The sequence below is a fragment of the Salvelinus alpinus genome, chromosome 6 (genome assembly GCF_045679555.1).
Source record: "Salvelinus alpinus chromosome 6, SLU_Salpinus.1, whole genome shotgun sequence".
Lineage (NCBI taxonomy): Eukaryota > Metazoa > Chordata > Actinopteri > Salmoniformes > Salmonidae > Salvelinus > Salvelinus alpinus.
The window spans coordinates 12,778,915-13,009,966 of record NC_092091.1 but is presented as its reverse complement, the minus strand read 5'-3'; the positions used below and the strand labels follow the sequence as shown (position 1 = coordinate 13,009,966).

The 231,052-nt window shown below is 43.3% G+C and overlaps 3 protein-coding genes across 20 annotated transcripts; 1 reads left to right on the top strand and 2 right to left on the bottom strand.

Moving 5' to 3' along the window:
* Positions 1 to 28,678: 28,678 nt before the first annotated feature.
* LOC139578165 (pleckstrin homology domain-containing family A member 7-like) lies at positions 28,679 to 195,114 on the top strand. Of its 14 annotated transcripts, none has more exons than XM_071405434.1 (29): positions 28,679 to 29,321; positions 29,427 to 29,503; positions 29,682 to 29,739; positions 124,490 to 124,573; positions 131,772 to 131,868; positions 141,089 to 141,193; positions 142,327 to 142,399; positions 146,293 to 146,393; positions 162,121 to 162,242; positions 165,125 to 165,664; positions 166,098 to 166,680; positions 166,795 to 166,878; positions 167,928 to 168,191; positions 169,082 to 169,135; positions 171,046 to 171,129; positions 173,744 to 173,809; positions 175,683 to 175,763; positions 176,032 to 176,181; positions 176,680 to 176,781; positions 176,945 to 177,056; positions 177,411 to 177,526; positions 179,090 to 179,284; positions 182,874 to 182,970; positions 183,122 to 183,213; positions 186,728 to 186,961; positions 189,881 to 190,093; positions 191,536 to 191,669; positions 192,248 to 192,387; positions 194,521 to 195,114. In XM_071405434.1, the coding sequence occupies exons 1-29, from the start codon at positions 29,239 to 29,241 to the stop codon at positions 194,544 to 194,546; spliced, it is 4,167 nt and encodes a 1,388-aa protein (XP_071261535.1). In that variant the 5' UTR covers positions 28,679 to 29,238; the 3' UTR covers positions 194,547 to 195,114. The 14 variants fall into 14 exon arrangements, with proteins under 14 accessions (XP_071261535.1, XP_071261534.1, XP_071261533.1 ...); XM_071405433.1 differs by having other exon boundaries at positions 162,061 to 162,242; positions 167,928 to 168,149; XM_071405432.1 differs by having other exon boundaries at positions 162,061 to 162,242.
* A 2,042-nt stretch (positions 195,115 to 197,156) lies between these two features.
* Positions 197,157 to 205,691, bottom strand: LOC139578166 (small acidic protein-like). Of its 5 annotated transcripts, XM_071405450.1 has the most exons (8): positions 203,558 to 205,691; positions 203,262 to 203,315; positions 202,282 to 203,091; positions 201,852 to 202,005; positions 199,407 to 199,490; positions 198,987 to 199,047; positions 198,669 to 198,792; positions 197,157 to 197,719 (listed from the first exon to the last, which is right to left on the bottom strand). In XM_071405450.1, the coding sequence occupies exons 5-8, from the start codon at positions 199,474 to 199,476 to the stop codon at positions 197,519 to 197,521; spliced, it is 456 nt and encodes a 151-aa protein (XP_071261551.1). In that variant the 5' UTR covers positions 199,477 to 199,490; positions 201,852 to 202,005; positions 202,282 to 203,091; positions 203,262 to 203,315; positions 203,558 to 205,691; the 3' UTR covers positions 197,157 to 197,518. The 5 variants fall into 5 exon arrangements, 3 of the variants coding, with proteins under 3 accessions (XP_071261551.1, XP_071261550.1, XP_071261548.1); XM_071405449.1 differs by lacking the exons at positions 201,852 to 202,005; positions 202,282 to 203,091; positions 203,262 to 203,315; positions 203,558 to 205,691 and adding an exon at positions 200,034 to 200,638; XM_071405447.1 differs by lacking the exons at positions 201,852 to 202,005; positions 202,282 to 203,091; positions 203,262 to 203,315; positions 203,558 to 205,691 and adding an exon at positions 200,034 to 200,622 and having other exon boundaries at positions 198,669 to 198,778.
* Positions 205,692 to 210,821: 5,130 nt separating this feature from the next.
* LOC139578164 (uncharacterized) lies at positions 210,822 to 215,701 on the bottom strand. The gene is made up of 2 exons (XM_071405431.1): positions 214,616 to 215,701; positions 210,822 to 214,496 (listed from the first exon to the last, which is right to left on the bottom strand). Exons 1-2 carry the CDS (start codon positions 215,597 to 215,599, stop codon positions 213,309 to 213,311), a joined length of 2,172 nt encoding a protein of 723 aa, XP_071261532.1. The 5' UTR covers positions 215,600 to 215,701; the 3' UTR covers positions 210,822 to 213,308.
* Between the last annotated feature and the right edge of the window lie 15,351 nt (positions 215,702 to 231,052).

Sequence of the window (231,052 nt, the reverse complement as noted above, 5' to 3'; positions counted from 1 at the left end):
GATGGGTATACAGAGATGACCAGTTTACAGAGGAGTATAGAGTGAAGTGATGTGTCCTATCTAGACGCTCGAGAGCACCCTTATCTGTCGATCTATAAATAACGTCTCCGAAATCTAGCATGGTTAGGATGGTCATCTGAATCAAGGTTAGTTTGGCAACTGGGTTGAAAGAGGAGCGATTATGATGGAGGAAACCAAGTCTAGATTTACCTTTAGCCTGCAGCTTTGATATGTGCTGAGAGAAGGACAGTGTACCGTCTAGCCATACTCCCAAGTACTTGTATGAGGTGACTACCTCAAGCTCTAAACCCCCAGAGGTAGTAATAACACCTGTGGGGAGAGGGGCATTCTTCTTACCAAACCACATTACCTTTGTTTTGGAGGTGTTCAGAACAACGTTAAGGGCATAGAAAGCTTGTTGGACAATAAGAAAGCTTTGTTGTAGAGCGTTGAACACAGAATCCGGGGAGGGACCAGCTGAGTATAAGACTGTATCATCTGCATATACATGGATGAGTGAGCTTCCTACTGCCTGAGCTATGTTGTTGATGTAAATTGAGAAGAGTGTGGGGCCTCGGATTGAGCCTTGGGGTACTCCCTTGGTGACAAGCAGTGGCTAAGACAGCAGATGTTCTGACTTCATACAGTGCACTCTTTGAGAGAGGTAGTTAGCAAACCAGGCCAAAGACTCCTCAGAGACACCAATACTCCTTAGCCGGCCCACAAGAATGGAATGGTCTACCGTATCAAAAGCTTTCACCAAGTCAATACAAATAGTAGCACAACATTGTGCTACTATTAAGGGCAATGGTGACATCATTGAGGACCTTTAAGGTTGCAGTGACACATCCATAACCTGAGCGGAAACCAGATTGCATACCAGAGAAAATACTATAGACATCAAGAAAGCCAGTCAGTTGATTATTGACAAGTTTTTCCAACACTTGTGATAAACAGGGTAAAATAGAAATAGGCCTATAACAGTTAGGATCAGCTTGATCTCCCCCTTTAAATAAAGGAGGAACCGTGGCTGCCTTCTATGCAATCGGAACCACCCCAGAAAGGAAAGACAGGTTAAAAACGTCAGAGAATAGGCGTGGCGATGATAGGGGCAGCAACCTTAAAGATAAAAGAGTCTAAACCATCTGACCCAGATGGTTTTTGGGGTAAGTTTCAGGAGCTCCTTCAGCACCTCGGACTCAGTGACCGCCTGCAGGGAGAAACTTTGTAGCAGGGCAGGGGAAAAAGACAAATTGCGTCTACATGGAGGTGGCCAAATCCTTAGCCACCTGTAGAGGGAACATTTTTGTGCTGCTCTTCTGCACCACAACCAACAACAATGTATTAATCAACAAAATCCTATGAACTTACTATGTATTGATAAAGCATATAGCTACACATTTATTATTGACAAATAATATTTATCTGGTAGTTTATCTATTGTCAAAATGAATATATTGCCACGGCTGAATTTCTGTAGTTCAATGCTTCCCTTGTCTCCCTCTTCTGGCTATTTGGGTGAAATACAGTGCGGTTTCAAAATTAATATGGCAAATAAGCGATTCTGAATAAAATTAACAAACTTATAAAGAGGGAAAGACGTAGGAGTCCCATCCTAAATTGGTTTAGACGTGATTCTTCCGCCCCACTGGCGGAGTATAGAGAGAAATATGGTGTCTCCTATTGCTCTGGAAGAGTTGGTCTTCACTGATATATCCCTTAAACAATGTACATTATGTTTTGGTCCTCTTATTGCTCACTATGCGTTGGTTCAATTATTGTTCACACAATCTCTATTTGGTGCAAAATTGATAACCAATGTAACTGGGAATCAAAATAACATGCCCATACTCCAATATTTACCAATAATGTCTTGTGATCTGAAGGGCGGTCTTTTGCATCCCTCCAATGGTCCAAATGTGGAATCTGTACTTTTGCCAGTATCATGGACTAATGGTTCTAGAATATTCCAAGATTTGAAAGACACATTACCAGGCAACTCCTTTTTATATATTTACAATTTATCTATGCTGGGAAACCCAACTCCAGACCATCCAATGATGGGATTTATAAATAACTTATCTGGGCTCCCAACAGGACTGATCTCTATAATATGTAAACAACTATTGGAAAGCTCATATTCTGAGCTAGACATTAAAATAGTATGGTCCACAAATCTAAGCGAATATGAACAAAACTTTAACTTGAACAGATTATTGGATACCAAGGTAAAAAACATTACCTTGACATCCCATAATCTGAACCATCAAGTTATACATTGGACATCTGTTCACAGACTGTATTTAACACCAAGGAAATTGTCCCCAACTCCCAACTGTTCACTGTGTCCTCCAAATCAGATAAGCACATTCCTTCATATGATGTGGGAGTGCCCTGCAGTTAAATGCTTTTGGGACTAAGTTACAAAATTAATGTAGAATGACATGAATGTAAAATATTCAATGCTTCCCATCTACTATGTTACTTAACGATGATAGCTCCTTGAATCTATTTATAAATCAGATGATTACTGTCGCAAAAAAGGGGACTGACAAGAAACCCTTGTTGCTAGGGGGTTGGGAAGATGTGGAAAACATGGAAAAAGACTTGGTCAAAAATAAAATAATAACATCAATATGCCAACATATCAAGTAGATCATCTTTGACCATAAATAGATATATGCTAATGTATATAGAAAAACACTGGTGAGCTTGTTGAAATGAAAACACAGAACATCACAAAGGCGAGTCACTGTTAATACATGAGTTTGAGTTACTAGTCAGTATCGAGCTGACAAAAATGTATGGCGGGCACTAGGCTGTTTAAACTTTGTTTTATCGATTAAAAAAACTACACTGTACTTTTTTTGTTACTAGAAACCATACATTTGACATATGGCTGGTTTCAGCTCGCTGCTGTTCTTCCAATGGTGTGCATTATACTGCCATCCAGTGGATATAAGTGGTACTACACTGCCTAGTTTCATATGCGTGCCTGCTAAATTTCCATTGGCTCAGAGAGGCTCATGTGATGTCGACAGCTACAAACTTTCATGCGAGATAAGGTGAACTGCTTTCTGTTATCCCACCTTGGTTGCTCCCTCAGCCAGTAATAGATCTAGGGTTGCTTGAGAGGGTACGAGCTGTTGAGGAAGGCCTAGATTCAGTTGTAAGTGAACATTTAAGAACACAATAATACTATGCTTTCTTGAGTATATTCACAGATGGATCTAAGGACCCTAAAACAGGGAGGACAGGAGCAGCTCTTAGTGTTGCTGAGTTTAAGGTGGCAGTGGCAAAAAGAGCAACGGATAATTTATCTGTTTACACAATGGCGTTGATGGTCAAACTCTTGGCTGCAGAGTGGGTGGAGGAGGTGAGGCCAGACAGAGTAGTCATCTGCTCTGACTCCTGTGCAGCACTGATGAGCTTAAATTCATTTGTGTCTTAGAGCAGACAGGATGTATTGTATGAGGTTTTGCAGTGTTTGTATTTGGTGATAGATGGGGTATTTGTGATGTTCCCCTGAGTATCAGCTCATGTGGGAGTAGAGGGGAATGAGAAGGTGGATGTTATCGCCGAGCAGGCTCTTAAACGTCCTAATGTTGAGATGGAATTGTCAATCAGTAAAGCAGAAGCCAAGGGGTTTATAAAAACAGTGGTTAAAAACAAATGGCAAGAGTTGTGGGAAAGGGAAGGCACCTGTATAAGATTCAGGGAAAGGTGGGGGCAGGGAGTTGGTCAGGCCTAGAGAGAAGGGAGGAAATTGTAATCACAAGGCTGAGACTGGGACACACAAGGCTCAATAGTACATTGAAATTGGTGGGAAACATCCAACTGGGAGGTGTGATCATTGTCAGGAGGAGATGGAGACAGTGGAACACGTTCTATTTCAGTGCCAGAAATATGTAAGAGAAAGGGAGCGATTGTTATTAGATTTGAGGAGTAATGTGGTTGAAGAGCCAAGATTAAGTGACCTGCTGCGGAAATCTTCAGGGGATGTAGTATTTAATTATGTATTTCGTTTCCTTAGGGAGACGAGAATATTGGGTAGGATTTAGACCTTCACTGTCTCTGGTCCACACTCTAGTCCATTTGGTGGAAGTAATGCACATTAAAGTTGGTTGCCAACCGCCATAAAAAAAATCCACAGAAGAAGAAGTAAATTGAACTGGTACAATTAAATGCGTCTCGACCGGGGCAATCCAAAAACATTTTGTTTTTATTATATAGATTAGTTTAATAGTCACATGTACAAGGTTGCAGATGTAATTACAGGGTACAGTGAAATTCTTGAGCTCCGAGCTCCAACAATACAGTAAAATAAAAACATTTATAATATATATATATATTTTTTAAAGAATAAGATACATATTAACAACTCTGGCAATGATAAACGGTTTAAGCTCCTCGGAGATGTGTAGACAGAGGAACTTTACGTTTTTGACGATCTCCACAGCAGCCCCGTTGATGAGGATGGGGGCGTACCCAGCCTGGATCCTCCTGAAGTCCACAATCGGCACCTTTGTTTTGCTGACGTAGAGGGAGAGGTTGTTTACCTGGCTGCCTACCTCTCCGTGTTGAGAATCAGTGTTGAGGAGGTAATGTTGTCTACCTTCACCACCTGGGGGCGGCCCTTCAGGAAGTCCAGGATCCAGTTGCATAGGGAGGAGTTCAGTCCCAGGGCCTTGAGCTTTGTGGTGAGCTTAGAGGGCACTGTGGTATTGAAGTCCAAGCTGTAGTTGATGAACAGCATCCTCACATATTCCCTTTGTCCAGGTGGGTGAGGGCAGTGTGTAGTGCAATGGCGATTGCATCATCCGAGGATCTGTCAGGGCGGTAGGCGAATTGGAGAGGGTTGAGTGTGTCAGGAAGGGAGGAGGTGATGTAGTCTTTGACTAGCCTCTCGAATCACTTCATGATGATTGAGCAGATACTTATCCACTATTGTTCAGTGACAAATGATATTCCTGGCAGCTGATACACTGTGGTCTTTAGGAGTTCCCATGCTGGGGCACAGTGGGAAAGTTGATATCAAACACATAATAGGACTTGAATCACACATCTGGTGCCCCAAGCAGTGTACCTTGCTCCAATGCCTGTCTACTAATTACTGTAAACAAAATGTCAGCATTCCCCAAGAGTCAACACAAATGGGTGGTGTCTCGTCACCTCTGCCTGGTGCAGGTACTCAACCATGTTTGTCCCAACCTGTTTAGAGAAATCATTTGATTTTAGAATATGAGGACTTATGCAAAGTCTGGAGGCACACTGACAATGCCATCACATACAAGTTATTTTGTATATTTTATAGCCTTTTACATGAATCAACACCCAATCCCTGTTTGATGTCTACATCTACCATTTATTTGGGGCTGGGGCTCATAGGTTCATTTACACAACACTAACCACGTTTCCATCCAACCATTTCATGTGGATGAATTACCTGACGCATGAAATCACGACCAGGCTGATGGTATCAATAAATGCCGGTACAATTTTATAAATGCTTACAATTAGTTCGATCGGCATGGTGGGATCTTTTTGTGTCATTAAAATTACTTGTGGGAGAAATGGCAGTGGAAACTCCTTTATGCGCAAATATTGATATAATAACCATCATATCGAAGTAAACTTGGGAGTCATGTGATCATATGTTGTGTGGTCCTCCCACTACGACTCGGGAAAGCGTGCAGTTTATTAGACTACAGATTAAATAAATTATGATGAACTTCACAAGGTGATGAGCTTGATGCTCCTTTCCAATAAATTATTCTGGTGACATTATGATTGATGCTGGGCTGCCGTTTGACAAATATTGTTCTTCTCCATAATAATCTCATCATGTAGGTAGCCTACCTGCACTGTATCTGCCAGCTGTTGGCTAGAGTGCATGTGACAAGACCAGAGTGGGCCCATTGTCTATATAATGCAACAGTTATGACAAAACCATCAGCAGAATTGAAAATGCGATGGAAACCCATTTTACTTGCATTTTTTTTTATTCGGCACATGGGAATTTCACTGCAAAAGTTATGTTTATGTGCACTACGTCATCACGCACAGCCTTTAATCCACAAAAAGTAAGTTTGTTGGAAACATCTCTGGCGGGAAAATGCTCATATTGTGTTTTGCAGATTTTTGAATATTCACATGAAAATCTGTCGCAGATTGGATGGAAACCTACCTCATGTCTTGGAGTGTGCAGTTATGCGTAACAGATTTTGGAATGCTGTTCCCTTCATTCAAGGTTTACAAAATGCCATCTAATTTCCCCATCAATCTCCCAATGCCAATCCACTGTAAATGTACAGGCTGCAAGTCAATGAAGGACTTTCTGGTCTCATTGAAGCTGGGTCGGAATGTCTACCTGCCTATCCTGTAGACTGGTGTTGGGAGGCCCATTGGTAGAAATGTTAAAGCGATGTCATCTTGTGTATCTGGAGAGAAGAATGTTTAGTGAATAGTGAATTGTTTTAGGTTAAAACTGAATGACTATCTGAGGTACCACCAGCAGGGTCACTTCTAACTATTCCTGCACTTCCAAGAGAAGACCTTGGGCCTGCAAAACAAAGTTTGTTCTTGAAGACCAAGTTTCCCTGAGCAGTCCGGGTTTAAAATGTAGAAGTCCTGAGAAATCTGTAGTAAAGCAGACAATTACTTTCTTTGTAATATTTTGTTTTTACAAACAAAAGCATACATTGACAAAAACAGACAACATTTACATACATATCCACAAAAATGTATGACACTTGCTAAGATCCACATCTTCCCCCCGTATCCACACCCAATGCTGCTTCTAAGCATTGTGACACTGCCGCAAATGACTTAAGATTCTGTTATGTTGTATCTAGACAGACAACTTTTCCATTGCATTTAATCATTAATCTGGCTAACAGTTTAACACCTAACTCTCAAAGCCCTCCTGACCTCAATCTGGAATGTCTCTTCGATGTTGTCAGCACACTTTGTTGCTAATGAAGTGAGCTGTGCTTTTACTGGTTGGCTCTCCTCTGTGTCAAAAAAAAGAGTACCTTTATTTAACTAGGCAAGTCAGTTAAGAACAAATTCTTATATTCAATGACGGCCTAGGAACACAGGGTTAACTGCCTGTTCAAGGGCAGAACGACAGATTTGTACCTTGTCAGCTCGGGGATTTGAACTTGCAACCTTTCGGTTACTAGTCCAACGCTCTAACCACTAGGCTACCCTGCCGCCCCTCTTTCTCACTCGAACACCCACAGCGCCGCCCCTTTCTATTACAATGGTTGGATTTTCAAATCCAAACAATGTCTCAAAAAACATTTGTGAGAACCAATCAAACCCTGTCGCAACAATTTATTAGCGAATATTGCATTGACAATCAGCCTCCTTTCCAGACCAGTGTGGTCACAGCTCTCCCTGCACTGTGAGTCATGTGGGTCTCATCAGCCAGGCTAGTTAATCACAGAAAATCGAATACATTTGAAATCTAATGTTTTGTAAAAATACATTTACCCACCATGCCTGAAGTATCCAGCAGACATGGATACTCTTGGACTATCGACTGTCTTGGCCCCATTCTGTCTGGACCACTGAGCCCTCTGGATCGCGGTCTCCTTCATGTGCCTGGCAAGTCCCGGCTACTGCTCAAGCTTTGTCGTGTCGCTTGGTGTGTCCACAGTCCTATGGAGGGCTTAAAATTAACATCTGCCACCCACCAAATGCGGTAAGATTTTGGCATTGGCAGGTAAAGATGTCTATTTTTTAACAGCCACATCTTTGCTGCCCAGGGAGCAGTTGTTAGGGGTTAACTGCCTTGCTCAAAGGCAGAACGGCAGATTCCACCTTGATGGCTCAGGGATTCGAACCAGCAACCTATCAGTTACTGGTCCAACGCTCTTAACTGCTAGGGGGGAGATTAAGGGATAGCTTCACCCACATTTCTAAAATAAATACTTTGATGTAAGGGTTGATAAGCCAGGTCAAATGGTTGAACAAAGGCAAGGAACTGAGGAAAGATACAAATGAATAGAGAATGAATAGGCAGTAGCTTCAAGGTTAGAAAGGCAGGCCGATATTCAAACCCCGAGCTGCCTGCGGGAAACCTGCCAAAGGGTTACCAGCTACAATATTTCTGTATACTACCCACTGCGGTTGTGCCCTTGAGCAAGGTACTGTACCCCTACGTGCCCATGAGCTGCTCCCAGCCTGTGATGTGTGTGTTGTGTCAGGTTGATCACTAAGCTAAGGACCCTGGGACTAAACACCTCCCTCTGCAACTGGATCCTGGACTTCCTGACGGGCGCTCCCAGGTGGTAAGGGTAGGTAACAACACATCTGCCACGCTGATCCTTAACACAGAGGCCCCTCAGGGGTGCGTGCTCAGTCCCCTCCTGTACTCCCTGTTCACTCATGACTGCACAGCCAGTCACGACTCCAACACCATTATTAAATTTGCAGATGACACTACAGTGGTAGGCCTGATCACCGACAACGCGAGACAGCCTATAGGGAGGAGGTCAGACCCTGGCCGTGTGGTGCCAGGACAACAATCTCTCCCTCAACGTGATCAAGACAAAGGAGATGATTGTGGACTACAGTACAAAGAGGACCGAGCACACCCCCATTCTCATCGACGGGGCTGCAGTGGAGCAGGTTGAGAGCTTCAAGTTCCTTGGTGTCCACATCACCAACAAACTAACATGGTCCGAGCACACCAAGACAGTCGTGACGAGGGCACGACAAAACATATTCCCCCTCAGGAGACTGAAAAGATTTGGCATGGGTCCTCAGATCCTCAAAAAGGTTATACAGCTGCACCATCAAGAGCATCCTGACTGGTTGCATCACTGCCTGGTATGGAAACTGCTCGGCCTCCGACCGCAAGGCACTACAGAGGGTAGTGCGAACGGCCCAGTATATCACTGGGGCCAAGCTTCCTGCCATCCAGGACCTCTATACCAGGCGGTGTCAGAGGAAGGCCCTAAAAATTGTCAGACTCCAGCCACCCTAATCATAGACTGTTCTCTCTGCTACCACATGGCAAGCGGTACCGGAGCGCCAAGTCTAGGTCCAAGAGGCTTCTAAACAGCTTCTACCCCCAAGCCATAAGACTCCTGAACATCTAGTCAAAGGGCTACCCAGACTATTTGCAGCCTATAGCCTACTGTTGTACTATTGATTATAGATAACAATGTGGAAGATGTAGATGCTTGTTATATAAAGATGTAGCTAGCTAAGGCTCAAGCTAACGTTAGCTAGCAACCTAATTATGATAGGTTGTCCTATTTAACCTGAATGACCATCAAATTCCTAACATTTGTTACTTACAGTCTTCGCGGTTTACAGGCAGCCAAAACACCCTTAGTCTGTCGAAATAATGTTAGCAGTTTTCCACTCACCAGTCACACAAACCTGAACTAGAATACTTGCAAGTATTCTGGTGGACTTCACGCGCTGGTGGCGGTAGAATTAACCCACTGGCTGGGTCAAATATCCATACCCCAACCTTAATAACCCACCACTAACAACCCAACCTTGCTGTATTTACAGAAAGCAATCCAACTATTGACCAAATGCCTGCAAACCAGCAATTGGGTCATCCAAACAACCCAAAAACGTTTCTTGCATGCAAGAAGCCTTGACCTGTCTGGTGCACACATTTCTCTGTCCTCAGTTTGATTGAAGGCCTCAATCTGTATTTTTGCCTTGTAACTGGCTTCTAAAAAGAGACAAGGAACAACACATGATCAAGATAAGCTAGCTACTAGTTTAAATAAATTAAAGATCTAAACGTTACAAATAATGAATGTATGGGCTACATTTATGAGAATAATACATGCATTTACTTACCTTAACAATCTTGAAGACAATACACTCATTTATCACTGCAAAAAGAGTGTTGAGTGAGTGCACCCCAATCATATGTCCAGGGTGTTGATGCATCCTTGTCCCAATACAGCCTCATCCAACACCACGAGTAGGAGAAGGGTATCCATCTGCAAAAGTTACGTTTTGTAGTCAAAACTACTAATATTGTTGCTAGCTACCTAAGCGGTTGTGCTAGCTAACTTCCTACTGAACCGTGACACTAACATATTGACATGCATATTGGTATTAAGATAGCAATGCATTCACCGAAAAATATATGCGTTTACGCGAATCAATTTTTTGTTTTTTTTGTTTACCCCCTTTTCGTAGTATCCAACTGTTAGTAGTTACTATTTTGTCTCATCGCTATGAGAGACGAAGGTTGAAAGCCATGCGTCCTCCGAAACACAACCCAACCTAGCCGCACTGCTTCTTAACACAGCGCGCATCCAACCCGGATGCGGGTTGGATTTAAAAAACTAATTTAAAAACCAAATAGTTTTAGACTTTTACTCTAGTAGTATTTTACTGGGTGACTTTCACTTGAGTCATTTTCTATGAAGGAATCTTTACTTTTACTTAAGTATGACAATTGGGTACTTTTTCCACCTCTAGTGTTGAGCATGAGATGACTGACATCTGGAATACATTTTTTTCCTCGCTCTATAGTTAGTTATTGGATTTCCCTCATTGACTCTCCCTCGCCAGATGAAGCACCCGCCTCCCCCGACATTGGTAGCTAACTCAGCCTGCACTCCTAACCTTTTACTACAGTGGGCTAAATCAGGGTCACACAGAGTGATTCTTGTCAGTCTTAAACAAAATCTACTTTGAAACAGAAGTATACACCTCACACACATGGTTATGGGCTTAGAAAAAAGAAGACACCTGTACTATGTCCGATAGAGTTTCAATTGAGTTTGCAATTGAATATTAAAAACTTTCTATACATCACAGAAGACTGAAATAACAAAACTGTTTGAAATAGAAACACCGGATTTGTCTTTTTTTGTAATAATCTTTATTAATTATGAGAAATATTAATAGCAATCCACGCATGAGGCCAAAGAGTGCACTTTTGGTCATTGACTGCAGGAAAGAGCTACACGTTTTACCATCAGATGGGCCCCAGCCATCAATTTGTAAGTCTCTGCTCTTTCTTTGCTTTTGATCTGCGATTGTTTTAGTTGTGTTAGTGTTCTAGCTAGTCTCCAGTTGTTGGGCTCTGGCTTGCCCACCATAACCATGGTGGTTGGCTAGGCTGGCTAGGCTAATAGCTAGTTGGCTAAATAGCTAATGTTAGCTGTCTGGCTAAGAACTGCATATAGCTAACAATCTTTGATAACTGTTTAGATGGCGTTCTGTATTTCCAAGACTTTGGTTTAGTTTAAAGTAGCTGTAAGCTAGGTGTTGATAGCAACTGGCTGACTCATGCAGTGCTAACATAACGTTAGCAGGCTGGTAGGGCTACCGTAAGTTGGCTAGCAACTTTGCAAGTTGATTTGTAACCAATTCATAAAAGTATTTGCTTGTAAGTTGGCTGAAAATGTTAGAGGAAACTTCACCCTACTCCGTAACCCAGCATTTACTGTACATCATGTACAGAGTGACTGGCATAACATAACAGCCAGCAGAGGGGGCCCGAGTAACACAAAGGGGTTGCTTCACTTTCAATCCAACAAGTGAAGCGATAAAGAAGTACATAGCAGTAATGTCCCCTAGGTCTTTGCTAACGGCTAATAAAGAGCCAGAACGTAAGAGTTTTTATTTAAAACAATTGGCGAGGTGTTGTTTTCTAGAGATAAAGTTTAGCATCAAACTATCTGTGTTAGTAATGTGGTACGCACTGTATATTTGTATTGTGATGCACAAGACAGGAAAAGGTTCCTTCAGGGCTGCTTGGAGATTTCACTGTTACGTAAGTTGCAAGTGCATGCATTATTCACACTACATTTACATAAGAGACAATAGGGAAATTTGTACCGAAAGTGTGTGCGCGAGCATGTTTGTGTGGCTGTTAAATTCTTTGAAATGCTTTACCTTCCGAGCATCTCAAAATAAATACTGCCAACGGTTTTGTTGATGCAAAGTTGTGGAGGTGGGCAAATGCCCCCAGACATCATGTTCTCCTACCAAGCTGGGGGGGGGGGGGGGGGGGGATCAAAGATTAAACAATAGAGAATCCATGTATACCAAACGGGTCAGTCTGTCTCCATCACATTATTTATTCTGCTTGTCTCTTTCTCTCATGCTCACATTTTCATCAATTTTTTGTCTCACACACACACACACACACACACACACACACACACACACACACACACACACACACACACACACACACACACACACACACACACACACACACACACACACACACACACACACTTATTTGGATCCCGTCTGTCAGGGGGGTCCATGTTGAAGCTTGTCCAAGCAATGGCATACTGAGGTTTCATTAAACAAACAGTGGCTGGATTAGTAGCGGATTAGTTCTGGATTACTTTAGCAGGCAACAAGCTTCCCCTGAGAGCGTCGGGCTGTATCACCGCCTGGTATGGAGACTGCACCGTCTGGAACCGCAGGGCTTTCTAGAGGGTGGTGCGGTCAGTCCAAAGCATCATTGGGCGCACACTGCCTGTCCTCCAGGACATCTACAGCACCCGGTGTCACAGGAATGCCTAAAATATCATCAAGGACCTCAGCCACCTGAGCCACGGCCTATTCACCCCACTAGCATCTAGAAGGAAGAGAGTACAGGTCCATCAAAGCTGGGACCGAGAGACTGAAACGGCTTCCATCTCTAGGCCATCAGACTATTAAAGAGTCCCCCCAGCCAAACCCTCCCCTAACCCGGACGACGCTGGGCCAATTGTGCACCGCCCTATGGGAATCTCGTGACGGCCGGTTGTGACACAGCCTGGGATCAAACCCCAGGCTGTAGTGACGCCGCAACACTGCGATGCAGTGACTTAGACCGCTGCACCACTCTGTTAACATACCGTTTTACCCACTTTATATGTATATAACATATTCTAGTCAATGCTCATCCTATATACACTACCGTTCAAAAGTTTGGGGTCACTTAGAAATGTCCTTGTTTTTGAAAAGCACATTTTTTGTCCATTAAAATATCCAATTGATCAGAAATCCAGTGTAGACATTGTTAATGTTGTAAATTACTATTGTAGCTGGAAACCTACATAGGCGTACAGAGGCCGTTGTGTTAGTTAATCCAAGTTTATCATTTTAAAGGGATAATTGATCATTAGAAAACCCTTTTGCAATTATGTTAGCACAGCTGAAAACTGTTGTTCTGATTAAAGAAGCAATAAAACCGGCCTTCTTTAGACTAGTTGAGTATCTGGAGCATCAGCATTTATGGGTTCGCTTACAGCCTCAAAATGGCCAGAAACAAAGAACTTTCTTCTGAAACTTGTCACTCTATTCTTGTTCTGAGAAAGGAAGGCTATTCCATGCGAGAAATTGCCAAGAAACTGAAGATCTCGTGCAACGCTGTGTGCTACTCCCTTCACAGAACAGCGCAAACTGGCTCTAACCAGAATAGAAAGAGGAGTGGGAGGCCTCGGTGCACAACTGAGCAAGAGGAGAAGTACATTAGAGTGTCACGTTTGAAAAACAGTCGCCTCACAAGTCCTCAACTAGGAGCTTCATTAAATAGTACCCGCAAAACACCAGTCTCAACGTCAACAGTGAGGAGGCGACTCCGGGATGCTGGCCTTCTAGGCAGAGTTGCAAAGAAAAAGACATATCTCAGACTGGCCAATAAAAAGAAAAGATTAAGATGGGCAAAAGAACAGACACTGGACAGAGGAAGATTGGAAAAAAGTGTTATGGACAGAAATCTAAGTTTGAGGTGTTCTGATCACAAAGAAGAACATTTGTAAGACGCAGAAAAAATGAAAAGATGAAGGAAGGCTATTACTCCATTTTGCAATGCCATACCCTGTGGATGGTGCTTAATTGGAGCCAATTTCCTCCTACAACAGGACAATGACAAAGTGCAGCTCAAAACTACGCAATAACTATTTAGGGAAGAAGCAGTCAGCTGGTATTCTGTCTATAATGGGGAGTGGCCAGCACAGTCACCGGATCTCAACCCTATTGAGCTGTTGTGGGAGCAGCTTGACCGTATGGTACACAAGAAGTGCCCATCAAGCCAATCCAAGATGTGGGAGGTTCTTCAGGAAGCATGGGATGAAATCTCTTCAGATTACCTCAACAAATTGACAACTAGAATGCCAAAGGTCTGCAAGGCTATAATTGCTGCAAATGGATGATTCTTTGACGAAAGCAAAGTTCGAAGGACACAATTATTATTTCAATTAAAAATCATTATTTATAACCGTGTAAACATCTTGACTATATTTCCTATTCATTTTTGCAACTAATTTCATCTATGTTTTCATGGAAAACAAGGACATTTCTAAGTGACCCCAGACTAAGAGAACGGTGGTGTAACTATTGTTGTTACACATCGGCTTGCAAAGGTTTTTAGCCTGCTAACGTTAGCCCTACTAGCCTGCAAATGTTAGCCCTACCAGCCTGCAGTGGTGGAAAAAGTACCCAATTGTCATACTTGAGTAAAAGTACATTTACCTTCATAGAAAAATACTAAAGTAAAAGTCACAGTAAAATTCTACTGAAGTAGAAGTATTTGGTTTTAAATATACTTAAGTATCAAAAGTAAATGTAATTACAAAAAGTAAATGTATAAATCATTTCAAATTCCTTATATTAAGCAAACCAGACAGCACGATTTTCTTGTTTTTAAAATTTACGGGATAGCCAGGGGCACACTCCAACATAATTTAGAAACAAAGCATTTGTGTTTAGTGAGCCCACCAGATCAGATGCAGTAGGGATGACAAGGGATTTTCTCTAAGTGCGTGAATTAGACAATTTTCCTTCAAAATGTAACGAGTACAGGGCCTCCCGGGTGGCGCAGTGGTCTAGAGCACTGCATCGCAGTGCTATGCTGCGCCACCAGAGTCTGGGTTCGCGCCCAGGCTCTGTCGCAGCCGGCCGCGACCGGGAGGTCCGTGGGGCGACGCACAATTGGCTTAGCGTCGTCCGGGCTAGGGAGGGTTTGGCCGGTAGGGATATCCTTGTCTCATCGCGCTCCAGCGACTCCTGTGGCGGGCCGGGCGCAGTGCGCGCTAACCGAGGGGGGCGGGTGCACGGTGTTTCCTCCGACACATTGGTGCGGCTGGCTTCCGGGTTGGAGGCGCGCTGTGTTAAGAAGCAGTGCGGCTTGGTTGGGTTGTGCTTCGGAGGACGCATGACTTTCGACCTTCGTCTCTCCCGAGCCCGTACGGGAGTTGTAGCGATGAGACAAGATAGTAATTACTAGCGATTGGATACCACGAAAATTGGGGAGAAAAGGGGATAAAATTTAATAAAAAAAAAAAAAAAAAAAAAAAATGTAACGAGTACTTCAAATCAAATTTTATTGGTCACATACACATGGTTAGAAGATGTTAATGCGAGTGTAGCAAAATGCTTGTTCTTCTAGTGACGACCATGCAGTAATATCTAACAAGTAATCTAACAATTTCACAACAACTACCTTAATCGATTAACAGCATTCTTACATAGGTATTTCTCTTGTCCAGATGGGTTAGGGCAGTGTGCAGTGTGATTGCGATTGCGTCGTCTGTGGACCTATTGGGGCGGTAAGCACATTGGAGTGGGTCTAGGGTGTCAGGGAGGGGGGAGGTGATATGATCCTTGACTAGTCTCTCAAAGCACTTCGTGATGACAGAAGTGAGTGCTATGGGGCGATAGTCGTTTAGCTCAGTTACCTTAGCTTTCTTGGAAACAGGAACAGTGGTGGCCCTCTTGAAGCATGTGGGAACAGCAGACTGGGATAGGGATTGATTGAATATGTCCGTAAACACACCAGACAGCTGGTCTGCGCATGCTCCGAGGAGGCGGCTAGGGATGCCGTCTGGGCTGGCAGCCTTGCGATGGTTAACACGTTTAAATGTTTTACTCACGTTGGCTGCGGTGAAGGAGAGCCCACAGGTTTTGGTAGCGGGCCGTGGCAGTGGCACTATTGTCCTCAAAGCGAGCAAAGAAGTTGTTTAGTTTGTCTGGGAGCAAGACATCGGTGTCCACGACGGGGCTGGTTTTCTTTTTGTAATCTGTGATTGACTGTAGACCCTGCCACATACCTCTCATGTCTGAGCCGTTGAATTGTGACTCTACTTTGTCTCTATACTGACGCTTAGCTTGTTTGATTGCCTTGTGGGAGGGAATAGCTACACTGTTTGAATTTCGGTCATGTTTCCGGTCGCCTTGCCCTGATTAAAAGCAGTGGTTTGCGCTTTCAGTTTTGCGTGAACGCTGCCATCAATCCACGGTTTCTGGTTGGGGGAGGTTTTAATAGTCACCATGGGTACAACATCACCGATGCACTTGCTAATAAACTCGCTCACCGAATCAGCGTATACATCAATGTTGTTGTCTGAGGCTATCCGGAACATATCACAGTCCACGTGATCGAAGCAATCTTGAAGCGTGGAATCAGATTGGTCGGACCAGTGTTGAACAGACCTGAGCACGGGCGTTTCCTGTTTTAGTTTCTGTCTATAGGCTGGGAGCAACAAAATGGAGTCGTGGTCAGATTTGCCGAAAGGAGGGCGAGGGAGGGAATTTTGCCAACCCGGGTCGCGCATTGGTTATGCTGATAAAATTTAGGGAGCCTTGTTTTCAAATTAGCCTTGTTAAAATCCCCAGCTACAATAAATGCAGCCTCAGGATATGTGGTTTCCAGTTTATATAGTCCAATGAAGTTCTTTCAGGGCCATCGAGGTGTCTGCTGGGGGGGGGGGGGGGGGGGTATATACACGGCTGTGATTATGATCGAAGAGAATTCTCTTGGTAGATAATGCGGTCGGCTTTTGATTGTAAGGAATTCTAGGTCAGGTGAACAAAAGGACTTGAGTTACTGTATGTTATGATCACACCACGACTCGTTAATCATAAGGCATACACCTCCGCCCTTCTTCTTACCAGAGAGATGTTTGTTTCTGTCGGCGCGATGCATGAAGAAACCGGGTGGCTGTACCGATTAACATATCCCGAGTGAGCCATGTTTCCGTGAAACAGAGAATGTTACAATCTCTGATATCTCTCTGGAAGGCAACCCTTGCTCGAATTTCGTCTACCTTGTTGTCAAGAGACTGAACATTGGCGAGTAGTATCCTCGTGAGCGATGTGCCAGTCTACGGAGCCTGACCAGAACCCCGCTCCATCTGCCCCTTCTGCGGCGCCATTGTTTTGGGTCTCCTACTGGGATCCGATCCATTGTCCTGGGTGGTGGTCCAAACAGAGGATCCGCTTCGGGAAAGTTGTATTCCCGGTCGTAATGTTGGTAAGTTGACGTTGCTCTTATATCCAATAGTTCTTTCCGGCTGTATGTATTAAGACTTAAGATTTCCTGGGGTAACAGTGTAAGAAATAATACATAAAAAAACTAAATACTGCATAGTTTCCTAAGAACGCAAACACTTTTGGGTGTCAGGGAAAATGTATGGAGTAGAAAGTACATTATTTTCTTTAGGAATGTAGTGGAGTAAAAGTAGTTAAAAATATAAATGGTAAAGTACAGATACCCCACAACTTAAGTACTTTACACCACTGCCAGCCTGCTAACGTTTCTGCATGAGTCAGCCAGTTGCTACCAACACCTAGATTACAGCTACATTAAAGTAAACCAAGGTTTTTTAAATACATCATCTAACCGGTTATCAAAATAATGTTACCGATATATGCCAACTATCACGGTGGACATAGCTAAGTAGTAAGCCAGAGAACAACACAAAACTAGTCTAGTACAGACAGGAACCCATAGCACACAACAAAAAGCCAGCGGATATAAAATAGAGAGAGCAGAGTCTTACCCGATTGACGGCCGAGTTAGCTACCAAAGAAGAGCCAAGAAAAGGCATTTCAGAGTGAGAGGCTGTTTCACCAGCCTAGGGAGAGTCCGCTAATCCAATAGCGATATACTGAGGTAAATCCCATGTAGATAGATTCCAGAGGCGGCATTGGGCACAGGAGACAAGGGGAAGAATCAACAATAAGACTGCGATCGGAGTAAGGCTCCAGGAGATAGAAATGATCACAACAGCAGTGAGTCAGCTATTGTAGCGCACTAGTACTAAGCCAAGTTTGATAACCTTTGGTAACCTACTTTGTGGAGAACTGGTCAAAAAAGTTGACCAAACAAATTGGAGAACGGAAGATACAAAGAAGAGACAAGGTACTAAACAATTAGAGCAGGAATGATTTTCCACTTTCCTTTTGAGCCAGAGGCAAGCCTGCTGGTCGTGCAGGAGAGGTCAGAGCTGCCTAGACTGGAGCAGCCGAGCAGAATCACACGGCCCCCACGCGTGGGGAATCTGATTGGTTGTTTACATCACACCTCACGATTGATGGATTGTAGCTCACCACTGCCAACACTCGTATGCATGGGTAGTGGCTAACATTAGCCAGCTCAAGCTAGCTAACGCAGAGTAAATTCTCCATATGACATTGAGAAATAGTGCATTGTGGGTAGTTTAGAAGATATCCAGAAGTTCATTAATATAAAATAAAAATCATGTTTGTAGTTATAGGTAATCAGTATGTGACGACAACTAAGTTAAAAGTCTTTGACCACAGTGTGCTACTTTGTTGAGTAAAAACTCATGCTTCATATCCTTTAATTTTACGGAATGCACTGGATTGAAGTGTTGGGGAAGCTACTCTGAAAATATAGTTTACCAAGCTACCAATTACTATACACTACAAGTTAAGCTAAACTAAAGCTACCCTTCAGAAAAATATAGTTTACTTAACTACTTTTTCAAAGTAACTTTAGATAACTACTTTGTGATACATTATAATTTCTACATCTGAAACATCACACTACACATTGCAAGACAGATCACTCTGGAGTCAGATGTTAACAGAATGTGTCATTTAGACTATTAAACACAAAAAGTATGTTGTTTCAAGGGAGAATGAGGCAGGTCTGATGCCGAAGAAGAAAGGAAATTGCTTACTTCTTTTTGAAAAAACAGTAGTGTGCAGTTCCAGTAGTTAGCTACACCGCTACATAGCAAAAAAAGTAATTACATTCTGAAAAGACCTCTCCATCACGGTCTCCCCCTCCCAGAGTGCAAAGAATCCTGGCTTGACCCTGGACAACATCCTGCCGTTCTCTGCAAACATCAAAACAGTGACTCGCTCCTGCAGGTTCATGCTCTACAACAAACTTCTCACACAGGAAGCTGCGCAGGTCCTGATCCAGGCACTCGTCATATTCCGTCTGGACTACCGCAACTCTGTTGGCTGGGCTCCGTGCTTGTGCCATTGAACCCCTGCAATTTATCCACAACACCGCAGCCCATCTGGTGTTCAACCTTCCCAAGTTCTCCCATGTCTCCCCGCTCCTCCGTACACTCACAATTGGCAATTGGTTTCTAATCGAAGCTCACATCCACTACAAGACCATAGTGCTTGCCTACGGAGCCTAAGGAGAACTGCCCCTCCCTACCTTCAGGTTATACTGAAATTTACACCCGAACCAGAGCACTTCATTCCACCACCTCTGGTCTCTTGGCTGCAAAATGTAATTCAATTACTAGTTGAACTACATGTAGTTCACTACTCCCCAACACTGCTGGTTTGGAAAGTTGCCTCACAAGAATTGTATCATACTTTCCCTACTGATTTGATCAGATTTTATTGGGCATCATATCATTGCAGCAGGCGATAACTATGTAAATCATTAGTGCTCTATTGATAAATACTTGCCTGACAAATGTACAGTACTTCCTTATACTTTAAGTGATAGACCTCTGGCCCAACCAATCGACTGACTGTTTCAAACAAAGGACTGCACTCCAACTGCCCCATCTAAATCGATAAACAAGTTCCAGACAGACAAGGTAAAAGACACTACAATGAGTGATTAGAAGGTGAAAGAGCAACATGGAAAAGTAATTCACTTCCAGCATAAGGGCGCACTCTATCTACTGTGAGCGGTCCATTTGATGAAGCCCACAAATGGACTTGGCTTTAAATTGTCTTGGATGTGTGATGTTGTGGAGGCACAGCCTCACTCTACAAGTGCTGCTTTTAGTCTAATTAAATGACTATTTTCACCCTCTCTCACACACACACACACACACACACACACACACACACACACACACACACACACACACTCTCCCGCTCTTCTTTCTAATTGATGGACACCCTGTAATGGAATCCAGGCAGAAGCCAGACAATACTCACCTGTCTGTTGTTACAAAGCTTGAAGGGATTTACAAGAATCAATAATGTCCTGGAATACCGTTCCTAAGGAGCTAAACGATAGCGTGCTCTGTTTCTTAGCAATCCTAGCTTATCCCTACCACAGTGATTTTATCTATGATCCCTCGCCTGAATCCCTGATCTGGTTGTGCTCTCTTGCCAACTCCTATGGCATGACAATGACAACTGGGACTCAGGCTACCTCATCACATGTTGTATTTTATACTGTAAAAATGCATACTGTACAAAAAATATTGTATTTTATACTGTAAAAATACATGCTGTACATACTGTATTTCCCCCCCTCTTTTTGGATTTATTTCTAAGGATATCTACAAAAACCTTGTCCCTAGAGTTGCACTAAGTTATGGTCAGGAACATACAGTATACAAATCACTCCTTCAGGATATTTGTCTGTTCAGTAAGTAACTCTTAGTTAATCTTGTTTCCTGATCCTGTTCCTTGTCAGGTGGCATGTGTGTTTACCCTCAGAGAAACCTTTGCCTTCACGATGTTGTCTTTCAGCACCTGACCTCTCGCAGAATGACAGATCCCGAGGCAACACTAATACTGCTGCTGCTCTACCTCGGGGACAGCAGGGACCCACCTTGAAATACCATGGAATTTCAGCAGTAGGCTATCGGAATGGAACCGGATAGTATGCAACGAACTTTGCATTCACCTCAGAGTTGTTCGTTTTCCCAAGATAAGGATAAGGCGTCAAACTAGACTGGATGGAACAACTCCAAAGTAATATGAGACATTATATACAATGTGTCCTGCAAACACCATCATACCAAACTGAACAATCTGCATTTATGGTGCACTTTAACTGCATGCTAATTTCCCAATCAGAAATTGTTGCATCAAACTAGGCCATGGACTAAAAAGACATGAGTTTAGCCAAATGCTTTATTGTCCCAGATGATAGGATGTGGAGACGAGGGTAAATACGAACGACTCTTTACCTGAATTCGGTGTGTGTGTGCGCGCGCGTGTGACTTTGAGGGTTAGAGCCGTCACTGTTGAGCTAAGCGTTCTAATGTGCACTGTACAGTGTCATGGATGAGGGGAGTCCTCTGTCCCTTAGTTGAGCCACAACAACAACGATGTAGAACACACACTTTATAAGACTTTGCGTTCTGCAGCTACCATAACCTCTCTCTGCCCTTGATCCCATCTTGCCGTGTCAGGCGTTTTCTTTTGTTGTTGTTGAGGTGCCTGTGTGAACACTGCTGCCCACTGCAACCCAATAGGGGAGAGGAGGGGAAATCAAAGCCACTGAATGCCTCCAGTCTTCTCCCCTCACAGAAACCACAACATAAGGCCTTTAATTCACCACCCCTGGGTAAGGAACCGCAGAGACCCACAGAATAAAAGCTAACTATAGCTAGGCTACACATGTATTGCTAGTTTGATTTTTGTTTTTGAAGTGCTGTCAGATTGTTATGAAAAGCACTATAGAAATGTAATAAATGATTATTATTAAAGGCTGAAGGAGTTTTTGTACTCTTTGATTCAGTCAAGTAGAGTCCATGATTCACCAGTGAGCTGTTGCTAAGATATTACCTCGGCTGTGAGAATCAGAGAATGTCAACGGAGGAAAAAGTTACTTGGGATGATAATGATTTTGTTCCAATTATCTCAAGAGGTCCAAAGTCACAATGCGTTCACAAAGACAAAAATAGGGCAGGTGGACCTTTTTGTTTCCAGACTTGGAATTCCAAAAGACTACGTTTCATAAGGTTGTTATGTCACAAACAGTATGATGGAAAAAAACAAGTTACCTTGTCCTCAGGAACAAGCTGACAAAGGCCCTCACATCTCTCACTCTTGTCATATGACCGCACGTTTCCTGACAAGGCTCAAAACATGTTTGTCTTTCTATGCTGTGTTCTGGGGGCTTTATGTTCTGTATATGGCCAATTGAAGGTATGAAATACATGTACCACGTGTGCGTATTCTAACGCATGGGAAATGTATAGAATACCACTGACTTTATTTAAACTCTTATATAACATTCACATAGGTGACAATCATTGTGCGGTGGTTGTATGGAAAGCAAGGCAATAAAATGCTTATGGCATGTCTGGGGGGCATGTAGCCTACTGTTATCTGTTTGTAAAGAAGCAGACATATCCATTAATTTTGTCACGTGGGGGCCAACAGACAGGGTTAACATGAGGGGTCCTACGGCGACCATGAATCAAAGAATGGGTGCGTCCAAAATGGCCCCCGATTCCCTATATATAATGCATAACTTTTGACCAGGGCCCATAGTGCACTACTTTTGACCAGAGCCATATGTAGGGAATAGGGTGCCATTTGGGATGCAACCGATGTCTCAAACTGTCTGGTGATGCAGATCTATCATCTCACCCACTGCTTATTTCAGGTGGAACATGGTAGGCTATAATAATTATACATTATTCGAGTTTGTGGTCGTTTCCGAAATCTGGCTTGCCTACTAAACTGCATACTGTTTACTAATCATACTATTTTAGCACACTGTTTATCAGTGGAGTCTGGTGGGAGGAGCTATAGGACAGCTCATTGTAATGGCTGGAATTGAATAAATGGAACAGTCAAACATGTGGTTTCCATATGGTTGATGTGTTTGATACCGTTCCATTGATTCCATTCCAACCATTACAATGAGCCCGTCCTCCTATAGCTCCTCCCACCAGCCTCCACTGCTGTTAATTAAAAAGTATGCCCTCAGCCAAAAACATACTATTTTTGGTGCGTTCAAGACAACTGGGAATTCGGACACAAAATTAGCTCAGACTGGGAAAAAAATCGTGATGTCAGTGATCTTCAGGTCAGATAAGTCAGAGCTCTAGGATGATTCTCAAGTTTGAGTTGTAATTCCAAGTTGGATGACCATCCAAAAGATTTTTCCCAGTCGAAGCATGTTCTAAAACAAATGAACACAATATTATTTTAAAAAGGGGCAGTGCAGTCCAAAACTTGGATTTTACATATATATTTTTTCTGTTTGTTGCTGAAATTAGTATAACATACTGGCATTTGTACTTTATTTTAGAAAATTCACATAACACTTTCTATTTTCTCATACTGATAATGAGTCATGCGCGAATGCGTTGATTTTTGGAGGGCATCCCCATTTCTAATTGATCAAAACCGAAATTAGTATGTGGTGCAGTGGTCTAAGGCACTCACATCTGTGCCAGAGACCTCACTACAGACCCTGGTTCGATTCCAGGCTGTCACAACCGGCCGTGATTGGGAGTCCCATAGGGCGGCGCACAATTGGCCGGGTTAGGGTTTGGCTGTCATTGTAAATAAGAATTTGTTCTTAACGTACTTGTCTAGTTAAATACAACATTTTTGAAATGTCACATATTAAACCTTTTTGCATACTCAAACGGCCTACTATTTAGGATGCAAGTATGGGTATTCAGACACCCCTCTGAAAGTTCATGCACAGAGGAGCTGGTGGGTGTCTAGTGTGTAACTAACGACCCAGGGTTTTAAAAAGAAGGCCTCATTCCATTTTTCCAAAGATCCTCTCAAGAGACTCCGAAATATCTTTGTGCAGCTCTTCATGTTGCAGTGCGAGCTATGCAGTTGGCTAATTCAGTACCCTTTCATTGTGCTTGAGATATTTGTGAAAACTAATAGTAACCATTGTGCCCTTGGATGATAATAAAATTGAGGAGCATGGCACATTCTCACTAAAACATACCCCATTGTGTGTAAAATGTGAGAGTTTGCTAGGGACACACCTTAAATGTGAACATAAGCAACCATTTAAAAAAGGTGCACTGTGCAGAAATCACTGCCATTTCTTGGTTGCAAAAATTCTAATAGTTGGTCTAATTTCAGTTTAATGTGGCAAAACAAGTATTGTGTGGAGAATTATTGTACCATCTAAACCGATGTGAAATACTGTATATTTTCCATATTGCTGTGCGATATGGCCAAAATATCATATCCCGTTTTGAAATTATTATAAACAAAAATTTGAAATAAATAAGGATGTTATGGATGGTATTTTTTTGAATAATAAAAGATCAGAATTTGTTTTTTGAGTAGTGCGTGATGCTTGGGTGGCAACACATACAGTTGAAGTCGGAAGTTTACAGACACTTAGGTTGGAGTCATTAAAACAAATTTTTCAACCACTCCACACATTTCTTGTTAACAAGCTATAGTTTTGGCAAGTTGGTTAGGACATCTACTTTGTGCATGACAAGTAATTTTTCCAACAATTGTTTACAGACGGATTATGTCACTGTATCACAATTCCAATGGGTCAGAAGTTTACATACACTAAATTGACTGTGCCTTTAAACAGCTTGGAAAATTCCAGAAAATTATGTCGTGGCTTTAGAAGCTTCTGATAGGCTAATTGACGTCAATTGGAGGTGTACCTGTAGAAGTATTTCAAGGCCTACCTTGAAACTCAGTGCCTCTTTGCTTGATATCATGGGAAAAATAAAAAATTAATCGGCGAAGACCTCAGAAAAAGAAATTGTAGACCTCCACAAGTCTGGCTCATCCTTGGGAGCAATTTCCAAACACCTGAAGGTACCACGTTCATCTGTACAAACAATAGTACGCACGTATAAACACCATGGGACCACGCAGCTGTCATACCGCTCAGGAAGGAGACGTGTTCTGTCTCCTAGAGATGAACGTACTTTGGTGTGAAAAGTGCAAATCAATCCCAGAACAATAGCAAAGGACCTTGTGAAGATGCTGGAGGAAACAGGTACAAAGTATCTATATCCACAGTAAAACTAGTCCTATATCGACATAACCTGAAAGGCCGCTCAGCAAGGAAGAAGCCATTGCTCCAAAACCGCCATAAAAAAGCCAGCCTAAGGTTTGCAACTGCACATGGGGACGAAGATCGTACTTTTTGGAGAAATGTCCTCTGGTCTGATGAAACAAAAATAGAACTGTTTGACCATAATGACCATCGTTATGTTTGGAGGAAAAAGGGGGTTGCTTGCAAGCTGAAGAACACCATCCCAACCGTGAAGCACGGGGGTGGCAGCATCATGTTGTGGGGGTGCTTTGCTGCAGGAGGGACTGGTGCACTTCACAAAATAGATGGCATCATTAAGATGGAAAATTAAGTGGATATATTGAAGCAACATCTCAAGACAAGTCAGGAAGTTGAAGCTTGGTCGCAAATGGGTCTTCCAAATGGACAATGACCCCAAGCATACTTCCAAAGTTGTGGCAAAATGGCTTAAGGACAACAAAGTCAAGGTATTGGAGTGGCCATCACAAAGCCCTGACCTCAATCCTATAGAACATTTGTGGGTAGAACTGGAAAAGCGTGTGCGAGCAAGGAGGCCTACAAACCTGACTCAGTTACACCAGCTCTGTCAGGAGGAATGGGCCAAAATTCACCTAACTTATTGTGGGAAGCTTGTGGAAGGCTACCGGAAACGTTTGATCAATTTAAAAAGGCAATGCTACCAAATACTAATTGAGTGTATGTAAACTTCTGACCCACTGGGAATGTGATGAAAGAAATAAAAAGCTGAAATAAATCATTCTCTACTATTATTCTGACATTTCACATTCTTAAAATAAAGTGGTGATCCTAACTGACCTGAGATGGAATTTTTACTAAGATTAAATGTCAGGAATTGTGAAAAACTGAGTTAAATGTATTTGGCTAAGGTGTATGTAAACTTCCGACTTCAACTGTACATTCTAACTGATTTCAATGTGTCTTTCTCTATTCTGTTTGCTTTATACTGTTACAATTCTGCATATATTTAAGATAATTTCCATATAGGACTGCACGATATGGGCAAACAATCTAGGCCTTATTAACCAAATGTTGCAATTGCGATTTGACTAGCGATTTAGAGCAAAACACTTGGGTGAACTGTTGGAATCATGGAAATAGAATGATTATTCAAATTCTATAGTTCAAATATAAAAGATGGCACTGAATACAGTGTTTGACACGACAACAAAGGAAAATGCCAGGGAGGAATAATTGTGGCAGGGTAGGAACCAAAGTGTTGATAAGTGTTTCCTAGGGGACCCTATAATCTTTGGCTACATTGAATGTTCTCTTAGCTACTTCATGTAGCTAACATTCTTGTTTTGCGTATTCCTCTTTGATTTAGAATATATTGTTGCACAAACATGCTGATTTCAGTCGACACCATCACTGGTATTATCAGGCTGTATAGCTAATTAGGTTTGCTCTGACTCAGTACATTTATTAGCTAGATTAGCGTCTAACAAGATTTGGGCCCAACTAGCTAAAAAAAGACAAACTTTCTTTTTACAGATGTAAGAAACACAAACTGAGTGTAATTATAGAACGTTAGTGGACTTATATTGAGAAGCAAAGTGAAAACATTATCGTTGTCATCAGCATTGTTGCATTCACCATGCAGGCTGAACACAAGTGTCTTGTAGTCGAGGGAATGGGGCTAGATGGAAAGCGGCATGGAGAGAGAGAATGACTCAAGTAGCAAAGTAAACAATAAAATGGACGTTAAACACAGCATTTGACATTTAATAAACCAAACATTCAAATACTGTTATAGAAGGTAAAGTTAAAACCCAAACCGGTCAATGCATCAATACCGGATTACGGTATACCGCCCAGCCCTAGTTGAGCAGCTTGTTGATTGTGGCCTGTGGAATGTTGACTCACTCGTCTTCAATGGCTGTGCGAAGGTACTGGATATTGGTGGGAACTTGAACATGTCGATCCAGAGCATCCCAAACATGCTCAGTGGATGACATGTCTGGTGAGTATGCAGGCCTTGGAAGAACTGGGACATTTTCAGCTTCCAGGCCCCTTGCGACATGGGGCCGTGCATGATCATGCTGAAACATGAGGTGATGGCAGCGGATGAATGGCACAACAATGGGCCTCAGGATCTCCTCACGGTATCCCCGTGCATTCAAATTTCCATCGATAGAATGCAATTGTGTTCATAGCTTATGCCTGCCCATACCATAAACCCACCATGGGGCACTCTGTTCACAACATTGACATAAGCAAACCGCTTGCCCCTACACAACGCCGTCCACGCTGTCTGACATCTGTCTGGTACAGTTGAAACCGGGATTCATCCATGAAGAGCACATTTCTCCAGCGTACCAGTGGCCATCGAAGGTGAGCATTTGCCCACTGAAGTCGGTTACAACGCTGAACTGCAGTCAGGTCAAGATCCTGTTGAGGACGACGAGCACACAGATGAGCTTCCCTGAGACGGTTTCTGACAGTTTGTGCAGAAATTAGGTTGTGCAAATCCACAGTTTAATCAGCTGTCCGGTGGCTGGTCTCAGACGATCCTACAGGTGAAGAAGCCAGATGTGGAGGTCCTGGGCTGGCGTAGTTACAAATGTTCTGCGGTTGTGAACGTACTGTCAAGTTCTCTAAAGTGACGTTGGAGGCGGCTTATGGTAGAGAAATTAACATTCAGTTCTCTGGCAACAGCTCTGCTGAACATTCCTGCGGTTAGCATGCCAATTGCACGCTCCCTCAAAACTTGACACATCTGTGGCATTTTGTTGTGCACATTTAATAGTGGCCTTTTATTGTACCCAGCATAAGGTGCATCATGTGTAATGATCATGCTGTTTAAATCATCTTCTTGAAATGACACACCTGTCAGGTAGATGGATTATTTTGGCAAAGGAGAAATTCTCACTAACAAGGATGTAAACAAATTTGTGCACAAAAGTTGAGGCATTTCTTTGGATCTTTTATTTCAGCTCATGAAACCAACACTTCCATTTGCATTTATATTTTTATTCAGTATATACAAGGCCTTCGGAAAGTATTCAGACCCCTTGACTTTTCCCACATTGTTAGGTTACAGCCTTATTCAAAAATGTATTAAATAGTTTCCCCCCCTCAATCTACACACAATACCCCATAATGACAAAGCAAAAACAGGTTTTTATAAATGTTTCCTAAAAATAAAACTGAAATATCATATTTACATGTATTCAGACCCTTTACTCAGTACTTTGTTGAAGCACCTTTGGCTTCGATTACAGCCGAGTCTTCTTGGATATGACGCTACAAGCTTGGCACACCTGTATTTGGGGAGTTTCTCCTATTCTTCTCTGCAGATCCTCTCAAGCACTGTCAGAGTGACCATCGGGTTCTTGGTCACCTCATTATTCACAATTAATTCAGGATTATCCATAATCATGGTAGCATCCACATTCATGTTGAAATGTTTAGAAACATATATTCTTTTTTTACAATAAAAGTGACCACAAAGGGGTCATAGTAGATTGTGTAGAAATGTAGGAAATAGCTTTTGATGCCCAAAGAAATTCTGAGGGAGGACCCTCAGACACCCACCTGGTTCTGTCTCCTCCACTTCTAAAACCAAAGTTGTGCCCCAGGTTTTTAGTGTGTAGGATTAGATGGTAGGGTATTTGTTTTATTTTCAAGCAAAGTATACACCAGTCTAGGTGGCGGTAATGCAACATTTATTGGATGCCAACCTCCATTAAAACGAGTAGAAGAAGCAGCAGTAGTTAGTTGCTAGTTGGAAGCAAGGACAGAGGAGAGCATTTGTTTTAGTTAAATTTTTGTACTTTTAATCCTTGTTTTAGCCTAATTTTAACAGATTGTATTTTTCATTTTTGTTTGGAACTGGTTCTGTCTTTGATGTCTAATTGCAAAGATTAGTATGGGGAAAATCGTAAATTAAGAAATGCCTCTAAAAATACTTCGAGCAAATTAGGCCATTTCTAAATTCGATAATAATATGGAAATAGACCCTAATACTACAGTCGCAATTCCTGTTAAATCATTGAAATATTTGCACTACACGTGTAGGCCATACCTACAAAACCTTAGATTATGCAAAGACGCTGTAACTTTGTTTCCAATTGAATAACTTTAATTCATACATCATTCTATTTTATATCGGCGGAGGAAAGTACTCATTTATCCGTCAACTGACTGGCCGAAAGGCCTCCCCTTTAATAGTCTCTTCGCCCTAGCGGTGAACATTGTGCTCGATCTCCTTGGAGACTATGTAGTGGAGAGTGAACGAAATAGGACTTCAGAACGGGATCATGGCGGCGCCGTTTGGGCGCGACACCTTACCTGAGCAGTGGTCTTTCGGTGTCTGCGGAGATGGCAGGGTGTTTTTTGTTCAGTGAGTCGGCGAAATACAAATGTGGTCGTTCTTTTTGTATCTTTAATGAGAGTTCGCTTGTCTAGTGTTTCTTGCCTCTAACAGGTGTTTTTGTCTTTCTGGCAGCGATGAAACGAGCACCACTACTTGGCTCCATCCGCGAACGGGCGAACCTGTCAATTCCGGACATATGATACGGTCAGGTATGCATGTATTCGTCTCTAATGCATTTGACCAGCAGACTATTGGTGCTGTTTACATTGCAGAATAAAACGGGTTGATTTTTGTGCGTTGTTGATATAGCCCAATGAAGCAGAAAACTTTCACGGAAGGCGCCTACTCTCCAAGGTAACGCACCTTATTTCTACTCGCCCATTGCAGATTTACCTCGAGGATGGGAAGAGGGTTTCACGGACGATGGGGCCGGCTACTTCATAAAGTAAGTGAAAGCAATTGAAGTCGACTTTATTCTGTTGGGCGGTTGTCGTGATTCGCCGAGTGAGTGGCGAATTACCTGAGTGCAGTACTGCCGTTTAGGGTACCTACATATGGCTCCCTCTAGCCTACTAATTCGTCAACACAGGAGACTTCTTAACTCGAGTAGTGTGTGTGAATTTAAAGCTATAGGGCAGCGTTTCCAAACTCGGTCCAGTGGATCACAAGGGGTGCACGTTTTGTTTTTTTAACCTAGTATTACACAGCTGATTTTAAAATAACGAAATCATAATCAAGATTTGATTATTTGAATCAGCTGTGTAGTGCTAGGACAAAAACCAAAACGTGCACAAAACGCTGGTATGGGGCTATCCCCATGACCAGCTAATGACCCCACCAGGGACGGGATTGGTTGCCTAGCCTACTGTTGGATAACAGGCCTACTACGTTTTGTCTTTATTGGATTGCATGCCATGCCTCTGTGGTACTGCTGACAGAGGTGTGTTCATAGGATCAAAGTCTCCAGTTGCAGTCGTTTTACAACATCCCCATCTCTTGTTGACTTGGTTGTTCATTGAACCCAGTTGAGGCTATTGTTTGACTATTTCAAAAATTGGTTGTTCAATATCACACAAAGATGCAAACGTGTGTGTGTGTGTGTGTCAGAGAGAATCTGTTTCAGAATGTTTTCTGACACTTTCTGATCTTGAATCTTGATGTGAGGCTTGATTTGTGTACCTCCATGATATTCGTTTCAATCAGGTGTATTAGGCTACTGTCCATTATAGATCTACACACTATTTGAGATTTCACATTGATTTACCCCAGCAAGCTTGTCTTGTGCTGTCCGTAGCTAGGTTGCCATCCAATTGGCGACAGATTTTCATGTGATTATTCTCAAATCCGCATTAAAAACAGTATGTGCATTTCCCAACAGATGTTTCCAGTGAAATTGACTTGTTGCAGATTAAAGGCTGTGCATGTTGATGTAGTGCACATAAAAATTACATTTGAGGTTAAATTCCCATGTACCAAATAAGCCATTGTATACTAAGGCATATTATTTGCTAATGTCTGTGTACAATTGATTTATATTTTGACTGTGACTGCACTTCCTTTTCCAGTGTTGGTCTCCACTCTTATCCACCAGGCACCTGCAGCTCCTTACCATTATATAATGTTATGCTAGGATGCCAAATAGCCCTACTGTGACATAGTGTCTGCTGTGGGTGACATAATGTTATTATGCAACTCAGGGATACTGCAGTATCAATACTCTCAGGGGATCCTGTGGTGAAATGAATGATAGTGAGTGACTTCAGTATAGTTGTTCTTTTTGAGAGAGAGATTCCATCCTCGGAGGCCTGGACCTCACCTATAGCCCTCGTTTGACATCCATCAACCTGTTCTGTCAGTATTCGTCCTTGGGAGTTTGTGCTCTTTGTATCCCTTTTGTCTGGTTGTACGAGTGGGAACTTTGTGTAGAAATAACAAGCTGAAGTAATAACATCCTCACAATCCTATTCTAATGGGGAGGACTACTTCCAAAGGTTGTGTTAATAGAACATCTCTAGAGAAGTCTGCTCTGGCCAGCACTGCTACTGACTGACTGAGCATGTTCTCATATTTTTTACAATAGCAAAGAGCGCTCTCCAATATAATGTGTTCTTCATTGTCTTTGGATGCTCTCTGTTGTCTAAATGATGATCTTCTCCCCCTGTGGTCTGACTGTCCACTTGAAGTTAAGTTATGCCCTTAGAACAGTGCAGTCTGTTTTTATTGTATGTGTGTATGCCTTAACCCCCACATGTCTTGTATAATCCCATAACAAGACAATTCCTCCACCTTCAATTTACTATTGTCTATTTCTGGAATTCTCTTAAGAGACATGAATACCACAGACAACGTGGAAGAGTTCTGGTGAAATGCCCTCAGTATTTCTCTCTCAGGAGTAGTGTGGTCTTGCCTGATCCCAGATCTGTTTGTGCGGTTTTACCAACTCCTATGATCATTGCCACGCCATTTGGAGAGAAAATAAATAATCTGAGACCAGGCTAATTGTGGCCTGTGTAAGATTAATCATTTACAGACCAATAAGCCACAAACTTTCTCAATCTGATAGCATGTTGGTAGCTTGATTAAATGCCACCATAATCTCCCTCAGGGTGCCCACACCAGCTCTAAATGTGGGATTGGCATAGACCTTTGCCTATATATTCCAGGGTTGTGTTCATTAGGCACCAACCGGAAAGAAAAGGGATTGAAACAGTGATGGGCTACTTGGAGTTGCTCGTTTTAATTTTAAAACGGTTTCTGTTGCATGCCCAAATGAACACGGCCCAGAGTATAGCTACTGTACCTTCTCCAGGTACCTGGTCTGGCCTCTCCAGTTTGTCAAGCCAGCTCTGTTTGTCTGTCAACTCCCTGTTTGTAAGTCAACTACTTATACTGAATAAAAATATAAGTGTTGGTCCCATGTTTCATGAGTTGAAATAAAAGATCCCAGAAAAGTTTCACACGCACAAAATGCTTATTTCTCTCAAGTTTTGTGCACAAATTTGGTTACATCCCTATTAGTGAGCATTTCTCCTTTGCCAAGATAATCCCTCCACCTGACGTGTGGCATATCAAGAAGCTGATTCGACAGCATGATCATTACACAGGTACACCTTGTGCTGAGGACAATAAAAGTCCGCTCTACAATGTGCAGTTTTGTCACACAACACAATGTCACAGATGTCTAGAGGGAGCGTGCAATTGGCATGCTAACTACAGGAATGTCCATCAGAGCTGTTGCCAGATAATTATATGTTTATTTCTCTATTATAAGCCGCTTCCAACAGCTTTAGAGAATTTGGCAGTACATCCAACTGGCCTTACAACTGCAGACCATGTGTAACCACGCCAGCCCAGGACCTCCACATCCGGCTTCTTCACCTGCGGGATTGTCTGAGACAAGCCAGCCGGACGGCTGATGAAATGGAAGAGCATTTCTGTCTGTAATAAAGCCCCTTTGTGGGGAAAAACTAATTCTGATTGAGCCCCTGCCCAGTCATGTGAAATCCATAGATTAGGGCCTCATGAATTTATTTAAATTGACTGATTTCCTTCTATTAAATCTGATTTAGTAAAATCGTTGAAATATTTTTGTTCAGTATAAATGGCTTGAGGTGCCCTTTTAAGTGGAGCTGGCTACTGCAAGTGTACACACTTTTAGACCATCAAAACGCATCTCCCAAACCCACCCAAAGAAAACAGCATGTACCAACAAAACACATCCATCCCAAACCCCATTCTTTTACTTACTTATAGATCAACAGAACATGGACTGAGCACATAGTTCAGGATGAGCTCATTGCGGGGATGGGAAGGCCAGATTGGGTCTTATCTGTGTCTTTGGCTGTTTGCATTGGACCACATTCATGTCTTTGCTGTTTTTCCTCCAGACTTGTATTTGCCTGGGCTTGTGGCGAATAATCTCCTTTACGCTCCAGGGGAGGGCACACACACACACCCTTACACTTGTGTACATGACATCACACACACACCCCCTCCTCCCTTTGGACGTCAGTGAGGGGGTTACATGCGTGGGTAGCTCCTCCAGGAGTCCCCTGCGCCACTAGCGGGCGCTGGCTACCCTAACCCCGGCCAACAGCTCCGCACCCCCCGCAGCTACTTGCCCGAGCCTCCCCAGCTTCTCCTTCACCCAAATCCAGATCGCAGATGTTCTGAAAGAGCTGCAAAACCTGGACCTGTACAAATCAGCCGGGCTAGACAATGTGGACCCTCTTTCTAAAATGATCCGCCACCATTCTTGCAACCCCTATTACCAGTCTGTTCAACCTCTCTTTCGTATTGTCCGAGATCCCTAAAATTGGAAAGCTGCCGCGGTCTTCCCCCTCTTCAAAGGGGGTGACACTCTAGACCCAAACTGTTATAGACCTATATCCATCCTGCTCTGTCTTTCTAAAGTCTTTGAAAGCCAAGTTAACAAACAGATCACTGACCATTTCGAATCCCACCACACCTTCTCCGCTGTGCAATCCGGTTTCCGAGCTGGACATGACATCAAACATCTCCAATCCAAAATCAAATCTAGAATCGTCTTTCTATTTCGCAACAAAGCCTCCTTCACTCACGTCGCCAAACTTACCCTAGTAAAACTGACCATTCTACTGATCCTCGACTTTGGCGATGTCATCTACAAAATAGCTTCCAATACTCTACTCAGAAAATTGGATGTAGTCTATCACAGTGCCATCCATTTTGTTACCAAAGCACCCTATACCACCCACCACTGCAACATGTATGCTCTAGTCGGCTGGCCCTTGCTACATATTCGTCGCCAGACCCACTGGCACCAGTTCATCTATAAGGCGGAGACTTATCTCAGCTCACTGGTCACGATTACAACACCCACTCGTAGCACGCGCTCCAGGAGGTATATCTCACTGGTCATCCCCAAAGCCAACACCTCCTTTGGCCGCCTCTCCTTACAGTTCTCTGCTGCCAGTGACTGGAACGAATTGCAAAAATCGCTGAAGCTGGAGACTTACATTTCCCTCACTAACTTTAAACATCAGCTATCTGAGCAGCTAGCCGATCGCTGCAGCTGTACATAGTCCATCTGTAAATTGCCCACCCAATCTACCTACCTCATCCCCATATTGTTTTTATTTACTTTGCTGCTCTTTTGCATACCAGTATCACTACTTACACACCATCATCTGCTCATCATCATCTGCTTATCTATCACTCCAGTGTTAATCTGCTAAATTGTAATTACTTTGCTACTATGGCCTATTTATTGCCTTACCACCTCATGCCATTTACATATGTATATAGACTTTCTTTTTCCCCCCTATTGTGTTATTGACTGTACTGTTGTTTATTCCATGAGTATTTATTCCATGTCCTCTGTTGTTTCTGTCGCACTGCTTTACTTTATCTTAGGCAGGTCGCAGTTGTAAATGCGAACTTGTACTCAACTAGCTTACCTGGTTAAATAAAGGTGAAATAAAAAATAAATAAAAAAGATCAAATTTTGGGCGAAGAGCCTTGGTCAGGGAGGTGACCAATAATCCGATGGTCACTCTGACAGAGCTCTAGAATTCCTCTGTGGAGATGGGAGAACCTTCCAGAAGGACAACCATCTCTGCAGCACTCTACCAATCAGGCCTTGGTAGAGTGGCCAGACAAAAGCCACTCTTCAGTAAAAGGCACATGACCGCCCGCTTGGAGTTTGCCAAAAGGCACCTAAAGGACTCTGACTATGAGAACCAAGATTCTCTGATGTGATGAAACCAAGATTGAACTCTGTGGCCTGAATGCCAAGCGTTACATCGGGATGAAACCTGGCACCATCCCTACGGTGAAGCATGGTGGTGGCAGCATCATGCTGTGGGGTTGTTTTTCAGTGGCAGGGACTGGGAGACTAGTCCTGATCAAGGGAAAGATGAACAGAGCAAAGTATAGAGAGATCCTTGATGAAAACCTGCTGCAGAGCACTCAGGACCTCAGACTGGGGCGAAGGTTCACCTTCCAACAGGACAACGACCCTAAGCACACAGCGAAGACAATGCAGGAGTGGATTCGGGACAAGCCTCTGAATGTCCTTGGGTGTTCCAGCCAGAGCCATGACTTGAACCTTTATCGAACATCTCTGGAGAGACCTGAAACTAGCTATGCAGCGATGATCCCCATCCAACCTGACAGAGCTTGAGAGGATCTGCAAAGAAGTATGGGAGAAACTCCCCAAATACTCAGATTCAGATCAACTTTATTATCCCACCAGGGGGAAATTCAGGTGTGCCAAGCTTGTAGCGTCATAACCAAGAAGACTCGAGGCTGTAATCGCTGCCAAAGGTGCTTCAAAAAAGCAAGCACTTAGTAAAGGGTCTGATATATCAGCTTTTTATTATTTATTAACTTGCATGACTTTCTAAAAAACCTGTTTTTGCTTTTTCATTATGGGGTATTGTTTGTAGATTCTTTTTTTTTTTTAGAATAAGGCTGTAAGGTAACAATGCGGAAAAAGTCAAGGGGTCTGAATACTTTCCGAATGCACTGTGACTACGGCTGTGCCGAGAGGAGGAAGAGGGACGGTTGGTATAGAGGGACTGGAGTGCTGCAGATGGCACAGCCAGGAGTGAGTGGTGGATGTCAGGGCCAATCAGGAGTGACTGACGGCTGTCAGGGCCAATCTCTAATGTAGGATGACACTTCTAGCCCCCTCCTCCTAACCTCCTCATTTGGCTTGTTAGCAGCTCTGAAGGGACAATGGTACATGGGAGCAGATCTGAAGGGACAATGGTACATGGGAGCAGATCTGAAGGGACAATGGTACATGGGAGCAGATCTGAAGGGACAATGGTACATGGGAGCAGATCTGAAGGGACTGGGTACATGGGAGCAGATCTGAAGGGACAATGGTACATGGGAGCAGATCTGAAGGGACTGGGTACATGGGAGCATATTTGAAGGGACTGGGTACATGGGAGCAGATTTGAAGGGACTGGGTCCCTAGCCCAAGGTTCACCTGTATAATGATCATGCTGTTTAATCAGCTTCTTGAAATGCCACAACAGTCAGGTGGATAGATTATCTTGGCAAAGGAGAAATGCTCAAAAACAGGGATGTAAACAAATTTGTGCTCAAAATTTAGAGAGAAATACGATTTTTGTGCGTATGGAACATTTCTGGGATCTGTTATTTCAGCTCATGAAACATGGGAGCAACACTTCACATGTTGCGTTTATATTTTTGTTCTGTGTATGTTTGCCTATATTAGTTCAATAACTAAGAATGGTGTAACTTTTTTAAATTATAAATATTTATTGCTAATGTTGTGTGGCTTCACATTACAAGCAGCATACGAGAGACTGATGCTCTCCTGATCTAACCCACTTGACCCAGAGGCCTCGTTAGCAAATCCCACCTGCAGCACTGCTCAGCTTCTACTGTTCAGAAACAACTTCAGGGTCGTGTGTGTTAGGTCATACTGTACCAAAATGCTTTGCAACGAAAAATAAGATGAGCGTTTTATTTGACCAGTTCAGATAAAACCATCCGTTTCGCACCACTTTCTTCAGTTTCATGCCTATTGAACATGACCCTGGTCTCAATGTCTCAAGGAAGGTTATATGATTTTTTGTGTGCAGGCAAGATACTTATAACTTTTTTGCTTCAGAACTTTGTACAACTGTTCCTATCCTACTATAACTACAACCTTTTGCATAACAAATATCGGTAACAGCAGCAAGTATTCAAAAATCTGCATTAAATAGTTTGCCTATTTTCGCACCAGAGTTATTTCCATCAAACAGACTTTTTGCGAATAAAAGGCTGTGAGTGATGACGTAACGCACACAAACATTTATTTTACCGTTAAATTCCCATGTACCGAAAAATACAAGTTCCATCGCATTTTCAACTCTACTGATGGTTTTGTCACAAACTGTTGCATTATATACCAAATGGGCCCACTCTGGTCTTGGCACATGCACTCTAGCCAACAGCTGGCAGATACAGTGATGGTAGGCTACCTACATGATGAGATTATTATGGATAAGAACAATATTATTTGTATTTGTCAAACGGCAGCCAAGCATCAATCATAATGTCACCAGAATAAGACCCTCAATATTTATTGGAAAGGAGCATCAAGCTCATCACTTTGAAGTTCATCAATTTATTTCATCTGTAGCCTAATAAACCACACAACATATCATCGGGTGACTACAAGGTTACTATATCTACATTTGCGCATAATTTTACAGACACAAAAAGATCACAACGTCAAACTAACAAATTGTCTGTAAGCATCTATAAAATTGTATCGCATTTAGTGTTTCCATCAGCCTGGTCGTGACTTTTTTTCATTCGTCAGGTAATTCATCCGCATGAAATGGTTGGCTGGAAATGTGGGTACTGTCTAGTTTTTGTATTGGTAGTTCTCAAAGATTATTTTATGAATATACAGCTCCATTATCTTTTCTACAGCAGAGGCTGTAACACATACCCAATTGTTGCTTTTGGGCTAGAGGCCATGTGTCCCTACTGTAGTAATACATATAGTATGTGTGCTTGCCAGTGGAAGCGCAATGGTAATAATATCATGGCCATGTCACAGATGGGCTTAGCCTAAAGCTGCTTACAAGGAACAAAAACACAGTCAGTAATATGGCTCTTGCAGGTATTAATCCACAATGTTTGTGATAGTGGGCATCATGCTCTACACAACTGGGTCATCTTTGTAAAACAGAATCTGTTCGTAATGGACTTAAATGACATTAAATCAGATCACACAACGTTAATGAAAGCTCAGCAGGGTATTTTTCAGTCAGTTACTGCCTGTCTTTATTCCAAAGAAACAACCCTAGAGGCTGGTGGGAGGAGCGATAGGAGGACGGGCTCATTGTAATGGCTGGAATGGAATCAATGGAACAGTATCAAACATATGGAAACCACGTTTAACTCCATTCCAAAGATTCCTTGCCAGCCATTACACAGAGCCCATCCTCCTATAGCTCCTCCTATCAGGCTCCACGGCTTGAAACAACCCTAGCTTGAAAAACATCACACTTGGATGGCTGCCGTTGACAGTTAAAGTCTACATGAAACATTGTTATTTGCAGTATTGTCTTCGCGTAAGTAGTTGTTGTATATCTTGGACTTCCTCTTTTAAATGACTCCTTCTAAAGACAAAGCTTCCTTTTTTATGGCACTCTGGCCTTGACTAGGGAGAAAGCCACAGTGCATTAGTATGACACCTGACTGCCCCCGTTGAGTTTGACCTTCTGTATCGGTGCTGTGGCTTTTTACAACTAGGACAGGTCAACTACTGTAGAAGCCTTGTGATATAAAACAGGCTAAAACCATGTGGTAACACTTCATTTAGATTTGACGCTGTTGTGATGACAGGCGTAGCCTAATTTGAGTGTGATTGATTGTCCTGTTTTATTTCAGTGTCATATACCTTTTTTTTTAGGTGCCCAGCCCATATGGGCTTACAATGTAGGCCTGTCACATGTTATATCATTATTATGGTGTATATGTGGGTCTTATGATGGAGGGTTCAACTCCAGTAAGTGCTGACTAAGATGAATTTAGTAGGCCTGTGGAAAGTCATAGAGTATAGGGTCAGCTTGCTCTTGCTTTCTTTGTCACGACAAGGATACAAAGGAGTCTCGGAGACCATAGGCGGCGTCCCAAATGGCACCCTATTCCCTATGTAGTGCATTACATTGGACCAAGGCCCATAGGGCTCTGGTCAACAGTAGTGCACTCTATAGGGATAGGTGCCATTTGGGATGAATAATACCATGGCTATTTCAAAGAGCAACAGTTTTCTGGCAGCTCAAAACAGCCCAACAGAGTTTGTGTTTGCTCGCGGCACCATTATTTGTTCTTTGGAAATGTACATGCAAGGATAATCTCCATGCACGGTTGTGGAATGTTGAATTGTTTAAGTGGATCTTTTGATAACGATCAACTTTTCGCTGCAACCTATGCACCAGCCATTTTGTATATTATCTGTGGTATACCATCTATCTGCCTGTCTGTTAGCTCGGAGAGAGGAAGTTCATCTCTGCTGGTGTGAGAATGATTAACCCATAGAGGAGTTACAGGTAAATCATTCCCCCCTCTCCCCACACTAACAGCTCTACGTTGCTCTATAAATGAAACATGACCGTGGAGCCTGTAAAAGACTCTCATTGTTCAGTGTGATGTGCTGTATTTTTGGAAGGAGTGATTTTGTATTCAGTTGCTGTCTGCAGTGCATTCAGCAAAAAGAATCGGCACGCACCACAGGACTGTCTGAATTGGAACAGACTAGAGCCAACTTGAATATTTGATGTTCTGTTCAGAAGGAGAGAACGCATAAAGGGAGGGAGGAAGGGGTTGGATGTCCTTGGATGTCTCTGAATCAGAGCTTCCCAGTTGGCTAGTTCTGTTGATGCTGCTTGCTCTCTCCCCAAAATACTGTCTCACACACATTCCTATACAGTCATACACATGCGTGCACACCGCTCTCTCCTTCCTCCATCCTGTCTTTCTCTCTCCCTCCATTTTTCTGTCAGTAAATAACGGATGCAGGGAGTTTCTGCTGGGGTTTAGCCAGGTATTTCCAGAGTCAGGAGGAGAGGAGAGAGGGACAGCTGAGCTAACAGCAACCCTGTGGAGAGGAGTCTTGGTCATACCCTCTACACCGCCTCTGCTCTCTGACAAATAAAAATACTTCAGGGTTGATCTTTATATTAGAGGGTATTAGTAGAGGGACAATAACCAGTGGAGTATCTGTTTCTAATATTCAAGTCATTACAAAGGTTCTGCTCCAAATGGTACCCTATTCCCTTTGTAGTGCACTACTTTAAACCAGGGTTCTGCTCAAAAGTAGTGCACTCCATAGGGAATAGGGTGCCATTTGGGACAGAAGTGAGTATTTGCGGAGATGATTCATTCAGTCCAGTGCATTTAGCTAGAACACGACATGAGTGCTGTCCATTCCATAACCTATCTTGAACCAGAAAAGTTTTGGGATCGTTACTAGTATTCTACCAGAGGTTGAGACATTGATGGAGCATCACTGGTCCCATATTGTCTTGGGAGAGAATCGAGAGGATATTTGAAAAGTGAAGGAGAGGAGACATTGTGGAGGATCGTAGATGAGAGGATAGGTGAGTTGCATGAGGACCTGGGGAGATCGTGAGAAAAGAGGAGAGGATAGATGAAAAGAGAGGGGAGGGGGGGGAATGACTCACTGTTTGTGCTGCCCAACTCACCGGATTTGCACTCTAGTGCTGAGCTCAGGGAGTTATTCAGCTGCTGGCTAATTATTGATCAACTGTTTGTGTGTGTGTTGGGTCAGTGCTGTGGCCGACCCTAAAGGCATGTGGAGCATGTAAAGCCAAATAACGCTACTGTCATTCAAAAGAGTGTTGTGTGTTTCAAGTGGACTACCATACTATGTACTGAAATATTTACAGAAAGCCTTACTGCCTCGCAGTTAGTTTGTTCAATGTATTTGAAGCTGTGATTCCATTCATACCAATGAGCCCATTGAAACATGCTCCTCATGTTGTCATAGAAGCCTATTCTTCTAATGTCCCAATAGTTGTATGATGGGTTATATCCCTAAAGGGACCCTATGCACTATACAGGGAACGGGGCCAAAACTTGACTCCAGTATGTCATGGATAATGATAAGTCTATATCCTAGCATTCACTAATATTAACACTTGTTGATCTGCTGAAGGGATTTTCTCTCGTTTCAGATGAAGAGAGCTGGACTGTCATTTTGTGTAAGTTCGTTATGTTTGAATCAGTGCGTAGGCATGGGTCAAGGTTTCTACACACACACACAACCACACACCACACACACACACACACACTACAGTGACCGTGAATTCTAGAATGGTCGACAGTTCTTTCCTATATGAGCATTAACGTGTGTGTGTTCAAGCTGTTTGTCTCAGTATATCTCAGTGTGCGTAAGTGACACTTATGTGTGTGTTTGTACTGCTCTGTATATACAGTGGGGCAAAAAAGTATTTATTCAGCCACCAATTGTGCAAGCTCTCCCACTTAAAAAGATGAGGCCTGTAAATTTTCATCATAGGTGCACTTCAACTATGACAGACAAAATGAGAAGAAAAAATCCAGAAAATCACATTGTAGGATTTTTAATGAATTTATTTGCAAATTATGGTGGAAAATAAGTATTTGGTCACCTACAAACAAGCAAGATTTCTGGCTCTCACAGACCTGTAACATCTTCTTTAAGAGGCTCCTCTGTCCTCCACTCGTTACCTTTATTAATGGCACCTGTTTGAACTTGTTATCAGTATAAAATACACCTGTCCACAACCTCAAACAGTCACACTCCAAACTCCACTATGGCCAAGACCAAAGAGCTGTCAAAGGACACCAGAAACAAAATTGTAGACCTGCACCAGGCTGGGAAGACTGAATCAGCAATAGGTAAGCAGCTTGGTTTGAAGAAATCAACTGTGGGAGCAATTATTAGGAAATGGAAGACATACAAGACCACTGATAATCTCCCTCGATCTGGGGCTCGACGCAAGATCTCACCCCGTGGGGTCAAAATGATCACAAGAACGGTGAGCAAAAATCCCAGAACCACACGGGGGGACCTAGTGAATGACCTGCAGAGAGCTGGGACCAAAGTAACAAAGCCTACTATCAGTAACACACTACGCCGCCAAGACTGTTTTTAGTACTGTACCTTGTATCTTGTCAGCATTGTAGGCTTCATGTTAGGATGGGAATATTTTAATCTGTGTCCCAAATGGCACCCCTATTCCCTATATAGTGCACTACTTTTGACCCGGACCCATAGGGCTCTGGTCAAATGTAATGCACTATGTAGGGAGTAAGGGTGCCTTTTGGGAGTCACATTAGAATGACTGTGTTATTCCAGTTCTCTGACTGACTGACAATGTCTTAGGTGGGCAGAGAGAAAAGACTAAAAGGCTCAAATGTCAATGTAACGTTAAAACCACTTTCTTTATTCCTGTCCACATTGAGTTGGAGAATGGCATCTAAAGATAAGCCTTCCTTGTGCATTTTGCATGAGTGTGTGTGTAAGCGTGAGTGTGTGTGTAAGCGTGAGTGTGTGTATGTATTAAGGCCTTTCAGAGCTCGATAGGGGAATACAGAAATTGTGTGTGTGTGTCTGTAAGCAAGCGTGTATGTGTGTTTTTGTATATGTATGTGACTCATACTAAACAAAACCCAGATGTCAGAGTAGAATTAGCTTTATTTCTCCAGTTCACCCTCCTGTCTGTGCTTGTCACGCTGCACATCAGATCGCCATGGTTACACCTGTCTCATGATCTTAGTGTGGGATCTTTGCACGTTGTTTCCATGCTGGGCACTTTTGATGTTTGCCATGTTGGGGGCATGGTCAGTTATGAGGCCCTGCATAGTCACTGATCCCACCACTGTGTGTGTTGTCAAAACGTTTTACCATTCTGAAAATGATCAAAAATAAATAATTATTATCATATTTTCGGGAGTGTCGGTAACGATTTAGCAGCGACGGCCCACTGCTATAATTTTCAGAATGGTAAAACGTTTTCAGTGTAAACTTAAACAACTAAAACCATATATAAAATATGTAGAAAAGATAATGGAACTATACATTTTTTAATAAGATCATATTTGAGAACTAACAATCTAGACCAGGGGTAGGCAACCCTGTTCCTGGAGAGCTGCAGGGTATGTAGTGCACTATAAAATCTGCAATACGGAAAATGCAGACAGAATCACAGAATCCAGACAAAACAGAATTCAACAATATTCAAAAGTGTATTGAACTTATTAGTAGGGAATCAACTAAAATGTATTAAATAAATACATTAAGAAATTTCTTAACTGACATTTTTTCTTTAACTATAGACTTATGGGCTCCCGAGTGGCAAAGCGGTCTAAGGCACTGCATCTCATTCCTTGAGGCGTCACAACAGACACCCTAGTTCGAATCCAGGCTGTATCACAACCGGCCGTGATTGGGAGTCTCATAGGACGTCGCACAATTGGCCCAGCGTCGTCCGGGTTTGGCCGGTGTAAGCTGTCATTGTAAATAAGAATTTGTTCTAAACTGACTTGCCTAGTTAAATAAAAAAATGTAAATGAAGAAAGTTAAGCAAAGTTGCTATTCCTCAATAAAGTTATTGGAAATGTTAATTTTTCCCCCTTATGTTTCTTCCTAAGAAAAAAGTTAAGAAGAAATGGGATTCTTAAAAATATTTTAGGATTTCATCTTGGAAATGTGCTTAACTTTAAGACAGCTAAACTCTTGTCTTGTGATGAATGGATACTTTTGTAACCACGAATGTTTTCTTGCGCCACACAGTTGGCTACCGGACATTTAAATACAGCAACAAAACTGTCTAGCTAGTAACTAACAATATATTACAATATTCTATAAGTGTTAAATAGCTAGCATTAGCTCGTCAATTTGCAAAGAAGAACTCGATTAACGTCTTCAAGTCCCTGCTTCTCTCAGCTCCCGTCTTCTTAGCAGCCGACTTGATGTCGAACCACTTTTTTTTTTTTTTTTTTTACGGCGTCACTGTCCCTTGCCATACGCCCCGACAGCAGAGACAGACTCGGCCACTCTCGCCCATCTTTTCTTTTTGGTCTCTGCAGTGACCCCGCAGTTATCGAGTCTCCCCAACAGCAACCTTTTTCCTGGGTGCTATTTCCTTCACCATCACTTCAAGGTCTTCTTTGCTGAAGTTTATATTGCACGTTCCTTGGTTATCCATTTTTGTTTTTGATATAGCTAGTCTGATGGCTATAACGTGTGAAAAATAAAGTTTGTTTTTGTGTATAAAGGGTTCGCGAGCCAACTAAAAAAAAAAATATTCGAGACATAAAGCAGATAAATGTAATAAAATATCAACACTTTGTTATAGTGGACCAAATCCTATCATCCCTGTCACATAGGCTTATTTATTTGTTTCAAGCACGTCACTAATGTAAATGACACAGAAGTTATTTATTAAGTTCCTAAGAATTAAGTTCCTTGTTTGAGGAGAGTGCACAACAACAAAACTTTTATCACGGCAACTGGTTTGATACATTCAGTAATCTTGCTCTGATTTGTTATCCTGAGGGTCCCAGAGATTAAATATAGCATAGTTTTGTTAGTCAATTTTTATATTCAAATGTAGGGACCCCTGCTGTCTCTGGCTCCACACCCACCCCGCACAGGCCATCTAGATGTTCAAAAGTTAGTGATCCATCATGTATGACATTCCTGGGAGTGTGTAAACTTAAATTTTGTATTACCATATTATTTTTGTATGTTCTCATATAGTTATGTACTTAAATGTTTCAATTGACCAATTCGGCACATTTGGGCAGACTTGATACAAAATATTGTCCAGTATTGTAATGCTTCACTGGATCAATCTGAAACTTTGCACACACTGCTTCCATCTAGTGGCCAAAATCTAAATTGTGCCTAAACTGCAATATTATATGATGGCCTTTCTTATTTTTTGATGGGGAAAAAAGTAAATAATAGAAAACAAAAGTTTTTTTGTTTGTATTATCTTACCAGATCTAATGTGTCATATTCTCCAACATTAATTTCAAACTACCAAGTGTTTCCTTTCAAATGGTATCAATAATATGCATATCCTTGCTTCAGGTCCTGAGCTGCAGGCAGTTAGATTTGGGTATGTCATTTTAGGCGAAATTTTTTAAAACTTCTTACGTTTTTTCAGAAGTAGTGATTTGTGAATCTGGCCCCTGGTCTTCCAGTTCAGTTAAAGCATAAGTTTGCCACTGGTGCGCATGTGTGTGTGCCTCTGATAAAGATAAGGTAATGAATAATAGACTATTGCCGTGTGTGTGTCCAGCTGTACCAGAGGTAAGACTGGGATTGAAACCCTTTAAATACCCTCAGCCGGTGCTGTCTCTTAGATTTCTTATCTGTTAGTAGATTGTAGCCTATATCGCAACTCATATCCACAGATAGTCCATCAATATTTTAATAGCCAGCAGAGCTGCTATTTGTAGTGTGAATTGAAATGTGCTTTCACATTATTTGCGTGTTTTTATGTGTGTAGAACTTGGGGGTCATGATAAGATAAACCTATGCACTCTGTTACAATAGCATATACTGTGTAGTGCAGGGGTATTCAACCCGGGGGTCCTCAAATATATATATAAAAAATGTTTGCTCGCAACAACAGAATTGTTACGAATCCCTTTGGCCCGGCCGTCTAGGGGGGATGGTAACGAGACCCGTAACATAACACATGCAAAGTATACTAGTGAAAAAGTAACAGTGAGAACGAAAAACCACAGACAACTAAATTACCGTCAAACACTCGGTAAAGGGGGGTGGGAAAAGGGGCTGAGCTGGACCCAAGGAAAGAAACAAATATCCAAAAACACCCCTAAGCTAGTCTAGCCTACTTCAATACAACTAACTAACCAAAAATACAGCAGGTGGTCCGCCCAGTTCTAACTAGTGTATTTAGACAAAGTTTACCTACGGGTAGTGTATGCCCATGGGCAACTTGTCTTGGTACCCCCTTTCCCACCATCAAACACCATAACAAAACAATACTCACAGGATAACAGACAAAGTGAAATGTAGTTGCAAAAACAAAAGAGATCTCTGCATACAAAGAGAGAAACAGAGAGATGGAGAGATTGAGCTCCAGAGAAAACAACTGAATGGGTTTTTAAACCAAGGGAAAGGGGATGTGATTGGGTAATGGAAACAGGAGGAGGTGTGTCTTCTGATTGGTGACTGGTGATTGCCACCTGTGAGGAGAGAAAAGAAATACACACACAGGATACACACACACACACACACAGGATACCTGTATCCGTAACAAGAATAAACTGATTTTGAATTACATACCTACAGTAGAAAATAGGAGAATATCTTTTTTCAAATGATTTCTCCACTACTAAAATTTAGAAAACTACACTCATTGCAGACAATTGCACTCACTGGAGAATCTGACAGGCTTTGAAAAAGGAAATAGGCTACCATGAGGCGAGTACCGCTAGCTGCTGGTGAGCTTTCTGGAATTGGACATACATTATTGCCAACACACGGCTAACCTTTGTTTAACCAGCTAAACAGCTGTTCTTAGTGAAAATGTGTTTGGAGTTACCTTTCTAGCTAATAGGCTATGTTAAAGTTTACACTTCCTCTTTCAGTTATAATGTGGGGAGGTTGAAATAATGATCTACCAAATCTATTCATTTTAAAATGTTGATTACTTCCCCTTGCCATTTATCATTCACCTGATAAGACAAGATGTGACAATCTTTAAAAAAATGTATGATGGGGGTCCCTGGGTCGCCCGTTTGCCTGGGAGGGGGTCCCTGGGCAAGAAAAGGTTGTAGACCCCTGGTGTAGTAGTCTATATAGTGCTGAGAGTGGAGGTTGTAGACCCCTGGTGTAGTAGTCTATAGAGTGCTGAGAGTGGAGGTTGTAGACCCCTGGTGTAGTAGTCTATAGAGTGCTGAGAGTGGAGGTTGTAGACCCCTGGTGTAGTAGTCTATAGAGTGCTGAGAGTGGAGGTTGTAGACCCCTGGTGTAGTAGTCTATAGAGTGCTGAGAGTGGAGGTTGTAGACCCCTAGTGTAGTAGTCTATAGAGTGCTGAGAGTGGAGGTTGTAGACCCCTGGTGTAGTAGTCTATAGAGTGCTGAGAGTGGAGGTTGTAGACCCATGGTGTAGTAGTCTATATAGTGCTGAGAGTGGAGGTTGTAGACCCCTGGTGTAGTAGTCTATAGAGTGCTGAGAGTGGAGGTTGTAGACCCCTGGTGTAGTAGTCTATAGAGTGCTGAGAGTGGAGGTTGTAGACCCCTGGTGTAGTAGTCTATAGAGTGCTGAGAGTGGAGGTTGTAGACCCCTGGTGTAGTAGTCTATAGAGTGCTGAGAGTAGAGGTTGTAGACCCCTGGTGTAGTAGTCTATAGAGTGCTGAGAGTGGAGGTTGTAGACCCCTGGTGTAGTAGTCTATAGAGTGCTGAGAGTGGAGGTTGTAGACCCCTGGTGTAGTAGTCTATAGAGTGCTGAGAGTAGAGGTTGTAGACCCCTGGTGTAGTAGTCTATAGAGTGCTGAGAGTGGAGGTTCTAGACCCCTGGTGTAGTATTCTATAGAGTGCTGAGAGTGGAGGTTGTAGACCCCTGGTGTAGTAGTCTATAGAGTGCTGAGAGTGGAGGTTGTAGACCCCTGGTGTAGTAGTCTATAGAGTGCTGAGAGTGGAGGTTGTAGACCCCTGGTGTAGTAGTCTATAGAGTGCTGAGAGTGGAGGTTGTAGACCCCTGGTGTAGTAGTCTATAGAGTGCTGAGAGTGGAGGTTGTAGACCCCTGGTGTAGTAGTCTATAGAGTGCTGAGAGTAGAGGTTGTAGACCCCTGGTGTAGTAGTCTATAGAGTGCTGAGAGTGGAGGTTGTAGACCCCTGGTGTAGTAGTCTATAGAGTGCTGAGAGTGGAGGTTGTAGACCCCTGGTGTAGTAGTCTATAGAGTGCTGAGAGTAGAGGTTGTAGACCCCTGGTGTAGTAGTCTATAGAGTGCTGAGAGTGGAGGTTGTAGACCCCTGGTGTAGTAGTCTATAGAGTGCTGAGAGTGGAGGTTGTAGACCCCTGGTGTAGTAGTCTATAGAGTGCTGAGAGTGGAGGTTGTAGACCCCTGGTGTAGTAGTCTATAGAGTGCTGAGAGTGGAGGTTGTAGACCCCTAGTGTAGTAGTCTATAGAGTGCTGAGAGTAGAGGTTGTAGACCCCTGGTGTAGTAGTCTATAGAGTGCTGAGAGTGGAGGTTGTAGACCCCTGGTGTAGTAGTCTATAGAGTGCTGAGAGTGGAGGTTGTAGACCCCTGGTGTAGTAGTCTATAGAGTGCTGAGAGTAGAGGTTGTAGACCCCTGGTGTAGTAGTCTATAGAGTGCTGAGAGTGGAGGTTGTAGACCCCTGGTGTAGTAGTCTATAGAGTGCTGAGAGTGGAGGTTGTAGACCCCTGGTGTAGTAGTCTATAGAGTGCTGAGAGTAGAGGTTGTAGACCCCTGGTGTAGTAGTCTATAGAGTGCTGAGAGTGGAGGTTGTAGACCCCTGGTGTAGTAGTCTATAGAGTGCTGAGAGTGGAGGTTGTAGACCCCTGGTGTAGTAGTCTATAGAGTGCTGAGAGTAGAGGTTGTAGACCCCTGGTGTAGTAGTCTATAGAGTGCTGAGAGTGGAGGTTGTAGACCCCTGGTGTAGTAGTCTATAGAGTGCTGAGAGTGGAGGTTGTAGACCCCTGGTGTAGTAGTCTATAGAGTGCTGAGAGTGGAGGTTGTAGACCCCTGGTGTAGTAGTCTATAGAGTGCTGAGAGTGGAGGTTGTAGACCCCTGGTGTAGTAGTCTATATAGTGCTGAGAGTGGAGGTTGTAGACCCCTGGTGTAGTAGTCTATAGAGTGCTGAGAGTGGAGGTTGTAGACCCCTGGTGTAGTAGTCTATAGAGTGCTGAGAGTGGAGGTTGTAGACCCCTGGTGTAGTAATCTATAGAGTGCTGAGAGTGGAGGTTGTAGTCCCCTGGTGTAGTAGTCTATAGAGTGCTGAGAGTGGAGGTTGTAGACCCCTGGTGTAGTAGTCTATATAGTGCTGAGAGTGGAGGTTGTAGACCCCTGGTGTAGTAGTCTATATAGTGCTGAGAGTGGAGGTTGTAGACCCCTGGTGTAGTAGTCTATAGAGTGCTGAGAGTGGAGGTTGTAGACCCCTGGTGTAGTAGTCTATAGAGTGCTGAGAGTGGAGGTTGTAGACCCCTGGTGTAGTAGTCTATAGAGTGCTGAGAGTGGAGGTTGTAGACCCCTGGTGTAGTATTCTATAGAGTGCTGAGAATGGAGGCCTAACTGGAAACCAGGGTTACCAGAATATACATTCTTTATCTGTGGTGCTGTTGCTCTAACATCATACCAGGGCTGTGTTTATTTCTGCTGGGAAGTTAGTGTTCTGATCAGTAACACTTGTTTATATACTGAACAAAAATTTCAAAGCAACATGTAAAGTGTTGGTCCCATGTTTCATGAGCTGAAATAACAGATCCCATGAATTTTCCATAAGCACAAAAAGCTTATCTCTCAAATTTGTTTATATCCCTGTTAGTGAGCATTTCCCCTTTGCCAAGATAATCTATCCACCTGACGGTTGGCTAAATATAAGCGAAGATAAAAAAAATTGTAGAGTGGATTTATGAAAATATGTTGACAAACGTTACCTTATCCTAGTGAGATTTACACGGGTATCAAAACGCCGAGGCGGTTTAAGCCTGCACGAAACACAGACCTTATTTGAAGTAGATCAAGACATTCTCTATGGAAGACATGAACGGTAAAATAACGAAGGAACCCCTTTCAAATTCAGCCGCAAGTTATTACAGGAATTATAACGCGTCGACTATTTCTCTCTAAACCATATACCTTTGGCTAATCTGGAAACTATCACCTCGAAAACAAAACGTTTATTCCGTTCCGTATTTTATCTAACGGGTGGCATCCATGAGTCTAAATATTCCTGTTACATTGCACAACCTTCAATGTTATGTCATAATTAGTTCGCAAAGAGCCAGACTGTTGCATATACCCTGACTCTGCGTGCAATGAACGCAAGAGAAATGACACAATTTCACCTGGTTAATATTGCCTGCTAACCTGGATGTTTTTTTAGCTAAATATGCAGGTTTAAAAATATATACTTGTGTATTGATTTTAAGAAAGGCATTGATGTTTATGGTTAAGTACACATTGGAGCGATGACAGTCATTGATTGATTGTTTTTTATAAGATAAGTTTAATGCTAGCTAGCAACTTACCTTAGCTTACTGCATTTGTGTAACAGGCAGGCTCCTCGTGGAGTGCAATGTAATCAGGTGTTAGAGCATTGGACTAGTTAACTGCAAGGTTGCAAGATTTTATCCCCCGAGCTGACAAGGTTAAAAATCTGTCGTTCTGCCCCTAAACGAGGCAGAACGTTCCTAGGCCGTCATTGAAAATAAGAATGTGTTCTTAACTGACTTGCCTAGTTAAATAAAGATTAAATAAAGGTGTAAAAAAAAATCGGCGCCCAAGAATCGGCAAATCGGCGCCCAAAAATACCGATTTCCGATTGTTATGAAAACTTGAAATCGGCCCCGATTTAATCGGCCATTCCGATTAATCGGTCGACCTCTAATGGACAGGCATAGGCTACGGACAACAAACACAATTGCATTTTATCAATGGCAATTTGAATGCACAGAGATACCGTGACGAGATCCTGTGGGCCATTGTCTGCCATTCATGTTTCAGCATGCTAATGCACAGCCCCATGTCGCAAGGATCTGTACACAATTCCTGGAAGCTGAAAATGTCCCAGTTCTTCCATGGCCTGCATACTCACCAGACATGTTACCAATTGAGCATGTTTGGGATGCTCTGGATCGATTGGTACGACAGTGTGTTACAATTCTCGCCAATATCCAGCAACTTCGCACAGCCATTGAAGAGGAGTGGGACAACATTCAACAGCCTGATCAGCGAAGGAGATGTGTTGCGCTGCATGAGGTAAATGGTGTTCAAAACAGATAGACTGGTTTTCTGATCCACGGCCCTACTTTTCTAAGATATCTGTGACCAAGAGATGTATATCTGTATTCCCAGTCATGTGATCTCCATAGATTAGGGCCTAATTAATTTATTTCAATAGACTCATTTCCTTATATGAACTGTAACTCAGTAAAATCTTTTATATTTGTGTTTAGTGTAGTCTTACACACTGTCAGTAGACTGCTATCACACCCTTGGCTACTCTACCCTTCTGTCTCTGTATATCTCTGTCTCTCTCTTTCTTTTTCTTTCTCTAGTAGAGAAAGATGTACGCAAACATACATATTAAATGAAAACACCACTTGAAAAGAAAGGATAATACCCGCCCACTGTTTTGGGCTCTCTGAGTGGAATGTAGTTTCCACCAGCTCAGTTTTTTTCTCTCCAAATGGCGTGACAATGATTGTAGGAGTTGGTAAGACCGCAATAACAGATATGGGACCAGGCAAGACCACACTACTGAGAGAGAAACATTGTGAGGGCATTTCACCAGAACTCTCCCACGTTGTCTTGGTATTCATGTTTCTTAATTAGAGCTAGGCCCCTTTTTTTCTCAATTTCCGCCTGAATGACGTGTCCAAAGTAAACTGCCTGTTACTCAGGCTCCGAAGCCAGGATATGCATATAATTGGTACCATTGGAAAGATTTTTTTTTGAAGTTTGTAGAAATGTTAAAATAATGTAGGAGAATATAACACAATAGATATGGTAAGAGAAAATACAAAGAAAAACCAACCAATGGTAAGTATAGGGCATACTGAAAATTAGCGCCCAGGGTGCAATTCCCATGGCTTCCACAGGGTGTCAGCAGTCTATGTTCAATGTTTCAGGCTTGTAACTTCCAAAACGAATAAGAAATATCAGTTTTAGTACAGGGACACAGTCTTGGAAATTCGCGCTCGCCATGAAGACAGGACGCACCTGTTTAAAATCGGATTCCTATTGAACATACTTCTTTCCGTAAGAAATATTATAGTTTGATTACATTTTTGGTTATCCGAGGAGTAAATAGAAACGTATTTTGACTTGTTGAAACAAAGTTTAGGGGTAGAGTTTCGGTTTCCTTTCTCTGCGTGTTGAACGAGTGGATTACTCAAATCGATGGCGCCAACTAAACAGACTTTTTTTGGGATATAAAGAAGATAGCTGGGACACTTTGGATGACAAATCAGAGGAAGATTTTCAAAAAGTAAGTGAATATTTAATCGCTATTTGTGAATTCATGAAACCTGTGCCGGTGGAAAAAATATTTGGACGTGGGGAGCCGTCCTCAAACAATAGCGTGGCATGTTTTCGTTGTAATAGCTACTGTAAATCGTACAGTGCAGTTAGATTAACAAGAATTTAACCTTTTCTCAATAGGGGGTGCTGTTTACACTTTGAAGATTTTTCGTTCCCAGATTAAACTGCCTCGTACTCAATTCTTGCTCGTACAATATGCATATTATTATTACTATTGGATAGAAAACACTCTCTAGTTTCTAAAACCGTTTGAATTATTTCTCTGAGTGAAACAGAACTCATTCTGCAGCTCACTTCCTGTCAAGAAGTGAGATTTCTGAAATTGAGGTCTCTGTTCCAGGGTCGGTTTATAAATTCCCTTATAAGCTATGGGGCTACATGCACTGCATACGCCTTCCCCTAGATGTCAGTAAGAGGTGAGACTTTGAATGGAGCGGATAGCACCATCTGGGGAAGTATAAAACCTCTTGGAACGGAAGTACCGACCTTTTCGACGAGGCGCCTGACGCAGGAGGGAAACCGGCATGGCGTCTTCAAAAGCTTTCGGTTTAGCAGTTCTATATCTCCGGCTCTGATTTAATTTGTTTTTTGTCTTAACTTCATAAGGTAGTTAATTTAAACCGACTTATAGCAGTTTATAGCAGTTTATTGCGATTTTCTGGAGTTTCTTTGTCAGGCGTTATCACGAGTTGGGCACCTCTCCGGTACATCGGCGTTAGCAGCTAATTTCTACAGGAGTAGAGGACATCTTTCAACCAAAAGACGATTGTTCTGGACAAAGGACCACTTGCCCAAGATTCTGATGGAAGATCATCCAAAAGTAAGAGCTATTTATGATGTTAATTCGTATATCTGTGGAAAGATGTAAAATTATTAGTCCGCCATTGATTTAGGCATGGTCTCGCTGTAACGCACGCTGAATGTCGAGTAACGTTAATTTAAAAAATCTAACACAGCGGTTGCATTAAGAACTAATGTGTCTTTCATTTGCTGTCCAACCTGTATTTTTTAGTCAAGTTTACGATTAGTTATCGATTAGATTAGGTGCCTCTCCAAGATGGCGCCTGAAATGTTGCTACTAATCACATTGTATAACCACGATTTGTGCTGCTAAATATGCACATTTTCGAACAAAACCTATATGCATTGTGTAATATGATGTTACAGGACTGTCATCTGATGAAGTATATCAAGGTTAGTCAAAAATTATATATCTTTTGCTGGATTGTTACGATCGCTAACCTTTGCTACTGGTAAACGGCTTGTGTTTCCGGCTATTGTGGTAAGCTAATATAATGCTAAATTGTGTTTTCGCTGTAAAACACTTAAAAAATCTGAAATATTGGCTGGATTCACAAGATGTTGGTCTGTCATTTGCTGTACGCTGTGTATTTTTCAGAAATGTTTTATGATGAGTATTTCGGTATTTGACGTTGGTCTCTGTAATTATTCTGGCTGCTTCGGCACTATTTCAGATTGCAGCTGCAATGTAGAACTGTGATTTATACCTGAAATATGCAAATTCTTCTAAAAAAACATGTGCTATATGTTATCAGACTGTCATCTGATGAAGTTGTTTCTTGGTTAGTGGCTATATATATCTTTATTTGGTCGAAATTGTGATAGCTACCTATGCAGGAAAAAAATGGTGGGAAAAAAAAGTTGTGTCTTTTGCTATCGTGGTTAGCTAATAGATTTACATATTGTGTCTTCCCTGTAAAACATTTTAAAAATCAGAAATGATGGCTGGATTCACAAGATGTGTATCTTTCATCTGGTGTCTTGGACTTGTGATTTAATGATATTTAGATGCTAGTATTTACTTGTGACGCTATGCTAGTCAGCTTTTTTACTGTGGGGGGTGCTCCCGGATCCGGGATTGGGACCAATTAGAAGTTAAGCTTTCAACCGATAACAAGAATTTAAGCTTTCAACCGATATAAGAAACGTATATGTACCTAAATGTTTAATAACCATACCTTTTATGATTATTTATTTGAATTGCGCGCCCTCCAGTTTCACCGGAAGTTGTCCCGCTAGCGGGACGCCTAGGCTTAAGTTAAGAGAATTCCAGAAGTAGACAATAGTAAGTTGAAGGTGGAGGGGGGGGGGTTGTCTTGTTATGGGATTATACAAGACATGTGGGGGTTAAGGCATACACACATACAATAAAAACAGACTGCACTGTTCTAAGGGCATAACTTAACTTCAAGTGGACAGTCAGACCACAGGGGGAGAAGATCATCATTTAGACAACAGAGAGCATCCAAAGACAATGAAGAACACATTATATTGGAGAGCGCTCTTTGCTATTGTAAAAAATATGAAAACATGCTCAGTCAGTCAGTAGCAGTGCTGGCCAGAGCAGACTTCTCTAGAGATGTTCTATTAACACAACCTTTGGAAGTAGTCCTTCCCATTAGAATAGGATATTGGATTGTGAGGATGTTATTACTTCAGCTTGTTATTTCTACACAAGGTTCCCACTCGTACAGCCAGACAAAAGGGATACAAAGAGCACAAACTCCCAAGGACAAATACTGACAGAACAGGTTGATGGAAGTCAAACGAGGGCTATAGGTGAGGTCCAGGCCTCCCGAGGATGGAATCTCTCTCGCTCTTTTTTTTCTTCCTTTTCTCTCATTCTTTCTCTCTAGTAGAGAAATATGTACGCAAACAAACCTTCAAGGATATATTAAATGAAGACATCACTTGAAAAGAAAGGATAATACCCGCCCACTGTTTTGGGCTCTCTGAGTGGTAATCTAGTTTCCACCAGCTTGGACCTCTGTTGTGCAGTGTGGGATTGTTGTGTTGGCCACAAGCCTGACCGAGGGGACAAAGCATAGAATTACTAGAGCGGACAAAGCCCCTCACTCACACCACTTGAATGGAGAAATACCTTTTCTAGTAATTCAAAAAGGGGCTGCAATTCTACATATTCTGCCATGGTGCTGAGAGAAAATATTGCAATTCTAGGCATAATTAGCATTACTAATTCTGTATTATTTTGCGCAAACATAATAACAATCTATCACGCTAAATTCATTGTTTTTGCAATTTTCAATTAACCCTGACTAATGGACCTACACTACCGTTCAAAAGTTTGGGGTTACTGAGAAATGTCCTTATCTTTGAAAGAAAAGCACTTTTTTTTTGTCCATTAAAATAACATCAAATTGATCAGAAATGCAGTCTAGACATTGTTAATGTTGTAAATGACTATTGTAGCTGGAAACGGCAGATTTTTTATGGAATATCTACATAGGCGTACAGAGGCCCATTATCAGCAACCATCACTCCTGTGTTCCAATGGCACGTTGTTACCTAATCCAAGTTTATCATTTTAAAAGGCTAATTGATCATTAGAAAACCATTTTGCAATTATGTTAGCACAGCTGAAAATGTTCTGATTTAAAGAAGCAATAAAACTGGCCTTCTTTAGACTTGTTGTGTATCTGGAGCATCAGCATTTGTGGGTTCGATTACTTTCTTCTGAAACTCGTCAGTCTATTCTTGTTCTGAGAAATGAAGGCTACTCCATGCGAGAAATTGGCAAGAAACTGAAGATCTCGTACAACGCTGTGTACTACTCCCTTCACAGAACAGCGCAAACTGGCTCTAACCAGAATAGAAAGAGGAGTGGGAGGCCCCAGTGCACAACTGAGCAATAGGACAAGTACATTAGAGTGTCAAATTTGAGAAACAGACGCCTCACAAGTCCTCAACTGGCAGCTTCATTAAATAGTACCCGCAAAACACTAGTCTAAATGTCAGCAGTGAAGAGGCGACTCCGGGATGCTGGCCTTTTCATCTGCCATTTCCAGCAAGTCATTTACAACATGAACAATGTCTACACTGTATTTCTGATCAATTTGATGTTATTTTAATGGACAAATGTGCTTTTCTTTCAAAAACAAGCATTTTTCTAAGTGACCCCAAACTTTTGAACTGTAGTGTATATAAAAAAAAAATATATATATAGTTCCTTTATCTTTTCTACATACTTTATATCTGGTTTTAGTAGTTTAAGTTTACACTGAAAATGTTTTACCATCCCGAAAATGTGTCTAATTAAAACAACTAATAATAATAGGATTTCAATGGTTATTTCCCCAATGGCACCCTATTCCCTATATAGTGCACTACTTTTTACCAGGGCCCATAGGCATATGACTTCTGCTCAACATGATTGATTCTAATAGACAAACAAGAGGGGCTCGTCTTTGCAGTGTGGGGGCCCGACCATACAGAACACAGATGTGGAGGAGGACACTCACAAAGGAGGAATTGAGGAAGAGATGGCGAGAGTTGGCAGATACATTGTGTTGTGGCCCAAACGTCTGTCCAGTGTCCACGTTGCACCGTGGGAGACAGTAGGCATTCTGTCAATAGTGCTCGGGTGCAAAAACATTAGCATTCTGAGTTGGAGTGGAGAGAGAGAGAAAGGGTGTCATGTGCGCAACACTGGAGAGGAAGGAGACCGAGAGGAAGAGACAGAGAATACTGAAATAGAGGACAGAAGGAGAGAGCGAAACAAAGGGAGGGAAGACTAACACTGCATGGGACTAAGAGAGGAGGAGGGGAAAAAGAGATGGGACATAGTGACAAGCCAAAACACTACTTGAGATAGAGGTAGAAATATACAGACTAGCTACAGTTAGTCCTCTGAGGATGGGGACCTGCTTTAGCTCTGACCCCGCTAGAGACTCAGGTCACCAACTGGTTCCCATCAAGCGTCTCGCCACATGGCCCAGACGAACCAAGGCTGTCGCTAGCGTAGGACATTACATCTCCACAACATGGGATCTGACCTACAACCCCAGGTAAACATTGAATACTTAATACCTACTTAACCTTTTTTATACGGTCCTTATGTTGGCACCTAATTCAGTCTTGCCAAATCCTGACAACACTTTTTTTTTCATTACCAAATGGAAGAAAACGGACTGAAACAGGAAGAGAAACACTGGTTTTTGTTTTCCGTTGCAAAAAAGTTCTTACACATTTTCAGTTGCATGCCCTAATGAACACAACCCAGGAGTTGTGTTAGATAAATAAATTGTTGTGGTATTGATATTGATCCGCAGCTGCAGCGACGCGTACAAACTGCTGCATTACAGCTTGTTACATTTGTTTTTTGGTGAAGACGCGTCCCGTGTCGTACATCACACTGTACAGGACAGCAGTACGTGTGGCATCTGCATCACACTGTTTTAACCGCTCGTATACACATGCGCATATGAACACAAACACACACACGCACGCAGTCAACCACACACACGCACGCATACATACAGTCAACCGCGCACATATACTTACACACATACACACCCTAACGGCACCCGCAGAAAGCAAACATTGGATTCATTTGGATTGACTGGAGGCATATGACAGCATTACTAGCACGCTCAGCAATTACCCAGTCCCTCTTACCCAAGCCAGCCCATGCAACAGGTGGATAGCCTCTCACCGTAGGAGTCTGACAGGCCATAGACATATATTTGTGTTGACCAAAAACTTTAACATGCAAATCAGTGATGACGACAAGGACCAGATTCCTGTAAAACATCAGAAAGCATTTTAAATTCAAAATGTGATATTCACAAGCAAACCAAAATGCTGTTAGTGAACAGAGACTTCACATCACTGCCAAGCTAGTGACAGAAAACGTGACTGTAGATCGGCCAGCCCCTAGTGGCGACCAAGCTAAATTCTGACGTTGGCGCTAATTTTTAAACATCGCTTCCACGTACTGTTATTTATTCACCATCAAACAGGAGGAGGAAATGTTGCCTTTTATGCATTTTAATTCGATATAAGAGATGGGAATCGAAGTGGCTATTCAACAAGAGGAAGATTATCCAAGGTATCTGAGGTTCAATACTTTCCTGTGTGTTATGGCAGTTTTAATAGGAAGATTATCCAAGGTGTTATTACAGTTTTAATAGGAAGATTATCCAAGGTGTTATGGCAGTTTTAATAGGAAGATTATTCGAGGTGTTATGGCAGTTTTAATAGGAAGATTATCCAAGGTGTTATGGCAGTTTTAATAGGAAGATTATCCATTTACATTTACATTTAAGTCATTTAGCAGACGCTCTTATCCAGAGCGACTTATCCAAGGTGTTATGGCAGTTTTAATAGGAAGATTATCCAAGGTGTTATGGCAGTTTTAATAGGAAGATTATCCAAGTTGTTATGGCAGTTTTAATAGGAGGATTATCCAAGGTGTTATGGCAGTTTTAATAGGAAGATTATCTGAGGTTGAATAATTTCCTGCTAATCCTATCCTTTTAATACTTGTGTAGCGAGGGAGCACAGAACTTAGGTCATTAGTACAGGACTGTGTCATCAGTGTTTAGTCATTGAAGTTGTGAAGTTGTCTACCATGTTTCTTGTGGATGGCACAGATCAATGAAGTGGTGGGGTTAGCCATATAAGAACTGGATGTACCTGGCTGTTTTGCCTCAGGTTTACTCTGGGCATGCATCACGTGCTATGACTGCTGTCTGTGTGGACTACTGTCTGAAAAAAATGGTGTTTACAAACCTTATTTCTACCAGACGAATCTATAGTTCTCCTTGGAGGACAGCTTAGCTTACAAAAAAAACCTTGAGAATGGACTAAATAGGTGCCAGATAGACAACTCTCTGAGGGACTGGCCAGCAACATCCCTGGTGCCTGAGCTGGCTCCAGCACCGGAGAAACTCTGAGATATAGCCTAGCAGATGTGGAATGGCTATGTCTTAGTGTGCCAATTCACATACCTACTGTACGTCCTTAATATAATAACTAAGGAACCATAACCCAATGTTATCTGCAGGGATGCAAACTAGTCACCTTTTGGCGATATTTGCCGTTTTGAATCCAAAATAAATGACCTACGTGATTCATGTAGATCCGCTCTGAAAAGAGCGGAGAGTGGAATGGCAGTTTGCCAGGTAATTTACAGCAGTGTGTCTATAATGAAGAGGTCAAGTAGGTGAGAAGCCTGACCACGGTGAGAAGTTGATGAAGCGTACTTCATGAGCTGTAACCGAAAAACAACTGCATTTGGAAAGTTTGAGGTGAGGAAGAAAGTGTGGTGGAACAAGTATTGTTATCATAAAGTATCTTGCTAGCTGGATCGAATTCTCCGTTAGCTAGCCAGAGAAATGTTGAGCAACATTAGCCCACCTAACTGATCAAATAATTGAGTTTATGGTGTGAAAATTAGCTTCCTAATAAAATCAGACTACAACATCAGATGAGCTAACGTTAGTAACCTAACCAATTCACTATAGTGTTAACGTTAGTAACCTAACCAATTCACTATAGTGTTAACGTTAGTAACCTAACCAATTCACTATAGTGTTAACGTTAGTAACCTAACCAATTCACTATAGTATTAACGTTAGTAACCTAACCAATTCACTATAGTGTTAACGTTAGTAACCTAACCAATTCACTATAGTGTTAACGTTAGTAACCTAACCAATTCACTATAGTGTTAACGTTAGTAACCTAACCAATTCACTATAGTGTTAACGTTAGTAACCTAACCAATTCACTATAGTGTTAACGTTAGTAACCTAACCAATTCACTATAGTGTTAACGTTAGTAACCTAACCAATTCACTATAGTGTTAACGTTAGTAACCTAACCAATTCACTATAGTGTTAACGTTAGTAACCTAACCAATTCACTATAGTGTTAACGTTAGTAACCTAACCAATTCACTATAGTGTTAACGTTAGTAACCTAACCAATTCACTATAGTGTTAACGTTAGTAACCTAACCAATTCACTATAGTGTTAACGTTAGTAACCTAACCAATTCACTATAGTGTTAACGTTAGTAACCTAACCAATTCACTATAGTGTTAACGTTAGTAACCTAACCAATTCACTATAGTGTTAACGTTAGTAACCTAACCAATTCACTATAGTGTTAACGTTAGTAACCTAACCAATTCACTATAGTGTTAACGTTAGTAACCTAACCAATTCACTATAGTGTTAACGTTAGTAACCTAACCAATTCACTATAGTGTTAACGTTAGTAACCTAACCAATTCACTATAGTGTTAACGTTAGTAACCTAACCAATTCACTATAGTGTTAACGTTAGTAACCTAACCAATTCACTATAGTGTTAACGTTAGTAACCTAACCAATTCACTATAGTGTTAACGTTAGTAACCTAACCAATTCACTATAGTGTTAACGTTAGTAACCTAACCAATTCACTATAGTGTTAACGTTAGTAACCTAACCAATTCACTATAGTGTTAACGTTAGTAACCTAACCAATTCACTATAGTGTTAACGTTAGTAACCTAACCAATTCACTATAGTGTTAACGTTAGTAACCTAACCAATTCACTATAGTGTTAACGTTAGTAACCTAACCAATTCACTATAGTGTTAACGTTAGTAACCTAACCAATTCACTATAGTGTTAACGTTAGTAACCTAACCAATTCACTATAGTGTTAACGTTAGTAACCTAACCAATTCACTATAGTGTTAACGTTAGTAACCTAACCAATTCACTATAGTGTTAACGTTAGTAACCTAACCAATTCACTATAGTGTTAACGTTAGTAACCTAACCAATTCACTATAGTGTTAACGTTAGTAACCTAACCAATTCACTATAGTGTTAACGTTAGTAACCTAACCAATTCACTATAGTGTTAACGTTAGTAACCTAACCAATTCACTATAGTGTTAACGTTAGTAACCTAACCAATTCACTATAGTGTTAACGTTAGTAACCTAACCAATTCACTATAGTGTTAACGTTAGTAACCTAACCAATTCACTATAGTGTTAACGTTAGTAACCTAACCAATTCACTATAGTGTTAACGTTAGTAACCTAACCAATTCACTATAGTGTTAACGTTAGTAACCTAACCAATTCACTATAGTGTTAACGTTAGTAACCTAACCAATTCACTATAGTGTTAACGTTAGTAACCTAACCAATTCACTATAGTGTTAACGTTAGTAACCTAACCAATTCACTATAGTGTTAACGTTAGTAACCTAACCAATTCACTATAGTGTTAACGTTAGTAACCTAACCAATTCACTATAGTGTTAACGTTAGTAACCTAACCAATTCACTATAGTGTTAACGTTAGTAACCTAACCAATTCACTATAGTGTTAACGTTAGTAACCTAACCAATTCACTATAGTGTTAACGTTAGTAACCTAACCAATTCACTATAGTGTTAACGTTAGTAACCTAACCAATTCACTATAGTGTTAACGTTAGTAACCTAACCAATTCACTATAGTGTTAACGTTAGTAACCTAACCAATTCACTATAGTGTTAACGTTAGTAACCTAACCAATTCACTATAGTGTTAACGTTAGTAACCTAACCAATTCACTATAGTGTTAACGTTAGTAACCTAACCAATTCACTATAGTGTTAACGTTAGTAACCTAACCAATTCACTATAGTGTTAACGTTAGTAACCTAACCAATTCACTATAGTGTTAACGTTAGTAACCTAACCAATTCACTATAGTATTAACGTTAGTAACCTAACCAATTCACTATAGTATTAACGTTAGTAACCTAACCAATTCACTATAGTATTAACTGGTATACGACTCCTTGCCGTTCCTCAAGTTATAACGTGTTAGCTGCTTACTGGACCCTGGTAATCTGTGAAATGCTAGCTAACTAACTAACATCTGTTAAGTATTGTTTTCCCTCTACAGTATGTGGTTAATTTTCAGAATGAGAGAATTAAGTGTAAATGAGGTGTTGCTTGTTAAACAACTGGATTCAGGGATCAAGTGTAGCTGGAGCTGGGCCTGGCTTAAGCTGGAAGCCAATAGAGGTGAAAGGAACACCACACACTTTCCCTCTTTCAATACAGGGGATAAAAAGGGGTAGGCCAGGTGTACTCTCTGCCTGAAAGAGATCAATTATGCCAACAAAGGGTATCATGCTCTGCTGGCACATTGTAGGACAGATGTCCACAGGCAGAAAGTGTACAATGTAATAACCTGCAGTGTAGCCCAAATATATTGTTTTTGTTGTGTTGAACTTGACAGTAACACGTGTGTTAGTGAGGGGGGATTAGACATTTTTTTACTCAGTGAACGTTATTTTTTGCACACATGTAGCCTTGTGCACTTGATCGATGTCTACTATAACGGCCACTATAATAGAGCATAAATAGAATGCCTGTTTGTTTCATTCTATTTCTACTTTAAGATGTTTTTTTCCCAAGTGCAATATTTAGATGTGTGTGGTCACAAGCCTTCTATTATAAAGGCTGTCATGTCTAACTGCAATATTCGTGTATTGTTTTCCCTCAAGTTATTTGCAGTAAAGTCTAGGCAACAAATAACATTGGGTTGCTTTCTTCAATCTTTTTAGCTGTGAGTTAGGTTCACATGAACCACTTTTTATTTTACACACAGAGACTGTTCATGTAGATCATATTCTTTTCTGTTTAATTAGTTAAAACCTGCATTTTCCCCTATCAGGGATTTGTTTTTGCATGTTTCAGTGCAATAAAAGTGTCCCCTTTTTGGGCCCTCACCAGTTTGCATCCCTGTATCTGTTGTGCTCTGCTGCACACAGACTCACCACCTGGAGCTGCTGTTGACATTGCTGCTTTACAGCAACATGTAGGAGAAACATTAGTCTTCGGGCTCCCGAGTGGCGCAGGGGTCTAAGGCACTGCAGTCCCTGGTTCGAATTGGGAGTCCCATAGGGTGGAACACAATTGGCCCAGTGTCGTCTGAGGTAGGCCGTTATTGTAAATAAGAATTTGTTCTTAACTGACTTGCCTAGTTAAATAAAGGTTAAATATTTAAAATAAAAACATTTGTAAGATCAATCTGGGCCTTCTCTATGAGAAACACCACACTGAGTACTACAGCATTGGGTTGAATGTCTTAACACTACACTGAGGAAACAGTGCCTCCTACTGGCCCTCCAACACCACTTCCAGCAGCATACCACTCTGCATCCCACTGCTGGCTTGCCTCAAGCTAAGCTAAGCGGGGTTGGTCCTTGGTCGGTTCCAGGATGGGAGACCAGATGCTGATGGAAGTGGTGTTGGAGGGCCAGTAGGAGGCACTCTTTCCTCTGGTAAAAAATAATAATATCCCAATGCCCCAGAGCAGTGATTGGGGACATTGCCCTGTGTAGGGTGCTGTCTTTCAGATGGGACGTTAATACTTCTTGACGCACGGATCCCTTTAGCGGGATAATTTTCGTAAACAACCGCTGAATTGCAGAGCGCCAAATGTAAAAAAATTGCTACATTTTTTTATTTTCATGAAATCACAAGTGCAATATAGCGAAACACAGCTTAGCTTGTTGTTAATCCACCTGTCGTGTCAGATTTTGAAAATATGCTTTACAGTGAAAGAAATCCAAGCGTTTGTGTGAGTTTATCGATCACTAGACAAAACATTAAGAACACCTAGCAGCAATGTATATTGGTCACGAAAGCCAGAAAAGCAATAAAATGAATCGCTTACCTTTGATGATCTTCGGATGTTTGCACTCACAAGACTCCCAGTTACACAAATGTTCCTTTTGTTCGATAAAGATTATTTTTATATAAAAAAAACTCAATTTGTTTGGCGCGTTATGTTCAGTATTCCACAGCCCTCCACAGGCAGGTCATCAAGGCTTGATGAAAATTCAAAATAGTATCCGTGAAGTTCGTAGAAACATGTCAAACGTTTTTAATAATCAATCCTCAGGTTGTTTTTAACATCAATATTCGATAATATTTCAACCGGACTGTAATCTATTCAATACTGGAGAGAAAGAAAATGTCGAGCAACCAGTGTCGCTGGTTGATTAACTAATATAACCAATTAACTAATATAAGGACCTCCGTCTATCCACTGACGCGTTTTGATATCTCGCTCATTTTTCAGAATAAAAGCTTGAAACTATGTCTAAAGACTGTTCACACCCTGAGGAAGCCATTGGAAAAGGAATCTGGTTGGAACAGTGATTTATCAAAATAAGAGTCACTCCGGGTTGGATTTCCTCAGGTTTTCGCCCGCAGAATCAGTTCTGTTATACTCACAGACAATATTTTGACTGTTTTGGAAACTTTAGTGTTTTCTATCCTACTCTGTCAATTATATGCATATTCTAGTATCTGGACTTGAGAAATGGGCAGCTTACATTGGGAACGTTATTTTTCCAAACATAAAAATTCTGCCCCCTAGCTTCAAGAGGTTAAACGAGTGTACTGACTCTCTGTGGTCACTAAAGATCCCATGTCACTTATCATAAGAGTCGGGGTGTTAACCCTGAGGTCCTGGCTAAATTCCCAATCTGACCCTTATAGAATCATGGCTGCATCATCATCCCCAGCTTGTAATTGGCTAATTCATCTCCCTCCTCTCCCCTGTTACTATTCCTGAGGTCGTTGATGTAAATGACAATGTGTTCTCAGTCAACTTACCTGGTAAAATAAATAATAAATAAAAAAGTACCACAGCATTGGGTTGAATGTCTTATCTTAACACGACACTCACTGAGTACTACAGCATTGGATTGAATCTTAACACCAAACACTTCCCCAAGAATAACCTTGTTCTTTTTCTTATTGTTTAATGCAGGAACACTTTCGTCTGACTACGTGCTTCTCCCGTGAGGCACCTCTCTCTGTCACTTTAGATCTGTATCGGCTATGGGAGAGTTTATATATTTGGAAACAGTGAATAATTCAGAGGAGGGGATTGAGTTAGTGGTCCCCTAGCTCACACTATACTGTAAAGATGTTTGTGAAGTCTAACCATGAAAGAGTTGTAATTCATTCATGACCCCCACATGTCTGTCTGGATTGCCAGATGTAACATTAAGTTTGTCACAGGAAATGTTTTTCAGTTTATTCCCAGACAGGCTTTAAACTGGTTACATGTCACATTAGCTCGTCAGTTTCCTTTGTATCTCAAAATGAATCTTTCACTGTAATCCGCTGTAGTCTCATGTGTGGGATCTGATTGGCTGTTTTTCAATGTTCTTCAAGGCCACTGGCATCTGGCACAAAAGAGAGTGACTTGGTGCCTGGCAGTTATGGTGTAGAGAGGAGTTAAGTCATCAAGAGAGTGGCCGTGTTCGGATACCCATACTAGCTTACTAAATAGTATGCAAAAAGGAACGCTTTATAGTATGTAAACTTTTTGAAAATAGTACACCAAAACCATCATCTAATGCGTGATTGCGTTGACTCCCGCCATTTGTTCATTTTGGTACAGCGCGTCAATTTCTCTTATCAGCTGTTGTCAAACACGAGTCGGAAAAGACGAGTGAATTCTACAAGATAAAACGCTGAAATTAGGATGCAGTTTAAGTATGTTGTACGCTACTATGGGTATTCGGACAGAGCCAGTGACTTGGTGCCTGGGAATTATTGTGATGTTCGACTGTTGGCCAGTCTGTCTGTCCCTTTGGTTGTGTCTACACTTGGCACTTACATTCAACTTCTGTTATCAGAATTCGAAGATCACATTGAAAAGACGGGTTTTGTGGTGTGATTGTGTTCAGATCTGTCTGACCACTTCAGGAGTTGGACAGGGCGGCTTTCTCCTCATTCTGGACGCAATCGGGCGACGTCATTAGCACTCCTCCCACAAGTCTTCAGAAACATGTGTTTTGGGACCGAGAGGCACCTTTTCATTATAACGTTGGAGGAAATAAGTTCCTAGCGTGTGAGGAACGTGTTTGCTGGCCTCCATAAATGCTAGCCAGCTAGCTAATATTTAGGAAAAAATTTGTTTGTTTAGCTAGAGTTAATCTAACAAGTTTGCAATCCCTTTAGTGTTGCTTGCTAGCTTGCTGGCTAGCTACAGAGGATAGCTGCCTAGTTAGCTACTGTAATTAGCTACTGCTATATCAGTCTGTCTGTCTCTGTCTATTGGCCAGTGTCTGTCCCTCTGTCTGTCTGCCAGCCTGTCTGTCCCTCTGTCTGTTGGCCAGCCTGTCTGTCGGCCAGTCTGTATGACCCTCTGTCTGTTGGCCAGTCTGTCAGTCAGACATACAGTGGGACTGTGCAGTAACAGCTAAGCTCTGTGTGTTGGGCAAAATCAGGTTAGAGGGAGAGAAAAAATCAGTCCATTAGCAAAGGGCCCACGTTTGTCCTCGTCCTCAGGGTGTATTGTTAGACAGAGCAGTCGTGTGAGGTAAAACTATACCCAGTGCATTTTGCCCATTCATCCATCGTTGTCTGTTGTTGCTCTTAGTCCTGAGGCCAGGTAAGGGGATATTTTAGTGTTGTAAACAAAAACTGAATAATGGCTACTGCATTTATTTTGTAGTATGGTTTGTCTATAGATGCAATGCAGAAGAATAGTGTGCAGACCTCTCATATGTCACAGTTGTGAACATGTAAAGTAGGCTATTTATGAATGCATCCTTTCTGTGTCCTTTTAGAGGAGATCACATGTGACTTTGATCCTACCAAGTGGGTCATTTGGCTGAACGAGGAGAAATTTGAAGCAGCCAACCGAGACTTCTTCACTCAGCAGTTCTGCTCACCCAAATTACCTGATTAAAAGGCAACTATTGCCCTTTCACTGTAAACGTGGTGACATTTAGAACAAAGGGAGGCTCTGACAAAAAGATGAGGATGTAGAGAATTTGTGAAACCACAGCAATGCAAATGAAAGTTCTAGCCCAAATCCCCCTCCAAATTCTCAAGTTGATGCTCTTGGATTTGGGATACTGTGGTTTCGAAAGCCATGTTACAATAGCAACCCAAAATAGGCTAATTGTGCTGTAGCACAGCTTGACTGTTGAGAAGGGAGATTATATCTTCATCTGGGCGTCGCAGAGGGCTTGTCAAATAAAATCAAGTAGAATTTTATTGGTCGCGTACACATATTTGCAGACGTTATCGCAGGTGCAGCGATTTTTAAAAATGTATTTGAAAATGTATTAAAAAAAATATATATATATTTAACCTTTATTTAACTAGGCAAGTCAGTTAAGAACAAATTCTTAGTCCAATGCTCTAACCACTAGACTACCTGCTGCCCCAAAGGCTTATACTTGTACTGTTATTTATGAGTATTTGATTGCTGTTAGTGTGGTTCAGTTTCTGCAATAGGGGAAATGATGGAACATGACTGAACATTAGAATGTATATTTCTTTCTCTCCCTCTCGCTATCTGTCTCTCTTTCATGTGAGGATAATACTTTTCTCTCATTTACTCATGTAACCAAGTGAGTGCTCTTTTTTCTGTTCAACAAAGATCTCTAATTGACATGCACCATTGACATGCATGAGAATGTCATTCATTGTTGAGTTCAGAGACCTCCTTTGACTCATCAATAGGTTCAAACTCCTGACTTGATTGGAGGTGGCAATGATTTGATCACTTCACTTCAACCTTTGATCAAAACATCCATCATTTTGGGACATTTACGTACGCATATTCAGAAACATATTGTAGTCTTACGTTTGTTATTACTTTTATTTTGGCGTAATGTATGGAGGCACTGTTATTGTTTGTACCCAGGGGACTTTTATTTTGAAAACAGTAGTATTCTCAGAGGCACCTACGCATGTCAGGAGAATGTGGAGCAAAAGATGTTGGTGACTGCTTGGCTGGATCTCTTGGTCCACAGACATTCAACTACAAGTAATAGTTTTCTGTTTTGTTATTACTGCCGAACCCACAAGTCCTCCGGTGGAGGTAGTGTTAAATATCTACAACAACAATTCAGGGTTACAATATTTCTGTATCATTTATGTCCCAGCAGTCATACATTGTAACATACTTCAGTATGCAAGCCAAGTTACTTAGCCAACTATGTCAGCCAACCAGCTAACAGGTAATATCAGTAAGTCATTTCTTCATATGTAGCACACAAGGAAATGTTATATTTGGCATTTGTGACTTAAATTACTTTTGAGATGGTGAATTTTATTGCCATTTCACATGGAATGACCCTGACTTGGAATGACTCAATTCCCTCATGTGTATTATTATAATAATCATCACCACCATCAATTGGTTACTTTTTCTGGTAGCCATTATTCACTCTTATCCCAGCACTAGGAGGACTGTATAGACAGCTCATGGGTTAGGGTTAGCCAACTGCTCAGTAGCTTAGCAGAGATTATGGTTATTTTAATATTCAATCATAAAAAGGCCCATGAATTCGGCCCCATATAAATTTGATTCAAACAGTCAGGCCATTACTTTGAATCCAATTCCGGGACTAAAATAGAATCCAGGATAACCCATGCTCCCTAAAGGAGTAGAGAAGACAATGTAACGCAGTATACCAGCCTATGGGCCCGGGTCAGAAGTATTGCTCTCTATAGTGGATAATGGGCCCGGGTCAGAAGTATTGCTCTATATAGTGGATAATGGGCCCGGGTCAGAAGTATTGCTCTATATAGTGGATAATGGGCCCGGGTCAGAAGTATTGCTCTATATAGTGGATAATGGGCCCGGGTCAGAAGTATTGCTCTATATAGTGGATAATGGGCCCGGGTCAGAAGTATTGCTCTATATAGTGGATAATGGGCCCGGGTCAGAAGTATTGCTCTATATAGTGGATAATGGGCCCGGGTCAGAAGTATTGCTCTATATAGTGGATAATGGGCCCGGGTCAGAAGTACATTTACATTTACATTTAAGTCATTTAGCAGACGCTCTTATCCAGAGCGGATAGGGTGCCATTTGGGATGCAGCCAGGTTATTTATTATTATTATTTTTTCTTTCACGGAGGTAGATCATCTTTAATATTGCAGATAGATTGTAGCTTCCATCAATGTGGTTGTCTAGATCTTTTCCAATCCCCCAGATATTTTGTATTTATTTCTATTTGCTGTATATTTTGAACTGAGCTGTTTCACAAACATTTACAGAATATTACATGAAGAATGCTTTTGGATTATATTTATTTCTGTCCTTCATCCGACATTATGATAAACTCTCCCTGACAAATGACATTCATTAAGTTCAACTGATAACCATCAGACAAGTGTATTGAGGGAGGAATCGATGGTGGTGATATGCAAATATTTCCATTGTCTAGGTTTTAATTTCTGAGTCCCAAATGGCACCATATTCCCTTCATAGTGCACTATTTATGCCCAGTGCCAATAGGGCTCTGGTAGTGCACTATATAAAGAATATAGGGCCATTTTGGACACATCCAATGAAAACCTGGAAGGCTAGAGAGAGCAATAGTCTTCTCTTAATTATGGAGATCTAGGAAGTAGGCAGCTTTCATGTGTCCGTTTCCTTTCTGACCCAATGCAGCTCCTCGGCTGATTGTTTCTGTTCAGAATACGCTGTAGGAACTTTTGACTTCCTTGCAATTGCCTGACACGCTGGATTTGACTCCACACCGTGGCCTGGATTGAATAGCTAGCAATCCTAGCTAACTAGTTAGCTCGCTAGCAATGACAGGTTATCGTTAGCCATGGACTGCGTTATAATTTAGCTAGGTAGCATTGGCCTGCTAGCTAGTTAGCTAGCCAGACCTGTATAACGGCTTGGTTTTTTAATAGTAGCACCGTGACTACTGAATTAATTGAACACTGTTGCTTTGGTAAGTGGCCAATTGAGAACTTTCTTGTCAAGAACTGATTTGAGTCAGAATTCAGTCAACCAATCTGAATGATGCAATCTCAGTTTCATCATTCATTGGCTGAACCACAACCAAAGGCAATTGGCCCAGCAGTCCTCCAATAGAGACAATGGAAGGAAACTGTCATTTCAAACTCTCCCACAGCAAGTGCGCTGAGAATCCCTACATTGTAATGTCAACATTGCATTGTGGCTTGACACTTTTTGAAGCATTCTGATTATGAGAAGGACAATTTATGGGTGTAGTTTTGTGCCAAGTCTCAGTTTTACATTTCCCCCACTCTGGTTGAGATTGAGATTGGGGCATGGGGAGCTGATCTTAGATGTAAGTTTCTACTAGTAGAATGTATGTAGTAGAAACTTACCGCTAGAGAGTTTTGGAGGATTTTTTTCTTGTCATGTCATCCTGCTGTACTCAAGTTGCAACGGACATGTGAGATGGATGGTGTGAGATGGATGGTGTGAGATGGATGGGTGCTGGGCCTCAGGGCACCCCTGCAGAAAGAGAAGATGCAGCTGAGGTGTATTAATAGTAGAGCTGTGTGTGTGTGGTCTGAAGAAGTATCTGGATCAGTAGACCCTAGGGGAGAAGAGAGTATGTCTGTGCACTAGTGTTGTCACAATACCAGTATCACGATACCAGGAAGCAAGGAAGCAAATGAAACAAAACATGAAGCGGCCTAAATGTCTTGAGGAAAACAGTCCTAATGTTGGAAAAAACTGCCTTATGTTGTCACCCAGAGCCACGTGTTTATTTTTCAAGCTATAGCACATAATCTTCAACAGAAGTAGGTTTTAGGACCAAATCAGCCATGAACATAGTGAAGTAACTAGAGGTCGACCGATTAATCGGAATGGCCGATTTAATTAGAGCCGATTTTCAAGTTTTCATAACAATCGGAAATCGGTAATTTTGGACGCCGATTTTGCCGTTAAAAAAAATATATATATATTTTTTTTTACACCTTTATTTAACTAGGCAAGTCAGTTAAGAACACATTTTTATTTTCAATGACGGCTTAGGAACGGTGGGTTAACTGCCTTGTTCATGGGCAGAACGACAGATTTTTACCTTGTCAGCTCAGGGATTCAATCTTGCAACCTTACAGTTAACTAGTCCAACGCTCTAACCACCTGCCTCACGAGGAGCCCGCCTGTTACGCGAATTCAGTAAGAAGCCAAGGTAAGTTGCTAGCTAGCATTAAACTTATCTTATAAAAAACAATCAATCAATCATAATCACTAGTTATAACTACACATAGTTGATGATATTACTAGTTTATCTAGCGTGTCCTGCGTTGCATATAATCGATGCAGTGCGCATTCGTGAAAAAGGACTGTCGTTGCTCCAACGTGTACCTAACCATAAACATCAATGCCTTTCTTAAAATCAATACACAGAAGTATATATTTTTAAACCTGCATATTTAGCTAAAAGAAATCCAGGTTAGCAGGCAATATTAACCAGGTGAAATTGTGTTACTTCTCTTGCGTTCATTGCACGCAGAGTCAGGGTATATGCAACAGTTTGGGCCGCCTGGCTCATTGCGAACTAATTTGCCAGAATTTTACGTAATTATGACATAACATTGAAGGTTGTGCAATGTAGCAGGAATATTTAGACTGATGGATGCCACCCGTTAGATAAAATACGGAACGGTTCCGTATTTCACTGGAATAATAAATGTTTTGTTTTCGAGATGATGATAATTTCCGGATTCGACCATATTAATGACCTAAGGCTCGTATTTCTGTGTGTTATTATGTTATAATTAAGTCTATGATTTGATAGAGCAGTCTGACTGAGCGATGGTGGGCACCAGCAGGCTCGTAAGCATTCATTCAAACAGCACTTTCGTGCGTTTTGCCAGCAGCTCTGCTGTTTATGAATTCAAGCCTATCAACCGGTGTAACCGATGTGAAATGGCTAGCTAGTTAGCGGGGTGCGCGCTAATAGCGTTTCAAACGTCACTCGCTCTGAGACTTGGAGTAGTTGTTCCCCTTGCTCTGCATGGGTAACGCTGCTTCGAGGGTGGCTGTTATCGACGTGTTCCTGGTTCGAGCCCAGGTAGCGGCGAGGAGAGGGATGGAAGCTATACTGTTACACTGGCAATACTAAAGTGCCTATAAGAACATCCAATAGTCAAAGGTATATGAAATACGAATCGTATAGAGAGAAATAGTCCTATAATTCCTATAATAACTACAACCTAAAACTTCTTACCTGGGAATATTGAAGACTCATGTTAAAAGGAACCACCAGCTTTCATATGTTCTCATGTTCTGAGCAAGGAACTTAAATGTTAGCTTTCTTACATGGCACATATTGCACTTTTACTTTCCTCTCCAACACTTTGTTTTTGCATTATTTAAACCAAATTTAACATGTTTCATTATTTATTTGAGGCTAAATTGATTTTATTGATGTATTATATTAAGTTAAAATAAGTGTTCATTCAGTATTGCTGTAATTGTCATTATTACAAATAAATAAAAATATCGGCCGATTAATCGGTATCGGCTTATTTTGGTCCTCCAATAATCGGTATCGGCGTTGAAAAATCATAATCGGTCGACCTCTAGAAGTAACTAATTGAAGGTCACATGGAAGACTTTTTACCATACTAAAATAAGATATTGTACTCATTGCTCAATGACATCCATCTTATTGTACCTTTACCAGTCACTGTGCTATTTGTTTGCCCTCTATCCTGTGTAACACATAGTTGTGAAATTGATCAAGTGAGTCTGCAAAAGGTGCTGTTGAAGTCCTAGTCTCAGGAGAGTTTGAGAAGGAATGGGATGGAGAAAGGAACAGGAGATTGTGAAGGAGAGGGAGGAAGGGCACCTGAAGCTTACTACAAGCTCTACGTAGACGCAACATTCGGAGTGTTGCAATGTCATTTTTCCTCACAAAAGGGGTGGCTCCTTGTAATTAGCTACGGCCATCGCCAAATTTTTTTACTACCTGAAAATTGACACACTCCGTATTATTCCTTCCGCCGCCGCGGAGGCAGTGTTGTCGCTTGGTTCCTTGATCTGATATCAAATCAAATCAAATTTTATTAGTCACATACACATGGTTAGCAGATGTTAATGCGAGTGTAGCGAAATGCTTGTGCTTCTAGTTCCGACAATGCAGTAATAACCAACAAGTAATCTAACCTACAATTCCACAACTACTACCTTATACACACACAAGTGTAAAGGGATAAAGAATATGTACATAAAGATATATGAATGAGTGGTGGTACAGAACGGCATAGGCAAGATGCAGTAGATAGTATAGAGTACGGTATATACATATGAGATGAGTACTGTAGGGTATGTAAACATAAAGTGGCATAGTTTAAAGTGGCTAGTGGTACATGTATTACATAAAGATGGCAAGATGCAGTAGATGATATAGAGTACAGTATATACATATGAGATGGGTAATGTAGGGTATGTAAACATTATATTAAGTGGCATTGTTTAAAGTGGCTAGTGGTACATTTTTACATAATTTCCATCAATTCCCATTTTTAAAGTGGCTGGAGTTGAGTCAGTATGTTGGCAGCGGCCGCTAAATGTTAGTGGGATAGAAGCTGTTTTTCAGTCTCTCGGTCCCTGCTTTGATGCACCTGTACTGACCTCGCCTTCTGGATGATAGCGGGGTGAACAGGCAGTGGCTTGGGTGGTTGTTGTCCTTGATGATCTTTATGGCCTTCCTGTGACATCGGGTGGTGTAGGTGTCCTGGAGGGCAGGTAGTTTGCCCCCGGTGATGCGTTCTGCAGACCTCACTACCCTCTGGAGAGCCTTACGGTTGTGGGCGGAGCAGTTGCCGTACCAGGCGGTGATACAGCCCGACAGGATGCTCTCGATTGTGCATCTGTAGAAGTTTGAGTGCTTTTGGTGACAAGCCGAATTTCTTCAGCCTCCTGAGGTTGAAGAGGCGCTGCTGCGCCTTCTTCACGACGCTGTCTGTGTGGGTGGACCAATTCAGTTTGTCCGTGATGTGTACACCGAGGAACTTAAAACTTTCCACCTTCTCCACTACTGACCCGTCGATGTGGATAGGGGGGTGCTCCCTCTGCTGTTTCCTGAAGTCCACAATCATCTCCTTTGTTTTGTTGACGTTGAGTGTGAGGTTATTTTCCTGACACCACACTCCGAGGGCCCTCACCTCCTCCCTGTAGGCCGTCTCGTCGTTGTTGGTAATCAAGCCTACCACTGTAGTGTCATCCGCAAACTTGATGATTGAGTTGGAGGCGTGCATGGCCACGCAGTCGTGGGTGAACAGGGAGTACAGGAGAGGGCTCAGAACGCACCCTTGTGGGGCCCCAGTGTTGAGGATCAGCGGGGTGGAGATGTTGTTACCTACCCTCACCACCTGGGGGCGGCCCGTCAGGAAGTCCAGGACCCAGTTGCACAGGGCGGGGTCGAGACCCAGGGTCTCGAGCTTGATGACGAGTTTGGAGGGTACTATGGTGTTAAATGCTGAGCTGTAATCGATGAACAGCATTCTCACATGGGTATTCCTCTTGTCCAGATGGGTTAGGGCAGTGTGCAGTGTGGTTGCGATTGCGTCGTCTGTGGACCTATTGGGTCGGTAAGCAAATTGGAGTGGGTCTAGGGTGTCCGGTAGGGTGGAGGTGATATGGTCCTTGACTAGTCTCTCAAAGCACTTCATGATGACGGAAGTGAGTGCTACGGGGCGGTAGTCGTTTAGCTCAGTTACCTTAGCTTTCTTGGGAACAGGAACAATGGTGGCCCTCTTGAAGCATGTGGGAACAGCAGACTGGGATAAGGATTGATTGAATATGTCCGTAAACACACCAGCCAGCTGGTCTGCGCATGCTCTGAGGACGCGGCTGGGAATGCCGTCTGGGCCTGCAGCCTTGCGAGGGTTAACACGTTTAAATGTTTTACTCACCTCGGCTGCAGTGAAGGAGAGCCCGCAGGTTTTGGTAGGGGGCCGTGTCAGTGGCACTATTGTCCTCAAAGCGGGCAAAAAAGTTGTTTAGCCTGTCTGGGAGCAAGACATCCTGGTCCGCGACGGGGCTGGTTTTCTTTTTGTAATCCGTGATTGACTGTAGACCCTGCCACATACCTCTTGTGTCTGAGCTGTTGAATTGCGACTCGATTTTGTCTCTGTACTGGGACTTAGCCTGTTTGATTGCCTTGCGGAGAGAATAGCTACACTGTTTGTATTCGGTCATGCTTCCGGTCACCTTGCCCTGGTTAAAAGCAGTGGTTCGCGCTTTCAGTTTCACGCGAATGCTGCCGTCAATCCACGGTTTCTGGTTTGGGAATGTTTTAATCGTTGCTGTGGGTACGACATCGTCAATGCACTTCCTAATGAACTCGCTCACCGAATCAGCATATTCGTCAATATTGTTGTTGGACGCAATGCGGAACATATTCCAATCCGCGTGATCGAAGCAGTCTTGAAGCGTGGAATCAGATTGGTCGGACCAGCGTTGAACAGACCTGAGCGCGGGAGCTTGTTGTTTTAGTTTCTGTTTGTAGGCCGGAATCAACAAAATGGAGTCGTGGTCAGCTTTTCCGAAAGGGGGGCGGGGGAGGGCCTTATATGCGTCGCGGAAATTAGTATAACAATGATCTAGGGTTTTTCCAGCCCTGGTAGCACAATCGATATGCTGATAGAATTTAGGGAGTTTTGTTTTTAGATTAGCCTTGTTAAAATCCCCAGCTACGATGAATGCAGCCTCAGGGTGTGTGGTTTCCAGTTTACAAAGAGTCAGATAAAGTTCGTTCAGGGCCATCGATGTGTCTGCTTGGGGGGGAATATATACGGCTGTGATTATGATTGAAGAGAATTCCCTTGGTAGATAATGCGGTCGACATTTTATTGTGAGGAGTTCTAGATCAGGTGAACAGAATGACTTGAGTTCCTGTGTGTTGTTATGATGATCACACCACGTCTCGTTAATCATAAGGCATACCCCCCCGCCCCTCTTCTTACCAGAAAGATGTTTGTTTCTGTCGGCGCGATGCATGAAGAAACCAGCTGGCTGCACCGACTCCGTTAGCGTCTCTTGAGTTAGCCATGTTTCCGTGAAGCAGAGCACGTTGCAATCCCTGATGTCTCTCTGGAATGCTACCCGTGCTCGGATTTCATCAACCTTATTGTCAAGAGACTGGACATTGGCGAGTAGTATGCTAGGGAGTGGAGCGCGATGTGCCCGTCTCCGAAGCCTGGCCAGGAGACCGCCTCGTTTGCCCCTTTTACGGCGTCGCACAGGGTCGCCGGCTGGGATCAGATCCATTGTATTGGGTGGAAGGCAAAACACTGGATCCGTTTCGGGAAAGTCATATTCCTGGTAGGAACGATGATGAGTTGACGTTAATCGTATATTCAGTAGTTCCTCCCGACTGTATGTAATGAAACCTAAGATTACCTGGGGTACCGATGTAAGAAATAACACATAAAAAAACAAAATACTGCATATTTTCCAAGGAACGCGAAGCGAGGCGGCCATCTCGTTTCGGCGTCGGATGTTGTCCGATATATAGGCTATTCATCAAGTAGCCTATTTTGCATTGATAATCAAATATAATCTCAGTGACTGTTCAAACAGGAAAACAAACAAGAATCCACCTAAAAAGGTATTTTGTTTAGAAGTAATGACTAGTTATTACAGGCTATTGTGAAATGGTAGAACCTGCTGTAGCCAAATAGCTAGCCAGGTGCTTTTCCTCATCATGACCAAAACATGATATTCTATTTTTAGCTGATATGGGAATGAATACACAAGCAGCATATCAAACTGGGATAATGTTTGAGGTTTCACCGGCAAGTAGAATAATATTTGCCAGGGCATATTTTTTTATTTTTTTATAAATCTGATTATTTCACATGGAGATGTGGGAAGCTAAAAGGCTAGCTAGCTTGCTATGTTTGTAGCAGGCTAACACCAGCTAGCCAGGCTGCCAGCTAGCTACTACTAGCAAGGGAAGGCGACTCTTTCTTGGTTTCACAAAATAAAAATAAAAACAGTTACTATCGCACCGCTGTTAGTAGGAATGGGACTGGACAGGATGTCATGTTACTAAAAGGTGTCAGCTACACCAAAAATCCTGGTGAGGGGAGAATAGGGTAGTATAGGGAAGAATAGGGTAGGGGAGGGGATAAAGTGAGGGGAGAATAGGGGAGGGGAGGGGATAAAGTGAGGGGAGAATAAGGCAGGGGAGAATAAGGCAGGGGAGAATAAGGGAGGGGAGAATAGGGTAGTATAGGGGAGGGGATAAAGTGAGGGGAGAATAGGGTAGTATAGGGGAGGGGATAAAGTGAGGGGAGAATAGGGTAGTATAGGGGAGGGGATAAAGTGAGGGTAGTATAGGGGAGGGGATAAAGTGAGGGGAGAATAGGGTAGTATAGGGGAGGGGATAAAGTGAGGGGAGAATAAGGTAGTATAGGGGAGGGGATAAAGTGAGGGGAGAATAAGGTAGTATCGCGGAGGGGATAAAGTGAGGGGAGAATAGGGGAGGGGAGAATAGGGGAGGGGATAAAGTGAGGGGAGAATAGGGTAGTATAGGGGAGGGGATAAAGTAAGGGGAGAATAAGGTAGTATAGGGGAGGGGATAAAGTGAGGGGAGAATAAGGGGAGGGGAGAATAGGGGAGGGGATAAAGTGAGGGGAGAATAGGGGAGGGGAGGGGATAAAGTGAGGGGAGAATAAGGGAGGGGAGAATAGGGGAGGGGATAAAGTGAGGGGAGAATAAGGGAGGAGAGGGGAGAATAGGGGAGGGGATAAAGTGAGGGGAGAATAGGGGAGGGGATAAAGTGAGGGGAGAATAGGGTAGGGGAGGGGAGAATAGGGTAGTGTAGGGGAGAATAGGGTAGTGTAGGGGATGGGATAAAGTGAGGGGAGGGGAGAATCGGGTAGTGTAGGGGAGGGGAGAATCGGGTAGTGTAGGGGAGGGGAGAATCGGGTAGTGTAGGGGAGGGGAGAATAGGGTAGGGTAGGGGAGGGGAGAATAGGGTAGGGGAGGGGAGAATAGGGGAGGGGATGAAGGGTAGGGGAGAATAGGGTAGGGGAGGGGAGGGGATAAAGTGAGGGGAGAAGGGTAGGGGAGGAGAGATTAGGGTAGTGTAGAGGAGAATAGGGGAGGGGATAAAGTGAGGGGAGACGGGTAGGGTGGGTGGGAGAGGAGGGGAGAAGGGCAGCTGTGGGAGACTGATAAGCAGAGTCAGAGGCCTAGTCACACTGGCCCATCACACCCACTGACATGATGATTCAATCCAGCCCCCAGTGTGTGTGGGTGGGTGTGTGTGTGTGCGCCTGTGGACATTTATTTTTGTGTGTGAGAGAAACCGTGCATGTGCCTGCATGTATTTTTTTCCCTCTTTTTTTCTGTGCGTGGGCAGAGAAAGAGCACAGGTGAAGACTGTCCATCTGCTTCTAACACGGAGAGAGGGAAAGAGCGAGGGGGAGAGAGAGCGAGGGTGGGGGGGGGGGTAGAGAGGAAAAGTGGAGGGAGTGAGTTGGCACTGTTTCCTCTCCCTGATGAAATTGGGCTGGAATTTAGTTTCCTAAAAACAAACAGCAGGAGAACGCAAAACCCACCTCCCTCCTGTCTCCTCTCTTCCCTCCCTCCCTCCCTGTCTCCCCCTAGTCTCGACAGCTCCGGAGCATGACGTAACCACACAATTACACCAGGGATCACACTGCCGCCGTGGGAGAGTGCTGCTCTCTGCTCTACACAAATAACCTGTATATATCAATCTGTCTGTCTGCCATATTGTGTTTGACCTACACTGTCATGTATGACACAAGGACCGGGTTTTGGAAACACTGACTTAGACAAAGATGGATGTTGGGTCATTCAAGGAACTATGTAGTAGTGCTAAGTTAACCCAACGAGACCCCTGGCGTGTATTCATTAGTGCACCCTGTAGGAAACCCCAAGTAAAACTTTTTGCAATGGAAAAATAACAATTCTTATTGGACAAGTTACAGTAAGGTTAGTCATTCCCCCTTTCATTCATTTTTCCTACTAATGAATACACCCTTGGATTCATGTTTCTGTTCAGTTTGAGGTCCTACTACCCCCAGTGGACGTTCACCATAACTACCCTGTTAGATCATGGGAAGTCCTTTTACTGGACATAACTTCCTCTTGCTCATGTCCTTTCTTGCTCTTGGCACTGAACGTTGCCGATAGAAATAGAATGAATAGAGCTGACACAAGTCCCTATTATATCTGACACACAATACATTTCTATCTGATCTGTTCTGTAACGCTGCATCCTCCTGAACAGGTCCCTTCCCTGCCATTTTGTACAGACAAAACAACAGTCATTAGAACGTGGAGTCAGAGGTCCACTGTTCCACCCAGTTGAAGTTCATTACTCATCTAAAGCATTTGACTTAATGAACGATGGAGCTAAAAATGTCACAACTGGACTAGCAGAATGACTTGCAATGTCTCCATAGTTGGGCTTAAACTCTTGGACATAAATTACTATTGTATAAATAAAATTATGTGTTCCACTTTTACCACGAAATATATAAGTCCTCTAACTGAAAACAAATCTACATTTTACATGTTAGAAGTTGGGACTTTGACTTTTACTGTGACAGTTAGCAGATTTGGGCTGTGGTGGCCCTAGGTGAAGTGTAGTTGTCATTGCAGTATTAACACTTAAGGTAAAGTAACACCTCAGGTAAAGTAGAGTCTCTTGCCTCTTGCAGTAAAATATCTCTGTTCAGTAGGACACCAGAGTAGACTGCTCTCTCTGTCTCTCTCCCTGGGGACAGCAGATCTTTGTTTAGGTACACTGAGGTGACCTCTCACCTGCAGACTTCATTTGCTGAAGGCTACTGACATACCACCAACACTGCTGCCAAGACACGGTAGAGTAGTGTTGTGTTTCTGTTGGGGATAGATACAGACTGATACTATCGGTCCCCCTCCTTGTTTTGCGCTCTCTTACTGTTTTTCTCATTCATTCTCTCTGTCTCTCTCTCCTGCCAATGAGCATGAGGCGGGAAAGGAGAGCAGCTTCGCTCTGTCTACCGCTCTCTCCCTCCTCTCTCTATTTCTCCCTTTTGTTCTCTCTCTCTCTCTCGCCTCTCCTGGTCTGTGTGTGTGCTCAGTCGTTCAATGCCGCGCAGCGCTGTTGTGTCATGAGGCTTGGGAGCCCATGGAGTGCTGGTGCTAGGGGGTAGTGACTACCTCAGAGATGTATTAGAGACAGCGCCAGAGAGATTTGACAAAACCCTTCGGACCTACACATAAGGGACAGTGGAGATACAGGATAGAGAGAGAGTGGACTACCGGTACCCACCACAGCCTGAGGAGAAACGCATTGAAGACGGAAGCGATACAGCTGGAGATCCGCTGTGGAGAGACTGGGGGTCTTTGGTGATCCGCTGTAGAGAGACTGGGGGTCTTTGGTGATCCGCTGTAGAGAGACAGGCTAGAGACTGGGGGACTTTGGTGATCCGCTGTAGAGAGACTGGGGGTCTTTGGTGATCCGCTGTAGAGAGACAGGCTAGAGACTGGGGGTCTTTGGTGATCCGCTGTAGAGAGACAGGCTAGAGACTGGGGGACTTTGGCGATCCGCTGTAGAGAGACAGGCTAGAGACTGGGGGACTTTGGCAATTCCTTTCAAAGACCGTGGGGATATTGCTTGCGCTGAGATACGCGTTGAAGAGATTTGGAGATACAAGCTGAAGACCTCAGACATAATCAGCTTGTTGGGGAGACCAGTTGGAGACACTGCATGGGGATGTTAATTAGAGACTCGGACTATACAGAATATTTGGGTTAGATGCTTGGATATAAAGGCGTCACCCCAGTGATGTCAGGTGGGGTCAGACACACCCCTGTCCTTCCCTGCTAAAAAGTGTTGTGGGTCTGAGGAAGGGGCTTGGATTTTGGGGTGTCTGGATGACAGCACAATTGTGTTAACCACACCAGTGCTTTCCTGTCGCTCCAGCTTATCTACTCCGTCTCTGTCGCTCCCCTTGTGTCTGTCTCTCTCTCTCTCTTTTTCGATCTCTTTCTCTCTCTTTTTCGATCTCTTTCTCTCTCTTTTTCGATCTCTTTCTCTCTCTTTTTCTCTTTTTCTCTCTCACTCTCTCCACCATGGGAAAGTTAATAAAGAGAACGAAAGCAGAAGCACCGTTTTAAGGTAAAGCCACCGCAATTAGTCTGACTGTAGGACTGCTGCAGCTATAGAAACTGAAGCAACAGCCAGTAAGCTTAGAAACTGAGTGGATTACCAGACGCATCATGTGGACCCAGTCAGGATACTGCCATCACTTCCCCGGACATCCATTCTACCATGCGCCCTCCTGCAGGTGTGTACTACTGTTTAATATACAGTGCCTTCAAAAAGTATTCACACCCCTTGACTTTTTCCACATTTTGTTCTTACAAGGTGCGATTTAAAATGGATTTAATTTTTTAGAAATTGTCAATGATCTACACTAAATACTCTGTCAAAGTGGAAGAAAAATTCTAACATTTCTTAAAAATGTATGAACAATAAAACACAAATATATCTTGATTAGATAAGTATTCAACCCCCTGAGTCAATATATGTTAGAATTACCTTTGGCAGCGATTACAGCTGTAAGTCTCCGAGAGCTTTTCACACATGGATTGTACAATATTTGCACATTATTCTTAAAAATTATTCAAGCTCTGTCAAGTTGTTTGTTGATCATTGCTAGATAGCCATTTTCAAGTCTTGCCATAGATTTTCAAGACGATTTAAGTCAAAACTGTAACTAGGCCACTCAAGAACATTCAATATCGTCCTGGTAGGCAATGTATTTGGCCTTGTGTTTTAGGTTATTGTCCTGCTGAATGGTGAATTTGTCTCCCAGTGTCTGTTGAAAAGCAGACTGAACAAGGTTTCCCTCTAGGATTTAGCCTGTGCTTAGCTTTATTCAGTTTATTTTCATCCCACAAAACTCCTTAGTCCTTGCCGATGACGAACATACCCATAACATGATGCAGCCACCACCATGCTTGAAAATATGAATAGTGGTACTCAGTGATGTATTGTGTTGGATTTGCCCCAAACATAACACTTTGTATTCAGGACAAAAAGTTCTTTGCCACTTTCTTTGCAGTTTTGCTTTAGTGCCTTATTGCAAACAGGATGCATGTTTTGGAATATTTTTATTCTGCACAGGCTTCCTTCTTTTCACTCTGTCATTTAGGTTAGCATTGTGGAGTAACTACAATGTTGTTGATCCATCCTATCACAGCCATTAAACTCTGTAACTGTTTTAAAGTCACCATTGGCCTCGTGATGAAATCCCTGAGCGGTTTCCTTCTTCTCCAGCAACTGAGTTAGGAAGGACGCCTCTATGTTTGTAGTGACTGGGTGTATTGATACACCATTCAAAGTGTAATTAATAACTTCACCATGCTCAAAGACATTTTATACGTCTGCTTTTTTACCCATCTACCAATAGGTGCCCTTCTTTGCGAGGCATTGGAAAACCTCCCTGGTCTTTGTGGTTGAATCTGTGTTTGAAATTCACAGCTCGACTGAGGGACATTACAGATAGTTGTATGTGTGGGGTACAGAGATAAGTTAGTCATTCAAAAATCATGTTAAACTATTATTGTACACAGTGAGTCCATGCAACTTATTATGTTACATGTTAAGCAAATGTTTACTCCTGAACTTATTTAGGCTCGCCATAACAGAGGGGTTGAATACTTATTGACTCAAGACATTTCAGCTTTTCATTTTTAATTAGTTTGTAAAAATGTACATTATGTGGTATTGTGTGTAGGCCAGTGACACAAGCAATTTTTGGGGGATAAAGTCAAGGGGTGTGAATACTTTCTGAAGGCACTGTACTACTACTACTACTACTACTACTACTACTACTACTACTACTACTACTACTACTACTACTACTACTACTACTACTACTACTACTACTACTACCACCACCGATACTACTACTACTACTACCGATACTACTACTACTACTACTACTACTACTACTACTACTACCGTTACTACTACTACTACTACCGTTACTACTACTACTACTACCGTTACTACTACTACTACTACCGTTACTACTACTACTACTACTACTACTACTACTACTACTACTACTACTACTACCACCGATACTACTACTACTACTACCGATACTACTACTACTACTACTACTACTACTACTACTACTACTACTACTACCGATACTACTACTACTACTACTACTACTACTACCGTTACTACTACTACTACTACCGTTACTACTACTACTACTACTACTACTATACTACATCCTGCTCTCTTCCTATTGATATGCTGTTTATGGCCTGGAAATACAGTAGAGGTGTTCTTCAGGGAAGCGTGTTAATGCCGATGTGCATTTGGACGGAACTGTCGCTGCTGCATTATGGGATCTGACATGGTCGCCAGGCAATCTCAATGTAATTGTAGTTTACCAGAGTGGTTTAGCTTTTTGCAATTTTTTTCTGAATATGCTTTTTTCCCCCTAAGGGTTAAAAACATTTGGCAGAAACAATGATGCTAGTACAACACTCTGGTTGATATCCCTGCACATTGGGTTCCTGGCTAACTGAAGTTTAGGAGGTTTTGCGTAAGTGGTGGAATAGAACCAGGTATGTATTCAGCTGCACATCTAAATGATACATTCTTCCAGGCTCTAAAGTTGATAAGTCCCCGGGGTTCGTTCCAACTCTTCCAGTCAGTTATTTGTTTTGAAGAGAGATGCAACTGGACATTTCAGAACAGACCTCAACGTCATTTGAAGTAAACGGTTTCTGTTGCAAAACTTTTCACTCGACTTTAGAGCGCTGAAGAATTGATCATTTAGATGTGCGGCTTGTGCCAAACACTGCAGACTTTCCAGGTCGGAGTGGCAATGCGCGGAAAGCATACAATTCAAATGAACTACAACTTCCGTTTAAGAACCCAACAGCTTCTACGTCACGTTAAAGAGCATTTGGAGTAAATGGTTTCTGTTGTAAAATGTTTTCCAACAGAATCTGCATAATGAATACACCCAAGGTGAACAGGCTGGTTAGTTTGGTCAATGTCTCAATGCTGTGGAATTAGTTATTGAACGGCTGGAAGAACTAGTTTAGGAAGGGCTCAAATTACATGTTGACTCTGGGGTGTCTTTAAAATAGTGTGCTGGGACAATTTGTAAGTGTTTATAGTAATGTGTTAATATTTGTAACACTTATGGCGGTTTATCTTTGTTACCCACTTGATTTGGAATTCCCATGGAGATGCCATGATGTGTTAATGAATCCTGGTTGAGGGTAGTGTTACAGAGGCTTGCTCTTTGGCTTAAGGCTGGTGGTTCAGAATGGCTAGTACTCTGAATGACATGTAATGCTTTCTCATAGCATCACTGTTGCCTCCCTCATTTTAGCACAGTTTCACTCCACAGAGGATCTGAATAATTGCACAAACCCATTCCCAGGTTTGATGGAGAGATTGGAATCTTTTTGAGGTAATGAGAACGTCTCCTCCTCGTATTAGTGAAATATTCTATTCTTCCAATAGAAGTATCAGTGAAAGAGGCTGAGATGTCGTCACTGTGGCTCCATCCCCCTTCAGCAGTAATGACATTATTACATTTATCACACTGTTGCAGATGAGCCCTGCTCTCAAATGAACTTCATCAAAAGACACACACACACACACACACACACACACACACACACACACACACACACACACACACACACACACACACACACACACACACAACCTCCCCTCAGAAGGTTGAAAATGCTTGGCATCGGCCCTCAAATCCTCACAAAGTTCTACAGCTGAGAGCATCTTGACTGGCTGCATCACTACACAGGGTGGTGCGGACAGCCTAGTACATCACTGCTCGATCGCATGGCGCTACACAGGGTGGTGCGGACAGCCTAGTACATCACTGCTCGATCGCATGGCGCTACACAGGGTGGTGCGGACAGCCTAGTACATCACTGCTCGATCGCATGGCGCTACACAGGGTGGTGCGGACAGCCTAGTACCATCACTGGGGCCAAGCTCCCTGCCATCCAGGACCTCTGTCATGCGGTGTGAAAGGAAGGCCCAGACAATTGTTAGACTCCAGCCACCCAAGTAATAGAATGTTCTCCCTGCTTCCACACGGCAAGCGGTACCAGTGGATCAGGTCTCGACAGTGCGACCATTTTACTTGCATATGTGCCTAAATATTTTGCTGTGCGACCTGGAATTCGAATTTAGAAGCACCAGTGTGCCTAGAATAATTAAGGATTATAACTTTATTACCTTAAATATTTTTAATTGTGCTCCTAAATTTCTTTGTGTGCCTACATTTTTCAACTTAGGCTCACAATGGCTAACAAAATGGCTAGCTAACTGAATAGCTAATAAAATGGCTACACGGACTATCTGAGTTGACCTTTGTATTTGATTTTAGATTTTGCACACTCACAGGACTCTACACGCTCACACACACACACACACACTTAAATTGCTGACACACACAAAATGCACACACATTTATACTGACACACACACACACACACACACACTCACACGCAATAATCATATACTGCTGCTACTCCGTTTATCATATATCCTGATGCCTAGACACCTTACTACTTACTATACAGTTGAAGTCGGAAGTTTACATACACTTAGGTTGGAGTCATTAAGACTTGTTTTTCAACCACTCCGCAAATTTCTTGTTAACAAACTATAGTTTTGGTAAGTCGGTTAGGACATCTACTTTGTGCATGACACAAGTAATTATTCCAACAATTGTTTACAGACAGATTATTTCACTTATAATTCACTGTATCTAAATTCCAGTGGGTCAGAAGTTTACATACACTAAGTTGACTGTGCCTTTAAACAGCTTGGAAAATTCCAGAAAATTATGCCATGGCTTTTGAAGCTTCTGATAGGCTAATTGACATTGTTTGAGTCAATTGGAGGTGTACCTGTGGATGTATTTCAAGGCCTACCTTCAAACTCAGTGCCTCTTTGCTTGACTTCATGGGAAAAGCAAAGAAATCAGCCAAGACCTCAGAAAACAATTGTAGACCTCCACAAGTCTGGTTCATCCTTGGGAGTAATTTCCAAACACCTGAAGGTACCACGTTTCTCTGTACAAACAATAGTATGCAAGTATAAACACCATGGGACCACACAGCCGTCATACCGCTCAGGAAGGAGACACGTTCTGTCTCCTAGAGATGAACGTACTTTGGTGCGAAAAGTGCAAATCAATCCCAGAACAGCAGCAAAGGACCCTGTGAAGATGCTGGAGGAAACAGGTACAAAAGTATCTATATCCACAGTAAAACGAGTCCTATATCGACATAACCTGAAAGGCCGCTCAGCATGGAAGAAGCCACTGCTCCAAAACCGCTCTAAAAAAGCCAGACTACGGTTTGCAACTGCACATGGCGACAAAGATCATATTTTTGGAGAAATGTCCTGGTCTGATGAAACAAAAATGGAACTGTTTGGCTATAATGACCATCGTTATTTTTGGAGGAAAAAGGGGGAGGCTTGCAAGCCGAAGAACACCATCCCAACCGTGAAGCACAGGGGTGGCGGCATCATGTTCTGCGGGTGCTTTGCTGCAGGAGCGACTGGTGCACTTCACAAAATAGATGGCATCAGGAGGATGGAAAATGTTGTGGATATATTGAAGCAACATCTCAAGACATCAATCAGGAAGTTGAAGCTTGGTTGAAATGGGTCTTCCAAATGGACAATGACCCCAAGCATACTTCCAAAGTTGTGGCAAAATGGCTTAAGGACAACAAAGTCAAGGTATTGGAGTGGCCATAACAAAGCCCTGACCTCAATCCTATAGAAAATTTGTACTGAAAAATAACTGAAAAAGCGTGTGTGAGCAAGGAGGCCTACTGACCTGACGCAGTTACACCAGCTCTGTCAAGAGGAATGGGCCAAAATTCACCCAACTTATTGTGGGAAGCTTGTGGAAGGCTACCTGAAATGATTTGACAAAAGTTAAGCAATCTAAAGGCAATGCTACCAAATACTAATTGAGTGTATGTAAACTTATGACCCACTGGGAATGTGATGAAAGAAATAAAAGCTGAAATAAATCATTCTCTCTACTATTATTCTGACATTTCACATTCTTAAAATATAGTGGTGATCCTAACTGACCTAAGACAGTTTGCCAAAAGGCATGTGGGAGATTCCCCAAACTTATGGAAGAAGGTACTCTGGTCAGATGAGACTAAAATGTAGCTTTTTGGCCATCAAGGAAAACGCTATGTCTGGCGCAAATCCAACACCTCATCCACCTTGAGAACAACATCCCCACAGTGAAGCATGGGTGGCAGCATCATGCTGTGAGGATGTTTTTCCATTGGCAGGGACTGGGAAACTTTTCAGAATAAAAGGAATGATGGAATGCACTAAATACAGAGAAATTCTTGAGGGAAACCTGTTTCAGTCTTCCAGAGATTTGAGACTGCGACGGAGGTTCACCTTCCAGCAGGACAATGGCCCTAAGCATACTGCTAAAGCAAAACTCGAGTGGTTTAAGGGGAAACATTTAAATGTCTTGGAATGGCCTAGTCAAAGCCCATACCTCAATCCAATTGAGAATCTGTGGTATGACTTAAAGATTGCTATACACCAGCGGAACCTATCCAACTTGAAGGAGCTGGAGCAGTTTTGCCTTGAAGAATGGGCAAAAATCCCAGTGGCTAGATGTGCCAAGCTTATAGAGACATACCCCAAGAGAGTTGCAGCTGTAATTGCTGCAAAGGTGGCTCTACAAAGGTTTGACTTTGGGGGTGTGAATAGTTATGCACACTCAATGCTTTATCTTGGCCAGGTCGCAGTTGTTCTCAACTTGTCTCAACTGGCCTACCTGGTTAAACAAAGGTGAAATAAAATAAACTCAAATGTTCTGTTTTTTTGTCTTATTTCTTGTTTGTTTCACAATAAAACATATTTTGCATCTTCAAAGTGGTAGGCATGTTGTGTAAAGCAAATGATACAACCCCCCCCTAAAAATCTATTTTAATTCCAGGTTATAAAGCAACAAAATAGGAAAAATGCCAAGGGGGGTGAATACTTTTGCAAGCCGCTGTATCTACCTCTATCACTCCAGTATCCCTGCACATTGTAAATATGGTATTAACTGACCCTGTATATAGTATGCTTACTTACTACTCGTGTGCCTCTTATTTTTAATTATTATGTTTTTGTTCTACCTTGTTATTTTTAGTATTACATTGTTATTGATTAATGCATTGTTGGGATTTGAGTTTGCAAGAAAGGCATTTCACTGTACTTGTGCACGGGACATTGGAACTTGTAACTTGAAACACACACCTCTTTTGTCAGATCTTCTCTGTAGACATGAGAATTTCATATCACCACCGTTATATTTATGTAATAGCAGGGACTTTTCTTTGAATACCTTACAATCGCAGCTGTTGGTTCCATATTTAATACAACTAGCTAATAACAGTATTAAATTATATTTTAATTAATGCCGCAGGCATTAATAATCTCAAATAATGTCTGGAAGTTTAAGGAGTTTTTGTCCTCCAGATTCCGTCTGGCTCTGAGAGAAATGTAGTGAGACAATTTAATTATTTTAATTCAATCTTTATTTGTGGGATTAACCCTAAAACCTGCCCAGTAGCCCCTGTATCTTTAAGTGTAGTGAATATAGTGTTTGTAGAACTGTATTATTGTCAGAGCTCAGACTACCAGGTCATTTCACCTCTTGAGATTGCTGGGATGAATAGTACAGCACCATCCAACCACCTAGCTTTGTCAAGTAGTGCCCTATATAGGGAATAGGATGCCATTTGGGACACAACCTATGGTTACGGTCCCATTGGTAGAAATCTGACTCACATCTTGAACACTTTACTATAGATAATCTCATGGGGATATGCAGGCGGAAGAAATCTCTGGTTCACTTTTGTGTATTCAGTGAAAGTAATGTGAGCCGGGACCTGGCTGACTCGGGTTAATCATTTCCTCACCTGTCAATAAAGCGGAAGGTGACACCGATAGACTCCGCCCCTTCTCACTCTCTCTGTTTACATTCAAATGACAGAGTGTCACTCGCTGTTTGAGGAAACGTCTCAGTTGTTTGGGCGGGTAATCCAGTCGCATGGAGACATGAGGTGAGTGTATCTTATGTACACATTTATCTCTATGTTGATTGTGTGTTGAAAATCAAATCAAATTTATTGGTCACATACATGTGTTTTGCAGATGTTATTGCGGGTGTAGCGAAATGCTTGTGCTTCTAGCTCCAACAGTGCAGTAATATCTAACAAGTAATATCTAACAGTTTCACAACATATACCCAAAATACAGGTAAATCTTAGTAAGGAATGGATTGAGAATATACATACACGTATATGTCAGAGAGGCATTGGACTAAGATACTAAGAGCACAGTATATAATTTAGTATTTGGTTTCATTGCGTGTGTGTGTTTGTTTTGTATTCTTTAGGAGTGTGTGTGTGTGTGTGTGCGCGCTCTGTCAGCAGCCCATGGTCTCAGCACTGTAAATGGATTGGGCTAGGTGTCACAGCACAGCAGGAATGTGGAGGGAGCAGATTGTCTGGGAGCCTCTGCTCATCCTTCTGACTCACACACACACACACACACCTTAAAAACAATGGCATATTCCTGACCTGCTACCCAATATGATGCAAAACACGATTAACCAGAAAGCCAGGGGATCACCCTATCCATTATCTCATGTCTGAACCACAAAGTCACTGTGATAGCCTGCTAATGTCGCCTCGTTGCTCCTACTGAACTGTGATAGCCTGCTAATCTCACCTCGTTGCTCCTCCTGAACTGTGATAGCCTGCTAATCTCGCCTCGTTGCTCCTCCTGAACTGTGATAGCCTGCTAATGTCGCCTCGTTGCTCCTCCTGAACTGTGATAGCCTGCTAATGTCGCCTCGTTGCTCCTCCTGAACTGTGATAGCCTGCTAATGTCGCCTCGTTGCTCCTCCTGAACTGTGATAGCCTGCTAATGTCGCCTCGTTGCTCCTCCTGAACTGTGATAGCCTGCTAATCTCGCCTCGTTGCTCCTCCTGAACTGTGATAGCCTGCTAATCTCGCCTCGTTCCTCCTCCTGAACTGTGATAGCCTGCTAATGTCGCCTCGTTGCTCCTCCTGAACTGTGATAGCCTGCTAATCTCGCCTCGTTGCTCCTCCTGAACTGTGATAGCCTGCTAATCTCGCCTCGTTGCTCCTACTGAACTGTGATAGCCTGCTAATCTCGCCTCGTTGCTCCTCCTGAACTGTGATAGCCTGCTAATGTCGCCTCGTTGCTCCTCCTGAACTGTGATAGCCTGCTAATGTCGCCTCGTTGCTCCTCCTGAACTGTGATAGCCTGCTAATCTCGCCTCGTTGCTCCTCCTGAACTGTGATAGCCTTAACTATTTTGACTTGACATGTTGCCATTGCCTGAATATCTTCCTGACTCTGACCTTTAGTTAGGAAAATGTATTTAAGTGTGACTCAATACTACAATAATTGAAGATACGTAATACAGATTTAAAAACGACATTGTTCTCTCCTTGTCTGGAAACATCTGGTACAAAATCAAATATTTGTGTGGTAACCTACGCAATCTTCATTTGACATCAACTAGTGTATAGCAATCCTAGCCTTGAGACCTTAGGTGTCTTGTTATAGTCATCCTAAACACTGTTGAGGACATTTCTACCAAACAACCGTATTCTGTGTGGCACCACTAGCATTTCAATCTCCTACGTCTTAACCAATGCTGCGGTTGCTCAATTTTGCAGAGGAAGAAGAAACTCTGTGAGACTCCGGAGTTCACAACACGTGGGAGGCCCCAAAAAAAGTCCCGAAAGCTGTTGTGACTTAACATGAATGTAATCTTTGGTACCAGACATCAGTTTCATTACGTCTGTGCCATGCTACATTGGGATTGAGAGGATTAGCGATGATCAGAGAGGATCTACTACATTAACCCAGCTGTGGACTCTTCTCTCCTCCCCCATCCCCTCTTTTCCTTCCCATCTCAGTCTGTTTGGAAATGTTCCTCTTCCTTCGACTCAATGTTCTCTAGACATTATGTTCTTGGATGCCCACATCATCCCCTAGTTGCTGGACTTTCTTTCTCTGTATCTTCTCGCTTGGACTTTACTGCACCAGCAAACCTATTGAAGGAACAACGTTGGTATAAAAAGGACCGAAGTCCGTTATCTGTTCCAGTAGCTACGAAAGGAGAGGATTTAAGATGCTAACCAACTGTGTGCAGAGTATGCGCTCCTGTGTAGGTCTCAGCAGGTAGGAACTACTAGAGAATGGCCTATGTAGCTTTTCATAGTGGTTGTTTGAGTCAAATACCAGTTGCTGTGGTGTGAGGTGTGGCCAGTTGCACTGTCAGCGAGAGATTTGTTGTGAGTTTTCTCAAGGCTTCCAGGGCGGTAGGCAGCCTAGCGGTTCGAGCGTTGGGCCCATAACCGAAAGGTTGTTGGTTTGAATACCTGAGCCAACAAGGTGAAAAACCTTTCGACGTGCCCTTGATCAAGGCACTTAACCCTAATTTGCTCCAGGGGCGCCGTACTACTATGGCAGACCCTGCAAAACCACACATTTCACTGCACCTATCCGGTGTATGTGACAATCGAACATCCTTTTTTTGGGGGGTGGGGAGAGCTATGTGTAGCTAATGCATGTAAGCTTACAATGTAGTATTATTTTTGGCATGCTCAATCAATAGTGTGCCATGAAACAGACAGTTAGATCATACTGCCATTTCCTGCCAAAGTTTGAACTGGACAACAGATCCAAAGACGGTACAGTATGAAGATGGGCAGAAACTGCTACTCCAATAGAAAACCTGTAAATATCTGGTGTGACCACCATTTGCCTCATGCAGCACGACCCATATCCTTTTCATAGAGTTGATCAGGCTGTTGATTGTGGCTTGTGGAATGTTGTCCCACTCCTCTTCAGTGGTTGTGCGCAATTGCAGGATATTGGCGGGACCTGGAACATGCTGTCGTACACGTATTTCCAGAGCATCCCAAACATGCTCAATGGATGATATGTCTGGTGAGTATGCAGGCCATGGAAGAACTTGGACATTTTCAGCTTCCAGGAATTATGTAGAAATCCTTGCGACATGGTGATGGCGGTGGATGAATAGCAACACAGTAGGCCTCAGGATCTCATCACAGTATCTCTGTACATTCAATTTGCCATCGATAAAATGCAATTGAGTTCCTTGTCCGTAGCTTATGCCTGCCCATACCATAACCCCACCACCACTATGGGCCAAACTGCAGTCAGGTCAAGGCCAGGTGAGAACGACGAGCACACAGATGAGCTTCCTTGAGACGGTTTGTGCAGACATTCTTTGGTTGTTCAAACTCAGTTTCATCAGCTGTCCGGGTGGCTGGTTTCAGACAATCCCGCAGGTGAAGAAGCCCAATGGGGAGGTTCTGGGCTGGCATGGTTACACGTGGTCTGCGGTTGTGAGGCCAGTTGGACGTACTGCCAAATTCTCTAAAATTACGTTGGAGGCGGCTTATGGTAGAGAAATGAACATTAAATTCTCTGGCAACAGCTCTGTTGGACATTCCTGCATATAGCATGCCAATTGCACACTCCCTCAAAACGTGAGACATCTGTGACATTTTATTGTGTGACAAAACGGCACATTCTTAGAGTGACCTTTTGTCCCCGGCACAAGGTGCACCTGTGTATTAATGATCATGCTGTTTAATCAGCTTCTTGATATGCCACAATTGTCAGGTGGATGGATTATCTTGGCAAAGGTGAAATGCTCACTAACAAGGATATAACCAAATTTGTGCACAGAATTTGAGAGAAATAAGATTTTTGTGCATAGAACATTTCTGCGATCTTTTATTTCAACTCATGAAACATTGGACCAACACTTTGCATGTTGCGTTCATATTTTTGTTCAGTATATATAAAGTTGTTTTTGACAAATGAAAACGTGTCCCCTTCACGAGGTTGGCGTGATAACATGTTCAAATACTTAAGACATTACCTCAACTACTGTAGGATGTGCCTTTTTAGATTTTGAGAACATTAATAACGAAGGAAGAATTGTTCACTTTTCCAATCCCAAACCGCCGCCTGGTCTGCTTGCGCGTTCCCGGAAATCAAGTCTCGCGATGGTGCGCCTTTTGGGTTTAGAAACTTTGTGGGTAGGTCTGTAAATGGAAAGCTGAGCCATGAAAGTGTGTAGAAGACTTGTGTGTGTGGTCTTTTCACACCTGAGCAAGCTGTCAATCTATTGCATGTAGGATAGCAGCACACTCACTATGTCTAAAGCAGAAAGGGTTGCTGCCCTCTACGGAGTAATTCTGAACTGAGCTTTCCTGCGACTTTTGGAAGTTGCCTGGGTCTTTGAGGCAGTTTTGAAGGCATTGTATCTGCTTGTGTGTGTGTGTGTGTCTGTGTGTGTGTGAAGACTTTAGTTCTGTGTAAGGGAATGCTGTAGGTCTCACATTACTTCAGACGCTGTCCGTGGACCGCGTGGACACCGCCTCTGTAATCTCAGCCTAATCTGTAACGGCTTTGTGTGCAATCAAAGAATCCACAATAGGATCTCTAAGAGGTGAAAGCCAACGCCACTCAATCCAATCCCTCTACTGGGAAATAGACCGGGCACACTGGTATTTGTCAATAGGAGTGGGACAAACCAATGTGATCTGATGGGAGGGAGCTAGACCGCTTCAACATGACTGCATGCACGTGTGTGAGTTGTTGAATGCAGCAGAAACACTGGCACCCAGGCTATGGTGCTGTTCGACACCGCCGTCCTAACCTTTAAAAAAAATAAAAACGAGATAGCCTAAACAAATCCCTTCAATGCTTCTTACACAAATCCCTCTATCCCAACCCAGTAGAGACGAGACAAACTCTCTCTATCCCAACCCAGTAGAGACGAGACAAACTCTCTCTATCCCAACCCAGTAGAGACGAGACAAACTCTCTCTATCCCAACCCAGTAGAGACGAGACAAACTCTCTCTATCCCAACCCAGTAGAGACGAGAAAAACTCTCTCTATCCCAACCCAGTAGAGACGAGACAAACTCTCTCTATCCCAACCCAGTAGAGACGAGACAAACTCTCTCTATCCCAACCCAGTAGACACAGTGAATCAGGAGTAGGCCGGAACAGCAACTAAACCAATTGTCCTCACGGCCTCTGTGGGTAGCCCGGACTCCAGTGCTCCCCCTCTTGCATCTTTGGGCATAATGCGTCTTTGTATCCACACATTCTGATACTCCATGGGTTGTGCTGCAATGACAACAGCTCGTCTCTGTTCCAATATTCCACAGTCCGACTAGCGATTTGTCCTAATTACTTTTCTTTATTAATACAGATGAATTGGAGTTATGGAGCAAACCAGCAAAGTCATTACAGCGAAGCGATAAGCACACCCTGATCTGATTGGTTAAATTCAAAGATGGGGTGAACGCTGTTGTAATCTTATTCAAGATTTGCGTCGATATTACTTTGATATTGCCTACATTAAAAGCCTGATCTGGTGTTTTTGTATTGCAGTTAGAGTGGGAGGAGAAATGTGGCAGGGTAATGGTATATCAGATCGGTGGCAGGTAGCCTAGCGGTTAAGAGCGTTGGGCCAGTAACCCGAAAGATCGCCGGTTCCAATCCCTGAGCCGGCTAGGTGAAACATCTGTTGATGTGCCCTTGAGCAAGGCACTTAACCCTTATTGCTCCTGTAAGTTGTTCTGGATAAGAGCATCTGCTCAATGACTACAATGTAGATCATGGTTTGATTATTAACAGGGTGACATTTAAATGGCTTTTTACATTAAAAGAATAGCAAGCCTTTGATTAATAGACACATGGTGTGCATGTGTGTGAGTGTGCTGTGCTGCTATGCTTGTGTGCTTTTGTGTGTGTGTGTAATTGGCTACGCCGTTATCAGTCGATCTCTAGTATGCGAGTGTGTGTGTGCATGTCCTTTTTGGAGATGAAGTCACAAGCTCAGTTGTGTTGCCAGGTGACGTGACCAGTGTTTGTGACCTGCGTAGATCTTAACAGATCGATCACACACACATCTTCTTAGGAGACTGCTGTTTCTCATTATAAGCCAGGGGTAAGCAACTATATAGATTCAGCCGGGGTCCGATGTTTGCGTGAATGGTCAGGGGACCGGAATATAAATATAGCAATTTGTATACTGAAAATTGACCATAACTAAGCCCAAAAAGAGATTGTATTGGAAAATAACAATAATTTCATACCTTCATTACATTAACACATGATCACGTCTCTTTTATTTGTTGTAATACTTCTGAACAGATTTCATAACTTAAACACATTTGTTGCTGAATTCCTGGTCATTTTACAGTATTTTTATTTTTATTTTTACTAAAAACGTTGGGGAGCCCGGTTTTGGCCCGTGGCCCGCCTGTTGCTGACCCATGGTATAAGTCCAAGCTCTCTCCGCTGTTGATTCTCCCTGACATCACCACTCTCTCTCTCTCTCTCTCTGTCTGTCTGTCTGTCTGTCTGTCTGTCTGTCTGTCTGTCTGTCTGTCTGTCTGTCTGTCTGTCTGTCTGTCTGTCTGTCTGTCTGTCTGTCTGTCTGCCTGTCTGCCTGCGTGCCTGCGTGCACATCCACTCCCTGCCACAAATCCCCACCTCTGCCACGTCCACAACCATGACAATAGCTCAGTTTTAGTCTCATGGGGGCAGTTTGGGTCACTGTGCAAAGAAGGTGTTTGGTTCTCTCTCTTTCAGACGGTTTTATTTCTGTATCACTCACACACACACACACACACACACCCCTCCCTCTCTCTCTCTCTCCCTCCAGATTCTCTCTGCCTGTTATTGCTGAGTATAGCTCTCTTTTTAATAGCCAATGGCATATGGTGTGTTGTTCTTATCAAGGGGTGAGCAATATGGTACATGACCCTGCTGAACACGCGTAACACAATGCAGCATGTTATTTCCTACTTCTGTTTCCTCAGTCTCTAGTGGAGAGGTAGCTATAAATCTTGCTATACACTTTCACTCCAACTTGTACTGGCCTGGGACAGTCAATGTTCCACTAGGCCTTTCTCGATAACAGATCCTAGGTCAGTCTAAGTGCTCTTCTGCTGGGCTGATCACTAATGCTTTTCCACTTGGCTCAGGGCAGTTCAAACTCCACTGGCTGGTCCTGGGTCAGTTTAGATGCCTTGCCACCTGACGTCTCCCCCAGCTCCACCTAAGGGTTCAACTAAGTAAGTTAGTTAAACAACCAGCAAGGACTGAATGGCTCTCTGTGTGTACAGATTAATGGAGTGATGTAAAGTCGTTTTTTGGGTATCTTTACTTTACTATTAATATTTTTGACAACTTTTACTTCACTACATTCCTAAGGAAAATAATGTACTTTTTACTCCATACATTTTCCCTGCCACCCAAAAGTACTTACATTTTGAATGCTTAGAAGGACAAGAAAATAGTCACATTCTCACACATCCCTACTGCCTCTGATCTGGCGGACTCACTAAACACACATTTGTTTGTAAATTATGTCTGAGTGTTGGAGTGTGTGGTCTGGTTTGCTTAATATAAGGAATGTGAAAGGATTTATACTTTTACTTTTGATACTTAAGTGTATTTTAAAACCAAAATACTTTTAGACTTTTACTCAACTAGTATTTTACTGGGAGACTTTCACTTTTACTTGAGTCATTTTCTATTAAGGTATCTTTGCTATAGTGCGATCATTTCATAAAAATAGACAAAAGTCAAGTATGGGCATGTGTGAGTAGTAATTTATAGCAAAATAAATGTTGCAGTCGCGGTTTTTAAGGTATTTCTGCCATTTTGCTTCATATCTGGTAATGCATAAAGAAATAGGGGATCTAAGGCACTAGAGGTGTCACTACAGACGGGGGTTCGGTCCCGGGCTGTATCACAACTGGCCGTGATTGGGAGTCCCATAGGGTGGTGCACATTTGGCCCAGCATTGTAGGGTAGGCCGTCATTGTAAATAAGAATTTGTTCTTAACTGACTTGCCGAGTTAAATAAAATAATAAAACAAATAAGTATCCTAACATTATAGCTATCCCACCTCTCACGTCAACACTGCCTGGCTGGGGGGCTGTGTGCACTGTGAATGAAGGGTTGAAAGATTTGTTTTTGGAAGCAATCCACACAGGCAAAAGTTGGTCTAACTACTAAAGTGAGACTTTATCCTTGTGTTTCTTGGATATTTACATTGTTTTGTTCACAAGTTAGGTTGTTTTTCAATGTTTGAGTTTGCTTACACTGCTAGCGAAGCGAAGGGAGGAGACGTTGTCGGCCATTTAAAACCAATAGATGGGGATAGCGCTGACGTCATCCACATATTCCTTTGGAAAACTACCGGCATTAAGCCAGAACAATTTGAAGCGCACTATATTGCTGAATGGCACCAAAAAATAGCTAAGGTTCATGGTGAATGTGGACGTAACTAGCAAAGGCTCATGGTCGATGTAGTCGTTTTGATACGTCCTGACTGGTTGTATCACTGCCTGGTACGGCAACTGCTCTGCCTCTGACCGCAAGCCACTACAGAGGGTAGTGCGTACGGCCCAGTACATTACTGGGGCTAAGCTGCCTGCCATTCAGGACCTCTACACCAGGCGGTGTCAGAGGAAGGCCCTAAAAATTGTCAAAGACCCCAGCCACCCCAGTCATAGACTGTTCTCTCTACTACCGCATGGCAAACGGTACCGGAGTGCCAAGTCTAGGACAAAAAGGCTTCTCAACAGTTTTTACCCCCAAGCTATAAGACTCCTGAACAGGTAATCAAGTGGCTACCCGGACTATTTGCATTGTGTGCCCCCCCAACCCCTCTTTTATGCTACTGCTACTCTCTGTTCATCATATATGCATAGTCACTTTAACCATATCTACATGTACATACTACCTCAATCAGCCTGACTAAACGGTGTCTGTATGTAGCCTCGCTACTTTTATAGCCTTGCTACTGTATATAACCTGTCTTTTTTACTGTTGTTTTATTTCTTTACTTACCTATTGTTCACCTAATACCTTTTTTGCACTATTGGTTAGAGCCTGTAAGTAAGCATTTCACTGTAAGGTCTACTACACCTGATGTATTCGGCGCACGTGACAAATAAACTTTGATTTGATTTGACAGAGCTTGTCACTTCACGCTCTAGACCGGACACTGGGGGCCTCCGCTAGTCAGATTCTCACAGGCACACATGACTCGAGTGGCGCACATTCCAGGCACATTCCAGGGCCCAACAAAGGACCTGAGGAGCTTATGAGAATGTGAAAGCGATGGTAAAGTTGTCAGTGATTAGCATGCTCTGTCTCTCCAGACTGAAACCCTGCTCTGCAGTCAGCGGGAGGCCGGGCCCAGCCGGTCGGCTGTTTATACCGTGTTTATACTGTGACTTAGACCTGTTTGGAGGAAGCAGAGTATATGTAGTAGTAAACACTTCTACCTCCTCTTTCACTAAAATGGCACTTTTCAATATCACTGCTCCCCAAGGCTCTTGTTTATTGTAATTGAAGACATCAATTATGTCACGTGAAAAAGTGGACCATCCATCCATCCGTATGTACGGCCACATCGACGATCGCCATGGCAACAAATGTCCCAGAGCAGCTTTTGGAGAGGAGGAAAACAAAAAGCCCCAGCTGGCCCAGTGGCGTCGCTGATTGGCAGCTGAGACGTAAGATGCAGTTCAGTTGTTGTATATAGGGGGATGATAAAGGCTTTGTGGTTTTATTTGCGGTAGCGGCTGTATCATATTTTTCCTGGTGTCACCTTAACGAGTCCCAGTGAAGACAGAGATTGCATCCCAAATGGCATCATATTCCCTATATAGTGCACTTCTTTTAACCAGAGCCCTATGGTCCCTGGTCAAATGTACTACACTATATAGGTAATAGTATGCTATTTGAGATGCAGATTGAGCATCTCATCAGGGCTTGAGTATCACAATCCACAATCTGCAGCCTCTCTGCACAGCAGCATTGAATTCTGAACACTGCCTCATAACCCTGTCTGTTGGAGAGGGATGGAGGGGTTGGAGAGGAAGGAAGAGAGGGTTGGAGAGGAAGAGAGAGGGAGGGAGGGAGGGGTTGGAGAGGAAGAGAGATAGAGGGAGGGGTTGGAGAGGAAGAGAGGGAGGGTTTGGAGAGAGGAAGAGAGAGAGGGAGGGGTTGGATAGAGGAAGAGAGAGAGGGAGGGAGGGGTTGGAGAGGGAAAGCAAGTGGTAGTCAAATGGATAGAGGGATGAGGAGATCAAGGGGGAAGGGAACGCAAGGGATAAGAGGTAGGGGGAGAGCGAGTCGGAGAAGGGTGGTCTTTGACAGCTTGTCTCCATCTGGAGGAACAGACTGCTTGTTGTTTACCCTGTCTCTGGAGGAACAGACTGCTTGTTGTTTACCCTGTCTATCTGGAGGAACAGCCTGCTTGTTGTTTACCCTGTCTATCTGGAGGAGCAGACTGCTTGTTGTTTACCCTGTCTATCTGGAGGAACAGCCTGCTTGTTGTTTACCCTGTCTATCTGGAGGAACAGACTGCTTGTTGTTTACCCTGTCTAGCTGGAGGAGCAGACTGCTTGTTGTTTACCCTGTCTAGCTGGAGGAACAGCCTGCTTGTTGTTTACCCTGTCTATCTGGAGGAACAGCCTGCTTGTTGTTTACCCTGTCTATCTGGAGGAACAGACTGCTTGTTGTTTACCCTGTCTATCTGGAGGAACAGACTGCTTGTTGTTTACCCTGTCTATCTGGAGGAGCAGACTGCTTGTTGTTTACCCTGTCTATCTGGAGGAGCAGACTGCTTGTTGTTTACCCTGTCTATCTGGAGGAACAGCCATTGAGAAAGAGAGCCCCCATTTTTGGGATACACGATTTGATTAATCTCTTTGATGGGTAATCGTTTGTCATCTGCAGGAGTAGCCTAAAGCATTTCTTAACAACAGAATGTCTTCACCTGATGGTCATCACTGACATGTTGAAGAAACGTCAGCTAACTTGTGAGCTTTTCAAACAATCATAGTAAACGCTATGATCGGATTGTCACACTGAACCTTTCCCCACTGAACTGTGACCTGAGTCAGTTAACCAGTTACATTTTCTCACCTTATTGTGGTGTTTGCACTTGATTATAATACGGTGTCCTCAGCTCTATTCTGTTTTCACTTACACCCTGGTGTTTTGACTAGGCATTTCCCATGACCACCCCTGCGGGGACGGATGCTGATCTGGGGTCAGTTTAGCATTTTTACCACTAATAGTTAAGGTTAGGATTAGGGGAAGGGAAGCTGATCCTAGATCTGTACCCATGGGAAACTTCACCTCGGAGGGGCAGACCAGAGAAGAGATGACAAAGAAGATAGCGCTGACTGAAAGCAACACAACTGTTGCCTGAGGAGGGAACAGAAATGGTGACTGTGTCCCAAATGGCACCATATTCCCTATATAGTGCACTACTTTTGACCAGGGCCCTATGGTAGTGCACTTTATAGGGAATAGGGTGCAATTTGGAACACATACACACAATGTCTGTCTGACAGCCATGTAAATCAATGTCTACTGTTAGGGTCACGTCCTTATACTGTAAGTCTGTTAAATAGAGGTTGTTTGTTGATAGAGGTGAGTTCTACCAGTGGAGCGGAGAGAGATTGACATGTGGATAAAAACTAAGTGATGCTGTTAATGTTTATACCTTCCATCAATGACGATGTGTGGAGCCCAGGTCCGTTTTAGTCTCAGTATTATTATATTAGTTTAATATTTCTATGATGTCCTGTTCTATTATAAGGGACAGTGTCTGAAGTTAAGATGTCATCCTGTGTTGGCATTGTGATAGTGGCCTTCAAATAGTAGTTGTGAGTTTTCGTGTTGCCCCTAGTAGATGTCGTGTCTTTGGCATCATTAAACTGAAGACTTCTTTTCATCAAATAAATTCTCTGTAATTATTATTACGTGATTAAACTAACTTAATCATGTAAATGTAATTAACTAGGAAGTCGGGGCACCAAGGAAAATATTCAGATTACAAAGTTATAATTTTCCTAATATAACTTTCAGATATTTTAATATCTGATCAATTAGTCTTCTAATTAATGACTTATTATTTACCTCACGTTAGTCTCATTCCAAACGTCGTAAATTGTTGGTTATCTGCACGAACCCAGTCTTCACTATGAATCATCCATACATCAATTGTCTTAAATCATGTATTTACTAACTAAATAATCACAGAAAGGCACACAAACAAACAGTAGATATAGTTACAAGGAAATGATAGCAGAGTTTCCCTAGTGGGATAAACCGGTATCGCGGCTTGGTGGACAAAAGGGAAGTGGGGGTCGACTGAGAAAGGCGGGAATTACGTAAATTAGTCACTACACACTTGATAATTATATTAATTGAAATGCTAATCCTTTGTACATGAACGTTTCACTCATTCAGGAATATCTGCAATCAATTTATATTTACGCTCAGTGTGTCGTCGTGATCTCTGTTGAAATCGTCCGTCTTTCTGCTGAAGAGTTCGTCTGATCGTCTCTCGTGGTTAGAATGGATACTTCAGAGTCCCATTTCAGAAATGTTCTTGTAGAGTAGATGTTTCGGCGGTTGTCGGTCTTCGCGTTCAATGGTACAGAATTCCTAGCTGCACACTAGTAATTAGTATCAAAGATTTGTTCTTATTCTGTCGGTATCGATAGTCTCAGAGTTTAACTACGTGGTATGGTTAAGAATTAAGCAATCTACTCAAACCTTAACTCCCTCTGTGATGAGGTACTGGCCTCGTCTCAAACCTTACCCCTTTCGGTTATCGAGGTAAGCTGGTCTGGAGATGATTCTCCAGGTGGGGGTTCTATTCGGAAGAGCAGAAAAAGGCTGTCCCATGATGCCAGATCAATGTCTGTGCTCATGAGGCGGGCCAATGACTTAGTTAACTTTTAAAGGGAATTGTGTTCCCTTTCATTAAACAGTTTAAAATCACATTACATAATTACACAAATAGTTTAATCTTTACTCATTCATTTTATACAACAATTAGATGCAAGCCTCATAACTGAGACTCTTGTATAACAGAGTTATGGTAATGTGGCTGTATTGTCTCTCATGAGTTTCACAAACATTAAACGAAATGGACCGGTCGTAGCTGGATTCTTCCCCGACCGTGTACACCTTCTCCAAAACATGTACATTGTTCAGTTCTCAAGTTCTATGCTGGAGAAGAGGTTCCTTTGTTCTCATGTGAAACCTTCTCTCTCTCTCTATACTGTCTGGCCATGAGGAAGAACTTTCGACCTGAGATAACAGCAGCCTGGGTGTAGGCAAGCGAGAGAGGGGGAAGGCACGCTATACCCAAAGAGGGCCACGTCATGACATTGAGACCAGTCAAATGACTGGTGATAAGGCATCCTATTAGGACCAGTAAAATGACTGGTGATAAGGCATCCTAGTAGAGAACAGTCAAATGATCTCGATCTCTCTCTGAAATGCCACTCAATAAAATCCACATAGAAATAAACTAGTCATCTATTCAACTCCATGCCTTGCATTCACCAGGGGGTTCTTTTCAGTCAAGAACATAATTTTCACACTCGTAGATCAGACCAATCAGAAGCAATGAATTCCTCTACTGCTAAGGACCCATTGAAGGAGGCAGTATGTTGTTGTGTCAGTCCGGTATAGCAGTGGAGGACTGAAGTGAAGTGGCTTTCCGTGTCAACGGAAGGGCCCGGTGTGGTTAGATACATGGCTGTTTTGAGGCTGGAGGGCATCGTGTTGCTTCAGATACAGCCCTGATGGCCCTTTTCAGTCCACATGACCTCTGATCTTTGGCTGTTGACCCCTTCTTGATAACGCACCTTGTTACCGCACAAGATATTCCACAATCCATTTCTTTAGTTTTTCAGTTTCTTAGTCTCTCTAATTCTATTTTTCCATTCTTCCATGCAGTCCATCTTTTATTTATATTTTTTTCTCTCCCTCTACCTCCTCTCTCCATCTTCCCATCACACTCTTTCTCTCCCTTCTCAAACCCACCGTTTCTCCCTGTCACTTCCCTGGACCATGAAACTATGAAAAGACGTAGAAGAACTGAATCAAGCTATGCAGGAGGAAGATTAACAGAACCATAGTCCTTCATGTAAACCAGGGCTGCACAACCCTCTTCCTGGAGATCTACTGTCCTGTAGGTTTTCAGTTCAACCCTAATTTAGCATATCTGATTCAGCTAGTTAAGGTCTTGTTGAGCAGCTAATTAGTAGAATCAGGTGTGTTAAATAAGGGTTGAATTGAAAACCCACAGCACGGTAGATCTCCAGGAAGAGGGTCGGGCAGCCCGGATGTAAACCTTCATCCTCTCGCACATACTCACTGTACTCCTCAAATAGCTTTTCCTAATCCTCTCTCCATCACGTCTTTCAGTTGGGGGAGGGAACAGGCTCATTTGCAGTGAATGCATGACTTGGCGTTTGTAGGCTAGACTGGGTTTTGGAGTCGGCTTAGGCCCTTCTCTAATGAATGTAAATACAGCTCGGCGTGCACCACACTCATCCTAATCACACACCACCACAACACTGTCTCTCTGCCATCAGTGTTTATGCTAATGTAAATATTTTAATTATCTTGACGATGATATATGTTTAATAGGCAATCTGTTCCCGGGCCTTTATCCCCGAGTGGGTTTAATGAAAGCTAATCAGGCACAGAGGCTGACGGCAGCACTGATTGGTGCGTGGACAAGGGTCAAACAACCAACTCTCTATTTTTTTGCTAGTGCGAGTCGGTAGTGCGCGATGGGACAAGGACATCCCTGCCGGCCAAACCCTCCCCTAACCCGGACGACGCTGGTCCAATTGTGCGCCGCCCCATGGGTCTCCCAGTCGTGGCCGGCTGTGACAGAGCCTGGACTCAAACCAGGATCTCTAGTGGCACAGCTAGCACTGTGATGCAGTGCCTTAGATGGCCTCCCGAGTGGCGCAGTGGTCTAACGGAAGTTTTAGTGTGTGAGGGGAAACTCCTATTAAAGTAAACTTGCCAGTGTTGAAGTTAACTTGGTTGATTGATAAACGCTGGTTTAAGTGATAGATTTTAAGTTCACTTCACTGCGGGTTTTAGTTAGTTTCATCCCATGAAAAATCTCATGTTCAAACACGTAAGCTTGATTTGGAGACCTTGCCAACATTTGGCAAAGGGAAATTCTCTTGTTAAGTGAACTCAATTGAGTGAACAAGATCAACGCACCATGACTGTCAAAACTGTTGTTTTAACTTGACCCACAGCTCAAAGTGACCTTGACCATGTCTAACAACACTGTGTGTGAAAGTAAACTTGACTAGCGTTAAAATAAGGCTTGATTGAAAGGACAACTAGAAGGGAGTAGTGGTATAGTGTAAACTATAAATCATTCAATGTTAGCACTGGGGCCGTAAAACCACCTGTTTCCCCCTACGTCAGACTCCGACATATACAGAAGTCCATTATGGTCCTTTTCTACAGGATACAGTACCTTTATGTGTGGTGTCAACATGTCCCATTGATGCATTTGGAATGTGCATGTGTTCTGAGACGATGCCGAAGCTCAATGGAGGGTCAGACCAACCTGTTCATTGGAGGAGATTATTGTTGTCTATTTCTGTCGAGCTGCTGACAAGCCTGGAGACAGACCAGGGGCTGTAGGTCCTTGAAACGTCTCAATCCAGAGCGTGTGCACAGTCTGCTCTACTCTAATCGGTTTGCAAAGTTTCTTCCCGCCTCTTTCGTCTCAGAGTCCACAATGTTTTGGAGACGAGACACCTGAGGGGTATGTCACAGAGCCAGTTAGACATATTTGGGATTTTCTAAAGATGGCTGGCTTCAGTTAGCTTCATATTCCTAATGTTAGTCTGTGATCTCTTGCGTCATCTATTTCACGAAGGTGGATACTGATTGACAACCTGCCATTAGACCTGCAGACTGGCTACTTATATGGTCTGTTAGTCTGTGTGTAACCCACAACATTTTGGGGTCACAAGACACCTGGACTTCAGATCTCTTGTTTGTTTTGGTGGCATCAACAGACAGTTGCCAGACATATGACAGCAGCTGCACAGAACGAGCAGTATGGCTGGTGGCATTGTCATGCTGGAGGGTCATGTCAGAATGAGCCTGCAGGAAGGGTATCACATGAGGGAGGAGGATGTCTTCCCTGTAATGCACAGTGTTGAGATTTCCTGCAATGACACCAAGCTCAGTCTGATGATGCTGTGACACAATGCCCCGACCATGATGGACCCTCCACCTCCAAATCGATCCCGCTCCAGAGTACAGGCCTCGGTGTAACGATCCTTCCTTCGACGATAAACACAAATCTGACCATCACCCTTGGTGAGACAAAACCGCGACTCGTCAGTGAAGAGCACTTTTGCCAGTCATGTCTGGTCCCGCGACGGTGGGTTTGTACCCATAGGCGACATTGTTGCCGGTGATGTCTGGTGAGGACCTGCCTTACAACAGGCCTACAAGCCCTCAGACCAGCCTCTCTCAGCCTATTGCGGACCATCTGAGTACTGATGGAGGGATTGTGCGTTCCCGGTGTAACCCGGGGAGTTGTTGTTGCCATCCTGTACCTGTCCCACAGGTGTTCGGATGTACCGATCTTGCGCAGGTGTTGTTACATGTGGTCTGTCACTGCGAGGACGATCAGCTGTCTGTCCTGTCTTCCTGTAGCGCTGTCTTAGGCGTCTCAAGGTATGGACATTGCAATTTATTGCCCTGGCCACATCTGCAGTCCTCATGCCTCCTTGCAGCATGCCTAAAGCACGTTCACGCAGATGAGCAGGGACCCTGGGCATCTTTCTTTTGGTGTTTTTCAGAGTCATTAGAAAGGCCTCTTTTAGTGTCCTACGTTTTCATAACTGACCTTAATTGCCTACCGTCTGTAAGCTGTTAGTGTCTTAACGACCGTTCCACAGGTGCATGTTCATTAATTGTTTATGGTTCATTGAACAAGCATGGAAAACGGTGTTTAATTTAAACCTTTTACAATGAAGATCTGAAGTTATTTGGATTTTTACGAATTATCTTTGAAAGACAGGGTCCTGAACAAGGGACGTTTCTTTTTTTTGCTGAGTTTTTAGCAGATTAACATTAATCATCAACATCAATGATCAGCAGATAGCCCACACTCTGTTCCTTATATCAGTCATGTCTTTAGGAGGAATTCTAACTAGCTTGCTTACAATTTGTGATAAAAAAATATATATATATATATTTTTTTTCACCTTTATTTAACCAGGTAGGTCAGTTGAGAACAAGTTCTCATTTACAACTGCGACCTGGCCAAGATAGAGCAAAGCAGTGCGACACAAACAACACGGAGTTACACATGGGATAAACAGACGAACAGTCAATAACACAATAGAAACAGAAAAAAATATACATACAGTGTGTGCAAATGTAGTAAGATTAGGGAGATAAGGCAAATAAATAGGCCATAGTGGCGAAATAGTTACAATTTAGACACTGGAGTGATAGATGTCCAGAAGATGAATGTTGCAATTTGTTCCAGTCATTGGCAGCAGATAACTTGAAGGAAAGGCGGTCAAAGGATGAGTTGGCTTTGGGGCTGACCAGTGAAATATACCTGCTGGAGCGCGTGCTACAGGTGGGTGCTGCTATGGTGACCCGTGAGCTGAGATAAGGTGGGGCTTTACCTAGCAAAGACTTATACAGTTGAAGTTGGAAGTTTACATTACACCTTAGCCAAATACATTTAAACTCAGTTTTTCACAATTCCTGACATTTTAATCCTAGTAAAAATTCCCTGTCTTAGGTCAGTTAGGATCACCACTTTATTTTAAGAATGTGAAATGTCAGAATAATAGTTGAGAGAATGATTTATTTCAGCTTTTATTTCTTTCATGACATTCCCAGTGGGTCAGAAGTTTACATACACTCAATTAGTATTTGGTAGGATTGCCTTTAAATTGTTTAACTTGGGTCAAACGTTTCGGGTAGCCTTCCACAATAAGTTGGGTGATTTTTAGCCCATTCCTCCTGACAGAGCTGGTGTAACTGAGTCAGGTTTGCAGGCCTCCTTGCTCGCACACGCTTTTTCAGTTCTGCCCACAAATGTTCTATAGGATTGAGGTCAGAGCTTTGTGATGGCCACTCCAATACCTTGACTTTGTTGTCCTTAAGCCATTTTGCCACAACTTTGGAAGTATGCTTGGGATCATTGTCCATTTGGATGACCCATTTGCGACCAACCTTTAACTTCCTGACTGATGTCTTGAGATGTTGCTTCAATATATCCACAACATTTTCCATCCTCCTGATGCCATCTATTTTGTGAAGTGCACCAGTCGCTCCTGCAGCAAAGCACCCCCACAACATGATGCTGCCACCCCTGTGCTTCACGGTTGGGATGGTGTTCTTCGGCTTGCAAGCCTCCCGCTTTTCCCTCCAAACATAACGATGGTCATTATGGCCAAACAGTTCTATTTTTGTTTCATCAGACCAGAAGACATTTCTCCAAAAAGTACGATCTTTGTCTCCATGTGCAGTTGCAAACCGTAGTCTGGCTTTTTTATGTCAGTTTTGGAGCAGTGGCTTCTTCCTTGCTGAGCGGCCTTTCAGGTTATGTCGATATAGGACTTGTTTTACTGTGGATATAGATACTTTTGGTTTCCTCCAGCATCTTCACAAGGTCCTTTGCTGTTCTGGGATTGATTTGCACTTTTCGCACCAAAGTACATTCATCTCTAGGAGACAGAACGCGTCTCCTTCCTGAGCGGTATGACGGCTGCGTGGTCCCATGATGTTTATACTTGCGTACTATTGTTTGTATTGATGAACGTGGTACCTTCAGGCGTTTGGAAATTGCTCCCAAGGATGAACCAGACACAATTTTTTTTCAGAGGTCTTGGCTGATTTCTTTTGATTTTCCCATTATGTCAAGCAAAGAGGCACTGAGTTTTAAGGTAGGCCTTGAAATACATCCACAGGTACACCTCCAATTGACTCAAATGATGTCAATTAGCCTATCAGAAGCTTCAAAAGCCATGACATAATTTTCTGGAATTTTCCAAGCTGTTTAAAGGCACAGTCAACTTAGTGTGTGTAAACTTCTGACCCACTGGAATTGTGATACAGTGAATTATAAGTGAAATAATTTGTCTGTAAACATTTGTTGGAAAAATGACTTGTGTCATGCACAAAGTAGATGTCCTTACCGACTTAACAAGAAATGTCTGGAGTGGTTGAAAAACAAGTTTTAATGACTCCAACCTAAGTGTATGTAAACTTCCGACTTCAACTGTAGATGACCTGAGGCCAGTGGGTTTGGCGACATATGAAGTGAGGGCCAGCCAACGAGAGCATACAGGTCGCAGTGATGGGTAGTATATGGGGCTTTGGTGACAAAATGGATGGCACTGTGATATACTGCATCCAATTTGTTGAGTGGAGTGTTGGAGGCTATTTTGTAAATGACATTGCCGAAGTCAAGGATCGGTAGGATAGTCAGTTTTGCGAGGGTATGTTTGGCAGAATGAGTGAAGGATGCTTTGTTGCGAAATAGGAAGCCAATTCTAGATTTCATTTTGGATTGGAGATGCTTAATGTGAGTCTGGAAGGAGAGTTTACAGTCTAACCAGACATCTAGGTATTTGTAGTTGTCCACATATTCTAAGTCTAAACCGTTCAGAGTAGTGATGCTGGACGGGCGATGAGTGAGTGTTGTTGCAGAAATAAATATAAGGCCTATACTCAAAAAAGTTAACATTTCCACTACAGAGGCATTTGGTATGTAATGAATAGGGAGGTGCCCTTTTTTGTTATGTTATGAAAAGGGCACGGGGAGGTGCCCTTTTTCCACTTTGAGCACCAGCCTCCTGAAAGGTCTGTGCACGGCCCTGCCCGAGACTATGCCCGTTATTACTGGTATGGCGTCGATGACAGGCTGTCAGCAGCTTTGAGTGCCATCCATGTCCCCTTACCCCTCTCATGCTGGGGGTGCCCTTGTTGTTCTGGGCCACTGCCAGGGTGACACTGGAGAGAGAGGGGGGGGAGCTGTCACCGGTTACGATCTGGCCAAACAAGTTTCCCTGTGTGCCACGATATCAAACCCCACTTCATTGCATCCTGCTGCTGGTTTAGGGTGTGATGTCAAGCCCTAGGCTGAAAGCAATCCCACACTTGTCTGAAGTTATCAAAAGGAGAAAAGACAATGGAGATGGAAGAGAGAAGGGGGAGGGAATGAAGGTATACTGTGTCTGTGTTCCTTGCGCGCACATTTGTATTGTGTGTGTGTGTGTGTGGGGGGGGGCTGATAGCGGTGCAGAAGACGAATTCCCGTTATAACAGATGGACAAACTAAGTTGTATTGAAGATTGCTCTGTTGATTCGTATGAAAGGAGCACACTGACCGTTCGTTTGCTGTAGCTTTTCCTGTTCTCTGTAACAAAGGCTTTTTGAAGCAACTGCCAAGACCACCGCCACACTTCCTTCCTCTCCGAGGTGGTGAGGGTTGGCAAACATCTGCCACGCTGACCCTCAACACAGGGACCCCACATAGGTGCATGCTTTGTCCCCCCCTGTACTCCCTGTTCAAAGATTATTTATATATTTTTTTACATTTTAGTCATTTTCCAGAGAGACTTACATGAGCAATTAGGGTTAAGTGCCTTCGTCAAGGACACGTCAAGGACACGTCAACAGATTTTTAACCTAGTCGGCTCTGGGATTTTAACGAGTGACTTTCGCTTACTGGCCCAACGCTCTTAACTGCTAGGCTACCTTCTGCCCGACAGTGCGTGGCCGCACTCCAACATCATCATTAAGTTTGCCGATGACACAACGGCCTGATCACCAACGACGATGCGATAGAGAGGAAGTCAGAGACCTCTCCCACAACGTCAGCAAGACAAAGGAGCTGATCGTGGACTACAGGAAACGAAGGGCCGAGCACGCCCCCATCACATCGACGGGGCTGTAGTGGTACGGGTCGAGAGCTTCAAGTTCCTCTGTGTCTACATCACTAAGAACCTATCATGGTCCAAACACACCAACACAGTCGTGAAGAGGTCACGACAACGCCTCTTCCCCCTCAGGAGGCTGAAAGGATTTGGCATGGTCCCTCAGATCCTCAAAAAGTTATACAGCTGCACCATTGAGAGCATCTTTACTGGCTACATCACCGGTTGGCATGGCAACTGCTTGGTATCTGACCGCAAGGCGCTACAGAGGGTAGTGCATACGGCCCAGTACATCACTGGGGCAAAGTTCCCTGCCATCGAAGACCTCTATACCAGGCGGTGTCAGAGGAAGGCCCTAATTATGGTCAGACTCCAGCCACCTAAGTAATAGACTGTTATCTCTGCTACCACACGGCAAGCGGTATCACAGCGCCAAGTCTGGGATCAAAAGTCTGGGACCAGCTTCTACCCCCAATCCATTAGACTGCTGAACAGTTCACCAAATGGCCACTCGGACTCTTTGCATTGACACCTTTTATTTGTTGCACTGACATTCTTGTACTGGCTCTATGCACACTACCTAGACTCTACCCACACACTACCTAGACTCTACCCACACACTACCTAGACTCTACCCACACACTACCTAGACTCTACCCACACACTACCTAGACTCTACCCACACACTACCTAGACTCTACCCACACACTACCTAGACTCTACCCACACACTACCTAGACTCTACCCACACACTACCTAGACTCTACCCACACACTACCTAGACTCTACCCACACACTACCTAGACTCTACCCACACACTACCTAGACTCTACCCACACACTACCTAGACTCTACCCACACACTACCTAGACTCTACCCACACACTACCTAGACTCTACCCACACACTACCTAGACTCTACCCACACACTACCTAGACTCTACCCACACACTACCTAGACTCTACCCACACACTACCTAGACTCTACCCACACACTACCTAGACTCTACCCACACACTACCTAGACTCTACCCACACACTACCTAGACTCTACCCACACACTACCTAGACTCTACCCACACACTACCTGGACTCTACCCACACACTACCTGGACTCTACCCACACACTACCTAGACTCTACTCACACACTCACACACTACCTAGACTCTACCCACACTCACACACTACCTAGCCTCTACCCACACACTACCTAGACTCTACCCACACACTACCTAGACTTTACCCACACACTACCTAGACTCTACTCACACACTACCTAGACTCTACTCACACACTCACACACTACCTAGACTCTACCCACACACTACCTAGACTCTACCCACACACTACCTAGACTCTACTCACACACTACCTAGACTCTACCCACACACTACCTAGACTCTACCCACACACTACCTAGACTCTACCCACACACTACCTAGACTCTACTCACACACTCACACACTACCTAGACTCTACCCACACACTACCTAGACTCTACCCACACACTACCTAGACTCTACCCACACGCTACCTAGACTCTACCCACACGCTACCTAGACTCTACCCACACGCTACCTAGACTCTACCCACACACTACCTAGACTCTACCCACACACTACCTGGACTCTACCCACACACTACCTGGACTCTACCCACACACTACCTAGACTCTACTCACACACTCACACACTACCTAGACTCTACCCACACTCACACACTACCTAGCCTCTACCCACACACTACCTAGACTCTACCCACACACTACCTAGACTTTACCCACACACTACCTAGACTCTACTCACACACTACCTAGACTCTACTCACACACTCACACACTACCTAGACTCTACCCACACACTACCTAGGCTCTACTCACACACTACCTAGACTCTACTCACACACTACCTAGACTCTACTCACACACTACCTAGACTCTACCCACACACTACCTAGACTCTACCCACACACTACCTAGACTCTACTCACACACTACCTAGACTCTACCCACACACTACCTAGACTCTACCCACACACTACCTAGACTCTACCCACACACTACCTAGACTCTACCCACACACTACCTAGACTCTACCCACACACTACCTAGACTCTACCCACACACTACCTAGACTCTACCCACACACTACCTAGACTCTACCCACACACTACCTAGACTCTACCTAGACTCTACCCACACACTACCTAGACTCTACCCACACACTACCTAGACTCTACCCACACGCTACCTAGACTCTACCCACACACTACCTAGACTCTACCCACACACTACCTAGACTCTACCCACACACTACCTAGACTCTACCCACACACTACCTAGACTCTACCCACACACTACCTAGCCTCTACCCACACACTACCTAGACTCTACCCACACACTACCTAGACTCTACCCACACACTACCTAGACTCTACCCACACACTACCTAGACTCTACCCACACTAGACTCTACCCACACACTACCTAGACTCTACCCACACACTACCTAGACTCTACCCACACTAGACTCTACCCACACACTACCTAGACTCTACTCACACACTACCTAGACTCTACCCACACACTACCTAGACTCTACCCACATACTACCTAGACTCTACCCACACGCTACCTAGACTCTACCCACACGCTACCTAGACTCTACCCACACGCTACCTAGACTCTACCCACACGCTACCTAGACTCTACCCACACGCTACCTAGACTCTACCCACACACTACCTAGACTCTACCCACACACTACCTAGACTCTACCCACACTAGACTCTACCCACACACTACCTAGACTCTACCCACACACTCACACACTACCTAGACTCTACCCACACACTACCTAGACTCTACCCACACTAGACTCTACCCACACACTACCTAGACTCTACTCACACACTACCTAGACTCTACCCACACACTACCTAGACTCTACCCACACACTACCTAGACTCTACCCACACACTAACTAGACTCTACCCACACGCTACCTAGACTCTATCCACACACTACCTAGACTCTACCCACACACTACCTAGACTCTACCCACACACTACCTAGACTCTACCCACACGCTACCTAGACTCTATCCACACACTACCTAGACTCTACCCACACACTACCTAGACTCTACCCACACACTACCTAGACTCTACTCACACACTACCTGGACTCTACCCACACACTACCTAGACTCTATCCACACACTACCTAGACTCTACCCACACACTACCTAGACTCTACCCACACACTACCTAGACTCTACCCACACACTACCTAGACTCTACCCACACACTACCTAGACTCTACCCACACGCTACCTAGACTCTACCCACACGCTACCTAGACTCTATCCACACACTACCTAGACTCTACCCACACACTACCTAGACTCTACCCACACACTACCTAGACTCTACCCACACACTACCTAGACTCTACCCACACACTACCTAGACTCTACCCACACACTACCTAGACTCTACCCACACACTACCTAGACTCTACCCACACACTACCTAGACTCTACCCACACACTCAGACATAGACACACTTTCACACTCCTCACATACGCTGCTGCTACTCACATTTATTATCTATCCTGATTGCCTAGTCACTTTTACCCCCTACCTACATGTACATGTTACCTCAACTACCTGTTACCTCAGTACATTGACTCAGCACTGGTACACCTTGTATATAGCCCCGTTATTTTGTGTTACTATTTCCTTATTAACTTTTTTGAAACTTTTTTTTTTACTCTGTATTGTTGGGAAAGGGTTCGTAAGTAAGCATTTCACGGTAAAGTCTACACCTGTTGTATTCGGCACATGTAACAAAATTTGATTTATTTGAGGTGTAGACAGTGTCTCTTTGAGTTTTCTGCAAAGTTTTCTGCAAAACACACATCCCAAAAAATAGAAGGGACTTGTTACGCTCTGATACAGGAGAGGCAATGGTCAAATGGGTGTTTTTAATGGCGCCTGTGTATCAGTTTAATGTCCCGTGGTCATCCTGTGTGGTTAATAACCTTCGTTAAAGTGATTTGTGCCGCCAGACACACCAATAGGATTCTACACACACAGCCAGCCCACACTGATAAATGAGCCTACTTTCTCTGGGCCAATGCCATAGCTTTCTCTGACATCCCCGTTCTGGTAAGCGTCTGTAGACTTTAGTTTACCCCATAGATCTGATTCCTTTTATGGCATTGTGTGTGTGTGTGTGTGTGTGTGTGTGTGTGTGTGTGTGTGTGTGTGTGTGTGTGTGTGTGTGTGTGTGTGTGTGTGTGTGTGTGTGTGTGTGTGTGTGTGTGTGTGTGTGTGTGTGTGTGTGTGTGTGTGTGTGTGTGTGTGTGTATATATCGGGGAACATAAGACAATGGTCGTCCTCAGTGGTCATCTAACCAAGCTACATTGTGTCACTGCCTCTCACTGTACTGTGAATGAAATCCCAGGCTGCAGTGCAGTCCTACTGGGAAGCCAATTGGCTGGAGAGAGGACATGAGAGAGTAAGGTACGGGTCAGGTAGTATTTCTCCCTATGACAGGGACACACCACTACAGAGCAGTGGGGTGAAAGACAGAACTGTAACCATGCTGGTAAAATAGGCCAGCTTGATTGAACCCTTAAAGATGCACTGTGCAGAAATCGCTCTGCCATTTCCTGGTTGCTAAAATTCTAATAGTTTGCCTATTTCAGTTTTTGACAAAACAAGGAAGTACAGTTTAGAGAATCATTGGATCATTGGAGAATCATTAGACTGCTGTAAATTATATTTTCAATAATGAAAAATATTGTATTTTCAGAATGGGAAGCATAGAAGTAACACACACACAGTAGAACAGATCAACCGCTCCTTAGACTGGCTTTCAATGAGAATGACAGATCTATAACTCACATTTCTGTTAATTTGGTCAGGTTTCCCAAGAAGTTACATATATATTACAGCTTTAACCTTTTATTTAACCATTTAAAAACCTGTTTCGATGGCGCTCGCACTAAATTCTAGCAATCGAGGGAAAGAACGAGCGAGAGGCTTGGATATTATATACAGTCTAGTCTTATGCAGTATTATGTACAGTGTATCTTCAGAGTGTTGTGTTGTGCAGCTACAAAAGCTAACCATTAATCTGTTATGATGGTACAGTCCGGTGCACGTACTAGTTTTAGCTGGGATTAGATTGAGATTTAAAGAGATCAAGATTTAGAGCTCTCATTTAGAGGGAGAGGCTTTACTGAGCGCAACTGAAATAAATAAAGTTGAAATAAACCATTTAACAAAAGCCAGCGTGTGGGATGGAAGGCTAATTATTAGCTGTATGATGGACGGCCTACATACCATACAAAGGGCTACTTAAAATGTCTGTCTATGCCACCGCACACGTACATACACACACATATACTTATACATGTACACACAGACAGATGCATGGACAGACACACACACACACCCCTCTGTCCTCTCTCTCTGTCTGTCCGTCCTCCTTCTGTCTGTCCTCAACATGTTCGTCTGTCCTCTGCCTTGCATTTCAAACAAATTTCATCTGGACACCTTTAAATTGACCTGAACTTTGACTGAACACACACCCACTCATCAAATAGAGGTTTCAAAGCAATCCATATTTCGCAGGGCGAGGCTCTCGCAAACCTGTCAGCGGTCTCGTGTCAGTAGATATGGAGACAGATGCCTCTACTTAGGATAGGGTGAGACGTCAGAGAGAGGGGAGGCTGCTTCCCAAATCGCACCCTATTCCCTATTTAGTGCACTCATTTTAACCAGGGTCCATATGGGTCCTGGTCAAAAGTGTATAGGGAACAAGGTGCAGTTTGGGACATAACCAGAGAGAGGCGCTGTTCAAAGCCAACGTATTCAGCCTTTGATATATCAGTGACTTGGGAGGGTGTGTCTCAATGTCTGAGGTGAGAAATGCATCGGAGAAACACCAATAACGTTAGTTAAACAGGTGCCATAAAACAAGTGGCGCCAACAGCTAAATGGACAGCGATTTAATTTATTCTTGGCCCATATTCAGATTTTATATGGACAGGGGGGACCTGATCCTAAATCGGCATTCCTACTCTGATAACCTTTGTAAATACGGGCCTTTGTTCTTTTTTGTGTGGTTTCTTCATGAGAAAACAGGGAGAATGCACAAAGATCAAGGCTTTATCAAGAGATGTTTACACACGGTTGTCTAGTCAATCTTCTCAGAGGCTAATAGCTATTAAGCTAATGGAGAGACAACTTCTGAAGCCCACTCTTGACTGATTGGATCGGACTATAGGCTTTGGATAGAGGCAATTTTATTTAAACACGGTAAGGCCTGAGCATATTTAGAAGAAGGTCCTTGAAAGAGAGTAGAGAGAGTTCCTTAAGTTTTGACCTGCCAAGTACGGACAGGAGTAGAGAAAGGGGTGTCTAACAGAGGTTCACTTGACACAGCGGGGGGGGGGGGACTTTAGTGTGTGAGTGTTTGTTTGGGTGGGGGGGACAGATGGACAGACGTCCGTCTCTATCTCTCTCGCTTTCTCTGTGTAGAAAGAGTCTTTGTTTGGCAATGTGACTCCTGTCATGGTGAATAGTGTGTTTGTATAACCCCGTGTGTTTGTATAACCCAGTGTGTTTGTATAACCCCGTGTGTTTGTATAACCCAGTGTGTTTGTATAACCCCGTGTGTTTGTATAACCCTGTGTGTTTGTATAACCCTGTGTGTTTGTATAACCCAGTGTGTTTGTATAACCCTGTGTGTTTGTATAACCCAGTGTGTTTGTATAACCCCGTGTGTTTGTATAACCCAGTGTGTTTGTATAACCCAGTGTGTTTGTATAACCCCGTGTGTTTGTATAACCCCGTGTGTTTGTATAACCCAGTGTGTTTGTATAACCCAGTGTGTTTGTATAACCCCGTGTGTTTGTATAACCCCGTGTGTTTGTATAACCCCGTGTGTTTGTATAACCCCGTGTGTTTGTATAACCCCGTGTGTTTGTATAACCCAGTGTGTTTGTATAACCCCGTGTGTTTGTATAACCCCTTGTGTTTGTATAACCCCGTGTGTTTGTATAACCCCGTGTGTTTGTATAACCCCGTGTGTTTGTATAACCCCGTGTGTTTGTATAACCCCGTGTGTTTGTATAACCCCGTGTGTTTGTATAACCCAGTGTGTTTGTATAACCCCGTGTGTTTGTATAACCCCTTGTGTTTGTGTAACCTGGCGACTGCCGGTAGTCACTCATGCATGTCATCTGGATACCGCCGACGTTATGACGAGGTCAGATGGAGGGTCACATGGCACCAGTAGGTTCTTGAAGCAGAGAGCAGTCTGTAGCATGGGCTACGTCCCAAATGATACCCAATTCCCTATGTAGTGCACTGCTTTTGACCAGGGCCCATAGAGTCAAAAGTAGTGCACTATATAGGGAATATGGTGTGATTAGGGACACAGACATGCACTAGAGCACGTATGACCTTCCAGCCTCTCACACTGTGATAGTGGTCTGCTTTCTGATAGGGAGATACAGACAGTACTGGGTGAGGAGAAAAGAGTTTTCAGCCAAGTTTGACTGACAGGCGTAGGCCTATTATAGGAACAGTCTGTTTGGTTTTGCTGACGCTCCTGACAGTGAATCAGACAATGTCTTTGTGGTACAAACGCTGGCTGGTTTTGTTGAAGGGAAATGTTGTGTGTTTGCTGTTGAGATCAGAGAGGCAGTGCATTAACAGGTTTGTGTGTGTGTGCATCAAAAACAGCCCTTAGCTGCTGACGGTGTCCTGACAGGCCTCATTACAGATCCTCTGACGGAACACAGCACCTCGATACAGAGCCTCTGACGGAACACAGCACCTCGATACAGAGCCTCTGACGGAACACAGCACCTCGATACAGAGCCTCTGACGGGACACTGCACCTCGATACAGAGCCTCTGACGGGACACTGCACCTCGATACAGAGCCTCTGACGGAACACAGCACCTCGATACAGAGCCTCTGACGGAACACAGCACCTCGATACAGAGCCTCTGACGGAACACAGCACCTCGATACAGAGCCTCTGACGGAACACAGCACCTCGATACAGAGCCTCTGACGGAACACAGCACCTCGATACAGAGCCTCTGACGGGACACTGCACCTCGATACAGAGCCTCTGACGGAACACAGCACCTCGATACAGAGCCTCTGACGGAACACAGCACCTCGATACAGAGCCTCTGACGGAACACAGCACCTCGATACAGAGCCTCTGACGGGACACTGCACCTCGATACAGAGCCTCTGACGGAACACAGCACCTCGATACAGAGCCTCTGACGGAACACAGCACCTCGATACAGAGCCTCTGACGGAACACAGCACCTCGATACAGAGCCTCTGACGGAACACAGCACCTCGATACAGAGCCTCTGACGGGACACTGCACCTCGATACAGAGCCTCTGACGGAACACAGCACCTCGATACAGAGCCTCTGACGGAACACAGCACCTCGATACAGAGCCTCTGACGGAACACAGCACCTCGATACAGAGCCTCTGACGGAACACTGCACTTCAATCGCCCTGCTAAACGCAGCCTGCTTTTACAGTCCACACACACACACACACACACACACACACACACACACACACACACACATTTCACACCCATTGGAAACTTAAATTGAGTCTGAAATGGGAGCAGATTAAGCAAATGTAGATTATATGCTGTACTAATCCAGACTGGAGTGTCCTCACATAGCCCATCAGGCGTTCTAGGGCAGCAGGTAGCCTAGTGGTTAGATCATTGGGCCAGTAACTGAAAGGTTACTTGTTCGAACTCCTGAGCCGACAAGGCTCTGTCGATGTGCCCTTGAGCAAGGCACTGAATTGCACCAATTGCTCTTGTAAGTCTGCTAAATGACAAAAAGAATACAACACATTTTAGGTAAATACCTTCCCATAACAGCCCTCTGAGAAGAAATGTCTGTTTTCTCTTAAAAAACACCATGCAGGCCGATCGAAATAACCCACTGGCATTACTGCTGAGATCTACCCTCTAAATAACCCACTGGCATTACTGCTGAGATCTACCCTCTAAATAACCCACTGGCATTACTGCTGAGATCTACCCTCTAAATAACCCACTGGCATTACTGCTGAGATCTACCCTCTAAATAACCCACTGGCATTACTGCTGAGATCTACCCTCTAAACAACCCACTGGCATTACTGCTGAGATCTACCCTCTAAATAACCCACTGGCATTACTGCTGAGCTCTACCCTCTAAATAACCCACTGGCATTACTGCTGAGCTCTACCCTCTAAATAATCCACTGGCATTACTGCTGAGATCTACCCTCTAAATAACCCACTGGCATTACTGCTGAGATCTACCCTCTAAATAACCCACTGGCATTACTGCTGAGATCTACCCTCTAAATAACCCACTGGCATTACTGCTGAGATCTACCCTCTAAATAACCCACTGGCATTACTGCTGAGATCTACCCTCTAAATAACCCACTGGCATTACTGCTGAGATCTACCCTCTAAATAACCCACTGGCATTACTGCTGAGATCTACCCTCTAAATAACCCACTGGCATTACTGCTGAGATCTACCCTCTAAACAACCCACTGGCATTACTGCTGAGATCTACCCTCTAAATAACCCACTGGCATTACTGCTGAGCTCTACCCTCTAAATAACCCACTGGCATTACTGCTGAGATCTACCCTCTAAATAATCCACTGGCATTACTGCTGAGATCTACCCTCTAAATAACCCACTGGCATTACTGCTGAGATCTACCCTCTAAATAACCCACTGGCATTACTGCTGAGATCTACCCTCTAAATAACCCACTGGCATTACTGCTGAGATCTACCCTCTAAACAACCCACTGGCATTACTGCTGAGATCTACCCTCTAAACAACCCACTGGCATTACTGCTGAGATCTACCCTCTAAATAACCCACTGGCATTACTGCTGAGCTCTACCCTCTAAATAACCCACTGGCATTACTGCTGAGATCTACCCTCTAAATAACCCACTGGCATTACTGCTGAGCTCTACCCTCTAAATAACCCACTGGCATTACTGCTGAGCTTTACCCTCTAAATAACCCACTGGCATTACTGCTGAGCTTTACCCTCTAAATAACCCACTGGCATTACTGCTGAGATCTACCCTCTAAACAACCCACTGGCATTACTGCTGAGATCTACCCTCTAAACAACCCACTGGCATTACTGCTGAGATCTACCCTCTAAACAACCCACTGGCATTACTGCTGAGATCTACCCTCTAAACAACCCACTGGCATTACTGCTGAGATCTACCCTCTAAATAACCCACTGGCATTACTGCTGAGCTCTACCCTCTAAATAACCCACTGGCATTACTGCTGAGCTCTACCCTCTAAATAACCCACTGGCATTACTGCTGAGATCTACCCTCTAAATAACCCACTGGCATTACTGCTGAGATCTACCCTCTAAATAACCCACTGGCATTACTGCTGAGATCTACCCTCTAAATAATCCACTGGCATTACTGCTGAGATCTACCCTCTAAATAATCCACTGGCATTACTGCTGAGATCTACCCTCTAAATAACCTACTGACATTACTGCTGAGATCTACCCTCTAAATAACCCACTGGCATTACTGCTGAGATCTACCCTCTAAATAATCCACTGGCATTACTGCTGAGATCTACCCTCTAAATAACCTACTGACATTACTGCTGAGATCTACCCTCTAAATAATCCACTGGCATTACTGCTGAGATCTACCCTCTAAATAATCCACTGGCATTACTGCTGAGATCTACCCTCTAAATAACCCACTGGCATTACTGCTGAGATCTACCCTCTCCTTGTTAGGGTTTTCTGTGGTTGTCTGCTCCACCTGTGTCGTTATCCAGGTACTTCCACACGATTCTCAAAACTAGCTAGATAGAGAGCTAATATTTATGGGGTCCTATACCCCCAAACAACCCCAAAATACCAAACTACCAGAAACAACCCCCAAATACCAGAAAATACCCCAAAACATCTACCCCAAGAAACTACCAGGAACTACCCCCAAATAGAACTGCATTAATGTTCCTCAGTCCTCAAACCAGGCCTTTTGTTACCACGCTCTTAAAAGACACCACAAAACTCAATATCGCTGGCTATTTCCGACCCTCTGACTGGCGTGACATTGCTGCCATGCATGCACTATGGAAAATGGCTTCCAATCGAACCAATACTATTCCATTCATACTTGGTGTCAGTCAGAGCAATCAGACACAGATTTATCACAGTGGTTCAACCACAGTGGTGCATCAAATATCAGATTACGAAATAAATGAGCATTGATTTGTTTCTGTATGTTAGTTGGTGGCTGGGACAGCTGGTTCTGTATGTTAGTCGGTGGCTGGGACAACTGGTTCTGTATGTTAGTCGGTGGCTGGGACAACTGGTTCTGTATGTTAGTCGGTGGCTGGGACAGCTGGTTCTGTATGTTAGTCGGTGGCTGGGACAGCTGGTTCTGTATGTTAGTCGGTGGCTGGGACAGCTGGTTCTGTATGTTAGTCGGTGGCTGGGACAACTGGTTCTGTATGTTAGTCAGTGGCTGGGACAGCTGGTTCTGTATGTTAGTCGGTGGCTGGGACAGCTGGTTCTGTATGTTAGTCGGTGGCTGGGACAGCTGGTTCTGTATGTTAGTCGGTGGCTGGGACAACTGGTTCTGTATGTTAGTCAGTGGCTGGGACAGCTGGTTCTGTATGTTAGTCGGTGGCTGGGACAGCTGGTTCTGTATGTTAGTCGGTGGCTGGGACAGCTGGTTCTGTATGTTAGTCGGTGGCTGGGACAACTGGTTCTGTATGTTAGTCGGTGGCTGGGACAGCTGGTTCTGTATGTTAGTCGGTGGCTGGGACAACTGGTTCTGTATGTTAGTCGGTGGCTGGGACAGCTGGTTCTGTATGTTAGTCGGTGGCTGGGACAACTGGTTCTGTATGTTAGTCGGTGGCTGGGACAACTGGTTCTGTATGTTAGTCGGTGGCTGGGACAGCTGGTTCTGTATGTTAGTCGGTGGCTGGGACAGCTGGTTCTGTATGTTAGTCGGTGGCTGGGACAGCTGGTTCTGTATGTTAGTCGGTGGCTGGGACAACTGGTTCTGTATGTTAGTCAGTGGCTGGGACAGCTGGTTCTGTATGTTAGTCGGTGGCTGGGACAGCTGGTTCTGTATGTTAGTCGGTGGCTGGGACAGCTGGTTCTGTATGTTAGTCGGTGGCTGGGACAGCTGGTTCTGTATGTTAGTCAGTGGCTGGGACAGCTGGTTCTGTATGTTAGTCGGTGGCTGGGACAACTGGTTCTGTATGTTAGTCGGTGGCTGGGACAGCTGGTTCTGTATGTTAGTCGGTGGCTGGGACAACTGGTTCTGTATGTTAGTCGGTGGCTGGGACAGCTGGTTCTGTATGTTAGTCGGTGGCTGGGACAGCTGGTTCTGTATGTTAGTCGGTGGCTGGGACAGCTGGTTCTGTATGTTAGTCGGTGGCTGGGACAGCTGGTTCTGTATGTTAGTCGGTGGCTGGGACAGCTGGTTCTGTATGTTAGTCGGTGGCTGGGACAGCTGGTTCTGTATGTTAGTCGGTGGCTGGGACAGCTGGTTCTGTATGTTAGTCGGTGGCTGGGACAGCTGGTTCTGTATGTTAGTCGGTGGCTGGGACAGCTGGTTCTGTATGTTAGTCGGTGGCTGGGACAGCTGGTTCTGTATGTTAGTCGGTGGCTGGGACAGCTGGTGATCCTGAAGACTATCTATAATATCATTCCCAATAGCCATTTGTCAATGGGCTTTTTCATGACTGATTTTGTTGGCTCCCGAGTGGCAAAGCGGTCTAAGGCACTGCATCTCAGTGCTTGAGGCGTCACTACAGATACCCTGGTTCGATTCTAGGCTATATCACAACCGGTTGTGATTGGGAATCGCATAGGGCGGCGCATAATTAGCCCAGCGTCGTCCGAGGTTTGGCCAGTGTAGGTCGTCATTGTAAATAAGAATTTGTTCTTAACTGACTTGCCTAGTTAAATAAAAAATCCATGTTTAAAAAAAAAAATTAGGAGCAGGCAAAACCCCAGTGCTTTTCTCTATTGTGTAATGCCTTTAGGACCTGGAATTGGGTGTTTACAAGCAATGATGTTGGATGACATCAGTGTAATATTCCATTTTGCTGTTGAATTTGATGGGGATATGTGAGCACGTCACCATCTTAGGTGAGTGGCACTGCCATCCCCTGGGCAGCGCTTTCATTTCGGTTCAGCCTATATCGCTAATACACGGGCCTCTATCCACCTAGACAGCAGTACAACCTTTTCTAAGGTAATTTTCTTTGATGCAGTTTGATATGTTCTCTGAGACATATTCCTATCTAGAGCATTGTGCTTATTTGCCTGGCTGCGTCCCAAATAGAACCCTGTTCGCTATTGAGTGCTCTACTTTTGACAATGGTCCATAGGGTTCTGGTGGAAAGTAATGCACTGCATAGGGCTCTGGTGGAAAGTAGTGCACTACATAGGGCTCTGGTGGAAAGTAGTGCACTACATAGGATACTACCTCTATAAAGATAAATAGTGTCACTGCAGCCTCTTCACACATCACTGTGTGTATTGGACCAGAGGGCTTTTTTCCTTCCTTAAAACTAGGAAGTGAGCTCTCAGCTCTCACTCCACATCAGCTCCTACAGGAACAGAAACTGACAGGAACAAGGACAGGGCAGCTCCTGTACAGGGATCTGATGGAGGGAATCTGTTGGGAGGATGCTGTGTTGCCAAGTGTGCCCCTGTCAAGTGTGCCCCTGTCAAGTGTGCCCCTGTCACTTGACTGCGTGCCAAATAGCACCCTATTCCCTACATAATGCACAACCATTGACCAGGGCTTGTCAAAAGTAGTACACTATGTAGGGATTAGAGTCCCATTTGGGATGCTATCATACCTGGCTGACCTCTCTCTCCTTGTGTCACTGGCTGAGGGGGGAATCGATGTAGGCCCTGCCTGGCTGACCTCTCTCTCCTTGTGTCACTGGCTGAGGGGGGAATTGATGGAGGCCCTGCCTGGCTGACCTCTCTCTCCTTGTGTCACTGGCTGAGGGGGGAATCGAAGGAGGCCCTGCCTGGCTGCCCTCTCTCTCCCTGTGTCACTGGCTGAGGGGGGAATCGATGGAGGCCCTGCCTGGTTGACCTCTCTCTCCCTGTGTCACTGGCTGAGGGGGGAATCGATGGAGGCCCTGCCTGGTTGACCTCTCTCTCCCTGTGTCACTGGCTGAGGGGGGAATCGATGGAGGCCCTGCCTGGCTGACCTCTCTCTCCCTGTGTCACTGGCTGAGGGGGGAATCGATGGAGGCCCTGCCTGGCTGACCTCTCTCTCCCTGTGTCACTGGCTGAGGGGGGAATCGATGGTGGCCCTGCCTGGCCTGACTGCCCTCTCTCTCCCTGTGTCCGGTGTTTCGTGCTGAGCCTGACACTTTAGGAGGAGATCATAGGAGCTGTCCAGGGTGGGGGCCACTGCCACCCTTCACATTCTACACACGCCTGGGAAACTCTGGGGGGGTAGGAGGGTGGGGTTAGGGGGCATTTGTAACCTGCTACGCCCCTAGAGAATGATCAGCTTGTGTCTACATGTGAGTTTGGAAGGGGGTGAAAATCCATCGCGATGACCACAGATTGATTCGACAGCCAGGGATGCTAATTTTGTTCCACTCTGTTTCATCCCCACCTCTCCTCCACCCTCCATCCCCCACTTCTCCTCCCTCTCTTATCCTCTGGTCCTCTCACAGCCATAACCAGAGGACCACGTCGTTCCGGCACCCCGTGACGGGACAGGTGTCTCGAGAGAACGTGGATTTTATCCTCCAAGAACAGTGAGTGACTCATCTCCTCTTATCTGTCCTTCATGCGATGACAACTTTTGGTTCTCAGAATGTCGCTGGTATGCTAGTTGGTAATGGTCAGAAACAGACCTGTGGCCTCTCAGGATTGTCAACGCATCTATTTGGGACTACGAGTGTGTAAACCTCAAACACCGTGCCGAGCTTAAGTATCTATATTAATTTTGTATTCATACAGCGTCTCAGACAGATATCAATCTTCAAAGTAAATCCAACTATCTATATTATTTGAGACCGTAGATAGGAGCCTTAGAAATTGTGGCGATGGCCAGATATGTCGAGGTATATGAATCAGTGTAACAGTCAGCTTTGGAGCAATGGAATAGCGGTTAAAGCCAGTACTGTTGAGGAAGCTGAAATGTGGGAACGTTGGCTAGATCAGTAGATGTTATTTGGAGTATAAGGGAAAAAGGGATTCCTAGTCAGTTGTACAACTGAATGCTTCTTCCGCATTTAACCCAACCCCTCTGAATCAGAGAGATGCGGGGGGCTGCCTTAATCGACATCCACGGCGTCCGGGGAACAGTGGGTTAAGTGCCTTGCTCAGGGGCAGAAGGACATATTTTTATCTTGTCAGCTCGGGGATTCGATCCAGCAACCTTTCGATTACTGGCCCAACGCTCTAACCACTAGGCTACCTTTACTTCACATTGGGTGTGAAGTTAAGGGCAATGCCAATGTTGTTGAGATTATGGAACAGAGTGGGACGTTAACCCAAATAGGATGTTATTTGTCTCTCTATGGATCATCAAGGTGGGAGGCTGTACCACCATCCTTAGCAATGTTCCCTATCAAATCTCCAGAATCCACTCGTCCTTAGCTGGCCTCTACCAGGCCATCCTAACCCTGACTATTTGATCCAAAATGATGGCAGAGTGTCAGTACAACTAGGATTTACCACCTAACCTGCTCTACACAGTGACCTCACAGTCAGACTGTGAAATGTCATATCTCTTGCTCTCATTTCTCTCTTCTCTCTCTTTTTGCCTTATTCATTCATCTCTTTCCGTGGTTCTGCCCTCAGCATTTGTGTCCAAGGATATTCTGGAAAAATGGCCAAAGTTCTCAGAACAAGTGGAACCTTAGTTTGTAGAACCTTGTAGTTGGTAGTACCTTGTCAGAAGTCTTTTGAGTGTCACTTCCTGTGCCCTAACCTTACATGGGGGACCAGAGATGAGTGAATTTAGACTACCTTTAGAACAAAGTGCCAGTTTCCCACCCCTGTGTCAGGGTCCAACGCTTTCGCACAAGATGACAAAGATATTAAAGGTTGAGCTCAAAGGGTCATTCCACCTCACCACAAAACTACTGTGACAAGTATGAGTTCATACAGAACTTTCTTATCTATTAAATATCTCATTGCATGTGCACTGCCTTCCAAAAACAAAAAGCAAAATGGCCGTGGAGCTGACAACAGCAGCATACAGTTTTAAAAGAGATACCAGAGACTCCACCAACTTAGCGCTCAGCTCTCAACATCTCTCCACAATCTCTCTCGTTCTCTCTGATACTCTCTCGATCCCCCTCTCTCGTTCTCCTCCTGTGTCTGGCAGAGAACAGGAGGGCACATTCCCCTGCCATGTTCTGATGGATCCGTCTCATTAACAGCTTTGTGGGCGTGGAGGGCTATATGAGCCGCTCAGCCGCTCAACCTGCACAACCTCTACTACCGCATACAGAGGAACAGGCCAGAGAGGGGGTGTGTGTGGTATACCTAACGCAGAGTTTCTATTAAATAACAGCTGCTGTAGCAAGTTGTTTTGACCACAATACTTATGTAATGTCTCAATGCAGTTGCAGCCTTCAAAATGTTTTGGGGATTTTGTATTTTTCCCTTTATTTTATCAGGTAAGTTGACTGAGAACACATTCTCATTTACAGCAACGACCTGGGGAATAGTTACAGGGGAGATGAATGAGCCAATTAGAAGCTGGGGATAATTAGGTGGTCATTATGGTCAGGTTGTGAATTTATCCAGGACACCAGGGTTAACACTCCTACTCTTACTATAAGTGCCATGGGATCTTTAGTGACCACAGAGAGTCAGGACACCCGTTTAACATCCCATCTGAAAGACGGCACCCTACACAGGGAAATGTCCCCAGTCACTGTCTTGGGGCATTGGGATATTGTTTTAGACCAAAGGAAAGAGTGTCTCCTACTGGCCCTCCAACACCACTTCCAGCAGCACCACTTAGCTTCAGAGCCAAGCCAGCAGTGGGATGCAGTGTGGTATGCTGCTGGCTAGTATTGGAAACTGTGCTTTGGTGCCTCAGAAGGCAACAATACAATGTAACCTAACAGTACTGTGGTTTGGTGTTGCTCCAAGTTATTATTATTCAGAGCCATTTACAATCAGTGCAGTCAACTAAAGGAGGTAAAACACCCACATAGATCACACGTGTTGCTCTGTGAACAGGCAAGATCTATACTAGGGCTAGTCATGTTGAAATGTGTTGTCATGACGACCTATAAGATGATGACACAGACCCACAACATTCTAGGCTTATTTAAATATGAGGAGACTCCTGATGAACTGCAAATTACATCATTACATAAGACAAATTCAAATCTGGACAGACCGACGGGGAATGGGGTGGGAGTGCAAAGAGCATGTTTCCACCTCCACAAGGCCTCCTCCTGAGTATTTATACATGCACTTACTCTCTGAAAAGATCAGGAATGGGGTCATGAGTGACATTTATGTTGTGTTATTGTAATATTCTAGAACCAAAGCTGCATTCTGAAGCATTGTCAGTGTTCCTTCTATACCTTTTAATAAACTACTCTGTGCAGTGTCTAGGCCTAACCTTCTAGACTACTCTATGTACAGTATCTAGGCTTAACCTTCTAGACTACTCTATGTTGGGAGTACACACCACACTACACCATACGACACCAGTATACAATTACACTACACTACACCACACTACGCTACACACCACACTAAACTACACTATTCTACACTACACCATACAACAATTGCTACGTTGTCCAAAAATGTTAGCCAGGAGATTCTGGGCGTTGCTGAATAAAAAGCTAACAAATTCAAAAAAAGGTTTGGAGGAAATGAAGACACCTCAGGGAAGTTGAAAATAAGCTAGAACTTGTGGGGGGGGACTAAGTAGAAAAGTGAACTATCCCTTTAAGGCCTTTATTCCAGAGTGGCAGCTCTCCGGAGACCCAGAGCGATAATAATGTCCAATGTGCTGAAAAGCCTGACTTCTGGCAGCCTTAATTGCCTGGCAGTGTGCCCTTCACAAGTGCCAGTCCTTGAAAGTGTTTTCTTCCTCTCTCACAATGACGGAGTAATTGTCCGAGTCGGAGATGGGGAGGCGAGATCTGCATTGCCAGAGTTCTGTACAGTGAAGCGCTGAGGAATTATGCGTGTGTGCAGATGTAAAGTTTTCGCTGTTTGTTCCTAGTGCTTATAAAAGAACAAATGTTATGTGGATCTCCTTGTACATTCATAGGTTTAGTTTCAGTGCTTCATGAATTTATGGTTTGCATCGGATAATGTAGTCGTATTCTCATTCTATTGGATTTCAGTTTCCCCCCCCCCATTTCAGTCTCTTTGTATTGTTTGAGCCTCTAGTTTTTCATGTTTGTTCTCTAGTTTAGTAGCTTCAAAGTTTTCACTTCTTCTAGTTCATCTAAGGCTAAGCTATAGTAGGGAGGGTAGACCAGATTGTCAGAGTAGGAGTGCTGATCCTATGAACATATCCTAGATCAGCACTCCTACTCTGAGACACTTTGTGAAGAGGGGCACAGTGGGCAGTGCATTGTGGGAGAGGTGATGATTATTTATTTCAAGTGATGGCCTAATTCGCTAGCCTCCCACAACCCCCCATCACCTCCTGACAGATGAGTTTGCCCAACACATATCCTGTGAGAGAGAAACACCAGTGTCTGTGTGTACAGTACATGTCTGTGTGTACAGTACATGTCTGTTCATATAATATAATATACTCTCTGACGGGAATCTTCTCTGACAGGGATCTTCTCCCCTTACACCTAATTTACATCTTCCACTCTCAGCCGTCCGCTAGGTCTTCTCAAACGAAAAGATGCATATATAGAACGTCCACACGGAACACTGTGCAGACAGGAGGGGAAGTTTGATTGAAGCAAAATTAATAGATTTCCCCTCCCAACACTGAGGCTACCCATGGGGCAGTGCAATTCATCAAACTCTACAAATCTAGTTCACACACACCATACAATAATCAGACATCAAGAGAGATCTGAAGTGCCGACTCAGAGAGGACCCCCATCAGAGAACCTGTCTTTAGGTTGACTCTGACAAGGGAACTCCATGCTCTGACTGTTCTGTTGTGACAAACACTTACATATTGTCACCAAGCATGTGTGTATATATATATATATATATGTATGTATGTATGTATGTATGTATATATGTATGTTTTCATCAAGGATCTCTCTGTACTTTGCTCCGTTCATCTTTCCCTCGATCCTGACTAGTCTCCCAATCCCTGAAAACATCCCCACAGCATGATGCTACCACAACCATGCTTTTTTATTTTACCTTTATTTAACTAGGCAAGTCAGTTAAGAACAAATTATTATTTTCAATGACGGCCTAGGAACAGTGGGTTAACTGCGTTGTTCAGGGGCAGAACGACAGATTTTTACCTTGTCAGCTCAGGGATTCGATCTCGCAACCTTTCAGTTACTAGTCCAACGCTCTAACCACTAGGCTACCTGCCGCCCCTTAGGGATGGTGCCAGGTTTCCTCCAGACGTGACACTTAGCATTAAGGCCAAAGAGTTCAATCTTGGTTTCATCAGACCAGAGAATCTTGTTTCTCATGGTCTTAGAATCCTTTAGGTGCCTTTTGGCAAAATCCAAGTTGGCTGTCGTATGCCTGTTACTGAGGAGTGGCTTCCGTCTTGCCACTTAACCATAAAGGCCTGATTGGTGGAGTGCTGCAGAGATGGTTGTCCTTCTGAAAGGTTCTCCCATCTCCACAGAGGAACTCTGGAGCTTTGTCAGAGTGACCATCGGGTTGTTGGTCACCTCCCTGGCCAAGATCCTTCTCCCCCGATTGCTCAGTTTGGCCGGGCGGCCAGCTCTAGGAAGAGTCTTTGTGGTTCCAAACTTCTTCCAATAAAGGATGATGGAGGCCACTGTGTTCTTGGGAACCTTCAATGCTGCAGACATTTTTTGGTACCATTCCCCAGATCTGGGCCTCGAAACAATCCTGTCTCGGAGCTCTACGGACAATTCCTTCAACCTTATGGCTTGGTTTTTCCTCTGACATACACTGTCAACTGTGGGACCTTATTTAGACAGGTGTGTGCCTTTCCAAATCATGTCTGATCAATTGAATTTACCACAGGTGGACTCCAAGTTGTAGAAACATCTCAAGGATGATCAATGGAAACAGGATGCACCTGAGCTCAATTTCGAGTCTCATAGCAAAGGGTCTGAATACTTATGATGCCTAAATAAGTTCAGTAGTAAAGATTTGCTTAACAAGTTAATTAATATGTATCATGATTTTTTTAATGACTACCTACCTTATCCCTTTACCCCACACATACAATTATCTGTATGGTGCCTCAGTCGAGCAGTGCATTTCAAACACAGATTCAACCACAAAGACAAGGCAGGTTTTCCAATGCCTCGCAAAGAAGGGCACCTATTGGTAGATGGGTAAGAAAAAAACAGACATTGAATATCCCTTTGAGGATGGTGAAGTTATTAATTACACATTAGATGGTGTGTCAATAAACCCAGTCACTACAAAGATACAGGCGTCCTCCTAACTCAGTTACCAGAGAGGAAGTAAACCGCTCAGGGATTTCACAATGAGGCCAATGGTGACTTTAAAACAGTTACAGTATTTAATGGCTGTGATAGGAGAACTGAGGATGGATCAACAACATTGTAGTTACTCCACAATACTAACCTAAAGGACAGAGTGAAAAGAAGGAAGCCTGTACAGAATACAAATATTCCAAAACATGCATCCTGTTTGCAACAACGCACTAAAGCAATACTGAAAAAGAAATACATTTAAAAAAAAGTGTTATGTTTGGGGCCAATCCAATAAAACACATCACTGAGTACCGTTCACTCTTTTCAAGGATAGTGGTGGTTGCATCATGTTATGGGTATGCTTGTAATCATTAAGGATTGGGAAGTTCTTCAGGATAAAAAAAAAACTGAATAGAGCTAAGCACAGGCAAAATCCTAGAATTAAACCTGGTTCAGTCTGCTTTCCAACAGACACTGGAAGATGAATTCACCTTTCAGCAGGACAATAACCTCAAACACAAGACAAAATCTACAATGGAGTTGCTTACAAAGAAGTCAGTGAATGTTCAAGTTACAGTTTTGACTTAAATATGCTTGAAAATCTATGGCAAGACCTGAAAATGGTTGTCTAGCAATGATCAACAACAAATTTGACAGAGCTTGAAGAATAATGGGCAAATGTTGCACAATCCAGGTGTGGAAAGCTCTTAAACTCACAGCTATAATCGCTGCCAGGTGATTCTAACGTATTGACTCAAGGGGTTGAGCACTTATCTAATCAAGATATATTTGTTTTTTATTTGCTATTTGTTTTGTATGCACATCTCATTTTTCTTTCATTTTGTCATCACAGAGTATTTTCTGTAGATCGTTGACAGAAAATGACAATTAAATCCATTTTAATCCCACTTTGTAACACAACAAAAAGTCAAGGGGTGTGAATATTTTCAGAAGGCACTGTATATATATATATGTATGTATGTATGTATGTATGTATGCCCCAATCCTTGCACTCAAGTATTATGAAACCAATATGGAACATATAACACCATAGCAATAATGATACAAGGCATGCCTGTATATGTTATGATATTGAATGCAAGGATTATGCCAAACACATGCTTGTTACGGATCATATTATCCACTGCTAACTTGGGCCTGTATTCACAAAGGGTCTCAGAGTACGTGTGAGGATCCCAGAGCATTAATACATCCCTGAGGCTTGAAAGAGAGAAGTTCCTTTGGAAGTCCAGACAAAGGGGCTGATCTCCAAACAACAGCAGTCTGTCCTTGCCCTCCAGGGTGTGGTCTACAGAGCCGTGTGTAGAGTTGCATCCTCTCAATGACGCTCTGTGTGACCCTGTGCTGCTTTCTGTCTCTTTCTCACCAGGCCAGGTGGCCGTATGTCCAACCCCCAGCAGGCCGACTTGCGGCTTTCCAGCACCATCAGCGAGGCTTCCACTGTGGACACCGCTTCGGGGTCAAAGGTCAGTCCCAAAACTTTATCCATTTATTTTCTCCCAGCCCTCTGCAATTTGACACGTTGTGAATTGCATTATCTTTTTGAACAACATTTGACATCTTATCCAGAGCTATTAAGGTTGTGCCTTGCTCAAGGACACCGATAGATTTTTCCTAGTCGGCTTGGGGATTCGAACCAGCGACCTTTCAGTTACTAGCCCAACATTCTTAACCACAAGGCTACCTGCCCTCATATCTGTTTCACTTTATGTGCTGGGTGAAAACGACACAGAACAAAAATATAAACGCAACATGTAAAGTGTTGGTTCCATGTTTCATGAGCTGAAATAAAAGATCCAAGAAATGTTCCATACGCACAAAAAGCAATTTTCTCTGAAATGTTGTGCACAAATTTGTTTACATCCCTGTCAGTGAGCAATTCTCCTTTGCTAAGATAATCCAGCCACCTGACAGGTGTGGCATATCAAGAAGCTGATTAAGCAGCATGCTCATTACACAGGTGCACCTTGTGCTGGTGACAATAAAAGGCCACTCTAAAATGTGCAGTTTTGTCACACAACACAATGCCACTGATGTCTCAAGTTTTGAGGGAGCGTGCAATTGGCATGCTGACTGCAGGAATGTCCACCAGATCTGTTGCCAGAGAATGTAATTTTAATTTCTCTTCTGTAAGAGAAGACACACACACTCCAACGTTGTTTTATAGAATTTGGCAGTTCGTCCAACCGGCCAGCCCAGGACTCCACATCCGGCTTCTTAACCTGCGGGATCATCTGAGACCAGCCACCCAGCTGATGAAACTGTGGGTTTGCACAACCTAATTTCTGCACAACCTGTCAGAAACCGTCTCAGGGATACTCATCTGTGTGCTCGTCATCTTCACCAGGGTCTTGACCTGACTGCAGTTCGGCGTCGTAACCAACTTCAGTGGCCAATGCTCACCTTCAATGGCCACTGGCATGCTGGAGAAGTGCGCTCTTAACAGATGAATCGCGGTTTCAACTGTACCGTGCAGATGGCAGACAGCGTGTATGGCATCATGTGGGTGAGAGGTTTGCTGATGTCAACGTTGTGAAAAGAGTGCCCCATGGTGGCGGTGGGGTTATGGTATGGGCAGGCATAAGCTACGGAAAACGAACACAATTGCATTTTATTGATGGCAATTTGAATGCACAGAGATACCGTGACGAGATGCTGAGGACCATTGTCGTGCCACTCATCCTCCACCATCACCTCATGTTTCAGCATGATAATGCACGGCCCCATGTCGCAAGGATCTGTACACAATTCCTGGAAGCTGAAAATGTCCCAGTTCTTCCATGGCCTGCATACTCTCCAGGATCAACGTGTACGACAGTGTTTTCCACAGGCCACAATCAACATCCCGATCAACTCTATGTGAAGGAGATGTGTCGCGCTGCACGAGGCAAATGGTGGTCAAACCAGATACTGACTGGTTTTCTGATCCACGGCCCTACCTTCTTTTTTAATTTTTTATATATCTGTGACCAAAAAATGCATATCTGTATTCCCGGTTGTGAAATCCATAGATTTGGGCCTAATGAATTTATTTCAATTGACTGATTTCCTTATAAGGAACTGTAACTCAGTAAAATCATTACAAAAAAAAAAATCATGATACGTTTATATTTTTGTTCAGTGTAAATGGAATATACCCCTCAAGTTACAAACCTGTTAGTAAAGTGTTTAGTTCAGTGTACAGGTGGGGTAGAAAACCTGAAACAGGCTACTTCTATACAGTACCAGTACTGGTACTTCTATACAGTACCAGTCAAAAGTTTGGACACACCCTACTCATTCAAGGGTTTTTCTTTATTTTCACTATTTTCTACATTGTAGAGTAATAGTGAAGACATCAAAACTATGAAATAACACACATGGAATCATTTAGTAACCAAAAAAGTGTTAAAGAAATCAAAATATATTTTATATTTGAGATTCTTCAAAGTAGCCACCCTTTGCCTTGATGACAGCTTTGCACACTTGTCATTCTCTCAACCAGCTCCATGAGGTAGTCACCTGGAATGCGTTTCAAATAACAGGTGTGCCTTGTTAAAAGTTTGAGCCAATCAGTTGTGTTGTGACAAGGTAGGGGTACAGAAGATAGCCCTATTTGGTAAAAGACCAAGTCCATATTATGGAAAAAACAGCTCAACAGGTGTAGACCTTACAGTGAAATGCTTACTTACAAGCCCTTAACCAACAATGCTTTAAGAAGTTTTAAGAAAAAGTGTTAAGTAAAAAATAGATGAGTAAAAAATGTAAAATAAAAGTAACAAATAATTAAACAGCAGCAGTAAAATTACAATAGCGAGGCTATATACAGGGGGTACCGGTACAGAGTCAATGTGCGGGGGAACTTGTTAGTCGAGGTAATTGAGGTTATATGTACATGTAGGTAGAGTTAAAGTGACTATGCATAGATAATATAAATAAATGACAGTCCATTATTACTTTAAGACATGAAGGTCAGTCAATACAGAAAATGTAAAAAAACTTTTAATGTTTCTTCAAGTGCAGTCGCAACCATCAAGCGCTATGATGAAACTTGCTCTCATGAGGACCGCCACAGGAAAGGAATACCCAGAGTTACCTCTGTTGCAGAGGATAAGTACATTAGAGTTACCAGCCTCAGAAATTGCAGCCCAAATAAATGCTTCACAGAGTTCAAGTAACAGACTCCTCTCAACATCAACAGTTCAGAGGAAACTGCGTGAATCAGGCCTTCATGGTCGAATTGCTGCAAAGAAACCACTACCAAAGGACACCAATAAGAAGAAGAGACTTGCTTGGGCCAAGAAACACAAACAAACATTAGACCGGTATAAATCTGTGCTTTTGGTCTGATGAGTCCAAATTTGAGATTTTTGGTTTCAACCGCCGTGTCTTTGTGAGGTGCAGAGTAGGTGAACGGATGATTCCCGCATGTGTGGCACTACTTTTGAGCAGCTCTGGTCAAAAGAGAGGGAAAAGTAATTTTCACTGACTGACATTAGGGGATGATGAATGGTTAGGGGGGGGGCTGATCTCTCACACCCACCAAGCCCCCATTAAAAGCTACCAGACAGTGGTGAGAACAGGGGGTGGGAGTGGAGAGCAGGGGGGGCTTCTGTCTGCCTGTACGGGGCTTATTTAATTAAAGCTGCAGACTCTGGAGGGGGAAAGTCAGATGTGTGGCTCTAACATAGTTACACTTGGACTGCACATGTCTAATGGAATGGTGCATGTGGGGCTGAGTGTGACAGGCAAGGTGTGTGTGTGTGTGTCAAGTGCATGGTGTGTGTGTGTGTGTGTGCTTGCGTCCGTATCTCAACATAACAAGCTCAGGGTCTTTTCTCCAGGCTCTACTGTGACAACGACAGACCCCCCCCCCCCCCCCCCCCCCCCTACTCTAAGTGGCTGCTCTGACTTCTCCATATCCCTTTAAGGCTACTGCTCAAAGCCAGGTGATAGTGAACAGGCTACTGCTCAAAGCCAGGTGATAGTGAACAGGCTATTGTTTAAAGCCAGGTGATGGTGAACAGGCTACTGCTCAAAGCCAGGTGATAGTGAACAGGCTATTGTTTAAAGCCAGGTGATGGTGAACAGGCTATTATTTAAAGCCAGGTGATGGTGAACAGGCTATTATTTAAAGCCAGGTGATGGTGAACAGGCTATTGTTTAAAGCCAGGTGATGGTGAACAGGCTACTGCTCAAAGCCAGGTGATAGTGAACAGGCTACTGCTCAAAGCCAGGTGATAGTGAACAGGCTATTGTTTAAAGCCAGGTGATGGTGAACAGGCTATTGTTTAAAGCCAGGTGATGGTGAACAGGCTACTGTTTAAAGCCAGGTGATAGTGAACAGGCTACTGCTCAAAGCCAGGTGATAGTGAACAGGCTACTGCTCAAAGCCAGGTGATAGTGAACAGGCTATTATTTAAAGCCAGGTGATAGTGAACAGGCTATTGTTTAAAGCCAGGTGATAGTGAACAGGCTATTGTTTAAAGCCAGGTGATGGTGAACAGGCTATTGTTTAAAGCCAGGTGATAGTGAACAGGCTATTGTTTAAAGCCAGGTGATGGTGAACAGGCTATTGTTTAAAGCCAGGTGATAGTGAACAGGCTATTGTTTAAAGCCAGGTGATAGTGAACAGGCTACTGCTCAAAGCCAGGTGATAGTGAACAGGCTATTGTTTAAAGCCAGGTGATAGTAAACAGGCTACTGCTCAAAGCCAGGTGATGGTGAACAGGCTATTGTTTAAAGCCAGGTGATAGTGAACAGGCTATTATTTAAAGCCAGGTGATAGTGAACAGGCTATTGTTTAAAGCCAGGTGATAGTGAACAGGCTATTATTTAAAGCCAGGTGATAGTGAACAGGCTATTGTTTAAAGCCAGGTGATAGTGAACAGGCTATTATTTAAAGCCAGGTGATAGTGAACAGGCTATTGTTTAAAGCCAGGTGATAGTGAACAGGCTATTGTTTAAAGCCAGGTGATGGTGAACAGGCTACTGCTCAAAGCCAGGTGATAGTGAACAGGCTATTGTTTAAAGCCAGGTGATAGTGAACAGGCTACTGTTTAAAGCCAGGTGATAGTGAACAGGCTATTGTTTAAAGCCAGGTGATGGTGAACAGGCTACTGCTCAAAGCCAGGTGATAGTGAACAGGCTATTGTTTAAAGCCAGGTGATGGTGAACAGGCTATTGTTTAAAGCCAGGTGATAGTGAACAGGCTATTGTTTAAAGCCAGGTGATGGTGAACAGGCTATTGTTTAAAGCCAGGTGCCATTGAAACGGCAGTATCATCAGCATGATATGAGCTCTCTTCCATTCCTCACTCTCTTTCCTTCTCTCCATATCTCCCTCTCTTTAGCAGAGAACAGGAGAGCACACACACTCACACACAGTGCTTCTTTCTCACTCACTCACTCACTCACATGCACACACACAGACATGCACAGCTCCAAAGAGGTAAATCACATCCGCCCCATCAACAGGTGGCCCGACAGTGATTGAAGGTGACACACTGTCGGACGACAGGGAATCCATCTCACTGTAACTGATCAGTAACCATGGGACACCACACCCTTTCACCACTGTAAACTCAGGGCTGTGTCCTAAATGGCACCCTATTCCCTATATAGGGCACTACTTTTGACCAGAGCCCATTGTGTAGGGAATCGGGTGCCATTTGGGGACGCAGAGCAGGTGATCCTACCCATTCCCTCCCTCCCTGCCTGCGCCCATAAGGGATCAAACAGTATCCTTTGCTTTACTGACAAACATCAGCACTAAACATCTGTGTCAGTTTACTGAGGCATGAGACATGCTATTCCTGTCAAACTCTTCAAAGTATTGTCACCACACAGTAAATAGCAGACAAATACATACTGAAACAGGATGATAGAATCAAGAGCATGTATACTGTATAGCACGTAGCTTGTGTACTGTATAGCATGTAGCTTGTGTACTGTATAGCATGTAGCTTGTGTACTGTATAGCACGTAGCTTGTGTACTGTACAGCACGTAGCTTGTGTACTGTATAGCACGTAGCTTGTGTACTGTATAGCACGTAGCTTGTGTACTGTATAGCACGTAGCTTGTGTACTGTATAGCACGTAGCTTGTGTACTGTATAGCACGTAGCTTGTGTACTGTATAGCACGTAGCGTGTGTACCGTATAGCATGTAGCCTGGGTACTGTAGAGCATGTATCTTGTGTACTGTATAGCCTTTCACTGACAAAAGCAGAATCTTACATCAGAGACCCTGTTGTATGGAGTGATGTTAGTGCCAACAAATTCAAATAAAATGTTTGATGACACTAATAGCAATCCATATTTTACTCGTCCTGAAAATATACTACAACAAACCACGTAGACAAGGCAGTCTGTTGTGACAGCGCTTCTGCCATGTCGTGTCTACCTAACATGCTTGGTCAGCCACGGTTATTTACATTCTATAATTAGCCACTGTTTTCCTTCCCACCAGCTGTAGAGCTGTAGTGCCAGCGTCCCTGAGCTACCGACAACGGCGCTAAAGCACACGCATCCGCCACACCCCGCCAGTTAAACCAAACCCCTTTGCTGTAACGCCCCACTCCGGTTTGGAACAGAGATGATGGGAGTGATGGTGTGTGTGTGTGTGTGTGGGAGGCAGTGTTGGGATTAGTTACTTTAAGGTAGGCAACAACACCTCCACTATGCTGATCCTCAACACGGGACCCAACAAGGGTACGTACTCAGCCCCCTCCTGTACTCCCTGTTCACCCATGACTGCGTGCCCACGCACACCTCCCAACACAATCATCAAGTTTGCAGACGATCAAGTTAACACAACAGTGGTAGGCCTGATTACCAACAACGACGAGTTGAGGGCTCTGTTGGAGTGATGCCAGGAAAATAACCTCTCCCTCAACGTGGACTTCAGGAGACCGAGGGAGCACGCCCCCATCCACATCGGCGGGGCTGCAGTGACGGTGAAAAGCTTCAAGTTCCTCAGCGTACACATCACTGACAATCTGAAATGGTCCATCCACAGTGTGGTGAAGAAGGCGCAACAGCGCTGTATAGGCAACTGCACCATCTGCAACCGCAGGGCTCTCCAGAGGTTGGTGCGGTCTTCCCAAAGCATCACCGGGGGCACACTGCCTGTCCTCCAGGACATCTACAGCACCCGGTGTCACAGGAAGGCCAAGAAGATCATCAGGGACCTCATAGCCATACATTACATATTACTCGTTACATTTAATTGCTTACGGCCTCCCGAGTGGCGCAGCGGTCTAAGGCACTGCATCGCAGTGCTTGAGGTGTCACTACAGACCCGGGTTTGATCCCAGGCTGTGTCACAGCCGGCCGTGACCAGGAGACACATGAGGCGGCGCACAATTGGCCCAGCGTCATCCGGGTTAGGGGAGGGTTTGGCCGGACGGACATTCAGAGACTTATCCCGAAGCCACTCCTGCGTTGTCTTGGCTGTGTGCTTAGGGTCGTTGTCCTGTTGGAAGGTGAACCTTGACCCCAGTCTGAGGTCCTGAGCGCTCTGGAGCAGGTTTTCATCAAGGATCTCTCTGTACTTTGCTCCGTTCATCTTTCCCTCGATCCTGACTAGTCTCCCAGTCCCGGCCACTGAAAAACATCCCCACAGAATGATGCTGCCACCACCATGCTTCATCATAGGGATAGTGCCACGTTTTCTCCAGACGTGATGCTTGGCATTCAGGCCAAAGAGTTCAATCTTGGTTTCATCAGACCAGAGAATCTTGTTTCTCATGGTCTGAGAGTCCTTTAGTTGCCTTTCATTACAGCACTGGGCAGTAGGCTCCACAGAGGTAAATCATGTCCACCCCATAAACAGGTGGACCCCTAGAGATGATACAGGTGGACCCAGAGAGATGATACAGGTAGACCCAGAGAGATGATACAGGTGGACCCAGAGAGATGATACAGGTGGACCCAGAGAGATGATACAGGTGGACCCAGAGAGATGATACAGGTGGACCCAGAGAGATGATACAGGTTGACCCAGAGAGATGATACAGGTTGACCCAGAGAGATGATACAGGTTGACCCAGAGAGATGATACAGGTTGACCCAGAGAGATGATACAGGTGGACCCAGAGAGATGATACAGTTGGACCCAGAGAGATGATACAGGTGGACCCAGAGAGATGATACAGGTGGACCCAGAGAGATGATACAGGTGGACCCAGAGAGATGATACAGGTGGACCCAGCGAGATGATACAGGTGGACCCAGAGAGATGATACAGGTGGACCCAGAGAGATGATACAGGTTGACCCAGAGAGATGATACAGTTTGACCCAGAGAGATGATACAAGTGGACCCAGAGAGATGATACAGGTGGACCCAGAGAGAATGTACAGGTGGACCCAGAGAGATGATATAGGTGGACCCAGAGAGATGATACAGTTGGACCCAGAGAGATGATACAGTTGGACCCAGAGAGATGATACAGGTCGACCCAGAGAGATGATACAGTTGGACCCAGAGAGATGATACAGTTGGACCCAGAGATTTGATACAGTTGGACCCAGAGAGATGATACAGATGGACCCAGATAGATGATACAGGTGGACCCAGAGAGATGATACAGTTGGACCCAGAGAGATGATACAGTTGGACCCAGAGATTTGATACAGTTGGACCCAGAGAGATGATACAGATGGACCCAGAGAGATGATACAGATGGACCCAGAGAGATGATACAGGTGGACCCAGAGAGATGATACAGGTGGACCCAGAGAGATGATACAGGTGGACCCAGAGAGATGATACAGTTGGACCCAGAGAGATGATACAGGTGGACCCAGAGAGATGATACAGGTGGACCCAGAGAGATGATACAGGTGGACCCAGAGAGATGATACATGTGGACCCAGAGAGATAATAGAGCATCATATTAATACTTTGGACAGTATCGGACTTAATTGTAAGAAATTTAATTATGTGACTTGCTGTCTGTCTGTGTTGTTGTATGTATAACTTACGGCTGGTGCGTGTGTGAGCTTGTGTGTAGGAGAATGTGAGTGTGTACAGGCCTAAAACATAATTTCAAAACTTGCTTACATTTGTATACAATCATGTCTCTATTATGCGTGGGAATACTTGGGAACAGATTTCCTAAATTAAAATCACTTGGATGTGCTCCAGGTCTAGATAACCAACCACTATGGATGTGTGTATCCTGTAGGGCTCCAGGTCCAGATAACCAACCACTATGGATGTGTGTGTCCTGTAGGGCTCCAGGTCCAGTGGGAGGGTGAGATAACCAACCACTATGGATGTGTGTGTCCTGTAGGGCTCCAGGTCCAGTGGGAGGGTGAGATAACCAACCACTATGGATGTGTGTGTCCTATAGGGGTCCAGTGGGAGGGTGAGATAACCAACCACTATGGATGTGTGTGTCCTATAGGGGTCCAGTGGGAGGGTGAGATAACCAACCACTATGGATGTGTGTGTCCTATAGGGCTCCAGGTCCAGTGGGAGGGTGAGATAACCAACCACTATGGATGTGTGTGTCCTGTAGGGCTCCAGGTCCAGTGGGAGGGTGAGATAACCAACCACTATGGATGTGTGTGTCCTGTAGGGCTCCAGGTCCAGTGGGAGGGTGAGATAACCAACCACTATGGATGTGTGTGTCCTGTAGGGCTCCAGGTCCAGTGGGAGGGTGAGATAACCAACCACTATGGATGTGTGTGTTCTATAGGGCTCCAGGTCCAGTGGGAGGGTGCTACATTTTGGGAAGCGAGAGCAGTCCATCAAGAGGAACCCCAACGTCCCAGTGGTGGTGAGAGGATGGCTCTACAAACAGGTGAGAAACACACACATGTACACATATACCCTTGTACACACGTACATACACACACACACACACTTACTTGTTGCTGTCTATCATAGGCTGCCATGGCAACCGGGGTCATGGACACATCACATGGGCATGCGTTGGATTGCTTGACACAAGCAGAATAGAGCTCATTGGTTGATAGGTGTCTGAAGGACAATTCTGATTGGCTTATAGTGGGATATGTATACAAGGTAATCAAGCCAGTGAAGGTGATAGACAGGTAACAAAGCTCATTGGTAGACACAAAGTGGTGCAAAACATTTGTTGAGAAACATAGACTCACAGGATAGAGCTCATTGGTTGATAGTTGTTCGTAGGACAGCACTGATTGGCTGATAGTGGGAGATATAGGATAGAGCTCTTTGGTTGATATTGGTTTGTAGGACAACACTGATTGGCTGATAGTGGGAAATATAAGATAGAGCTCATTAGTTGATGGGTGTTTGTAAGACAACAGAGATTGGATAAACTGATATCTGGGTGTAGGGCTGCACAATTAATTGAATTCACATTGAAATTGCAATATTGACAATATCCATATCGCAAGAGATTCTCCCTCTCTCCTCTTATGGCTTCTTCCCACACACACCAAGCTCTGTCCCCTGTCACTCAAGCAGTACAGTTCCTCCTCCTTCTCTGTTTGCCACTAAGGTTGTACGTTTGCATGCTGTTCTGTTAGGTAAAATGCAGTCAACAGATTGCTACAAACAAGAACTACTTTCAACTTCGCTTCTTAATATAACTCATTCTATTTCTATGATTCCAGTCACCCAAGTGTTTTGATTAATATCGCAATATTTGGTGATAAAATTGCAATTAGATTTTTTTTTGCCCATATTGTGCAGCCTTAGCTGGGTGTATGGATCGCATTGTACAAGTCTATTTGTAGACTGTTCTCACTCAGTCTTCCTCCCAAATAGCGCCCTATTCCCTATGTTGTGCACTACTTTTGACCAGAGCTGTTTTGAAGTGGGTTTTCTCTTCCATCTGCTTCCCTCATTCCCCTGGCTGTGAGAGTTTGAAAAAGTGTACAAAAAAAACAAAAAACAGCAATGGCAGACGTAGCAGGCCAATAAACTCTCTTTCTTTTTCTTTTTCAGGACAGCTCTGGGATGAGGCTTTGGAAGAGGAAGTGGTTTGTGTTGGCTGACTACTGCCTGTTCTACTACAAAGGTGAGACGATTGTGTGCGTGCTCTAGTTTCTGTTCTCATGATTTGGTTGGGTCTAATTGTGTTGCTGTCCTGGGGCTCAGTGGGGTCTGTCTCAATCTTTCTCTCACTTTGACTCTCCCTCTCTCTCCCTCCATCTTCATCCCACTCCCATCTCACTCCCATCTCATCTCTTTCAGTCACCATCAGCTCCATCTGTTTATTTCTGTTCTTTACAGTCTCTCTCCTTCTTCATTAATCTTGCTCTCCATACTTCTGCCATTCTCTCTCTCTCTGTCTCTCTCTCTCTGTCTCTCTCTCTCACTCACTCACTCACTCACACTCACACACGTGGTGGGTTAAACGTGAGGATGTTGTGTCACTCCCCTGGTGTCGTGCTAGGATGTAATCTATCCTCATTGTCCCAGACAGGTCTGGTCTGCAAAGCCTCTGCAGTGTATTTGTGTAACGGGCAGATAAAAGAGCTGGCCGGAGGCCCCATATGGGGAATGTCTCCTCCATAGCTCCTTGAATGTATTTTTAACCAATTACTCTTTAATCCAGCAACGCGCGCGCACACAGAGATTTAGTGGTATGAACCGGCCATGCCAACTGGATGGGCAGAGATATTTAGTGGTATGAACCGGCCATGCCAACTGGAAGGGCAGAGAGATATTTAGTGGTATGAACCGGCCATGCCAACAGAGAGATATTTTGTGGTATGAACCAGCCATGCCAACAGAGAGATATTTAGTGGTATGAACCGGCCATGCCAACTGGATGGGCAGAGAGATGTTTAGTGGTATGAACCGGCCATGCCAACTGGATGGGCAGAGAGATATTTAGTGGTATGAACCGGCCATGCCAACTGGATGGGCAGAGAGATATTTAGTGGTATGAACCGGCCATGCCAACTGGAAGGGCAGAGAGATATTTAGTGGTATGAACCGGCCATGCCAACAGAGAGATATTTTGTGGTATGAACCAGCCATGCCAACAGAGAGATATTTAGTGGTATGAACCGGCCATGCCAACTGGATGGGCAGAGAGAGATTTTTTGTGGTATGAACGGGCCATGCCAACTGGATGGTCAGAGAGAGATTTAGTGGTATGAACGGGCCATGCCAACTGGATGGGCAGAGAGAGATTTAGTGGTATGAACGGGCCATGCCAACTGGATGGGCAGAGAGAGATTTAGTGGTATGAACGGGCCATGCCAACTGGATGGTCAGAGAGAGATTTAGTGGTATGAACGGGCCATGCCAACTGGATGGGCAGAGAGAGATTTAGTGGTATGAACGGGCCATGCCAACTGGATGGTCAGAGAGAGATTTAGTGGTATGAACGGGCCATGCCAACTGGATGGTCAGAGAGAGATTTAGTGGAATGAACGGGCCATGCCAACTGGATGGGCAGAGAGAGATTTAGTGGTATGAACGGGCCATGCCAACTGGATGGTCAGAGAGATATTTAGTGGTATGAACGGGCCATGCCAACTGGATGGGCAGAGAGATATTTAGTGGTATGAACCGGCCATGCCAACTGGATGGTCAGAGAGAGATTTAGTGGTATGAACCAGCCATGCCAACTGGATGGGCAGAGAGAGATTTTTTGTGGTATGAACGGGCCATGCCAATTGGATGGGCAGAGAGAGATTTAGTGGTATGAACCGGCCATGCCAACTGGATGGGCAGAGAGATATTTAGTGGTATGAACCGGCCATGCCAACTGGATGGGCAGAGAGATATTTAGTGGTATGAACCGGCCATGCCAACTGGATGGTCAGAGAGAGATTTAGTGGTATGAACGGGCCATGCCAACTGGATGGGCAGAGAGAGATTTAGTGGTATGAACGGGCCATGCCAACTGGATGGTCAGAGAGAGATTTAGTGGTATGAACGGGCCATGCCAACTGGATGGTCAGAGAGAGATTTAGTGGAATGAACGGGCCATGCCAACTGGATGGGCAGAGAGAGATTTAGTGGTATGAACGGGCCATGCCAACTGGATGGTCAGAGAGATATTTAGTGGTATGAACGGGCCATGCCAACTGGATGGGCAGAGAGATATTTAGTGGTATGAACCGGCCATGCCAACTGGATGGTCAGAGAGAGATTTAGTGGTATGAACCGGCCATGCCAACTGGATGGGCAGAGAGAGATTTTTTGTGGTATGAACGGGCCATGCCAATTGGATGGGCAGAGAGAGATTTAGTGGTATGAACCGGCCATGCCAACTGGATGGGCAGAGAGATATTTAGTGGTATGAACCGGCCATGCCAACTGGATGGGCAGAGAGAGATTTAGTGGTATGAATGGGCCATGCCAACTGGATGGGCAGAGAGATATTTAGTGGTATGAACCGGCCATGCCAACTGGATGGGCAGAGAGATATTTAGTGGTATGAACCGGCCATGCCAACTGGATGGTCAGAGAGAGATTTAGTGGTATGAACCGGCCATGCCAACTGGATGGGCAGAGAGAGATTTTTTGTGGTATGAACGGGCCATGCCAATTGGATGGGCAGAGAGAGATTTAGTGGTATGAACGGGCCATGCCAACTGCATGGTCAGAGAGAGATTTAGTGGTATGAACGGGCCATGCCAACTGGATGGGCAGAGAGAGATTTAGTGGTATGAATGGGCCATGCCAACTGGATGGGCAGAGAGATATTTAGTGGTATGAACCGGCCATGCCAACTGGATGGGCAGAGAGATATTTAGTGGTATGAACCGGCCATGCCAACTGGATGGGCAGAGAGATATTTAGTGGTATGAACGGGCCATGCCAACTGGATGGGCAGAGAGAGATTTAGTGGTATGAACGGGCCATGCCAACTGGATGGTCAGAGAGAGATTTAGTGGTATGAACGGGCCATGCCAACTGCATGGTCAGAGAGATATTTAGTGGTATGAACCGGCCATGCCAACTGGATGGGCAGAGAGATATTTAGTGGTATGAACGGGCCATGCCAACTGGATGGTCAGAGAGAGATTTAGTGGTATGAACCGGCCATGCCAACTGGATGGGCAGAGAGATATTTAGTGGTATGAACGGGCCATGCCAACTGGATGGGCAGAGAGAGATTTAGTGGTATGAACGGGCCATGCCAACTGGATGGTCAGAGAGATATTTAGTGGTATGGACCGGCCATGCCAACTGGATGGGCAGAGAGATATTTAGTGGTATGAACGGGCCATGCCAACTGGATGGTCAGAGAGAGATTTAGTGGTATGGACCGGCCATGCCAACTGGATGGTCAGAGAGAGATTTAGTGGTATGAACCGGCCATGCCAACTGGATGGTCAGAGAGAGATTTAGTGGTATGAACCGGCCATGCCAACTGGATGGTCAGAGAGAGATTTAGTGGTATGAACCGGCCATGCCAACTGGATGGTCAGAGAGAGATTTAGTGGTATGGACCGGCCATGCCAACTGGATGGGCAGAGAGATATTTAGTGGTATGAACGGGCCATGCCAACTGGATGGGCAGAGAGATATTTAGTGGTATGAACGGGCCATGCCAACTGGATGGGCAGAGAGATATTTAGTGGTATGAACGGGCCATGCCAACTGGATGGGCAGAGAGATATTTAGTGGTATGAACCGGCCATGCCAACTGGATGGGCAGAGAGATATTTAGTGGTATGAACCGGCCATGCCAACTGGATGGGCAGAGAGATATTTAGTGGTATGAACCGGCCATGCCAACTGGATGGGCAGAGAGATATTTAGTGGTTTGGTGGTATGGAGGAGTGCTATGAAAGGGACAGGGGTGATTGACTGGGTTTCCTGCCATGTGGGGGGGACTATAGTGGTGGAGGAGGGAAATGTTCTTAGTGGGCTGTAAGTGACATTTCTCTGCCCTTCATCTCTCTCTATCGCCACCTCTTTCTCTCCCTCTCTCTCTGCTAACAGACAGCAGGGAGGAGTCAGTCCTGGGTAGTATTCCTCTGCCCAGCTATGTCATCTCAGCCGTGGAGCCTGAAGACCACATCATCCGCAAGTACGCCTTCAAGGTACGACCCAGAGTTTACCTCAACACTTTTAGGCAATCTTTATATGATTTTTTTTCTTTATTTTATATCTAATTAAATGTTCTATGGCTTTATGTTGTATGTTTCACAGGTTAATATTTATGCCTACTGTTAAAAATACAGCCAACTTTTTTGCATTTACTTAACACTAGCATTTTGTGGACTGACACAAATGGACTGAATACGATTGGTTCTCTGCTTCATATTGACTGCTATTTGACCAACCGCTGGCTTAGAGGCAGTGCATCACCGTGAGGTCACTATGCTCACAAGAAGAATTCTCTCAATCAAGGATTGATAATATCCTGTTTCCTGGATAATATTGCAATCAGATATTTAACTGCATCCATCCTCCCAACCCATTGGCTATTGATGATTTTCTATATTGATCACTTTGTAATATGCTTGTCTATTAAATGAAGACACTACATTTATTTAAAAAATACTCCCACAAAGAAAGCTATTTTCTCCACAAAGCCTTGACTCCAACCATAGGTTTTCTCTACAGACCTAGAACACGGTGTACATTTTAGGACATCCTACCCGCTATGACACAGAGTTATATCGGTGACAGAGGCTGAGCTTCTAGCTGTATATCTGGTTCTAGATTAAGCACATTTCTCTAATATTCTCTGCTAGTGGTTTCATTCCCACAGGAAGCCAGTGTGGTTCTGTGACGTTTTCTTTCCACACTACATACAGCCTTGCCTCTTTTGTCATGCCGAGTCAATGGGGGTTTAGGTTTCAGTCTCTTGACTGTGTGCCAGACGGCACGTATAATATAGGCCAGTGTCTCCTAGTAATGTCCCCCAGTCTCTCCTGCCCCTCTGGCTGTTGGCATTGATTCAATGTTGAGTCAATGTTTCCTCCCGACCCAGACCCCCGCAGGTCAAACCTGTGTTGAGTCCCCAAGGCAGTGTTCCTCAACTCTAGCCCATCACAGGAACACCTGATTCTATTTGATTCCTGATCATCTAACCCTTCATTATTTGAACGAGGTGTGCTTGTGCTGGGCTGGAACACAATTGTGCAGTCTTGGTGTTACCCAAGGACAGTCCAGAGTTGAGAAACACTGCTGTCAGTAGGGTTGGAAAATTCTGCTAACTTTGCCGATTTTACTGCTTATTCCCTCCTGATTCTGGGAATCTTCCCACCAGGATTTCGAGAAAACCTGGGAATTTTGGGACCCTAGGAGCACTGCTATCCGGTTGTCCTTTTTATAGTTGGTTCATCATCTGGCGGTGTTGTTGTTTACTGTTTATGGTTGTTGTTTACTGTTTATGGTTGTTGTTTACTGTTTATGGTTGTTGTTTACTGTCGATGGTTGTTGTTTACTGTCGATGGTTGTTGTTTACTGTCGATGGTTGTTGTTTACTGTCGATGGTTGTTGTTTACTGTCGATGGTTGTTGTTTACTGTCGATGGTTGTTGTTTACTGTCGATGGTTGTTGTTTATGGTTGTTGTTTACTGTCGATGGTTGTTGTTTACTGTCGATGGTTGTTGTTTATGGTTGTTGTTTACTGTTGATGGCTGTTTGATGTAGACTGATGGTTGTTGTTTACTGTTAACTCCACTGTTGACTCAAGCTGCTGCAGTGAGAAAGACTCTTATGACCCAGTTTGCAGTTGCACTCTAACAGGCTAAATGCAGTTGAATGCGGAGTGGAGATCTGGGCTGGCCAGGTTGGAATTGACCCTGGAATGGCTCTGGTATCAGCTCCAAGCCCTTATCAAAGACAGGTTATATTGAGCTGCTGCACTCATGTATTCTGTCACACTGCTGTGTGTGTGTGTGTGTGTGTGTGTGTGTGTGTGTGTGTGTGTGTGTGTGTGTGTGTGTGTGTGTGTGTGTGTGAGGGAGATAGCCGGAGTCCCATAGAGAATGGCTTGCTTGTGTTTTCTACTCTCTGTTCCAAGATTCTGTTGGTGCCATAGAAGAGTTGGGAGAATGTCAGGAGTAGTGCCCCCTCCCCCCGTCAATACCTGTAACCCTAGTTACCCTGCTAGAGACCACCCTATAGGTAGAACAGGCCTGTATGTTTGTTTTCTGTTCTCTTGTCAGTTTGTTTGTGCTGCAACCATTCAACACTACAGTGAGTTAGTTTTACTATTTCATCCCAAAAATATTTCCCCATGGTTAGAACCTTCCTTTCCCACCCCTCCCCTCCACTGTGGAGCCAACCAACCTAGCTAGGAGGCTGGTGACCCCCTGTCCCCTATTTGCTGAACTCTGTTCCCTCTCTTGTTCCTATTGGTGGGCTGCCTCGCTGGGACCCCTGTGAGTGTGCGAGGTCGTCCAATGAAACACAAGTGCACCGTCCACTCATAAATAGGTACTGGCCTCTCAACCACTTGTACTACAGTTACTGCTTTTGCCATGTCATTTGCCAGACAATAGGAAATATATACCACGACAGTGTGTATATGGCTCTTATTGTTTGGAGCATGCTTGTTTGGAGACTGATGTGTCTTGGTTACTCCATTTAGTCTGTTCTCTCCTTCTTGTATGATCTCATTGCTCATACCTCGTTATGTGTGTTGGCTAAACCTTCATATTTCCTCTGTTTGCTCTCATATCCAACATGCCACTCATGGAGGAGGATTGACTGACTATTTGATAGATTTTTATTTCAGTGGAATAAGCTTTTTGTTCTCCTCAACTGCCTGCTGTTCTGGAATCACATGTTTGTGTCAAGGCAACACAAACCGAATTGGGACCAGGCAACATTTATTAAACACAATATTCACATCCTATACAGTTCCAATCTTCATTTCCATTATGCAGACGAGTAGAAACCATTCAATATGGTGGATTCCGGAACATATTTGAACGAGTCATGTATTCATTCTCAGTGTTTATTGGAGGTAAACGTATTTCTATGTGAGAGTTTGAGTTTTTGTTCTCAGTTTAGAGACCAGGGCTACGTACCAATGGCACCTTAGTCTCTACATAGTCCACTACTTTTGATAGGGCTCTGTTCAAAAGTAGTGCACTATGTAGGGAATAGGCTCCCATTTGGGACGTGACCCAGGCCCCATGCTGTTCTGGAATATAATGGATTTAAATAGAAGGGACAAAAAAAAGTCCTGCTTGTCTGAGAGGGGCTGGGGAGAGGAGGAAGAGGACTGCTGCTAGTGTTAGCCTTCCTGTCTGGGACTACAGGCTATTTTTGAGGAGGAGGAGGAAGGAGAGAGGGAGAGAGACTTGCCCAAGGTGAGCAGTGGAGGTGTGACGGTCACACGGTGCACTGAATGTCCGGCTCAGCATTCTTGCTGCAGTGAAGAGGCTGTGGTTAGGGCTGTTATTGGAGATCAGGCTCTGTGTAGTTCCGTGTCTGCACATTCTTATATTGGTCTGAAAAGACAGAGCAGTTATTGGAAAGTTACAGGGTAGCAGATGGTATAGAAAGATTGTGTGTGTGTCAGTATTTAAATATTCTTGTGGGGACCAGAAGCACCCACAAGAATAATAAACAAACAAAAATGTGATCAACTGGGGACGTTTTGTTGGTCCCCATGAGGTCAAATGCTATTTCTAAGGGGTTTATGGTTAAGGTTAGAATTAGTGTTAGGTTTAGAATTACGTTAAGGGTTAGGGTTGGGAGCTAGTGTTAGTTTTAGGGTTAAAGTAAGAGTATGGGTTAGGTTTAGGGAAAATACGATTTTGAATGGGACTGAATTGTGTGTCCCCAGAAGGTTATCTGTACAAGACAGTGTGTGTGTGAGGGTGTAGGCGAGCATGTGCTGTTCATCCACCTATGAACAACAGGGCAGCTAATGAACTAGTTAATTAACAGCTAGCAGCTTGTCCAGCTATTGAACTAGTTAATTAACAGCTAGCAGCTTGTCCAGCTATTGAACTAGTTAATTAACAGCTAGCAGCTTGTCCAGCTATTGAACTAGTTAATTAACAGCTAGCAGCTTGTCCAGCTATTGAACTAGATAATTAACAGCTAGCAGCTTGTCCAGCTATTGAACTAGATAATTAACAGCTAGCAGCTTGTCCAGCTATTGAACTAGTTAATTAACAGCTAGCAGCTTCAGTTTTGCATTTCCCCCACAAATGGTTAGGAGAGGGGAAGTGTACACTATAGGCTTAACCCAGACTAGGCCAGGCCAAGCCGGGAGCAGATTTAAGACCTCCCCAGGGGGTAGAGGCAGCCTTCTGGCCTGACCTTCCAGAACCACTGCCTGGGGCTAAGAGCCTTAGTATTACACTGTCAATCTGCAGGAGTGTGTGTGAGTGTGAATATATGTGTGTATGCTGTTGTTTGTGTTGTCATGTCACTAACAACACCCTCAACTCAAAAAGCCCTGTTTGTATCAAACATCGAGTCAGGCAAAATCCACATTAATAAGATTCTAACACTGAAATGAAGAAATGGCACCCAAATTACATTACACCTCTGCTTCCTTTTACGGAGACACTTCCCACTTCCTCTCCACAAAGTTAATTAAACTGCATACATTTTTAATGAATGAATCAAAGAGGGAAAGAAATTTGTGTGCAATTACTGTTCATTACAAAGCATTTGCATGGGCTGCCGTCTGGCCATCTTTTTCCTTGCTTTGTCTAGTTCCAAATCACACCAGGGCCCTTATCAAAAGAAGTGCAGTAATTGAGAATAGGGTGCCATTTAAGACGCTTGCATAGACCCTCAAACTCAACTCTGGACCTCCAAGACAGTTTCATTGTTCCCCTCTAATCAGAGGCTGACTTAGACCTGGGACACCAGGTGTGTTCAATTAATTATCAGGTAGAACAGAAACCAAACAGTCTCCGGTCCTCATAGGGTTAATTATCAGGTAGAACAGAAACCCAACAGGCTCCGGCCCTCGTAGGGTTAATTATCAGGTAGAACAGAAATACAACAGGCTCCGGCCCTCGTAGGGTTAATTATCAGGTAGAACAGAAACCAAACAGTCTCCGGTCCTCATAGGGTTAATTATCAGGTAGAACAGAAACCCAACAGGCTCCGGCCCTCGTAGGGTTAATTATCAGGTAGAACAGAAACCCAACAGGCTCCGGTCCTCGTAGGGTTAATTATCAGGTAGAACAGAAACCCAACAGGCTCCGGCCCTCGTAGGGTTAATTATCAGGTAGAACAGAAACCCAACAGGCTCCGGCCCTCGTAGGGTTAATTATCAGGTAGAACAGAAACCCAACAGGCTCTGGCCCTCGTAGGGTTAATTATCAGGTAGAACAGAAACACAACAGGCTCCGGCCCTCGTAGGGTTAATTATCAGGTAGAACAGAAACCCAACAGGCTCCGGCCCTCGTAGGGTTAATTATCAGGTAGAACAGAAACCCAACAGGCTCCGGCCCTCGTAGGGTTAATTATCAGGTAAAACAGAAACCCAACAGGCTCCGGCCCTCGTAGGGTTAATTATCAGGTAGAACAGAAACCCAACAGGCTCCGGCCCTCGTAGGGTTAATTATCAGGTAGAACAGAAACACAACAGGCTCCGGCCCTCGTAGGGTTAATTATCAGGTAGAACAGAAACCCAACAGGCTCCGGCCCTCGTAGGGTTAATTATCAGGTAGAACAGAAACCCAACAGGCTCCGGCCCTCGTAGGGTTAATTATCAGGTAAAACAGAAACCCAACAGGCTCCGGCCCTCGTAGGGTTAATTATCAGGTAGAACAGAAACCCAACAGGCTCCGGCCCTCGTAGGGTTAATTATCAGGTAGAACAGAAACCCAACAGGCTCCGGCCCTCGTAGGGTTAATTATCAGGTAAAACAGAAACCCAACAGGCTCCGGCCCTCGTAGGGTTAATTATCAGGTAGAACAGAAACCCAACAGGCTCCGGCCCTCGTAGGGTTAATTATCAGGTAGAACAGAAACCCAACAGGCTCCGGCCCTCGTAGGGTTAATTATCAGGTAGAACAGAAATACAACAGGCTCCGGCCCTCGTAGGGTTAATTATCAGGTAGAACAGAAACCCAACAGGCTCCGGCCCTCGTAGGGTTAATTATCAGGTAGAACAGAAACACAACAGGCTCCGGCCCTCGTAGGGTTAATTATCAGGTAGAACAGAAACCCAACAGGCTCCGGCCCTCGTAGGGTTAATTATCAGGTAGAACAGAAACACAACAGGCTCCGGCCCTCGTAGGGTTAATTATCAGGTAGAACAGAAACCCAACAGGCTCTGGTCCTCAGTGGGTCAGAGTTGAAGAGCCCTGGACTAAAGGACGAATGTTGGATCCGTAGGAAAATGTTTTGCAACTGATTAACTGGACAAATTTAGGTTGGTCCCTCCCCATTTCAGCCCATTAGCCTCCAATTGAATCCTAGTGAATACATCCCAGATAGATTGGCTCTTATTTGTTACATAATGGTGAGGACATGAGTGATTGCCTCACTAATTGCCTTTTGCAGTGATGGCCATCTTCTAACTAAAACCCTCTCAGAAGATTTGCTTCTCCATAGACAACAAGACAGAGTTGACCACCAAAGGGCTTTATCTTCCAAAGTGTGCACTCGCCTACTCCCCCCTCACTAAGACTGGTCTACTCCCCCCTCACTAGACGGGTCTACTCCCCCTCACTGAGACTGGTCTACTCCACCCTCACTAGACCGGTCTAATCCCCCCTCACTGAGACTGGTCTACTCCCCCTCACTAGACCGGTCTACTTCACCCTCACTAAGACCGGTCTACTTCACCCTCACTAAGACTGGTCTACTTCACCCTCACTAGACCGGTCTACTTCACCCTCACTAGACTGGTCTACTCCCCCTCACTAGACCGGTCTACTTCACCCTCACTAAGACCGGTCTACTTCACCCTCACTAAGACTGGTCTACTTCACCCTCACTAGACCGGTCTACTTCACCCTCACTAGACTGGTCTACTCCCCCTCACTAGACCGGTCTACTTCACCCTCACTAAGACCGGTCTACTTCACCCTCACTAAGACCGGTCTACTTCACCCTCACTAAGACTGGTCTACTTCACCCTCACTAAGACCGGTCTACTTCACCCTCACTAGACTGGTCTACTTCACCCTCACTAAGACCGGTCTACTTCACCCTCACTAAGACCGGTCTACTTCACCCTCACTAAGACTGGTCTACTTCACCCTCACTAAGACTGGTCTACTTCACCCTCACTAGACCGGTCTACTTCACCCTCACTAGACTGGTCTACTTCACCCTCACTAGACTGGTCTACTTCACCCTCACTAGACTGGTCTACTTCACCCTCACTAGACTGGTCTACTTCACCCTCACTAGACTGGTCTACTTCACCCTCACTAGACTGGTCTACTTCACCCTCACTAGACGGGTCTACTCGCCCCTCACTAAGACCGGTCTACTCACCCTCACTAGACTGGTCTACTCCCCCTCACTAAGACCGGTCTACTTCACCCTCACTAGACTGGTCTACTCCCCCCTCACTAAGACCGGTCTACTTCACCCTCACTAGACTGGTCTACTCCCCCCTCACTAAGACCGGTCTACTTCACCCTCACTAGACTGGTCTACTTCACCCTCACTAGACTGGTCTACTCCCCCCTCACTAAGACCGGTCTACTTCACCCTCACTAGACTGGTCTACTCGCCCCTCACTAAGACCGGTCTACTTCACCCTCACTAGACTGGTCTACTCCCCCCTCACTAGACTGGTCTACTTCACCCTCACTAGACCGGTCTACTTCACCCTCACTAAGACTGGTCTACTTCACCCTCACTAAGACTGGTCTACTTCACCCTCACTAGACTGGTCTACTTCACCCTCACTGAGACTGGTCTACTCCCCCTCACTAGACCGGTCTACTTCACCCTCACTAGACTGGTCTACTTCACCCTCACTAGACTGGTCTACTCCCCCCTCACTAAGACCGGTCTACTTCACCCTCACTAAGACTGGTCTACTTCACCCTCACTAGACTGGTCTACCTCACCCTCACTAGACTGGTCTACTTCACCCTCACTAGACTGGTCTACTCCCCCCTCACTAAGACCGGTCTACTTCACCCTCACTAAGACCGGTCTACTTCACCCTCACTAAGACTGGTCTACTTCACCCTCACTAGACTGGTCTACTTCACCCTCACTAGACTGGTCTACTTCACCCTCACTAGACCGGTCTACTTCACCCTCACTAGACCGGTCTACTTCACCCTCACTAAGACCGGTCTACTTCACCCTCACTAAGACCGGTCTACTTCACCCTCACTAGACTGGTCTACTTCACCCTCACTAGACTGGTCTACTTCACCCTCACTAGACTGGTCTACTCCCCCCTCACTAAGACCGGTCTACTTCACCCTCACTAAGACCGGTCTACTTCACCCTCACTAAGACTGGTCTACTTCACCCTCACTAGACTGGTCTACTTCACCCTCACTAGACTGGTCTACTTCACCCTCACTAGACTGGTCTACTTCACCCTCACTAGACTGGTCAACTCCCCCCTCACTAGACTGGTCTACTTCACCCTCACTAGACTGGTCTACTTCACCCTCACTAGACGGGTCTACTCGCCCCTCACTAAGACCGGTCTACTTCACCCTCACTAAGACCGGTCTACTTCACCCTCACTAGACTGGTCTACTCCCCCCTCACTAAGACCGGTCTACTTCACCCTCACTAGACGGGTCTACTTCACCCTCACTAGACTGGTCTACTTCACCCTCACTAGACGGGTCTACTTCACCCTCACTAGACGGGTCTACTTCACCCTCACTAGACTGGTCTACTTCACCCTCACTAGACAGGTCTTCTTCACCCTCACTAAGACCGGTCTACTTCACCCTCACTAAGACTGGTCTACTTCACCCTCACTAGACTGGTCTACTTCACCCTCACTAGACTGGTCTACTTCACCCTCACTAGACTGGTCTACTTCACCCTCACTAGACTGGTCTACTTCACCCTCACTAGACGGGTCTACTTCACCCTCACTAGACGGGTCTACTTCACCCTCACTAGACTGGTCTACTTCACCCTCACTAGACGGGTCTACTTCACCCTCACTAAGACCGGTCTACTTCACCCTCACTAAGACTGGTCTACTTCACCCTCACTAGACTGGTCCACTTCACCCTCACTAGACTGGTCTACTTCACCCTCACTAGACTGGTCTACTCCCCCCTCACTAAGACCGGTCTACTTCCCCCTCACTAGACGGGTCTACTTCACCCTCACTAGACTGGTCTACTTCACCCTCACTAGACTGGTCTACTTCACCCTCACTAGACGGGTCTACTTCACCCTCACTAAGACTGGTCTACTTCACCCTCACTAGACTGGTCTACTTCACCCTCACTACACTGGTCTACTCCCCCCTCACTAAGACCGGTCTACTTCACCCTCACTAAGACCGGTCTACTTCACCCTCACTAAGACCGGTCTACTTCACCCTCACTAAGACCGGTCTACTTCACCCTCACTAAGACCGGTCTACTTCACCCTCACTAAGACCGGTCTACTTCACCCTCACTAAGACCGGTCTACTTCACCCTCACTAAGACTGGTCTACTTCACCCTCACTACACTGGTCTACTTCACCCTCACTAGACTGGTCTACTCCCCCCTCACTAAGACTGGTCTACTCCCCCCTCACTAAGACCGGTCTACTTCACCCTCACTAGACGGGTCTACTTCACCCTCACTAGACTGGTCTACTTCACCCTCACTAGACGGGTCTACTTCACCCTCACTAGACGGGTCTACTTCACCCTCACTAGACTGGTCTACTTCACCCTCACTAGACGGGTCTACTTCACCCTCACTAAGACCGGTCTACTTCACCCTCACTAAGACTGGTCTACTTCACCCTCACTAGACTGGTCTACTTCACCCTCACTAAGACTGGTCTACTTCACCCTCACTAGACTGGTCTACTTCACCCTCACTAGACTGGTCTACTTCACCCTCACTAGACTGGTCTACTTCACCCTCACTAGACTGGTCTACTTCACCCTCACTAGACTGGTCTACTTCACCCTCACTAGACGGGTCTACTCGCCCCTCACTAAGACCGGTCTACTCACCCTCACTAGACTGGTCTACTCCCCCTCACTAAGACCGGTCTACTTCACCCTCACTAGACTGGTCTACTCCCCCCTCACTAAGACCGGTCTACTTCACCCTCACTAGACTGGTCTACTCCCCCCTCACTAAGACCGGTCTACTTCACCCTCACTAGACTGGTCTACTTCACCCTCACTAGACTGGTCTACTCCCCCCTCACTAAGACCGGTCTACTTCACCCTCACTAGACTGGTCTACTCGCCCCTCACTAAGACCGGTCTACTCCCCCCTCACTAGACTGGTCTACTTCACCCTCACTAGACCGGTCTACTTCACCCTCACTAAGACTGGTCTACTTCACCCTCACTAAGACTGGTCTACTTCACCCTCACTAGACTGGTCTACTTCACCCTCACTGAGACTGGTCTACTCCCCCTCACTAGACCGGTCTACTTCACCCTCACTAGACTGGTCTACTTCACCCTCACTAGACTGGTCTACTCCCCCCTCACTAAGACCGGTCTACTTCACCCTCACTAAGACTGGTCTACTTCACCCTCACTAGACTGGTCTACCTCACCCTCACTAGACTGGTCTACTTCACCCTCACTAGACTGGTCTACTCCCCCCTCACTAGACTGGTCTACTCCCCCCTCACTAAGACCGGTCTACTTCACCCTCACTAAGACCGGTCTACTTCACCCTCACTAAGACCGGTCTACTTCACCCTCACTAAGACCGGTCTACTTCACCCTCACTAAGACCGGTCTACTTCACCCTCACTAAGACCGGTCTACTTCACCCTCACTAAGACTGGTCTACTTCACCCTCACTACACTGGTCTACTTCACCCTCACTAGACTGGTCTACTCCCCCCTCACTAAGACTGGTCTACTCCCCCCTCACTAAGACCGGTCTACTTCACCCTCACTAGACGGGTCTACTTCACCCTCACTAGACTGGTCTACTTCACCCTCACTAGACGGGTCTACTTCACCCTCACTAGACGGGTCTACTTCACCCTCACTAGACTGGTCTACTTCACCCTCACTAGACGGGTCTACTTCACCCTCACTAAGACCGGTCTACTTCACCCTCACTAAGACTGGTCTACTTCACCCTCACTAGACTGGTCTACTTCACCCTCACTAAGACTGGTCTACTTCACCCTCACTAGACTGGTCTACTTCACCCTCACTAGACTGGTCTACTTCACCCTCACTAGACTGGTCTACTTCACCCTCACTAGACTGGTCTACTTCACCCTCACTAGACTGGTCTACTTCACCCTCACTAGACGGGTCTACTCGCCCCTCACTAAGACCGGTCTACTCACCCTCACTAGACTGGTCTACTCCCCCTCACTAAGACCGGTCTACTTCACCCTCACTAGACTGGTCTACTCCCCCCTCACTAAGACCGGTCTACTTCACCCTCACTAGACTGGTCTACTCCCCCCTCACTAAGACCGGTCTACTTCACCCTCACTAGACTGGTCTACTTCACCCTCACTAGACTGGTCTACTCCCCCCTCACTAAGACCGGTCTACTTCACCCTCACTAGACTGGTCTACTCGCCCCTCACTAAGACCGGTCTACTCCCCCCTCACTAGACTGGTCTACTTCACCCTCACTAGACCGGTCTACTTCACCCTCACTAAGACTGGTCTACTTCACCCTCACTAAGACTGGTCTACTTCACCCTCACTAGACTGGTCTACTTCACCCTCACTGAGACTGGTCTACTCCCCCTCACTAGACCGGTCTACTTCACCCTCACTAGACTGGTCTACTTCACCCTCACTAGACTGGTCTACTCCCCCCTCACTAAGACCGGTCTACTTCACCCTCACTAAGACTGGTCTACTTCACCCTCACTAGACTGGTCTACCTCACCCTCACTAGACTGGTCTACTTCACCCTCACTAGACTGGTCTACTCCCCCCTCACTAAGACCGGTCTACTTCACCCTCACTAAGACCGGTCTACTTCACCCTCACTAAGACTGGTCTACTTCACCCTCACTAGACTGGTCTACTTCACCCTCACTAGACTGGTCTACTTCACCCTCACTAGACCGGTCTACTTCACCCTCACTAGACCGGTCTACTTCACCCTCACTAAGACCGGTCTACTTCACCCTCACTAAGACCGGTCTACTTCACCCTCACTAGACTGGTCTACTTCACCCTCACTAGACTGGTCTACTTCACCCTCACTAGACTGGTCTACTCCCCCCTCACTAAGACCGGTCTACTTCACCCTCACTAAGACCGGTCTACTTCACCCTCACTAAGACTGGTCTACTTCACCCTCACTAGACTGGTCTACTTCACCCTCACTAGACTGGTCTACTTCACCCTCACTAGACTGGTCTACTTCACCCTCACTAGACTGGTCAACTCCCCCCTCACTAGACTGGTCTACTTCACCCTCACTAGACTGGTCTACTTCACCCTCACTAGACGGGTCTACTCGCCCCTCACTAAGACCGGTCTACTTCACCCTCACTAAGACCGGTCTACTTCACCCTCACTAGACTGGTCTACTCCCCCCTCACTAAGACCGGTCTACTTCACCCTCACTAGACTGGTCTACTTCACCCTCACTAGACGGGTCTACTTCACCCTCACTAGACGGGTCTACTTCACCCTCACTAGACTGGTCTACTTCACCCTCACTAGACAGGTCTTCTTCACCCTCACTAAGACCGGTCTACTTCACCCTCACTAAGACTGGTCTACTTCACCCTCACTAGACTGGTCTACTTCACCCTCACTAGACTGGTCTACTTCACCCTCACTAGACTGGTCTACTTCACCCTCACTAGACTGGTCTACTTCACCCTCACTAGACGGGTCTACTTCACCCTCACTAGACGGGTCTACTTCACCCTCACTAGACTGGTCTACTTCACCCTCACTAGACGGGTCTACTTCACCCTCACTAAGACCGGTCTACTTCACCCTCACTAAGACCGGTCTACTTCACCCTCACTAGACTGGTCCACTTCACCCTCACTAGACTGGTCTACTTCACCCTCACTAGACTGGTCTACTCCCCCCTCACTAAGACCGGTCTACTTCACCCTCACTAGACGGGTCTACTTCACCCTCACTAGACTGGTCTACTTCACCCTCACTAGACTGGTCTACTTCACCCTCACTAGACGGGTCTACTTCACCCTCACTAAGACTGGTCTACTTCACCCTCACTAGACTGGTCTACTTCACCCTCACTACACTGGTCTACTCCCCCCTCACTAAGACCGGTCTACCTCACCCTCACTAAGACCGGTCTACTTCACCCTCACTAAGACCGGTCTACTTCACCCTCACTAAGACCGGTCTACTTCACCCTCACTAAGACCGGTCTACTTCACCCTCACTAAGACTGGTCTACTTCACCCTCACTACACTGGTCTACTTCACCCTCACTAGACTGGTCTACTCCCCCCTCACTAAGACCGGTCTACTTCACCCTCACTAGACGGGTCTACTTCACCCTCACTAGACTGGTCTACTTCACCCTCACTAGACGGGTCTACTTCACCCTCACTAGACGGGTCTACTTCACCCTCACTAGACTGGTCTACTTCACCCTCACTAGACGGGTCTACTTCACCCTCACTAAGACCGGTCTACTTCACCCTCACTAAGACTGGTCTACTTCACCCTCACTAGACTGGTCTACTTCACCCTCACTAAGACTGGTCTACTTCACCCTCACTAGACTGGTCTACTTCACCCTCACTAGACTGGTCTACTTCACCCTCACTAGACGGGTCTACTCCCCCCTCACTAAGACCGGTCTACTTCACCCTCACTAGACTGGTCAACTCCCCCCTCACTACACTGGTCTACTCCCCCCTCACTAGACGGGTCTACTCCCCCCTCACTAAGACCGGTCTACTCCCCCCTCACTAAGACCGGTCTACTTCACCCTCACTAGACTGGTCTACTCCCCCTCACTAGACTGGTCAACTCCCCCCTCACTAAGACTGGTCTACTTCACCCTCACTAGACTGGTCTACTTCACCCTCACTACACTGGTCTACTCCCCCCTCACTAAGACCGGTCTACTTCACCCTCACTAAGACCGGTCTACTTCACCCTCACTAAGACCGGTCTACTTCACCCTCACTAAGACCGGTCTACTTCACCCTCACTAAGACCGGTCTACTTCACCCTCACTAAGACCGGTCTACTTCACCCTCACTAAGACCGGTCTACTTCACCCTCACTAAGACTGGTCTACTTCACCCTCACTACACTGGTCTACTTCACCCTCACTAGACCGGTCTACTCCCCCCTCACTAAGACCGGTCTACTTCACCCTCACTAGACGGGTCTACTTCACCCTCACTAGACTGGTCTACTTCACCCTCACTAGACGGGTCTACTTCACCCTCACTAAGACCGGTCTACTTCACCCTCACTAAGACTGGTCTACTTCACCCTCACTAGACTGGTCTACTTCACCCTCACTAGACGGGTCTACTCCCCCCTCACTAAGACCGGTCTACTTCACCCTCACTAGACTGGTCAACTCCCCCCTCACTACACTGGTCTACTCCCCCCTCACTAGACGGGTCTACTCCCCCCTCACTAAGACCGGTCTACTCCCCCCTCACTAAGACCGGTCTACTTCACCCTCACTAGACTGGTCTACTCCCCCTCACTAGACTGGTCAACTCCCCCCTCACTACAACATTGGTCTACTTCCCCTCATGTATTTAAAAGGAACGGACTGGTGTAAGTAATATGGTAGAAACTCCCTCCCAACTATGCTTGCACCAATCCAATGCTTGTAAAGACATGAGGGGGAGTGAACACTGGGTGAAGGCTTAGAGAATTGGAACTCAGCCATAGGGATGTGAACTGATTGGAGTCCTGATTTGCCATCCTTCTCCTAAAGTGTGCACTTGCATACTCCCTGTCATGGATTTTAAACACATTGGATTGGTGGCAACATTGACTGTATGTGGTTTCCCCACCATTGTTAAATCCATAATGGGAAGTCTTCAAGTGCACACTTTAGGAAACGTGTGGAGAATCAGAACAAGACATAAAGACCAGCATAAGACATGTATGTATAAACAGAAGTACAAACAATTCAGCAGCATGTTGGAATGGTCATGTCACAATGGCTCTTTCTAGGCTTACTTCTTGTTGATTGGCTTACAGTGTCCTCTGTTGTGGGTTGGATTGGACCTTGATATTATTTTGTTATGTCACTCATGCTGCTCTGTGTTCATTGGTCAGTCTGGATGTCTCTCTCTTTCTCCATTCTCAATTGGCTGGCCTCTTGTCTCTGTGTCTATTGGCTGGTCCTTATAGTATCTCAGTTTCTGTATTGGCCAACACGGATATGTCTGTGTTTGTATTGGCTGATGCTGACGTCTCTCTTTCTCTCTATTGGCTGACTTGAACGCGTTTGTGTCTCCATGGGCAGACATTGGTTAATGTCCCTGTATCTTTTAATTGTTCAACACTTCTTTATCCATCTCTACCAGGGTTGGGGTCAATTCAGTTCTTAATTCAGTTCATGAATTGAAAAAATAGTGGGCAAAACTCAACTGACCCCAACCCTGCTATCTACCCCTTTGGCCTGATCCCACATCCATCACTCTTCCTTACTCTGACCCTCCCTCTCTCCTCTCCCATAGGCCAGCCACACGGGCATGCGCTCATACATTTACAACCGGAGCTCTGTGATTGGCTCGCAGGCGGAGCACAGTGGCATGCGGACCTACTTCTTCAGTGCCGACACACAAGAAGACATGAACGGCTGGGTGAAGGCCATGAACCAGGCGGCGCTGATGCAGAACCACACCGCCAGCCTCAAGAGGTAGTTGTAGTTAAAGTTGCCCTGGCTTAGATCCTGGGTCAGTTTAGCATTTTCCCCACCAATGGTTAAGGTTAAGATCTGGGGAGGGGAAGCTGATCTCTAGATCTGTACCTAGGGGAAAGTTCACCATGGAGCCAAGAGGTACGCTGCCTGGGAATTTGCACTTTTTTTTGAGTGAGTGAGTGAGAGACTGGTGCGTGCGTGGCAATTCTTAACTCCGTGTGTCTCTGAATATGTCTGTCTGGGGAAAGAGAGACACATTTATTTGCCAGTCTGTCAGTCTCATTGATTGTGAGTGTCTGTGTGTGTATGCCTTTGCAGCAGAGAGTGCATTCACCATGCTCACAGATTGCATTGGTACACAAACAAACACCCACACAGAGCCCAAGAGATTGCAGCTCTGTATCTCTGCTGGAGAGAGAGAGCCAGACAGACAGCCAGCCTGTAAATTGAGACTCTGCATGTTGAATTCTGCACAAATATCCTCTGTGTACAACGTAAAACACCAAATAATGCATTCAGAGCAGAATTAGGCAGAGACCCGCTAATTTTTAAAATCCAGAAAAGAGACGTTAAATTCTACAACCACCTAAAAGGAAGCGATTTCCAAACCTTCCATAACAAAGCCATCACAAAGAGATGCACCTGGAGAAGAGTCCCCTAAGCAAGCTGGTCCATAAACAGAGCCCCAGGACAGCAATTAGACCCAACCAAATCATGAATACAAAAATATAATTACTTGACACATTGGAAAGAATTCTAGTCTAGGGTATCTCTGTCTATTCTAGGGTATCTCTGTCTAGTCTAGGGTATCTCTGTCTAGTCTAGGGTATCTCTGTCTAGTCTAGGGTATCTGTGTCTAGACTAGGGTATCTCTGTCTAGTCTAAGCTAGGGTATCTCTGTCTAGTCTAAGCTAGGGTATCTCTGTCTAGTCTAGGCTAGGGTATCTCTGTCTAGTCTAGGGTATCTCTGTCTAGTCTAGGGTATCTCTGTCTAGTCTAGGGTATCTCTGTCTAGTCTAGGGTATCTGTGTCTAGACTAGGGTATCTCTGTCTAGTCTAAGCTAGGGTATCTCTGTCTAGTCTAGGCTAGGGTATCTCTGTCTAGTCTAGGGTATCTCTGTCTAGTCTAGGGTATCTCTGTCTAGTCTAGGGTATCTCTGTCTAGTCTAGGGTATCTCTGTCTAGTCTCGGTATCTCTGTCTAGGTATTTCTGTCTAGGTATCTCTGTCTAGTCTAGGTATCTCCATCTAGGCTAGGGTATCTCTGTCTAGTCTAGGCTAGTGTATCTCTGTCTAGTCTAGGGTATCATGTTAACTGGATGTGGGCTCACACAGAATTAATGCAAATACATTATATAACATTTTGCAGTACTGTACATACTGATGGTATGTTTGTAAGCGTGTGAAGTAGCTATATACTATAGTATTTGTAATGAACATTGTGTATATTGTTAACATCAGGCTGTCATTGTATTTTATTATATTTTGTATTTAACCTGATTTATAGTGGTGAAACGGTCCGGTTGTTGTACACAGTGTACACACATATATCTTTGATGAGCCATCCTGGAGCGCTGTATTTGATGAGCCATCCTGGAGCGCTGTATTTGATGAGGCATCCTGGAGCGCTGTATTTGATGAGGCATCCTGGAGCACTGTATTTGATGAGCCATCCTGGAGCGCTGTATTTGATGAGCCATCCTGGAGCGCTGTATTTGATGAGCCATCCTGGAGCGCTGTATTTGATGAGCCATCCTGGAGCGCTGTATTTGATGAGCCATCCTGGAGCGCTGTATTTGATGAGCCATCCTGGAGCGCTGTATTTGATGAGCCATCCTGGAGCGCTGTATTTGATGAGCCATCCTGGAGCGCTGTATTTGATGAGCCATCCTGGAGCGCTGTATTTGATGAGCCATCCTGGAGCGCTGTATTTGATTAATGAGAGGCTCATATCTATTATTCATGCGTCAGTGGAGGGAAATTATTGTGTCTATCAGCGCAAATATGACTGCTCATTCCCTGCCAGTCCTTTAGCCACGCTGAGCTGTTTGCCTTAGCACAAGTGGCTGTCAGTTTAACTAGCGTGAGAGACCCAGGCTAGGCAACTCTAATATGCTAATGCTAAGTAGCCCAGTTTTCCCTGTAGCTGGGAGGCTAGGGCCCCTATATCCTATTTTGATGGGCCCTTCATTCATGTTAGTGTCAATCAGGGCTAAATGCTATGCTAATGTTAACACTGCACTTGGTTGTCATTGGAGATATGAAGTGATCAAAGAATGATTCCCTAGTAAACTACTGAATGTTAGATCTAACATAACTTGAGCCTGACCGTATTGTTTTTTTGGGTCCGATACCAATTTCGTTTTTTGAGGGACAAAACTTACCAATACCGATATATCTGCCGATATACTGTTTTACGGCGGGGAAATTAAAAAGTGTAATCATGATTTGCCATCCAAAAGAGCAATTGTCCAATGACTATGCTTCAATTGTTGATTTCATACATTGTGACAATAATGACACATCATGAGAATGGCAGCAAGTGTTCAGATCAGCATGAGATTGCCTTTTTTCATCTTATTTATTGAATATTGGTTATTGGTGGAATTATCGTCCGCAGTAAAAGGCCAATGTTGGTGAACCAATATATCAGTCTGGCTCTGAACAGAACTCCTGTGAGAGGTTAGAGGTATGAAACATGTGGAGATCAGTGTTCTTACTGGGGTTGCACAATTCCCCTCCAAACAGGAGTTTTGGGAAAGTTACTGGAATTGTGCAACCCCAGTTACACTGTCCTGATACAATGGCAATGTCAATAATTGTGTTGTTGCTATGAGTCGAGAGCCAAACCAAAACTTCGCTCTCTCGTTCTCTTCCTAGACCTTCGGAAACATCGGAGATATCGGAAATGCCCAGCGTGTCGGAGCGCCAGGCAGTACCCCAAACCAACCACGTCAACAACTACACCGAGACCGCCCCCCATCTCCATAGCGATAGGGTGGTCCTCCAACCGGCTGACATCCACAGAGAAACCGAGCAGCACTGTAGCTTCTGGAACGACACTCCCAACCCCATTGCTTCACAAATTGTCCTTGGTGGTGGGAACGTGGAAATTGAAATGGACGCCGTCCCTCCTAGCAGTCTCTCTCCCCTTCCGCCATACTCAGCCTCCTCAACTACATCTGCGCCCCCCTCCAGTGCTCAAATGCGCGCCCCGTCGTACACCGCCTCAACCCTACCCCCCGGGGCCTGTCTGAGGAACGGGACACCCACCCTGGAGCCCAACGGGATGGGGACGGGGACGTACCAGAGGGCCACCCTGCCCCCCCAGGTGGTGGATACTCACAGGCAGGTGCAGAGGAGGAGTGCCCTGGAGCAGGTGGAACACTGGGTCAAGGTGCAGAGGGTCGAGCACCAAGGGTAAAGGTCACGGTTCACGTCACACCACCACTCGTATGAGTGTTTATCATTGGCCTACCCTACACAGCACATTCACAAATATTGTGGTGCATTCAAGCAAATACTTTCATACACACACACACACACACACAGGACACACACACGCAGGCACGCACGTACGTAACATCATTCTACTAGATAAGTGTTCAGTGTTTAGGTTTGGTTGATTTATGTACGTCATGGACATAAAGGTTATGGGGTGTATACAGCCAGAGCCAACATCTCCCTCTAGTGGGGCTCTGGGAATAATGCAAGCATGTGTCAGTCAAAGCGTCATAACACTTAGTTTCACTACTGTACTCAGACTCTGCTAAGCCAGTAAAATGCAGATCAGCAACATGATGACACAAAGTTCACCATCTTGCCTTTGTCTGACCTGTTCTCCCTCATTTAGTCCTTCCTCTAGAGGGAGCACCCTGCCCCGTCACACCCCTCCGACCCAGCCCACGTTCATCGGCCTGGAGGCCTACCAGACACTACCAAAGACCCCAAACCACAGCCCCCCCACGGCTGCACGCCACGGGGAGTACAAATATGCCCAGGACCGCCTTAGCCACTTCCGCCTCGGACCTCCGAACTCCCAGGGTACCGGTGCCAGGGACGGGAGTGGCATCGGTGGGCCTGGCACCGTGTGGCAGCTGTATGAGTGGCAGCAGCGCCACCAGTACCGCCATGGCAGCCCCACCGCCCCCCTCTACACACCTGCCCCGGACTACCCCTTTGGGCACCGGCCACCCTCCACGGTCCCCCCCTCAGCCCCACGGCCCAGCTCCGAGGTGCCCCGCTGTGTGTCGGTGCCCCCTGATCCCTCTGACATCCCCCCACTGGGACCCCCACGGGGCTCCAGGGCCCTGTCCCCACCGCGGAGGCCCCATACGCCTGCTGACCGGGTGGTGGTAATGCCCCTGGGAGAGAGGCCCGCGCTGGATGTGCATGTGGCTGGGTCCCCCCGGAGAGCCAAGTCTCAGCTGCTCAACGTAAGAATTTGTATAATGACAGGTTGTCATTTTTCTGACAGTATTATGCAGGTGTAATAACGGCAGCTTAATAGACTGTTTAACTGCAGTGTGTTGTGTGTGTGTGTTCACCAGGCTGCCACCATCGACAGACGGTCCATCCCTACCTCCGGCTACATCACACACACGGTCAGCGCGCCCAGCCTTCACGGGAAGACGGTACGGCCTCACACACCCAGTCACAACCCAAACATGTTGTGTTAGATAATAACATGAAGTCAGGGATCGAGTGTTTCTCGAATAACGTGGACACCTTACCATCGGGTTAACTTACTTACAGTACTTCTTTACTAGGACAGCTATGGGACGTGAACCAGCATCATTCTGGTTCATACAGATTTCAGATGTAGATACAGATATTTGAATGGCTGCCGTGTCTGTATCAATAGTTCCAAGGCAATACACTTGGAAAGTGGACTGCGTCCTTATCGGTAAAATTGAAACACAGTCGGAGACACTTTGTTATTTTTTAAGACGTGTTATCGACACAAAATTGTTACTGTAGCTAGCAAAAGAGTGTAGGAGCGGTGGCTAACTTACTGTTAATAACTTTAGCTAGCTAACTTGGCTAACTGTGGGGTGAAACAACTTAGCTAATTAGTTAGCTATATCTCTTTGCTAGCAAACATAACACTGCCTGCAAAACTGGTAAGGTGTCTCCCCTACAATTTTTTTTTACTTTTGTGAGGTCTCCAGTAAGATTGCAAAGTTGGAATGTAATTAGGGCTGTGGCGATTATGGAATTTGTGGTAGTAATTAATTTCCATGCAAATGACCACAGTTATTGTCATTTTAGCCAACAAATATTTTGAGCTTATAATTTATTATAATGCATACAAAATAGCTAATGAATGCAACACAGCTTTACCCTCTTCATGTAAAAATGTGAAACTGCTATTGGGTAAACTAGATCTACTTGAAAAGGAAGTTGAATTCCCACCCCTCCTACACTGAATGTATGAAAGCTATTCTTTTTTGGGGGGGTTCACGGTTACTGTCGATAATTGTAGATTACACTATTATTCGGAAATTGTGCCAACCCTAAATGTAATTATCATGGAACGTTTGGTGCTAACAGGACCGAGCAGTTGTACCTAACTGTATTCTATACAGCTCTGAGTATCTTGGCAGTCTATCTGCGTTGGGATATTAACTCCCCCATTCCCTCCCTCTGACCCCTGTGGGACACACTGCTATTACACACGCAGCCGGAGGAACTCACCCTCCTGCTCATTCAGCTCCGGAGGCATCAGGCAAAGATGGCCTCCGCGCGCCACCACACGGTAACCCAGATGCAGCACTTCAACTACAGCCCCTCTGGCCCCCACCTCCGCACCACCAACAACAACCCCCTCTTCTCCTCCGGCCCTTCTTCTCTGGGGTCCTTACTAGGCCCCCCAGGCCCCATGGGTCGCGGCAGCAGCAGCCAGGTGGGGGCCCCCAGTACAGCTGGCCTTCTTTACCCCACTGATGTGAGCTCAACCTGGGCGCATGGCTGTTTGTGTGGCCTGGCTGGCTGCCACCCCCTAGCCACCCATAGTGTCTTTCTAGAAGGCCATGGCAACATGTTGTGGTTTTTGTACTCCCAGCTAGGCTGTCATGTAGCTGTGTACTGTGTGTTAGCATGCTGTGCTAGTTAGCTTCCATACTGTCATCCCGGTATGGTTGGCTTTAGGTGCAGTTAAAACATGTTTTATCTGCCTGGGCTTTGATGTCTCTCGCAAAAAAACATTGTGTTTTTGAAGTGTGTGGCTGAGATGTTGCTAGGAGACGTATTTGGGCTTGTGATGTTGGAGCTGCTGCTTGTAGCGTGCTTCCATTTCTTATTTGCACGTCTTGCATCTCAGGTGGCATAACATAGAGAAGCTCATGGATGAATTGTGTGTGTGCGTGCTTTGGATGACATAAGGGTTTTGTTTTACTTTTTCGCAATTGAATGTTTTACTCATCTTATAGCAAGCCTCACAGTTGACGATTATCCAATAGCCTATTCTTGAAAATAGGCTTACAATCATCTCCCCCTTAATTCATAATCCATTATGAATGATTATAGAAGAACGTACAAATCATTATTATGCATTCTATAACCCATTATGGTAGATTTGATGTTAATGAGTAGCGCTATATACACTGAGTGTACAAAAACATTAGGAACATCTTCCCCTTTTGCCCTCAGAACAGACTCAATTCGATAGGGCATGGACTCTACAAGGTGTCTCAAGCATTTCACAGGGATGCTGCCCCTGTTGATTCCAATGCTTCCTACAGTTGTGTCACGTTGGCTGGATGTCCTTTGGGTGGTGGACCATTCTTGATACATACGGGAAACTTGACACTTCTTTCTCTTCACTCCACCCTGAAGGTTGACGATACTTACATGCAACTGAAGAAGGACCTGGAGTATCTAGACTTGAAGGTGGGAACTGGCGATGGAGAGTCGCTCTCCTCCTGTTGTTCCCTTTTTTACTCCTCCTCTTCCTTCTTTCTCCTCCTCTTCCTTCTTTCTCAACCGTTTCCATCTCTTTCTCAACCGTTTCCATCTTTTTCTCAACCTTTTCCCTGTCCTCTTCTTCTCTCCTTCTTTTCCCTCTCCTCCTCTTCCCTCTTTCTCTTCCCTCTCTTTCTCTTCCCTCTTTTTCTCCTCCTCTTCCCTCTTTTTTCTCCTCCTTCCGTCTCTTTCTCCTCTTCTGTGTGTTCCCCCTTCCCTGTAGACCTAACACCTGGCCAAAGTTCTCTGACACACTCACCTTGCTTTCTTACGGTGTAGGATGAAGTTGCCCCGAGACGCTAATCTTGGGTCAGTTTAGCATTTTCCCCATTAAATGGCTAATTTTAGGATTGGGGTAGGGGATGCTGATCCTAGATCTTTACCTAGGGGAAACTTCATCCCGGAGGGGATGACGAACACCCTGAAGCTGGGAATGACACGGCATAAATGTGGATGAACCGGGTCGTGTTCATTAGGGCACACCTACAGAAAGAAAAAAAATATGAAAAAGAAGTCCCATCTTAAATATTGTATCAATTATTTCAGACTTTTTCTTATTTTTTTGGAACGCTATTTTTCATACACCGATTAAGCTAGAAACAACATTCAAACTTTAAAACGTGTAGACTAATCATGACCAGTGTGCTTATTTATTACTTTTTGATAACTATTTGACCTATTAAGCTTTTTGTCCTCTTGAAAACACTTTAAAGGGGTATCTTCAACAAATGAGCCATTTATTAAAACTCCCAGACTTCCAACATTTCCTCTCAACTCTGGAAGTTTGACCACTTAAATTAGACAAACATTTTTAACCCTTTCCATTTTTTTGTGTTTAATTTCTCTGCGCACATGCCTCTGATGGAAAGAAGCATCTTGTATGGGTGTGGGCACACACCAATCAGAGTGCTGAATTTGCCATTATGTTGAAGGAGCCTGCATGCTGGCCGCCACTAAGTCATTACTTACGAACTACAGATGTATCATATATATCAAGTTTTAACTGCATAGGAACATGTCATGGGATGCATTGTTAACATTGTTGTCGGTGGCCGAGTCTTCACAAATTAAGGAGTGTGACTTCGTCACAAGCTCGACAAACTGCTCTGGCTCGCCAGTTTCAACCACATAACTACTGTTACTACTACTAATGTTATTACTGCTATAATAATAATACTGCTGCTTGTATTAAGACTGTTACTACTACTACGCTACTATCACTACTGCTACTACTACTGTTACTACTACCAATACTACTTCTCCTTCTACTCCTTTTTAATAATTGCAACGCAAAACAAAAATGTCCCTCTTTCAGTACGTTTTCTTCGGTTTAGAGCCTAATGAACACGGCCCTGGTGTCTTGGGTGTCGATAGTACAAACTTTCTATCAAACAAAGGACAAATGGTTGAGTTGCTGGATGTATGAAAAACGCTGGTGGTGTTACCAACCAAGCCTTACTATGTGACCCGGGTCACAGCACCATTGTACCAGAGAGTACATACATTCTTCCCTGCCCAGAGCACCAATTTCTGCACAACAACACACCATTCAAATACAACCATCTTAACCAATAGAGTCTGTCAATCTGTGAACTACAGTTGGCTTTAAATCACAGAGAAGGTGAAGGTCACTGATGTCGTCCAGCCAACATGCTACATGCTATGCTGGGTTTCACAACCACTAGACGACCATGATGCTGACTCCATACTGTTGTAAATATGACGTAACAGTTGGTATATAAACTGATGTATTCTATTGAATGGTCAAATTGATATCTTGCTCATAGCGAACGGCAGCCATTTTGTAACAGTGGCTCTCTATCTCCTATTTGACGCAGATCAAAAGTTTAGAGCCGTTGATCCTCATGGCTCACAGTGTGCTACTGCACTGCACTGCCGGGCCTCTCGGGCCACTATGGAACGTAAGCACTGTGGACAAGAGGTCGACCGATTATGATTTTTCAACGCCGATACCGATGCCGATTATTGGAGGACCAAAATAAGCCGATACCGATTAATCGGCCGATTTTATTTGTAATAATGACAATTACAACAATACTGAATGAACACTTATTTTAACTTAATATAATACATCAATAAAATCAATTTAGCCTCAAATAAATAATGAAACATGTTCAATTTGGTTTAAATAATGCAAAAACAAAGTGTTGGAGAAGAAAGTAAAAGTGCAATATGTGCCATGTAAGAAAGCTAACGTTTAAGTTTCTTGCTCAGAACATGAGAACATATGAAACATATGAAAGCTCCTTTTTAACATGAGTCTTCAATATTCCCAGGTAAGAAGTTTTAGGTTGTAGTTATTATAGGAATTATAGGAATATTTCTCCCTATATGATTTGTATTTCATATACCTTTGACTATTGGATGTTCTTATAGGCACTTTAGTATTGCCAGTGTAACATTATAGCTTCCATCCCTCTCCTCGCCGCTACCTGGGCTCGAACCAGGAACACATCGACAACAGCCACCCTCGAAGCAGCGTTACCCATGCAGAGCAAGGGGAACAACTACTCCAAGTCTCAGAGCGAGTGACGTTTGAAACGCTATTAGCGCGCACCCCGCTAACTAGCTAGCCATTTCACATCGGTTACACCAGCCTAATCTCGGGAGTTGATAGGCTTGAAGTCATAAAGCATTGCGAAGAGCTGCTGGTAAAACACACAAAAGTGCTGTTTGAATGAATGCTTACGAGCCTGCTGGTGCCTACCATCGCTCAGTCAGACTGCTCTATCAAATCATAGACTTAATTATAACATGATAACACACAGAAATACGAGCCTTAGATCATTAATATGGTCGAATCCGGAAACTATCATATCGAAAACAAAACGTTTATTCTTTCAGTGAAATACGGAACCGTTCCGTATTTTATCTAACGGGTGGCATCCATCAGTCTAAATATTCCTGTTACATTGCACAACCTTCAATGTTATGTCATAATTACGTAAAATTCTGGCAAATTAGTTCGCAATGAGCCAGGCGGCGCAAACTGTTGCATATACTCTGACTCTGCGTGCAATGAACGCAAGAGAAGTGACACAATTTCGCCTGGTTAATATTGCCTGCTAACATGGATTTCTTTTAGCTAAATATGCAGGTTTAAAAATATATACTTCTGCGTTTTGATTTTAAGAAAGGCATTGATGTTTATGGTTAGGTACACGTTGGAGCAACAACAGTCCTTTTTCACGAATGCGCACTGCATCGATTATATGCAACGCAGGACACGCTAGATAAACTAGTAATATCATCAACTATGTGTAGTTATAACTAGTGATTATGATTGATTGATTGTTTTTTATAAGATAAGTTTAATGCTAGCTAGCAACTTACCTTGGCTTCTACTGCATTCGCGTAACAGGCGGGCTCCTCGTGAGGCAGGTGGTTAGAGCGTTGGACTAGTTATCCGTAAGGTTGCAAGATTGAATCCCTGAGCTGACAAGGTAAAAATCTGTCGTTCTGCCCCTGAACAAGAGAGTTAACCCACCGTTCCTAGGCCGTCATTGAAAATAGGAATGTGTTCTTAACTGACTTGCCTAGTTAAATAAAGGTGTAAAAAAAAAAAAAACGGCAAAATCGGTGTCCAAAATGACCGATTTCCGATTGTTATGAAAACTTGAAATTGGCCCTAATTAATCGGCCATTCCGATTAATCGGTCGACCTCTACTGTGGACACACTGTATGTGCATCTGTGTGTTTTGTGTGTGTCTGTGTGTGTGCGTGCGTCTGTGTTTGTGTGTGGCGTCTGTGTGTGTATAGCAATGTGTAAATGTGTGTGCGATCGAGCGCAAGATTGTGTGATGGAGTGTATGAGCGTGTGTGTATACATTTTTATGAGAGAGACCATCCCATCGCTTAACACTGTGTGCCTATGTCCATGGCTGTGTGTGCGCACTGGCTTGGCATTGACCCCTCTGTAACCCCTGACCCGTGACTCCTCAGCAACGTGATTGGTGGTTCTGGGATGGCTCTGCAGTGCATGTGCTGTGGTTGCTGTGGTTGGTTCGGTGGTTGAAAAGCTAGCAGCTTGCACCATCGCGTTGGTCTCCTTCATGTATTCCCACTACAGCAAAACACAGCATGGTTACCAACATCCCAGTTGGGTCAGAATATACTCTAGGAATTCAATTTAAATGGTTGTACAAATCCATGTATTTCCAGTGCTCAGAGTTTTCTAAGGAATAAGCTGTGTCTCATTCTTTTTTTTAAATGATTGGTTTGTTGTCCATCTTATTGCTATACAGGGCCATGAAAAGCTGTGATGATATATTTTCTTAAATGAAAGGAAACCCATGGTCATGGTCATCATGATTAGTGTTCATGGAAAGAGCTTCTTTATCTCTCTGTGTCATATTGTACACCTGTCAATGGCTCTTTTCCTACTCTAAGTCATCATGGCACATTCACTCTGACGGTCTCCTCGTTGTGCTTTCAGGGGAACCGTTCAGTGTCCTCAACAGCCAATAAACACAGAGCAACACTATTTGAAAATGTCTTTGTTTTCTGGTTCCAAGGTGGTTGGAAGTCAGTCGTTGAAAGAAGCGACGAAACCTGTCAAAATAGCTGAGAGTGACGTTGATGTAAGTATGAGCAGTTTTCCGCATTACACTCACACACACTCACACACTCTCTTTCTCTCTCTCCCACCCGCAACCCTCAATAATATTTTTCACTGTTCTCGCAAAAGGACATTGAGTTTTAGCTTTAGCTGAGATGAGGAGACACTGACTACCATAGACCCTTAGAGAGCTCAGTCTACAGTAGATGAGATGAGAAGGGACTACCATAGACCCGTAGAGAGAGCAGTCTAGATAAGATGAGGAGGGATAGACCCGTAGAGAGAGCAGTCTAGATAAGATGAGGAGAGACTACCATAGACCCTTAGAGAGAGCAGTCTAGATAAGATGAGGAGGGACTACCATAGACCCTTAGAGAGAGCAGTCTAGATAAGATGAGGAGGGACTACCATAGACCCGTAGAGAGAGCAGTCGAGATAAGATGAGGAGGGACTACCATAGACCCTTAGAGAGAGCAGTCTAGATAAGATGAGGAGGGACTACCATAGACCCTTAGAGAGAGCAGTCTAGATAAGATGAGGGACTACCATAGACCCTTAGAGAGAACAGTCGAGATAAGATGAGGAGGGACTACCATAGACCCTTAGAGAGAGCAGTCTAGATAAGATGAGGGACTACCATAGACCCTTAGAGAGAGCAGTCTAGATAAGATGAGGGACTACCATAGACCCTTAGAGAGAACAGTCTACAGTAGATGAGATGAGGAGGGACTACCATAGACCCTTAGAGAGAGCAGTCTAGATAAGATGAGGAGAGACTACCATAGACCCTTAGAGAGAGCAGTCTAGATAACATGAGGAGAGACACCATAGACCCTTAGAGAGAGCGGTCTACTGTAGATGAGATGAGGAGGGACTACCATAGACCCTTAGAGAGAGCAGTCTAGATAAGATGAGGAGGGACTACCATAGACCCTTAGAGAGAGCAGTCTAATAAGAAAATAAGAGTCGACTAAGATGTGTCCTATTTTTAGGGGGGATATTTACCTCAACTTTAGGAGGAAGATGCATGAGTTAAAAAAATGTTTTTCTCCTATCAGAGTGTAACTACCACAACAGAAGTTAGAGTTGTGGTTTTGTAGCTTGTCATGGTTGCACTTTAACCATTTATAAGGATGCTGTTATTCTTCTGTCCACAATGAATATTCCATGGCATCAATACAGCAATCTTACTGCGAACCGAGACACGACAACAAATAAATGATGTATTCAACAGAATGGAAAATTAAGATGAAACATTATAACATATGTTTGGGTCTGCGAAAGAATCCTTGCATCTTAATATAGCAATTTTCTCTCGTTTTCAAACTACAAATAATTATTGTGCAACATCTTTATGCAAGGACTTTAATAAGATTGAATACGAGTAGTTCAGATGGAGAGCTGTGTTTGATCTTACTGCCCTCGTGAGATGACAGTTGAACCTTCGTCATGACGTTTGGGTTTCTTAGCGTGAATCCCACATGGTACTCTATTCCCTATATAGTGCACTACTTTTGACCACGGCCCTATGGTAGCGCACTATATAAGGATTAGGGTGCGATTTGGGGCCACAGTCTTAATCAGGGATTAATTAAGAGGGCTCAGAGGTTCTTAGAAATGTTGACAGAAGGGCCACGTGGGATGTGGCGTATTTGCGTAATGGATTCACTCTGCATAATTATCAGCTAATGAGACAGTAGAGAGGGATGTACGTACGTACACGCACACACACACACATTCATATGCAAGCAGGTTAAATGTGAGAGTGGCGGTGAGATGAGTACACAGAGGATAATGACACACACTCTTCACTGGGTTATGTGATAGGGGTTGTAGGAAAGATTGAGAGCCACTGTGGACAGTAACGGCCCTTTCTGTCTCTCCCTGGCCTACAGGTGAAACTCAGTGGGTTATGTGAGCAGGACAAGAACCTGAAGGAACTGGAGGTCCGGATCAGCTCTCTGAAGGACGATAAGGTACTGGATCTTCATCTCTATACTCACATACAGTCTCACAGCATTGGGGTCCATTTTAATTATAGGAAGTCTATGTCCATTCAATGTATGAGTTGTTAAAAAATATCCTCATGGAAAGTATTTGAGGTTAAAGGATATTCCTTTTTATGGTTTTTCTTCCACTTTGACAGAAATACCCGCATTGTGTGAGTTTCCCGTACTGAGTTGAAATGGAATTTACCTCGACCCTGCTGTCTCTGATATTGACCTCTAACCTCTGACCCATCAGGACAAGCTGGAGTCGGTTCTGGACCTGTCCCGCCAACAGATGGAGCAGTACAGAGACCGGCCGGCCCACCTGGAGAAGATAGCCTACCAGCAGAGACTTCTACAGGAGGACGTGGTGCACATCAGGGCCCAGATCTCCAGAGTGTCCACGGTAAGATTATCAAACACCTGTGAGTGTGTGTGGGACACTCAGAGGAGGCTGGTGGGAGGAGCTATAGGAGGGCCGGCTCATTGTAATGGCTGTAATGGAGTTAATAGAACGGAGTCAAACGGGGTTTCATGTGTTTGTGTTTGATACTATTCCATATATTCCCTTTCAGCCATTACAATGAGCCGTCCTCCTATAGCTCCTCCCACCAGCCTCCTCTTGTGTGCATGGGTGTGTACCCTGATTCACGCTATAAGTACTGGCCTGGTTACGTATCCACCATAGTTACTGGCACCGTGCTGGAAATGACAATATGAAAAGAAACTATCCGAGCCAGCACCGTACGGTTCGGATCAGCCCTACATGGTGAATCGGGCATCTTTGTGTGTGTGTTAGGTACATGCAGATCCAAGTGTATGGTCTTCTGTGTCGTTCGGACTGACACATTCCGAGTTATGTGTTCATGAAAACTCTTACCTCGCTGCCTTGTGTTTTGTGTAGGAGATGTCCCGGGCCTGGGAGGAGTACAGCAGGCTAGAGAGCTCAGTGGAACAGCTGAGGACCGCGCTACAGACCACCATGAACTACAGCACCACCTCTCAGGTCAGAATGGGTACTGCACCTCAACATCACAGCTTAGTGCGCACACAGTGTTGTTATTCACTGTCTTGAAGAGTGTTCGGTAGATGGGTGTATCTACTGTGAAAATACTGTTGTGTTTTATAGCACAGTAGCAACCAGCTAAAGCGTGTGTTCGAAATTCTAGCGCGAGAAATCTGTGATAAAGCGGGAGCTGTGGAGAATGGAGGACGTGTTGGCAGGGCTGAGCGCCAGCAAAGCCAACTACAGGATCACCATCAACTCAGTGCAGAACCCAGGTGGGAGAATTATCAACTGCCCAGAGACTTCCGCCAACTATGTTTTACCATATTTTACTCAATTGAATTCAAATCTAACAACGTTATTCATCCCCTTAGGGTAATTCCTAACTACAATACACTACATGGGAGACAAACAACCATAGTAGTTTTCCATACCAAATAGCTAAATCTAGTCTCCATGTACCATGTGCTTCTGTTACAAAAACAGCGATACCTTCATATTCTAACACTTACCATGACAGACAGAAAAGCACAGAGGTCAGTCATAAGTTCGTTCTTGGCCTGTGTGTGGATATGAATGCGGATACGGATGCCCGCTTATTCATTTGCTTGTGCATTTTTTTTTCCCAGAGAGGAAGCTAGTGCCTTCGGTGTTGGACCCTGCATTGCCTACACCCCCACTAGGGGAGGTTAGGCCCCCTCCTCCCAGCTCCTACATACTGCCTCACAACCCTGTGCCAAAGTGGGTGAGTGGAAGTTCAGTTTGTAAATCTGGGTTTACTGGGGGATTAGAACCTGTACATGGACCAAACTCTGTTGTGGTTAGTGTCCGCCCTGAGATTGGAAGGTTTTGAGTTCAATCCCTGGCCGAGACTGAAACAATGGGACCTGATGCGTCTCCGCTTGGCACTCAGCATTAAGGAGATAGATTGAGGGTAAGACCCTGCGATATACTAGCGTCCTGTCCAGGGGGTATACTTGTACATTATGTTACTATTGTTGATCATATTGTTCGTATTGTAGCTACTCCACAATACTAACCTCATTAATAGAGTAGAAAGAAGGAAGCCTGTAAAGAATACAAATATTCCAAAACATGCAACAAGACACTAAGTAATACTGCAAAAAATGTGGCAAAGCAATTCACTTTTTGTTCTGAATATAAAGTGTTATGTTTGGCGTAAATCCGATAGAACACATTACTGAGTACCACACTCCATATTTTCAAGCATAGTGGTGGCTGCATCATGTTATGTGTATGTTTTCTCCTATCACAGCCATTAAACTCTGTATTTTTAAAGTCACCATGGGTTTCTTTCCTCTCAAGCAACTGAGTTAGGAAGGACGCCTGTATCTTTTGTAGTGACTGGGTTTATTGACACACCATCTAATGTGTAATTAATAACTTCACCATCCTCAAAGGAATATTCAATGTCTGTTTTTTTTTAGGTGCCCTTTGTGAGGCATTGGAAAACCTCCCTTGCCTTATTGGTTGAATCTGTGTTTGAAATTCACAACTCGACTGAGGGACATTACAGATAGTTGTATGTGTGGCGTACAGAGATAAGTTAGTCATTAAAAAGTAATGTTAAACAATATTATTGCACGCAGTGAGTCCATGCAACTTATTGTGACTTGTTAAGCAAATGTTTACACCTGAACTTATTTAGGCTCGCCATAACAAAGGGGTTGAATACTTATTGACTCAAGACATTTCAGCTTTTCATTTTTTATTAGTTTGTAAAACATAGCTCCCCGTTATGGGGTATTGTGTGTAGGCCAGTGACAAAAAAATCTCAATTTAACCCATTTTCTATTCAGGCTGTAACACAACAAATTATGGAAAAAGTCAAGGGGTGTGAATACTTTCTGAAGGCACTGTATATTAAACAGTAATCTGAATATGAAACTAGATAGACCTGAGTTAGTAGAATGACTCCTAATCAGTGGTGGTGTCTGAAAGCATTACTAGCTGACAAATCTTTAATTCCTCCCTTCCTTGATTCTTCAGTTTCTCCCCTCCCTCTCAATGCTCATTGGAGCAGAGGCTCCAAGGTTCCTGCCCGCAGGCCTCTACCTCCAATGAACTTTGTGGTACTTTCCAATAAGGTAGAATCTCAATTGTATTTCCTTGATTTCTCACATCCTCTCGCCTCCTTCTCAAAACCCATTGGATGAGAAATTCAGAGGTCCCTCCCCTCTGACCATCTCATCTAACGGTTTTGAGGAGAAAGGATGCGAGGAATCAAGGAAATGCAATTGAAATTCTCGCTAAGTACTAATTGTGACTGGGTGTGGCTCTGGTACAGGCAGAAGATGAGGCTCCTCCCAGGCCGCCCCTGCCCCGCCTCTACGACTATGAAGACCCGCCCCCCACCATCCCACCCCTCCCCAAAGAGGCAGCAGCGGTCGTAAGACACACGTCGGTTCGAGGGCTCAAACGCCAGTCAGACGAGAGGAAGAGAGACCGTGAGGTCGGAGGGTGTGTCAACGGAGACTGTAAGGTCAGGACAAGCCATTATTTAAATGTATTTAATTAAGTCATTTATTTTTAAGACTAGACTTTTTTTGTACTTCTAAGGTGTATGCTGCACGTAAAAACAGTTCTTCAGCGGGTGCCGTTTCTGAAGTGGAACAGTCAATTGCGGCACTGTATCAAATCACTGCTGTTTTCAGCTGTCACCATCGAAGCCAGTTTCACGGGACAATAATATTGTCATGGCTAAGTGACTATCATACTGTCACACAGCCATTCTATTCCAAACAGCTGTCCTCTTTCCTCTTCTATCATGCACTAATCTCTATGCATCTGAGAGAACTGAATAGGCAATATGGTGGAAATGAGTTGCCAACACACCTTTCCTGAAGGAGAGGGTTGAGGAAAAGGCGACAATGTTTTGAAATGAAATGCATCCTTTACCTCACTGAGAGGTAGCGGTTAATTTAAGAGGGTTGGGCCAGTAACCGAAAATTTGCCGGTTCGAATCCCTCAGCAGACAAGGTGAAAAATCTGTTGATGTGCCCTTGAGCAAGGCACTTAATCATAATTGCTCCTGTATGTCACTCTGGATAAGAGCATCTGCTAAATGACTAAAATGTAAAAAGGAGAGTATGTCTGTTATGGTGACCATATTACTGCTACACCAGCAGTCACAAGTCATGACCACAGTTAAAAACCACGTGACCGTTGAGTCATGGTAACTAGGCTTCTCCAAAAATGCATTTGAAAAATCAAATCAAACACTTCATGAGAGCCCTGGCATTGAGTTTGAGCGGAATAGGATCACCTGTTGCCCACCGAGAGCCAGCTCCTCGTAGCTGGTTGATGCATGGAATGAAATAAGTGTTCTTATATGCCCATGTATTTCTATATTTCTATGTACTGCTATGCAATTGCGTGAGAAAACAGAGTTTTGGTGGCCTCTATTAAAAAGAGGAGGATCCCATTAGCTTTCTATAGAATGAGCCTACTATATTTATTTCTCAACTTTCCTAATATTAAGCACATTGCTTCGCAACCGGAGTAGCCTACCTGGCTGGCATTAAAATGAGCCGCAGGAAAAACGTCCTCCAGTCGCTATGCAAGTGCATATGGATGCCGTCTTTTCCCCTGCCCCTGTTCCAACAGCTGTATGATAATGTCCCATTCTACATCAAAACTAATGTCACACATATATTATTTAGTATATGTAAAGACAACATTAAATTGATAATAGTCTGATGGGTGAGAATATTATGACTTGTGAATGATGCCCAGCGTGTGCAGTCTAATACCTCGATCACACCGATAGTGTCATTGCATTGTGGTACACCAGAAGTACATTAGTTTCCAATGGAACACTGCGTTTGCCTTGCAGAAGTAGTTGCAGTGCGTTCTGTGTGGTGCATACGTTGGATTTATCGAACGTATGCATCAAACTGTATGTGTAGACGGCTTGACAGAAACGGTAGCAGAAGGTGAATGTTGAACTTTTGTTGCACACATCCAAATGATAATGCGTACTACTTTTGCACAACACACTATCTGTGTGATCGAGGCGTAAGGCAAGATACAGTGCATGCATTTTTGTGACTTTTTCATATCATAGTCGCCAGCATCATGTAGCCTAGCCCATGGGCCTATATGTTTTGATAAGGTTTGTATCACAACTAAAGTGGCCAAATAACTCTAAGCCTAGTCTATAGGCCCAAGACCCCTGGAACAGGGTTGGAGAGCCCATAGCCTACAGAGCCTTGTGAAACTAGACCCCTGGAACAGGGTTGGAGAGCTCATATCTTACAGAGCCTAGTGAAACAAGACCCCTGGAACAGGGTTGGAGAGCCCATAGCCTACAGAGCCTAGTGAAACATATGTTCTTATAAACCAGTCATTGCTCAATCTCCTGTGAAAACAGAGTTTTGACTGGCCACTATTTAAAAGAGGATCCCAGCTTTCTCATGCTGCTATATTTATTCTTAACATTAAGCACATTAATCCGCTTTACAACCGGTGTAGCTTACCTGGCATATTAAAAACCTGTTACATGTTTTGGGGGGTGGGCCATTATAAATCAAAAGACCAGATACAATTGAGAATTGATGGGTGAGAATGTTATCAAGTGCTTGTCAAACTGTGAATGAGAGACGGATGAGTGTGAAATGTGACATGTGAATGTGAGACGGATGACGTGTGAATGAGAGACGGATGACGTGTGAATGAGAGACGGATGACGTGTGAATGAGAGACGGATGACGTGTGAATGAGAGACGGATGACGTGTGAATGAGAGACGGATGACGTGTGAATGAGAGACGGATGACGTGTGAATGAGAGACGGATGACGTGTGAATGAGAGACGGATGACGTGTGAATGAGAGACGGATGACGTGTGAATGAGAGACGGATGACGTGTGAATGAGAGACGGATGACGTGTGAATGAGAGACGGATGACGTGTGTAGCATGCACAAGAAACAGAGCCGAACGCATGCCTTTCATGGGACATCATTAGTTGCATCATGCAGCCTTACAATGTATTAGAAATCAAAACATATAGCCTAAGGTTTGTGTCACAAAACAATATCCTTTCTACATTCAGCTATGTTCAATTGCATTCTTCTTACTATAAATTAATATAAAATAATGCCACAGGAAATATAAGCAAATCTTATCTGCTAAATGAACTAGTGTAGTCCACAGCCATTTGGCATAGCCACATCAGGGCCTAACATAAGGACGACTCAGAATATGATATTATGTTCTTCTGAAATTGACTACATTTTCTTCATATCACAATGTTTCTTTTGATCTGCTTAAATAAATAAAAATCGTAGGCCAGGGGTTTCCATTTCCAAACTGTTTGTTTTGTTGTTTAAGGGTTTAAACTTACTCTTGAAAATTGTAATAGTAAAATGCACCAGGTGGGTAGTGCATCATCAGTTCCTCTTGTCATGTCAGTCAGTACATACATTAGAGAGCTATTTACAACTGGTCAGAAATGTCCAGATCAACTAGCCCATGTCACGTTTTCTTTTAGTTTTTTTTGCCCATAAATATTGTTGTAAATTTTGTCACGCATATATCACATGAATACACATTGGACATGGCAAAATGTGTAGAATTGCAGGAAATAAACTTTAAACCTGCAACATATTCTCTCCACCAACAAGAGGGGTGTGAACAGTTTGTGTCACGAACACGGCTTGTGCCCATAGAAATAGATGTGGGGCGTGTGCCGCGCACATGTGGGCCGCGGGATGTTCCCCAATGCTGGAAACGGGGCCCCGAGTGAAAAGGTTTGGCCCTGGTTTAGGCTATATTAAACAGATTTATTACACTTATTAAAATGTAGATGTTCCAAAGGTCAGGATCAGTGGCTTGTAGGTTATGTGTGGAACCCCAGAGATGCTAAATGTGTTTATGTTAATTAACGGTCAATTACAGTAAGACCGGCAGTTATTTGAATGACAGTTACCAGCTGACAAAATGTCTTGACCACCACAGCCCTAATTAAGAACAATATGTATTGTATTGAGTATTAAGTTGACTCAAACCTCACTGATCTAGTGTGACGTCTGCAGTGTGATTGTTGCTTTAATCTCTGTTGTCGTTTCAGGTGGAGCTGCGGTCGTACCTCAGTGAACCAGAGCTGCCAGGGATAGGCCAGAGCAGCACAGGGTCTGAGGGGGGCTACCAGACCCTCCCAAACAAAGGTATTATCAGCTAGCCTGGAATCCAGACCTGGTTAAGGCTTACATTCCACTCCTTGCCACTTTGTGTCTTTTCAGGGCAGTGGTGCTGTGTCAGAATGGGTTTCCTCCCAAGCATACTCTGACAGTGTTTCCTGTTTCCTGTCCGTCCCAGGTCTGTCAGGCTCATCGTCGCGGCTGAACCAGTCCAGTAATATCTCCTCCTATGTGACCCTAAGGAGAGGAGTGGCCGGCTCAGCAGGGAGGGTGAGTCACCACACAAAGGCTGCGTTCCAAAAGTAGTGCACTGTGTTGGGAATAGGGCTCTGGTCAAAAGTAGTGCACTATGTAGTAGAGGTCGACCGATTAATCGGAATGGCCAATTAATTAGGGCCGATTTCAAGTTTTCATAACAATCGGTAATCTGTATTTTTGGACATCGATTTTCAAAAAAAAAAAAAGAAATTACACCATTATTTAACTAGGCAAGTCAGTTAAGAACACATTCTTATTTTCAATGACGGCCTAGGAACGGTGGGTTAACTGCCTTGTTCAGGGGCAGAGCGACAGATTTTTACCTTGTCAGCTCGGGGATTCGTTTTTGCAACCTTCCGGTTACTAGTCCAACGCTCTAACCACCTGCCTTACATTGCACTCCACGAGGAGCCTGCATGGCAGGCTGACTACCTGTTACGCGAGGGCAGCAAGAAGCCAAGGTAAGTTGCTAGCTAGCATTAAACTTATCTTATAAAAAACAATCAATCTTAACATAATCACTAGTTAACTACACATGGTTAATGATATTACTAGTTTATCTAGCGTGTTCTGCGTTGCATATAATCGATGCGGTGCCTGTTAATTTATCATCGAATCACAGCCTACTTTTCCAAACGGGTGATGATTTAACAAGCGCATTTCTGAAAAAAGCACTGTCGTTGCACCAATGTACCTAACCATAAACATCAATGCCTTTCTTTAAAATCAATACACAAGTATATATTTTTAAAGCTGCATATTTAGTTAATATTGCCTGCTAACATGAATTTGTTATAACTAGTGAAATTGTCACTTCTCTTGCGTTCCGTGCAAGCAGTCAGGGTATATGCAGCAGTTTGGGCCGCCTGGCTCATTGCGAACTGTGTGAAGTCCATTTATTCCTAACAAAGGCCGTAATTAATTTGCCAGAATTGTACATAATTATGACATATCATTAGTAGTGCACTATGTAGGGAATAGGCTCTGGTCAAAAGTAGTGCACTATGTAGGGAATAGGCTCTGGTCAAAAGTAGTGCACCACACAGGGGATGGAACGAGATATGAGTTACATTCCAAATGGCAACATATTCTCTATATAGTGCACAACTTTTGACACAACTTTCTGTGGTCCAAATGTCCATTCTTTAATGCACGTGTCAAACTCATTCCACGGAGGGCCGAGTGTCTACAGGTTTTCACTCCTCCCTTGTACTTGATTGATGAATTAAGGTCGCTAATTAGTAAGGAACTCCCCTCACCTGGTTCTCTAGGTCTTAATTGAAAGGAAAGAATGGAATGAGTTTGACACCCCTGCTTTAATGTTTCCTTGTAACCATATTTATCCTGTGTAAATGCAAGCTTTTCTTTTGGTGCTGAAATCTGTAGTTTTTGATAAATGTAGCATTTTACGCGACCTCTGCTAAGGGAGCCGTTGTTTTCAGCAAGAAAAAAAAGCTCACATTTACACAGGACAAACATACACTAAATGACCAAAAGTATGTGGACACCTGTTCGTCGAACATCTCATTCAAAAATCATGTTAGTCTCCCCTTTGCTGCTATAACAGCTTCCACTCTTCTGGGAGGCTTTCCAATAGATGTTGGAACATTTCTGCGGTTTTTGCTTCCATTCAGCCACAAGCGCATTAGTGAGGTCGGGAACTAATGTTGGGCGATTAGGCCTGGCTTGCTCTGTGTTCCAATCAATCAAATGTATTTATAAAGGCCTTTTTACAGCAGCAGATGTCACAAAGTGCTATACAGAAACCCAGCCTAAATCCCCAAACACAAAGCAATGCAGATGTAGAAGGTGTCCGATGGGGTTGAGGTCAGGGCTCTGTGCAGGCCAGTCAAGTTCTTCCACACCGATCTCGACAAACCATTTATGTATGGACATCGCTTTGTGCATGTGGACTGCTCGGCCATGGAAACCCATTTGATGAAGCTCCCGACGAACCGTTCTTATGCTGACGTTGCTTCCAGAGGCAGTTTGGTATTTTGGTATTTTATTAGGATCTCCATTAGCTGTTGCAAACTTTCCTCTAGGCTCAAATTAAAGACATGACAGATAGGAGTGGCTATAGAGTCAGCTACCATCCTCAGTAGCTTTCTATCTAAGTTGTCAATGCCAGGAGTTTTGTCATTATTGATTGATAATAATCATTTTCCCACCTCTCCCACACTAACTTTACAAAATTCTAACTTGCACTGCTTTTCTTTCATTATTATTTTTTTTATGCATGAATAATATTGCTCACTGTTCGCTGTTGGCATTTCCTTCAAGTTTGTCTACTTTGTCAATGAAGTAATCATAAAAATAATTGGAACTCAGTAGTGAGTGTTGCAACCGAGGACAGAAAATTTCTACGTGCTTCAGCACTCGGCGGTCCCGTTCTGTAAGCTTGTGTGGCCTACCACTTTGCAACTGAGCTGTTGTTGCTCATAGACGTTCCCACTTCACAATAACAGCACACTTACAGTTGGACGGGGTCAGCTCTAGCAGGGCAGAAATTTGACGAACTGACTTGTTGGAAAGGTGCCATCCTGTGACGGTGGGCCGTTGAAAGTCACTGAGCTCTTCTCTAAGGCCATTCTTCTGCCAATGTTTGTCTATGGAGATTGCATGGCTGTGTGTTCGATTTTATACACCTGTCAGCAACGGGTGTGGCAAAAATTGCAGAATCCACTAATTTGAAGTGGTGTCCATATACTTTTCTATATTTAGTGTAAGTACAAGGACATTTTTACAAGTATCGATTGACAGCGACTCAATATAGTTAAAGGTGCAGTCCGCCCACACTCGTCGCCAGTCAACTTCATTGTACTTGTACATTGTGGAGTTGAGAAACTCGGCTATCTTGTCCTAAGACTAAATACTGAATTAGTGTTGAAGATGTGTCTGTTTTTTCCTTTGTTTTTCCTGTCTTCCTCCTCTCCTTACCTGTCTTCCTCCTCTCCTTACCTGTCTTCCTCCTCTCCTTACCTGTCTTCCTCCTCTCCTTTCCTGTCTTCCTCCTCTCCTTACCTGTCTTCCTCCTCTCCTTTCCTGTCTTCCTCCTCTCCTTTCCTGTCTTCCTCCTCTCCTTACCTGTCTTCCTCCTCTCCTTACCTGTCTTCCTCCTCTCCTTTCCTGTCTTCCTCCTCTCCTTTCCTGTCTTCCTCCTCTCCTTACCTGTCTTCCTCCTCTCCTTACCTGTCTTCCTCCTCTCCTTACCTGTCTTCCTCCTCTCCTTTCCTGTCTTCCTCCTCTCCTTACCTGTCTTCCTCCTCTCCTTTCCTGTCTTCCTCCTCTCCTTTCCTGTCTTCCTCCTCTCCTTACCTGTCTTCCTCCTCTCCTTACCTGTCTTCCTCCTCTCCTTTCCTGTCTTTCTCCTCTCCTTTCCTTTCCCCCTCTTCATATCACATTTCTATGGCACTACCCATCTCATATCTCTTTCACTATGTTTCTCTCTCTCCTCATATCCTTCTCTCGCTCTCTCTCTCTCTCTCTCTCTCTCACTATCTCCCTCTCTCACGATCTGTCCCAGGAGAGACCTAAGAGTGCCTTGGAGCAGCTGTACTCTTCTGACCAGCAGCCCCAGTCTCTGGCCCAGGCCCCCCGGGGCCGCATGAGTGCTGAGGAGCAGCTGGAGCGTATGAAGAGACACCAGAGGGCCCTGGTCCGCGAGCGCAAGAGGAACCTCAGCCAGGGAGAACGTCACTCCACCACCCATCGTTCCTCCTCCTCTACCAGGCCTCTCTCCTCCACTGACCTGGGCTCAGTACGTTCCTCCCCTCCCAATCCCCGCAGCAGAAGCAGGGACCACTGCCACTGTCACGCCCCTGCCGAACCCCTCACATAGGAGCCACCGCCACAAGCACTTACATGCTAAACGGCTTACGCTAACACCATTCTCCCACGCTCTCCCCCATGTGTAACCAATGGCAGTAACATTAGTAAAGTTAGCATCACGCTAAGGGCCGGTGGGGCTGGTGCTAAGCCGGGGCCAGCTAGGCTGGGCTGCAGAGCCGTCAGACTGTGTGTGGTGGAGGGTGCTTTGCGGAGTAGGGGAGGGGATATCTGTCAGAGATGGACTGTAAGACAGCGCTGTCCCCCATATTAAGGTGTAGGGGTTGAGTTTACCCGATCACTAGTGCCCCCGTGTGGTACCTCACTGACACACTGAATGTATATCAAGGAGAAGAGGTGGGCATCTCTGCCTTCCCTCCCTCTCATTCTATGTACATTTACATTTCTGTACATATACATTTTTATTAATTTACTGAAGGATATTTTCAGTAGCCTATACATTTGTAAAATTATATTTTATAGAGATTTGATGAAATGGAGATGAGGAAATGTGTACCATGTTTGAACAAATCAACGAGGAAGTGGTACAAATCATTACCAAACATCCCTGCTCCCTCAATCATTACCAAACATCCCTGCTCCCTCAATCATTACCAAACATCCCTTCTCCCTCAATCATTACCAAACATCCCTGCTCCCTCAATCTTTAGCATTACACGAATGAATCTAATGAAAGTGCCTTTTTTTGCTGATGAATCATAATTTTCTTGTCACAAAATTGCCCATCAACCTCACTTTTTCCACCCTGGTTGTCTTATGGCATGCTATGGCTACCACATAATCAGATTAATTGAGCCTATGATCGTCAAAAGACGAGGGACATCACATTACAAAGTCTAATATATTATCTACCACACAATCTTAACCAGATTGCTGTGAGCTCACCAATAATAGCTTCAAACTCCTAACAGCATTACTAATCAGCCTTTGTGTTCCCAGCTTCTACTTACAGTTGGAAAGACTTACTTCATCAGCTTCTGCTGGTTACGGAGTTTCATTTTGTAGTTCTTCACCATAATAGCCAGAGCTTACACTACTTCTCGTTTTAGACTCTCTTTTAGGTCATTTGAATCTGCTCATCTTATACCACACCATGCCACACTAAACAGTCGCTTATTCACCCCATTTAGTTGGTGCTACATCAACATTAGCAGAGCCTTTTTAAGACCACAACTAAGACGTTTCTACTTGGCTGTGGTTGACCGCTACAACGGTCCACTTCCATGGTCAAGGTCATAGTGAGAGAGTACTCCAGTCTGAGTACCTTTAATTGGCCTATTTTATCTTATTAATTGGCCAATTTTATCTTTCACTGCAGATGAAAGGAAAGTGATAAGCAAAATGGCTGCCGAAAGCCTACCATCAAGGCAGGTGTAAATTCCACCATATTTCTTTCACCCATCCCAATTTGTTTTAAATCAGCAAGGATGAGAAAATAGCACAAAGGAAGGGAAATAATGGACAGCTAATGTTAAATGAATCTGTAAAACGAAGAATCACAACTCCTTCACGCCTGTTATTTTCTAATGTAGAGATCTGCACTCGAGAATAAAGTAACGTTGCTTCTACAAAATCTTTCTGGCTGTGTTTTTCCATTTGGCGGGGGTTTGATGAATATGTATGCATGCATTTTCCCTGTGATGTGATTTTCCTCCGAGCACAATAGCGCATGTGATGCACTTTCTCCTCACAGAATGGGAATACATGCTGAGGCCTACACACACTGCAGTGGGAATTATGCATGCGTGGGTTTAAGAGCTTGGACACACAAACAAATACACTCATACAGTACACACACTGTCATACAAACAGATATTTACTCAAAACACAAATGTGTTTATGGGTTTGGAAAAGCAAAGGAGAGTGTGTGGGTTTGTGGTCACAGGTTAATTAGTATCGTTTGGTGGTTGATTCTGATGATGCTGTAATTCATCTAATTTCCTCATGAAACCAGGACAAAAAAAATACAATGATAGTTTTTATTTTCAGGAAAGCCATTTTTTCTTTTAGATATACACTACCGTTCAAAAGAAGAAGGTCTTTGTTTCTGGCCATTTTGAGCCTGTAATCGAACCCACAAATGCTGATGCTCCAGATACTCAACAAGTCCAAATAAGGCCAGTTTTATTGCTTCTTTAATCCGCACAACAGTTTTTCAGCTGTGCTAACATAATTGCAAAAGGGTTTTCTAATGATCAGTTAGCCTTTTAAAATGCTAAACTTGGATTAGCTTACACAACGTGCCATTGGAACACAGGAGTGATGGTTGCTGATAATGGGCCTCTGTACGCCTATGTAGATATTCCATAAATAAATCTTTCCAGCTACAACAGTCATTTACAAAATTAACAATGTCTACACTGTATTTCTGATCAATTTGATGTCATTTTAAATGGACAAAAAGTGTGCTTTTCTTTCAAAAACAAGGACATTTCTAAGTGACCCCAAACCTTTGAACGGTAGTGTATATGTCAACAGTCCTTCCTCCAAAGGACCATTCTAAGGATTAAAGTTTGAGAAAATCCCTAAAATAATGTTATTCATGGTATTTTTTTGCCCTGGTTTAGTGGTCAGATACAATGTGCCTTTAAAACTTTCCTTCCTAGGGCCCCGAAACTTGATTTTTCTGGCCATGCACTGCGGAAGTCATAGTAAAACTCCTTGTATGCTATTGTTTTTTATTTTTTTATTTTATCTCACTCGAGATGTGTGTTATGAAGGGGGGGTCCCTGATGAATTTGCTATCACAAAAGGGGTCCCCGGCCCTAAACCGTTTCAGAACCCCTTCTCTAGTGGTCAGATAAAGTAACTGTTGTTTGTCCCCCCCTAGTGGAGGCGTGAGCAGCAGGACTTTGATTTGCAGCAGGAGCAGAAAGCTCAGGTGGTGGAGCGACAGGGTGCCGAGGGCCAGAGCGACGAGGGGCGTAGAGAGCTGAAGGAAAGGGAGAGGATCCAATCAGATGAGTGGCTCACGGTGATGGCCACGCCCATGAGGGGGACTGACATGGAGCCCCTCGACTACGACCTGGACCTCAGTCGTGAGGTACGTTCATGAATGGCCAATCAATTTTCTCCTATCAACACCCTTATTGATGAATATTATGCCTGTACACATAAGTGGTTAAAAAGGGGAAGTTCAGGGGCCTCCCGGGTGGCGCAGTGGTCTAGGGCACTGCATCGCAGCGCCTTCTGAAAGTATTCACACCCCTTGACTCTTTCTACATTTGGTTGTGTTACAAGCCTGAATAAAAACATGATCAAATGTAGATGTTGTCACTGGCCTACATTCAATACCCCATAATGTCAAAGTGGAATTATGTTTGTAGAAATCTTTACAAATTAATTTAAAATGAAAAGCTGAAATGTCTTGAGTTAATAAGTTGCATGGACTCACTCTGTGTGCAATAATAGTCTGTAACATGATTGTTGAATGATTACCTCATCACTGTACCTCACACATGCTATTATCTGTAGTCGAGCAATGATTTTCAAACACAGATTCAACCACAAAGACAAGGGAGGTTTTCCAATGCCTCACAAAGAAAGGCAACTATTGGTAGAAGAAGAAAATAACTGACATTGAATATCCTTTTGAGGATGGTGAAGTTATTAATTACACTTCGGATGGTGTGTCAATACACCCAGTCACTACAATGATACAGGCGTCCTTCTTAACCCAGTTGCTGGAGAGGAAGGAAACTGCTCAGGGATTTCACCATGAGGCCAATGGTGACTTAAAAACATTTACATAGTTTAATGGCTGTTATAGGAGAGAGCTGAGGATGGATCAATAACATTGTAGTTACTCCACAATACTAACCTAAATGTTCATTTTCTATACATTTGCCAGCATTTCAAAAAATATGTTTTCACTTTGTCATTATGGGATATTATGTGTACATGGGTGAGGAAAAAAATACATGTAATCCATTTTGAATTCAGGCTGTAACAACAAAATGTGGAATAAGTCGAGGGGTATGAATACTTTCTGAAGGCACTGTAAACAGATGATTTCTGAATATTGTTCTAAGCCTTAAATTGCAATTCCGCCACTTTTCAACCTCATATTCGTTATCTACAGCACCAAACCAGTGTCTACTTAACTGAAAGAAGTACGTTTCTATGATCTGTGGTTAAAAAGAGAAGAAGAAAAGCCCTAAAAAAATGCTTCTCTATGACATCACAGGGTAGGATTGAAAGGTTCTATTCAGAGGCAGGGTATTGTCTTGCTCCCCACTTCACCACAAATCTGTGTTTTGAAAATCACGTTTCTTAAAATGTTTAAACTTTTGATGATGTCATCGGGTAGAATTATTTTACTCAATTTTTCTTCTTCTAAAAACGTAGACATGCGCCCGTTTTCACATATGTAGACACTGGTATTGTGCTGGAGATTATGAAAATGAGGTTGAAAAGTGTTGGAATTGCACTTTAATATGGATTTGTTGGTTGACTGGATGTCTTCACTATGATTGGTGTATGTAGCTGTCCAAGCCCCAGAAGGTGCCTATCTCAGAGCGCTATGTGGAGTCAGACCCCGGGGAGCCTCTGAGCCAGGAGCAGATGGAGGAGCGTCAACGCAGAGCAGAACGCATCATAAACATCCTGGCCAAATCCAAGTACTCCTGACTTAGTTTCATAAAAATCTATTTATTTTATATAGAACTTTTTATTACAAAAAGAAATTCAAAGTAGTTAAAAAAAATACAAAAAATACGGCAAATTTAGAGTGATCTGGCAGATTCTTGATAAGAAATAGTAGTTGTTGTTAGTGAGAAATCTGGGTACTTCTTATTGGGAGAAGAAAACATATCATAAGCATCGTAATGTCCCTAATCCTGGGTCTCTGGGTCCACTGGATCCACTGTTGGGTTGTGGCTGATTCAATCCCAGGTGTGACTTAAAACTGGGTCCTAGCTTAAAACTTAAGATCATAACACAAAAAAGTGAACGCAAACATTGTGTTCGTCCCAAATGACACCCTATTCGCTACATAGTGCACTACTTTTGACCAGAGCCTATTCCCTACATAGTGCACTACTTTTGACCAGAGCCTATTCCCTACATAGTGCACTACTTTTGACCAGGGCCGAATTGGTAGGGAAAAAGGTTCCATTTGGGACACAGACTGTATTTCCTTTGGGTTTCGGCCTCTCTTTTTCCTCATGTTTGTATTCCCTTCCCACCTGTGTGTCAGTGTTCAGAACACACATCCGTCGTCTGGTGTCCCACTGGACTTCACTGATCTGGACCTAGCCATGCAGCAGCAGAAGAGGATTATGAATGTGTCTCACGCCTTGGCCTCTGAAGCCTCCATCAAGAGCAAGCAGTTCACAGGTCAGCTCATACACACACATGGACGTGTGTAAAAACACACGTAAACACATACACACTACATATACACTCAGTGGCCAGTTTAATATGTACACCACCCCGTTCACGAAAATGGTTCGCTCATACAGATGTGGCCGTGGCTTCCTATATAAAGCAGGCAGACAGGCATCAAGGCATTCAGTTACTGTTCGATGGAACGTTAGAATGGGCAAAACGAGTGACCTAAGCGACTTTGAGGCAAATAACGTCACAGTACAACAGTGGTGTGCAGAATGGCATCTTGGAACGCACAACTCATCGATCCTTGTCACGGATGGGCTATTGCAGCAGGCGACCATACCGGGTTCCACTGCTATCAGCTAAAACCAAGAAGAAACGTCTCTAGTGGGCACGCGATCACGAACACTGGACAAATGAGGAGTGGTAAAACATTGCATGGTCCGACAAATCCGGTTTCTGTTGCATCATGCTGATGGCAGAGTCAGGATTTGGCGTAAGCAACATGAGTCCATGGCCCCATCCTGCCTGGTGTCAACTGTACAGGCTGGTGGCAGTGGTGTAATGGTGTGGGGAATTATTTCCTGGCACACGTTAGGTCCCTAGATACAAGTTGAGCAACGTTTACATACCCCAAAGAAGTCGGGCTGTTCTGGAGGCAAAGGGTTGTCCGACCCAGTACTAGATGGGTGTACCTAATACACTGAGTGTATATACTACACAGTGTACACACACAGTCTATACACACAGGCTACTCTATGCATGCTGTACACACACAAACACACCCTTTTCCCACTGAACTGCCTACAGTATCTTTGATCCCTTTATAACCATTAATTCATTCCTTCATAAAACACTCCTTTAATATAGCTATAGATGGAGTATCTAGTAGGACATTGATTCTTTCACTGTGCTCCCTTCAGAGAAGCCATCCCAGTTAGTATCCTGATTCTCAACCCTTCTCCCAAAGTGAGAAGTATGGATTTATCAATGGTGGAAACTTCCTCCAGCCAATGCTTGAATCAAATCTATGATGGGGAGTATGCCAGTGCACACTTCTGGAAGAAGAGAATCGGAACAGAGAAAGGGAGACAAATGCAGCACACTCCGGGGTGAAGGATCAGTTTTCCCTCATCATAACCTTAACCATTAGTGTAGAACATTGGCCCAAAACTGACCCAAGATCAGCGTGTAGGGGCATCTTCACTGTACAACACAGTAATGTGACCCTCTTTCATTGCCCCTGGTTGTGCAGACAGTGAGATTCTGATAAACAGATCTAGTGAAGGTACACTGCATATTCTCTTGAGTGTCGTGGCCTTAAGGTGCCTCTGTGATGTGTTTGTGTTGGCATCCCACTGGGGCACAAGGTAGAATCAGCCTTGTTTTCACCTCATTTCAACCCCCAACAAATCGATGTGATGACATTGATACAACATAAGACGATTTCATCTTTTTTTTCAACCAAGTTTTAACATAAATCCAATGACATGGTGCAATGTTTTGTTGAATTCACGTTAGACGACAACTCAACCAAATGTAAATCAAAACTAGACGTTGAACTGACGTCTGTGCCCAGTGGGATAGTTGTAGTCTTTAAGTGTCATTTCTGCTCTCACAACTTGGAGTGCTTTGGTGGTTTCTTTTCTGAGGCATGGTGGCTTTTGGTGTCCAAATGTTGTTGGGTCATGTGATGTTGTTGGGTCATGTGATGTTGTTGGGTCATGTGATGTTGTTGGGTCATGTGATGTTGTTGGGTCAGGTGATGTTGTTGGGTCAGGTGATGTTGTTGGGTCAGGTGATGGTGATGTTGTTGGGTCAGGTGATGGTGATGTTGTTGGGTCAGGTGATGTTGTTGGGTCAGGTGATGTTGTTGGGTCAGGTGATGTTGTTGGGTCAGGTGATGGTGATGTTGTTGGGTCAGGTGATGTTGTTGGGTCAGGTGATGGTGATGTTGTTGGGTCAGGTGATGGTGATGTTGTTGGGTCATGATTAGAATGTAAAAAGGTTGTGGCTTATTGTTTCCACACAAACAAGCACTGCTTACTTAGGCATTTTGGAAAGAGGGTGGAACTATAGATTGAAGACATCACAGTCTGTATTTTCAATGTCATGAGCATGTTTTTCCCCCCCTTTTAGCCAAAGCTCAGCTGAACGCTGACTGACCATTGACACAGACGCCAAGGCACCGACAGGACATCCGTGAATGAAAATAGTTGATGGGCAAAGGATCTAATACTAATCATTTTCAGCAATTAATGCCAGAGTGATGTTTTATAATACTTTTTATTGGAGTTAAAACGCGATAATAATGTTTTCTTTTAAAGAACCAAAAGGAGTTATTGGAATCTCAACAAGAGCATTGAAACTGTGCGTGTACTTAATGTTAAGTTTGAATTGGAGTCGTGTTTTGCACTTTAATGTTGTGTGTAATTGTTAACACTACTAGTTTTTGCAACAGAATCATTAGCTGTGTTTTTGAAGTGTGGTCTATATTTCTAAATAAGTTCTAAGCAATGTTTTATAGGTCGTTGAGATGGAAACGTAATTATGACATGAATCATATATTTATTTTATTTTGACTAATGAAAGACAATCTTGCACCAAATTGCACCCTTTGTAGCTCAGCACTGCCATGTAACGCTTTTGCCAATCAACTGTATTGTATTATATGTCATTTAAAAGGGAAATAAACCATAATGATGTTTTATGGAAATAAAGGTTTTAACAAAACATGTTGCCTCATGTCCAGTTCTCTCTCACTATTTAATCATGAACACACTCTTATACGGTCAATGTGTCATAAATCAACTCACTTCAAACAGTAAATGCAAGACGATTCAATCACGAGCATGTTTATTTTGGGCACAATTCCAGCCATAGTGCTGAAGATCGGCTTTATAGCGCGATTGACAATTAAAGGGATTACTCTTAACATTTCCCCCAAAACATTTAATGACAAGACATGGAAAATTACAACATTGTCTCACTAATGCATTTCTACAAAATACACAACATACGCAGCAGCAGATTTGGCAACAACAAAAAAGCACATTATGCATACAGGTTGTAGCATGGAATCCTTTTAGCTGAGCATATTTACTTCACACAAAGTGGCCATCAATCCAAAACACACATAACTGACACTGCTCGACTGCACACCAGACCCGAATGCAGTTTGAGTTCTCATCAGAACTGAAAATTAGATCCCGACCCAAGCCCGTAAAGCTTGAAGCCCGAGACCAGGCCTGGTCAGACATCACAGAAATTAAATGAGCACAAACCCGTGAAAATAAAATGCCAAATGTCTAGAAAAATAAGTATAATGATTTAAATTGGTTTTGAGAACGAGGCGGGTGGCAGCAGTGAGGAGACGAGGAAACAGCCATTGGGCCTAGAAAAAAACGTAGAGAGAAAAACCTTAGTTATGATCAACTGAATGATGAAAATATAGGCTAATGCAATTGAAGGCATGTATCAAATTCTTGCTTATCCTGTATATCCCTAAATCATATGCAACCGTTATACACATTTAAAGCAATAGTCCTGTGTGGTCACCTACATTATCATTTCAGCACCTTTTTGATTGAGACAAGCATGTGGGACTCGTTTAGATATATCAATCAATGTCAGATTTTTGTTTTCACAGAATCAGTTTGGATATTTGGTAACTATTTAAGCTAAGGGAAATGTTAGGTATATTGATCATCTTTATTCTAGTTTGCTCATATATTAGCTGATCAGAAAATGTGTCTAGCATGTAAATAAGTGGATTTTGATCTTCACTCGCGTGAGTAGTCTGTCCTACTCCTGAACAAAAGCCTGTGACTTGTTTGATAATCAATGCGATTTTTCACTGAATCTCCATCTGTATATTTGGTTAATTGATCTCTGGCCGGACAGGTGGAAGTGGTAGCTCATGTATTCGTTTGCTCATCTATCACTGATCAGAAACATCTAGCATGCAATGTAGCCTAAACCAAGTGTATTATTTATCTATTGACTCACGTAGTAGCCTTATATAGAGCCTAGGCTATTTTCCTATCATCCCAATCCCACTGAAACCCAACATCTTGACTCCCCATTTAATTGTAATGGTCGCATTAGCATGGAAATAACAGACAAATCTACAGCCATCAACATACTGTTGTCCTGCCCATCTAATGTGCTTCCTTGGGTTTATTCTGATCATAGACACAAATTAACTGGGATTGCTGGCTGGACAGTCCTGTCTTTAAAAGCTCTTCTACATTATGCATGTCTAAATATCACTATAACTCTGCGCTGTCTCGTATTGCTGCCCATCTGAGAGCTTCAGTAGAGAATGTGATCAACAAATTGTATGAGTAGATATGGATTTTTAATTTTAACAATATCCTCATCTCTCCGTTATTCATGCACTGATTTGCTATCTGTATAGGCTAATCGTCAACTCGAATATTACCAAATAGGATATTTTGTCATTCGTTGGAGGTTTTCTAGCAAGCTTAGTATCTTTGGTCGTTTGTATGATGCTACAGCCTGCTCTGTGTTGAGATATCCGACTACTGAAATGCACTGAACTAATTGAGGAACATGATAAACCTCGGAATTTATGAACGGCCTGTTTCACAATTCACAAAAATGTAATTGCTGATCAAAGTTACTCTATCATTACCAAATAGTGGCCCAGACAAGCCGGCAACGTAGCTCAGGGAGAACCCTGCTATAGTGATCATATTTTAAACGCTTTAAAATGGCCACCTTGGGAGATTTGAGAAAATATTCATCCCTACTGTGTGTTACTTCAGTTTATTGATGTTTAAGTACATTTTATAACACGAGACATTCAACACAATTTAATTAAAGCTTTTGCTTCATCTCAGAACCATTACATCACGTCGGTACAGTCCCTCTTTCAGTTAGGAATTCCTAACAAAAATTGACAAGGAAACAACAGGGGAAATCTGTCTCAATGATTGTTACCTCCTTCAGTAGTGCACTACTGGTTTGCTGCTCAGCATTGAAACATAAAAGACATCTTAAACCACGAAGTTACCATGTATCAGCTTGGGAGTACTGCAGAGACACAAAAGAACGACTTATGTACAAATCTGTGGTTTGACTTTAGAAAAAAGTGACTGTTTTTCTCCCAGTCTTAGGATGACTTCACAAAGGCCATTTTGAAGGTGTGTTTCTTGTCCTCTTTCTTGTCTTTCGTGCTGTCCTCTGGGCTTGGTGAGGGGGGTTTGTCTGGTGAGCCCTGGGGTTCTGAGGGGCTGTCTGGGGCATTGGGACTGGCTGGTTGCTCTGCCTTGCTTTGGCCCTCTATGGGTGGTGGAGGTGGGGCTGGGTCAGGCTGTGGAGCGGAATGGAAGAGTCACAAAATGAAGATCTGGAGACTGGGGCAACATGCGAGTACATACATGACATTTTGGCTGTATAAATTATGCCTCTGACTTGAGCCAATCACAAACAGTCTTAGTAAAGATTGACACGTTGTGGCGCTTCCATGTGCTGTGCTATCTTACATAGCCATGATAACAGATGTATTCCTCCATAGCCATGCAAACATACAAGTCTAATGAGAAGCACCATCAGTAACTCGAATCTTAAAATAAGATTATATCAATCAATCAGTATTACATCACGGTCTAATCATGTCATGTAACAGGCCAGGATTGTGTTCATTGCAACAGAAAACAAGTTTTTATTAGACAAATTCAGATAGTACCTTCCAGGCTTTGGAGATTTTTCTTCTGTTTGGTTCCTAACGAACACAACCCAGCTAAATAGAATGAAAGCGTACCCAAAATTGCTTCAGCCATTCAACCCCATAGATAATAGTACAGCAGATTGTCTGATGTCATAGAACCCCTATTCATCAGAATGGAACAATTTGTCAGCCATCTTTGCTAGGATCGATGTTCAACTTAGCCCACCCAATCTACCTACCTCATCCCCATATTGTTTTTATTTACTTTTCTGCTCTTTTGCACACCAGTATCTCTACTTGCACATCTGCTCATTTATCACCCCAGTGTTAATCTGCTAAATTGTAATTACTTCACTACTATGGCCTATTTATTGCCTACCTCACGCCATTTGCACACACTTTATATAGACTTTCTTTTTTTCTATTGTGTTATTGACTGTACGCTTGTTTATTCCATGTGTAACTCTGTATTGTTGTTTGTGTCGCACTGCTTTGCTTTATCTTGGCCAGGTCGCAGTTGTAAATGAGAACTAGCTTACCTGGTTAAATAAAGGTGAAATAAAAAAACTTCTGTCTGTCTGTGATCTCTCACCTCGCTAAAGCCCAGTCCGACGTGTCTCCTGTTCCTGCCTGACAGCTTCCCATCCAGCCCCTGCTGGTACTGCAACTCCAGCTCAGAGTTCATCCTCTGGTCCTCCGCCCCTGCAGAGGACAAACTAGTGAAACACCAATCATACCAAATACAGTGCTATCTGGTCCCAGATAGTACTGTATTGATATGGGAAAAGGTTAGATTAGATGAGATAGATACATCTGTGAGTAAAGCATTTGAAAGGGGTGTAGAATAGGGTTGTCAAGATACCAGTACCTTGACAACCCTTTTTCTATAATTCAAAAGAGGGTTACTCACCGCTGCGGACATGGGATGTTGATTTGTGATCTCCAATGACTAGACGTCCAGTGTGTTCTTTCTGCAGGACCAAATACAGTAGACATGTAATACCACAGTTCTGTTCCTCCTTTGACAATGCTATATGGATAATAAATTGTAGCCTACGATAAAATGGTGGCTCAATCTAATAGTGGAATAGAGGTAACCGTCAAGTGGAATAGAGGTAACTGCAATAACTAAATAATAACTGAGTTACAGTAATAATAGTCCAGTACCAGACTGGCACACTTGATTCAACTAGTCAAGGGCTTGGTGATTAGTTGACTTAGCTACATTTGAAATCAGGTGTTCCAGTAAGGGCCACATATGTGAAACGTCTAGTGGTCCCTGATGAGAGGGTTGGGAAAAATAGTCTACATAGAATATGACCAAACAAACCTTCCCTGCGCCCATCAACCTCAAAAACTTCTGCTTCCTCTCGTTGTCCCCCAGATCTGCAGCTGCCCATGGAGTAGGTCCATCCTGCAAGAACAACACAGAATTGCCTACAGTACACAAGGAATGGGATCCCACCAAAACGTAGCCTAGGCCTATTATTGCACCTTTGGCTCGAAGCTCACAAACAACTTCCCAATTGGATTAGCTCAAGTCACACATCTTAATATAACACTAACTAGCCACGTCATATGCCTAGTAGTAACAGCCTTGAGTTCATTTATATCAAAATAAATGTTTATTAAATTAACTGGCTGACTATCTTGCTGGCAAGCTTCATCATGATGTGTCAAACTGGCCACCTTAATGTGAATAAGTTAGCTAAAAATAACACTTGTGATTTGTTGACCAACGCTAATTAAACAGTTAACGTTAAGTGTTTTACTCTATGGCTTTGTTGAGCTCTGACGCATTATGTTACAGGCTGCATAGCTAGTTAGGATGCAAATAGACTGCATACTTCTTTGCTAAAGCAAACCAGATACGGGCCTTGCTAGCCAGTTCGCTAACGAAGGTTAGCTGAACTGCAAGGCCTGTCCCGTTCAATGCATTTAGCTATAGTTCACCTACTTCATTCGGAGAACCAGGTCTTTTCGTCCCGTGTCGATTCCCTTCAGAACTCATTTTCTTCGTAAAAATGTTTGTTTTAGCTAGCTAAATCAAAAATATTGACATAGCAGTAGACTGGCTAGCTATGCCACCATCAACAAACAGTTGCAGTTGTGAACTCAAACGGAAACTAGCGATTCCAACTTCCGGTTGCGTTGATTTCTTCTTCACATAGGAAGGCAAAAAAAAGGGGTTAAAATGTGCTCATTAATTTACTCAAAACGTTGCAGCATATGTACAGAAATGGTTGATACTTTTTTTTTTAAACATTCTTGAGATCCTTCAACAACCTCCAGGATACCTACAGCACCCATTGTCACAGGAAGGCCAAAAATATCAAGGACATCAACCACCTGAGCCACGGCCTGTTAACCCTGCTATCATCCAGAAGGCCATCATATCTCAAGGCCATCAGACTGTTAAATAGCCATCACTAGCCAGCCTCCGCCCAGTACCCTGCCCTGAACTTAGTCACTGTCACTAGCTGGCTACCACCCGGTTACTCTATCCTGCACCTTAGAGGCTGATGCCCTATGTACATAGACAACCTTGTACGTGGCTTGATTCATGTGTCTTTCACAAAGACAAATCTGCCCGATTCCTGCCTTGCTGAAGCACCCCCAGATCATCACCGATCCTCCACCAAATTTCAGTGGGTGCAAGACACTGTGGCTTGTAGGCCTCTCCAGGTCTCGCACCCACTGTGAAATTTGGTGGAGGATGGGTGATGATCTGAGCAAGGCTGGAATCGGGCAGATTTGTCTTTGTGAAGGATGCATGAATCAAGCCACGTACAAGGTTGTCCTGGAAGAAAACCTGCTTCCTTCTGCTCTGACAATGTTCCCCAACTCTGAGGACTGTTTTTTCCAGTAGGACAAAGCTCCATGCCACACAGCCAGGTCAATCAAGGTGTGGATGGAGGACCACCAGCTCAAGACCCTGTCATGGCCAGCCCAATCTCCAGACCTGAACCCCATTGAAACCTCTGGAATGTGATCAAGAGGAAGATGGATGGTCACAAGCCATTAAACAAAGCCGAGCTGCTTGAATTGTTGCGCCAGGAGTGGCATAAAGTCACCCAACATCAATGTGAAAGACTGGTGGAGAGCATGCCAAGACGCATGAAAGATGTGATTGAAAAATCTGGGTTATTCCACCAAATATTGATTTCTGAACTCTTCCTAAGTTAAAACATTAGTATTGTGTTGTTTAAAAATGAATATGAACTTATTTTCTTTGCATTATTCAAGGTCTGACAACACTGCATCTTTTTTGTTATTTTGGCCAGTTGTAATTTTCTGCAAATAAATGCTCAAAATGACAATATTTCTATTTGGAATTTGGGAGAAATGTTGTCAGTAGTTTATAGAATGAAACAAAAAATGAAATTTTACCCAATCTCATACCTATAAATAGTAAAACCAGAGAAACTGATCATTTTGCAGTGGTCTCTTAATTTTTTCCAGAGCTGTGATATATAAATATAGTATTCTACTGTATTCTAGTCAATGCCACGCCTACATTGCTTGTCCTAATATTTATATATTTCTTAATTCCATTATTTTACTTTTAGATGTGTGTATTGTTGTGAATTGTTAGATATTACAGCACTGTTGGAGCTAGGAACACAAGCATTTAGCCACACCCGCAATAACATCTGTTAAATATGTGTGTATGACCAATAACATTTGATTCGAGGACTTTTTCCCCTCACTGCCTCAAAAGCTGCTGACAATGTGTTCATCCTGTTCCTTCTTCAGGTGTGTAGGGGGTGCTCACAGCAGTTCAGTGTGCCTCCAGTGACCCACTGGTGTTCATTGGTGATGAGGTGAACTGCGGTGATCCACTTTTCTGCTAGCACCTGGACACTCCAACCAGCAGTGGTGGCACAATACCACAAGTGGTGAGTTACTGCCCTCACCCATGGCAGTACCTGAGACACAGGGAGTAAATGAGACCCCTGAGTCACTGACTTGAACATACCTTTGGCAATGTGCCACAGGTCATACTCATGCCAGATATGAGCCCTTCAAGTGCAACCTCACACTTGGATGCCTGTCAGTGGCCAAGGTTTCAATACTGCATCCATGGGCCTGTTAGTAATAATGATTTTATTATTATTATCCTAAAAAAGGTACCTACGTGCTCTTCATACATCCACCAAATACACACTTACAGCTAAAAAAAGATAGGTTAGGCTATACCTTACCTCAATGTGTTGCAGGCATCTCTCTAATCCCTCCGTCTCCAAACAGTAACTATTCTTCACCTTGGTAACATGCAGTCTCCTGGAGGAGGAACAGGTGGGAAGCAGAGTGGCCTGGAGAAATCACACCATGCGTCTCCAGATACGATCAGTGGACTGTCACCAATTGTAGCCAGAATGGCATACGTGTGGTGGGTCCACATGTGGTTGACCTCTCGCACAATGTAGATATGCTGTTGGATTGCAAACTGACGCAGCGACATGGGCACCAGGCTGAGGAGGTGACATGTTTCCACAAATGTGGAGTGGGAGCCACCAGTAAGGAAGACAGACTGCTGATGGCACTACCTGCAAACAACTTTCCCACTCTGGTCTGGGACTCCCACTTCCTCCTGTGGCCCACAACACTGTCTCCATGGTGATGGCAAAACCATTTATTTTCAGGGATGATGACACCAGCTCGACATCCTGGCTCATGGCAGACATTGAACAACTCCTTCAGCTTGCTATCAAAGACTATGTATTTCTGATCTTGCACACACTCTTCGATTGTATCTCTTGGTTCGCACTGTGATGATTGTGTGTCTGAGCTCTCAGGTTCATACAGCGACTCCTGGTCTTCACTCATCTCACTCTCTGTCAGCTCTGTGGCCAATAGGGGCAGGACTCGGTTGTATACTGATGGTGGTGAGAGCAATCTAGCTGGGCCTCGAGCTCTTTAGTTATGGTCCCGGTGGAGCTTTTTTCCACCGCAGCACAGGAACAATCTGGCAACCAGGGGTTTGTTTGGCATGCTGTACTAACCATTCTTTCCTGTTGGTGTAAAAATATTAAGGCATCTATTAAGCTTTAGTTATATTCAAGAGTCACTGCATATACTGTATATTGTCAATTTTAAATATTGAAAATGGCATCAGGGATGACAGATTGTGTCTTGAAATAAACAAACAATAGCCTTAGAAATAACATGGATTTGCATGTACCTCCTCTTGCACAATCTCCAGGATGAAAACCTTTTCAGGGATGAAAATATAATCCTGAAAACAAACAAATGTTTTATTAAGATTAAGACAACTGAACCCAAATATATCAGTGTGCGTTAACAAGCTACCAGTCATGTATGCTGTCAACACACACACAGCAAATACAGGAAAATGTATTTTTCAGCGAACATTAGCTATGTCAACTTCAGTTGCGCCACTCAGTTACAACAAAGTTATCCAGGGTCTAACCGTAGCCTAGTCAACAACAAACATGACTCATGGTCGGTTAACGTTACCAGGCTCCATTGACCCTCAATCCGACGTTTAGCTGGACTCCGAAGTCAGCGATGTTGATGATGGTCGGTCGGTAACCCCTACTGTACACCATAACCCTCGAAATTGAAGATGGAGGGGCAAGCAGAGGGCTTCAACGTAGGTTTAGGACTCCTTTACATTCTGAAACTCCCAGTTGCCGTATCGAACGTGCCCTTCATCGCAAAGTATTTCTCCGCGAAGTGCTGCCTACAGATCTTGCTAGCTCGAGCTGACACGTCCTTCCTTTCTTTAGGACATGGAGACACTTCTTCAAAAGTTGTGGGTCCTTGGACAGCCGATGGTACCTACCCGATATATATTTTTTGGAGCCAATTCGTACAGCCTGGCGCTATACAGTTCATGTCTGAATTACTAATTGTTGTTGACATCATGTCCTTGTACTCTTCGATTCACTCTCCGCGCGAAAATTCAATACCAGACAATTTACTGATTCCTGGCAGTGACGCACTGGCGTCAGTCGTTACTATGGCAATTAAAAATGGCGCCGACCATAGCTCAAATTAACCTTGTCGACGATCAAAATACTTAATACAGAGATGTTTTTATGTTAAAGTATTGTAGGGTATTAGTTGACTGATTACATCTCTTTGCTGAGATTTACTTCCTAAAGTGTTTCCATTGCCCTTTTTAACTGTTTGATCATAATATCGTAATTCAAATAACATTTTATTTACATAGAACATTTTACAAAAGTAAATACCTTAAACCTACAACATGAGTGATCTAGAATTTTGCTTTCCTAACAGTGAAGTCCATATCCTGCATTTTTATTACTAACTCCTGACAGAAGATGTTTGTTACATTTTCTTCTTTTTGTTTTCATTCTGTTTTGTTTATTTGTGGAAGGCAAGTATATGACTATCCAGGTTCACTTTGTGTCTGAAGCTTATCCTGCAGTGAGCACAGTTAAATGTCTCTCCTATGTGAGTCGATATATGCTTTTTAAGGCTATATTTCTGTCTGAAGCTTTTCCCGCAGTCCCCACAGGTAAAAGGTGTCTCTCCTGTGTGAGTCAGTAAATGAACAGTTAGGTTTCCCTTATGGTTGAAGCTTTTCCCACAGGCACCACAGCTAAATGGTTTTTCTCCTGTGTGAGTCCGTATATGCCTGTTAAGGGTAGCCTTCTGTCTGAAGCTTTTCCCGCAGTCACCACAGACAAATGGTTTCTCTCCTGTGTGAGTCCGTATATGCATGTTAAGGGTATCCTTGCGACTGAAGCTTTTCCTGCAGTTGTCACAGCTAAATGATTTTTCTCCTGTGGAGGTCTGTATATGCCTGTTCAGGGTCCCCTTGCAATTTAATATTTTCCCGCAGTCATGTTTTTTAGGCGTGGTGCTGGGTTTCCTCAATGGTGGGTTGGGATCCAATGGTGGGCTTATGTCAAATCCTACTAGATCACTGCTTGCAGCTGAGCTGTGGCTGGAGACATTGTCTTGATTATCTCGAGGGTCATGAGGATTGCAGAGGTGGGTCACTGTGCCAAAAGGTTTGAGATCCAATTCTTTGGAGTCACTCTCTCTGTTCTCCACAGTCTTGGTTTGGGAAAGAGTCAAGGACTGAAGTAGGTCGTCCTGATCACAATCACTTTTCACACAGGAAGGAGTGAACATGAACTCTACAATGTCAGGCTCCAGCCCTTGAAGCTGCCCTGCCGCCTGAGTGGTCCCGACTTCCTCATCTTCCTCTTTAATCTGCATGGGCTCTGGGTCATCCGTCTTCAGACTGGAGTTCCATTCCTCCTGGTCACATTGCTGCTGCACTGGGTTAACCTCCTCCTCGGAGACGGTAAGCGAGAACTGGAGGGAGTCTGTTCTACATCGTTTCATCTCCGGTCTGATCCGCAGCAGTCTGCGTAGCCGGTCATTCTCCACTTTAGATCGGGAAATCTCCTCCTGGTACTCCGCTACCACTTTCTCTACTGCCCCCATAATCTCTACGGTAGCCACTGTTAAACGCGTATTAACAAACACACTCAAAGACTGTAATTTTGCCATTTTCAGTGGACTGAGATTTAGGTATTCGGTTAACTGCGTCTAAAATCCACGTAAGGAATGTGCCTGTTGCAAATTCAAAACAAACATTCTACTTCCTTGTTGTCTTGTTCTTTAGTGTTTGTCAGCGGGTAGCTAGCCTGAAACGGACAACAGCGCCGCTAGCTGGATAGAGTTCTGATATGGGATAGATACACTACATGTCCAAAAGTATATGTACACCGCTCGTCGTACATCTCATTCCAAAATCATGGGCATTAATATGGAGTTGGTCCCCCTTTGCTGCTATAACAGCCTCCACTCTTCTGGGAAGACTTTCCACTAGATGTTGGAACATTGCTGTGGGGACTTCCTTCCATTCAGCCACAAGAGCATTAGTGAGGTCGGGCACTGTTGTTGAGTGATTAGGCCTGGCTCGCAGTCAGTGTTACTATTTATCCCAAAGGTGTTCGATAGGGTTGAGATCAGGGCTCTGTGCAGGCCAATCAAGTTCTTAGACAACGATCTCGATTTCTGTATGGACGTCACTTTGTGCACAGGGGCATTGTCATGAAGAAACTGGAAAGGGCCTTCCCCAAACTGTGGCAATAAAGTTGGAAGTACAGAATCGTCTAGAATGTCATGTATACATATGTAACCGATGTGAAATGGCTAGCTAGTTAGCGGGGTGCGCGCTAATAGCGTTTCAATCGGTGACGTCACTCGCTCTGAGACCTTGAAGTAGTTGTTCCCTTTGCACTGCAAGGGCCGCGGCTTTTGTGGAGCGATGGGTAACGATGCTTCGAGGGTGGCTGTTGTCTATGTGTGCAGAGGGTCCCTGGTTTGAGCCCAGGTAGGGGCAAGGAAAGGGACGGAAGCTATACTGTTACATATACAGTGCATTCGGAAAGTATTCAGACCCCTTGACTTTTTCCACATTTTGTTACGTTACAGCCTTATTCCAAAATGGATTAAATAAAATATTTTCAGCATCAGTCTACATACAATAACCCATAATGACAAAGCGAAATCAGGTTTTTCAAATTGTTTGCACATTTATTAAAAATAAAAACAGATACCTTGTTTAACTGGAAATTGAGCTCAGGTGTGTCCTGTTTCCATTGATCATCCTTGAGATATTTCTACAGCTTGATTGGAGTCCACCTGTAAATTAAATTGATTCGACATGTTTTTGAAAGGCACACACCTGTCTATATAAGGGCCCACAGTTGACAGTGAATGTCAGAGCAAAAACCAAGCCATGAAGTCGAAGGAATTGTCCGTAGAGCGCAGAGACGGGATTGTGTCAAGGCACAGATCTGGGGAATGGTACCAAAACGTTTCTGCAGCATTGAAGGTCCCCAAGAACACAGTGGCCTTCATCATTCTTAAATTGAAGAAGTTTGGAACCACCAAGACTCTTCCTAGGGCTGACCGTCCGGCCAAACTGAGCAATTGGGGGAGAAGGGCTTTGGTCAGGGAGGTGACCGAGAACCCGACTGTTTCTCTGACAGAGCTCCAGAGTTCCTCTGTGGAGATGGGATAATCTTCCAGAAGGACAACCCTCTCTGCAGCACTCCACCAATCAGGCCTTTAAGGTAGAGTGGCCAGACGGAAGCCACTTCTCAGTAAAAGGCACGACAGCCCGCTTGGAGTTTGCCAAAAGGCACCTAAAGGACTCTCAGACCATGAGAAACAAGATTCTCTGGTCTAAAGAAACCAATATTGAACTCTTTGGCCTGAATGCCAAGTGTCACGTCTGGAGAAACCTGGCACCATCCCTACGGTGAAGCACAGTGGTGGCAGCATCATGCAGTGGGGATGTTTTTCAGCAGCAGGGACTGGTTGACAAGTCAGGATCGAGGGAAGATGACCGGAGCAAAGTACATCAAGAGATCCTTGATGAAAACCTGCTCCAGAGTGCTCCGGACCTCAGACTGGGGCAAAGGTTCACCTTCCAACAGGACAGCACATGAGTGGCTTCGGGACAAGTCTCTTATTGTCCTTGAGTGGCTCAGCCAGAGACCGAACTTTAACCCAATCGAACATTCCTGGAAAGACCTGAAAATAGCTGTGCAGCGATGCTCCCTATCCAATCTGACAATGCTTGAGAGGATCTGCAGAGAAGAGTGGGAGAAACTCCCCAAATACAGGTGTGCCAAGCTTGTAGCGTCATACCCAAGAAGACTCGAAGCTGTAATCGCTGCCAAATGTGCTTCAACAAAGTACTGAGTAAAGGGTCTGAATACTTATGTAAATGTGATATTACAGTTTTTAAAAGCCTGTTTATGTTTTGTCATGCTTTGTGTGTTACTAATTGCTGATAATTGCTGTTTACCTCTCCAGGATAAGGTATCCTTACAGGAAAACAACCACTTGCCTTAAGGTAACTGTCCAGTGTTTCCCGATTTCTATTAAATATGACTTACAGTGCCTTCGGAAAGTATTTAAGGGGCATGTTTGTGTACGATGTCTAATAGCGAAGTACATTTAGGGAGAGAGGCGCAAACACACAAAACCCACAGGGCACAAAGTGGTTCAGTTAAGGTTGTTTCAACGTAATTTTCCAATGTATTGTGACATGGCATCTACAGTGCTTTCAGAAAGTATTCACACCCCTTGACTCTTTCCACGTTTTGCTGTGTTACAGCAGCTTCATTTAAAATTGATTACATTGAGATTGCGTGTCACTGATCTACACACAATACTCCACATTGTCAAAGTGACATTTTTGGGGGGATAAAAAAATAATCATTCAACCCCATTTGTTATGGCAAACCTAAATACATTCAAGAGTAAAAATTTGCTAAACAAGTCACATAAGTTACACGGATTCATTCTGTGTTTAATAATAGTGGTTAACATGATTTTTGAATGACTGCTCCATCTCTGTACCCCACACATACAATTATCTGTAAGGTCTTCAATCGAGTAATGATTTTCAAGCACAGATTCAACCACAAAGACCAGGGAGGTTATTCAATGCCTCGCAAAGAATAGCACTGATTGGTAGATGGTGAAGTTAGTGTTTTATTTTTCATACATTTTTTTTAAACGTTAGAATGCATCTTCCACTTTGAGTATGTCATGACGTGGCCCTTTCTGGGTATAGATCATGGCGTTGCCCTCTCTCTCACCCTCTCCTACACACAGGTTCTGTTATCTCAGGCCATCAATTCCTGGCGGAGACTCTCCCCCTGGCCATGCAGAAGGAGAGACACAGAAAGAACAAATGATTTCACATGGCGAACTCCTAAATCCCCAAAATGGGAATTTGAAACAAAAGGTCCACTTGTGAGAAGGTGGGAATGGTCAGTGGACACTTAAGGGACGGGTATGACGAGTGTGTTTCATTTGGTGACCTCAGAGAGGACAGAAAACACACATAACTATATCTCTGAATGTATATTTCTCAATTACGGAGTTTGCATCTAATTCTTGTATAAACTGAATGAGTAAAGATTAAACTATTTGTGAAATGATGTCATGTGATGTCAAACCTTTAATGTGAGAGAATTGTATTCCCTTTAAAGTTTAACTAAGTCATTGGCCCGCCCCGGTGAGCACAGACATGATCAGGCATCATAGAACCGCCTTTTCTACTGTTACGAATAAAAACCCCTCCTGAGGAAATCCTCTTAAGACCATGCATACCTTGGTGTAAGCTGAGGTGGCACAGGTTTGAGTACCAAGACTGAGCAAACCCACAGCGTTAGCTGTGATTGCGAATAGTTATTGAATTCCTAACCATACCACGTGAAGCATTGGCTACACGGCTGGAAATGGTTAAACTCTGAAACTATCGATCGCTACAGAATACGAGCAAATCTTAGATACTAATTACTAGTCTGCAGCTAGAAATTATGCAAACCTGGGATGCGATTACTGACAACCGCCGAAACATCTATTCTATGAAAACATTTCTGAATGGTACTCTAAAGTAATCATTCTAACCACGAAAGACTTTGATCTTCAGAGAGAGAAACGTGGATGAATTGACTCTCCAGCAGACGGACTGACGATGCCAATAGAGATCACGACGACACCTGGGCGTAAATATATATTGATTGCAATTATTCCCGAATGAGTGAGCGTTCATGTGCAAAGGATTAGCATTTCAATTAATATGATTATCAACTGTGTGTGTAGTTATCCCTTTTGTCTTTCCCGCTCTCGCTCAGTCCACACCCACTTCCCTTTGTTCACCAAGCCGTCATATTGATTAGCCCCCTAGGGAATCTTTCCTATCCTGTGTTAGTAACTAATAACTACTGTTGTTTGTTTATGCATTTCTGTGATTATTTAGTTAGTAAATAAATAAATGATTAAGGCAATTGGTGAATGGATGATTCATAGTAAAGGCTGGGTTAGTGCAGATAACCAACAATGTATGACGTTTGGAATGAGACTGACGTGAGGTAAATAATAATTCATGAATAAGAAGACTAACTGATCAGATATTTAAATATCTGAAGAGTTATATTAGGAAAATGATAACTATGTAATCTGAAGATTTTCCTTAGTGCCCCGACTACCTAGTTAATTACATTTACATGATTAGTTTAATCACGTAATAAATATTACAGGTGCCAAAGAAACTATAACTATTTTGTATAGATTGTTGACCAAAACTGACAATTAAATCAATTTTAATCCCACTTTGTATCACAACTAAATGTGGAAAAAGTCAAGGGATGTGAATACTTTCGAAAGGCACTGTATAATTATTTACAATATGAGTGAAATAGTTTTCCTTTCAAAATATGGTAATTATATATGTTAATTGAGGAGAACGGGCTCATGGTAATGGCTCGAGCAGAATAGCTGGAATGGTATCTAATACATCAAACACATGGTTTCCATGTTTGCCGTTCCAATCACACCATTCCAGCCATTATTATGAGCCGTCCTCCCCTCAACAGCCTCCACTGATTGAGGTGGGGTTTTGAAGTGATTTTTCTCTAATTTATGCTTTGTATAGGGTGAGTCAACAACATTATTTGGGTATGAGTTAAAATAATATTAACTTTTAAAAGGGACATTTTCATTGGACAGTTACTTTAAAGGTTCTACAAAACTTCTTCCGGCAGTTTGAAAGTACATTCAGTATACAGTTTTATGCAAAAATAAAGCCTATTGTGAGGACTCAAAGCTAATCAATCAAGTCAATTGATTAATGCATAATTCTAATGTATTTTTCAAACATTCAGTCACTTGTTGATTAAAGGAATATGAACTAGAGGAGACAATGGGCTGTGCTTAAATGTTTTTAATTTGATTCCAGGTCATCAGTTAAAGGTGCACTATGCAGAAATCTCTTAGCCATTTCCTGGTTGCTAAAATTCTAATCGTTCGCCTGATTTCAATTTGTGAAAAAACAAGCAAGTATAGTGTAGAAAATCATTGTACCATCTAAACCACTGTGAAATATACTGAACAAAAATATGAACGCAGCATGTAAAATGTTGGTCCCGTGTTTCATGAGCTGATATAAAAGATCACATAAATGTTCCATACGCACAAAAAGTTTATTTCTCTCAAATTTTGGCCACGAATTTGTTTAGATACCTGTTAGTGAGCATTTCTCCTTTGCCAAAATAATACATGCACCTGACAGGTGTGGCATATCAAAAAGCTGATTAAACAGCATGATCATTACACAAGTGCACCTTGTGCTGGGGACAGTTAAAGGCCACTAAAACGTGCAGTTTTGTCACACAACACAATGCCACAGATGTCTCAAGTGTTGAGGGAGAGTGCAATTGGCATGCTGACTGCAGGAATGTCCACCAGTGCTGTTGCCAAAGAATTTAATGTTAATTTCTCTACCATAATGTCGTGTTAGAGAATTTGGCAGTAACTCCAACCGGCCTCACAACCGCAGAACACGTGTAACCACACCAGCACAGGACATCCACATCCGGCTTCTTCACCTGCGGGATCGACTGAGACCAGCCACTCGGACAACTGATGAAACTAAGGAGTATTTCTGTCTGTAATAAAGCTCTTTCATGGTGAAAAACTCATTCTAATTGGCTGGCCCTTGCTCCCTAGTGGGTGGGCCTGGCTCCCAAGAGGGTGGGCCTATCCCTGTTGCGTTTATATTTTTGTTCAGTATATATTTTCAATTACCAAAAATATTGTATTTTCAGCAGTTTGAAGTTGGTGTACAAAACCAAAAACAAGACGCAAAAACAAAACTTAATGGCAAGCATAGAAATAGCGCACTTAGAAAAGATCTACCACGTCTTATACTTGCTTTCAACGAGAATGACAGATCTATAACTAACATTTCTATGTGAATTTTGTTGGGTTGCCCAAAAAGTTACATATTGCAGCTTTAAGACTTAAATAAAGAGAATGAAATAGATCCACAAAAGACAATGTCGTCTAAAACAGCAGCCAGGTAGCCTAGCGGTTAAGAGCCGAAAGGTTGCTGGTTCGAATCCGAGTCAACTAGGTGAAACATCTGTCGACATGCCCTTAACCCTAACTGCTCCTGTAAGTCGCTCAGGATAAGAACGTCTTCTAAATGACACCTTCCCCCCCCTAAAGTAAAACAAATAAATCAGGCAATAGAAGAGGTATAAAATAAAAAAATAAAAAATATAGAACTGTTTTTCTGAACTAAGAGTGCAAAAAGTAACACCTTCAGACAAAGACAAAATGTTAACACAAGTGTGGAACAAACACTTGTTGTAAACTAGTCAATTGTTTGAGGAAATTAAAATGAAATAGTGCAAAACAAAAGTGCATAAACCTGTAATTTGTTTACTCTGTCTATCAGTGACAGATGTAGATCTCCTCTCCTTCAGTGTAGGCCTTGTGTGCCCACCCTTGACTGAACAAGCACTGCACCCAGATCTGCCCTGGCATGGATGAGCCAAAATCTTCCGCACAACTTCCTGTTCATTCTAATTAGTTGCTCTCTTCTGAGCGCTCTTGCCACACTGTTTCTGCAAGCTGCGCTTGGCTTTTGGTATCACCTGTTTTCTCATCCTCCAGGGCACCTTGACAGGGGTATCGGTTAGAATGGTGGTCGTTCTTCTCCTTCGCAAAAAGGTCGGACAGCTACAGGGCTGAAGTTAGCCTCTCCGAATCTGAGAGTGGAAGACTCCTCTCTCATCTCCAACAAGTGGGCTCATTTTTTGTGAACAGTCGCATCACAAGTCAGACTGTTGAATTAACTTAATTTGAACGTACTTTACCCGTTGTCTGCTGATTTTGTCCTTATATAGGAGGTAATCTTAGAAGAAATATTCAGTGTAGTGTTTGTATTTTCAATGCTGACGCAATTCGCACACGGCATGCACAATATGTAAACAATGGCAGAGTTTAACTGAAGAACAGACCCAACGTTGTCCCACGCAATCAGCTGGCAAATTTCCCAAGCACCGTGACTGCGAGGGAACGGGCTTTGGTCAACAACATTCAGTTACATTGGGCTATTATTAACAAATTGTGCATCACGTGGAATGCATCAGGAGATGGAATATACAAGCAACAGAACCTACCGGCGCCGTAATAAGTCAGGTAAACAACCCTTTCCCGTGGATACCCCATTTCCACTTCCTACCACCAAAAGGACCAACAGCACAGAAAACCGGTAAAGTACATTTAAATATCAATGTATTCAACATTCTGTCTTGTAGACTATTGCGTCTTTTTTACAGCGACTTCTTTCAGACTGAGATCCATGGCGTAACCATAGTAACAGTCTGATGTTTAGACAAGGCTGACGTCATCTGTGGGGAGGGGATTGACTCAGTGCAGAATCACAGAAGAGATCTTCAGGTGTAGATGGATCTGAGACAGTGTGGAGGTGATCCCCAGAGGTGGAATAGGCTTGGACCTCCCCCTGCCCAGGAGAGACAGACCGCCCCACAGGACTTGCGTTGACCTCCACCCTAAGCTGGGCCTGTGGAGAGCCACCACGGCCCCCTGGTGCTCCTCTGTGGTGTCCTCCTCTGTCCTCCTCTGTGGTGGTGGGGGCAGGGCGACCTGTTACAAAAGCAGGTGAGAAGTCGGCTTCTGTAAAGACAGTAGGGTTTAATGGCCATATGCCGGTACAGTGAAATCCAGCCATGATGTTGGCTGGTGTCACAGCAGATGGTAGGGCTGTTGCCACAATTCCTGGTAGGTCATATATGGAGACCGTTTTGCCAGGGTACGTCTTTATCCAGCAATCAATGGCACTGTTGATGTATCTCCTCAGGGGGCCGTACACACTTCTATCCAGGGGCTGCAGCTTGTGGGAGCAGTGAGGAGGGAAGGAGAGCAGCACGACGCCATTGGCTTTGCAGTAGTCCATGCCCTGGAGTGAGAGGTGAGAGGCTTGATTATCCAGAAGCAGCAGCTGTGGAGACTGTGGGGACGCCCTGGTGTACTTCACAAAATGTTGCAAGAAGGCCAGGAAGTCATTCTCCCGCATCCAACCAGAACCACTAGCAGTGCCCATGCATCCTGTAGGCCCATCACGTAGGAAGTGATCAAGGTACTTATTGTGGGGAAAGATGAAGTGAGGTGGAATGCTGTTTCCTTGAGCATTGACCGCTAGTGCCATAGTAACCATTGTTCCTCTCTCTACAGATGTTGTTGGTCCGACCTGCTTCCTCCCTCTGTTGGCAATGATTTTGTTCGGCACTTGGACTGTTGTGGTGCTGGTCTCATCCATGTTCCACACATCTTTGGCCTCAAAGTTGTGGCGGCCCAGAATAGTAGAAAGGTTGTTGAAGAACTGAGACACGTTCGTTGCATTGAAACTTGTCGCCCTCAACAGACTGGTGGCTTGAGGCTGGCGGATGGAGAGGCCGGGGTGCCTTTTGAGGAAGGAGCTGAACCAGTCTTTCCCTGCCATCTCCTTGGTAACCCAGGTCTCAGGGTACTTGCAGTGGTAGTGTTGGGCAAGCTGGTATGCAAGTCTACGTACCTGAAAAGTAAAGGCAATATTAATTATGAACTGTCATGAACCTCTATATGACCTTTTTAAATCTTATAGTTAGTCATTGTTTTTATGCTAATCAACCACCAGCACTATTGTAAGCTTACCTCTTTAGGACTCAATCCAAAGTATATATCTGCAGCCCTCAACAGATACTCTTTCAGATGATTCTCCTGCTCCTGACTAAACACTCTGTTGTGGGCTCTGTATGCTGGCAGTCGGGCATTGGCGCTATCCTTTTTCCTCCGACAGTACCTAAACAGAGTAACATGGCATACGCCATGTGCTTTCGCTGCACTCCTGACTGACTGGCCCCCTACCAGCACATCTTGGGAGGCTCTCTCAAATGTCTCTGGATGAAACAGACCTCTGTCTGTGGTTCTGACCCTAACTCTGGGCATGGGGAGTATATGAGGTTTTTTATACGTGGTGCTGGCTTTAGTATCGGGTTTCCTTAATGGTGAGTTGGGATCCAATGGTGGGCTTATGTCAAATCCTACTGGATCGTTAATTACGGCTGAGCTGTGACCGGAGACATTGTCTTGATTATCTGGAGGGTCACTGGTAATGTCAAGGTGGGTCACAGTGCCAAAAGGTTTGAGATCCAATTGTTTAGAGTCACGCTCTCTCTTCTCCATAGTCTCGGTTTGGGGAAGACTCAAAAGTGAGTCCTCCTTACCGCAATCACTTTTCACACAGGGAGGAGTGAATATGAACTCTATGATGTCAGCCTCCAGCCCTTGAAGCTGCCCTGCCTCCTGAGTGGTCCCGACTTCCTCCTCTTTAATCTGCATGGGCTCTGGGTCTTTTGTCCCCAGACTGGAGTTCCATTTATCCTGGTCACATTGCTGCTGCACAGGGGTAACCTCCTCCTCGGAGACAGTAAGACACAACTGGAGAGAGTCTAATCTATATAGTTTCATCTCCGGTCTGATCCGCAGCAGTCTCCGTAGCCGGTCATTCTCCTCTTTCGATCGGGAAATCTCCTCCTGGTACTCCGCTACCACTTTCTCTACTGCCCCCATAATCTCTACGGCAGCCAATGTTAAACGCATATTAATAAACACACCCAAAGACTGTAATTTAGCCATTTTTAGTGGACTGAAAGTTAGCTATTCAGTTAACTGCGTCTAAAATACACACAGGGAATGTGCATATTGCAAAATAAAAACAAACCTCCCTCCAATTCGACTTCCGTGTTGTCTTCTTCTTTTATGTATATCAGCGGGTGTCAAGCCCCAAAACGGACAACAGCGCTGCAAACTTGATAGAGTTCTAAACTGGAATAGAATAACAAAATTATTTTTTATAGTGTGACATGGCGAGTGGCAGTAACTGAATTTCCATCCAGATGCTCATGCGAATATTCCAAAATGATATGGTGTGTGGTCCTCCCACTACAATTTGGGAAACCATGCAGTTGATTAGGCTACAGATACCATAAGTTATGATGAACGTCACAGGGTAGTGAGCGTACGGTGATCTTGATAGCCTACTCCTTTCCAATAAATATTGAGGGTCTTATTCTGGTGACATGATGATCGATGCTTGACTGCTGTTTGACAAGTAAAAATCTATAATAATCTCATCATGTAGACTAGCCTACCCGTACAGCCCAGCTGACCCTAGCTGGCAATGGTTTGTTTGGGATTTGCCTCCTGATCTTTTTAGCAGCACATTCACCACTCTGTCAAATGGCTAACTCCGCCCTCTCGCAGCACAGGCCAAGGGCCTGAGACATACAATGAACTACCCCAGCATGGTCGGCTCTGATGAATGTGTTTGCCCGATGCAAAAGGCAATTTTTAAACCATCTCGCGACCACTGCCTTGTCTATAGACTTCCCCCAAACAAACAAAAACTGACTCTCGGGGAATGAGTGCACAACTGGTAAATAGTCACTTATAGATATGTCTGTCAGTCAGGTGGTTATAGCTTCTATTGCAGTAATGTCAAAGGGCTCTGGCTAGTATTACTTAGCCAGCTAGAAGGATGAACCTAATGTGAAAAGGTGCCTACCTCAACAGGATAAAAAAATACGCTACTATAATAGCTTTGCTTTACAGAGAGTAGGCTACTGAGAAAGACAGTGATGTGGCGCTCAGTGGTGAGACTGAGGCAGGCTTCAATGCATGCAGGAGGAAGCGACTATGAGTTTTATTGAGTTCCGGAACAAACACTGGTTGTGGCCCTGACTGATATGAATAGTGTACTGTATATAGTGTACAATTGAATCTCTCATGACCTGAACGTTAGATCTGTATTATTTTCTGTAAATATCATTGCTTATGCTTGATTATGTGTTTGCAAACAACATTTCCCTGTGGGTATAAGTCATTATCTTACCTATACATTTTTGGGATAAATGGCTCCTCCCTGTGTGTTATTAATTGCCGATAGTGGCTGTTTTCCTCTCCAGGATAAGGTATCCTTACAGGAAAACAACCACTTGCTTTAAAGCTTCTAAAGGACTTCTTCAGACAGTTTGAAAGTACATTCAGTATACAGTTCATGCATTTTCAACAGACCAGCCACCATTCACATGTTAATTCCAGTAAAAGCGTTAGCATTTTCAAATGTCTTCCTGAGAGCGCAGCCCTCTACCCTTTTTCAGAATTGCCATTCACTGGGGTTTCCAACATTCCTCTGAGGAGGCTAAGAATTTTTGGTAATTGTTTACTGTGTTTTAGTTCAGCCGTTGATGAGTATCCTCACATGATACATTGAGTACAAGATTGAGACACATCGCTGCACATTGAGTAGAAGACAGAAGCAATGTATCAGATCTGATGAGTCCGTGGAAAAGAGCAGACCCTCTGAACTATCCCTCTAAGATCCTAGGACCGACTAATGCTACTACTTCTAATACTATTACTGTTCAGTCAGTCTACATCGTGGTTTCCACAAAACTCAACAGAAGCGCATGTTCTCTCTCCATCTCACTCCTTCTCAACATGAAAATGGTCGAAGAGGAGCAAGGCATGTTTGATCCGTCTGCCTGTTTTTTTCTGGCACATCGTTGCCGGGGAAACATACATTTTTTGGACTCATGTCATTCTTTTTCTATTTTCTCTGGCAATGAACAGCCCTTTGTAGTGTCATCATGAAACTTTCATTCCTAACCCCAGGAACAAAGGTTGCATTAGACTACCTGTTAAGTTCACTTAGCCCTTTCAAACTACCCATTGGGCTGTTGAGACTTAGAGAACGCTTCTGACAGCCGTCCTATGCCTTGTTAAGTCATTTATTGATCTGTAATATTTTGCATAGCTTTATTAGAGCTTTATTCCCTGTGTCATACTATTTTCTGTTCCCCCCACAGTGAGTTTTGGGGGGTTGGTGCACAACACATTTCAGTGGTGTGACAGCTGTCTTCCTGAGCTCTCAGATGACTCTGGGCCTCATGGCAATAGAAAGATATGTGTTTATTTGCCACAGCATCTACTACCTGAGCATAATAATTTCCAGGCATCTGCAGCTTGCCTCGGGGCTAAGCTGGGTTTCGAGTGTCAGTGTTGGTAGTGATCAACCTGGGACAAGGTTCTGTTAACAAAGCCACTGCAGGACTGTTCTTGAACCTCGAATTGTGGAAGGGTCTATTTGTTTTATTCCAGAGCAAAATGTACTGTTCTTCGGCCCTCCCAGCCTCATCTCGACTCTTTCAGTCATCATCATCCGCTCCTGTTATGGACGCGTGTACAAGAAAGCACGCAGGGCTGCTGTGGTAAGCCAAGGTTACATCTGCCGTGCCGGTAGCACTGTAGCCTTTTACCTCTGCATGTTTCTACTACAGCTGCTGCCATTCATATACTGTTGTAACGATCGTCGTTTTCTTCAGATGAGGAATAGGAAGGATCGGACCAAAACGCAGCGTGGTAAGTGTCCATGTTAATTTTAATAAACAAACTGAACACTGCAATAACAGAATAACGAAAGTGAAACAATGAAAATCGAAACAGTTCTGACAGGTGATACAAACACTAAACAGAAAATAACTACCCACAAACACAGGTGGGAACAGGCTACCTAAGTATGGTTCTCAATCAGAGACAACGATAGACAGCTGCCTCTGATTGGGAACCATACCAGGCCAAACACATAGAACTAGAAAACATAGAACAAAAAACATAGAATGCCCACCCCAACTCACGCCCTGACCAAACCAAAATAGAGACATAAAAAAGGAACTAAGGTCAGGATGTGACAACTGTCTAACCTCGACACTACTAAATAAAAATCAAAAAATCAAATAAAGTTGTATTAGTCACATGCGCCGAATACAACAGCTGTAGACCTTACAGTGAAATGCTTACCTACTAGCCCCTAACCAACAATGCAGTAAAGAAAAATGAAAAATGAATTAGAAATAAAAGTAACAAGTAATTGAAGAGCAGCAGTAAAATAACAATAGTGAGACTATATACAGGGGGGTACCGGTACAGAGTCAATGTACGGGGGCACCGGTTAGTCGAGGTAATTGAGGTAATATGTACAGTTGAAGTCAGAAGTTTACATACACTTAGGTTGGAGTCATTAAAACTTGTTTTTCAACCACTCAACAAATTTCTTGTTAACAAACTATAACTTTGGCAAGTCGGTTAGGACATCTACTTTGTGCATGACAAGTAATTTTTCCAACAGTTGTATACAGACAGATTATTTCACAGATTATAATTCACTGTATCACAATTCCAGTGGGTCAGAAGTTTACATACACTAAGTTGACTGTGCCTTTAAACAGCTTGGAAAATTCCAGAAAATGATGTCATGGCTTCAGAAGCTTCAGATAGGCTAATTGACGTCACTGAATCAATTGGAAGTGTACCTGTGGATATATTTCAAGGCCTACCTTCAAACTCAGTGCCTCTTTGCTTGAAATCATGGGAAAATCAAAAGAAATCAGCCAAGACCACAGAAAAAAAAATTGTAAACCTCCACAAGTCTGGTTCATCCTTGGGAGCAATTTCCAAACACCTGACGGTACCATGTTCATCTGTACAAACAATAGTACGCAGGTATAAACACGCGTTCTGTCTCCTAGAGATGAACGTACTTTGGTGCGAAAAGTGCAAATCAATCACAGAACAACAGCAAAGGACCTTGTGAAGATGCTGGAGGAAACAGGTATAAAAGTATCTATATCCACAGTAAAACGAGTCCTATATTGACATAACCTGAAAGGCCGGTCAGCAAGGAAGAAGCCACTGCTCCAAAACCGCCATACAAAAAGCCAGACTACGGTTTGCAACTGCACATGGGGACAAAGATTGTACTTTTTGGAGAAATGTCCTGTGGTCTGATGAAACAAAAATAGAACTGTTTGGCCATAATGACCATCGTTATGTTTGGAGGAAAAAGGGGGAGGCTTGCAAGCCGAAGAACACCATCCCAACCGTGAAGCACGGGGGTGGCAGCATCATGTTGTGGGCGTGCTTTGCTGCAGGAGGGACTGGTGCACTTCACAAATAGATGGCATCATGAGGTTGGAAAATTATGTGGCTATATTGAAGCAACATCTCAACACATCAGTCAGGAAGTTAAAGCCTGGTTGCAAATGGTTCTTCCAAATGGACAATGACCCCAAGCATACTTCCAAAGTTGTGGCAAAATGGTTTCAGGATAACAAAGTCAAGGTATCGGAGTTACCATCACAAAGCCCTGACTTCAATCCTATTGAGAATTTGTGGGCAGAACTGAAAAAGTGTGTGCGAGCAAGGAGGCCTACTGACCTGACTCAGTTACACCAGCTCTGTCAGGAGGAATGGGACAAAATTAACCCAACTTACTGTGGGAAGCTTGTGGAAGGCTACCCGAAACATTTGACCCAAGTTAAACAATTTAAAGGCAATGCTACCAAATACTAATTGAGTGTATTTAAACTTCTGACCCACTGAGAATGTGATGAAAGAAATAAAAGCTGAAATAAATCATTCTCTCTACTATTATTCTGACATTTCACATTCTTAAAATAAAGTGGTGATCCTAACTGACCTAAGACAGGGAATTTTTACTAGGATGAAATGTCAGGAATTGTGAAAAACGGAGTTTAAATGAATTTGGCTAAGGTGTAATGTAAATTTCCAACTTCAAATGTATGTGATCCAACTGTTAAGTTGAATGTTTTATCAAAATGTACACATATAATGTCTGAGGGACATAAAAGGCACTCTAGTTGTGCATGGAACGACCCATTGAGTGAAATATTTCTTTTTTTTAATGTGTTGTGATAATTACTTTTGTTCTGTTAATTAATGTGCTTGCTTCAGCAAGAACACTGCTGCACTAACCCATGTTTATTTTTTAAAGCTCTAGCTCTTAAAAGGCCGTATGCAGCCGTTTCTTTGCTAGGACTGTCTGGGAGTGGTCTGAGAGGAAGGGATATGTCATCTCAAAACGAGCTGTTATTGGCAGAGAGGTTTGGAACTCTCTTTGTAAGTGAGGGGAATCGATTATCTGGGGTTGGTTACCCCGGTGTGAGGAGATCACCAGGTCATTCGTTTTGGAACCGGGCTGCCTCCCGGGCGTGAGACAGGTGCCCCATTCTACGCCCACGGCGAAGTCGACTCAAAACAAAAGTGACGTAGCCTAGGCTAGATTAAGAATGTGGAGTAATGAGTAGGAGTCTGTGTTTTCACATGCAAAGTGATTGCTCTTATAAAATGCTTTATTTGCCTTCCCAATAAAACTAGTTTGAAAATTCAAACATATTTTATGGAAAATATATGTATTTTTCTGGATGATGTTGACCGGGGCACCGGCTCAGGTTAATAGAACTCCCTCATTGATCTGTATTAACTTATACCGCCTGGTGATGTCACCAGGCACGCTAAACTCCACCAATGCGAAACCTGCTGATTAGAAGGTCCTGTGTAGATTGTATTTTCATCCAGCAACTATCAGGAAATAACACTGATTAAATGTTTTAGTTTTTTTACAGTGTTAGTTTAATCAGCTGTTGTACAATATGATACAAAACACAGGGAAAAAATGAATTTTCCCTTCACATACTGATTTCCACCAATCACCAGTCATCCCTACCAGTTTCCTGCAGGGGTGGGACTTCCTTCTCCAACAGCCTTAAGTAGCCTCACCTGCTCCTAATCAAGGTGGTTACCTAATTGGCTGGAAGCTTTTACAAATTAATTTGTCATTTTTGAAGAATGTGTTTAAATGTGTAGTTTAGACCTATGACCTTGAAGTTATTGATTTAAGTCCATTTGTTCTTTCCTTTATACGTATGCATTTGGTGTTGAAGATTTCCTTGTGTTTATCAATATATGTTCCTATGTTTGTTCATTCCATGTGCTTTCCCAGCTGGACTTAAGTTGTAAAACTCAATAATTTATCCTTTGTTTATGATGGTTTGCCATTTGCTTCAATAACCTTGTTTGATTTGAGGTAATCTCATTCATACTTTATACAGTCTTCATGTTGATACTAGTTTATGTAGATACTATTTTATACAGTCTTCATTTTGATACTATTTTAAACAGTCTTCATGTTGATACTAATTTATACAGTCTTCATTTTGATACTATTTTAAACAGTCTTCATGTTGATACTAATTTATACAGTCTTCATGTTGATACTAGTTAGTACAGTCTTAATGTTGATACTAGTTAGTACAGTTTTAATGTTGATACTAGTTAGTACAGTCTTAATGTTGATACTAGTTTATAGTCTTAATGTTGATACTAGTTAGTACAGTCTTAATGTTGATACTAGTTAGTACAGTCTTAATGTTGATACTAGTTAGTACAGTCTTAATGTTGATACTAGTTAGTACTGTCTTAATGTTGATACTAGTTAGTACAGTCTTAATGTTGATACTAGTTAGTACAGTCTTAATGTTGATACTAGTTAGTACAGTCTTAATGTTGATACTAGTTAGTACAGTCTTAATGTTGATACTAGTTTATAGTCTTAATGTTGATACTAGTTAGTACAGTCTTAATGTTGATACTAGTTTATAGTCTTAATGTTGATACTAGTTAGTACAGTTTTAATGTTGATACTAGTTAGTACAGTCTTAATGTTGATACTAGTTAGTACGGTCTTAATGTTGATACTAGTTAGTACAGTCTTAATGTTGATACTAGTTAGTACAGTCTTAATGTTGATACTAGTTAGTACAGTCTTAATGTTGATACTAGTTTATTGTCTTAATGTTGATACTAGTTAGTACAGTCTTAATGTTGATACTAGTTTATAGTCTTAATGTTGATACTAGTTAGTACAGTCTTAATGTTGATACTAGTTTATAGTCTTAATGTTGATACTAGTTAGTACAGTCTTAATGTTGATACTAGTTAGTACAGTCTTAATGTTGATACTAGTTAGTACAGTCTTAATGTTGATACTAGTTAGTACAGTCTTAATGTTGATACTAGTTTATAGTCTTAATGTTGATACTAGTTTATAGTCTTAATGTTGATACTAGTTAGTACAGTCTTAATGTTGATACTAGTTTATTGTCTTAATGTTGATACTAGTTAGTACTGTCTTAATGTTGATACTAGTTAGTACAGTCTTAATGTTGATACTAGTTAGTACAGTCTTAATGTTGATACTAGTTAGTACAGTCTTAATGTTGATACTAGTTAGTACAGTCTTAATGTTGATACTAGTTAGTACAGTCTTAATGTTGATACTAGTTAGTACAGTCTTAATGTTGATACTAGTTAATACAGTCTTAATGTTGATACTAGTTAGTACAGTCTTAATGTTGATACTAGTTAGTACAGTCTTAATGTTGATACTAGTTAGTACAGTCTTAATGTTGATACTAGTTAGTACAGTCTTAATGTTGATACTAGTTAGTACAGTCTTAATGTTGATACTAGTTAGTACAGTCTTAATGTTGATACTAGTTAGTACAGTCTTAATGTTGATACTAGTTTATAGTCTTAATGTTGATACTAGTTTATTGTCTTAATGTTGATACTAGTTAGTACAGTCTTAATGTTGATACTAGTTAGTACAGTCTTAATGTTGATACTAGTTAGTACAGTCTTAATGTTGATACTAGTTAGTACAGTCTTAATGTTGATACTAGTTAGTACAGTCTTAATGTTGATACTAGTTTATAGTCTTAATGTTGATACTAGTTTATAGTCTTAATGTTGATACTAGTTTATTGTCTTAATGTTGATACTAGTTAGTACAGTCTTAATGTTGATACTAGTTAGTACAGTCTTAATGTTGATACTAGTTAGTACAGTCTTAATGTTGATACTAGTTAGTACAGTCTCAATGTTGATACTAGTTAGTACAGTCTTAATGTTGATACTAGTTAGTACAGTCTTAATGTTGATACTAGTTAGTACAGTCTTAATGTTGATACTAGTTAGTACATTCTTAATGTTGATACTAGTTTATAGTCTTAATGTTGATACTAGTTAGTACAGTCTTAATGTTGATACTAGTTAGTACAGTCTTAATGTTGATACCAGTTAGTACAGTCTTAATGTTGATACTAGTTAGTACAGTCTTAATGTTGATACTAGTTAGTACAGTTTTAATGTTGATACTAGTTTATAGTCTTAATGTTGATACTAGTTAGTACAGTCTTAATGTTGATACTAGTTAGTACAGTCTTAATGTTGATACTAGTTAGTACAGTCTTAATGTTGATACTAGTTAGTACAGTCTTAATGTTGATACTAGTTAGTACAGTCTTAATGTTGATACTAGTTAGTACAGTCTCAATGTTGATACTAGTTAGTACAGTCTTAATGTTGATACTAGTTTATAGTCTTAATGTTGATACTAGTTAGTACTGTCTTAATGTTGATACTAGTTAGTACAGTCTTAATGTTGATACTAGTTAGTACAGTCTTAATGTTGATACTAGTTTATAGTCTTAATGTTGATACTAGTTCATAGTCTTAATGTTGATACTAGTTAGTACAGTCTTAATGTTGATACTAGTTAGTACAGTCTTAATGTTGATACTAGTTTATAGTCTTAATGTTGATACTAGTTCATAGTCTTAATGTTGATACTAGTTAGTACAGTCTTAATGTTGATACTAGTTAGTACAGTCTTAATGTTGATACTAGTTAGTACAGTCTTAATGTTGATACTAGTTAGTACTGTCTTAATGTTGATACTAGTTAGTACAGTCTTAATGTTGATACTAGTTAGTACAGTCTTAATGTTGATACTAATTTATAGTCTTAATGTTGATACTAGTTAGTACAGTCTTAATGTTGATACTAGTTAGTACAGTCTTAATGTTGATACTAGTTAGTACAGTCTTAATGTTGATACTAGTTAGTACAGTCTTAATGTTGATACTAGTTTATAGTCTTAATGTTGATACTAGTTAGTACAGTCTTAATGTTGATACTAGTTAGTACAGTCTTAATGTTGATACTAGTTAGTACAGTCTTAATGTTGATACTAGTTAGTACAGTCTTAATGTTGATACTAGTTAGTACAGTCTTAATGTTGATACTAGTTAGTACAGTCTCAATGTTGATACTAGTTAGTACAGTCTTAATGTTGATACTAGTTTATAGTCTTAATGTTGATACTAGTTAGTACTGTCTTAATGTTGATACTAGTTAGTACAGTCTTAATGTTGATACTAGTTAGTACAGTCTTAATGTTGATACTAGTTTATAGTCTTAATGTTGATACTAGTTCATAGTCTTAATGTTGATACTAGTTAGTACAGTCTTAATGTTGATACTAGTTAGTACAGTCTTAATGTTGATACTAGTTTATAGTCTTAATGTTGATACTAGTTCATAGTCTTAATGTTGATACTAGTTAGTACAGTCTTAATGTTGATACTAGTTAGTACAGTCTTAATGTTGATACTAGTTTATAGTCTTAATGTTGATACTAGTTAGTACAGTCTTAATGTTGATACTAGTTAGTACAGTCTTAATGTTGATACTAGTTAGTACAGTCTTAATGTTGATACTAGTTAGTACAGTCTTAATGTTGATACTAGTTTATAGTCTTAATGTTGATACTAGTTTATAGTCTTAATGTTGATACTAGTTAGTACAGTCTTAATGTTGATACTAGTTTATTGTCTTAATGTTGATACTAGTTAGTACTGTCTTAATGTTGATACTAGTTAGTACAGTCTTAATGTTGATACTAGTTAGTACAGTCTTAATGTTGATACTAGTTAGTACAGTCTTAATGTTGATACTAGTTAGTACAGTCTTAATGTTGATACTAGTTAGTACAGTCTTAATGTTGATACTAGTTAGTACAGTCTTAATGTTGATACTAGTTAATACAGTCTTAATGTTGATACTAGTTAGTACAGTCTTAATGTTGATACTAGTTAGTACAGTCTTAATGTTGATACTAGTTAGTACAGTCTTAATGTTGATACTAGTTAGTACAGTCTTAATGTTGATACTAGTTAGTACAGTCTTAATGTTGATACTAGTTAGTACAGTCTTAATGTTGATACTAGTTAGTACAGTCTTAATGTTGATACTAGTTTATAGTCTTAATGTTGATACTAGTTTATTGTCTTAATGTTGATACTAGTTAGTACAGTCTTAATGTTGATACTAGTTAGTACAGTCTTAATGTTGATACTAGTTAGTACAGTCTTAATGTTGATACTAGTTAGTACAGTCTTAATGTTGATACTAGTTAGTACAGTCTTAATGTTGATACTAGTTTATAGTCTTAATGTTGATACTAGTTTATAGTCTTAATGTTGATACTAGTTTATTGTCTTAATGTTGATACTAGTTAGTACAGTCTTAATGTTGATACTAGTTAGTACAGTCTTAATGTTGATACTAGTTAGTACAGTCTTAATGTTGATACTAGTTAGTACAGTCTCAATGTTGATACTAGTTAGTACAGTCTTAATGTTGATACTAGTTAGTACAGTCTTAATGTTGATACTAGTTAGTACAGTCTTAATGTTGATACTAGTTAGTACATTCTTAATGTTGATACTAGTTTATAGTCTTAATGTTGATACTAGTTAGTACAGTCTTAATGTTGATACTAGTTAGTACAGTCTTAATGTTGATACCAGTTAGTACAGTCTTAATGTTGATACTAGTTAGTACAGTCTTAATGTTGATACTAGTTAGTACAGTTTTAATGTTGATACTAGTTTATAGTCTTAATGTTGATACTAGTTAGTACAGTCTTAATGTTGATACTAGTTAGTACAGTCTTAATGTTGATACTAGTTAGTACAGTCTTAATGTTGATACTAGTTAGTACAGTCTTAATGTTGATACTAGTTAGTACAGTCTTAATGTTGATACTAGTTAGTACAGTCTCAATGTTGATACTAGTTAGTACAGTCTTAATGTTGATACTAGTTTATAGTCTTAATGTTGATACTAGTTAGTACTGTCTTAATGTTGATACTAGTTAGTACAGTCTTAATGTTGATACTAGTTAGTACAGTCTTAATGTTGATACTAGTTTATAGTCTTAATGTTGATACTAGTTCATAGTCTTAATGTTGATACTAGTTAGTACAGTCTTAATGTTGATACTAGTTAGTACAGTCTTAATGTTGATACTAGTTTATAGTCTTAATGTTGATACTAGTTCATAGTCTTAATGTTGATACTAGTTAGTACAGTCTTAATGTTGATACTAGTTAGTACAGTCTTAATGTTGATACTAGTTAGTACAGTCTTAATGTTGATACTAGTTAGTACTGTCTTAATGTTGATACTAGTTAGTACAGTCTTAATGTTGATACTAGTTAGTACAGTCTTAATGTTGATACTAATTTATAGTCTTAATGTTGATACTAGTTAGTACAGTCTTAATGTTGATACTAGTTAGTACAGTCTTAATGTTGATACTAGTTAGTACAGTCTTAATGTTGATACTAGTTAGTACAGTCTTAATGTTGATACTAGTTTATAGTCTTAATGTTGATACTAGTTAGTACAGTCTTAATGTTGATACTAGTTAGTACAGTCTTAATGTTGATACTAGTTAGTACAGTCTTAATGTTGATACTAGTTAGTACAGTCTTAATGTTGATACTAGTTAGTACAGTCTTAATGTTGATACTAGTTAGTACAGTCTCAATGTTGATACTAGTTAGTACAGTCTTAATGTTGATACTAGTTTATAGTCTTAATGTTGATACTAGTTAGTACTGTCTTAATGTTGATACTAGTTAGTACAGTCTTAATGTTGATACTAGTTAGTACAGTCTTAATGTTGATACTAGTTTATAGTCTTAATGTTGATACTAGTTCATAGTCTTAATGTTGATACTAGTTAGTACAGTCTTAATGTTGATACTAGTTAGTACAGTCTTAATGTTGATACTAGTTTATAGTCTTAATGTTGATACTAGTTCATAGTCTTAATGTTGATACTAGTTAGTACAGTCTTAATGTTGATACTAGTTAGTACAGTCTTAATGTTGATACTAGTTAGTACAGTCTTAATGTTGATACTAGTTAGTACAGTCTTAATGTTGATACTAGTTAGTACAGTCTTAATGTTGATACTAGTTAGTACAGTCTTAATGTTGATACTAGTTAGTACAGTCTTAATGTTGATACTAGTTAGTACAGTCTTAATGTTGATACTAATTTATAGTCTTAATGTTGATACTAGTTAGTACAGTCTTAATGTTGATACTAGTTAGTACAGTCTTAATGTTGATACTAGTTAGTACAGTCTTAATGTTGATACTAGTTAGTACAGTCTTAATGTTGATACTAATTTATAGTCTTAATGTTGATACTAGTTAGTACAGTCTTAATGTTGATACTAGTTAGTACAGTCTTAATGTTGATACTAGTTAATACAGTCTTAATGTTGATACTAGTTAGTACAGTCTTAATGTTGATACTAGTTAGTACAGTCTTAATGTTGATACTAGTTAATACAGTCTTAATGTTGATACTAGTTAGTACAGTCTTAATGTTGATACTAGTTAGTACAGTCTTAATGTTGATACTAGTTAGTACAGTCTTAATGTTGATACTAGTTAGTACAGTCTTAATGTTGATACTAGTTTATAGTCTTAATGTTGATACTAGTTAGTACAGTCTTAATGTTGATACTAGTTAGTACAGTCTTAATGTTGATACTAGTTAGTACAGTCTTAATGTTGATACTAGTTAGTACAGTCTTAATGTTGATACTAGTTAGTACAGTCTTAATGTTGATACTAATTTATAGTCTTAATGTTGATACTAGTTAGTACAGTCTTAATGTTGATACTAGTTAGTACAGTCTTAATGTTGATACTAGTTAGTACAGTCTTAATGTTGATACTAGTTAATACAGTCTTAATGTTGATACTAGTTAGTACAGTCTTAATGTTGATACTAGTTAGTACAGTCTTAATGTTGATACTAGTTAATACAGTCTTAATGTTGATACTAGTTAGTACAGTCTTAATGTTGATACTAGTTAGTACAGTCTTAATGTTGATACTAGTTAATACAGTCTTAATGTTGATACTAATTACTACAGTCTTAATGTTGATACTAGTTAATACAGTCTTAATGTTGATACTAGTTAGTACAGTCTTGATATTGATACTAGTTCTTTCCTATGTTGTTTATTTGCAGATACCATCCAATGTCATTTTAACCATGACCTAAATAAAAGGTCAACTGAGAACTGAAAAAGGTCTTGGTGTCCTTAGACACTCCACTGTGAAGAACTCCATCCTATGTCCTAATACATCAGACTGTGACACCTTTCTGGTTGCACAGTGTGAAACAAAGCACTGCACAAATTTGGAAAGCTTCTTTACAAGTCAGAATGTTAAATAAAATTACATTTTCACTTACTCTACTGGTTGTCTGCGTGGTTGGTCTTTGTGTATCCACAGGTAAGTACTATTAAAGCCAATTTCAAAACTCTGCTACTGCTGTTGAGATTGTCATCACCTGGCACATGCACAAAATCATGTTAACACCTTCAAGACTTCGGTTAGTATGCATGCATCGTGTAGTTACGTCTTGTGCGCGTGCAACAGGTGATGAAGAAACAAATTGTGAGAGCCACACACAGACCTGCGATTTGAAGTCGGTTTAATAATACTTTCCTGTGGATATGTTTTTTTCTTCAAAAATGTCTAATGACATAAGGACAATCAGTGGACAATAGGGTCATATTTTTTACACAGATTCGGTGGCAAAACATTTTCTTAAACGGAGTAAAACGGAGGGTCCTACCTGAATGTGTCCAATAGAAACTCTTGTGTACTGTTTGGACTAATGATTACAGCCCAGGTAGAGTAAGTTCGAATGAAGTTTATTCAACATTCTGACTTGTAATGGGACTGTTTGAATTTGACCCATTGAGGCTATGCTTATAGGCCTACCATCCTACAGCCCAAGGAAAATGCTCTCCATACTACATATTCTCATTTTGATATATCGGCCAAAAGTTTGCTTGCTACTGGGCAGTGGTCATAGGGCCCTGTGTTTTGGCTAATCGTGTCACATGACCTGGATTTGAACCATTAACCATTATTTTAGGCCAAAAATTCAAGCAATTGCCTGAGGATGTTGCTGGACCATCTGACATAAAAAGAAAAGCGGACAGGCCGATGAAAAAGCTTGAAATAAACGTTCAAATCCAGGTCATGTGACATGATTAACCAAAACGCAGGGCCCTAATTTCATAGACACCCTGGTAAATTTGAGCTGAGCTGTCTAATTTTACCACATGGTGGCGTAAGAGTAACTGAATTGTTCCACAATTTTACCAGGCATATCTTCAAACGGAACTCATATTTCAAGTTTCAACTCCATATGCGCTATAATAGTCTAGTAATTCATAATCTTTGAAGGCAATAAAGAACGCCTACTAGTAATAACCATAATTTGAAGTCATTAGAAAACAATGGCATGTCTTGACTAACCGATTTTGTATTTTTATTCTTTCAATACATTTTCATCATTGCATATGGATCCACCTATAGACTATCAGTTAGAGAAGGTGATGTTTACAACATGTGAACATTTGATAACAGTAACTTTTATACAAGTTTAGTAGTAGGCCTATCAACGAAAACGTCCGTGATTGGGTCGAAATTGCAGAACAGTCCCACTGGGCACAGACATCAATGCAACGTCTATTCCACATTGGTTCAATGTAATTTTATTGAAATGACATTGGAACAACGCTGTTTCAACCAGTGGGGTGAAACAGCGGGGTGTAAATAGGGGTGTAAATAGGCGTGATTTACCTTTTCCAGAAGCGTCTCGTATTTTAACAGCTGATTCAACGGGTTGACAACCAAATAGCCTACATTTCCGTTTTAGTAAACTACAATTAATTTAAAAAATGTCGATGAATAACAAATGTATTCAAATTCTTGAATTGCTCATAGGCTATGGGCTGACTTAAAACACTTTGTGAAACGTGTCTATTATATCGGAGTAGGCTGTTTATCTAGCCAACATTTAGAAAGTAGCCAAACATCATTTCACTACGTATTAGCGCTGTCATTATATTAAAATATAATTATTCGACAAATGTTTTATGCAAAAATGTCAACATATCAGGATATTCTTCTTAGTGAAATGTATCCAAAAGTGTTTATA

Coding starts and splice junctions, on each gene's coding strand:
- LOC139578164 (XM_071405431.1), bottom strand. CDS start 215,599: ATGGCTAAATTACAGTCTTTGGGTGTGTTTATTAATATGCGTTTAACA. Junction 214,497..214,615: donor TTGGATTGAGTCCTAAAGAG/GTAAGCTTACAA, acceptor TTTACTTTTCAG/GTACGTAGACTTGCATACCA.
- LOC139578166 (XM_071405447.1), bottom strand. CDS start 200,087: ATGAGTTCTGAAGGGAATCGACACGGGACGAAAAGACCTGGTTCTCCG. Junction 199,048..199,406: donor GGTTGATGGGCGCAGGGAAG/GTTTGTTTGGTC, acceptor TTGGTCCTGCAG/AAAGAACACACTGGACGTCT. Junction 197,720..198,668: donor TCGGACTGGGCTTTAGCGAG/GTGAGAGATCAC, acceptor TCCGCTCCACAG/CCTGACCCAGCCCCACCTCC.
- LOC139578165 (XM_071405432.1), top strand. CDS start 29,239: ATGGCGGCGCCGTTTGGGCGCGACACCTTACCTGAGCAGTGGTCTTTC. Junction 177,527..179,089: donor ACAACCCTGTGCCAAAGTGG/GTGAGTGGAAGT, acceptor GCTCTGGTACAG/GCAGAAGATGAGGCTCCTCC. Junction 179,285..182,873: donor GTGTCAACGGAGACTGTAAG/GTCAGGACAAGC, acceptor TTGTCGTTTCAG/GTGGAGCTGCGGTCGTACCT.